The sequence below is a fragment of the Medicago sativa genome, chromosome 4 (genome assembly GCF_051527215.1).
Source record: "Medicago sativa cultivar Bolivia chromosome 4, Bolivia_mono, whole genome shotgun sequence".
Classification (NCBI taxonomy): domain Eukaryota; kingdom Viridiplantae; phylum Streptophyta; class Magnoliopsida; order Fabales; family Fabaceae; genus Medicago; species Medicago sativa.
Genome location: NC_140752.1, coordinates 9,697,021 through 9,985,378, shown reverse-complemented (window position 1 = coordinate 9,985,378; position 288,358 = coordinate 9,697,021). Strand labels below are relative to the sequence as shown.

Genomic DNA, 288,358 nt, shown 5'->3' with positions numbered 1-288,358 from the left:
GAAAGGGCGGCCTAGGCAAAAATGCGCTTCCCGGTGGATCGAAAACCCGAAAGGGTGATCCAGGCAAAAGTTAGGGACAAAAAAAAACAAATATATGAAAAAGCTCGCTGAGATTGTACGCAACTCAGGCAAGAATGAGCGCCTCGATGAGCCGAAAACCCGAAAGGGCGGTTCATGCAAAAATGAGGTTGACAATAAAAGACGAGTAACTATATCTGGCAAATCACTATCACCCCTTGGGGCATCTGCAACTGTCAAATGATCATCTTCATCAGAGGCTTCTGTACTTGTGAATTCAAAATTTCTATGAAATGTAGCGGTCATCGTGTTCAATGTATCACCAACCAATAAAATTACCATTTTCCAAGCTTTGTAAATCCGTGGAGTTATGCCTTTGGCTAATTTTCACCCTTCTACATCAATTTGAGCCTGTGCTTTTGTTTGAAACTCTACTTTTCTTTCTACTTTCAAAGCTATATACAAAATATTTCTTTTCTATATTTAATAATGTCAATGTCTGAAACAAACATCTTTGAAAATTGAAAAATCTTTTCTTGTCTATTTTGAAAACAAACCTGAGCAATAGGGTACATTTCAATGAAACATGCATGAATAAACGAATGTCAATGTCTATTTCAATACATGTTACAAGCAGGTTACTCCCCCAGGATGATCTGTGGTCAATGGCAAGAATGAAAAAACAGAATGAAAATGAAAAAAATTGAAAAAAATGCAAATGAAAAGCTCGCTAAGTTGAAAACCCGAAAGGGCGACTTAGGCAAAAATGAGCACCCCGCTGATTGACAGCCTATGAAGGCAATTCAGGCAAAAATGGGACAATGAAAAGAATTTTACTCCCCGGTGAATCGAAAACCCGAAAGGGCGGTTCAGGCCAAAATGGGATTGAAAAATGAAAGAATGAAAGAATGAAATATTGAAAAAGCATTGACCACAGATGCGAACATCCAATGTTTACCCAGCACTAACACGCCCAACAACGGCGACCTGTATCCAAGAATCTTCCAAGGGTCCCTCCTCTGCAAGTTTATATTGCCCTCGGCCATGGTTTCGATACGTCTTTCAACGACGATCTCTCCAAAGAGGTTTTCCCCTGTGAATATGTTGCAGCACGAGCCACCACGTGCCCAATCTTCCAATGTTTTGTCTGCCTTTGTGAAACTTCTCTGTCAAGTTACAAACCAATCATGCATTTCAAGCATTCATACATGCATAATCATGCATTTTATGTGCTTATACATTCAATGATCTTGTTATACCATACATACATGTTGCATTTCCAATTTCAAAATTTCAATTTAAATCAGTTTCCACTTCCAATTTCAATCCAATCTCCCCTTTCAATTCAACCCAATTTCCATTTCCAACTTAATTCAATTTCAAATTCAATTCAATTTCAACCGTCAAATTCAATTCAATTTCAACTGTCAAATTCGATGCAATCTCAACTCTCCAATCTCAATTTCAAATCATTTCAAATCTCAAATTCGATGCAATCTCAACTCTCAAACCTCAATTTCAATTCAATCCAATCTCGATTTCAGTTTCAACTCAATCTCAATTTCAATTTCAAATCAATTTCCAATTTCAATCCAATCTCAATTTCAATTCAGTTCCAATTTCCAATTCAACTCAAATCAATTTCAACTCTCAATTCAATGTCTATGTCTATGTCTCTGATTATTCTCATCTTTCAATGCCTCTTTCAATGTCAACTTTCAATTCAATTCAAATCAATGTCAATTCACTCTCAATTTGCTTTTGGGCCAACAAAAATGGTCATGTCTATTTTCAAATCAAATCAATATCAACCTACTTTCAATTTGAATCTTTCTAAATCCAACTTCCAATTTGTGTCTTGTTTTTGGTCAAGTGGCAAGTTCGATCCAAAGAACAGCTTGTACCTGCTTATATGTCTATGTTTCCGGTCAAACGGCAAGTTCGATCCAAAGAACAGTTTGTACCCTTTGCTTATGTTTTGTTATCGGTCAAACGGCAAGTTCGATCCAAAGAACAGTTTGCACCTACTTACATGTTGTGGTATTGATCAAGTGGCAGGTTCGATCCAAAGAACAGCTTGTGTCTACCCTTTGTCTATATCTCCGATCAAGTGGCAAGTTCGATCCAAAGAACAGCTTGTATCTGCCTATATGGCTATGTTTTCAATCAAGTGGCAAGTTCGATCCAAAGAACAGCTTGTATCCATCTCTTGTTCGTATTTCTTGGTCAAGTGGCAGGTTCGATCCAAAGAACAGCTTGTGCCTATCTTTTGTTTGTATTTCCTTGGTCAAGTGGCAGGTTCGATCCAAAGAACAGCTTGTACCCATCTCTTGTTTGTATTTCTCGGTCAAGTGGCAGGTTCGATCCAAAGAACAGCTTGTACCTATCTTTTGTCCCCTGGTTTGTCTACCCTGTCAATGTCTGCCTAAATCCCCAGTGATATGACATGCTCTGTTAGACTCCAGTTGCTTGTCTTGCATTCATAATCAAAATGTTGCATGATATTCATGTTTTAAAAATCTAAGAGCGTATTTTTATGTCCAAAAGCAGTGCAAATGTTAATATTTAAGTATCTTCGTCCCGTCAACCCTAAGACTTCGTCTCTTGACTCTCCGGACAAAGAAACTTAAATAGGGGCAGCTGTTATACCCTAATTTTGGACCTAAAAATACTAACTCAATTCCTCTTTTCTTGTATCTTTCATTTGATTTGTCTCTGATCAATTACATCTTTCTCTGCATTTTATTTCAATATTACTTGCAAAATTCACATAAAAGGGTATTTTAGTCATTTCCTGCATTCAACTCATTTTAGTCCTTGAAAATTGTTTGAGTCTTTTAAATTGGTTTGTATAAGTCCTTGTTTCAATCTCATGTTAAAATTCATTTCAAAAAATATCAGTTGAGTCATTTTTAGTCAGTTTAGCCCCTAGGGGCATTTTAGTCATTTCCCATGATAAAATCTCTTTCAATCTTTAAAAATTTGTTTGAGTCTTTTCAAATAGTGTGAATAAGTCTTCATTTCAATTCTATGTCAGAATCCATTTCAAAAATTGCATTTGAAGTCATTTTGAGTCAGTTGGCCCCTAGGGGCATTTTAGTCTTTTCATGTGTTAAAACCCTGTTTAAATTCTAAAAATTGTCTCTGAGTCTTTTAATTCGCTTGTATGAACTCTTGCTTTAATCCCTTGTTAAGAAATCATTTTAAAAATTGCATTTGAGTCGTTTCGAGTCATTTTAGTCCCTAGGGGCGTTTTGGTCATTTCGCATAATATTTCTGATTCATTTTAATCTGCTTTGTTATTTTTAATCGTCTCGCTTTACGTTAATTTTCAATTTACTTTTTCAATTCAATTTTAGTTTTAATTTTCATATTTTGTCCTTGTACTTTTGTTATTTGCATTTTAATCCCTTTTAGGTGTGTTAAATCCAAGTGCCACGTGTCCAAATGCTATTAGTCCACAAAAGTTTGTTAGAGTCCAGTGCCACATGTCCCACTCCAATTGGCCCAAAGCTTACCATGTCATCTATAAATAAGTCCAAGTCAAGGTCAAGGATTCAATTCAATCATTATCACATTTTTCACAAAATACACAAAAATCATAAAAAAATTAATTTCTCTTCTCCCTCTCTTTTTCTCTCACGTGAGACTCATCACCACCACCATAACCACTTTTTCTCCACCACTCCACCACCCTAACTAACTCATCTTCAACCATAACAAACTCATTCACCACCTCTAACCACCACAAAACCACCACAACAACCTTGAATCCTCCATAACCAAACCTTCATCATCACCTTCAACTAACAACAATCATCATCATCATAATCCATCACAAACTCTCAGCCACAATCACAATCATCATTATCACCAACACATCCATTTTCGTTTTCCTTTACCACACAAACATTCAAACACGAAGCAAAAGCCAGAACTGAATTTGAAGCAAGGAAAGAAGAAGGAAGAACAGAACCGCAAGAGAAGGAAAGAGATCGTGAATCAAGCAAACGCAACCGTTCTTGGAACTCAAATTCAAACCGATCAGAACTGAAACAAGTATCTAGGAGGTAATTTCACCTTGTTCTTGCGTTTAATCTTAGAGATTCACAATGTTTGTGATGTGCTTTGATGTTTAAGTTCGGATTTGAGGTTAAGAGAGGAAAAAAGGCTGAAATATGCACAAATTTCTTGAAATCGGAGTGAATATTAACTCACCGGAGTTCCACCTGCCACCTTCTTCTCCGTTTTGCTCTGTTTTGAGAAAATTGGTTTTTAGTTGAAATGATTGAAGGAAGAAAGAAAGAGCAGCAGCGCTGCTAGTGTTATACCATTTTTGCTGGACCGGTTCGGTTGAACCGACCCGTTCCTGAACCGGTCCAGCTTGTTTTGCCATGATCCACATCTTTTTAGGCCCAAACTGTTTTACTGCCTGCTGTCCTTGCTTTGCCTATGCTGATTGCACCCCCTGTTGCCTGCGTTTATTGTTGTAAAATTGCTACATACACCCCTGCCTGTCCAAATTTGTTCACAAAAATTCCTAAATCTTTTTCTATGTGTTCTTGACATTTTTCCTAACGTTTTTGTGACATTTTTTTGTGCTAAAGCCTGAGAAAAATATTTGAAGCATTTTTTTTTTATTATTCTTGTTAAAATTAGTGATTTTCTTGCACATTTTAAGCCTAAAAATTCTTTGAAAATTCCTAAAAAAAAATTCCTATGTGTTCTTGATCATTTTCTTGATATTTTTGTGATATTGTCATATGTTAAATCTTGATTAAAAAGTGTGTGGTATTTTCTTGTCAATTGTTTACTATTTTTGTTAAAAATTGTGAAGTTTTATACGTTTTTGTGTCTAAAAATTCTTTAAAAGTTCTAAAAATTTTCATACACATTTCTTGATAATCTTGTATTGTTTTGTGATAACTTTTGCATATTAAAAATTGGTAAAAAATAATGTGGTTAATTTTCTTGCTATTTTGTGATGTTTTGTGCTAAAAAATTGATGGAATTTTGCTTGATTCCAATTCCAATTTCTTGATGAATACTTGTGACCTATACCACTTGATTTTATGAAGTTTTAGCTACTGTTTGTGTTTGATATTGCTGCATGAGTGTGAATCTTGATTAGTTACTTAGCTTACAAGTTACTTGTGTAAATAAATAATGCAAATATGCTTAAGTTTGCTTTAAAAAATGTCAAGTTAATCATGTTGCCTTAATTCCCATTCTAAAGCCTGATTCTAAACCCATTAAAAATGTGTTGGGATGTGAGAATTATAGGTCATATGGCTCTTGCATTTTATGAGCAAATTTTAGTCATGTTTTGCACTCATTTTGCCTTTATTTTGGGTTGTTTTCTATGCTTTGTGCTATGGCGTTTTTCTTGCTTTATTTCTTTTGATATTACCATGTGTTACTAACCATTTCATTTCATGTCTCATATTTTTCATAAGCATTCCCATTTCATTCCATATCCATCTTATTTCTTGCACTTTAAGTTTCACCAAAAATTAAAATGTAATACTTAGGACTTTTTGTACTTTACTTTTATGCAATTTTAATTTCTTGCAAGACCATAGCATGTAATTAGGCCAATGATGTAAAGGACAATGGACTCTAATGATGTACACCGACACAAGCACCGACACATGCACACACATCACTTTAGGTATATAGCTAGAATATGCATGTTTAGGATTGTATGTTTGGATGAATGCCTAGGATTTACACTTAGAAAAATCATTTTCCAAAAAAATATGAACAATATCACTCAAACTCTTTTTTCATAATAAACCTTGGGATCAAAATCCCATTGTAATTTTCCCTTTCATCTTCTTAATCAAACTTTAATGAATTTTAACCATACTTTGAGTTTTTTTGCAAATAACTAATTCCACCTCACCTTTTTACAATCTTATGCCCTTGAGGCCTCTCTCTCATTCTTCAAATTCCAATTTTTGAACTTAAAATCAACCAACAAAAACAAAAACATTTTTGGAAGAGAACTACGGTGGATTTGATCCCTTAAACGGGTACGTAGGCAAGGAACAAAGTTCCTTCAATTCAACTAAAATAAAAAATCCAAAAACATTCTTCTCCCTCCAGTTCTTCACTTAGAATATTCTTAGGTTTAATATAACTTTCTTAAATAGCATTTAAAAATAAAGCGCGCGCGTAGAAATTAAAGACGGTTCCTATAGGATACTATAGTCGTTATGGGTGCCTAACACCTTCCCGTAGCGAAAACAACTCCCGGACCTCGATTCTCAAGGGTTTTGCTTACTTTTTCCCTTCCCAAGAAAAAATAAGATATCACCGGTTTAAAAGGTTCAAACGTAATCAATGTTTGACACCCGAAAACCAAGATAAAACAAGGGTATCTTAGGAGCGATGTCCCACTTTGCGGTAGGCGGTGCTGGAATAGTCCCGCGTTGTCCAATAGGGAGGAGAGAAATCCTTCTCCCCAAAACTGCGGACTGATTATACTCGCGTTTCCCTAGAGACCGTTTTCCAATGTATGAAGCAACTTTTAAGGAAGTGAGTTTCAGGCTTCCCTTTTCCTCCTTCCAGATCAGTGTTCTGGAGTGGTTGGAAGTGTGTCCTTCCCAGTTGAGGCCCGATTGCTTTGCCTATATGATGGCTTTTGAATCGGTATGTCGTTTCCTTCGGCTTCATGCCTCCAAAGATCTTTTCTTTGCTATTTTCACTGTCCGGCGAGATCTTGATAAAGATGACGGCTTTAACTGGGTGTCGTTCCGTCAGCGCACGGTCCTTTTTGAGGCCTTTGGTAGCGGTGTCGCCGGGTTTTCTGAGGGGTTCTTCTTGGTGAGACCCAAAACTGAGGTGGCAATTAGCAGTGTTCTGAAAGTGGCAGAATGAGCTAGACAGGAGGTCGAAGTCGCGTTGACTCGGGTTCCCCGTTTCCCTTTCTGTTGGGGTCGTGACCATCTTAAACACGATCCTGCCATGTATCGACGTGATTATGATAGGTTGATTGATCGAGACCAGACGAGTATGGCGAGGATCATTGAGTTTGTGAGGTCCTTTTCTTGGTCTAAGGTGGCCGCCGAGGATGGTAGCCCTGTGTTGGACTTGCGGGAGAATTCGGTTACCAAACCTCGTTTGATCGACACTTACTCTTTGGTGTTCTCCAAGGATCCTTTGACTATTTTGGGTATGCTGGTGTTGTGCCTTTCTTTACCTTTCTGTCAGCTTGATTTTTTCTAATTTAATGATTTATCCTTGTTTTTCACGTGCAGGAAAGATGTCTCATATCCGTTCCCTGGTGAACAAGGCCAACCAGAAGGTTACCGGGCAAGGTAGTGGTAGCAGGAAGAGAGATGAGCAGCGAGAGATGACAGCGGACGCCTGGTTCCCCGTTCGTTTGACTGATGATCAAGGGGAGGAAGAGGAAGAAGACTACTGTTATGGACAAAGGCAAGCAAGTCCAGGTGCAGGGGGTCGCTCCTTCCTGGGGTGTCCCTTTTGCTGATGAAGGCTTGTTCCAACTTCCAAAGGTGTGGTCCCAGTCGGATCGCTTTGGTCCTCAGGCTTCATTGTATCTCTGCGATTCTGAGCTGAAGGCCATTCGTGACTTGGGAACCGCTGGTCGAGCTCGTGTTGTAACCGAAGGGGTCGTCGGTGCCATGCGAGCCTTGGAGGTTGTTGTCTTTCTCAACAAATCGTCTATGGAGGAAGCTGTTCGAGTAGATGCCCTTGCCCGCGAGCGTGAGACAACAGCCAAAAGGACAACTGAGCTGGAGGCGGAGATGGCTGCTATGAAGGCGAGCGCTTTTGAGAAGGACAAGCTGATGGCCTTCATTGAGGAGAAAGCAGAAATGGGGTCCCGCTGTCGTCGTGAACTGGCTGAGGCTCGTGCCAAGCACGCCGTAGAGAAAAAAGCCTTAGAAGATGCTCTCCGTGATGCCACCCAGCCTGGTGAAGATGAGACCGAGGATACGAGCTCGAGGAGTTGGAGAGGAACCTTGTAGGTGTTGCGCGTCATGGTTTTGAGAATGCTATAGAGCAACTCAAGGTGGTGAACCCCGGCGTGCAGTTCCGTGAGGACGGGCTTAACTTCTTGAAGTACGTGCGGAACGGTGAAATTGTTGATCAAGATGACGATGGGCGTGTCTGAAAAGCCCGGGCTTTGTGTTGCTCTGTAATATATATTTTTTGGTTTTGCTTAACCGGCCTTTGTGCCTCTGACATTATACGGCCCTTTATGGCCCGTATGTTTCTTGCTTCTTTAAACATTTACTCCTAAAATGCATGATTTACTTGGTATAATGTTTTGATTTTGCATGCTCGTTGTGTGAGGCTTTTTGATACTGTTTGAAGTATTTGTTGAGAGCGAATTATCTATCTTGTGTTTTATCAGAGGGCAATAATTCGTATGCTCGTTTGTTCAACTTTGTGAAGTTGCTCGCTGATAGACTTTTAACAAGTGTACTAAAAATGCATCGAAGTAATAAAATAAGTTCGTATCCACGAGGACTGTGTTAATCTCAATTCAGCAATAAAGTAAAATATTTAGGATGTGTAAAAGTTATTTTTGGTTTGCCACTAGGCAGTAGATTTGATTGCATAAAATTAAATAACATAAAATAAAGATTTGGTTAGAAAATAATAGAGAGATGAGATCAGGTCTTTCGAATCATCTATGTTCCCCTAGTTGGTATGCTGCACCTATTCTTATGAATGATTTTCTAGTTCCACGATAGTTAACAAAATACTCCTAATCAATCCCTTGAGTTAGGACCCTCTTCTCAAACTACAACCCCTAATCCCTTAGGTGGTCTAATAATCTTTGAAGGTTTAAAGTACGTTAACCTAATATCACTAATAAACGACTATCCATTCCTAGACTAACCATGTTTATTAGAACAATTCAATTAAGTCTAAGTAGAAAGCTATGGTCAGTAGTCATTCATTCTCACTAAATCATGTTTATATTTGATCAGGATATAAAAAGCATTAAGAACAATTGAATTGAATAAAGACTAAATAATCATTCACAATAAATAGAGTTTCACAGCATCATGTATCAATTAGGGTTACAAAGAATCATCTCAGACCTAATCTCTAAGAGATTTAGCTACTCATAATTGAGTTTACAAATAGCATAATCAATGAAAGAATTAAAACATACATAAACTGGTAAAGAATAGAGGAAATCGCCTCGTTCTTCAGTCTCCAGGTCTGCAAATCGCACTTTCTCTCTCCAGAATTCTTAACCCTTGTTTTCAGAATAGTCTTCAGCTTAAATAGGCAACAACTGCTCCTAAAATCGTGGCACGATTTAAGTAAATTGTGACACGTTTCTGTCTTGTGCAACAAACCACCAAAATTAGGGTTTCCATAATCGTGTCACGTTTTAGCCATCGTGACACGTTTTCCTCAATGTCGAAACAATGCATTCTGTTTTGTGGAATCGTGGCACGTTTTTAACAAATCGTGACACGTTTTGAATCTTTGCATATTCTTCAGTTTTCCTGCTTTTTTTGCTGCTTAAGTTGCCTTGTGAACTCCAAAATGTGATGAAAATGACACTAAAAATATCGAATAATTGACTGTAATCACAGCCCCAAACTTGAACCATTCCTTGTCCTCAAGGAATCTACTTGCAATATTGACAATCGACAGTAAAATAACAATTACCTGATCAAGCGATAGTACCCAAAAGTTCAACACCTTACTAGCTAAAGATGAGCTAGTTTGACTTGTACGCATCCACCAATTCACAACTCCACGCAAAAATATGAAAGGGTTCACACACAGTCGACATGCAATCTACATATTACCATACACTTGAAAAGTTTCTAAACGTCAATCAAAATCCATGTCAATGCACACTTTGAGGTCTTTAAGGGTTATAACGGGGATTAGGTGAAGGTGGGATAATATTTGGATAAGTAGGCTACACAAAATTTGAGTTAGGCATTCCTACGGAAGTTTAAAGCACAAATTCAATCCATCATTCATTCACCTTATGGAACAACAATTATTGCAAAGGTACTAGAGAATACTTGTAACTATTGGGACAATTGAGTTTAAAGTTACTCAGATTTTCAATGTTTTGTCCCTTTTTCATTCTATTTTCTTGTTTTTTTTTATATACCATTTTTGTGTGTATTTTTTCATGATAATGTTCTTTGTTCTCTAGTACCCCCAGCCCCAAACTTAGTTGGTTGCAAATTCCAATAGCAACCCCAAACTTAATTATTTAGCAACATTCTACAATGCCTAACTCAGAAAAGTCATTAAGGGACAAGTCCTAAAAGTCTCTAAGCTTGTAATGTAGTTTGTCACCGGACAAAAAGTTCTAATCCTACCGGCTCAAAGTGGTTAAGAAAAGGATAAAATATAACAATTAACAATCAGGGTAGGCTTCAAAAGGCTCACAGGACCAAGCACTTTTGCCTCAGTGTGCTAATGACAAAGACCAATCAACAGTAGAGAAAAATCGCAAGTTCTAGAAATGTAGATGCATGGAATATTCTAATATAAGTAAATTGAAAAACAAAATTTGGCAATGAACCTTATGGCTGAGATTTTTGGGAGTTGTGACTACCTATCTTTACTGCCGTATACTTCGCCTTTGAAATCACAAGTCACTCCTCCTTTTGAACTTTTGGAATACCACTTGAACAAATATTTGTTACCAAACTGTAAAAAGTCAATAAAACAAGCAAACTCATCAATAATAAACAAGTTCAAGAACAATTACATCAACGGGGGGGCATAACAGAGTTAAACCAAAATGAAAATTAAAGACAAATTGTTTGACTCAACAAAATAAAATACTGAATATAAAGACATAATAAAAAGGATGGGTTGCCGCCCACCAAGCGCTTTCTTTTACGTCATTGAGCTTGACGCTTCAACCACTGTTAGGGTGGCAAATATGTCAGAAAGAACACATCATCCTTCTTCTTCCTTTTGTTTGGTAGGAATTCCATGAATTTGTAACAAAGTAGTAGATGCTTGATGACATGCTGTCATTACGTAATTTTTAGGACTTATTGTGACATTTTGATAGAGTTCTCATGCAATTTATACTGTTCTGGAGTGCAAAAAAGCTGAAATATTGAAGTTTGTTCGAAGCAAATCGCGCCACGCCAAATTCAAGCCGTGCTGCGATTTTTGGAAGCAAAATTCATCCTCCCTGTTGTATGGAAATCGCGGCACACCAATATATAGGCGTGGCGCGATTTTGACGGGTCAGGCCCATGACTTCTATAAATACTGCACTCTTTGGTGAGAACAAGGGTTACGATTTTGGAGAGCTAAAGTACGATTTTAACACCTGAAGACGGCTAGGAGGGCGATTTCATCATCCTTTTACCAATTCATGTATGTTTTGATTTCATTATTGATTATGCTATTTGTAAACTAAATTATGAGTAGCTAAATCTCTTAGAGATTAGATCCGAGATGAATCTTTGTAACCCTAATTGACACATGTTGCTGTGAAACTCTATTTTGTTTATGAATTCAATTCTAGTTTATTCAATTCAATTGTTCTTAATGCTTTTTATATCTTGATCACATATAACTTGATTTTGTGAGAACGAATGACCACTGACCATGGCTTTCGACTTAGACCTAATTGAATTGTTCTAATAAACAGGGTTAGTCTAGGAATAGATAATCGTTTGTTAGTGATAATAGGTTAACGTTCGGTAAAACCTTCAAGAATTATTAGATCACCTAAGGAATTAGGGGCTGTACGTAGTTTAAGAAGAGGGTCCTAACTCAAGGGATTGATTAGGGCTATTTTGTTAATCATCGTAAATTAGAAAAGAAGATTCATAACAAATAGGTGCAGTATACCAATTAGGGTAACTTAGAGGATTCGAAGGATCTGATCTCATCTCTCTCCAATTTTCTTAACAAATCTTTAATTTTCTATTACTTGATTTAATTAAAATCAAACCAAATCTTCTGCCTAGTGGCAAACCAAAAATAACTTTTATACATCCTATTTCTATAACGCAATTGAATTATTGAGATTAAAAACAGTCCTCGTGGGATCGATATTTTTACTACTTCGATAGTAATTGGTGCACTTGCCAAACCTCTATCAATGCTCCCATGCACTCACAGTTAAACCTTTGAAATTTAAGCTCTCCCACCTTAGAGAAGGACATGCATCCATTTGCACACGAGTGATTTCCTTAACCCCTGTTTGTTCAGACTTTGGGAAAATGTCAGCACTCCTCACTTTTGAATTTTCTTCCACCACAACATTGTGACACTCAATCTCCATCTGAACCAATTTCCTCTGAGACTCATGTGCTTTCTCAACAAGATCACAACACCGAACATCAAACTTCTCAAATGAAATTTGATTTGACACTAAGAAATCATCTAAAATATTCTGAAGTTGAGTATTGTAATCGATGTTGATCACCTCTTTCTTCCCTTCACAATCACTACCTGGTTGATTCGCCTCATAATGACCGCTTCTCAAATTTAATATCGAGTCCAAATATTTTATCTTCAAAGATAGCATATATTTTTCATACTGCAAGGACCAAATCTCTTTTGTGTTATAGAGGTGTAACATGTCTATCATAGCTGCAAAACTTGGATAAACTTTTTAGTAGCACAATATGAGAAGAAAATAAAGAGCATAATTTTTTTAATAATAATTTATATACAAAAATATAAATGACAGAAATCCTAAATAAAAACAAAATTGCCAAATTGAAATGAGTCAACAGTCCCCGGCAACGGCGCCAAAAACTTGATAGACTTTTAGCAAGTGTACTAAAAATGCATCGAAGTAATAAAATAAGTTCGTATCCACGAGGACTGTGTTAATCTCAATTCAGCAATAAAGTAAAATATTTAGGATGTGTAAAAGTTATAAATCATCATTTGAGCATAATTCATGAAGTATCCAAATATATATACCAAGAGCATGCAATTTCATCATCAACAATTCATTTATCAACAAATTAACATACCCAAACATATCACTACAACTGGAGCACGAATTTCATCAATTAATTTGCAATTCAAAACCCTGACTTCTTTTCAAAACTCTAATTCTCTAATCATCAAAATAAAACAACAACAAACTTGTTAAACCCTATTTCAGAATTATATTACTTAGAATTAGAGAAGTTTAATCCCACCCTTATCTTAGATTGATTGATTGCAACGTTCTACATACCTTCTCCTTCTCTGACTCTTCTCTTCTCTTTGTTTTCTCCCAAATCCTTGTTTTCAAGTAAAAACCATTCTAACCTAATTTTCCTTTTTTTATATCACTAACCACTTCTCTTAATTCTACTTAAGCTCACTAAACTTCTTTAATTTCTAATTCAGCCCCCCAAGTCTACTTATTCTATTATTTAATCATATTCTAATAAATAATAAAATAAAACCACTTAATAAAATATCAACATACCACATAATCAAATAAATCATATAATTCGACTCTATCTCAATAAAATAATTAAATAAACAAATATAGGCTACTAATATATGTATCAACACATAACAAAAATATCACTTATCAAATAAGTTAATTAAATTCTAGAAGAATAGACTCTAAACTCAAATAAATAAATAAATAAATAATAAAATAGGGCGTTACAGAGAGAAAGAAGAAAGACACAAAGCAATTATACAGGTTCATTCCACAAACCGGAAGTAGTCATGTCCCCCTTGCACTTCCAAGGAGAGTTCACTATAATGTAATATCTGATTACAAATGCTCACTGCTAAACTTAGCAAAATACTTCAAACTGCTCAAGCACAACTGCAAGAGACTTCCTATGCTCCTGAACACAATCAAGAGACTTCTAATGCTCAAGCACAACTGCAAGAGACTTCTAATCAAACAGAATTACAAAGAAAAATGTTTGAGGTTGAACACTTGATATACAATCAGTGGTGTTCACAATACAAATCAGATACAGACTCTAAAGACTCTAGAATTTCTAAGATATGAACTTTGAAACAGAAATTCTAAGTGAACTTTGAATGCAGAACAATTTCAGCAGAGTTTTGTCACTTGTAAATTGTTGTTAAGTCTGATGTTTTTGCATTACCAATCTCTGAGTCTTCACTCCTTTATATAGAGATGTGAAAGAGACGTTGTGAAATTGCCAACACATCAAAAAGAGTCGTTTGAAGCTTTGATCAATCACCAATGATCTTTTGCCTGATATGGTAGTTGTCCTATGAAGGATCAATTTCAAATCCATTCCCATTGCGAAGGGACATCGTTGCAGGCAGAGTTGTATATCTTGTCTTGTAGCAGAGACAAAAACAGAGTAGTGGAGGTAGTGGTTGTACACTTCGTACAATTTGTACTTTGTCAACGTTTTTTTTAAGATAAGCATCCAATGCCTTCAAATCCTTTCAAAATAGTCGTTGCTTCACATTTCCAGTCTTATGCAATGCTTAGACGAGTTTAAATCGATTGAACAACCTTTGAAGCTTTAAGTCTTGCATGTTCTGATGAACTTCAGCTTCTGGTGATCTTCATCTTTTGATGAACTTGCTTCTGATGACGTCATCACTTCAGGAGTGGTTTGTCTTCAGAAGCACTTTTGACTTCAGAAGCACTTCTCTTCAGATGCTTTAAGCTTCCTTTTTTCTGATTTCTTAGCTCTCTTTTGTTCATCCAGAACCTATTTAAGATGTAGAATTTTGTCTATGGTCTTGTACACTTGAACAAATATTAGCTAGTCCAATTGACAATCTTTAATACCTTGTTATCATCAAAACTTTCAATGTTCATTGTTAAACACATTTTGTTCCAACAAATTGTTCATGAAATGTACCCATTCTTTTACTAGAAATATAAATTCCAAGATCCTTAAAGTTTGGTAAGCCCTCTACTTGAACACCATCTCCACATATGAGAAACTGATTACCAATTATGAAGGATCCTGAGACCCTTATTGCAACTCCGTCTTCACCGTGTGCTCGACATTGCAGCTTCTCAAACTGACATCATGTGTAATTTAATTCGATGCACATTTAAAAATGTTTTATATCAAGACTCGAGAGGTATCATACAACATCAAGAAAATACCACATATAAACAACCAGGTAAGATAACATGTCTATTGCACACTACAGCTGCCTTAACGCCAATCATGAAAAAGTTTATGACAGAGCAATAAGCAACAACAAGAAAAAACAGACATCTATATTAACAGAATTGAGAGAGAATTGGGATTGAAGAGAGCTAAGAGACATTTCTTTTACATTCCAACAGAAAAGAGGAATACAATACAAGGGGATTATTTATAGTTCTTTCTTTTATCCCTTAGAAGCAGACATTAATCACATATCACCAATAAAACCACAAAACTAAGAGGGGATGAGAGTGTAATTCATACATCTTTGAAGAGAGAGAAGTGTAATTTACACAAAAGTTAACTATCGTTGAAGCAGGTTGATGTTTTTAGTCATTTCCATATGTTTTTAAGCAACTTCTTATACGTAAAAATTGCCGATTAGGTACAAAACATGAAAGGCCCATATAATAGATGAAGCCCAAGAAACATGATTGCAATCAAAATAAAAAGGAATAAAAATCAGAACAAAGAAAGAAAAGGGTTTTAAAAACATAACACACACAACACAAACACATAACACTCTATTATGATTTTGGGTTTATAAAGGAGATATAATGTAGAAAATATGTTGAAAGAATGAGATATCACATGAGATAGAAAAAATGAGAGAAATAGGAAGAAACTTATAGGGAATTTATGAAATTTCAATTATTATTCTTTTGAGGGATGAAATTTGAATTAGTTATTTAGAGTAAACCCAAGTTATGGGAAATTTTATCACAAATTAAATATCAAAATTAAGACAATTTTGTTTTTGGATAAATAGAGGGTCGAAGTAAAAAAAAAATACATCTTAATCAAGTGCTAAGTAGTAATCCTCTTGTGTTAGATCCTCTTTACTGAGTTATATTACTTGGTGATTTTGGTTTTCTTTAATTGTTTAGTCTTTTTTTTCGTTGGTCTTTGGATTGTAATATTGGGATCATTATTTCTAATCTTTTTTGAGATGTTTGCAATTTTTCAATGATTGCGTAGCATGGTCCGTGCTCCCAGTTCAGAACTAAAAAAAGCTGTTACAAACTTTTGAAATTCTCTTGTTTATGACTTGTAACTCGAATTTAACGTCTTGTCTATGGTTCTACCCAATTTACAGACCTAATTTCTAAGGCAAAACAAGAGACATCCCAAATCAAGCATCATCGAGAACTGGACATGGTGTTGGTCTAGGGAAACACCTAAATGGGTTGTGGTGTTATCTAACAGATGAAGAAAATTGATAGCAATAAAATAATCGAAGAATTTGCAACCTTTTTCTGATATCTTGTAATTTTTCAATAATTCTCTGTAACCTTTAATGTAATACTTGTAACATTTTTCAGAATCGTTGTCACCTTCTGAAGAATTGAAACTTTAGGGAGAGTTTCTAATCTTTTTTGAGATCTTGCAATTTTTCATTGATTGGAAGCTTAAAGTCAAGTTATATATGATGAAATGCCTCAGTAAACCAATGGTTGGACCCTCCCAAATTAAGCATCATCGAGAGCACGACATGATGTTGGTCTCAAGGAAAACCTTAAATGAGTCATAATGTTAACACATCGATGACAAGAATTTCTAGAGTTAAAATAATGCTAGATTGACAAGTTATGTTGAGGAGTTTGTAACTTTTTCTGAAATGTTGTAACTTCTTGATAAAAGTAATTAATGTTGGCCTCGCACCACTCGCGACGCGTGCTATTATTTGTGTAGCGTGGTTCGTGCTCCCAGTGCAGAACTAAAAAAAGCTGTTACAAACTTCTGAAATTCTCTTGTTTATGACTTGTAACTCGAATTTAACGTCTTGTCTATTGTTCTAGCCAATTTAAAGACCTAATTTCTAAGGCAAAACGGGAGACATCCCAAATCAAGCATCATCGAGAACTGGACATGGTGTTGGTCTAGGGAAACACCTAAATGGGTTGTGGTGTTATCTAACCGATGAAGAAAATTGATAGCAATAATTCTCTGTAACCTTTAATGTAATACTTGTAACTTTTTTCAGAATCTTTGTCAAAGAATTGAAACTTTAGGGAGAGTTTCTAATCTTTTTCTGATATCTTGTAATTTTTTAATAATTCTCTGTAACCTTTAATGTAATACTTGTAACATTTTTCTTTACCCTTGGCCATGAATTCCTTTGGCCTTTTTTTATTCACTTAACTCTATAATTTTAAGATTCGGAGAAGAAGAAAAAAGTAGTCAATAATTCAAAATCAAATTTAGGAAGATTTTGTTCCAATTAATTTTATATATTTAATGTTTGATTCTCTATAATATGCGGTACAATACACTTCACACACAAACATTCTATAATTAGACTATTATATTATAGGTAATTTTTGTTGATGTTAAGGTGTATACTCTTACCAAACAACCATGTGATTGGACTCAAGTGAAACAAATTCTTAGCAAAACTATGGAGTGCTTACTCGCTATTGAACTTCATATTATCAAGACCTTTTTTCCTGCGAACTGAAAGATTAACAAAAAAAAAATAAAAATCTTACCAAGCTCAAGCTCCTATAGTTAGTTTCATAACATAATGTCCGAAACTTAATTACAACACTAAGCAATTTTTTTATTTGTTACAATGACATTGTATTATTTAAAATGATTTTATTGCGAGTATTTTTTTTACGGTTTTTATGTCAAATAGCTTAGTTATCAAAATTCATGTTTAAAGGTGAATAAGTAGGGAAACTGATTTTATTGTGCATTTAAAATCTTTTTATATTTCTTTAGATAGTCCTTCATAATTTCAACACAAAATGCTACATTGCAATGCATGAATGATGAAAGTGATGGTAAAGAAAGACGAGAGAGGTGGAATAGAAGTAAACGAGACCATTTATTCATGTGCTCCCTGATTCTGACACGGCCGTTAATAGTTGTACACTACGTACCCAACTCGTGTTATTCTTTTTGTAGGTGTGACAGTCCGACAAACCAAAATCCTATAATTTGTTCTCCTTGACCTATGCACAGCTACTACTTCCATTTATCAAGTCTTGTCCTCATTGAGTTCACAAGGGTAGTACAACCTCTTGACTTTTGAAGAATTTTTGGAAATCGAATGAAATTTGAAATCTTGAAAATGAAATAGTTTTGTAGTTTTATTAGTAATTAATTTACACTTACCTTATTAATTTACACTTACCTTATTAATTTACATTCATTATCGTTATTTATTTCTTAAAATTCTTGTGTATTTTATTTATTTTACATAAATTAAGGAAAACATTGGATGCCATGTCGGCTTATTTTACAAATGCCAGTTAATTAGTTGTAAAATATCTTGATTCATGAAATTAAACTAAATGATATGCGAATATTGAAACAAGTAAACTAAAACTATAATAACACTAACAACAAAATTCATTCAAAAAATAAATACTAGTAATATGAAAATAACGTGAATTTTTTTTATTGGGAAATTAAACAATTAAACAATGTGTATTTTTTAGCTAACTTAATTCAGTTGGTAAGGACAATGCATTTTAATATATATGAATCAAGATTCGAACTCCAAACACCTCACTTTTTTTTTCTTCCAAAACTAGTATTCTATATAAACTGATTTGAATAGTGGCATTTTTTAGATGGATGTATTTTTATAAAAAAAAAGTTAAACTTATCCACCGAAATTAATAACGAAGAGAATCGAACGTGAAACATTAAAATATTGAGAGAAATATATTCTAAGGTACTAAACCAATGTCACTAGACTAACAAAAATAAGCTTACACGGATGTACAACACTTTATTCAGACACACATAATTAGAAGAAGAAAAAAATGGTGGTAGATAAAAAAATCACCGTGAAAAGTTCCGAGTTGTACAATGGAAAGTTTCTCCTGAATTTCGAAGCTTTCATAGAATGAAATGTAAGGGTCCCACACACTAAGGCAAAGGAGAAAATCAATTCAGTTAGAGCAAGTCCGGATATTGAGGAAGGAAGAGGCCAGCGCATCAAGAGTGCCAATATCAGAATGAAGGACTATATAACTAAGTGAGAAGGCAACTTATAGGGTGTGAATGATATGGTTTATCTCTTCCCTCTTTAGACTCTCTTTCTCTCTCTTGTTCTCAGTGAGAACGTTCTTTTCTGTTACTAGTTTTCTTTCTGTTAATAGTGAGAAATTGTAAGATCACTATTCCTCTTGAGTGCATGTACTGAGAGTGAATTATTGCTTCAATTAATTCAAATACATAATGATCCTTATTATCTTTAATTGAGTTATAACAACTGGTGCTTTCATCGCTTCCATGGCCGACGGAACCCGCTTTAAAACCATCGAAACTCAACTTTCTCAATTGACGGAGATGGTCAACAACCAGATGCGCCAACAACTCGAAACACTCACAGACACCGTCGCAGCTCACAGCTCTTCCATTGCTACCACCGCATCCACCTTGGCTCACATGGAAGCCGTGCTTCACTCTATGGCTCAGAACACCGTCACCCATGGAAATCACAACCATCGTGACCAGTCATTCCACGTTCGCAATGTCCGACTCGAATTTCCCCGATTTGACGGTACCGACGCATTGGCATGGATTTTCAAGGCAGACCAATTCTTTGATTATTATAACACACCAGATCTGGAACATCTCACTATTGCAGCAGTACACATGGATCACAAGGTGATTCCATGGTTTTAGATGATCCAATGATCTGACCCATTCCGCTCATGGCAGGAACTCACCAGTGCAGTTGAATTGGAATTTGGTCCATCGATGTTCGATCGTCCTCGTAATGCTTTGTCCAAACTTTCTCAAACTGGAACCATCAGTGAGTATTACGTTTCATTCACGGCGATGGCAAACAGGGTCACCAGAATCTCACCGGAAGCTTTATTGGACTGCTTTGTCAGTGGGCTAAAACTGAATTTGCAGCGTGAGGTAATTTCCCAAGCCCCAAAATCTTGAATTTTGCTTTACACCCAACACTTTTCGCTCGCGCCCTGCAGCCATGCCAAAAATACCCTTGCGCAAGTTAACTAGCGCAAGTGTAAAACTATGCGTTATTTAACTAACGATGCGTCACTTAAGATGCGCAAGTGTAAAACACTGCGTGAGTTAAGTCACGCAGCGTGAGTTAACTCACGCAAGTTTTAAACAATCACGCTGGGATTGTTGTTGTCATCATAGGTGCATAAAACAAAAGAACAAACTAGCCTTTTATATTATAATATGATATCCCTTTCATACTATAATGTTGTGGTGCTATGTTATGATTAAGTTTCAACTTTTACAAGTCTTGCTGTCACATTTTCTATGCAAGAAAATCGATTCTCCCATACATGTGGCTTTCAATTATAGATTTGCATGCCAACTCTTTTGATTCATGCATTTAATATTCATTGGCATGGTATTTAATATTCATTAAATGGTTTATCCACTACAAAGCCATGAATGCAAGAAACATGTGCCTAAGATGACAACAACAATTCCAACTTGATTGTTTTAAACTGGCGTGAGTTAACTCACGCGGGTAGTAAAACATGCGTGAGTCAACTCATGCTGCGTGACTTAAGTCACGCAGGGGTATTTTCGGAATAGCTGCAGGGCGCGAGTGAAAAGTGCTGGGTGTAGAGCGAAATTCCAAAATCTTTGGTACAAGCTGTTTCTATTGCTAGATTATTTGAGGACAAATTTGCACCCCTAAAGAATTTTTCCCCCAATTCCAAAGGTCCTACCCCAAGCCTATCTATCCCTAACCGGTCAAATGGTTCACAAGCCTCAAATACCCACCCGACCCGACCCAACCAACAATTACCCCCTTTGCTTCCTACTCCCACCTCATCCACCACTACGGCTTCTTCAACCAATCGTTCCATTAAACATATCTCGCCGGCAAAGATGCACCTCCGGCGAGAGAAGGGGCTATGTTATTATTGTGATGACCATTTTTCTTTTCAACATCGATGTCCCAACAAACATCTTTTCTTACTTCAATTAGATGATAGTGAAGCAATTGAACCAGAAATTGACCCACTCACTCTTTCCCTAACCTTACCACAACTCGACCCCCCTACCCTTCCTTGTACAAATCAGCTTGAACCACAAAACTTGGAACATCATTTGTCCTTAAATGCCATGAATGGGTCACGTCGTACCATGCGTTTCACTGGTTATATTGCAGGAAAACCGATTCAGGTGTTGATTGATGGTGGCAGTTCTGATAACTTCTTTCAGCCTCGCCTAGCGCATTTCCTCCGGTTACCTATCGAACCAGCACCAGGGTTTACCGTTCTTGTTGGAAACGACCAAACTCTGAATGCGGAGGGACAAATCTAGAACCTCTATGTCTCCATTCAGGGTAATGAATTACAAGTCCCTGTCTTCTTATTGTCCTTCTTAAGAGCGGATTTGATATTGGGATCATCATGTTTAGCCACTCTCGGCCCTCATATTGCTGATTATCGTACTCTTAGCTTGAAATTTTTCCATGATGGAAAATTTATTACTCTCAAAGGGCAAGACCTTCGCCTCCCCAACAGGGCACAGTTACATCACATTCGTCGTCTTCAGACCACAGATGTTATTGCAGAGGTGTTCACCATGCATCCGTTTCACAGAGCAAGCACCGAACCCTTCATGGTATTACCAACTAATACACCAGTTGACCTGCAACAATTATTATCCTCATATCAACAAGTTTTTCTGGAGCCTACCACACTGCCCCGAAATTGCTCCCAAAATCATGTTATTCCATTAATGGATGAGTCTCAGATCATTAAGGTGCGACCATATCGGCACGCACATAGTCAAAAGGCACAAATTGAGACAATGGTGGCAGATATGCTTGCTCAAGGCATTATCCAACCAAGCACAAGTCTGTTTTCATCCCCTGTTATTTTAGTTAAGAAAAAGGATTGTACATGGCAGTTTTGCACGGACTATCGAGCTTTAAATGCTATCACCGTAAAGGATAGTTTCCCGTTACCTACTTTGGATGAACTGTTAGATGAATTATATGGTGCTAAATTCTTTTCCAAATTGGATCTCCGTTCTGGATATCACCAGATTTTTATGCATCCATCAGACCGTCACAAAACAGCGTTTCGTACCCACCAAGGGCATTATGAATGGTTAGTGATGCCTTTCGGATTGTCGAATGCACCAGCCACATTTCAATGTTTGATGAATGAGATCTTTCAACATGCTCTGCGTAAGTATGTGTTGGTATTTTTTGACGATATTTTGGTATATAGCCCTACTTGGCAGACTCACTTAGATCACTTGACTAGGGTGTTAGAAACATTACTGCAACACATACTATTTGTCAAGTTGTCTAAATGCTCATTTGGGATGACAGAGGTTGATTATTTGGGTCACACAGTTTCAGGGAGCGGTGTGGCTATGGATAAGTGCAAGGTCAAAGATATATTGAATTGGCCACCTCTAACCACAATCAAACAGTTGCGAGGATTTCTTGGTCTCACCGGGTATTACCGTCGTTTCATCAAATCATACTCATCCATTGCTTTGCCGCTTACCGATCTCTTGAAGAAAGATATGTTTAAGTGGGACAAGGACACTGCTGCTGCATTTATTCTACTGCAAAAGGCAGTCTCCACAACACCTGTTCTTGCATTACCTGACTTTATACAACCATTTGTATTGGAAACGGATGCTTCTAGTTCGGGAATTGGTGTTATACTAAGTCAGCGTGGCCATCCAATTGCTTTCTTTTCCAAGAAACTAGGACTTAAGGCGCAACAACAGTCTGCCTATGTTCGGGAATTTCGTGCCATGACGGAGGCTTTGGCCAAGTTTCGACATTATCTCTTGGGACACAAGTTTATCATTCAAACTGATTAAAAAAGTCTCAAAGCCTTACTTGAGCAAACACTGCAGACACCCGAACAACAAGCTTGGTTGCATAAATTTCTTGGATTCGATTTTACTATCGAATACAAACCAGGCAAGGAAAACCTGGCAGCAGACGAGTTATCTCGCATGTTTTCATTATCATGGTCTGAACCACAAAGTCAATTCCTGACTGAACTGAAAGTTGCGTTGTTACTTAATGATCAACTTCACAGTCTTGCATCGATCCTCATTATACTATGTCTGATGGATTATTATTTTGGAAAAACATATTGGTTCTTCCCCCAAACACGGCATTTATTTCTCAGGTATTGAATGAATATCATGCTTCCCCGGTAGGAGGCCATTCTGGTGTTACTCGTACCATTGCCCGTATAGCTTCTCAGTTTTATTGGCCTAATATGCGCCGTGATATCCATCACTTCATCCAACATTGCACAGTCTGCCAACAGGTCAAGACAATTACTTCTTTACCTGCAGGGTTATTGAACCCATTACCTATTCCTGTACAAATATGGGAGGATATTGCCATGGATTTCATAACGGGTCTTCCAAACTCTAATGGTTTTACTGTAATCATGGTGTTAGTGGATCGGCTATCGAAATATGCTCATTTTTTTCCACTGAAAACTGATTATGATAGCAAAAAAGTGGCTGAAGTTTTTCTGAGTAATATTGTCAAACTTCATGGAATGCCATCTTCCATTGTCTCGGATCGTGACAAATTTTTCACTAGTTCCTTTTGGACTCATTTGTTCAAACTTCAGGGGACTACCTTGAACATGAGTTCAGCGTATCATCATCAAACAGACGGGCAATCAGAAGCTCTCAACAAATGTTTGGAAATGTATTTAAGGTGTTTAACATTTCACAAACCTTCTTTTTGGTCTAAGGCGCTACCATGGGCAGAGTACTGGTATAATACTTCTCACCACAGCAGTTCAGCAATTACAGCCTTTTGAGGCCGTGTATGGACGAGATCCACCACAGCTTATGCGCTCTAAGGGCAGCACCACAGACCCACCAGACTTACACATCCTGCTAAGTCAACGGAATGACCTCTTGCAACAACTTCAGCGAAACTTACACAAAGCTCAGCAACATATGAAGTTTTATGCGGATAAAGGTCGTCGTTCCTTGGAGTTCCAAATAGGTGATCAAGTTCTTGTTAAGCTCCAACCATATAGACAGAACTCTATTGCACTTCGTAAGAATTAGAAGCTGGGGTTAAGGTACTTTGGTCCTTTTCCTATTATTAGTTGCATTGGTGTTGTTGCTTACAAGGTTCAACTTCCCCCGGCGGCGAAAATCCACCCAATTTTTCACGTGTCTCAGCTCAAGCCATTTCATGGTTCCAACACACCTCTGTACTTTCCATTGCCTCTTCTGACTACTGAGCTTGGACCGGTGTTATAGCCAGACCGGATTTTAGAGCGTCGCACTATCATACAAGGCTCTCAGCCTGTGCTGCAGATTCGTGTCAAATGGTGCAACTTAACTGAAGAAAATGCCACTTGGGAGACTTTGTCTGAGTTCCTGGTAGACTATCCAAATTTTAATCTTGAGGACAAGATTACTGTTAATGGGGGAAGTAGTGTAAGGGTCCCACACACTAAGGCAAAGGAGAAAATCAATTCAATTAGAGCAAGTCCGGATATTGAGGAAGGAAGAGGCCATCGCATCAAGAGTGCCAATATCAGAATGAAGGACTATATAACTAAGTGAGAAGGCAACTTATAGGGTGTGAATGATATGGTTTATCTCTTCCCTCTTTAGACTCTCTTTCTCTCTCTTGTTCTCAGTGAGAACGTTCTTTTCTGTTACTAGTTTTCATTCTGTTAATAGTGAGAAATTGTAAGATCACTATTCCTCTTGAGTGCATGTACTGAGAGTGAATTATTGCTTCAGTTAATTCAAATACTTGGTGATTCTTATTATCTTTAATTGAGTTATAACATGAAAATTTAGTGAAAACTGATTTTTCTTTTGTTATGAGCGAAAACTCATTTTTTTTTTAAATAACGAGCGAAACTCATTTAAAAACATTTTAAAATATTTTTTTATAAAAGATGTGAGGAAAAAATACAATGCCGATATTTATGGTACATCTTTAAAACTTAACTAATTTGCAAACCAACCTATGTATTTGTATAAAAAAGAAAAAGCCAACTTATGTAAGAATATTAAAATGAAAGCATATGAATTGAGAGTTGAGTACCATCATCAGATGCAAAAATATTTCTCCAAAATAAAACATAAAATCAACTAAGATAGTCAAGTAAGTAAATAACGCGAATAAAATAAGAGTTTAATTATTAGTATGACGTTACTCTACATATGTATCTAATAATACGTTGTAATATCGATTAATGAAACAACTCATGTGTTTTCATATTTATTAATTAACATAATAATACATTATTGGATACATATGTAAAATAATTGTATACATACGATACATACTAATTAAACTCAGAATCAAATTAAACTCACAATATATACATTATTATTTTTGAATAAAATAATAAATTATTTAAAAAATAAATATTTGGTTGGTGTATACTTTCTTACAAAATCTATCACAAATACACAACAACAACATTTATCCAAAAAGAAAACTACCAAATATTCGGAATTCTGAATTTGATTAGGAGAAGAGGAAAAGGGGTCCCCCAACACGACACTTGTCCGAATAAACCCCAATGGCAACAACACATTCGGAGGGATTCTGAAATTGATTGATTGGGTGAAAGGACAAGGAGGGACCCACTGTCTCTCTCTCTCTCTCTCTCTCTCAATATCTATGAAAGGAATTATTTTGAGATGAATTTAATTATGAGACTTCTATGTGTAGAGATGAATTTAATTATGAGACTTCTATGTGTATAAATGGTTTTTACACTATTATGTGAAAAGTAAACTTCATAATTTCACAAATACATATGCCCTAACATAATATCCTAAATAACATAATATCCTAAATATTTTAAAATTAGTGTCCTAAATGTATTTTACTGTTTTTTTTTTTTTGTGGTGGCCGGGGTTTGAACCCCAGACCTTGCATATATAATGCATTGTCCCAACCAACTGAGCTAAGCTCACGAGGACAAATGTATTTTACTGTTTATTAAACATAATATAAAACAATTAAGCTTAATCTTCCCCTAAAAAAACAATTAAGCTCAAAGAGAAGTAAACGCACTTAATGGATCTTTAGTCATATATAAATTATGGATCTTTAGTCATATATATATTAGGTAATACAATTTATTTATTACTCCATATAAGTTTATTTGAGGGATGTATTATATTATAAGTTATATCATATTTAAGGAATGTATTATACTATAAGTCATTATATGTTCAGTCCTTTATTGTTAAAAAAAAAGTTCAATCATTAAAAAAAAGTTATATGTTCGAAATAGAGAAATCATACTAACGTTTGCTCAAAAAAAAAAAAATCATACTAACGTATTCGACTAAATTGGTTACTAAGCTCTCCTGAAATATGAATTTTTTAGAAGAATATTAAATTTGTTGTTTTTTATTATAACTTTTATAATTGGTGTCAAAACCCCTTTTGTTGTTTGAGTATTGGCTAACCTCTATTTCATACTTGTGAACTTATGCTCTATTTTTTAGCTATCTTCTCTGGTACATCTTGTGCTGGGTTGATAGTATGTGTATGATGGTAGTAAATGTATAAAATAGATTTTAGTTATTTTTAATACTCTATATCTTTTGATAGTATGTGAACAAAAAAAGATGTGTTGATAGTATCTTGTGCTGGGTTAAAAGCTATTTTTTAGTTATCAAAAGAAATTATTTCATTTTGATATTTTCAACAAAAAAAAAAATCAGAAAAATTCGAGTTCGAATCTAAATGAAATAATTTCTTGTCAGATTTTACTTATATTTCGATCGTATTTCAATTATTAAGTTCCTTAATCTAAAAATCAAAAAGTTAAAAGAAATAAACAATTTAATAGCAATATTAGTCCATGTTTGGTTACCCGGTGAGAGTCCTCCAACGCACGTTCAACATCATCAAAAGTGATTTTGACTTGTTTGGCTCTCCACCAAAACTCCACCGCCATCGTGCTTTTCATCTTTAAAATTGATTTTTCATGAAGCTGCTCTTCCTAGTTTTTGGAAAGCGAGTCTCCCTACCGTAGAAATTTAGAACATTAATTTGTCTCTTTTGCCCTTGGATCTGATCACTTTCTTTCACATACCTTTTTATATTTGAAAAACCCCTTCACCTTTATGAGAAATTCATTGCTCTATATTTCCATTGATTGAAGTCTCCGTTGTTGTTTGTTACTGTGATTTTTTTGTTGTTGCAGAAATCGGAAGGTTGAAGAAGACGACACTGTACAGGCCTGTACGATCCTCATAGACGACATTGATTTTTTTTCTTGTTTGCTTTCTCTATACAGGCCTGTACGATCCTCATAGAGCCCATTATTCTATTGTTTTGAAGAAAAAATAATAATTTTTATGAATTTTAGTTACTAAATGTTTTTTTAATAAGGTTTGCACAATTATATTGTTTTATAAAATCATTATATATTCCTTCAAAAAATAAAATAGTTATATGAATTTTTTGTTACCAATTTTTTTTTTTAATAATTTTTACACAATTGTATTAAATTTAGTATGGTACATAAAATTAAATAACTAAAAATGGAAATGAAATTTGTAGAAAAAAATAAATGAAATCTAATTTAAATACATACAAGAAAACCCATTTTGGTCATTTACACATCCAAAAGCAATTTTAACACAAAAAATCCAAACAACACTTTTCATACAAATAACTTTTATTATACAGGTAACCAAACATAAATCACTTTACCTGCAACTCACTTTTAACTAAAATCAATTCTATAAAAATCACTTTAATCAAAATCAATTCTCGTCACCGCATAACCAAACACATGTTAGTAACTTTGTTTCATTACAGTTATCTTAACTTTTTTTTTTGCTTTCGCACCGGTTTCCGACCCACCAAAGGTGGGCGACTAATTCGGCTCATGCGTAGAGGCATGCGCACTGGCCAAGCATTGTTCCCCCTGGGAATCGAACCGGGTATTCCCCGGATCGACCTTGGAAGGAGCTCCTTGCCACTGGAGCCCAAGCAACTTGGTTACAGTTATCTTAACTTTGTTTCGAAGGTTTTGTGGAAAATGAGCGAAAAGTGTTTTAAAAACTTTGATGAAACTTAAATTTATAATACTCTATATCTATTTGATAAAAGATGTGAACAAAAAATGAATACAATACCCGTATTTAGTGTTCATATTTAAAATCTAACTGATTAACAAACCAACTTATGCAAGAATATTCAAAATAAAAACATAGTCGAAGTTGAGCGTTATCAATTGAGGGTTTGAAATTTGGACCGTTGCAGTTACAATGGAATTCAGCAATAGACATAAAACTATGATCACATAAAGTTTGCTCAATTTTATAACCCACACAACATTTAACTAAAAACACCGACTCTTGGAATTCTTAATTTGAGATTGTTGTGGAAAAGTAAAGGGTCCCAATGTTCCCGCTCTTTCATTTCTGCATTCTTTCTCTCTCTAACCGTATCACTCTGATAAAACTCTCTCTCTCTCTCCACCTTCCCTCTCTGTTTGAACTTTTCAGACACGACTTCATCGTCTGCGCCAAAGCTTCGGTCTCTGTTTTTTACTTCATCTTCTTCACTTCAAGTTTTCTATTCAACAATTTATCAGGTACCATAACTCATTTCCTAAAAAAAATCGCTACTGTTTTGTTCTTGTGGTTTGCATTTACTATTTTGTTTCGAAAAAAAAAATGTTTATGTGTTTTTCTCTATTCTGTGCTTCTGGAAGTTTGCTTGTTCGGTTTTGTGCTATTTTATGTTGTTAATTTCACTTTAGTTTCTGATTTGTTTGATATTGTTTTTGTTTATGTTGAAATTATTATTGTGAATGTGTTTTTCCTCATAATCTTTGTTTTGTGCCATTTTATGTTGTTAATTTCACTTTAGTTTCTGATTTGTTTGATATTGTTTTTGTTTATGTTGAAATTATGATTGTGAATGTGTTTTTCCTCTTGATCTTAGTTTTGTGCTATTTTATGTTGTTAATTTCGCTTTAGTTTCTGATTTGTTTGATTTTGTTTATGTTTAAATTATGATTGTAAATGTTTTTTTCCTCATGATCTTAGTTTTGTGCTATTTTATGTTGTTAATTTCACTTTAGTTTCTGATTTGTTTGATATTGTTTTTGTTTATGTTGAAATTATGATTGTGAATGTGTTTTTCCTCTTGATCTTAGTTTTGTGCTATTTTATGTTGTTAATTTCGCTTTAGTTTCTGATTTGTTTGATTTTGTTTATGTTTAAATTATGATTGTAAATGTTTTTTTCCTCATGATCTTAGTTTTGTGCTATTTTATGTTGTTAATTTCACTTTAGTTTCTGATTTGTTTGATTTTGTTTTTATTTATGTTGAAATTATGATTGTGAATGTGTTTTTCCTCATGATCTTAGTTTTGTGCTATTTTATGTTGTTAATTTCGCTTTAGTTTCTGATTTGTTTGATTTTGTTTTTATTTATGTTGAAATTATGATTGTGAATGTGTTTTTCCTCATGATCTTAGTTTTGTGCTATTTTATGTTGTTAATTTCGCTTTAGTTTCTGATTTGTTTGATTTTGTTTATGTTTAAATTATGATTGTAAATGTTTTTTTCCTCATGATCTTAGTTTTGTGCTATTTTATGTTGTTAATTTCACATTAGTTTCTGATTTGTTTGATATTGTTTTTGTTTATGTTGAAATTATGATTGTGAATGTGTTTTTCCTCTTGATCTTAGTTTTGTGCTATTTTATGTTGTTAATTTCGCTTTAGTTTCTGATTTGTTTGATTTTGTTTATGTTTAAATTATGATTGTAAATGTTTTTTTCCTCATGATCTTAGTTTTGTGCTATTTTATGTTGTTAATTTCACATTAGATTCTGATTTGTTTGATATTGTTTTTGTTTATGTTGAAATTATGATTGTGAATGTGTTTTTCCTCTTGATCTTAGTTTTGTGCTAGTTTATGTTGTTAATTTCACTTTAGCTTCTGATTTGTTTAATTTTGTTTTTGTTTATGTTTAAATTATGACTGTGAACCTTTTTTTCTCTTGATTTTAGGGCTTTCTTTTCTGTTTATGATGAAACTTTTTTGAACAACGTTTATGTTGAAACTTTTTTGAACAACGTAGACAAGTATACTTTTAAAATGAAAACCAAAATATGATGTCTCAAAATTAGAGAGCTCAATCCAGAATAAGCTTTTCATTTTAAAAGTATACTTGTTAATGATTAAAGCAACAAATCCATTGTTGATGTAGAATGTTCAAGCATTTTCATGCTCAAGTCATAGTAAATTTTTCTTGCTTTGGTCTATATTGCTTGTGCTTTTCTATGTAGTAGCTTTGTTTGTTTGTTTGAACTTTACTGTTTTGAAGTACAGAATGAAAGGAAGAATTTCAGTTGGCACCTTTACTGATGAGCAACTTGAACATTACTCCAAATATGCAAATGATCAAATGAATTCCGAAGACACCGCTTCATCTGCAGGTACATGCCTTCCTTAATTTTGCGGTCATTACAAGAGAGCCTTGCGCCCTGAGTTAGGGAACAAAGGCACTCCATATCTTCTTTATTCAAATCATTTCCTTGCAAAATTTTCAGCTACAGAAGTACAAGTGTATAAAGTAGGTAACGTATTGCGGTTAATGTCTATCATTAATTGAATATGGTGCTTTGGTTGCATAGGTCATCATTGAACCAGCTCCAGATCTGGTATGCAAGCATAGAGTTGTGAAAAAATTGAAGGAACAACTCCATAAGAACTGTCCCGCATACGGGGGTGGAAAGAAGCTACTGATTGGAGTGAGTAAACCATTTGAAACACATCACACTAAGATAGATGTTGAAGATAAAGATCATAATTGCAGGACCTACGAAGTGAATATGTGTCATACTAAATATGTGAATTTTCAGGAACTGCTGAAACAAAACAGCACTCCTAGTGAAACTTACAAAGCAGCTATGATTCTTGAAATTATTTTTTCACAAAATCCAAGAGACAAGTTCGTTTTAAAACTTTCTTTATCTATTATGCACTGACCTTTTAGATCAATGTGACAATGTGTTTGGCTTCTAAGTGTGTTTTTGTTGCAGATTCCATCGGTTTGGAAGTAGCTATTTTTCACCTCTTCCGGGTGTAACGAAGAGCCTAGGTGAAGGAAAGCAAAATTGGTCAGGATTTACGCAAAGTGTTCATCATACTCAGCAGGGAATGTCAATGAATATTGGTTCGTAAATTAATTTTAATCCGACATTTTTTCATTGCCAAAGTTATCCGTAGACTAAAATTTTGTTTTTCATTGTTTTTGTTTATGTTGAAATTATGATTGTGAATGTGTTTTTCCTCATGATCTTAGTTTTGTGCAATTTTATGTTGTTAATTTCACTTTAGTTTCTGATTTGTTTGATTTTGTTTTTGTTTTTGTTGAAATTACGATTGTGAATGTGTTTTTCCTCATGATCTTAGTTTTGTGCTATTTTATGTTGTTAATTTCACTTTAGTTTCTGATTTGTTTGATATTGTTTTTGTTTATGTTGAAATTATGATTGTGAATGTGTTTTTCCTCATGATCTTAGTTTTGTGCAATTTTATGTTGTTAATTTCACTTTAGTTTCTGATTTGTTTGATTTTGTTTTTGTTTTTGTTGAAATTACGATTGTGAATGTGTTTTTCCTCATGATCTTAGTTTTGTGTTATTTTATGTTGTTAATTTCACTTTAGTTTCTGATTTATTTGATTTTGTTTTTGTTTATGTTGAAATTATGATTGTGAATGTGTTTTCCTCTTGATCTTAGTTTTGTGCTATTTTATGTTGTTAATTTCACTTTAGCTTCTAATTTGTTTGATATTGTTTTTGTTTATGTTGAAATTATGAGTGTGAATGTGTTTTTCCTCTTGATCTTAGTTTTGTGCTATTTTATGTTGTTAATTTCACTTTAGCTTCTGATTTGTTTGATTTTGTTTTTGTTTATGTTTATGTTTAAATTATGACTGTGAACCTTTTTTCTCTTGATTTTAGGGCTTTCTTTTCTGTTTATGTTGAAACTTTTTTGAACAACGTTTATGTTGAAACTTTTTTGAACAACGTTTATGTTGAGACAAGTATACTTTTAAAATGAAAACCAAAATGTGATGTCTCAAAATTAGAGAGCTCAATCCAGAATAAGCTTTTCATTTTAAAAGTATACTTGTTAATGATTCAAGCAATAAATCCATTGTTGATGTAGAGTGTTCACGCATTTTCATGCTCAAGTCATAGTAAATTTTTCCTGCTTTGCTCTATATTGCTTGTGTTTTTCTATGTAGTAGCTTTGTTTGTTAGTTTGAACTTTACTATTTTGATGTACAGAATGAAAGGAAGAATTTCACTTGGCACCTTTACTGATGAGCAACTTGAATGTTACTCCAAAGATGCAAATGATCAAATGAATTCCGACCGCTTCATCTGCAGGTGCAGGCCTTCCTTCATTTTGTGGTCCTTACAAGAGAGCCTTGCGCCCTGAGTTAGGGAACAAAGGCACTCCATATCTTCTTTCTTCAAACCATTTCCTTGCAAAATTTTCATCTACAGAAGTACAAGTGTATAAAGTAGGTAACGTATTGTGGTTAAAGCCTATCATTAATTGAATATGGTGCTTTGGTTGCATATGTCATCATTGAACCAACTCCACATCTGGTATGCAAGCATAGAGTCGTGAAAAAATTGAAGGAACAACTCCATAAGAATTGTCCCGCATACGGGGGTGGAAAGAAGCTACTGATTGGAGGGAGTAAACCATTTGAAACACATCACACTAAGATTGATGTTGAAGATAAAGATCATAATTGCAGGACCTACGTAGTGAATATGCGTCATACTAAATCTGTGAATTTTCAGGAACTACTGAAACAAAACAGCACACCTAGTGAAACTTACAAAGCAGCTAGGATTCTTGAAATTATTTTTTCACAAAATCCAAGAGACAAGTTCGTTTTAAAACTTTCTTTATCTATTATGTACTGACCTTTTAGATCAATGTGACAATGTGTTTGGCTTCTAAGTGTGTTTTTGTTGCAGATTCCATCGGTTTGGAAGTAGCTATTTTTCACCTCTTCCGGGTGTAACGAAGAGCCTAGGTGAAGGAAATTAAAAATGGCCAGGATTTACGCAAAGTGTTCATCATACTCAGCAGGAAATGTCAATGAATATTGGTTCGTAAATTAATTTTAATCCGACATTTTTTCATTGCCAAAGTTATCCGTAGACTAAAATTTTGTTTTTCATCGTGCAGACACATCAACATCTCTGTTTCATGAGCCAATATCTATGATAGATTATGTAAGAAAGCTTCTCAAGTTGGGCAACCACATGCCGAGACATCTCATCCCCGCTGAAATTTCGATGGTTAAGTTTACGACGTAAATTTCTGTGAGAATAACTATTAATGTCTAACACTTAACGTATTTGTTTATCCATTCATAATGACAGGTCAAAAAGGCATTGGAAGGATTAAAAATAAGGTCAAAGGTGGCCAACTGACGTATCGAATTTATGGTTTCACAGATGAACGAACTGAAGATTTGGAGTAAGCAGTAGCACAATCACATAATTATTGTCTAATTTGGTATAAAAAAAATTGTTGTCTGACATTACTCTAACACATTATATAGATTCAAAGTCGGAACATACAATACAGTTGCTGAGTACTTTAATGATATCTACAAGTGTAAGTTGCAGCATGTTGGATGGCCTTGTTTAAGAGTAAGCAAGACAAAAGAGGTGTACATGCCCATGGAAGTAAGTTGCAGTATTTATTTAGATTATTTTCATTTGGGTTTTCAGCTTTTTTATGTTCAATGTTTGTGTTCAGGTCTGCAACATAGTTAGTTGCCAAAGGTATTCACTTCCGGCGAACAGGATGCAAGCTGCAATCTTTGAAGCTGAAGATCCCAATTCTAAGAAGAAAACTCTCATAAAGGTCAGCAGATATCCTATTTATTATTAGTGAGACACTAACATAAGTTATTGGTGCATCATTAGGGATGGCAAAGCGGGCCGGCCCGCCCCGTTTAGGCCCGCCCCGTCTAAGCCCGCTAAAAACGAGACGAGACGAGCCGAGTCAAAATAAGTGACCGAGTCCAAAATCTCACCCCGCCCCGTTTAGTGGCGGACTTGCGAGTTGTCGGGCCGGCCCGCCAAACAAAAAACTTTTTTTGATTTTTCTTTTACAACTTAATTGTTACAAAAAAAACTATGTTGCTTTTATAATAAAAAATATATAAAAGAATAGGTGACAAATAAATTTGTGAAAAACAAGATAATTAACAAATTATCGAATTCAACATTATAATTAATAGCAAAATAAGGCAAATGCGCAACATAAAACAAATCATAAAATAAATCAAACAACCAAATTAAATCCAAAAGGGTAAAATAAGTCTCAAAATAAATAAACCCAACAACCAAGATAAATCAAGAAACATAAAATAAGTTCCAAAATAAATCCAACAACCAAAATAAATCCAAAAGCATAAAATAAGTCTCAAAATAAACTAAACAACCAAGATAAATCCAAAAGCATAAAACAATTCTCAAAATAATCGCAGCAACAACATAATTCTTTTATTAAGTCAATCAACTCCAAGTCAATCATCATCTAAGTTATGAATATATAGTGCACCTCCTCCTCCTCCTCTTGTTGTCGCTGTAACATAATTGTTTCCAACGAGTTAAGCGGGCCGCCCCGCCCCACCCCGTGCCCGTCCCGCTTTTCAACGAGACGAGCCGAGCCGAGCCAACTATAAAAAGCGAGTTCAAAACTTCGACTCAGCCCGCCAAAAATAGCGAGCCAAACGGGCTGGCCCGGCGGGTCAAGCCCGTTTTGCCACCCCTATGCATCATATAAGGGTGTTGCTGTTATTTTCAGATTGTAGAAAGGAATGACTATAACAATGATTAGTGGATAAAATCGTGTGGTATCAAAATTTGTACTAGCCTTACTGAAGTTAAAGCTCGCATCCTTCCTCCTCCTGAGGAATTTAATCTCTCACCATTATGTAATTTAACTGATATCTTTAATATCGTTTCTTTATGGAAATGATGTTATAGTTTCCATTACAGCTTAACTATTATGTTAGTGGTGCAAAGGTTTTGGTTCCTAAGTCAGGCAAATGGGACATGCAAAAAAAGGTATTTATATCATCCTTGATCCTTGTATGCAAAAGTTTTTTATTCAGATTGCTCAAATTATGTTTACCAAGGTTTACTGTCTAATCTTTTCAGAAAATGTTTGATGTCCGACAAGTAAAAAGTTGGTTATGCTTAAACTTTTCAAAGGATGTAACGGACGATGTTTGTCGAAGATTCTGCCAAGAACTTCAAAGTAGTTGTAGGGCAAATGGGATGGTATGCATATGCTTCCTTGTGCCACTTCTCACAGAACTTACCTTTATGCACATAACTTTAACTTTACCTTTTTTTATGTGCAATCAGATTTTTACGCCTAATTCAGTAATACCAATACATCGAGGAGCACCTTCCCAAGTTGACACAGTTGTCAAAGAGTGTTATTCCAAAGCAATGGATAAACTTGAAGGAAATCCGCCGGATTTGATCATAGCAATTTTACCCAATGTTGATAACCAGATATATGGTAAACATATACTATTCTTGAATATGAGAGTACTGTGAATTGAAATTTCATTCTCATTTTATCATTACTAATTAAAAAATTAAATTCTATGATGCTTTAAAATACAGGATGCCTCAAGTGTTTCTGCGAGACTAACTTAGGTGTTGTGTCTCAATGTTGCTTAGCAAAGCATGTTATAAGTACTGTGGAATACAACAAGGGGCCCCATTTATATTTGTACAATATAACACTGAAATTAAACTTGAAACTTGGGGGAACAACCACTGTTTTAGACAGTGTGATTTCGAAGAGCATTCCTCAATTGGGAGACAAGCATATGATAATATTCGGGGCGGATGTTACGCACCCCACTCATGGACAACCAATCTCGCTAGCCGTTGTATGTATGAATTTAATTTTAATTGAGTACCTCAATACTTTTAAGCTTTTAAATTACCCTCTCTGAATTTATAGGTTGTCGCTTCAAAAGATTTGAACATGAATCAATATGCATGCAAGCTTTCTGAGCAAGAGGCAAAGACGGAGATCATTCGTGATCTTCGTATTATGATCAGGTACTTAACATATCATATGTAATCTTTTACATTAAGTTTATGCTTGTTTTCTTAGTTTTTTATGTTTTTTTAGGGAACATCTCTCTGAATTCATTGAAGCAACTAACAAGAGGCCGGACGGCATAATCATGTATAGGTAAGGCAATAAATCCTGGTTGTGTTTATTTGTGTTTTTTTTAGTATAAATCTAAAATTGGTTAATCACAGAGATGGAGTAGGGAATACGGAATTTGATGAGGTTCTTTCCAAGGAACTTGGTGCCATCTACCAGGTAAACAATGTTTTCCTTTGTTTTGCTTGGTTTCTCTAAATTTCATTTACAATTTTTTTCTTCTTCTTACCCATTGTTCATCCACCAGGCTTGTTATTTAATTGATCCGAAATACAAACCTCCCGTGACATTTGTTGAGGTACAGAAGCGCCATCACACTAGGCTTTTTCCTAGCACAGGCAACATAGTTCCAGGTATAGTATTTACTATATAATTTTATATGTTTTGCAAATCTCTGTGTAGGAAAGCAGTTTTCACATCTAGTTTTTCTAACTCTAGATCAAACTGTGTAACAATAGCTAAGAGAATTCTGATTGATCAGTGCCTGGCTACAAGAGAGAAAATCTCATTGAAGCCAATTCCTACAATTATTGGCTCTTGACCTGCAATTTTATACAAATCATACTCCTTTTAAATCTTGTTTGATGATCATAATGTGCTGGAAACATCTAGTTTCTATCATAAACTAGGATTTTGTATAATTTGAACGAAAATCATTTAAAGGCTAATCACTTTGCAGGTACCGTCGTGGACTCTAAGATATGTCAACCAACAGAGTTCGACTTTTATCTGCACAGTGCGAGTGTTTATAGGGTAAAACTTTGTTTCTGTAAATAATTTATGACTTCTATCCAGTGATTGTTTATAAAAATTTATGAAGTTACACTTGCCATATCTGTAAAATTGTGTACATAGGGAATGACTCGTTTCTTAGAATTGGATTATTATCATTTAACACCATTGTGTTTGGCAGGGAACATCGCGGCTGACACATTACCATGTGCTATGGGATGAAAACCAATTTACTGCTGATACGTTGCAAAACTTCACATATGATCTATGTTATACGTAAGTAGTAAATCATGGAATTTTTTAGTTTTGCTCACTTCCTCTCGTTATTTCATTCAGTAAGTTAGCAATAAGAATTTAAGCACCTTTTTCAAATAACTTATGAAGTGTTTATTTTATTATGTGCAGATATGGCAAATGCACGTATAGTACTTCACTTGGTGAGAAAATTTTATGATTGTAAAAAATAGTTCAAATATTTTGTTCAGGATGTCTAGGAAATTGAAACATTAATTAGTTTTTTGTTTCCTACATTGATGTTTGTATTTTATGTTAACAATTCACATTATATTTTGTACAGTTCCACCGGTTCAGTATGCCCACTTGGCTGCTTATCGAGCAAAGATATATAAGCAAGTTAATATTGATGCTCCCCTACCTGCAGTTCAGGAGTGCTTGAAGAGATCAATGTTTTACTGCTGATACACATTTAGAATATCATTTTGTTGTTTTGTTTCAGATTAGCTTGAAGTAAAAAAAAAATTATTTGCATGAGATTGATTTTATTAAGAAAAAAAGAGTTCAAACTTCAAAAGCACAGCAATTCATATTTGGCCAATATCACTCTATGCAAGTCACATGCTAAACCTTGTGTAAATGTATAACTAGTTCTTTTCATTTATGGTCAAACCAAAAGGTTTGGGAGAAAAGTTAAGTTTGCTTAGAGTGTCCATACTTAAACAATTTAGTTTCTATATTTTAACAAGTTTACAATCAATTTGGTCCCCAAGTTGATCCGCTTACTATCAATTTAGGAACCTTATTGAAATATTCATTGGTAGGGACCTATTTGAGAGCGACCTACAAAGTAGGGACTAATTTGAATATTTATTCTAAATTCAATGCTTCAAATTTGGTGATTCCGTGTGAAATTTGCAAATGTTCGATTCCGTGTTCTTGTGGTGCACTAAAACTCACACAAGACTGCATAGAGCAAGATTTGGTGATTAGATTTTTGAAGGGCCTTAACGAACAATTTACCAATGTCAGGTATCAGATTATGTTGATTGATCCATCCATTACCCCATATCACCAAGACATTTTCCATGGTTATACAACAAGAGCGGCAATTTAATTATGGGGTCCACGTGGATGATAACCCACAACCCACGGCCTTTGCTGTCAACAACAGTCATGATCAAAAAGTTGCTAGTCAAGAACCAAAGAATAATAATAATTTTGGGTATCGAAGGGGGTCTTTTAACAGAGGAGGCAGGATGCACAATTTTGATCATGACTGTTGTTAACAGAGGGGGTCTTTTAACGGAATCAAACAATTTTTTTATTTAGTTTCTAAAACAAGTCTACCAAACATGTTTTTCACTTTCTTTGAGCTCTAAAACGATTCTTAAAAATAGGATCGCCAATGATAGAATTTGTCAAAGTCAGCATAAAAAATGGATCCTGTCAAAACTTGCTTATAACACAAAATAATAAAACTTATTCTACTTTAAAGCATTGCTACAACGACGTTCAACCATGTCTCTGACTCGGTCACCAATGTTCTTCCTCGGTGATCTCCTCACCGAGGTCCTTTTATTACTTCCTGTAAAATCACTTCTTCGATTCAAATGTGGAAGTGAATGTTGGAACACTCTCATTTCCAATCCTTCCTTCGTGAACTTGCACCTCAAGAAATCAAAAACATGAAATCCTCACTTGACACTGTTCTCGAATCACATCAAACATATCCCCGGAGAGTCCCCTGATGGCAGTGATGATGAACACGACGAAGATTTCAGCATCTTTCCATACCCTATATATCATTTACTCAATAACCTGTCGTTTGCCCTTTCCGTCAATCCTTATTATTGTTTAAACGACATAAGGTGTTCCTGCAATGGATTGATCTGTTTGGCCAGTGAGTCTCACACTGGTGCATATCACGAGTACTGGCTCCGTTTATGGAACCCAGTCTCTAGGACAATTTCTGAAGAATTAGGATATTTTTGTTACTTTAGCGTGAGACAAGAATTTTTTCGATTCACATTTGGTTGTGATAATTCAACTGGCATTTATAAAGTCGTTGTGTCATGTTACATTCATTGAGAAGCAAGGTGAGAGTTTTAAGTTTTGCTGATAATGTTTAGAGAAATATTGAAAGTTTCCCCATTGTTCCTTTTGCATTGAGCTTTCGTAAATTAGTGAATTATTAGTATGATGGTGTGTTTTTTAATGGCACTTTTAATTGGTTGGCTATTCATGGTAACATTGAATATAGTTGGCTTAATGTGCAGGATTTTATGGCTGAGCAGTTTGTTATTGTTTCGCTTGATCTAGGAACTGAGACATACAATACAATCAGTATTTGTTGCATCAGGGTTTTGATAAGGTAGCACCTGCAGAGCCAGAACTTGGTGTGTTGGGGGATTGCCTATGTTTTTCTTATTCTTACATGGAAACCGATTTTATTATTTGGCATATGAAAAAATTTGGGGTTGAAGAGTCTTGGACTCAATTCCTCAAAATAAGTTATCATGGTCTTCAATTAGATTATGACTTTAGTAGCTATACTCTGAAGTATCCTCTTCAATTTTTGCCGTTGCTTCTTTCTAAGGATGGTGATACACTCATATCGTGTACTAGTAACAAAAGAGAAGCAATTATCTATAGTTAGAGGGATCATAGAGTGGAGCGAGCCGGAGTTACCGTTGCTTATTTGAATTTATATAAATTCATATATGTTGTGTTTCATTGGTAATAGATTGTGTGAATAATCATTTTTATGAATGCTTAGGTTGATTGTGCTTTTAATGATTTTATTTGTTTTATATTATTATAACCAAAAGGTTTGGCAATTTTCAGACATCGACAATTATCCTGCCTCTTGCTGGCCTTAACTATATAAACTAGAAGATGATTATCCTTAAAGGGCTTTCTATATTTTAGAAAAAATGCATGAAAAAATATACACGACTTGGACATATTTGTTATATCTGCAGATCTATAGATTGACAAGAAAAGGAAAAACCAGTATTATTTTATTTCTCCAAACATACAATAATTTCATTTAGCTTAAAACTTTGTTACAAATAATGAGTGCATTTGTCTGGTTGAGTTGAGGTTACATTGTGAATTGTGTCTCTCTTGATACTTTTGGTTTTAGGTGATGAAACTTCAGAATGAGTTTACGCGATTGTTCTATTTCTATCTTTAGAACTTGGACATCTATGTATATTTGAATCTTAAAAACGAATTTGTGAATTTATATACATGTATATTAGATATAAATCCGATTTTATTTATACCCTTTCAATTACAATTATGCGGATATTGTTTAACGCATTGATTGATATTTTTATTCTTGCACTTGTACTGCAACTGCTTTAGGATCATATGATTGAACTTGCATTATAACTTTTTAACTTGTCTCTATATTTTTAATTCCTGACCAACTTTTTGGCTGTTTTATTAGCTTTGAGTTTGCTGGTAGAAGAAATCGTCCAAATAGAGTTGTGTTCGCGGTTCAGTTTGGATGACTCCTTTAAAATATCCGATCCAAAGTTGATGCTGGATGAAGGAGGAAAACAATAAAATGTTGGGGATATTACACAGGATAGAAAGTGAAAGGAAAATCCAGAAGCAAGAATAATGGTTCTGGGTTTGATTACATGTATGCATAAAGGATTAATCCTCCTTCCATCATAGGCTGAATTATGTATCTGGTTTTCTTAAGTTACAATGGAATAACGTGAATTCGTAAAACGAACCACATTTTGTAGCTTCCAGACTACAACAAATCCCTCTAACAAGGAAGACATCATAGATGACAAAATGCTTCAAACCCTTTGGATTTTGCATATTCATCTTTTTATGTACAAAAAAAGAAAGAATAGATGATGAAGAATAAATAAATAATTCTTCTTTCGCTTCTCTCCCTCTTTTGAAGCTATATAGAATTTCTTTGTTTTTTTAGCTTAATAATCAATGGCGTGATGTTGGACTTCTCAAACCTCCTATATTTTCAACGTAGGACGCTTTCTTATCAGTCACTATGGGTTGAAGTTTTGGAAGCTTTTCAGTATCAATATCTTTGTCCAAATCATCTGAAACAGCGAAAGGATCCCTTCTAATGAACGATTCAGCTTGATCATTGCTCCAACCCATGAAATCCGATAGTGTCATCGAACAAGGTGTTTCCGCGTCACTTCTGTCTACATCTCTTGGAGTTGGACACTTGTCTGGCTTTGGAACTGGATTTCTCACACTGCTTCTTCTTCCTTGAGTTGGATTTTGTGTTTGGCTATCTGCATGGAGTACATCTTCTACTCTTGATAGCACTGTAAAGGCTAAACTTTCCAATATTCTTGAATAGCTTTCAAGAACAGCTTGCCCTACATCCTGCCATAATAAATAATACTTGTTAGAACAGAAAATCCGGCTCTTAAGAAAACCTATTAATAAACACAAACAAAAAGTGCGGTTGTGCCTACATCTCCGATAATACTTGTTATATTAATAGTATGATTTTATTTTAAGAATTGCCAAAAGTTTATGCAACATTGTGATTGAAGAGATCAAGATGCATACAGGACATATTCTTACCCGGTTGAATTGGATTTTGCTTATATCCAATGAAGATTGTGGAAGTCCGGGAAACCGATGTTTCAAGAGAAGTAAGATGGTTTCTGCTCTCTCTTCAAAGAGTTCTCTTTTCTCCAAACTCACAGCAGAACCCCATGCTGATTTGGAATCTTTTTGGTTCATCTTCCTCCTCCAAATCACTATTGATGCCTCAATTCTATTCTTGAGATCAAGAATTTTATGTTCTGATGACATGTCTATTGTCCCTAGGAACTGATCGGGATCGAAAAATTCATCAGTAATATTCCGGTAGATTATGTCTCCTAGACTTGCTCTTCCATTCTGTGAATGATGAAAGAAAACAAAAATTTAAGGTGTGAAAACAAATGTCGTGTGTGAATTTGAACCAACATAGCTTCTAAGCAAATACAAGGCGCCCTGGTTGTACAAACAAATTAAGCGTTTATTATATAAGTGCTAATGCATAAGTTTCTTTATAACAAAAGATAAAATCAAATCAAATGATTTTCATATAACCTATGAGTTGCTTTAATGAGCTATCCTAGATAGTTTGTGGACATGTCATACACTATTTTCATAAGTTCTCTTAAACAGTCTCATAAGTGCTATGCCAATAGATAAACTAAAATAAGCCAATTCGAACTGTCACGGTTTCTGTTTTACATACCTTAGGTAGGGATTCAATATAGCTTTCAGGAATCTCCATTTCTGATAGAGTTTGTGCATTTATAGCCATTGCTGCTTTAAGTACTTGATTCACACAATCTTTCTGATACTGCAAAAATCTTCTTGCTGCTTCAGATAAACCTTCTGCAGGTACTTTAGGTGTAGGTAACCACCACTTGTCATCATTTTTTCCTTTTGGATCATCAGCATCTTTTGATACATAGTAGAATTCACTTTGGTCTTTGAAGTTATCTAGACAATCCTGATCATCATCATCATCATAAGTTTATCAGAAATTTCAACCAATTGAATCCTATATAACAAATCAGGATTAAATATATCTTTAGTCCTATAAAACTTACAGTTTTTGTTTATATTCCTTGTATCCACTTCTTAGTCCGTAAAAACCACAAAACGCCATGCTCGTTCGGGACTAAAAGTGTGCAATTTTGTAACTTGTGGGACTGAGAAGTGAATACAGGGACTAAAAACAAAATTCGGCATAATTATCAAGTCTAAAAACATATTTAAACCAACATATAATGATCATATTTAACTCAGGATTTGTGATCTTACAATAAGCATTGTATCAAGCTTTCTCAAGGCAGGGATGTTCATGTGGAGATCAGTTCGTTGTCGCGTTGTCATAATCTATTAATCAAAGACAATGTTGAATCAGATATAAGAAGAATGTGATGAACTAAACATATGGGGAGAACAAAGAGGAGGTTTTTTTTACCTCCATGGTTGAACCATCCTTGGATTTCTGCTGTGTTGGAACCATTTCAACAACGTAATCGGTGACCGAAAGAAGCCAATCAATTTCTTTTCTCCATCTTGCTTTCCTTTCCGGTGGCATTGGCTCTAGGCGCTTTTGTTCACCGAAAACAGCAGCTGCATTAATTCAAGAAGAAACTGACAATGAATAATTTGAAACATTTCCTGAAAATGGAAGGAAAAAGCAAAATGTTTCTCCATCAAAATTCAGAAGTATAGAGAAAATGCTTTATTATCTTAGCTCAAGGAGAAAGAAAATAAAACATACCAGCAAGATTTGTTAATGCATTTGACAATGCCAAAGCTGAAGAAACACCTTTTCCTCCACCAGACATATCTTCCCCCAATAGTAGTTTAGCAAATCTCTCCTTCATCTGTTCCATTTCTGAATTTAATCCAACCATAAATATCAAAATTTATAGACAAACAAACCCAATAAAATGCATGAAATTGATTCACATTTCCAAAACCCCTTATGCATGTTAATCTTTATTAGTATATAAAACTTTTTGCATGATCATATAAAAGTAATGTATATTGAGATTTTCCCTTAACCATTTCATTAGGGGTCTAATCCCTGACCGGTGCGTATGGCAAAACATTTGGTGGTTAAGGTCAAATCCGTAAATGAATTTCAATCGCCTCGAGAGATTAATTTTCGCAGTTGTGCGCGGGGATATCTTGGTTGACCAAAAAGAATGTATATTGAAATCTAATAGTCGAAGTTAATATTTACCTTGTAATAGCTTCTCTTTGGCTTCTTTGGCTAATATTTCCTCCTTGATTGTTCTTGATTTGTCAGCAAGAACCCTTTCAGAATCATTTAAAGGTTTTGATCCTTGACTTCTTGATGAAGCAGGATCATCCTCAGAAGTAGGATCTAATGTGCTAGCACTTTCAATGCTTAAACTTTTTGTATGTCTTCCTGTATTCTCAAACATTCCTCTGAAATTGAATAGTTTGGATTTGTTATTTTCCTGTTCTTGTTCTATAGCTCTAACCATTTCCTTTTTATTTTTTCAAAAAAATTTCCTCCCTTTTTTATTATAAATTTTCTATGGAAAATTCTAAAGGGATTATGAACAAGCAAGAACAAATTATGGGGTTTCCATTTCTAACTCCCTATAGGGTAATTATGTTACTTGCATTGCAAGGGAGAGAAGGAAAACACCAAGAGGAGATTTGATTAAGCCAAATGAAACCAAAAGGAGTTTATTTTTCTTAATTTTTTTTTGTTATTTTTTGGTTTTTTTTAGGAGAAAGAGAATTTGAGAAAAAGGTTGGATGTGATTATTTGATGGAAGGGTTTGTGTTCCTTTCTTTTTTGAGCTGGGTTCATTGAACGTGGGGTGCATGTTGTAAGAAACTAATGGGTTTAAGAGTTTGAGAAATAAACAAATAATAAATACAATTGCACTTTTTATTTATTTTTTCTTTATGTATAGAGGAGGAATCTGTTTTGACAATGATGTGTTAAATTGGGTGGTTGAGTTAAGGTTCTAATTTAAGGGTCAAATGTTGCTTAAGACCAGGGAAGACAGATATGTATGCTTACACTTTTTCGTCAAAAGAAAATAATAAACTTGACTTTGTTTTCTCCCATCACATGCCACACTTGAAAGAGATGTAACTTTATTAACTCTCATTTAATCACATGCCACACTTGAAAGAGATGTAACTTTATTAACTCTCATTTAAAAAAAAAAAATCATCTTTAAATATAAGTTCTATGTCAATTTGCTTGATACGGATAAGTTGTTCAAGAAAACCTAGTTCGATTTCTGTGTGGAATAATTCTTGACCATACTTTATTTAACTTACAGCCGAACTTCAAATTACTAAGTATCCTTCTCTTGTGAACCGGAGTATTAAAAAATAAGTGTTAATTAGTATCGAAAGATAAAGGTATAGATGAACATGTTTTTTGTGGTGACAGAGTTGAACATATTTTTGTAAAAAAAAGAGTTGAACATATTTTTACACAAAAATGTATTTTAAGAATATCCATACACAAAATATACATATTTTTTAAATACATTTTTAAATAATATATATAGTTAGGAGAGAGTAGTACTTTTTTGATAAATGGAGACAGTGGTACTTGTGAAGTCGAAAATGTCCTTAGTTTTTTAATTATACTACTAGGCTTTCTTTTTTTGGTAAGATGCCACCAGCACATACCTCGAATCTTTAATTAGATTGTATAACCATTGTATAGGGTGTCATAAATTCTCCACTCTGTCAACGTTGAATTTTGTTAGTTAGGTATTCCAAAACTCAACTTTATTAATTTTGAATTTAAATAAGAACAGAAAAATCCATGATGGAATGGGATGGGATGGATTAAATATATGTTCCATTGTTTGGATTATTTAAAATATGATGGAATGAAATGGAATAGAATGGAATGCATTTCATCCAATCCCACCACTTACTCAATTTTGTTCCCCTCTAATTTGAGAAGTATGGAATGGAATCGTGAGTTTCTTTGCTTTTAATTTATTAAAATTAAAATACAGTTTTGTCCCTATTTCTTATTCTCAACAACATTTCCAGAACTTCAAGACAATCTCTCCTCTGGCTACTATACTTTCTTGGTTGCCTGAGACATACTTGGCAATATGTTCAGGCTTCATATTTGAAAGTCCTTTTCAAAATGGAGATACGATATTAATCTCTTGATTTGGTAAATGCATGCAAACAACAGATCGTTTGTGGTTTATTTTTTATGGGAAATATGATTTTCTACCCACATACTTGGCTTCCTTAAATAAAACATATACGAAGCAGTGCATTTCCAATATCATTTTTAGAATATTGTACCTATGTTAAAAGAACTAAATGTCGCAACTTTTAACTAATAAAAGAGCGCGTAGTGAAAAATAGTAAGTTGGCGAATGTATTCTTTAACGTTTCTCATATCAGTATGTTAATTTATTGAAGTTTCATTGGTCTTTTTCCCCTTAAATTCATTTAGATGTAGATCAGAGAATGTCTATTTCTTTATAGATGGACTAACTTCAGTTAATTATTGGGTTTGAGATTGTATCAAAAAGAAATTTCGGACTTGCCATACTTAATTCAGTTAAAGTTTAGGCCTTGGATACTTAAACACTTCACTCTTCTTTTTAAACACTTCACTCTAACAACACAGTAAGAGGCATTCTTGAAAATCAAATTCCCCTATGATCGGACTGTATCAGTACACACAAGTCTTAAGAATTACAAATCCATGCATTGCAAATTTCAATCCACCAGATTTCCCTGTGATGCCAACCACCTCTACTTCAGCTTTAGAACCTTTTACATTCAATGTAAGTAGGAATTGTCACACAACCTGTAGCCAATCTTGAATTTTTGAATTTAAAAATTGCATAGACCCAAGAGCCTTGTACAAAAAGCAGATACTCCTTATCCTAATTGCACACTATTTTTTCATAATGCCTTCTTTCCTCCACTTCAAACATGTCCACCTGCTCCTAAATCTGCAGTGCATGACAGAAAAAACATGTCCATCAATTGTAACATATAAATCATGTTGACTGCCTTTCAATTATATTTATATTTAAAATAGTTATACTTATAGTTACCATGTTAGATACGCAGTCTATGTGATTAATTGTGATTGAAGAACAATACAACCTGCAAATAGAAAACTAGACACTAGTTTCAACCTAATCAAAATATCAATTGTGTTTCAGCAACATTTTTTTTAGTTGAGGAATAAAATTTGAAGGCAACATAATAACAGAAAGCTATTTCACCAGGTAATTTCTTGGCTAAAGTCATAACAAATCTCGAGTGTTAATCAGAATAAGATGTCACACGATTAAGATAAACTCACTTATTCTTTACAATGATCATTGAAGCAACAATATATTTGAAACTCTCACAATCCTCAAATCCACATCACAAGAGACGCTAATTGATGATGTAACTGAATGGAGGTCATTCCATCAAATTTTCTAGGTCAACGGCCAATCAATCTTATGTCCGTAGCTCAAAAGCGGCATGCAGATTAAACCAAGGGAGTTAACAGTGGCTTTCCAAGGAAATGAGCCTCCAAGTTTCCAAGAAGAAGGTCGGCCATGGCAGCTCGAGTTTCTACCGTGCCGCTTCCAACATGAGGCAATAAGACAACATTTTCTAGCCCAAATAGTTCTTCGGGAACATGAGGCTCGTTTTCATACACATCAAGTCCAGCACCACCCAAACGACCTTCAAGTAATGCAGAGACCAGCTCTGGCTCATCAACATGCTTACCTCGGCCAATGTTAATTAGGACACCCTTCGGACCAAGTGCATTAATGACCTCCCGGTTGATGATGTGATGAGTTTCCTCTGTAAGAGGGCAGGCAACAACCAGTATGTCGCAGTTGGATGCTAACTCAACAAGACTTGGATAGTACTTGTATTTTGGTTCCTGCTTTGGAGTTCTAGAATAGTAGGATATTGAACAATTAAAACCTTCAGCTCTCTTGGCAACTGCTGTGCCAATCCTTCCCATTCCAATAATGCCAATGGTTTTCCCAGAGAACTGCAACGAAAATACCGGATGAAAAAATAAATTATTTTCAGGTTGGAAAATGGAGGGGGGAGGGGGTACTACATGAGAATACACATAACCGGTTTTAATGAGCAGTGTGACACAATTATATGATTGGAGCTCTGCAACCCTTGCAACATGATGATAGATCACTGCGTCCAATTTTTAAATGTTTTTCACTGTTTTATGAAAGATTACAAATTTGTAAATATTAAAATATGGGTAGTTTGTCAAACTCGAGAGTCTGCGCAAACTAGTAAAGCTTTTGCAGACTCGACATGTTTACCAAATATAAAAGTACTATTAAAAGAACCTATTAATGGCAAGAGCAGCGTCACAGGTTCACTTTTATGCAGTAGTGATACTTCATGGGTGAATTGGATCACTAGCAGATGTTTCTACTGCCTACTGGGGATTGTTGGAAGATTGCAAAAAAGGAGTGAACAAAAGTGTAGGTCTTGGGTGGTAAGGCCGGAACCGAGGTTATCAAATCGAGATTCAAATTGTGAATAAGAAAACTTATTTTCCAAATTAATTGAATCTTATTATGAACCATGAACCATAAGATACATTATCAATAAAAATGACATTGTTAAATAAAAACAAATGACATAAGCAACATTTAGAAACCAAGTCCCGCAAGTTGGTTTGTGGATGCAACCATGACTGAACTCATACTGTGCAATTCAATGAGATTCACAACTCCTAACTACGTGAGATTCAGAAATGGCAAATACAGCTTCATTTTGCAGGGAAGCACTGAGAGGGAACAAAAATGTAGAAACCCTACAATGAATAACATGATATTGATTATGATGTTGCCTTTTTATCAAACTCAGTCATGTATGATATATGAACAAGTTTGTATTAGTTCAACTGAGTTTGCTGAAACACGAGTTTATATGGAACTCAATTTTCCTATCTAGAAACGTCAACTCATACAAGTCAACTTGCGAGTTCGATAACCATGATGAAGAGTGGAGATAAAGGGATCCTAATAGAGCACTACTATACTCCAAGCCTTGATATTGCAGAGAAATGCATCCAACGCAGTTAACATTATGATTGTGATGCCGTTGCAGTCTTGCAGACATCTCTAAATCTTTTATACCATGACTGCAGCTGCGAACCACAATTTAAAACTATGTTGCTACCTAAAACAATTTCCGTGCATGTTGCGAACCACAATTTAAAACCATGTTCCACCTACAACATATTATGTTCTGACCTAAAACTATGTTTCAGCTGTGATTAAGAATTGTGAAATGTGATACCACCCTAGAGTCTAGACACAATAAGACTTAGGGTCCGTTTGGATTGGCTAATTTTTTAGCTTATTCAAAATAACTTATGCAAATAAATAAGCTTTTATGTATTATTCATAAGCTTGTCAAGGTAGTTTATGAAAAAAACAGCTTAAGAAGATATAGTTTTCATTAGTGAGAACTTATGAATTGGACCGTCGATATGTAATTAAGGGCACCGCGTCCTCCAGAAAGGCCAGAACAGCCCTAGGTGCGTCCTTCTAAGGGAGTGGCCTCAGAAGGCTTCTAGAAACACCTAGGAAGCTCTAAACGTGGCTTAGGGCCCAAGTTACTTGGGGCGTAAGTCACGGATAACCAAGCCCAAGAAAGGCTATAAATAGCCCCCTTGGGAGCATTCTCATGGCATGATCTAAACAGCTCTAAACCCTAGTTTTAAAGATTGTACTCACTACAAGTACATGAATTAATATAAAAGCTTATTTATTTGTATAAGCTATTTTTCAAAAGCTCAAAAAATAAGCCAATCCAAACGGGCCCTTAATACACTTTGTTTGGTGGAAAATTGTGAATAGATGTTGATAAGCTAGCTTATAGATGATAGCGGATAGTTGATAAGTTAGCTTATAGCTAATTGAATGTGTATTTTTTGGTAGCTGTTGAACTAACTTATAAATATGAAATGACATAAAAATGATATATTTAATTAAAATTTAATTTTTTTTCAATTAAGAATACAAAAGTAAAATTAGAATAAATAATGATAAGCTATAAGCTAGTAAAAATAAACTATAAACTCATGAGAAAGTGCCGGTTACCAAAGGGATATTTTTTTTAGTCAAATGAGATTATAAGACATAAGCTATAAACTATAAGCTCAAAAATGGAACTTGCCAAACAGACACATAGAACTAGAACACAATTTTCAACAGTATCAGCGTCAATTTAGAAACTTAATCATTAGCGTTTTACCTTAGAGGTCAACTTATAATCACCACGCTTCCAATTTCCACTTCTAACAAATCGATCACATTCCGAAATCCTCCGAAGAAGCGTAAGGATCAAACAAATAGCCAAATCAGCAACATCATCAGTCAAAACATCAGGTGTATTCGTCACACGAATCCCTTTCTCCTTACACTTGTTAAGATCAATCATATCAACACCAACGCTATAGCTGGAAACAATCTCAAGCTTCGGCAATGCTTCAATGAGGTTAGAATCGGCGCCGGCGCTTGCATTTCCGACCACCGCACGGATCGACGCGCCGTGTTGAGTTAAAAGTTGAGATTTTTCTGGGAAATCCCAAATGCGGAAAAGTTGAAGAAAAATTGTAGAGAGACTAAAATGAAAATTTAACATGAACAAAAACATATTTAACTCTATTTTCAATTTGTACTATATCAATTTTAATTTAATTCATTTATTTTAATTTTATAATTTCTATACTCTAGAAAAAAATGGTTTAGAAAAAGATATACTAAAATTTGTAGATAATTTTTTAGTTTATTAGTAATTGAATTCATTTAATTGATTTATGATGAAAATTAGTTTTGATCAAGATTCAATTAATAATTTTGGTCATCAAATCAACACTTTTAAGATTTAAATATATCATATTCGTCATTTTATGCTATTGACTGACATATGTGATGTGAATAATTTGTTCATAGATTCTTTGTTTGTTGCTAGAGATTTTGAATTTGTATTTATCGATTTTAAATAAATATAGCTTGTTTAAAAATATATAATAAAAAAATAAAAAAGTGATCCATTCTGGCATTGTTTGTCATTTTGTCAGGAAAGAAAACATTTTACTGTTTCCATAAATAAAATAAAAAAAACGTAATAAAAATCAATGTTTATCTGAATCATCATCATCCTCGTAGCTGAATCGAACCCTCTGCAACTCAATTTCTCAAAGCCCTAACCCTAATTATGGGATCCATTGGCGTCCTCCTTGTATCTCATCAAGTAATCCCATACTTAGAACAAGAACTTAACAAACGCTACAACCTCTTCCGCTTATGGGATTTCCCACAAAAATCTCAACTTTTAACTCAACACGGCGCGTCGATTCGTGCGGTGGTTGGAGATGCATTCGCCGGGGCCGATTCCGAACTCATTGAAGCACTGCCGAAGCTTGAAATCGTTTCGAGCTTCAGTGTTGGTGTTGATAAGATTGATCTTGGCAAGTGTAAGGAGAAAGGGATTCGTGTGACGAATACTCCTGATGTGTTGACTGATGAAGTTGCTGATTTGGCTATTGGTTTGATGCTTACGCTTCTTAGGAGGATTTGTGAATGTGATCGATATGTTAGAGGTGGAAATTGGAAACGTGGTGATTATAAGTTGACCACTAAGGTAAACCCTAATAGCCACTCAATTGATTTGCATTTTTAGTCTTGTGGCGATTATGATCGTATTGCGGTCCTAAATATAAGTAAAAATTATTTTTCAGACTCATTGAAAAACTGATGTATCAATCTGGAAAAAGAAAAAAAATTCTTTTCTTTTATATTTAGGATCGTGAAAAATTAGCGGTGGTGAAACCAATGTAGAAACACACTTGGTGATTGTATGTTTGGATTGGCAGCGAGTTTGGCAAAGTCACAGTGGCATTGTATTTTGTTGAAACTTCATAGCTAATTTAGCTTTTGTCAAAATTGTAGTGGTGATACCAATGTTCTAACACAATTATATGTTTGGATTGGTGGTGAGTTTGGAAAAGTCATAGTGGTATGTGATTTTGTTGAAACTCGAAACTCACAAGTTACTATAGCTTTTGTCAAAATCGTGGCAGTTCATTCTGATTCCATCAATCTTAGCACCAATCCAAACTTGCAGTATAAATATTTTAGGTAGGAAAGGAATATAGTTTGATTGAAATTGCGGTTCGCAGCTATAATCGCAGTGTATAAGTTTTAGAGGTCTCTACAACGGCAATACAATCACAATTGTGGCTACATCGGTTGCATTTGTCCTCATTTTGCTGCAATATCAAGGTTCAGAGCATAGTAGTGCTCTGTTAGGATTATTTATCTCCACTAACTCACAAGTTTACAAGTATGAGTTAACGGTGGCAATGTGATTTTGTTGAAACTTTGAAGCTAATGTAGCTTTTGTCAAAATCGTAGTGGTGATACCAATCAACTAACACAATTGTATGTTTGGATTGGTGGTGAGTTTGGAAAAGTCTGAGTGGTATGTGATTTTGTTGAAACTCAAAGCTACTATAGCTTTTGTCAAAATCGTGGCAGTTTGTCCTGATTCCATCAATCTTACCACCAATCCAAACATGCACTATAAATATTTTAGGTTGGAAAGGAACATAGTTTGAAATTGTGGTTCGCAACTATAATTGTAGTGTATAAGTTTTAGAGGTCTCTGCAACGGCAATACAATCACAATTGTGGCTACATTGGTTGCACTTGTCCTCATTTTGCTGCAATATCAAGGTTCAGAGCATAGTATTACTCTATTAGGATCCTTTATCTTTACTGTTCATCATGATTAGCTAACTCATAAATTGACAAGTATGAGTTAACATTTCTAGATAGTAAAGTTGTGTTCGATTTCATAGAAGCCCTCGTTTTAGCAAACTCAATTGAAGTTGTATGGACTCGTTCATACACACTCTTGATCAGAATCGCAAATTTATACTCAAGTGTCCTCACTATCTTACGATTCATGCGATTCACATCTTGATTCAATATGATATCAAACACACTTGATACATATCAGAGTGTGAATTTCTTTTGAACTTCTCATCATGAATCCCAATTCAATTTGCTGAATCTCATGGAGTTGGGAGATGTGAATCTCAGTTGAATCATGGTGGGTACATCCCAGAAACAGGCCGAGTTGAACGACTTGGTTTCTAAATGTTTTTCCTTATGACATTTGTTTTCACTTTAAAAATGACATATTTTTATCGAATCTGCAGATATTCGACTTGTTTCTCGTTATGACACAATAATCTAATTGGACATGTTTTTATTGAGTCTTCGGAAGTTCTACTTGTTTGCATAGCCTCTCGAGTTTGACAAACCACTTATTTTTCCATATTTACAATTTGTAAGCTTGCAGAAAACGGTGAAAAACATTTAAAATTGAACACAATGATCTATCATCATGTTTTAAGGGTTGCGGAGCTTCAATCATACAATTTTGTCATACTCATTAAAATTGGTTATATGTCTGTAGCTGTACCACAAAAGAAATCGGATATATGTATTTTCATGCAATATTCCACCCATGCATTTTCAACCAAGAAATTAATTTTCTTTTTGTCTGGTATTTTCCTTGCAGTTCTCTGGAAAAACCGTCGGCATTATTGGGTTGGGAAGGATTGGCGAAGCAATTGCCAAGAGAGCCGAAGGTTTTAATTGTCCAATATCCTACTATTCCAGAACTCAAAAGCAGGAGTCAAAATACAAGTACTATCCAAGTGTTGTTGAGCTTGCATCCAACTGTGATATACTAGTTGTTGCCTGCCCTCTTACAGAGGAAACCCATCACATCATCAACCGGGAGGTCATTAACGCACTCGGTCCAAAGGGTTTCCTAATTAACATCGGCCGTGGTAAGCATGTTGATGAGCCAGAGCTGGTCTCTGCACTCGTTGAAGGTCGTTTGGGTGGAGCTGGACTTGATGTGTTTGAAAACGAGCCTCATGTTCCTGAGGAGCTATTTGGGCTAGAAAATGTTGTATTGCTGCCTCATGTTGGAAGCGCCACGGTTGAAACTCGAACTGCCATGGCTGACCTTGTTCTTGGAAACCTAGAGGCTCATTTCCTTGGAAAGCCACTGTTAACTCCCCTGGTTTAAGCTAGATGACTCTATTGAACTATGGACATATGATTGATTGGCCATTGACCCAGAAAACTTGATGTTACATCATCAATTAAGGAATCCTGGGATATGGAATTGATTGATTGTGAGAGCTTCAAATATCTTTATTGGTGCTTCAACAATTGTTGTAAAGAATAAATCATTTCATCTTAATCATGTGACATCTTAATCTGAATATCAATCATGATTTGGTTGAACTTTAGCCAAGAAATGACATGTTCAACTTCAAATAACTTTGTTATTATGTTCATTTCAAATTTATGGCTCAACTAACAAATAATATGGTGCGTATGGAACAGGTTTGTCAGATATAAATATAAAAATTCTGAAACAGTTGATATTTTATCTGCGGTGATTGCACCAGTATTCGAGTGTAGTGAATTCTGATCCCTTTTTATATACATATTAGAATTGTCATATACTCTCTGTTTTGGAATCAATATAGCTTTAGTCAACATCGATATGTGCAGATTGATTGGTTAAATTTGGGGCTGCTAATATAGTAATACTACTGCTAATATAGCCGGTTGCCTAGTTTCTTCGGTTGTCTTTTCTTTTCCTTCAGATAAAAAAGAAAAACATTACTTTGTGATAGAATAAAATAAGAATACCACCTTCATTCATTTGTTCGTTCCTTAGCAACATGATTCATTAACAAAATGTAACATTTAATTAATCAGTAAGGTGCAGGATGCCCCTCTTAGCTGATATCATATGTCCTTTAGTTTGTTGTGTTTTTATTTTGTTTGACTTTTCTCATGTAAACAAAAATACTAAAACATGACAGTTAAAATCAATTTATGGTTTCTTTTCATAGCATATTATTGTTGTTATTATAAAAATAAAAAGGCCATTTGCTTATTCCACCAGTTACTAAAAGCACCAAACCCAACCATATGCAACTCCATTTTTCAAAACACTAACCCTAATGGAATCCATAGATGTTCTCCTCCTAGCTCAAGTACTCCCTTACTTAGAACAAGAACTCAAGAAACGCTACAACCTTTTCCGCATATGTGATTACCCGCAAAAATCTCAATTCTTAACTCAACATGGCGCGTTGATCCGTGCGGTGGTGGGAAGCGGATCCTCCGGCGTTGATTCTGAGCTTATTGATGCACTACCAAAGCTGGAGATTGTTTCGAGCTTCAGCGTTGGTGTTGACAAGATTGATCTTAACAAGTGTAAGGAGAAAGGGATTCGTGTTACGTATACTCCTGATGTGTTGACTGACGATGTTGCTGATTTGGCTATTGGTTTGATGCTTACACTTCTTAGGAGGATTTGTGAATGTGATCGATTTGTTAGAAGTGGAGACTGGAAGCATGGTAAATATAAGTTGACCACTAAGGTAAAACCATAATAACCAACTTTCTAATCATGGTTTTTTGTTTTAAGCCTTGTCGTGATCACGGTCGTCGTCTTGTCATGATCATGGCCGTGTCCCGATTCTTGATAATATTATGAAAAACTAGTAGTTTGACAAAGTTATGGTGGCACCGTGATTTTGTTGAAACCCCAAAGCCATTGTAGCTTTTGTCAAAACAGTAGTGGTGAAACCAATATTAAAACACACATGCTGATTGTATGTTGGGATTGGCGGTGAGTTTAACAAGGTAACAGTTGCACCGTGATTTTGTTGAAACTCACAAATTATTGTAGCTTTTGTGAAAATCAAGGTAGTTTATGGTGATTTAACCAATCTTACCGTCACCACAAAAATGCACTAAAAATGTTATAGGTAGGAGCATAGTTCCAAATTAAAAGTTTTAGAGGTCTCTGGAATGGCATTACAAGACTTAAAAGTTTTATTTCCACTGTTCATTTCATCATGGTTATCTAACTCACAAGTTGACTAGCATGATCTAACGTTTATAGATAGGAAAATTGAGTTCACTTGCATACAAAATTATGTTTCAGCAAATTGAAGGCCAGTCATTAACCGGTATGGTTTAGCATTACTGAATAGAAGGATTAATCTTACCATCTGATTTTTGGCACTCATAGTGTCGTATGGTTAATTATTGACTGATAAAGACCAATGACAGAATTAGAGTTAAGAAAAAATGCTTGGTGGTTTGTTATAGGGATGGTGCTCCTTTTATATACACCAAAAAGCAAAAGCTAAAGTATCCTATAACCAAGCTCCTAAATTGATGTTGCTTTTCTTTTGCGGATTTGATATTGTGAAGAATTGTGGTCTAATAGTATTGATAAGAATAACCATTGCTTTTTGTTTCAAGTCTTGTTGCGTTTATGATCGTATAGTGAGTCATGACTCTTAATATTATGAAAAAGTAGTTGTGGTAAACTAAATGTGTATGTGTGGATTGATGTTGAGTTAGGCAAAATCAAGGCGGTACTGTGATTTTGCCGAGACTTCAAACTGTAGTTTTAGCAAAATTATGGCAGCTTGCAGTTATTCCACCATTCTCGCTTTCAATCCAAACTTACACTAAAAATATTTCAAGTAGGAACATTGTTTTAAATTATGGTTTGCAACTGCAGCTGTAATATAAAAGTTTTAGAGGTAATCACAGCGGCATCACAGGCACAATTGTGACTGAATTTGTCCGCTATTTGCCACAATATAAAGGTTCGGAGTATAGTAGGCACAATATTGTGACTGATTTTGCTTGTTTTGGGTTTCTACTATGGATTTGAGTCGTTGAAGGGGAAGAAAGTAGCAAAATCCTGAATTTTAGGATTTAAGTCGGGATTTTGACAACAATGACACAACTATAGTAGACTCTTGTCTTCGTCCTAAATTTTCACTTTAATGTTCACCAAATCATCAAAGATTTTGTTGAACTCTATCAATTGTTCCGTGATAGTTTTTGACTCCATCATCCTAACACTTGGTCATATACAACGACTCTAATCTTGACCAAAGCATCGCCACATCATCACCCCATCAAAGCTTTTGCACTCTTTTGTTGAAGCTATTGCATATTTACCTTCCCTAACCTAAAATCATTGTCTCTTGTAAATTTCTTGATACTCCATTTAATGGTTTGTTTTGATTATGTATGATGATTGGCGCAAAATTAATAGCAATCAAACCAAAGTCACTAATAACTCAACAACCTTGACACGTGGCCATGTCAATAATGTTGGTTGTTATTAACGTTGGTTGTCTTCTATCGCATTCAATCAACTCCATCATTGTCTTTGTCTCCAGGTCAATTCGGAATCAACAACGTTGTTTTTCGAAGCCTTTACAGTATGTAACTTGATTTCTTAAAATCCTAACCCTAACCCTAATGGAATCCATAAGCGTTCTCGTTGTAGCTCAAGTAATCCCATACTTAGAACAAGAACTCAACAAAAGCTACAATCTTTATCGCATTTGGGATTTCCCACAAAAATCACAATTCTTAATTCAACATGGCGCGTCGATTCCGAACTCATTGATGCATTGCCGTAGCTGGAAATCATTTCAAGCTCGAGTGTTGGTGTTGATAAGATCGATGTTAAGAAATGTAAGGAAAGAGGGATCCGTGTGACCATTACTCCAGATGTTTCGACAGATGAACTTGCTGATTTTACTATTGGTTTGATTCTTTCACTTCTTATGAGGATTTGTGAATGTGATGGATTTGTTAGAAATTGGAATTGGAAGCGTGGTAACTACAATTTGACCTCTAAGGTAAAACCCTATTAACCAAGTAAATCTAACTCACAAGTATGAGTTAACCTTTCTACATAGGAAAAATGAGTGGAATTGTATACAAACTCAGTTGAACTTACATGGACTAGTTCATATACATTCTTGCTCAGAATCTTGAGTTTTTATACTCAAGTGGGTGACTTTGAATAAAAAAGGCAACATCGTTTCTAGTATCGTGTATTTCTCGTTTTAGGATTTCTACAATTTTGTTCCCTCTCAATGCTTCACTGCAAAATGAAGCTGTCTTTGTCATTTTTCACACCAATGTCATCAGTATCTTACGATTCATGAGATTCGCATCTTGATTCGATACAAAATCAATTCGATACAAAATCAAACACAATTGATACATATCAGAGTGTGAATCTCTTTTTGACTACTCAGCATGTGAATCTTAATTCAATTTGCCAAATCCAATGGAGTTGGGAGTTGTGAATCTCATTGAATCATATGATACTATGATATGAATTCAATCATAGGTACATCCCAGAAACCGGCCTAGTTGTGCGACTTGGTTTCTAAATATTTTTGCCAATATGTCATTTGTTTTTACTTAAAAATGTCATGTTTTTATACATCATATATCTTGCAATTCATAATAAAGATTTACTTAACGATTCGGAAAATAGGTCTTCCGATTCACATTTCGAATCTCGATTTGATAATCTTGGTGCCCACCCTACAACCAAAAACCGGATCTATTGTTCACCCCTTTTTGGCGATCGTCCAATGACCTCCAGTATATGCTTACTGTCTAGTGATCCATTCACCCATGAAGCATCCCTGCACTCTGCACAAACTTGTCCCTGCGATGCTGCTCTTGTCACTTATAGGTTCTTTTAATATTATTTTTATATTTGGTAAACATGTTGAGGCTACAAAAGCTCTACTAGTTTGCGCAGACTCTCAAATTTAACAAACCAACTATTTAATTGCTTCTATTAGTCAATTCATAAGCTTTCAGAAAACGGCGAAAAACATTTAAAATTGGACACAATGATCTATCATCATGTCCTAAGGTTTGCAAAGCTTCATCATTTTTTTTCTTCTGAAAAGGCAAGCTTAATCATATTGTTGTGTCATACTGCTCATCAAAATTGGTTATATGTATAATCATGTAGTATGTAGTACCGACCCTTTCACTTTCTAACAAGAAATTAATTATTTTTTTCATCTGGTATTTTCCTTACAGTTCTCTTGGAAAACTGTTGGCATTGTTGGGCTGGGAAGGATTGGTACAGAAATTGCCTAGAGAGCTGAAGGTTTTAATTGTTCAATATGTTACTATTCTAGAACTCAAAAGCAGGAGTCAAAATATAAGTACTATCCAAATGTTGTTGAGTTGGCACCCAACTGCGACATACTAGTTATTGTCTGCTCTCTTACAGAGGAAACCCATCACATCATCAACCGGGAGGTCATCAATGCACTTGGTCCGAAGGGTTTCCTAATTAACATTGGTCGAGGTAAGCATGTTGATGAGCCAGAGCTGGTCTCTGCATTGCTTGAAGGTCGTTTGGGTGGAACTGGACTTGATGTGTTTGAAAACGAGCCTCGAGTTCCCGAAGAGCTGCTTTCGCTAGAAAATGTTGTCTTGTTACCTCATTGTGGAAGCGGCACGGTAAAAACTCGAACTGCCATGGCTGACCTTGTTCTTGGAAACTTGGAGGCCCATTTCCTCGGAAAGCCACTGTTAACTCCCTTTGTTTAATTTTCATGCCTCTATTGAACTATCTACATAAAATTGATTGGCCATTGACGTAGAATAAAAGGAAATTAGAGCAGTGAAGTAGTTATAAGTTGTTAGAGTAATTAGTTAGTTAGTTGGTTTGTTTGTCTGGTTGTTAGTCTGTTATGTCGCTGTTATGCCTATTAGGAAGTCTTTAAATAACGCCTTCATTTGGTAGAGAATAGTATCTCTGAATATTGTACTTGTGAGGGGCGATTCTCTTTTATTCCATATTATTTCTTAAATAAAGTGTTCTTTCTTTGGAATTCAATTCTAGAGGCTCATTTCCTTGGAAAGCCACTGTTAACTACCCTGGTTTAAGCTACATGACTCTATTGAACTATGGACATATGATTGATTGGCCATTGACCCAGAAAATTTGATGGAATAACCTTTGTTCTGTTACATCATCAATTAATGATTCTTGTGATATGGAATTGATAATTATGAGAGCTTCAGAATTCAGATATCTATATTGGTGCTTCAACAATTGTTATGTTATAATCAGAAATTTATTCAACATGATTGATATGTTATAATTGGTGAATAGCATAAATATTAAATAGTCAGCATGCATTATTATTAAGGTTTTTGTTTACATGTTTTTAGTTTTTTCTATAATGTGTCAGAACTACTATATGCCTGATGTTGTAGCCGGAAATTTTTCGACCACAATGTGATCAAAGTAGCAGACGCCAGAATAATTTGAAATGATGATGATCCCGGAGGACATTTAACTATTTGAAGATTAATCAATTGAATTGGTTGAGTTAGTTAAGATCTTAAAATGCTTGTCCATGATAGCCACTATCATAGCTCACGAAGTAGTGCTCAGTTTCTTGGAATTGTTAAGAGTTAATGTTTAAAAATAATTGTGTGTCCAATGTTAAATGCAAATGTCCCTTCAATGGAAAGGGAACGTTCAAGCCAGGGAAAACATCCAATGGACCGCAGAGAAGTTCTCAACAAAGGCATCCTCTTGACCAACAGGGTCTAGGTCGGTCAAATTATTGACGTTGACATGGAGGATCGTTTCCATAATCCGCTCCACGGTTGGAGGAGGGCAGCCCAAACAATAAGCAAACAACTCAGGCTGCTTGTAACCTTCTTTTCGGTCGTTGAAGGACAACTTCCCCAGTGCCAGCCGCCAAGTTAGACTGGCCAACTAATTCTTTTGTCCACCTTGGGCTTAGGCCTGTCAAAGATGCTTCATGACCCCTTTTCGATAAAGGAGTAGGTTGCAGAATGATGGCCGCAAGCTCAACCCTGCGAGTCACATTAAGTTGAGAGTGTGGAATTGAAATGGAGAAGCAATGTTGGAACTAGATTAACTGGTCCCTGACCTCTCTACGACCTAGTCCCCTTATTTTTAGATTCCAAAAATCGCGATTCCTTGCATATTTCCTACGATTAGAGCATCAAAATGATTGGACATAAGGACCTTCATCAAGAAGATGGGTTTGCATACAAGTACAACACTTTAATAGTTCCTTCAAGTCGACAGACCGAGGTACCTTCACTTACCTCTAAGTTGTTCCATACCTTATTCAACCCTCAGAATCTGTGCCCGTTTGTTTTGGATTTTTTTGAAAAAAATCTATTTTTTTTTAACTAAAAAATCAATTTTTTTATTTTTGCAGTGTTTGTTTTAGATTCTTAAAAAATCCATTTTGTTAAAAAAATCATAGCCTCAAAATTAAAAGCTATTTCAAGTAGCTTTTCCAAAATCTATTTTTTTTCTAAATACAAGAAACTCAAGTGTAAGAGATTCAAATCTTAAAAAAATGATTTTTATGATAGTAAACAAACAGAAATAGCTTTAGATTTTTTTAAAAATCTCTAAAAAAAAAATCTCTAGATTCTTGTAACTCAAAATCTTTTTTTTTTTTTAAGCTGAAACAAACGCACCCTCTATCTCGTTCTCTTGAAGATTTTTTTGCTCTCAACTAAATAATAACACACAAGAACTCCATAATTATGTCATTGTAGTGCCACCATTTGTCTCCTACTACTCCCACCATTGACACTCCACTTCAAGCTTAGTTTTCTCAACCTAAACTTCCAAATGTGTACATTCATCATGTCTTTCATCTTGTAATATGCAAAATTCAACAAATTGCTCCCGTTAAGAGCTTACCGAGTATTTTTATCACCGCCTCTCAGTAATGATCTTGAGTATTCTTAGAATCGCCTCTCTAGATGATGTTGAGTGCTTAATGTATCTCCAGACGAATACAATTTCTACATGTATATATGAAGGTCAACTTGTGTGCGTCATTGTTCCCAATGTGATATACTTCATTCTTCCTTCTCTCAACATGACACCACCACAGTCCCCACATCCTCATAATCCTCTTTACGAAAACTAAAAATTGCATGAAGTTGCTTTTGTCTCTCCACTTATGACAATCCTTCGTAAAGTGACCGGTTTTATCACACTTGAAGCATTTGTACTTCGACTTGTCACCACTCTTTGAGTTTGTCCAATTTCCTCAACTCCCACCTCTACCTTTTGAGATATTCAAACCTTCGCCACTATCATCTAACTTCACGTCCTTGTACTTGGTTAACTCATTGGTTCTCAACGTCGTTTGGACTTCCTCCAAGGAGACAATGTCTTCTTTACCATAAAATATAGTATCCTTGAAGTGCTCGAGTGACATAGATAATGCACAATTATAGTACATTATTTTATTGTCTTCATCCTCGATGTTCACTTCAATGTTCATCAATTCATCAAAGATTTTGTTGAACTTAATCAATTGCTCTGTGATGGTTTTTGACTCCACCATCCTAACAACTTGGTCATATACAACAATTCCAATCTTGACCACATATCATCACATTATCAAAGCTTCTGCACTCTTTTGTTGAATCAAGATCGATTGCATATTTACCTTCCACAACTTGAAATCGTTGTCTCTTATAAATTTCTTGATGAAAAATGTTAACGAGTGACCCTGATACATTTTTAAAGGTCTTAAATGTATCTTTTTATTAAAATTTGTATATTCAATACATTAGAAATTAAACTATTTAACTTTTTAAAAAATAATTTCCTAACTCAAAATGATTAAAGAGTGACTGAGGACACGAGACTTTTTTTCTTGATACTCCACTAGTCCACTTGATAGTCATGGTGCTCGAATTGGCTGATAGTGACATCTAACTAATGTAAATTCGGACAAAAGTCATGTGAATATTTTGATGTGTGGGGTCTGCTATTAAACCAAAAAGTCACCAACTCAACAAACAACCTCGTCTTTGTCTCCATGTCATTAATGTTGTTATTAATGTAGCTATCATCACCCCACGTGGAGTTAATAATGTTGTTTTCAATCGCATTCAATCATTGTCATTGTCTTCCCCGAATCAACAACTTTGTTTTTCCAAGAAAAGCTTTATATGTAACTCCAATTTCTCAAAACCCTAACCCTAATGGCATCCATAGATGTTCTCCTTGTAGCCCAAGTAATCCCATACTTAGAACAAGAACTCAACAAACGCTACAATCTCTTCCGCATTTGGGATTACCCACAAAAATCACAGTTCTTAACTCAACACGGCGCTTCGATCCGTGCAGTGGTCGGAAGATCAACCGCCGGCGCCGATTCCGAACTCATTGATGCATTGCCGAAGCTGGAAATCATTTCAAGCTCCAGTGTTGGTGTTGATCAGATCGATGTTAAGAAATGTAAGGAAAGAGGAATTCATGTGACCATTACTCCAGATGTTTTGACAGATGAAGTTGCTGATTTGGCTATTGGTTTGATTCTTTCACTTCTTAGGAGGATTTGTGAATGTGATCGATTTGTTAGAAATGGGAATTGGAAACATGGTGATTATAATTTGACCACTAAGGTAAAAACCCTGTTAACCAAGTATCTATTGCTTTTGTGAACTTGATATTGTGAAAAACATGATATGAATAATTATGATTTCAATTTCAATTTCAATTTTAAATTTGATCAGCTTAATGGTCGAATTGCGATTTTTAGTGGTGAAAGTGAAACTATTGTAGAAACTCACTTAGCAAGTGTATATTTGAATTGACGGCGAGTTTGGCAAAATCAAGGTGGCATGGTGATTTTGACGAAAAGTAGTTTTTGTCAAAATCATAACAGCTCACCTTGATTTCATCATCTCACTGTCAAACGAAATAATATACACTAAAAATGTAGTTGTAATATAAAAAATTTAGAGGCCTCTGGAACAGGATCACAATCACAGTTGTGGCTGCATTTGTATATAAAAAATTTAGAGGTCTCTGGAACAGGATCACATTCACAGTTGTCGCTGCATTTGTCTGCATTTGGCTGCAATATCAAGTTTTAGAGTGTTAGGGTCCCTTTGTCTCCACTCTTCGACATAGTTATCTAACTCACAAGTATGAGTTAACCTTTCTACATAGGAAAAATGAGTGGAATTGTATACAAACTCGGTTGACCTTATATGTACTTGTTCATACACACTTTTGCTCAAATCTTGAGTTTATACTCAAGTGGGTGACTTTGATAAAAAGGCAACATCGGAACTAGTATCATGTATTTTGTTGTAGGATTCAATTTTGTTCCCTCTCAATGCTTCACCGCAAAATGAAGCTGTCTTTGTCATTTCTCACACCAATGTCATCAGTATCTTACGATTCATACGATTCAGAGCTTGATTCTATACGAAATCAAACACAATTGATACATATCAGAGTGTGAATCTCTTTTTGACCTCTCAGCATGTGAATCTTAATTCAATTTGCTGAATCTCATGAAGTTGGGAGTTGTGAATCTCATTGAATCGTATGATACTATGATATGAATTCAATTTGCTTAAATATGTCATGTTTTTATTCATCATATATCTTACAATTCATAATAAGATTTACTTAACGATTCGGAAAATTGGTCTTCCGATTCACAATTAGAATCTCAATTCGATAATCTTGGTATTCACCCTACCACCAAAAACCTGATCTATTGTTCACCCCTTTTTGACGATCGTCCAATGACCTCCAGTATATGCTTACTGTCTAGCGATCCATTCACCCATGAAGCATCACTGCACTGCACAAACTTGTCCCTGCGATGCTGCTCTTGTCGCTTATAGGTTCTTTTAATATTATTTTTATATTTGGTAAACATGTTGATGCTACAAAAGCTCTACTAGTTTGCGCAGACTCTCGAGTTTAACAAACCAACTATTTAATTGCTTCTGTCAGTCAATTCATAAGCTTTCATTTAAAATTGGACACAATGATCTATTATCATGTCATAAGGTCTGCAGAGCTTCATCATTTTTTTCTTCTGAAAAGGAAAACTTAATCATATTGTTGTGTCATACTGCTCATCAAAATTGGTTATATGTGTAATCATGTAGTATCTAGTATCGACCCTTTCATTTTCCAACAAGAAATTAATTATTTTTTTCTTCTGGTATTCTTCTTGCAGTTCTCTGGGAAAACCGTTGGCATTGTTGGGCTGGGAAGGATTGGCACTGCAATTGCCAAGAGAGCTGAAGGTTTTAATTGTTCAATATCCTACTATTCTAGAACTCAAAAGCAGGAGTCAAAATACAAGTACTATCCAAATGTTGTTGAGTTAGCATCCAACTGCGACATACTATTTGTTGCCTGCTCTCTTACAGAGGAAACCCGTCACATCATCAACCGGGAGGTCATCAATGCACTTGGTCCAAAGGGTTTCCTAATTAACATTGGTCGAGGTAAGCATGTTGATGAGCCAGAGCTGGTCTCTGCATTGCTTGATGGTCGTTTAGGTGGAGCTGGACTCGATGTGTTTGAAAACGAGCCTCATGTTCCCGAAGAGCTGCTTTCGCTAGAAAATGTTGTCTTGTTACCTCATTGTGGAAGCGGCACGGTAGAAACTCGAACTGCCATGGCTGACCTTGTTCTTGGAAACTTGGAGGCCCATTTTCTTGGAAAGCCATTGTTAACTCCCTTGGTTTAATTTACATGCCTCTATTGAACTATCTACATAAGATTGATTGGCCATTGATGTAGAAAATTTGATGGAATGGCCTCCATTTACATCATCAACTAATGATTTATGTGATGTGGAATTGATGATTGTGAGAGTGTTAGGATTATAGAATAAAGGGAAATTAGAGTAGTTAAGTAGTTATGAGTTGTTAGAGTAATTAGTTAGTTTGTTGGTTAATTGGTCTGGTGGTTAGTCTGTTATGTCACTGTTAAGCCTATTAGCAAGTCTTTAAATAGCGCCTTGATTTGGTAGAGATTAGATTCTCTTATTTTAAGTTCTTAAGTCAAGTGTTCTTTCTTTGGAATTCAATTCCTGGCTAGAGCGCTTCAAATATTATACTGGTGCTTCAACAATTGTTGTAAAAAATAAGTCAGTTTATCTTTAATTTGATTATCACTCTGAGATTTCGCTGAACATTAGCCAATTGCTTATGTTATTATGTTGGCATCAAATTTTATTTCTCAACTAATAAAATGGTGTTTATGGAACACGGGTTTATGGTTTTGTTGTTCTTTCACAACTAGTCTCATAACCATTTTAAATGTAAATACAACCATTCACAATTTTAACATGATTTATGTTATAATTGGTGGACATGTTTTTCCTGTCATGCATTGTGCAGATTTAGGTGCAGGTGCAATTAGGCTCTCGAGTCTATACGATTTTCAATATCCAAAATTCAAGATTGGCTACAGATTGCAACAATTCTTACTTACATTTACATTGAACGGAAAAATTTCTGAACAAATATGAACATTCAAAAGCTGAAGTAGAGCTTGGGGTTGGCGATCACAAGCAAATTTGGTGGGACTGAAAGCTGTATGTGATGATTCACTGGCAATGCATGGATTGGTGATGTTTAAGACTTGTGAACTGATACAGTCTGATCACAGGAGAATTTGATTTTCAAGAATGCCACTTACTATGTTGTTAGGGTGAAGTGTCTAAAAATAATTTGGGTTTTCAATGTTAATTGAAAATCTGCACCAAGACAAATATAGACTACAGAAAACACATGAATCTGTTGTCTTTTTATCCTAACTTAAGCTGGCTAATACGTTTGCATTCATTAATTTTGTTACTAGTACTGTACTAATAAGCTGGTTGTACAGCCCATTTTTTAGCAAACTTTCCATGTTTTCCCCAAAGACAAAAACAGCAAATGGTGAGGACTAAACTCGCCGAGACAAAGCAGTGGAATATTGCTCGATTTGCAGAAGCTTTACTAATGAATAAAAGATATTGTTACTGGTATTTTTATAACATAGGGGTCAGAGATTAGAAAAGAGAGAAACTATAAAGCAACAAAATAGAGTAAAAACTCTCAGAAGACCAGCGATCAGCTACGGATCTAATTGAGCAGAAAGAATCATAAATCACCAAAGAAGCCTGAATTATGTCCCTGCAAGCCAAAGCCAATGAGTCTTCACATCTGTTTACTTTTCTGAAAATGATAAGCCACTTTTACCACCAAATTGGCTTCCATCAACTTCCTGGTATGTTTCACAATAGTCCTCCCACTTACTCTTCAGCTAACCTCAATCCTTCGAAATAACCATAAAGCACGGCTGTATTGGCAGATGATACTCCCAACAAATTTGGAAAAGCCACGAATCCAATGATCATTGTTCCCGCACAAAAGTATTCCACACCACACTAAGACTCGTAATTATGACACTATTAATTTTAAGTCACTCCGCCATAGAGCAGAGTCCACTTTATAGTTCTCCGCTCTGTCTTAACAGCAAGTTGAAACATGTCCCCAGTATTCAAGTAATGCCATAATACTTTCTACAAGCAAGAGAATGCCCAGTCATTCTCACTCCTCCAGTTTCAAGTAACACGTCTGAATCCAAACTGCAACCCGATTAAAATGCATATTCTGACCAATATCAACAAAGCAGTTCAACTCTGCTCTATAAACAACAATCCAATGACGAGTAGGATAAACAAAAGACGAAGAATGCACATACTTACTCCTCAAATTCCACATGACATATCACATCTGAATCCAAAAAAACAGCCAAACTAAAGTGCACATTCTGACCAACATCCACAACGAAGTTCAATTCTATCGAGTAGTTCATATTGCGCAACAAGTAGGCACTCGATGCAAAAAGAAAAGGAAAAAACAAGGCTAGGAAGATACCAGTAAATCACCGAAACTATTTCCGACACAATAAGTGTCTTACCCCACCATCATTAAATGGAAGAACATGGACACAAATTCAATCCAAAATGAGGCTAGGAAGATACGTAAATCTTATGCAACTTACAGCAACCATGATCATCCACCAAATCACAAACTTCTGTTTGACTAACTCCTTGAAGAACAACATAACTCACATTCAAAAGTCTAGCTACTCTTACCATCAAGTCATTTATCAACAACCAATCAACCATATTACTTAATAAACTTGGTCCAGGTTTAAGTTGACGATGAAAATATCATAATCACGGTGAACCACTGCAATCCTTGATTTTGCTAAACTCATCCAAATCCTTCATTAACGGATAACTAACTATTTCTTGATATTAAAGTTTAGTTAATATATAACATTATATCACCTCTTTTGTAATAATCTAAATCATTGTATGAATAGTATAGATAGAAACAAATACAAAACTACAAACTTTATATACATACATAGTAGTACAATGCAAAGCATAAAGATTTTACCTATTCATACACCAAATTAACCTAACTTATTAAAATAAGTTCATAATTCATTATTATAAAACAAAAAACAAGAGTACTAATATAATCTAACAACAAAATTACTTGAAATCGTTTCAAACATAGCCACCAACCAAGATAGGTTTCTTCTCTTTCTTCTTCTCCTTTTCTTCACTTTTTTCCTTTTCCTTCACATCATCTTTCTCCAAACCTTGCAACCCATCAACACAAGCTCCCGGCTCCTCGTTTTCCGGCTCAATAACACCAACGACATCTGAAGCATCCTCGCCGGCCGGCTTTGGATCGTCGATGCAATCATCTTCGCCGGAGGATGTGAATATTCTCGATTTCACGGCGGCGGCTGCTTTGAGAAACGCTTCGTGGATTGATTCCGGTGGAAGTGCAGGATCTTCGAGACCTGCGTCTTCTAGACGCGGTGGTATAATCTGCTGCAGCAAACCTGGTTGTTTCTCGGTGGACTCCATTTGAATTTTTTTGATTTGATTTTGATTCCGTTTTTGTCTCAACTGAATCCTGATATAGTGCCGTTAAAGGCGGTGATGCTGTTGGTGGGCTTTTCTATTGGGTTTCTTTTTCTGGCCCATACTAATTTTTAGAAAGTTGCTATTCCCACTTTTGAAATTGCTAAAAAACTTACTCGGCGGCGATTAATTGTCGATATGTTTTGTTCTACGTGGCAGTTAATTGTCGATGTAGAATTTTTTAAAGTGTAGATCAGGCGGCAGTTAACTGCCGATAGGGTAAAGGTGTAATTTCTTGATGTTTCATAGCAAATGTTGAAGTGAGAAAAACAACTTTCTAATTTTTATGACTCATAACAATATCAAAGTCTCCAAAAGGTTATATGTGTAGTTAGAAAGAATTTTTTATGCACAAGTCGGGAGCAAATCCGATGCTTAAATTTTTTATTTGTTTGATTATATATTAATTTTGTACTTTACCCCGATAGTGAGTAGTGATTTACACATAGTGTAATGTTTGCCTTTTTAGATATTTGAATGAATGTAATATCTTACTTGACCCCAAAAAATAAATTTGATAGGCACCCCAATGTATATTGATGGCTTAGATTCGTTATGAGACTGATTTTCTAGTTGGTAGTAGGACACATGTTTTTATTAAAATTGATTTGTGATGTATAGCGTTGCTGATATAATAAAGACAAACCTTTTTATTTATCTATGGTACCAAACTACCAAAAGGTGTTACATAATTGACAAACACAAATCACATTATATTGTCTTACTCATTTGACATATAAAGAAACTATTAGGGCATATAATAAAGCTTTGATGTATGGCGTATTTATTTTATTTTTTGAAAATTCGGTATCTGATCCAAGAACCGACTACATGTTGTAGTAACTAATAAAATATAATAATAAGTGTTTCCTTTATCTTCTAGAGTTTATAAAGGGATAAGTTTATAATGCGGTGTGAGTTTCTCTTATTTAAAAATATGACAATTTCAATTATGAATTTCAATACATTTTATTATTATTTGAGTTTAATATAATTTATTTATTATTATTATTTGTTTCCTTTATTATAATCAACTTCTAATTCATTTAAAATAAAGAAATAAAATGTTGCAATTATGGATTTATATTTCACTTAAGTGAAAAATGATTTTCTATGATAACGACGCTTTCAAATATTCAATGAACAATTTTTCTGAGATGCATAAATAGTAAATGATATATGACAATGAATAGATATGAATATATTTTCTTGAATATGATCCAAATGTTTATGACTATTGGATTAACCACCACCGTAAGTATAAGTACTTATGTCATTTAGTCATCTTCAACACACTAATTTGATCTTAATTTTATGAATTACATCGAATGGAATTATTGTAACACCCCGTTTTCCCAACGTAAAAATTTCTTAAATAAAATCAGAGTTTTTCATCATAAAACGGAATGTCACATTTCTTAAAAAAACGTAAATGGAATAATAATTTATCCTTCAAAAATATAACAACATAATCTTTAAAACTTCGCAGCGGAATAGTTTGACAACTTAAATAATCTTTGGCACAAGGGCCTCAATATAAAATTTCATAAAACTTAGTTCAACATCAATTCTTGAAAGATTCATAAAGTAATACGTAAGGAACAGAAAGTAAAGACATAATCCCATCCCGTTACGTATCAGAGCACCTAAGACACACTTGTGAGAAGTCCACTCACGACCGCAACTAATCCTGGTTACCTGCAAGTTACCCATACGAAGAGCAACATTTCCAAGCAGAGGGGTGAGATTTCTCAAACAATAATATAAAGCATATAAATCATATAAAGTACATTCAACAACTTAAACATCTTATAATTCATTAATCATATCTAACAACTTAAACTTTCTTAACTAGTGTCACTATTCTTCCTATATTAGTCATATACTTCATCTTATATTATCAATAATATCACATACATCATCACATATCATCATTAGTAAACATGTAGCATCATATCATAAATCACATAGCATCATACCATAAATCACATAGCATCTTATCATAAATCACATAGCATCTTATCATAAACAACTTCATAATCAATCATCATAAGCAACTTCGTAATCAATCATCATACACATCATAATCATTCATCATCTTAAGCATCATAATCATTCATAAAGCATTCCATTAATAGCTCATCAACTTGACATCTTAACATCTTAACATCTCGATAACTTGACATCTTAACAACTTGACCTGACAATGCATCTAGACTCGACTATGCAACTCTTAACGTCTTAAACCATCTTTGATCATCATGAAAATGCAAATGCATGTGGTACCATTTTAGGGTATAAGCCCTCATCATCGTGGTTGAGCATAAATATACTCCTAGGGCATAAGCCCTCATCGTCGTGGTTGAGCAAAAGCTCAATCGTCGTGGTTGAGCAAAAAGCTCCATCGTCGTGGTTGAGCAAAAGCTCCAGGGCATGAGCCCTCATCTTTAAATGAGTATGCATGGACTCAACATCTTACGTCTTAGAAAATTTATGAACATCTATGACATCCTAACATCTTGATATCTTGACAACATAACATCTTAACAACTTGATGACTTCATAACGACTCGACGACTTAACAACTCTTATCATCTTAACGTCTTAACATCTTGACAACATATGGATCACATAAATAATTCATGTCATATCATAATATAACAATATCAAATGATAATAAACAACATCTTAAAACATCATATTCATCAATCATAAACAACTTCATATAACATCGTATTTAAACATCGACAATAATTCACTATGTATCTTTGTAAAAACATAATAAATTATCCACAACATATTTTCATGTCAAACCAAAGCTACTGGAAAGATATCACAAATATCAACAACTTTCATGTTTAGAACAAAGATCAATTCAAAACAGAAACATATGAACAAAACGCAAAAACATGAAACAGAGAATGTTGTCACCGTACAATTTCGCTAAGACCTCCCTGTAGTATTTTAATCATAACTCAAAGACCAAACATCATTTTCACGTCAAACCAAAGCCAATAGAAAGCTAACAAAATTATCTAAAACTTTCATGTTTACGCCTAAGACCAATTCTGTACTGATCAATACCAGTTTTCATTTTAAATTCAGAAAAGTTGTGCTGAAAGTCCATAAAAATTCACTGTGACCTACGTGCAGTAATTTGACCATAACTCAATTTCTATATATCCTATTGACGTGAGACCAACGACATTAGAAATCTAACATCCATACCTACAACTTTCGTGTTTACACCTAAACCCAGTTCGGAACTTAAACTTGTCAAACTGAGACAATAAAAACGCGTTTTGCACATTGACAGCAAAATCGCAGTTCAGCTGCGATTTCGCTTTGGGGAAATCTTTTCCACTTCTTATTCGATCCAATCTCTCCAAACTTGACCCTAATCATTACCCTATGATTACCCTATCATTAGAACACTAATTATTCATCAACTTACTGTATGCAAATTCAAAGGGTTCTCAAATCTATTAACAACCTATTACAATTATTAAACCCTAATTCTTAAACTCACCAACATCTCATCCAATTCCATGGTTCTAACCTCAAAACTACATCCAATAATCGTCATATGGGTTATCTAAGGACTGTATACAATTTCTACATCAATTCAACAAGTTTTCATCATCTAATCATCAAATCTCTCTCAAAACCCTAATTCTCAAATTCTCACAAACTTTCCCCAACTTGTTAGAAGCAATCTAATGATTTAACAACTTAATATTAATGCAAGATAGTCTCACCCTCACCTTAGATTAATTCATGAATCAGCGGCAACGTTCTTCTTTCCTAAGGTCTTCTCCTCTTCTCTTCTTTCTTGTTCTCCTCTTTTCCAAAAAGCGGTTTTCGGTAAACTCTTTCTAACCTAAGCTTCTCTATTTATAATACTAAACGCTCTTCCTAAATCTATTTTGGCCCAACAACTTATTCTTCTTTCTATTCTAACCCCCTTCTTATTTCTCTTACACCTCAAAACTACTCTATTCCTCATAATCTTATTTATTTCTAAATTAAATATATCTCTCACAAATAACAAATATATTTCTACACCAAATAACAAATATATCTCTAACAAATAACACATATATTTCTACACCATATAACAAATATATCTCTAACAAATAACAAATATATTTCTACACCAAATAACAATTATATATCTAACAAATAACAAATATATATTATTCTAGTAAATACGAACATATAACATAACAAAATATCACTCATCAAAATAAATCGGCTAAATCATAAAAAGACATCTAATCTCAAAACTACGTCCAAATCTACTTACTCTAATAATTCTCATATTCTAATAAATAATAGAATAATGCCACATAATAAAATACTAACACCTCATATAAATAAATAAATCACATAAATAGACTCTAACTTAATAAAAATAATTAAATAAAAAGGAGGGCGTTACAATTATTACTACTAAATTTCATCCAATAGATAAAAGGACATGTTGCATAACATAATATTACTGCTAACACATTAAACCATTCAAAGATCTTTGACGTATCAATACAATAATTAACTTAGTAGTTAGTACCCATCCATTATGTAACACCCTCCTTTTATTTATATATTTTTATTAAGTTAGAATCTATTTATGTGATTTATTTAAATATGTGAGGTGTTAGTATTTTATTAAGTGACATTATTCTATTATTTATAAGAATATGAGAATTATTAGAGTAAGTAGATTTGGAGATAGTTTTGAGATTAGATGTCTTTTTATGATTTAGTCGATTTATTTTGATGAGTGGTATTTTGTTACGTTATATGTTTGTATTTACTAGCATAATATATTTGTTATTTGGTGTAGAAATATATTTGTTATTGTTAGAGATATATTTGTTATTTAGTGTAGAAATATATTTGTTATTTGTGAGAGATATATTTAATTTAGAAATAAATAAGATTATGAGGAAAAGAGTAGTTTTGAGGTGTAAGAGAAATAAGAAGGTGTTATAAATAGAGAAGTTAGTTTTTTTTAGAAAGAGTTTTACGTTAAAAACCGCTTTTTAGAAAAGAAGAGAGAAGAGGAGAACTCAGAGAGAGAACCCTAGGAACGAAGAACGCTGCTTTTGATTTCAGAAAAACAATCTAAGGTAAGGGTGAGACTATCTTTCACTAATACTAAGTCTGTAGATCATTAGATTGCATCTAACATGTTTTAGGATGAGTTTGTGAGATTATGAGAAATTAGGGTTTGCGTGAGAATTAATGATTAGATGATGGAAAACTGCTGAATTGATGTATGGGGGAGTCTCTATTCACATAAGAGTTGTATAAACATATGGGTAGTGATGGGTTTGTATTCTTTTTGTTTTCATGATTTTTATTATAATGAAACCTTTGTTAAATTTGTGTTCTCTTATGTTGCTATAACTATATGTTTGATTTATATCCTACGAAAAATTGTTGTTGATAGATAATTTATGCGAAATTGAAGTAGTATATGTTAGTATAATCTATGCATCATCTTCTGTCATATGTTTACATGTTTTGCTTTTTATCGATAGCATGATTTGTCACATTTGAATATGATTCAATTTAAAACCATGTTTTATTTTAAGCGATAAATTTTAGACACTTATTTTCTGGACACAGTCGAACAACAAGAGTCTTAATTCTGTTCGGTTTGAATATTTTAAAGGATTCAATGATAATGGTTATTCATTGTTTATAGTGTCTATTTGAGATGAGTTTTATATGATCTATGTGTGTACTGTATTGATACCCGTAAATAAAGATTTAGATCCTTGACATCATAAAATATTGAATCATAAATTTTGAATTAAACAATGCATTCCTTTTCGGCTTAAATTGTTGCTGCTATGTACTTCATATATCAAATTGTTGATATATTAGTAGTCAAATCTGATAGTCATGTATGCTTTATTATATTTTAATTTTATTTGATTTGAGAAATTAATTATATTAAAATAGCCCATGTTTTGTCTTGAGATATTAAATAATGAGTAAAGATGAATTATTTGATGATGTGTGTTGATGTGTAATTTATGTTTTATTTAACGAAGTGTCATTAGTGAATTATTTGACTAAGTGTAATTTGTGAACTATGTGATATTATGATGATGTGTTGATTTAACGATGTTGTATTTGACCATGGTGCTATTTAAGAATGTGTTATATTATGATGTTGATATGATGTGATTTTATAAGTGTTGCATATGTTGTTGTTGATCTTATTTAAGATGTAAATGTCGGTCTAGGTCAAAGAGTTTGTTAAGTCGTCGAGTCGTTATGAAGTCATCAAGTTGTTAAGATGTTATGTTGTCAAATGTTAAGATGTCATAGATGTTCATGAAGTTTCTAAGACGTAAGATGTTGAGTCCATGCATACTCATTTAAAGATGAGGGCTCATGCCCTGGAGCTTTTGCTCAACCACGACGATGGAGCTTTTGCTCAACCAGAGACGAGGGCTCATGCCCTAGGAGCTTTTGCTCAATAGCGACGAGGGCTTATGCCCTAGGAGTATATTTATGCTCAATAGCGACGAGGGCTTATGCCCTAGATTGGTACCACATGCATTTGCATTTTCATGATGATCAAAGATGGTTTAAGACGTTAAGAGTTGCATAGTCGAGTTTAGATGCATTGTCAAGTCAAGTTGTTAAGTTGTGATGTTTTAACGAATTACTTTATGATGTCTTTTAGTATGATGATATGTGACGATGACTGTGACTGCTATATGATGATATTTTGCTAAGATAAATGATGATGTTTATGTATTTAATTATAGTTGTTAAATTATAAGATGTTTATGTTGTTAAATGTAATTTATGATTTATGAGCTTAATATTATTGTTTGAGAAATCTCACCCCTTTGCTTGAAAAAGTTGCTCTTCGTATGGGTAACTTGCAGGTAACCAAGATTAGTTGCGGTCGTGAGTGGACTCCTCACAAGTGTGTCTTAGGTGCTCTGATACGTAACGGGATGGGGATTTTGATACTATTTTCTGTTCCTTTACGTATTGCTTTTGAAGTTTAAGAATTATTATTGAACTAAGATTTATGAGACTTTTATGATTAAGCCTGCATGCCAAGACTATTTCTATTGTTAAACTAAATCCGCTGCGAAGTTTTGAATTACTTATGTTAAATGATTTTGAAGAATAAATTGTTATTTATTCAGTTTATGAATTTTTAAGAAGTGTAGCATTCCGTTTAAAGTTGAATTACTCAGATTTTTTAATTATGAAATTTTTACGTTGGGAAAACGGGGTGTTACAATTGGTATCAGAGCAGGTCGGTCCGTCCGGCCAAGTAGATGAGTCGTGTGTCGTGTCGTCATGTTCTCTAGTTAGTAGTTATGTTTATTTACGTGATCATGTTTAACTGACTAACTTTGATGTGGTTTTGTGTTTTGTTTGAAGAAGCAATAACTAAATTTATTTTTTCTTGTGCTTTGAATTTCGAGGACGAAATTCTTTTAAGTTGGGGAGAGTTGTAACACCCTCCTTTTATTTATATATTTTTATTAAGTTAGAATCTATTTATGTGATTTATTTAAATATGTGAGGTGTTAGTATTTTATTAAGTGACATTATTCTATTATTTATAAGAATATGAGAATTATTAGAGTAAGTAGATTTGGAGATAGTTTTGAGATTAGATGTCTTTTTATGATTTAGTCGATTTATTTTGATGAGTGGTATTTTGTTACGTTATATGTTTGTATTTACTAGCATAATATATTTGTTATTTGGTGTAGAAATATATTTGTTATTGTTAGAGATATATTTGTTATTTAGTGTAGAAATATATTTGTTATTTGTGAGAGATATATTTAATTTAGAAATAAATAAGATTATGAGGAAAAGAGTAGTTTTGAGGTGTAAGAGAAATAAGAAGGTGTTATAAATAGAGAAGTTAGTTTTTTTTAGAAAGAGTTTTACGTTAAAAACCGCTTTTTAGAAAAGAAGAGAGAAGAGGAGAACTCAGAGAGAGAACCCTAGGAACGAAGAACGCTGCTTTTGATTTCAGAAAAACAATCTAAGGTAAGGGTGAGACTATCTTTCACTAATACTAAGTCTGTAGATCATTAGATTGCATCTAACATGTTTTAGGATGAGTTTGTGAGATTATGAGAAATTAGGGTTTGCGTGAGAATTAATGATTAGATGATGGAAAACTGCTGAATTGATGTATGGGGGAGTCTCTATTCACATAAGAGTTGTATAAACATATGGGTAGTGATGGGTTTGTATTCTTTTTGTTTTCATGATTTTTATTATAATGAAACCTTTGTTAAATTTGTGTTCTCTTATGTTGCTATAACTATATGTTTGATTTATATCCTACGAAAAATTGTTGTTGATAGATAATTTATGCGAAATTGAAGTAGTATATGTTAGTATAATCTATGCATCATCTTCTGTCATATGTTTACATGTTTTGCTTTTTATCGATAGCATGATTTGTCACATTTGAATATGATTCAATTTAAAACCATGTTTTATTTTAAGCGATAAATTTTAGACACTTATTTTCTGGACACAGTCGAACAACAAGAGTCTTAATTCTGTTCGGTTTGAATATTTTAAAGGATTCAATGATAATGGTTATTCATTGTTTATAGTGTCTATTTGAGATGAGTTTTATATGATCTATGTGTGTACTGTATTGATACCCGTAAATAAAGATTTAGATCCTTGACATCATAAAATATTGAATCATAAATTTTGAATTAAACAATGCATTCCTTTTCGGCTTAAATTGTTGCTGCTATGTACTTCATATATCAAATTGTTGATATATTAGTAGTCAAATCTGATAGTCATGTATGCTTTATTATATTTTAATTTTATTTGATTTGAGAAATTAATTATATTAAAATAGCCCATGTTTTGTCTTGAGATATTAAATAATGAGTAAAGATGAATTATTTGATGATGTGTGTTGATGTGTAATTTATGTTTTATTTAACGAAGTGTCATTAGTGAATTATTTGACTAAGTGTAATTTGTGAACTATGTGATATTATGATGATGTGTTGATTTAACGATGTTGTATTTGACGATGGTGCTATTTAAGAATGTGTTATATTATGATGTTGATATGATGTGATTTTATAAGTGTTGCATATGTTGTTGTTGATCTTATTTAAGATGTAAATGTCGGTCTAGGTCAAAGAGTTTGTTAAGTCGTCGAGTCGTTATGAAGTCATCAAGTTGTTAAGATGTTATGTTGTCAAATATTAAGATGTCATAGATGTTCATGAAGTTTCTAAGACGTAAGATGTTGAGTCCATGCATACTCATTTAAAGATGAGGGCTCATGCCCTGGAGCTTTTGCTCAACCACGACGATGGAGCTTTTGCTCAACCAGAGACGAGGGCTCATGCCCTAGGAGCTTTTGCTCAATAGCGACGAGGGCTTATGCCCTAGGAGTATATTTATGCTCAATAGCGACGAGGGCTTATGCCCTAGATTGGTACCACATGCATTTGCATTTTCATGATGATCAAAGATGGTTTAAGACGTTAAGAGTTGCATAGTCGAGTTTAGATGCATTGTCAAGTCAAGTTGTTAAGTTGTGATGTTTTAACGAATTACTTTATGATGTCTTTTAGTATGATGATATGTGACGATGACTGTGACTGCTATATGATGATATTTTGCTAAGATAAATGATGATGTTTATGTATTTAATTATAGTTGTTAAATTATAAGATGTTTATGTTGTTAAATGTAATTTATGATTTATGAGCTTAATATTATTGTTTGAGAAATCTCACCCCTTTGCTTGAAAAAGTTGCTCTTCGTATGGGTAACTTGCAGGTAACCAAGATTAGTTGCGGTCGTGAGTGGACTCCTCACAAGTGTGTCTTAGGTGCTCTGATACGTAACGGGATGGGGATTTTGATACTATTTTCTGTTCCTTTACGTATTGCTTTTGAAGTTTAAGAATTATTATTGAACTAAGATTTATGAGACTTTTATGATTAAGCCTGCATGCCAAGACTATTTCTATTGTTAAACTAAATCCGCTGCGAAGTTTTGAATTACTTATGTTAAATGATTTTGAAGAATAAATTGTTATTTATTCAGTTTATGAATTTTTAAGAAGTGTAGCATTCCGTTTAAAGTTGAATTACTCTGATTTTTTAATTATGAAATTTTTACGTTGGGAAAACGGGGTGTTACACATTATCATGAAACAAACCAATTGCCACATACATGTGTTTATGTACTATAGGTTGAAATTAAACACATTGTATCGTCGAATCAATAATCCAGATAATAAAATATTAAAATCAAATGTTACCTTTAGCAATAGCCACATACATTATGATTTGTCTCCAATTCAAAAATAAAATAGAAAACTTCTCAATTTATCGTTGATCTTGAACTTTTTTTCTGTGCAAAGTTGTATCACCCTTTTTCTATCTGACATTCATCAAGTTGTATTATGTTATAGAATGATATACAATCATCAATATCTCTGTTTGGCAACATATCATTAACTTTCATTGGCTTTTCTATAAAATATTAATCAGCAATGTGTTTTGTAACATTTTATATTTTTACATAATTCGTAAGTTACTATTGTTATTAGTATCATGGATAAAAAATATCTATTTAAATTTGTAGATATTTATCTCATCAGTACAAAGTTCATGAAACAAATAATATAGTAAATTTCATACCAAGTTTTGCTTTCATGTGACACGAGATTTATTAAAGGTTGTGGTCCTTATTGTATCTCACTTTCACCACATTCATTGCTATCATTTCAAAGTATTGTCGGTTGTTCAATCGAACGAAGGATCTCTTCTTTTCTATAACAACATATATTCATTTCCATTATATATATATATATATATATATATATATATATAGATGACATATACTATGAGAATGACTACTTTATATGAGAATGATGAGAATGAATCTCAGCCATCAAGATCAAAATAAATGGTCTAGATTAAAAAACTTATTTTAGATAACACATATGCTTTCCACATGCTATCCTCAATCCATTCAACTTCTCATCTTCTCTAACCTTCAATCATTTGTTCTTGCTCTCACGTTACTCTTCATCACCATTATCATAGTGAAATCCATATATTTTAATTGACAATAAATAAAAAATAATGCTTCTTTGTTTTCGTAAATTAATTGGAGTATAGGAGATGTTCAATTTACAAAAAACCAGAAACAGTGAATGAGTGTAGATCCAAAACAAACAAACAAAATTGAATTCAAAGGAAATTGTGTTTATATAGATCCAAAACAAACAAACATAATTGAATTCAAAGTGCCGCACCGTGGACAGATCTGTATAAACATGAATCAGATCTCAAGTGCCAAACCCAAATCTAGGAAACATTTAATTAGTTGAAATTAATCTGTGATCGCACAATCTCAATTTTTTTTAATTTCATGAAGAAGAGCCATGAATTGGTATAGATATAATGGTTTTTTTGCTTTACCGATCCATGAATTATATGAGGAAACAAGATATGTAAATGATAGCAGAAATGGGGAGAAGAAGATGAAAAGGGAAGTGAGTTTATGAGAATTGATATAATAAAATGAGGTACATATGTGACTTTTTAATTTCATCCATTTATTATTAATCTAATGGTTGATGATCATTCTCATATAAGACAGTCATTCTCATAGTATACATCATCTATATATATATATATATATATATATATATATATATATATATATATATATATATATATCGATCTTTACATGTAAAGTATTGAATATCAAACACTGTATATTTACAATTTACGTGTTTATCATACAACATACAACAATAAATACAATTGAACATTTTTTTTTGCACAATTAAATGATTTTCTACAAAATTCTTTGACAAATAATGTATGGATGTAACATTTGTTAGTGTTGTTATTATTTTGTTTATAGTCTATTGTGCAATGCATATAATTTATGAATGTTAACAAATGTCATAATATTACCCTAAACATTTTATTGAACAAATAATGTATGAATATAACATTTTATTTATAGTCTCTTAGCTTCTATCTCCATCTCACTCATTTGTTTTTTATTATACAACCTTTTTAAACAAGGAAAAAGTTTTTTCAACACAAAAAGGGAGTGTTTAACCTCAACATTCATAAATTAATTAGTTTTTAACTCTTTCGTAATTACATCAGATTGTAAACAAATATGTAAACGAAAGAAAAATAGAGAAATTTGTACCAAATATGTAAACAGAATTCACAAAATTATGTCACTTTACAACTTGTGCATTGCACACCCCCGCTCATCATGACATTTTATTGACATTGATTCCACGGTTGATTAAACAGCAACTGCCACGTACATACGAGTACAGTTTTGGATCAAATTCGATTTGGAATCTATTAATATATTGCTAAATTTGTTTTGCTGTTTGTATGTTAATGATTTTGTATTTGAGAGGCTGCATGCATGTGCATTGTGTTAATATTAAACCACATTTAAATGGTCTTAGCATTTCTGTCTGTTTCCAAAATTATCTCTATTTCTTAACAGAAAAATTAATTATCCTTACTAGACAATTAAATATTAGATAATCCTGTAGTTTATTAGACTTCACCGGTCCGTTTAACTTGTTTCTATAATTTATTTATCTTGTGTTTTGTCTCATTTCTCTCTCTAAAATAAAATTCTTCTTTTTAATATGCAAAAGAATCCATTTTTTACGGCTCTAATCTATTTCAACATCGGAGGATAATTAAATTTACCCGTCTTTGTTTTTTAGTTTAATTAAGATGGAGGAACGATGCAAGACACTTTGCACGATGGAACACTGCAAGACACTTTACAGACATTCTTTTGCTTTACAAAAGGTTAAAGGGCATGAGCTACTAAGGTGTCCTAAGGCCATTGCTGAAGAAATGAACTCTTTGGTATTTGAATTATGTGGTTTTTCTGTCATTTTTATGTTAGTTTGTTTAAGTTATTTTCTGTCAATTAATGGTTCCTAGATTTTAATTTAATAATTTGTGTACAGACACATAATAATCAGGCCTCATCCATGCTAATTGGTCTTCCTAATGGATTCCCTGCTAGAAACGTACGTACGCGTTTTTTTTTTCTTTCTATGTTTTAAATTTGGATGGCAGGAACGCTAGATTGTCTAATACAGAGATCTTTTTATGTTTCTTTAAAGTACAGCAAAGAAGATTGTATCTATGGTCAAAGACATGATCGATACCGGTATCCTTCGTATACCGTATGCTTATGAAGATGAACATGGGTCTACAATTGGCGGTCGGGAAATGCTCAAAAATGAAAGTAAAGAGATGCAGCGCCGTGAAGGGGACATATACTTTTTTTCAGTTAGGTTTAATGTGGAGGTAAGCTTTGCATGTTTCGATTTTTCTTTACTTATCATGTTTGATAATGCAATTCAGTAAAGAGATGCAGCTGCTACATATGTTTTGATTCTATCACTAAATTATTCAAGTGCATGATTAGTTTTGTAGTAATAAGTTAAAATTTATTTGTTAAAACTAATGTCTCTAAAATTTTTTTTTTTTTGCAGAGGTACGTCTGTCGAATGCGTCGATTGTTTCGGTAGCTTAGAGGTTCATCCAGAGGTTCCGCAGGTTAGCTAATGGGTTAAAAAAAAATACACATTCATTGTTATCATTTCAAAGTATTGTCGGTTGTTCAATCGAACGAAGGATATCTTCTTTTCTATAACAACATATATTCATTTCCATTATATATATATATATATATATATATATATATATATATATATATATCGATCTTTACATGTAAAGTGTTGAATATCAAACACTGTATATTTACAATTTACGTGTTTATCATACAACATACAACAATAAATACAATTGAACATTTTTTTTTTGCACAATTAAATGATTTTCTACAAAATTCTTTGACAAATAATGTATGGATGTAACATTTGTTAGTGTTGTTATTATTTTGTTTATAGTCTATTGTGCAATGCATATAATTTATGAATGTTAACAAATGTCATAATATTACCCTAAACATTTTATTGAACAAATAATGTATGAATATAACATTTTATTTATAGTCTCTTAGCTTCTATCTCCATCTCACTCATTTGTTTTTTATTATACAACCTTTTTAAACAAGGAAAAAGTTTTTTCAGCACAAAAAGGGAGTGTTTAACCTCAACATTCATAAATTAATTAGTTTTTAACTCTTTCGTAATTACATCAGATTGTAAACAAATATGTAAACGAAAGAAAAATAGAGAAATTTGTACCAAATATGTAAACATAATTCACAAAATTATGTCACTTTACAACTTGTGCACTGCACACCCCTGCTCATCATGACATTTTCTTGACATTGATTACACAAGAATTTTGATCTTTACACTGTAGATTGAGAAACTGCAAAATATATTTATATAAAATAAAATAAAATCAACATTTATTATGATGATGATGATGATAATAATGATGATGATGATAATAATAATAATAATAGTAACAACAACAACAACAACAACAACAACAAATACTAAGATATTTCGACACATTTTCACCACACAAAGATCGTGTAATCTAACATAGACATCATTTTTGTTGACTTTTTTGTTATTGTATAAGTTTTTATATTTATAGTTTTAACACTTGTGGTTTTTTTTCCCACAGATTATGTCTTTCTTAGAGCTATTTTCCTTTCTGCCACAACGCTCTGCATAATGAGTACTACCTCTGACATAACCTGGTTTGCTCGTGTTCAATGCGTACGTAAGTTTCTAGCAAGGAATCCATTAGGAAGACCAATTAGCATGGATGAGGCCTGATTATTATGTGCCTGTACACAAATTATTAAATTAAAATCTATGAACCATTAATTGACAGAAAATAACTTAAACACACTAACATAAAAATGAGAAAAAAGCCACATAATTCAAATACCAAAGAGTTCATTTCTTCAGCGATGGCCTTAGGACACCTTAGTAGCTCATGCCCTTTAACCTTTTGTAAAGCAAAAGGATGTTTGCAAAGTGTCTTGCAGTGTTCCTCCGTGCAAAGTGTCTTGCATCGTTCCTCCATCTTAATTAAACTAAAAACCAAAGACGGGTAAATTTAATTATCCTTCGGTGTTGAAATAGATTAAAAAATGGATTCTTTTGCATATTAAAAAAAATATTTTAGAGAGAGAAATGAGACAAAACACAAGAGAAATAAATTACGCTTTGCATAATGAGTACTACCTCTGCATAATTGGTCTTCGGCGGATATCTAGAAGCAGGAAATGAGTTTTTATTCACAATGCTCTCAATTGTTTGCTCGTGTTCAACTTGGAAAATCCACTTTCATTCTACGAAGTAATTCGGGACATCGTTCAAGGAGTTCGTGGGAGCAATCTGTAGAAACCTAAAGTTCATGTCATTAATCTGTTTAAAGTATCGTAGAATTCTCTGATAGGCATTATCTTGGGACATGATAATAAACCATAGTTTTTCGTCAGGTATTCCACTGATCCATAAAGTGTCCCAAATCTTTTCTAATCCCATAAAAGTATAGCCTTCTGGATTTCAACATCTGCAGAATTTGGTCCTAATTTTGTAGGAAAGAATTTTACAACATCCTTCAAATTTCGAACTCTTCTTGATTCCTTAATATTTCCATAAGCTAAAATTTGGGGGATTTCATCCTCCTTCCGAATCACTTTTGCTAAATTGAAGAAATATATTAGCCCTTTCACTAATCCCTCTTTTATTATTATCTCTTCATTAGCCACAAATTCTCTAATTAAACTCATCCTATTTGGGCTTTCTTGAATAACTTTTGGTATTTTAATCTGAAGTAATCTAGTGTTTTCAGTATCCCGCACAAAACACACTTGAGGTGTGAAGGTGAAAGGTTTAATCAATTTTTTCAGGAGCCATCTTATATATAAATATGTTTCGAAATGAACGGATAAATCAACACATCCTTTAGAATACAATGCTTCAACTGCTACTCTTTGTAGAGCACCATCACATCGCTCTAGATAACCGAAAATTCTTGGATTACATAACTCCCTCTCAACGACTTCTGGTTGTTCTGTCAACACAATTAATTGAATCAATACATTAAATATGACAATATATTGCTATATTTTGTTCAACTTTATACCTACCAAAACGAATGCGATGAACAATGATACCGGTTGTATCCACTCTTGCAGTGAGATTTTTCTGCACAAATTTTATCAAAAGTAAAACATTAGTCTAAATTTTATTTATGTAGAAGGGATGCGATTCGTTTTAAGAAAAATACTAACAGCAATCAGTTTTGCAATCTCGTGTTTTTTTTGTGTCTGATATTGTTCCGCATTTCAAGTGTGTAATATACTCTTCTCCCAGCAATTTACCATAAAATAAAAACACATTATACCTAGTCAGTTGATAATGACGCGAACCTTAGGCCTACTCATGTTATTTACATTTTATTATCATAGTCGAGCTAGTAGTGAACACATTAATGAAAAACAATCAATAAATTCAGATACCAGATAATCTAGAACAAATCAAGGTTATAAATTGAACTGCAACTAGAATCATCAATTAGCATATTCGTGCAACAAGTGTTGTTAAAAAAATTGCAACTTATATGTTTTAATCCTTGTAAAAATTACAAAATTATTATTGCAATATTGCTAGTAATGGACATGAGTTTTTCTTACACATTTCAATAGTTACAAAGACGACCAACAGTTGGGCTAAATACAAATAATTGTAACACTAGTCTAAAGTGTATTAATATGTGAACATGAAGGTGAAATATTGTATCGTAAACAAATTAATTTTTTAACATGAAAACCACAAAAAAAAACCAAATTTAATTCAAAATGCATTGCAACATTATTCAAATCTTCAACAATAGACGAAAATATTGAGATGAAATTACCACAAAAGTCATAGGGTATAAAAATCAAATTTATATCTTTTGTTTTTTTTTTGAAAGAAATTATATCTTCTTAGATAATAACAAATATATTATAAAGCAAAAAATAGATATATCAATCTATTTCGACCAATTGTCATTGATATTGTTACAATTTGTTCTCCGTCATTTGTTTCAACATTATCAAAACCTACCCAACCGATTTTCTATAGTTTAGAATCACTACTTTTTATGTTTACAACCGTACTCTTATTCTCATCAAATGAAACATACTTATTTAAGAAATTAGTATAATCAAAATCTATAGGTAAAATAAAACCTATTAATAAGACACATGTTAACATATAATTTTTGGTTTAACATAGACCTACAAAGTCATGACCATAAGCTATTATATCAACAATGTGAAAGAAAAAAAAATAAACGTTAAATAGCTTCAATATATCCATGTGAATATATCTAAAAATGGTAATTAAAGAATACATTTTTTTGTTAATACATATCATGTTGATTTAAAATCAAATCATTTTTACTAATTACATAAATATATATTATAGTTACTGTAGTTATACACCTGAGTTGTAAACATAATATTTTTTCACTTAAGTAAAACTTAAATAAATACACTTTGGAGTAAAAAAATGTATGATTTGAAATTGAAGAAAACATTTTAAAATCATTATTCAATATTCGAAATAAACGGTTGTAAAAGAGTTTGTTTTGAAATTAATTTGTAAAAATGATTGTAAATATGAATAATAAGCTTGTGTTAGGATTAGACATCGTCAACTATTCATTCAATGCTTTATGTTGATTGATTATATACTTTTTAAGATTTGATAATGTTTCCACCTGCCCGTCATTATACGTTTCCATGTCTGACAAACGACGCGAAATCCATTGTATCACTTGCATTCTGATGCTAAGAAAAACATAAAAATTGATTTAATGACATATGCTCGGAAATTGCATGTGGATGCAAACCTAACTCTATGTGTAGGCATTACAATCTACACAAGACTTAATTCATATCCCTTAGATAAAAGTTGATGTCTCGCACTTTCTAGATAAAAAATTTATTTTCAAATTGCACACCGGAAAAAGTATTAAGAACAAAATTAGACCAAAAACATAATGAATAATAGATTATATATATATATAATTAGTCAAACCAAGAGTATTGAATTGAATTCCCAGCTAACTAAACTTAATCCCAACACAAAGAGAGAATTAGTTACACGTAATTGAAGTAACTAGTAAAAAGATGAAAGAAAGAAGAACATGAACAAGCTTGAATCCAAACTCTAAATGACCTCTTATGATGAAGAACAATTTCTCCCTGTTTTTCTTTCACTAAAACGAGTCTAGATGTGTAAAGAGTTATACTAAAAACTATTTACAAGTCTATTTATAAGTGGCAGAAAAATGCAGTTTCGCTGGATAAAATGTTGCTCGCCCAACAACTTCAGGTTTCTTCAGATGGAGAGAAAAGACAACTCATTTTCAAAGTCACTAAATTGTCATACCTCAATGGGCAAAATGTTGCTCGTCCAATGAAGCTGCTCTTGCTTTTCTCCCTGGAACTCTTTGTCCATGCTCACTCCCAGCTCGCTGAACGAAGTATTTTGCTTAGGAAAATGCAGACTTCTCTTACTTTGCTCGCTTACAACTTGATTTGGCTCGTCCAGCGAATTGCCTTGTACCCAGGTTCATTATAACCATGTAAATCTAGTAAAAAAGTCTACAAAAAGTGATGAAAACTAGATAATAGCAATTTACTGGCGTAAAACTATTATTGTTATGTATCTACAATAATTTGAGAGTTTTTACCTAAATTACCTGCAAAACAAGTTAACAAGTGCTATGAAAATTAACATGATTTTGACACTTATCATATACCTAGTTGCACTTTGTGGAGAGTCAAAACTCGTAATTTTATGATGGGTTAGTAAATTAATGCAAATAAAAATTCATTGTTTTAAATTAAGCAGTAGAAATCAACAACATTAAAATAATTGGTGGATAGTTTTTTAGAGACTATTAATTCATTTAAGCAATTGATATTAATATAGTGAGGAAAATACTACAAAAATCATACTAACATATAATGGAAATGTTAAAGAGTGATGTTAGGTCATTGATTAAGAAAATAAAAATAAAAATATTGTATTGGAAAGTGGTGACAAGTGATGAATTTAACTTTTTAAAAGTTAAAATATTGTTAAATTCAATACAAACCTATCATTTTCCCTAAAAAAATAATACAAATCTATTACTTTTGATTTTCTTAACAAGTGTCCTTAACATATAAAAGTCAATTTTTATATCTACTCGACTAATAGCAAATACATATACCGACGCATTTTGGCCCTTTGACTTTGTTACAATTTGTTCCCATCTATTTGCTTCACGTTATCAAAAATAACAATTTTGTTAAGAATCACTATTACCTCTCCTATCACTCTCACTTATATTGATACAAGAAATCACATACTCAAGATTGAGATGCAAAATAAACATATTAGTAAGACATATTTCCTGGGTCTCCAATTCTAAGCAAAAATAGTCGGATTTTTTTTTAATGTAATTGCTTTAAAATTTAGATCAAATACATCAACTTTATTTTGTTGAAATAAGCTTTTAATTTGTGGTAAAACACAAAGTGAATTATGAAACCAAATTGAAAGAACAAGAAGAGAGAAAACTGGGATCGGGAAGGAAAAGAGAGATTATTGAAATGTAAATTTATTGAATGGAGAAAGATGTCTACAAGTGTTCTCTCTCTCTTTTTTCTACAAATGCAATAACCATATTATCTTGGATATTATGCTCACTAACTGTGATTACTTGACTACCAAGTAAACGTTATGATTAAGTTAATTTCCAACTAACTAACTCAATCTTACTCACCAACTTCTAACTAGTTACATCATAACAACTACATTAGATTAACGAACCAGCGCATCATGTGATGTTCCTCTATGCTAATCCTCTGTAGCATATGATCCTTTTGGACCTCTAGAATAAATTATTTTAATTTCAAACATGTTTGACGAATATTTACTTATAATTTGAGACATAAAGAACACGTCAATAAATAATAAAAGTAACATGACACATGTCAGAAAATAAAAGGAGGTGGCGTTACGTGGTTGTTTTTTGCATGTGGTCGTGTGGATATGCGATGTTGCCACAAAGTCTTTCACAAATGTATCATTCTTTAGGCTCAAAGACAAAATACCTCAGTCAATAATATACTAATTTCTATATAAAATTTAACACACTTATTTTATCATTTGAAAAATTGGATCTCACCAAAATTATGGAACCTTAGAAGTTTTGTATGATGCATTTGAATTTCAATTAATAAACGACTTTAACTTTACGTTAGAAAATATGTGTTAGAGATATATTACTCTCTCTTATGATAGCATTGTGAGATAAGTAGAGAGTGAAACGTTAGTGGCTTAACCAAGAATCAAACCATTCGATGCATATATAACTTTAACCACTCATATACATTAATAATTTTAACTTGACTTCATCAACTGATTCATATCACTACAAGGAATTGCAGCAACAACATAAAAAACTATAAGGAAATGAAATGTTATGAACGAATTTGGTGTTGTGGGAGGTGTCATTATTGTCGAGAAGAGCACCAATGGTATGGTGGGGCTAGAAGGATTTGCTCACAAATCACATTCTTAGTAACTTTGAGAAGAATTAAACCATTCAAGCAAGAGCGCTGCTATTTACAGCGAGACAACTTATCACGAATTACTCATGCAACGAATCAGTAATTAACCAATCAAATTTCTTTTTTTTGGAAAACACGGCAGGTATAGAGGTAAGAGTTTTATGCCTTCAACTACTAAGAACGCTCGTGATGTTGTCGTGATCAATAACTTCCCGATGTTAAGCATTATCCTTCATTCAAAAGATGATAGCTCAATTTACATAGATGATTGTTGTTTACGCCGCCATGTTGCTCAAGCTGGGAAAAAAAGTCCATCAGAACTTAGAATCTGAGAAATTTTAGTAGGAAAAAAAAAAACGATCAGAACGTGTGTTCCAATTATATTTAGTCCATCGAAAGTTATCTTCCTATATATGAGGGGAAATTTTGCAGCATTCTGAGTATAAAAGAAGGAACTTTTTCAAGCCTAAAAACCACTTTAGCAATAAACATTCGAAACAAAACATAGTTTTTTAATGTCCAAATGTGTATTTTAAGGTAAAGTTGCTTTAATGAAGGAAATGATGAAACTTGAAGGTTAAGTGGAATCCATTTGAGCACCTGGGAATATCCTGAACAAGGGGAAGGAATATCCTGCACAGGATAAACTTTTGAAAAAAGGGAAGTTGAAAAAAAAAATGACAAAAAGAGGATGGGATTATACACCATACTAATATTCAACAATAAATGCATAATCCAAAGCCATACTAAACTAGGAACATCAAATAATCCCAAAAGCGCACAATAAATTTTCAAGTATACATTTCCTGATTCAGAGAAATATTTTGACAAACATTTGAGATCAAGAGAAATAAAAAGAAAAAAATAAATAAACAAGATGGACATCTAAGCCACTACTGAGATACAAAATGGAATATGCAATTTGTCATTGGTTTTACATTGGTAATAAAATAGTTGGTGGCTCATAATCACTAAGGGGCATGTCTGGCATCAAACAAGCAGGTAAACCTGGTCCATAGAACTCTACTCAACATTCACAGCCTGTGGATCTCTGTTGTCGTCCACCATTGCCGACATCGATTGTGTCGGGCAGATACCTGGTATAATCAACAAACACCACACTTGAGCCTTTTGACCATGGTTATCAAATCGAGATTCAAACTGTGAATTGGAAGACATACTTTTGAAACAGTGAATTGAATCTTATTATGAACTGTAAGATACATTACCAAATATAGATATGACATTTTCAAGTAAAGACAAGACAAGTTATATAGAAAATTATAAGCAATATATCACCTACCAACCTAGAATAATTCAAGATTCAAGTAATAAATCAAATGACAAGAAAAATGCCTTGCTGAACAAAATTAACCAAAAAAAAAAGGTTGGTATCATAGTGAATCCAGACTCAAAATGAGATTTCATGTTCAAAAGCGATACACACTAGAAATTTGTATCGAATGGATTTAGTTGTTATTGAATTGAGATACGAATCGCATGTATTGTAAGATACCGATAAACATTCTTTAAATGAGTAAATATGAACCTTTGGAAGTAAGAAATTGAAAATTAATGAATAAGGATTTAGTTCTGCTATCCCAACCATTAATGAGAATATCAAAGATTGGTATTCGAACACATCCATGATTTGTTATGCATATGCCCTTAAAATCATTCATTGATTTTCTCATCAATTGTTTGGATTACTTAATTTACCCTATGAAGTAAATCTCTCATTTTAGAGTTGTCAAATCCAATGAATAATGACATGCATAAAGAAAACACGGTTAAAGAAAACTCACATTTCTTCTTCAGGTTCATTCTTGAGTGCATTTTTTGCTATACACTGGAAAGCAGCTTCAACATTAAATCCTTCTTTTGCGGAGGTCTCAAAGTATGGTATGTTTCCCTTTGAAGCACACCATGCCTTTGCTTTCTTCTCAGAAACCTGCAAAAGAAGATAGTAATACTAATGAATCAAACAAACCCTTATTTGCGACATATAATTTGGCTTAATTTTCATACAAGTCAATATGCAATTAGTATGCCATTGGAAGAGGAGTAACTTACAACTCTGCTATTCCCACCATCAACGTCTATTTTGTTTCCCAATACAACAAATGGGAAGTTTTCAGGGTCAGATGGACTAGCCTGAAAATCAAATCAAATACATGCAAGAGTTTCTCAATGTTCTTAAATAAAAAGAGATATGGAGATAAAACAAAGACTGTTTTTAATGATTAAACAAAATTACCTGAATGAGAAATTCTTCTCTCCAATGGTTAAGGTTCTCGAAAGATTTCATGACATTTACATCATAAACAAGGACGCAGCAATCAGCACCCCGGTAGAAAGCCACACCAAGACTCTGAAACCGCTCTTGACCAGCAGTATCCCAAATCTGGGTGTACAATTAGAATTCAACAACAGTATGTTATTTACATCGGAGAACATCTAAATCTTAGACAATTATTAATTATAACATGCACTAAATTTGAGAATATTCTGGCAAAAAATAAACACAGCCAAACATACACACTGATCTTTCATCAAGTAGAAAGTGAACTAACCACAACCATCGTCAACTATCATGCACAATGAAAAACATTTTATAGTTCATACAGCATAAAATCATTGATTTCACAACAAATAACTAGGATACTTTACTTCCTTTCCAAATTTTAATTTTATAACCTTTCACTTGAGCTAACTTTGACGATAATCTGTTAGTATTGACAACAAATCGAAATTTGAGAATTTTCCCGTCAAAGCAGCCGAGGTTAACAAAGTTCATAATTCACTTCATGAAATCTGAAGAACAAGCAATTTTGTAACAGCCAAGTACAAATAAAAACATATCAGCAAAACATATCAGCAAACAAACTAATCAGTTTGTTAGATCTTCAAAAAAGACCAAACATATTGTTTTTTCAACTTCAGAAACTCAGGAGCTTCCAGATAGAAGTAATATACAAAACTGGACCTGGATCCGCAGCAGATTGTTTTAAACGGAAGAGGATCAGAACCATTTCCATTGAGGATTGAATCCATCCTTTCGCGGCGGCGCATAGGGCAGTGAAGGAGAACATTCCTAGAGTTGTGATGGCGTGGCTGACTAAATGCGACTAGAGTAACCAGAAACTCAAAGTACGGGGTTTACGCGATTTCAGGAACAAAACCATCCTTTCACGGCGACACGTAAGGCAGTGAAGGTGAACATTCCTAGAGTTGTGATGGTATGGCTGACTAAATGCGAGTAGGAGGAGTAACCAAATACTCAAAGTACAGAGTTTATGAGATAGGGGTTTGAGATCAATTGACTTGTTTGAAGTTGGGATGCTAACTAGAGAGAATGCATTTCCGAAAAGACCGGAAAACAATGTTTCGAATTTCTTTAAAATTTTAAAAAATATTCAATCTATTTTTAGATTCATTTTAAGAAACTTTCAAAATGTCACTTTAATTTACCCGTGGAAATGAAACTCGAGTTGTAAACAGGCTCTTATGGTTTCTCTATGCTAAAATTCACCTTAGATTACATACAAAGTTATGATAAAATTGATCAAAATAACAGATTTTATATCATAAAATGGCACAAATTTTTATCCAAAAAATGAAAGTATGTTCTTGTGTCTCTCACCTGCAATGTGAACAACCTGTCTTCAAATTGAACTTCCTTGGTGAGAAAATCAGCACCAATGGTAGCCTTGTACTGATTACTAAACTTCCGATTCACATACCTAAATGCAAACGGAACAAATAACAATTATGACAATACAAATCAATAAAAAAAATGTCAAAACTCAACATTTCAACAAAATATTAAAGAAAACTAAAATCTAAGATTTGGACATACTGATTCATCAATGATGTTTTACCAACCCTGCAAAATAAATTCAAAAAAAAATGTCAATTAGCAAATATAGCTTGGTTCTTAACAACAAAATTGCATCTACAATTGATATGAAGAAATCTAAGAGTTGGAAAATTGTTAATCGATTGAATCTATAACTATTTTTCCATTTTTCATCACCTAAAAAATGTTTCTTTTAACAATAAAGTTTCATATTTTCAAGAATCTAAACATGATCATTAATAATTTCCCCTCAATAAAAAATCCATCAAATTTTGTTAAATTTGAATTAAAAAAGTAAACTTTAAGATTAAATGCAACAACCCTTTTCTTTTTTCAATCAATGAAGTGATATAACTGATTTGATGATTAAATTCAAAACTAAAAACTGCAAGAAGAAAAATCGAAAAAAAATTGAAAAAGAAGCAGCATACCCACTATCACCGAGGATAATGACTTTTAACAACATGCGGCGTCGAGAAGCCATTGAAAATCAAAATCTTGATCGAAGAAGAAGAAGAAGATTGGAACACAGAGAATTGTGATGTGGTTGAGATTTTTGCGAAACAAAAGTGAGTTTTGAAAGACAGATGGAGGAACACGAGTGAAATTGTACTTACACGAAACAAAAAATGCCAACCATGATGGTGTTCCAAATCCAATCACTCTTTTGCAATTTCCCATTTTGCCCCCACCAGTTTCTTTGATTAAAACAATCAAATTGGTCTTGTCTCTACTTAACTCCCCTATTAATATTTCAAACTAATCGTTGTCTTTATCAAAAGTTTCTCAATCATATTTTTATGTTTTTGTCACCTGACAAGCGATATAATTGAAAAACTTTTGATAAATACATAGACTAGTTTAAAATATTAATAAAGTCATAGACTAATTTAAGAATGACTTACAAAGATATAAACCAATTTGATAGTTTACTCAATTTCTTTTGGTATAAGCGACATCCACAAGTAACTGCACAAACTAATTTTCCAAATTAAAGGTGTTCGCCAATGCGGCTTGGATCAGTTTTGTGATTAAAAATCATCACATCCGAAATAAAAATCGCAAGCGCTTCGGTTTGGATGATTATTTTTATAAAAAAAAAAATTGATCTGATCAAAATATATGTGGTTTAATTTGGATAGACTTTTCGATACCAAAATGCAACATATGTGTTTTTTAATATTAAATTTGATGCAAAGTATAGTATAAAATATAAAAAAAAAAATTACAAATGAAAATGATCGGTTGTGTTCGAATCATGTGAAATAGTAATAGTATAGATTAAATTAATACAATATATAGACAACCAATCATTGAGAAACTTTTAACAAATACAAAGATTGGTTTAAAATTAATGCAATATTTTTGGATGTGTTTGGATGCTATTTTGCAAAAAAATGTTTGGTTCAGATTGAATTTCATATCACCATTTTCAAACCGAACCAAACTACAAAACTAAATTTAACACTTATTTATTCTTGTATTACTATTATATATTGTACTAATTGTGTCTGCATATGTGGTCTTCTTATTGAAAAAAAAAATGTAATAATAAAAATAAGTTTTTGTTTATATACCTAAAATGATGACTTTAGTATCATTACATTGGATTAACCCTTCTAATGGAATGACCACAATGATCTCTAATAAAAACTCCACAAATTGTGGAATGATCTGTAAAATTAGGAGACTAATCAACATTCAAATTGCAAGAAGAAGCACAAGGAGGGTACTAGACAATATCAAACTCAGTAATTTTCTCTCCAATAACACTCAAAAGTCTAGTGGGGTTCATATTCTCCATCTCTCTTCTTTTTTTATTATAAACCTATTTTCATTATTGAGAAAGAAAGAAAGAAAAATCATTTTGGGTCTTTCAAAATCAATCTTTTAAAACTCAAATTAGACTGGCTCGATCGGTTGGTTTGGTTTAACTATACACATGATTGACCTAGTCCTTCTATCCAAGTAGTTATGCATGGCTATGATGTCATTAACTTGGTCTTTTGTTGTGTGCATAAACCAGGTAGACTCTGTGTGTAATTGCGAAGACTAATCCCTTAAGTTTTGTGGGGTCAAAATAGGCGGGAAATTCTCTTAAAATAGTTTCAACACTGCTGCACACTAAAGGCTGAATTTAACCCAAAATCTTGGTTAAACTAGAAGAGACTCACTCACGTCCAATGGTGGATCTTGAATTTTTTTTGTTGGAGGTGTAAAGTATTTGTAGAATATATATTAAATATTAAACAATTTCTTTTGTTGGAGGTGTAAAGTATTTGTAGAATATATATTAAATATTAAACAATTTCAAGACATTATCAAAATTATGAACAGGTGTAGTGGTTCATTTGCTTGGATACCACATTGGGGTAGGCAGTTCAAGTTCCCACGTGAACAATTTTTTAATAAAATGTTATTAATGTAGTAGAATAATAAAATGTTATTAATGTAGTAGAAATGTGAAGAAAAAGGTACACGGGAGGATCAAACCCACGCCCACTGAGAATGGAAGGTTGTCTTTCCACCGCATTAACCATAAATTTTGTGAAATATTATGCCTAATATGGTTATGGTAGTTATAGAAAACTTGGGGGTGCAGTGGTTCTTGTGGGTTTTCAAGGAGATCCACCAATGCTCGTGTCATCTTATCTAATCGTTCTTGAGTACGTTAACTTGGTCTTGAACCGGTTTAATCGCATGTTTTGTGTCAATGAAGTAAATGCAATTATATTATGCAAGAAATTTCACCGAAAAAAGCCATTACGCGGTTCAAACCCCGCACCTTTTGTAACATTTATTAATAGGTTCTACCATTAGGCAAGTTCATGTTTCTATATTACGAACTAAAATTTATATAACATGTTGACTTTAGTATATTTAAATTCAAGTAGTTTGACCAGTGATCTGCTACTCCGATAAGGAGTCCGTTGACCTAATACCTCGATCAGATCGATGGCTAGTCCGAATTTTAAAACATTGTTCTAAGCAAAACAATTTTTTTTTTTTGCATTTGATATTTTTAAAATGGGACAAGTTAGGTCATTTTTTGAGTGGTTTAACTTATAAATAATAATCAATCCATTTGTTGAGTTGACAATTAGTGTATGGCAAGTCCAATTCACATTTTTTTCTTTTCAAAAAGAAGTGTAAATAAACTAGACAATTAAGTCAATATTTTCAAAATTGAATTGAAAAACAATATTTTGATACATTTAACTTAGTTTTTTTTTGTAATTATGATTGATCAATCATTTTTATTTTCATTTTGACGTAGAAAAATTAAGTAATGAATTATAAAGGAATGGAAGGCAAACATGCAAAAATTGCGTCGCTAACCCTTTTAACCAATCATCTTAAACATAAATTCAATTTTAAATGTACCGGTTTCATGTATTTCATTCATAATCCAAGGATGCCACCTCAAAACTCTTAATCAGTAAGTATGTGAGGAATGGATATTTGGAGAATGGAGTATTTTGAAGACTGGAGCATTTTGAAGAATTTTTTTTTTAATGTAATGGTTTATTTTGAATTTGGATTATGATGATGTAATTGGAACTTCTTAAATATTTAACACACCTTTTTGGATTCATTTTGATAGTGTATGTAATTGATACTTATTAACTATCTTATCCATTTTATGGTGATAATATTGATTTATTTGAATATTGTTGGAGTTGTATGATCTTCATATCTTTGTATTTAATTTATAAAGAAATTGTAGGTATTAGAATTTTTCCATCAGAGTAGTGCTAGCAACACTCCATTTCTACAATGTCGAACCACATTGATTTCATCAAATAAAAGAGTGAATGTTAGGGATTCATCCAATAAGAGAGTGAATGTTAGGGAAAGTGTTGAAAAGAGAGTGTTGTTAGCACTTTTCTTTCCCAACCATAGGGCTACATTGCTTGTATTTTTACTTGTCTCGGGACTAATTTTGCTTAAAAGTTGTAAATTTAAGAGACTAAAGCAATTCACAATCTTAATAGTAGTTTATTTTCAAACACATCACATAAATTTTGTTAGGTACTATGCCCCTTATCATTCAAAAAAAAAAAACTTTGTTGCAAAAAAATAATAATATTAATTTCAATCAATATAGAGTATATTGCTAGTACTATAGTAGCATAGTATGTCTTATATGTGCATTGTGAAAGCATCATACAATTAATATCAGCAAGACTGTTACATAATTTAAGTCAAAATAATGTCTTCCAAGTAAATGGTCCATAATTACAAATATGCACATTATTGTTAAAATATTCAATATTCTGACTTCATTCGCTATCAGTCTTGTCTCCTACTTCGCTACCACGATCCTTAGCTAGGGACTCTAATTTTTGCATCATTCTTGATTTCCAAACGGGTCTTGGTTCAATAATTAAATAGAAATAATGTGAAACTCATCTATAAAAAAAAGTTGAATTATTTAGTGAGGAAACTACATTCAAATTATATTTACAGGTAAGTTGACAGATAAAAGTGATGTGTATGCTTTTGAGTTGCGCTTCTTGAGCTTCTTTTAGGAAGAAAGCCTGTAAAAAACTGACACCATCTCAGTGCCAATCTATTGTCACATGGGTATGTGTTGTTTGATCAGATTAGTATATGTTTGTTTTGACGGCGTGTGTGTTCGTTCACCTAGAACCAACAATTTGTAGTTTCTCAATATTCATGGCAACACTGTTTTGAAACACAAGAAAGAGTAGATGAAGGCTGAACTAAACAAATTATTAGACATGGTTGATATGGAAATGACTATTGAATCCATTCAATACTTTATGATTCGATTCAAACCTATTTTGTATATAGTCTTACACATTTTTACTCACTGAATCAATTTGCAAATATCACTCTACAATCATCAATCCTCTCTCTCTACCTGTTCTTGAGATTAAACACTTTTTCTAAGATATTTGTAGAATTTGAGGCATAGATTACTAGGGTGCTATAAAAGTTGTATATTGGTTTCTTTCAAGGAATTTGATCGAGGATCAAGGGTCTAAATGAAAAGAAGGCTCTCTTTTTCACCACAAAGGGAAATTGTGGGGGTTGTTTCTCAACTTCTCAAAGGTTAAAGAGGATTCAAGCTTCGTACATAGCAAAGACGAATTCTTGATGAAGTAATTCAGAGGATTGTATGGAAGCTTGAGTTTCGAAAACCTAGAGGCTCTCCAATTTCAAATGGACTTGAAGAATGGTGGCAGTGTGGTTGCTTAGGATTGAAGATTAGGGAATTGAAGGAATCTTTTGTAACTATAACAATTTGTAAACATTTTTCAACATAATGAAAGTCCTTGATAGAGGTGTTTTCTATCAAGAAGAGTAGATGTACCCTTAGCGAGGACGAAGAGAACCACTATAAATCACGGTGTACTTCTTCTCCCTATCCTTTTAGATTTCCGCATTTTAATTGCGTATGAGTTCCTTGTTAAAGACATCTTAATTTGATTGAGAACTTTCCTTTTTACATCACTTAATACCAATTACTTCAATTGAGATTTTCTCAATTTAAATCTCACAAGCAAGTTTAAAGTAAGCTTCAAACAAATTAAATCTTGTGTTTTGTGTTCATTAGTTGTTAGTGTGATTTGTTGTTAATGTGTTTGGTTTGAGATCATTTAGTTTTGCAATTCAAATATATGTGTATTGATTGTTGATTTGCTCCATAAGATTCATTATTGGAACCTCTCAATTCACATTTAAATATTGTTTGATATTTATTGTCTTAATTTTGTTATCATCATCACGCACAAATTCAATAATCATACTATTGTTAATCCGCACTTTTGCAAAACCTTTTGAAAAATGAAAAACATTATTCACCTCCTCTAGCGCACCACCTAGTTCGTCAAATAGACTAACAAGTTATATCAAGAGCTTGATCTCTTCACTAACACACCTCATCAATACAAGTTGTAATTTTTTTTATTGTTTGATTATTTGTATTGTCTATTTGCTTTCTCCTTGATATGTCAAAGTAAATAAGTTGGTTAGACTTTAATTTTTTTTTTTTTTTGGTACAAAAGATGGCCAAAGCCCGGTTAGACTTTAATTTTATTATTGTAATCTATTTGTTTTTTCACTCCATCAAACATTTAAATTATATATTTAATGTTGTACGTAAATACAAAGCATGAAATAAACTTTTACTAAATAATGAGCTAATAAAATAAGAAAATCAAGAAGAAAAATAAAAAATTTATGGGTCTCGGTCTAAGGATTAACACAAGTGGTTAAGGTAGTGATTTTAGTTTTTGATTATGTATAAAATGCCAACTGTATATGTATTGCCGTCTACATACAACACTTTTAGCATATGTTCTTTGGAGTAATTACATGTTAATTTTACTAGTAAATGTGTTTTTGGGTGAAAGTGATGTCAAATAAATTTGATATACACATTTCTCCCAGATACCTCAAAGCATCTTCTGACATTCTATGTTTGCGTCGGTTTTATCAAATACATCAAAATAATAAGAAAGACTCATTTCACAGGACTTTAGCCATCATTTTAATTCTCTTTCCATTCATTTTCCTTCATCCAGCGATTAAAAATATTCAATGGAGAGCTTCTCAAAATCTGTAAAATGTATTGTTGGCATGAGACTTGTCTTTGTTGGAAGCTCAAATATGTATCCTTTGCTTGAAAATTGGTTTCTGTTGGCCATTCCATATGCGTACAAGAACTAGTGACTCCCAACTTGTTGTCTAAGTTTAGTCCCACATCGCTTGTTGAAGAAACCGTGTGAGTGGATGTGAGATATAAAAGCATAAGCTAGCCTCTCTTTCAATTCATACCTTTCTCGGCCTTTTGGCTAAGATCAAGTGTAGTATCTGTTCTTATCAGTTTAATATCTGATATGTGACCCAATGGGTCACACGATATTAAATTACTTTTTTGAGGGGGAGATGTCATCACAATAGCTTGCTATTGGACTTCTCGAGTGTCGCTTATGCGTTGCACTATTGCATAGGCTGGCGCACCCCACCAATACAAGTTGAATTTTTTATTGTTTTAATTAATTGGATGGGTCATCCAATAATGTTTTTATTAAATAATAATAAAAAATTCTTTATTAATTAATGCAATAATAATATCTACATTTAATTATTTTTGGTGGTTAATAATTTATATTTAATTATTTTTTTATATTTTTTATATCTACATTTGTTTTTTTTTTTATATTTTTGGTGGTTAATAATTTATATTTAATTATTTTTGTTGAAAATATTTACATTTTTTTTTTTTGAAAATATCTACATTTTTTTTGAAAGATTTTTATAATATTCTACATAATTATACTATACATGAATTGACAAAAAAACATGATTAACCCTTAATTTTATTATTTAATCTGTTTGTTTCCCCACCCCATCAAACATTTAAATTTACAACATCCAAATTATATCTTTAATGTCGTAAATGCGAAGCATGGAATAAACTTTTATTAATGCTTGCAACTTGCAACTATGTGACTATATCACATTTCTAGAGAATTATGATGACACGTTATGTAAGTGAGAGATATAATTTGGTGCATGGAAACAAAAAGTAAAATGGAGGTGTCAAAAGAGAAAAACTATAATCATAATCCTTAGCCCTAGAATTTGTTGAATTGAAAAAAAATAGTCTTTCCACTAAATTAAATCATTATCTTTAGTCTTTACCAACCTTTTCAGACGAGTGTCGATTTGACGACCGTACATTGTTCTTGGTGACATCCTCCTACTCTTACGAGTACAAAGTTGACTTTATAAACACCAACTCTTATCGACAATATGAAATGCCTTTTGACTATGAACAAAACAATTAAGATTCCAACTTGATATCAACTAAGCTCCAATCAATGACGAATTTATCCAAGAAGACCTGAAATTTTAAACAATACTTAATCAAATTTTACTTATTTTTTTTCGCTAAAACTTCAAATTATCAACAATTGCATAAGAACATTATATCCCACCAAGACACTCAATACTTTTGCTTCCTTAAACTCTCCAACGCCTACGACGACTATACCATGCTTCTAAAGAACTATGTTAACACATTATGTAAGTGAGAGATAAAATTTGCTACAAGGAAAGAAAAAGAAAAATGGAAACAAATCAAAAGTGAAAAACTAAAATCGAAATCCTTAGTCGTACCATTGAGTTGAAAAAAATAGACTTTTTCGCTAAATTGTTATCTTCTCCAACCTTTTCAAACAAATGCCGATTTGACGACCATGCATTGTTCTTCCCAAAGTCGCTCTCGTTTTCAGAGTACATAGTCAACTCTATAAACACCATCTTTCATCGACCATATGAAATACCCTTAACAATCAAGACTCCGATTCAAAATCAACTAATTAAGCTCCGTCAATGGCGAATTTATTCAAGAGTACACAAAATTTATACAATCCTTAATTAAATTTTACTTATCTTTCGGTCAAATTCTGAATTATCGTAATTCTCTTACTTAAACTACCTTAAAACAAAAAGGAAAATATGTCCTAAGGAAGAAAAGTATGTTAAAATGGTAGGAAGGTTAACCATACTAATGGGAATGACAGACAATTGCAATATCAATCAATCAATAGATTCATAGAAAGATTGAAATTGAAACAATAACCGCAGTAGAAAAAAATACTATAAAACTCATTCATTCATCTCCACGTCAATTTCATGAGCGTGAGAGGTGAAGAGAAAACTGACACACTCAGAAAAATCAAATTCATCACAAAAACGCAATCAAAATCAAAATCCCTAACATTCTCAATTTTCGTTTATTCAATCGAAATTTTCCATTTCAATTGATTCGAATCGTGTTTTTCTCCTTATCAATGGAGGAGTAGTTACGATTTTGGATTCGATTGATTCTTCAATCGCGATTTATCATTGCGAATTCTGAGAATTTGTTGAAGATGAGTATGCCGAAACCTAATCAAGTAGCGGTTAGAGACCTTGTTGAAGAAGCGAAGAAACGGATTGTGATTCTCATCGTTTGCGTCGTTGGACTCTCCTATCTCATGTCATGTAAGTGAAACGAGTTCATCAATTTTCGTTTTACTTCAATTGAGTGTGTTTATTATGCAATTTCTTACTTTATGGTGTTTGTTTTGTTTCATTTGATTTTAATTTTTTTTTTGGTAATTGATTGCTCTAGTTTTTTCGAAAGTATTGTTAGGATTGAAGCTATGAATCACATACATGTACAATGCATGTACACCTGATGACACTATACTTACACGTCGACACTAGTGACACCGGTAATAAATTGAGAAAATGAAATAATCAAATGTAATTATATGTGTTTGTGTCAGACACCGGATACACCTTCATTATGAAGTGATATGTCATTCATTTGAGAAAATGAAATAAATGAATATAATTATGTGTTTGTGCCAAACACCGGATACGCCTTCATTATGAAGTGTGGGTGGTACATATGATTGAAGTGATACGGCGTTTAGCATATAATGCATCTTAATTTCGGAAAATTAGTTTAATGCTGCAGTTGAAATTAAGACATAATGTTTTTGTCGGTTATAAGAAATGATGACATTGTTTGGAATTTGGATGGGTTCATAGGACTAGGAGGGTTCTCGAAAGTCGGAAGGTTTACAGTGGAAAATGTTCAGCTCGAGTACTATTATCATTTATTGTAATCTTGTTGTTTTTAGGAAACAAAATATTGATACCACAATCTCATTGTGTGGGTGTTTTGGGTCCATAGTGTAAGACAATGGGAGAATGTAAGATGTTAGCTCAGGGTCGATGAAAGGGGAAAATGTTTCTAGTGTAATTTGCAATATAAAAGTAATGCTTACAGCTTAAAGAAAAGTTTTGGTTCACAACTATAAGCCTTGAAATGTTTTACGAGACTTAATGTTGGGACCTGGATCATGAAAAGGCAATGAGAAAGTAAGTACAGTGTTGTGGAAATGAGAAGTGAGAACTACTGCTTAGATGGTGTCGATTTGCCTATTCTCATCTACAACTTCCATGAGAATCTAGTCTCTATAATAGCTTGATATTAGAAATGTCTTTTTACACGGTGACTTGAAGGAGGAGATCAATATGGAGCAACCACTAGATTTGTGGCTTAGTGGAAGTTATGCATTAATTGCAGGTTACAAAAAACCTTGCATGGTCTAAAACAATCACCTCGAGCTTGGTTTGTGAAGTTTAACAAGTTCATTTCATAGTTTGGCACCATTCTTTGCTACATGGACCATCTCGTATTCTGTAGATGTGCACCTTTGAATAAACTTGTCTATCTTGTGATGTATGTAGATGACTTTGTCATTAAAGGCGATGACCAATCAAGAAGGCATTAAGAACTTAAAGCAACACTCATTCAAGATTTTATAAACAAAAGATTTAGGTCGGTTGTATTATTTTTTTGGAATTGAAGTCACCCAATCATAGGTAGGTTTTTTGGAATTGAAGTTACCCAATCATAGAAAGATTGGTGGGGAAGTTAAATTATCTAACAATGGCCAAACCAATTATTTCACTTTCCTTCACCCTTTGATAGTCATTGAAAAATTGAAATGCACTTGTTCGGATCCTAAGGTTAGTTTATACAGACACGGGCCAGTACAATATTATTGCATACATGGGTGCAAATTGGGCAGATGATGCAAGTGATAGAAGGTCTATTTCAAGTTATTGTGCTCTTATTTGAGACTTAACCTCATTGAAGAGCAAGAAGCAAATTGTTGTGTCAGGGTCAAGTATGAAGGCAGAGAATTACACTACGGCTCATACTACTTATGATCTTTCGTGGTTAAATACTTGCTCCAAATATTGAAGTTTTGGGGGATAAGTCTTATGAGCTTCTTTGTGATAATCAATCAACATTGTGCCTTTTTTTCACTCCCTATTTTTCACTAGAGGATTAAATGCATAGAAGTTGACTATCATTTCATCATAAAAGGATTCTCTCCAGAATCATCAAGAGTTCTTTGAGCTCCAAAGATCCGTTAGCTGGCATACGTTACAAGTTAGAGGCATATGATATACGCTTCAGTTTTGGGGGGACTTGGACTTTTGATTGCGAGTAGAATTATCATATATTATTTCCTTTAGTATTTGATATAGTTTGCATAGATAATTTAGTTGTTACTAATTTTGCTCCAAATCTAGAGAGATATCAGTTATGTCTCCCCTGTATATATAGTTGAATCGTAAAATAATAATACATTATTCAGATCTTTCGTCTTACCAAACTACTTGATGTGTCAATGAAACCAAAGACGGTCTACAGTTTGGTTCATTTCACCACTTTTATCAACTTAGATTTTCTCAATGAATAACCCTACTTTTTTGCATGAGGTTGTCACTTCACTTACTAATTTATAGCTTTGTGATTTTTTTAGATCCTGGTGTTTGGTTTAATTTCTTTTGCATTTTTTTCAGTGACAAGCTCCTCAGTTTGGGTCAACTTGCCTGCTGCAGCTTCCTTGATAATTGTTTTCCGCTATTTATCACTGGATTATGAAATGAAGAGAAAAGCTGCAGCATACAACAATAAATCAGGCTCCACCAGTAATCAGTCTTCAAAGAAGCCTATCGAAAATCCTAAAGCAGTTGCAAAGTTTGAATGGCGAGCAAAAGTGAATTCTCCTGTTGTCGAGGGTGCAATTGATCACTTCACCAGACATCTGATTTCTGAGTGGGTAACAGATCTTTGGTACTCCCGTTTAACACCGGACAAAGAGGCTCCTGAGGAGTTGGTGCAAATGATTAACGGCGTTCTTGGTGAAATTTCAGGACGCATGAGAAATATAAATCTGATTGATTTTTTGATAAGGTTCTTAGTTACACTTTTTTCCCATGATTTTTGTTTATCTTGAATTCTAGTTTGTTTGATTGTGGAATTAACTTTCCTTGGTTCAGGGATCTTGTTAATCTCATTTGTGCTCACTTGGATCTGTTTCGTGCTGCTATCACAAAGATTGAAAAACAACACACAGATTCATTAACAATTGAAAGTCGGGATACAGAGCTAAAAATTGTGTTGGCTGCTGAAGACAAATTGCATCCTGCTTTATTCTCTTCTGAAGCTGAGCACAAGGTTGTTTCACGTTCTTGTTCTACATGCATGCACGGCGTATTGGGGAATTTTGTTTACAGCCATGGGGTCAAGCTTTTGTTTCTCATATTCCTAATTTTAGGTTATAAGGATGTCCGTATCTTTATTTTTCAGGTTTTACAGCATCTGATGAATGGTCTTATGTCTGTCACTTTTAAGCCTGAGGATTTGCAGTGTTCTTTCTTTCGATATACCGTCAGGGAGCTTCTTGCATGTTGTGTAATGCGACCTGTCCTAAACTTAGCCAACCCAAGGTAGCTGTCTTCTTCCATTTTGCTTCATTCTTAACATATGTTGTTCTCATTTCTCCCGTTTTTTTTCTTCTGCAGATTTATTAATGAAAGAATTGAAGCTGTGGTGATTAATAAGACCAAGGCTAACAAGGGGGTTGATGCAGCTCAAGAGGTATCCCAAACTAAAGCAGATGAGTTACAAACTTCATCTGACCATTTTTCCCAGTGTTTAGATCCTTCCGTTACTGGTGTTGAGCTTACACAGCTAAAAAATGGCCAATCAAGAAATGCAAAGCCATCTGCAGAAAGAAATGTTTCTGATAACCTTTCTAGAGACCCATTGCTTTCAATTGATACTCGATCTTCCCGTTCATGGAACACATCTGGGAACTCCCAAAGCAATGGTGACCAAGGTATTCAACGACATCACTTAGGAGGAGAGTGGGGAGATATTTTAGACGTTGTCTCTCGAAGAAAGACCCAAACTCTTGCTCCAGAACATTTTGAGAATGTGTGGGCAAAGGGAAAAAATTACCAGAAAAAGGATGGAGAGAACCAATCAAATGAGCGAGCCCCACAACATCCTCCAATGGGAAAATCACCAAAGGTAGATCACATGAAGGCAATATCTGCACCTAAAGAAAAAGATACTAGATCGAATCTTAATCCCTCTAAGGGTGGCCACATTAATTCTGGACACAGCAGCCAATTCACTGTTGAAAATGCATCCTTTTATGCAAACAAGAATGGATCGACTTGTTCTTCAGTTACCTCGTCTAAAGATGATGAGCACAACCACATTAATAAGCACATGAGTGAATCAGAGAGCAATACTTCTTATACTTCTGAAGATGATGAAACTAGTACTGTTACTGGTCTTGATTCCCCTGGAACTAAGGTTTGGGATGGAAGAAGTATCAGAAACCAGGCTGTTTCTTATGTTCATCACCCACTTGAAAATTTTGACAACCACAGTACAAAGAAAAGGAATAAGAACCGTTCCCGCTATCCAAAATTATTCAGAACACAATCTGGCAGTAAAAGGTCTAGGTCAAGCGATATCAAGACACACATGTGGCAGGAAGTTGAGAGATCAAGCTTTTTATCTGGTGATGGTCAAGACGTACTTAGCTCTTCAAAATCACATTTGAATTCTGACGAGTCCTCTGATGATGCTGATTTTGAAAGATCGGGTAGAATTTATAGTGGAGCAGCTGCCTCTTCGTCTTCTATTTCTAAATCAGAATCTGGTAGTTTGGCTGCTAATCCCCTGAGAGTTTCTTCTGCCGTAGATTCCTTTTATAAGTTGAGATGTGAGGTACTTGTGATAATGATAAAGAACTTCGTTAATCAGTAATGAATAAGTTCACATACTAATATGTTTGTATATGAAAAAGTGTAAGATGATTCACTGCTGCAGGTCTTGGGTGCAAATATTGTGAAGAGCGGTTCAAGAACGTTTGCCGTTTACTCCATATCTGTTACAGATGTAAATAATAACAGTTGGTCAATCAAAAGAAGGTACTAAGGCTTTTGCTCATATTTCTAATGAGATTTTTTTATTAGATAATATCTTCTAGTGTTTCTTGTTTCCTTTTCCTTTTTATTTGGCTCACAATTTTGCTTATTTTCAAGGTTTCGTCATTTTGAGGAGCTGCATCGGCGCCTGAAAGAGTTCCCTGAGTATAATCTTCATTTGCCACCCAAACATTTCCTGTCAAGTGGTTTAGATGTAGCAACCATTCAAGAGCGGTGTGAATTGCTTGATAAATATTTGAAGGTCAACTTAACTCATACTTTTTTAGGTTAAAAGCTCACATTTCTTTGGTTCCTACCACTACCCAATACTGTGGCAATAAAACACACTTTTGGATTTGTTGTTTCTGTGTCTACGTTATTAATTAAGAAGTCACTTTCTAGTACCTAATTGTTTACTTTGGTTAATTGGTAGGTTTCATTTTTAATGAACTGTGTTCCTTTAGTTGATTGGGCAACTTAACTTTTTTTTTTTTTTTTTTTTTGTGGAGGAATAAACTATCTGAGTTTTGCACTGTTATAGAATTGGGAATAAACTATCTGATTTTTTTTCTGTATTTGCTCGCAATTTTCTGTGGTTCTTTTTTTTTTTTGTGAGAATTTTTTTTCTGTGTTTCTTAAAATATTTTGTTGACACGTTGCTTCTTGGCCCTCAGAAACTTATGCAGCTACCTACAGTTTCAGAATCAATTGAATTATGGGACTTTCTGAGTGTTGATTCTCAGGTCTGATTTGTTGTGCAACAGTTTCCTCTCTTCTGTTGTGAAAAGTTTTTTTAAAAAGAATAAAAAATTATCTGACTTACCTCTTATTATTATATTTTATTTATTGCAGACGTACATATTCTCAAATTCTTTTTCTATCATGGAAACATTACCAGGTGACTCATTGTTGATGAAGAATATTGAACATACATAGTTCTATTTCCTCCTTCTCCCATCTTTTGAAATGTAATGGATTCTGTTTTTATTAAAAAATATTCTAGTTGGCCTGGATGCTAAGTCATCTGAGAAGACTAAAATCAGTTCCAATGTTTCTGCACCCGGAAGTGACCCTTTTTTGCGAAGAAGAAATAATGTTGTGGCTAATGGATTGGGGCCTAAAGTGAATAGCACGCCTCTTTCTCCACCAGCAAAAAAGAATACACAGGAATCAGGACAGTCATTTGGGAATTCTGGAAGCACTGCAGATAGTCTAGCATGGAAGAGTGCACCTTCTTCTCCCAGTAACTTGCAGAAGTCAGTGAAAGGAAGAGATGGTTCAGACGAGGTCTCCAATGTGCACCATAATACTGCTGATACTCTTCCAACAGAGGTTATGAAAACTCTAACTCTGTAGTTCTGGAGTATTATTCTTTTGTTATAGGGGAATGGTGATTTGTTTTCATGGTTTACAAAGCCATTCTTCTTATATAATTATTAATTATATGCATGATGGCTTCTTGGTTCTGATTAATTTAATTCTATGCAGTGGGTGCCACCAAATTTAAGTGCACCCATATTGGATCTCGTTGATGTTATCTTCCAGCTGCAAGATGGTGGATGGATTAGGTAATTTTAAAAATCTTATTTATTTTATCTTAAATTAGTTATTCTGATTTAAGTTTTACCTGTAAGATTTTATCTCAAAATGCTTGCATTGTATACATTACAGGAGGCAGGCTTTCTGGGTTGCCAAACAAGTCTTACAACTAGGAATGGGCGATGCCTTTGATGATTGGTTGTTAGAGAAAATTCTGCTTCTGCGAAAGGGATCAGTGATTGCTTCAGGGGTCACGCGAGTTGAGCAAGTAATCTTACGATCCTTTTTTATTTTATTTTTTATTTTAAAATAATCGTGATGTTGATACATAATCCTTGTGTGTTGGTCAAGTAGTTAATTAGGGTCTGAGATGAGAGGCTATAAATAATAGAAAAGGAGATTAGAAAAGATGGTTTTGGTGAGGCATTAGAGTGGGGGAGAACCAGGTCTCTCAAATACTGAACTACAATAGTGTTTTACTATCAATGAACATATTTTCTTCTATAATCTGATCCCATCCTTATCAAATCGAGCATCAGTGCTCCATCCTGTGGGAGTGTTGCTAGGTAATCCTTTAATTAGTTAACTAGTTATGGGGTGTAAGATTAAAGGCTACAATTAATAGAAATGCTAGATTAGAGAGGATATCTTTGGTTTTGGGAAGGGATTAAGTGTGGGAGAGAACCAGGTCTCTCAAATACATGGACTTTAATAGCGATATCTGTCAATGAATGCTTTCTTCTATCGTTGGGTTTAGTTCTCATCAGATTGGTACCAGAGCTCCATCCAGTAGCTGTGGGGAGAGGTTAACAAGATTGAGGTCTCAACAAGAATGGACACTAGATTAGTGTAGTCAATAGTGCTATAGCAGCGTAGCGGGGTGGCCCTTGGTCACTACTTAACAAGCTGTTTAGTGTTGCGGCTGTAGCAACTGAAATAGCGATTGTTGTGGTCCGCTCCATTATATGATTTTGGAATTGGTAACACTGGGCTATAGATTATATTCAATGAAGAGAACCTGTAAAGCCAGATACATAGGACTACACACGTGTACGAAACGACAAAGGTACTAGAATACAGAAAATTAAGGATACAATATGGCGTGGATACATTACCAAAATTTTATAGGAAAACTCATTGATGCAGAATACTCATAATAGAGGCATTGATCATTCCTCACTGATATGTAACTATGATTTTCACAATTTAATAACAGATATTTGTGATCGTAACTTAAATCATTGAGTTAATGCCTATTGAAAAACATGAAATAAAATCTTATAATATCTTGGTTTATCTCCTAGAATCAGTTTCCAGTTTTAGTGTATCTCCTAGGATTATTTTTCATATTTCTTTATTATTGTTGTTGTTGTTGTTGTTATTATTTGTTTCTTGATTTTTCCTATTTATTTAAGATTCAGTCTATGCATCCATATAAAAGGAATTAGTGTTTAGTCTTTGGTTATCAGTATCAAGTTATTATCGATAATATTTAAGGTTCTTATTCTTTTTTCCTTCTTTTTCTAAAATCCCACAACTTCAATACCCTATATCATGGTATATTCTAACTCGTGTCAGGATATTAACAAAAACATCTTTAGAAGAAAGAACTCAAAACAAAGACCCTAATAAAAAATTTAGGGTGTTTGAGGAGTATTGGAAACTGTTTGTGGAGTATCTGAAAGATTTGAAAGTATCCGAGGAGTATCCGCTTAAAATATTTTTAAGAAATAACAAAATATTAGGATAAGTATCAGGTTGTATTCGGAAAGTGCCGGTGTCTGATATGGGAATGACACCAACACTTTTCCCATTTTCAAGTATCCGTGCTTTATAGGAGAGAACCATTTCTAATTGGTGCCAAACCCAAGAAGAAATGGATGCGGCATTTGAAGAACGAGATCCCTGTCTCAGGAGGCTGGAGCAAATGGTGGAAGGATTGACGACTTCGGTGAGTGAGCACATTAAGAAAGCAAGTCACCAAGCAGAAAAGATGAGAAATAAGAGAAAAGTGGAGACACCCATCTTTGCCGAGGAGGGCATATGTGGTGGGGTTAGTAGGCTAGAATTGGGGAAGCCTACAATCGTGGAGATGAGAGAACCCAAAAGGTGGCGACAGCGGGATGGAAACCTCTCAACATTATAGATCAAGAATCAGAAAGTAAAATCAAAGATGAAGCAGGTAAGGTGGAGAACAATAAATTGTCATAAAACAGAGAAGAGGGGAAAAAACTCTTTCTTAGGGTCACATGATGGTTGTTGGAACAGAGCGGAATGAGCGTTACAGTCACGGAGATTAGGTTTTTGCAAATGCAGTAATCTGATCCACTTCTTATAATATGTTCTAGAAAATTTCGCGATCATTTAAACTTCTTTCACTTTGACTAAGTTATGTGCTTCAATTTATATCATACATCTCTGATAATCTTTTGATTCAACAATGCAGTTCTAATTAGTATGATGGGGCAGAATATACTCTGTATATTGTTTAAATATATGATGTATATAGTAGTGTACTGATGAGGTTTTGTGACTGCAACTTTAATAGATACTCTGGCCTGATGGAATTTTCTTAACCAAGCATCCAAATCGACGACCACCACCAACACCTACCAGTCTATCTCAGAATTCACCTAATGGCCACCAACCTACACCAGTATCTTCTCCAAGGATGGATGATGAGAAGCAAGAGGCAGATCGGCGTGCAAAGTTTGTATATGAGCTAATGATTGGTAATAGCTGTTATAATGTTCTCATTAATCTTTGAAATTGACTGTGCAATATCACATACTCAATTGTATTGAGATAAAGAGGAGTGTTAGGAACACACTCTTTTCCAACACCCACTCTCTTATTGGGTGAAATCAATGTGGGTCCCACACTTTGGAAATGGGTCCCACATAAATTGATGGGACCCACATTGATTTCATCCAATAAGAAAGTGAGTGCTAAAGTGGGTTTTGGAAACAGAGAGTTTCCTAGCACTCTCTTGAAATAGAATTATTATTCTTCACCCACCGCTTTTGTGCAGATCAAGCACCACCAACAATTGTAGGTCTTGTTGGAAGGAAGGAGTATGAACAATGTGCTAGAGATCTTTATTTTTTTCTTCAGGTAATTTCTGTTTTATAATGTCCTGAGAAGATAAAGATAATGTTGTCCTTTGTTGTTAGTTATAACATAACCAACATTGCATACCAATTCAAAATTTATTTGGCTTCATTTCCACTCCGCCCGTGCTTCTAATTGTTAATATCATCATTTGTCAATGTTTCAGATTTACTTTGTTTCTCTATAGCAGCAGGAAATTTATTTGTATTAATTTCATAAAAATACATTTCCTATTGAAAAGTGAAAACCTTGCTACTATGATCACGATATTGAGCCGTTCCTTAATCTACTGAAGAATGATTGATTATAATTTGAAACCTTTACAACAATTTGTTGTCGGAATGATCATTTGGCAGTCTCATGTTGTGGTGACTGGGTTAAATAAACGATATTTGAGCATTAATTTAGCATAGCTTTAAAACTTTTCTTGATTTCCTTCTTGCAGTCATCAGTTTGCTTGAAGCAGTTGGCTTTTGACCTCCTGGAGATGCTGCTTTTGTCGGCATTTCCAGAACTTGATGATGTATTCAAGCAGGTGCATGAAGAAAAACATAAATTTGGCGAGCTCATCAAGTAAATATAGTCATTTTCAGCCGAAGTGTGGAAAAACAAAGGTGCGAATGTTGCCTTCCAAGCTTCGCTGTTGTTTTGTAATTACTCCTGGTTGTACCATTTGTCCCTGCAACCAGCCTCCTTCTATTTCTGTCTGATGATGAATAGAAGGCAATTCAATTTTCAACCTATGGCATATTGAGGCTACCATTTGTAAATTTTGAGAGAAATGCAATCGATTTTAGATTATTTGCTAAAGCTTTTCAAGCAAATATCTAGTCCAGTCTAGAGACATGTGTGCGACTGACCAGGGTTGCTCAGAGTCATACACCTACTGCTGTTACTGCATACAGTTCTTGATTTTGGTCTTTAAACAGAAACTTCATCCGCAATATTGTACAAGTAATTAATCAATTTAGTTACATTACTTTACCAACGTGCATCATTATCATACATGGCTTAACAAACCAGCGAGATCAGTCAATATTTATTTTCGGTAGGAAAATCACTAAGTGCCATAAACAACTTTCACGTTTGGATTTCCTTCTTCATTTAATACTCTTGATTGTGACGTTTGGAAGAAAGTTTTAACTGATTTTAGGACAAACAATACAAACGTGAAAGTTGTTTATCCAAGTGTCCAGAAGCAATAGAAATGGATCCTCTCTGGGGTTTTTTTCTCCCTTTTTTTTAAATTCCAAAATCATCCACTCTTTCTATTTCAATGGCCTAGATCTTTCTAGTATTTCCTCATATTTTTTTCCAACATGAGAGGATTCTAATTCCCAAACAAACAACCTGAATTTGCAAATAGTCTCAAATGGTTGTCAGTTCAAATCAACAAATGATAAATGAATTGTGTAATTTTGTTTTGCTTGGAATAAAAATTGTTCATTTACTGCAATGTATAAGGCACACCACTCAAGTTGTGTGCTGCTGATAATTTTAAAACAAGGTCCCTCCTTTCTCTTCTTTGCGCACGATGTAGTAAGTACCGTGTGGGCTGTGGAAAATCTGCACTAGGACCAACGCAATGTAACACTAGAACACGAAATGTAACAAGAAAAGTTAAAACAGTGTCCTATCCTCTACAATAACCTGTCTAGGTCGCTCCCATCTACAATTCTGCTAAATCAACTGAACCACAACAGAATCATCGCTCATTTGGAGGAATGTAGCTATGGTTTTAACCAAATCAGCAGACTCATGAACCCCTAAAACAGAGATATCACGAAATATTGTAATGAAAAGGTAGAATATAATTGTTTTTTTATGCATAACCAAACACACTTGAAACAATCTCCCAAAACTCAGTCCAAGAACAATACATACTACGATTGAGCATATTTACCAACACCGTGTTTTCCTCACTCTGGTTTTGTTTGGATTTAAAACAAACAGAGTGGAGTGGAATGAAACGGAATTGAATGGAGCACAATGGAACACAGTGGAAAAAAGAGATTTCATTCCACCGTTTGGATATTTTATGATAGAATAGAAGATATTTCTCATTGTATGGAAAGTGGACAAAATTGAATGAGTTATAACACTTTAATTCTATTTTTACTCTAGATCAGTTAGTTTCGCTAAAATAACATTAAGTGCAGACAAGTAGGTAAAAACAGAAACTGAAGGATCAAAACACTATAAAATAGAAAATAAGGACAACAGTAGTTATATTATTAACGTTTTCCCTTTCACTGCATACGCACCAAATGGGAGGAGAGGATGGTAATGGATTCTATCACGCATAACCAATCCAAACATTCCATTCACATAGCCTAAATTGGTGACGACACCACTGACTAAAAAATATTGACTTTTGTATAGGCGCTATTTCTAATACTGTTCCTCTAAATTGGGTTGGTTTCAAAAGCATAGGCATATGCCCTTATTGAGTTAAAACAATAGGTGAGCATGAAGGAGATATGCAGTTATCTGGAACAAACGATACATTGCCTACAATTATTGGGTTCATATACAACATTTCACACACATGACTAGCTCACAACATGTTTCGTAATTCAAGATAAAATTAAACCAACAGCAGAATGGCATAACATGAAACAGCTATCTTTTCAGGTAACAATGGATAATGAAAAAGGAAGTGAAATAATAAAATCAACATAAAGATGTTCAAATTATACGGAGGTGCATAGCTAATGGCTAAATTTTACCAGAACATAACAAAACCTATGAACTTCAAACATAATCAACAAATAAAACCATCAAGCTCAGTTTAGTATGCAAGCATGCCCTTGACACCAACAAGGCTTATGTTGTTCTAATTGACATGCATGTACCACTATTTGTTATCAATAAATACCAATAAACAAGATAGAAGCAATAACCTAAATGTTTAGGATCATGCTAAGCGAAACCTAGGTTTACCCTTATCCAAACAATAAACCGGCCAACTCAAGTCACGTGTTATAATAACAAAAAATACTCATGGAAACAAGGAACTAATAATCAGAAATATCCAACTCAAATTCTCATTTAACAACAAAAATGTCTTGCAATCCTGACATTGTAACATAATTAAATTCATATTGAAAGAAGGGAAATGAAAACAACAGATGGAATATTGTTCAAAAGATCCATGCCCCTAAACAAAAATCTTAACTCCTATCATTAATTAGCCCAGCAAAAAGCAATGTTCCAAAGACTTAGGTAGAAGCAGCTGCTCCCTTGTTCCTGGGTGCAGCTTCAGTACCTGGTTTAAACAATAATAATCATATCAACAAAAAAATAATCCAGAAAAAATAACAACTCAGAAAGTGATTTAACTACTTCCATACAATCATGCTAACAAAAGCTAAAAAAACAGAACTAAAAGAGCTCACATTAGCAAAATACACAAACAAACAAATAATTCACTTAAAACAGAGATTTGGCGCTTATAAAATAACACACCTATAGTAAAACATGTAAAAATTAACATTTAACGTATTATAATCATAATAATATTTCAATACAAACAGAATAACACACCTAAAAGAACCAAGATCCAACTGAGCTAAATTAGAACCTGCATGGATTGCCTTAGTTGAACTTATCTACTAACATAAGTTGTGAGAACTTATGAAACAGCTTATGACCATTTTTATTAGGTTTTTTCAACTTATTTTTCACAAGTTTCTTAAATATAGCTTATAAAACAACTTATACCATATATAAAAATAATTTAACGTTACTTTTTCTTTTGCTGTTAAAAATAGCGTATGCAAGCTTATGCATGAGCAGCAGTTATTGTGCAAATAAGCTGAATATCCAATGCAGGGACTTGATCATTGTAATCATTTTAACAAAACACAAACCCAAGAAAGTTGCTACACCTAAATAAAGAGATTTGGCTCTCCTAAATCAACTCATTCAGTAACACACAGAAGTTTAAGCTTAACAGTCATTCATCTATTGATAATGATATTATCAATTAAATCATATTGTAAAGTTGCTCATTCTAGCGTACCAAAAAAATGATAATTCTAGAAAAATCACCCTGATTGATCAATCAATTAAATCAAATACAAAACATTTTACTTTATGAACTTAACAGTTATTCATCTATCGATTCATAAATTATTGCTTAATCATTATACATTTAAAGCATTGCACGTGCTAGAAAAACTAAACACAGGAAATTGATTAAAGAAAAAATTACCTTCTCTGAATCCACTCTTGAATCTGCGAGGCACGTTCCTCAAGTACCTCATCCTACCAGTTCCAGTGGTCTTTCTCCTAATAGCCTTCTCACTCCAGTTATCTGAAATCACACAATACAAAACGCCCAAATTCAAAAATCAAATTTTGACAAAAACCCATTTTCGAAAATCAAAAAACACTTCCATTTCCTGAACTTAAACCCTAAATCTAAAAACACAAAAATCGAATTTTGACAAAAAAAAACTTACATTTCCTGACACGTGCAGCTGGATAAGCACATGCTGAGCAGCGACTCTTCTGGAGATGGAAACTGCGACGGCCACACCTAACACAAAGTGTGTGGGTCTTGTTCCTTCTCTTACCAAAACTGCCTGTTCCCTTACCCTGCAAAAATCATTCAATAATCGATTCAGACACTGTAATGAAACTGGGGTTTTGGATCGAAGGAGAGAGAGAGAGAGAAGAGAGAATGCAAAATACCATTGTTGTATGTAGACGAAGAAGAAGCAGGTGGCAAACCCTAATCAGAGAGTCTGCGTTAAGAAGAGAGAGAATTTATATATGAACTCAAATGGGTTTTCGGGTCTGTTTTTAACATATGGGCCTTAATGTGGCCCAGTTTTTTTCTATAAATTTGTTCTTTCAGCACCCATTTAATTATGTAAGGATGTTTGGTTAATAATCAGTAAAGGGATAAATGGTATATATTGTACTGGATGACGTTTGTTTTGTAGTTATTTTCAATGATAAATTATCTTTGGTTTAGGATACAATCAGAAATATTCATGCAATTTTTCATAATATTTTTTTAAGCATTTAGACGTAATGACAATAGTCAATGAAAACTCACAAAAAAGTAAAATAATAGGGATTCGAATTTCGATTAGGAAATCCGATTTAGTAATTTCAATAATTTTTATCGATTGAACTCCGTCGATCAAAGTTATTCTTTTGTTCTTTGAAAAACTTCTTGTTTAGGAGTTTTAAGTGAACGTCGAGGCATTGTCCTCTTTATTTTTGGTTTAAGCTGTTGTGGTATTGGTTAAGTTGAGTTATAACCAATATTTTATGGCATCTCTATTTGTTCTCGTTTAGAATTTAAGTTTGTCCATTGAGAAAAGCTTGTTGAATGTTGTTTATAGTTCTATCAAAGGACAACAAAAAACCATTATGCCAGTCTTTTTTTTTTTTTTTTTTTTTTTTTTGTGTTTTCAAACTTGCAAAACACTTTCTTAGCCACCCAAACTTGATTCTTCATTGAAATTTTGATTCCCGACAAATGCATACGACATTCTTCAAATTAGTTGTCATATTTATTCAACAATACAACAAGTTTCCACATTTACAAAAAGTTAGCCCACGACGTGAGCATAAAACTCGCAGGGTGGTTTTGTGACAAGGATAATCGTGATGCCTTTCCTTCAGATTCTTGCAACGCGACCCTTGTAGCATGCAACACAAATCTCTATGAACTCGGAGCACGCAATTTATAGTACACATCATTGGTAATGACGAGTCTGGTCGTACCTAGTTCTTCACTTTACTTTTTGCTCCATTTCTTCGCACAAAAACGTTCGTAACAACTATTCCCAAAGAATCAACATTGATAAACTTATAAAAAGAATAACATTAATTTTTCTCTATGCTTAAACTATTCCTATCCCCAGTCTCAAAATTTAATCTTAATTTATAGTGAACACTGAACAATCAATTTGGTCATCACAATTTTCTTTCAAATTAATTTAATTTGAACATAAAATAAATTTAAATTAATCCCTAACATTTTTACACATAAATTGTCTTCAAAGACTAAAGACTGATAAAATTTATATTTTCTGTTGATTATCGCGGAACCTCCATTTATGTGAGTGAGGGATCAAAATGAGTTTTCACCTTTTAATTGACAAATAAAAAAAAAAAAAAAGGAAAAAAGAAAAAATGATGAAAATAGTTGGCGCCATTTCCATGGCGCGAAGACTCCACTTAACTTCAATGAAAAAACGAAAGAAAGATTAACATATCACTACTAATAATAATACTTCTTCTATTACACTGAATCCTTATTCGTAACTAACCATAATCGAAAATCGAAAATGGAAAACATTACCAAGAAAGAAGAACAAAACCCTAATTTCTCAGCTTTCCCTTTCAAACCCTATTCCATCCAAATCGATTTCATGAACGCTCTTTATCAATCTCTCAATCATGGCGGCATCTCCATGCTAGAAAGCCCAACCGGTACGATCATTCTGCTGTTTCAGTTCAATTTCCATTTTTTTTTTTCATTTTTTTTTTAAATTTTGTTTTAATTCAAAAAATTGAAATTGAGATTTTGATTATGTTATTGTGACTATGAAGGTACTGGTAAAACCATGAGTGTAATTTGTAGTGCTTTACAATGGGTACTCAATCAGCGTCGACAAGAAGAAGAAGAAACTGCTTTAGGGTCTGTGAGTGGGAAGAATCAGGGTTCAGATGATGAACCTGATTGGATGAGAGATTTTGCTGTCAACAAAAATGATCAGAAAGAGAAAAAAAGTAAGATTAAGAAGGAAAAATTTACGTCTGTGTTAGGAAAATCTGATAATGATTATAGAAAAAAGAATAGTGGTGATTTGAAGAAGAAAATTGATGAAGTGGGTAATAATGAAGAGGAGTTTTTACTTGATGAGTATGAGAGTGAAGATGAGGGTAGTAGTGGAGCGTCAAAGAGGAAAGCGAGTAAAAGTGGTTTTAGTTCTTCGAGTGAAGACGAGTCTGGTGATGATGAGGAGGAGGAAGATGAGAAGAAGTTGAAGGTTTATTTTTGTAGTAGGACGCATTCGCAGCTTTCACAGTTTGTAAAGGAGTTGAAGAAGACAGTGTTTGCTGATGAGATGGGTGTTGTGAGTTTAGGTTCAAGGAAGAATCTCTGTATTAATCAAGGTTTGGAAATTTGCTTAATCTGGAAAGTTATTTTTTGTTTTCCTTTTAATTACTTGATCATGCTGATGTTGTTACAAATGTTTGTATGTTGTGTGTTTTACAGAAGTGCTTGCACTTGGAAATTCGACTCGCATAAACGAGAGATGCTTGGAACTCCAAAAGAAAAAGAAAAATGATGCTACAAAAGTTAAGGTGTGTGGAGTTTGGATTTTAGGTTATAGACTATGAAGTGGTTTGGATCAATTTCTTAGACACTCATGAAAGCAGAAATATTAAAAGAATATTGCAATAAATATGAGCTTTTAAAATAACGGCTTCTTGTATCATGCATTGCTTTTTTCAAAAGCACTTTTGTTTAACTTCTGTTAAAACATATGCAAGCTTACTCAAATTTTTGTCAGGGAAGAAAGAACTATTAACTTCTTTTGACTGAGAAGCTTTCATACACTAGAAGGTGGTTTAAACTAGGCTAAGGATCTATTATTGTTTTTTGGAACAAGCATGTGGTACCTTAATATTGAAAATGACTTAATGCCTTCTCTTCATTTTAACCGAGGATATTTGTGATGCAACTATGCATGCTTGACTTTGTCAATAATCATAAATAGTTGAATTTGCACGTGTCCTCATTTAGAACAAGAAGATTGTGCTCAAGATCTTATAGATGCTTGATATTTCCGTTTGATCATGGTTTCTACATTTACTCTTTTTGCCAGGATGATATATATTGATGAACCTTCAGTATTGGTGCTTTTACTAGTTCAACATTGAAATAATAATATTGGTCTGTGTGCATAGCTGAATAACCAAAACAAAAAAAAGTTATATTAAGAAATATAAATTGAAGATCAAACCATATGTATTTCTAACCTCTATGCAAAAAAATTATTCTAATTGAGCTTCTAAGTATCCTACTCACTACCTAGTGTTACAAAAAGTTTTTTACATTTGAAAAATCAAGTTAATAATATAGATTTTTGTACTAATGTCTCTGGAACATTGCTTGTTCTTTCTTGCAGAACTTAAAAGAAGGTACAGGAGCACGCAGAACGAAGGCCTCCACTGGTTGCCCAATGCTTAGAAAACGTAGACTACAACAAGAATTCAGGAATGAGGTATCTCAACAAGGGCCTTTGGATATTGAAGATCTTGCTAACCTTGGAAGAACTATGGGAACTTGTCCATATTATGGCTCTAGAAGCATGGTTCGGAGAGTTGATCTCGTGGTCCTACCATATCAATCTCTTCTTTCAAAATCATCTCGTGAAGCACTTGGTCTAAATTTGAAATCAAACATTGTTATAATAGACGAGGCTCATAATTTGGCTGATTCACTCATCAACATGTACGACTCCAAACTTACTTTATCGCAGGTATGTTTGTCATTTCCATCTCCACCTTGGTTGAAGTTTTACTAGTTTCTTTTATACGCTTGTATAAACTTGCCATTTGCATCAGCAATCAGTATACTCTGTATTTTTTGTGGGATGAGGAAGCAACTACCAAAACTTTAACTTAAGGACTCTACCCAAATTCTCAGCCTTCCAAATCATATGAACTAAGGGAAGGTTTCATTTGGGGTGATTGATTTGAAAGCCTACAAAATGAAGGGATTTTAAGGATTTTGAATTCTGATACATTTTTTGGTCAATTAACGTGTCTTTAGTGTTAGACATCTCAAGAGTTATTTCGTTTAGACACCAATGTTTTGGATGTTTAGTTTTGATTTTACCGTGCATTGATAGATGATAGTTCTCTGTTTATACAGCTAGAGAACGTGCATCGCCACGTAGAGCGGTACTTTGTGAGATTCCGGAACCTTTTGGGACCTGCTAATAGGAGATATATTCAAACTCTGATGGTCCTTATACAAGCATTTCTCCGAGTACTACTAAACGAGAAAGATGGAAATCTCATAGATTCATGCCGTGATACGGAACAGGCTTCTGAAGAAAGGAGAGCCTCCGATTTTACTATGTCCATCAATGATTTTATATTTGAACTAAATATTGACAATATCAACCTGGTCAAATTGCTAACGTACATAAAGGAAAGCAATATCATGCACAAGGTGAATCTCGCTACTAAATATTTACATTTTCTTCTGACACAACAGAATTCCACGCGATGTTTCTGAATCTTCTGCTGTCATTTTTTGATGTAAAAGTTTACTTGATTTTCCAGGTTAGTGGTTATGGAGAAAAGATGGCTACATTGGAGAAGGTATCAGCACTTAATATAACAGGGGAACACGGTGAAGATGGAAGCTGTCAGTCCGCTTTCCAGGCATTAGCTGCCATGTTGCTATCACTTGTTAACAAGGACAGTGATGGAAGGATGATAATTTCCAGGTCTAGTTCAACAAGCTCAAGGAAGCAAGGTCAAGGCTATATTAAATATGTTATGCTCAGTGCAGAGAAGATTTTCTCCGAGGTTTGTGTTAATTAGAAAGGACTTTATAGAGCAATTTTATTTTCCTTACAAATAATGGACAAAATAAATGATAACTTTGAAACTTTCAATAGATTGTAGATGAAGCACATGCCGTCGTGTTAGTTGGGGGAACACTTCAGCCAATAGAAGAGACAAGGGAGAGACTCTTTCCATGGTTACCACCCAATAAGTTGCATTTCTTTTCTTGTGGTCATATTGTCCCTCCAGAGAGCATTTTGCCAATCGCAGTTTCCCGTGGACCTACTGGCCGCTCTTTTGATTTTAGCTACAGCTCCAGGAGCTCAGCAGACATGGTGAGCATATCATTGCTCTCATCCATCATTCTTATAGCTAAAAGGTTTTTCACTTGAAAAAGAAAGAGCAGAACTTGTTTTTTGATATTTTTGAAATAACCATAGAAACCAAAATTATTTTAATAGTTAACACAGAATTTGGATCAATTGTTTTGCATTGCGGAAAAGAAATGCGACAGAATTCTTGAAACTTTTTATGCGTAAAGAAAATTAGAACTGTCTTTTGAGAACCATATGGACCTATTAAAATGTGGAAAATAACTAATTATGGTGCATCTTGTGCATTACAGATGCGAGAACTAGGTCTTTTGTTATGCAACTTGGTGACTGTGGTTCCTCAAGGAATTGTGGTCTTCTTCCCTTCTTTTGATTATGAAAGTAGAGTGTATGAAAACTGGGAATCTTCTGGCATCCTTAAAAGGATTACAAAGAGGAAGCGTGTCTTTAGAGAGCCTAGAAACAATACGGACGTTGAATCTGTTCTCAAGGAATATAAAGATACCATTTATACTCCATCAAGTGTGAATTCAGAAGTGAACCAAGCATCTCATACTGGTGCAGTACTCCTAGCTGTTGTTGGTGCAAAGTTATCTGAAGGGATCAACTTGAGTGATGGAATGGGTCGATGCGTAATCATGGTTGGTCTGCCATATGCTAGCCCATCTGACATTGAGTTATTGGAGAGGATAAAACATATTGATGGTTTTAGAAATTCCAAGTCCCTTGAAAATCCTGGTTTTTCTGCTAGTTATGATGTATATGGTGGAGATATACAAGGTGGCTTTGGCATATTAAGAAGTTGCAGTCACAGGGGGAAAGAGTATTATGAGAATCTCTGCATGAAAGCTGTAAATCAATCAATAGGTACGTGCTCACAATAACCCCAAAAATGTAATTTTGCAGAATGTAAATATCTCAAAAGGTTAAGCACTGATTGGTGGAATTGTCGCTACTTTAAATTGTTTGTTGAAAAATAAGATGAATGAATCACAAATTTGGTCATTGAAATTATAGGAATCTGACAATTTGATCTTTGTAATTAACATATTATAAAGTGATCTTAAAATTTGAAATTATTGCTATCACATGGAGACAATCATGATAGTGATTTTTTTTTTTTCTTCATTTTATTTCAAGATCATTTTGAAGTTTCGCTACAATGACCAAATCGTGTTATGTGTACAATTTCAAAGACTAAATTGACGGTACTTTCAAATAACCCTATAGTCTCGATTAAGATGTTTGATGCTGCATACAGTGAGAGTTAAACCTCTCGGAGGATCCACTACTTCATTGAATTGCACATCTCTAAAACACAATGGTTTTCCAGTACTTATTAAGAAATAATGACTGTTTAGCATCTTTATGGATTTCCTGTGTGTTGTGCATTGTGTACCTAAATCTTAACAGGTTTTTCCACCAACCTTTTCATTGATAAATGCTTGTTTATGTTTTAGGTAGAGCAATTCGTCACATCAATGACTATGCAGCTATTTTATTAGTTGACACAAGGTATGCATCTGATTCCTCAAAAAGGAGCTTTACCCACCCAACCACCAAGCTCCCCAACTGGATAAAAGACCGCCTCGTTTCTTCTTCCAGAAACTATGGGGAAGTGCATAAGTTGCTGAATCAGTTTTTCAAACTCAAAAAGACATGTTGCCAATAGTCACTGCATTAGATCTTGCAAAGCCGTGATTTCCAGTATATTATTCATTCATTCATTTATAACTCTATCCTGATTTGGTAATACTTTTTACTAAGTACTTAACATAAAGTACTTTTCACGAAAAGATAGAACAAGGAGAAATTGTACAGCAGGTTCAATTGACTCTTATGATCATGTTCATAGCCTCCCTAGATATTTACTAGTGGATGAATCTCCAATTCAATGATAAGATAATGGCTGCAAATAGTACAACATTTGACGCAAGGCCTCATTTACTAAGGAATTATACCATGTGATATTTCAATGTTCAATATTTAAAAATACAATATATAAATTTTAGATGAGATTAATTTGTTAGAAAAAGTTAACTATTGATATAAATAAGCTAAGGCTTACATGTCATTTTACACTTAGTCTAAGGAATTACTTTTAGTTTGAATATCCGAAGTATAGAATTAGTTTTCTTCCTTCTTAATATAATATTAGTCTCTACAATTTATGTTAGAATTAATGCTATAATATTTGTTTCACATGACTTTTTTTACTGATTAAATTAAAAAAAGGTGTATATACTTGGATAGAAATTTATTTTTTAATTTTTATCAAATTGATGTGGTCCAACCGAGAAACAATTTAGATTTTAAGTGCATGTTTGGTATCACAGTGGGTATGTCAGAATTGCAACGAGTCATCGTGACTCTGATATGTTAACTATGATACCAAATACCAAACATGCACTAAATGTGTGGTTATGGCTTCGAGCCGATTCGTGTGCGAAAATTAGTCTTGGTCATTACACACTGAGATACCCTAAGAAGCCTTTTATTTTTAATTTTTTTTTTTTTTCTGTTTAAAGATAACTTTTTAAAACTAAAAACTTAGGAAGAAGAGTGTTTTAGGCCAACTCTTTGTAAGCGATTTTTTTGTTTTTTATTAAATATTAAATAAACAATACAACTATACTATGGTTACCTTCTTTTTTAGATAAGCCTATACAAAGTGTTAGGGTAACCCACTCTCCCTCCTATGTATACATGGGTTATCCGAAGTTGAAATAATTCATCAATATAATTGCAGTGCACATAATTCATAATCAGTTTGTCAAATCATGGTCATCCTCTATATAAGATAGACTGTTCCGTTATGTCCTTATAATCCATGTTTGTGCTTTCAAAGTTATGTCAGTAGCCAAAGTTGAGTAGCTTTCCACTGGACACAATTTTTCAAGAAAGCAACAGATAATGCCAATATGTTGAAAGACTAGTCGCTATAACTTCATAATTTTGGAAAGAGGTGGGTGGGAGAGTCATTGAAAATATGGCAAGTGTCCAATAGTGACATTCATTGCAGTAAATGGAATGCTCTCATCTCATTGCCAACCTTACTATAGAATGTGGACCATACATCTCTTGTTTTTGCAAAATAAATAAGTGCTTCTGACTATAGAATGTGTGCCATTAATTATTTTCAGTGATGCATACTGAATTTTCTGTTAAAAAGAATTAAGTTGAATCTGCTTTGTTGGTGCATTAATTTTGGATCAAAGTCTACATGTGTTCTCATATTAGAAGGATTTGAATTTGATACAGTAATTGTGTCACACAAATTAACGGTTGAGATCGTTTAAAATTGATTTTGTAGTACCAAAAAGTTACACTACAAATTAACAGTTGAGGACTATGTTACTTAAATACGAAGTGAACTGACGCTCGAATGTAGGTAGCGCAGCTGAGCGAGTGGATCCGAAAGCGTAACGAGTGAAGCAGATCAAAAGCAAATTGCTGTCATCTATAAATTAGTCTGATAATCAATGCTTTTTGACAGCACATTGTCAAAATCTAGAACTCTAAATATCAAAATCATCAAACTTGTAAGCTTTTCTTTAAATATCTTCATCAGAGTAACCACCATCATGACAGTGACCAGAATCTTGATCCCTTGTTTAATCTGTGTTTTCATTCTCTGTATTTATTTCTTATTTTTAATTATAAAACTTTGAAAATAAAAAACAAAAATCACATTTGTATGATTATAAATAAAAACAAAAATCAAACATACCCTTTAATATTTATATTATCATATAGCCATGAGCTGAGAGAGGGAGTTTGATAGGGACAGAATGAAACACTTTGCTCGTGTTTTTTATGATAGTAACAAACAAGTTATCATCATGTCCACATCTCTTAATTTGAGAATCTGAATTAGGACAAAATTGAAGATTATACAAGAGCTAAACCAGATTAAAACTATGACAGCTTTAGAAGACAAAGCCATTTAGAGAGAGCCACATTCTTTCACAATGGTGCACCTAAGAAAAACCATTCACAAGACCAAAAGTTTCTTTAACAAAAGGCTAAAAAATTTCAGGTCTTTTTTCTCTGGAGGGTACCAAAAACTTCCAAGATCTCTTTCCTTCAATTTCCTTTGTAATATGGACAATGCAAAAGCTTACTCAAGTGACCAATTCTACAATGAGTTCTATGATATCTTGCAATCTGATCTCAGCACAATGAAGATGTTTGGTAAAGGAAAAGAGCCTGCAATGGAAGATACTGCAAGAAGTGGAAACTTCATGTGTTTTTCCAAACAAAGTCCACAAAGAAGCACTTATGAAGGTAGCGTACGATCACAACTGAGGAAAAAGGAGGATCTGAATTCACAAAACATGAATAAGGGAGCACATGTGTTAGCACAGAAGATGAAGAAATTGGATATGATGGAATCAGGTGATCTTGAACATGTGCTAGACATAGAAGAAGCACTTCACTACTATTCTCGCCTTAAAAGTCCGGTTTATCTAGATATTGTTGACAGGTTTTTCATCGACATAAACTCAGACTTAACTCTTCCACAGCCCTCTGCCAGCTTCAAAAGCTCAAAGGGAAGACTTGGTCCAGTTCAGTTACATAAAAGATAAATAATTTAATCTCAATGCAAAGCATGTTCTAGTGTATAGGAAAAACCAATTCTACATCACTATTTTGTGCCTCTTATTTTCATTTCCTCTAGTTTTCTGTACTATTTACTTTATTTGGTTTAGTTCCTATTGTTTAAAATTTAAAGCTTTCTTCTTTATTATTTTCCATTGTTTAGAGCTTTATGTTTTCTTACAACATATGAATCTCTAACTTTCTTCTTTATTTCTTCTCCATCTCTAGAAAATCCAGCTTATACCCATGTCTCAGAAGTGTTTATGATTGTAGATAAGTTTAAATAAGTTGATTCAAAAAGGCCCTAATCTTTATTTATTTCTTAAAGATACTTGGATCATAACATAATGTATTTTCTTAGATTTTGTTTAGTTATTTGATAAGAATGTTAGTAAACATGACACAATTTTAAAGTTTCTAGCTGATACAAATTGACAGTTATTAAGCCGAATGTAATTGTGAAGTCATGCAACTTTTGAACAACTGCGCCGGATCTGTCCCATAGGCATTGTCAAAACTCGGAGATCGGAGAGTTTCATCATTGCAAGGGAAAAATCTTGATCGAATAAAGTACGATTAGATGCATATCTGGTTTTCCCCCCTTCCATTAGCTGCTGATCTGCACAGAGGATTCCTTTGCCTTGTAATAGCCCGCGGTAGTATAACATCCCGAAATTAGATAGAGATTTCGTGGAGTCATGTGATGTATATCCTAATGCTGAAGTGGACAATGCATCCGATTGAACTCCGATTAACAAGATTCCTTGGGAACGGAAAGGTTAAGACCAAAATAACGTATAAACTCGTGACTGGAACACATCATTCCATCCAAATCAATTAAGGATATTACAGTTAGGACATATCTCTACACTTTTATATGAGAATTGTGAACTTGATTCCTTTCTGATTGACATTGAAAATACCAAAATTTAACATACCAAACCAAAACCCTGTGGCAAACAATATTGCCAGAATTACTGTAACCTAACCATTTCACATTTTAACAGAATCTACTAAATTGTCTAACTACAGAACATTTCTACAACATCACTTATAAAATAAACCAAAATAGATTATTTCACAATACACCAGACCAGAATAAGAACAAAGATGAGTACCTAATGTAAAATTTGTTATTGAAAGAAATAGATACCATCAAACTCAAATTTCACAAAACATCAATTGGTCATTTTAATAAAATATTTCTATCAAAGTGCTATAAGGGCAGGGGGAGTTTAATAAAAAAATCATTTTAGATTTTTAGCCTCTTAAAATTTAATCAAAATTTGAGTGAAAAACAAAAATAATCAAAACCAAACATTGGAACATAAAAAGTTACTATGATGATAATGATGGTCAATGAATGTTTTCTCAAAAGTCAAAACAAATAAAGATGATGGAATTGGATATGATGGATTCAGGTGTTCTTGAACATGTGCTAGATATAGAAGAAGCACTTCACTACTATTTTCGCCTTAAAAGTCCGGTTTATCTCGATGGATATGATGGATTCAGGTGATCTTGAACATGTGCTAGATATAGAAGAAGCACTTCACTACTATTCTCGCCTTAAAAGTCCGGTTTATCTCGATATTGTGGACAGGTTTTTCATCGACATAAACTCAGACTTTACTCTTCCACAGCCCTCTGTCAGCTTCAAATGCTCAAAGGAAAGACTTGATCAAATTCAGTTACATAAAGGAAATATCATTTAATCACAATTCTAGTGTATAGGAAAAACCAATTCAGTTACTATTTACTTTATTCGGTTTAGTTCCTACTGTTTAAAGCTTTTTTTTTTTTTTTTACAACTGTTTAGAGCTTTATGTTTTCATACAATATGTTGATCTCTAAGTTTCTTCTTTGCTTATTTTCCCATTTTATAAGCTCTTGTAGTATAAGCGCTTATTATTTAAGTGCTTATATGTAAACTATTTCTATAACAAAAGATAAAATAAAATAAACTGTTTTCATATAAGCTGTTTACAATAAGATACCCTGGAGAGCTTACGGAGTTAAGCTGAAAACAACTTATGAACATGTCATAAGTTGTTACTCTAAGGTCTCACAAGTACTTATGCTTGTTGATGAGTCCAAATAAGTCAATCCTGACACACCCTAATCTTTTTTTTCTTTCTTTCTCAAAGATACTATCTTTATATACTTTCTCAGATTTGATAAGAGTCTTAGAAAATATGACACTACTCTAAAGTTCCCAGCTGATACAAATTTACAGTTATTAAGCAGAATGTAATGCATACAAAAATGTGAGACAATTCTTAAAACATCACTCTCATTCAACTTTTGAACAACTGCGCCGAATCTGTCCCATAGGCTTTGTCAAAACTCGGAGATCGGAGAGTTTCATCATTGCAAGGGCAAAATCTTGATGGAACAAAGTACGATTAGATGCGTATTCTTGAACCCAATATCTGGTTTTTTCCCCTTCCATTAGCTGCTGATCTTCATAGAGGATTCCTTTACCTTGTAATAGTCTGCGGTAGTATAATGTCCCGAAATTCGATAGAGATTCCCCGGAGTCCATAGTGATTTCTTGTTGCTCTTCAACTAAGGAAGAAGGTGAGGCATGTGATGAATATGCTGATGCTGAAGTGGATAATGCATCAGTTTCATTGCATCTTGATCTTAGTACATTTAGAGATTCAGTATCCAAATAAGGGTCAGGTTCATTAGTTCCACTGAAGTTATAGAGACGGTTTTCAAAGAATTTACAGGGGATTACACCAATGCTGTGGGCACCTGGAAGGTAAAAATGGACAGATCAAGTCATCAGGAACCATGTAGCAGCCTAAGAAGATAGCTAAGTCATGTGCAAACAATGACACTAAAATGATCAAAGAAACAAAGAGTAAAGGCCATGAGTGCATTGATATCCAAATTGTGGCTATGTCACAATTCTTGAATACTGCAGAGAGAATTGCGGATAATTGCAGCTTCAATTGTAATCGCAGAACCATAAAAAACTTGATATCGTGATCCAGATCACAATAATTTGTTTTAAAACTTTGGCTAGAAGGAAATATGAAAAGAATAAGACATAAAGCGTTGTTTTAGTACTATAATACCAAAACAAAAGGAAAGAATAATTAGAAATTAACCTAAGAGAGTGACCATTTCTCTTTCATCAAATCCCCTTGATTTGAAGGATGCAAGAGTTTGAGATAAATCTGAATAGGGTGAAGGAAGCTCATCTGTTGCTATGTCAGCAAAAGAGTTTGAACCATCTCTCCTTCCTGTATTCAAAGGATAGAACGGACCACCGGCCTATAAAATACCCGATATTCAATTATGTTGCAAAGTCTACTAAAATTTAAACATAAGATTTAATTTGTATGTATCTAATCACATTTCACCATTTAGATATTTGTGAAAATATTTGAGAAACAAATATAATAAAATGACATTATGCTGTAATTTGATCGGGTCATGTTAGAACAACATCAGTTCAAAAGTAAAAAGATATGAAAAAGGCAAAAAGAGAACGCTCGATAACACGGAGTTTGGTCAATTGTGTCTATGTCTTCGACTACAAAACCACCGCAATGCCTTACAATTATTCAAGCTTAGAGTTTACATAGTTCAATTTGTTTTTTAAATACTACACTTCAATATACAAGATTACCTTGAACCGGTTCCACGTATTAGTAAACTACGAGTCATATCCAACAAATGCACACGTAAAAAGGTTTTAATCACTTAAACATATACGCATACAATGATGGCGAGAAAAGGAAATATATAGTGAAATAAGTAATATTACCAGAACAACAGAATCTCTTGCAGCAAGTACAAGAATATCAGCACAAGAAACAACTCCAGGACATGCTTCTTCAAGCTTGGATTTAATGATCTCTATTACATCAAATCCTTTGAGGCTATCATTAGGAGGTGAATCTTTCTCTGAATCAATGTATTCATCATTATCCAACAAAATAGAAGCATCACATCCCTGATGCAAACCCAATTAAAATCCATAGTTTAGTTTCAAAACATAAATAAGGTCTAATTATGCAATCCAACTTTCATAGAAAAAGGTAAACATCAGAAATACACATCAAACACTAAGGGTTTGTTTGGATTGAGTTATTTGAGTTTATTTACTTGCATAACCACCTTTGAGACTATATGGAAAAATCTATGGAAACAACGACATATCCACAAGTTGTTTTCTGCTTATTTCCATAAACTCTTCAATATAGCTTATGAAAGCAGCTTATACCATATAAGAAAACAATTTAACTTTTTTTATCTTTCATTATATAAATAACTTATACATTAGTACTTATATGACAACTTCTTATATAATACACGCTTAGTTAAGCTATTTATCCAAACATAGCCTAACTCTTTAAAAGGTAAACATCATAAATACGCACCAAACACAAGGGTCTGTTTTGATTGATTTATTTGAGTTTATCTTCTTGTATCAGCATAAGCACTTATAAGATTATATGAGAGAACTTACAGAAACAGCTTATGACATCTCTATAAGTTATTTTCAGCTTATTTTTCATAAGCTTTCCAATATAGCAAAGTAGATAATATCTTATATAGAAACTATTTGACTTTATTTGATCTTTTGTCATAAAAATAACTTATCCTTATAATGACAAAAACTTATACTATACACAGTTAATTAAGCGGTTTATCTAAACATGACATAATCCTTAAAAAATCAACTTAACACAATAAGTCAGTTTCTAATTTCTATGACTTGAAAGTAAAACGAATTATCAATGAAAAAGTTCAAAAATCAAAACTTTTCATACAATCACATTTAGTTAAGTGTTTATAAAAATATTTGAATCATCTTACTTTCATATAATAATTGATTTCAATTAAAATTTCATTAAAAATAAAGAGATGAAATTTCATTTTCAAAACAACCAACCACACAAATTTCTTAGAAATTTAATAACAAGAACCTGGGAAACTTTTCTTCTTCTAGTTTTGAAACAATAAACAAGAAAATGCATGGTTGTAAATAAAAAGAAAGAAGAAAGAAAAAGGGACCTGAATGAAGCAATCATGAAAAGCAAGACGAATAAGAGCAGGAACCAAAGCAGGATTAGTTTTGTAAAGCCGGTGAAGCGTAGAACGAACAATGTGTTCTGCATGTGGACATGAATTACGGTAGAAATCATATTCAAGAAGAGAGTTAGAATCAGAAGAAGATGATTCTGATACATGGTTGTTGTTGTTGTTGTTGATGGAAGATATAGAATTTGGGAAACTTGAAAAAGAATGTACTGGAACAATGTTGATGGAGTTGAATGTGTTGGTGTTCTTGTTGTGATTTTTGTGTTGAAATAAAAGACATAACACAAGAATCAGAAGAATTAATTTTGGTAGTATCAATGGTGGTGCCATTTTTTTTTTGGTCTAAAATTGCAGTTGCAAGTGAAGATGACAGTAAAAAGGTTTCTTGGAGTGGAAGAAAACTAACAGAACTGTCACATTGATTGTTCTAGGGTGAAATTTAATTCTTTGTTGTGAATGAAAAAAAAAGACTAATTGATCATATTATGTTGTAATATATGGTGAAATCTATTTAAATCATAATAATTGCTAGAGTTTAACTGAGACACACTGACTAGTGACTATCGTATCAACGTGGTGTAACACATGTGGTAGATAGTTCGGTATCTTGAGTCTTGACAGTGTACAGCGGCGAAGCTAGCAAAAAATTTATGCAGGGGCCAAATATAAAGGAACAATAAAATGTTTTTAAAAAGAATATATTAAATTTAAGGATAAAAATGTTTTTAGTCCCATAGATTATAATTATTTAGGTTTAGTCCTTACAAAATAATTTATTTAATTTTTGTCTCAATTTTTTAAAATTTTACAAAAATAAGTGTTTTTAGTCTTGTATTTAATCTCTAACGAAAAATTAAGGACTAAAATCAAACAAAATCTTAGAAACATAACTCAAAAATCGCAAGTGTTGTAAAGACTAAAAAAAATTAATCCGAAAATTAATCAATAGATGAAAAAAATGACAATAATTTTTACTTATATGAAATGTAAATTAAACCAACAACAAAGGATAAAAATTGACAATAGCTATTTAAAAAAGTTGGGTAAAATGCATTTCAAGAAGCCAATTTTATCCATAAATGACCGTTTACTAAATTGATTAATAATGTGTTTTCCAATGTAAACAAATAGGTTATTTGCAAGAAACTCAATGTCCATTTAATTTGTTTATGCTAGTTTTCGATAACTGAATTTGCTTGGGGTAGCTCAATGTTTATTATTTGGGGTAGCCGAATATAAATTTATACCAATCAATTAAAGATTAATATATTTTTTGGGGTAGCCAAGGCTACGCCCCTGACAGTGTATTTGTACCTTCGCTTCCATAACCCAAAACCTTAATGCATTAGACATATGTGTCACTTCTTTTATATATTCAACATTTTACTCATTCATAGACGATGTGAAACTTCACTACTTGCTTACACTTGAAACCAACACTAATTAATGGACACAATCCATTAGTTGGATCCTTATTTTGACACAACTACTAATTATCAAAGAAATGTGAGGAAAATATAAACCAATAAAATAGAGAGTGCAAATTGTTGGGGCTATAACAGTAAGCCCAAGACTTTATAAATCAGTACCTCCACCTCAAAATTCTATATGTCTTCCCTTCATGTTGTTCATACACAAAATCAAGCTGGGGGATGATCCTATAAAGCATTCCATCTACATGTTTAGAATACCATAACCTCCATTTTTTCCAGCAAATAGTAGGGATGATGAAAATTCCAAAACCAAAAATAAATCCCAACTCTAAGCTTAGAAAACTCCAATCAACTGAACTCTCATCATGAGAATAAGGTGTTTCAAATGCTGGTGGTGGCAACCATCGCGTTCCATCATCGCCACATTTTTTTAGCAATGGAGATCCACATAGCCCTTCATTTCCTTCAAAGGAATCTGCATCAAATGTTTGAATCTGAGTACCTAAAGGAATTTGTCCCACCAGGTGATTGAATGAGAGATTCATATATTCAAGGAAATATAAACTTGAAAGCTCTTGAGGAATCTCTCCATTCAATGAGTTGTTTGACAAATCCATTGACTCAAGATTCTTCAAATTTCCCACATATGATGGTATATGACCTACAAATGCATTATGTGACAAATTCAAAGCATTCAATGCCTTGAACTGCATTAACTCATCAGGTATTGGCCCCTCCAAATAGTTGTTTGACATATCCACAGAAGTGAACGCCATTTGAATTTTGATCAGCTTCATCTGTTGACCTTTGTTGACAATCATAACTGAGTCTTGAAAACGAGCAATACCTACTGAATTTGCATCGGCAAACCCTTGGTCAAGGATAGCAAGAGACATGTTTGCAACAAGTTTAAGCAATTTCACTGCAAGATATTTGTTCATATGTGGCACCAAATTCTTCAAACTCATATACTGGAAGTTATCACTAACTTCGAAAAACAAATGGCCAAATTCTGGCCCAAGCACATCTTCGTTGCGCATCATTGCCTTCCAACTAGTCAATAGTGCTCTTGGTATTGTACCATTTAAGCTATTGTTGGCTATATCAACTATATGAAGCATCTCCCAATTACCAGTGTTATTCGGGCACTCAATAGATCCGTGTAGCTTATTAGACCTTAAAATCATGATTCTTAGGGTGGATATATTGCTCAAGAAACATGGAAATTTGTCAGATAAAGCATTATTTCCAAGGTTTAGGACTCGTAGTTTCTTGCAATTGACCAAAGATTTTGGTATGGTACCTCCCAAGATATTGTCATTAAGATCCAAATATCTTAGTGCACATGAATTTGGGGATATAGTATCAGGGATATGACCCCGAAGCTTGTTCCCACCAAAATTCAACATCCTGAGACTGTTATTCAGGGCTAAAAAACACTTCGGGATTGTCCCGTCAAAGTTGTTGTGGGATAGATCTAGCAAGCGAAGACTTGAAGCATTGCAAAAGGATTCATGGATTTCTCCCTGAAAACTGTTGTTTGAAAGAAACAATTGACATATGAAAGGGAGATAGTTTCCAATATCTGGTGGTATGATAGAGCTAAACTTGTTGCTTGAGTAGTCCAAATAACTTGCATACTTTGGGATAAATGAAATAGGCCCTTGCAGTTGGTTAGAACTAAGATCAACCGTAAAAAGGTTAGAACTCAAGTTCCAAAAAATTTCTTCAAAATTAGTTAATGAATTCTTGGAAAGATTCAAGCTAATGAGAGATTCAAGTTGCCAAATCCAGCTAGGAATTGATCCTTCAATCTCATTGTTAGATAGGTCAAGAGATACTAATTTGGATTGGTTTCTCAAGAAATTAGGTATTCCCTTCAACTTGCAAGAAGCCAACAAAACAGCTCTCATCTCTGGAAAGGGTAACAAGTCATGATCATCTCTAAAGTTGACATCAATTGATAGACTGTTATGCGAGAGACCTAGTATAGTTAAATTACTTAGCCTTCGAATGACGTCGAACTGTATTGTGCCATTAAACTTGTTGGAAGAAAGTTGAATGACACGGAGTGTTCTAAGATTAAAGAGAGACAACGGAATACATCCTTGTAAATTATTGCTTCCTAAATCGAGCATCTCTAATACCGGGGAAGATGCATTGTCAAATTCACCCAAGAGACCACTTAGTTGATTACTGGGAATCTTCAGTTCCCGCAAGTATGGGAGCTTAAGTAGAGACGAGGGCATGTTCCCATCAAATGAATTGAACCCTAAATCAATGCTGACAAGATTGACGAGGCCCTCAAAATGGTTGGATGATAAATCCCCGCTTAAATGATTAAGAAAGAGAGATAGAAATTTTAGGTTCTTTGACATATTGAAACAAGGGAGGGGACCTGTGAAGTAATTGGATGACAGGTCTAGATAAACAAGTTGGGTGAGTTCTGACATTGATCTAGGAAGTGTTCCATTGAATCGACAGTAAGATAGATCAATGGTAGACAACAGTTTTAGATTGGAAATTGTATCTGGAAGTTGTCCTGAGAAATTTGTATGGTGGAGATCCAAGTAGTGAATACACATAAGTGGTGGAAAATCTGGCAAAGAACCGTGAAGATATTTATTGTTTGATATGTCAAGGACCTTTAATGTGTGTATTTGGAAGATATCTTGTGGAAAAGAACCATTCAAGCCACAACTACTAAGTTGTAATGTGGTTAAATCGGAGAAATTCGCAAAGAAATTTGGCAGTGTGGTAGACAATTTGTTGTGGCTCAATTTTAGAATAGAGAGTGACCTAAGCTTAGCTAGTGAAGAATCAATAGGTCCAGAGAGATTGCATGATGACATGCTCAAAACACGAAGGCCCTCCAATAACGATAAAGGACGACCCCATTCTTCTCCACTCGCTGATATTGCTACACCGTCTAGATACAATTCTGTGATATCTGTGAGGTTTTGCAGAAACATTGCTATATTTGGCTTCCCAAGTTTTAGGCTGTGATGTGAAGTAAATGAAGAAGACAAATCAAGAGTAACCAACCTTTTGAGGTAAGAAATTTCTTTTGGAACTTGACCCTCAAAGCCGGCGTTAGACAAGTTCAGATACCTCAAATTCTTCAGCTTATGTAGCTCTTGAGGAATCAGAGAATGAAAGTTATTGAAAGCCAAATTCAAATTTTGTAGATATTGAAGGCTGAAAAGAGCACTTGAATAATTAAGTCCTTCTGAGATAGACTCCTGACTAAGATCAAGGGCTCTAACATATCCCTCATTGCATGTCACCCCGCGCCATTGGCAACAATCGTCGTCATTTTGGTTCCAATGAACTAGCTTTGAGGATTTTGTAAGGTTGAATATCAGGTTGTTTTTCAAATGTAGCAACAAGGAACGTTGATGGCTAATACAGTAGCCATTCACCACAAAACTATTAGAACTGGAATTTATTATGCTGAATGGTATAAAGAAAAGCCAAAAGATTATGTGTGTTCTCATAATGAATTATGAGAGCCTGTATCTAATGGCTTGAGAATGATGAAGAAGTGCTTTATCAATAGCCTATCTTTTTCTCCTTTTATATACTCACACATGCTCAACTATTGATTAGATCATTTAAGACGCAATTAAGTCCCCTTAGGACCGTAAACTGAAGCCAAACATTTCAAGGTCTTGGTCTCAGATAAGAGATCTTTTACGTTGAAAATAGAAATTGAACTTGCACTCTTATAAGGTGTGAATCAACTTTTTACTAATCAAACCGGCATGTGCAGGTTAAAATGACCTTTTTTTTTGTTACAAAAGAGTTGGGTCTCAATTAAGTTTCAAAGACTCATGAAAGTTAGGACAGACTTCAAAGCTCCATTAGTTAACTTTTAAAATGATCAAACATAAAACATTACCCCGAAATGTTATGCTATTTTCTTCATTTGGGGATAAAGCGATATTTTTACAACCAAGTCTAGATTTTCTGGATGTGATAAAAATATTTGAATTATTTTCTTGATTGTAAAATGGTTCAGATAAAAACACACTATGTCATGTGTTGCTAGCTACAAAAGTTTGTCAATGAGTCAACATTGGAACCTTCTTCTTAATAATGTATATATTGTCGTACACGTCCTTATTATTACATACCCTAGACGAGTTAGTGGTGATTGACTACCCTATAATTCTTCATGGTGGGTTGGCAGTTTGTTGAAAACGTGAAATTAACTTGAGGAAGAAATGATGTAAAACTTAGTCAATGAGCATACTTTTCTCTAATGAATGGAAACACTGATTTTTATCGTATTTAGAGATTTCTAATGGTCATACAATTTTTAGAGATGCGGAAAAATTTACATTATAATAAACAACAACAAGTATCTTAAGGTATATTCCTTCAAAAAAAAAAAAAAGTATCTTAAGGTATTTGTTTAGCGCCAACAAGAAATTACTTTTGCATAGATAATTTTTCTGATCAACAATGGAAATATAATGGGCATCGATTGGATCACTAAAATGAATATCAACAAATACAAAGTAAAAAATCAACACTATCTTCGTAGAGAATTAAGATAGTGACCGTTAACAGAGACGTAACGTGAACATCTCTAAGTTTCATAAAAGTATTTTGTACAAACGTTTGTGCTACAACATTATAAGGCGCTTCATACTAGTTTATTCTTAGTTTTGTTAGCTTAATCCTTAGTTGATGCTTTTGGTGTTTTTATTTTTCTTTTCCTCTTATGTAATCAAGAGTGTTTTTTTTTTTTTTTTTTTAAGACATTCTTGTGTTTTCTTCCCTTTATTAATTGATGTTTTAGATTACTAATAAACAACGCACTTAAAATTTCAAAACACCTCACAAATTTAGGAAACAAAATTGCTACTATGTACTAGTAGAGTATGGTAGCTAACAACAAAAGATAAAGCTAGTGTAATGTAATAATTTTCTGAAAAACCAGAATTACTGTCTTCAAAATTTTCATCACTCTTGGTCAGAATATTCCATGAGAAAAACAGAATCAAACCTTTACACATCATAAACCTTACCAACTCATTCAATCCTTCTTTTTGTTCAGATTCGAATTTTCCAGAACCCACTCTCAAACATTCTAGATTCTTCTCTTCTCAATATACTTATTTCCCATCACCAAGCAACTCCATTCCATCATTTTCACCTACACATTTCAACAAACACCTTCACTACTCTTCACCTACGCATTTTCACAAACACCTTGATCACAATGGCACAAGGCACCACCGTCACAGTCTACAACACCACCGCAATCACCACCGATCCAATCCAAACCCCATACTCATTCAAACTTTCCCTCACACAAACCCTCCGCGGCGGCGCAATTCTCCACGTCACCAACCTCCACCAAGCCAAAATCGCCGAACAAGCCGGCGCCTGCGCCGTCACTGTCTCCGATCAATCACGCATGACCGATCCTTCCCTAATCAAATCCATCAAACGCTCCGTTTCAATCCCCGTCATCTCCCCCGTCAGAATCGGCCATTTCGTTGAAGCTCAAATCCTCGAAGCCACCGGCGTTGATTACATCGACGAAAACGAATCTCTCACCATCGCCGATGATCAGAATCACATCAACAAACATAATTTCCGAACACCGTTCATAAGCTCTGCAAGTAATCTCGGTGAAGCGCTTTGTAGAATCAGAGAAGGTGCAGCTATGATAAGGATTCAAGGAGAGGTGAAAAATTCAGGTAACATTGCGAAAACTGTAATGCACGTAAGGTGTTTGATGAAAGAACTGAGAGTGCTTAGTAATATCGATGATGATGAAGTTTTCGCGTTTGCAAAGAGAATTCAAGCGCCTTATGATATTGTAGCACAAACGAAACAGATGGGTAGATTACCTGTTGTTCATTTTGCTGCTGGCGGGATTGTGACTCCTGCCGACGCGGCGTTGATGATGCAATTGGGTTGTCATGGTGTGTTTGTGGGGGCTGAGGTTTTTGGTTATGAGGATTGTTTTAAACGTGTTAAGGGTATTGTTCAAGCTGTTAGGAATTATAATGATCCTCATGTTTTGGTTGATGTTATGATGGGTCTTAATCTTGGTGGTGGTGATGATGATGATAGGGTTGAAAATGAATGAGAGTCATTTGGGGTTGAAAATGTGAAGTTTTTTGTTACATTGTTGTATTGTATTCTATTGTTACTTTTGTTATTATAGAAAAATAATAATAATAGCATTACATGGTTTTGTATCAATGAGGGTTTTGTATGTAATTAAGGAAATAATTATGATATGTAATATGATATATATATATATATATATATATATATATATATATATATATATATATATATATATATATATATATATGTGTATATATATATATATGTTTTGATTTTTTTCCCTTCTAAATATATTGACATTGTCTTGCATTTATGTTGATCTTAATTGCCTAGTTCAATTGCCCATCTTCTATAACCAAGTTTGGTAATGAACTTAAACTAAGAATGAATCATCATTTATGTCTAATCCTAGCAAACATGCAAACCCTAATTCCATAACCCTAAACCTAAAAAAATGGCTCCAAAAATTTGAAATTTGAATCCCACTTTTCCATTATGAGCTAATGCATTGGAAAACTATGTCAACCACTATGCACATTCAACGAGTCTCTTTCTCTCTCCCTTTTCTCTCTCACACCCATTCTCTGAATACCTCCCTTTTTCTCAATTATGCCAATTTGTGTTTTCAAAATACTGATTCTCACTTTCCTGTTAATTTTCCTTCTCTCCAACATTGAACTCCTCCGTTCTTCTTCTCCTTCTTCTTTTCTAAAGGATTTTTTCAAGTTTAGGGAAGTAGCATCAAAGAGAAAGAGAAGGCGAGTGAACATTTCCTTTCTCAAACTCTCGAAAAAATCTCACCATCGGGATGTCACCGACACCATCTGTCGGAGTTCACGTCCCTCTCTTGATCGGATCAAATCCAGCGGCAGTTCCTGGTTCAATCCCCATTCAATATCTCCACCAGCATAATCGGCTCCCGAATCATGTCAATTTCGGCAATTCTCAAAGTTCCTGGAATCATTCTCCCAATTCCACCATCCACCACTGCCACCAGATTCTTGTGGACCTCCATAGTATCACCACCATCACCGGAGCAGCACTAACTCTGGTGATTTCATCTCCTCCGCACCAGTCTCTGATTTCGACCTCATTTTCGCTCTTCTCTCTCAATCGTTGCTCTTCTCCTCTCTCAATCGCTGATTTCGCAACTTTTCTTCATCCTCATCGCCTTCAATTTCGGCCCCCTCGCCGGAAACCACCGTTGTGGCTTTGAAGTCGGTGACTGATCCATAGACACATCCAACTAATCATAAAGCCTGTAAAAGAAGTTGTAGGTTATATGTTAGTAATGATGTGATGGAATATGAGGGATGGTCATTATTGCAGCAGCTACAAAGCAAAATGTAAATGTTGTCAGAACTATCCACATTCCGAAAGAAAGTATCCAGATGATCATTCTGTGCTCCACTCTTATACCACTGAGCAGAATAAGATTTACCATCGAAGAAGCAAAAAAACATAGTGCGGTCGAAACAGTGTAAGGAAAAAACAGATTGGGGTTTACCGCTCCCATAATGGCCTGGCCGGAACATATCTCATATTCACCTGCAAATCTGCAAATGCTGCTATGTAGGGGTGTTCAAATCCAAACCGATCCAAAAAAACCGAAAACTGCAAAAAACCGAATATTTTTGGATGTGTTTGGATGTTGTTTTTGAAAAACCGCTATGATCGGTTCGGATTTCGGATCACCTTTTCAAAATCGAACCGAACCGAAAAAGTAGATTTTAATTCTTATTTATTATTTTATTGGTATTATATATTGCATTAATTTAATCTATATTATTACTACTTCATCTATTTCAAATATAATCAATCATTTTCATTGTGTAATGTTGATTTTTTAATACATTTCTTGTCAAAAAAAACTTTTTTAATACATTTGTGTTATATTTTGCATCAAACCTATTATTTTTCTATGCATGTGTAATATTAATATTAATAAAAAAAATTAAATGTTGCACTTTGGATGTCCAAAAACCGATCCAAAATAAACCGCATATATTTGGATCGGATCGGATCGGATATTTTTTAGAATAATCATCTAAATCGAACCGAACCGCACATGATTTTTATTTTGGATCGGTTCACTTTTCTCCTCAAAACCGATCCAAACCGGACCGCGAACACCCCTACTGCTATGGTTCTCAAACGGTAACAACCTGCTGTCATACCCCAATTTTTGACCCAAGATCCCACTGACACGTGTCACCTGACCTTGATCAGTCTATGACTTTTCAGTAAAAAAATCGGCAGAGAGATATTTTAAAATACCTCATTTTTTATTCCGAGTCGGGCCCTCTTCTCGCTTTATTCTTATTTTTTTTTATTTAGTTTAAATTTCCATCTTTTATTCTTTTTTTTATTTTAAAAATCATTTAATTTTAATTTTATTTTTATTTTAATCTTTAATTTTGTTTAGTCGGTATTTATTTAATTATTTCTTCTTAAAGATAAGTCCAAAAAGTCCAAGTTTGCATAGTTATCTTTTTTTATTTGCATTTTTTATTATTTATATTATTATTGTTTTTTATTATTTGATAAAGTCCAAGAAACAACAGTCTGTCAACTCAAGCTCAATCCTCATACGCGTTTTTTCTCCTCCATCCCATCCCCAAGTTCAGGAACGGATTCATCATCCAAAAAGCCAGGAAATTCAGTTCTTTAAAAAACCCTAAACCTGTCACTATAAAAGGAAGAGCAAAAAATTCATCAGAAAAAACCAGTACGCCCAATTCACCATAATCATCATCGATTCTCAACACAACCTGCAAAAACCAGTATCAATTTAACTTTAACACAAACAACCTGCAATTTTCGACCCAAAAACATCACAACCAAGCACAATTTCAATAGACCATTACACACCAATTCCTAACAGCCAGAAAACAACGTAAAACGCTTCAAATCGTCACAACAACGACGAACCAGTACCGCAGGACCGTCTCCGCAGCACAAGTCACACATCATCATCATCACAAACAGAATCCAACATCAACACACATAAGCCACAACGACGGATCCACAGACAACCAGCATCAAAGGAACGACGTCAAACCTCACACCATAACACAAATTCGGTTCCATTTTAACAAAAGGTAGTATTTTCTTAACATTTAGATCTAGGGTTTTGTGATTGTTGTTTAGAAATTTTGAGGTCGGAACTAGAAAGAGGAAGAAAGAATCGGAAAGAGCAAAAAAAAAACGGGTTCGGCGTGGTGCGCCGCCATACCGGTCGGCCAACCACCGCCGGAACCCTCGCCGGCAACTGGGTCCTACGGCGGCCTTCATGTAGGTTCACCGGAAAGTTGTTAGAAAATAAGAACATAGAACAGAGAGAGGCGTGAGGGAGTGAGAAGAGAAGAGAGAGAAACCAAATGAAAAATGACCTCTTCTGAAAGCTATAACATATATATATATATATATATATATATATATATATATATGCACTCTTTAATCTGGTACGCGTGGGTGCACGGTCTAATCATGTACCCTCACCTCCATGTCCACTTGATTCGATCCAGCGACCTACAGCTAGCCCCCATTTGATCCAATCAGGGCCATCCGATCAATTAGATGGCCCAGGTCGTCTCCCTTTGGGCTCAAACGCTGCCTGCCTGTTCCTTAAACCCAATTCTCTTCTCTTTATTTCTACACCACATGCTTACTGCTTGCACCCCCCCTTTACATCATTTCCTTATTATTTCTATTTTCTTCACGTATTTATAATTCTCTTGCATTGTTTTATTTTGTCTTTCATATTTAGTATTTCATATTTATTAGATTAGGTAGCATATTCATCATTCATTTATCCATTGCATATTTATTTATTTACTATGTCATTTATCTTTACCGTGTGGAATTTAGTTTGTATAATAGGCTTAAATGTAATCATCCATGCATATTTATTTTTCGGTCATTTACTTTTTTTCGCAGACCATAGAATGTATCCTAGGTCAATGTAAATAATAAATAAAAAGTGTGTGTGTGCGCGCGCGTGTGCGTGCGTGCGTGCGTGAGTGTGCGTATGCTTTATTTTTATGCTCTATAGTTTAGGTTAATGGTCTTTGTGGTGATCCAACGTCAGCACAAAGTGCCTACGTTTTTATTTGCTCCGTTAGTTGTAAATTTAATTTAATGCAAACAACCACAAAGGGTGCTAATACTTTCCCTTTATGTAACTAACCCCCGAACCCTAAATCTTTCAAATATGGGGTAGTTTGAACTTTTTTCCCCTTTTTCTTAAAAGAATTAAATGTTCCGGCGTGAAATAATTAGTTAGTCAAAAGCTAATCAAATAGCCTTGATTTCCAAAAAATGACGCGAGGGTATGTTTGGATCAAATAGCCTTGATCTCCGAGCTTCAACTTCAAGGGAGAAGTCTCTCTCCTCACTCAAAGTCTCTAGGGTATGTTTTACTTCTTTTGTAATTTATCTTTAGTTACCATTGTCATACCCCAATTTTTGACCTAAGAATCCTACATTCATACACCGACACGTGTCTTTTGACCCTGATCAGTCTCTAACTTTTCAGTGAAAAATTCGGCAGAGAGGTATTTTAAAATACCTCATAATTTAGTTTCGAGTCGGGCCCTCTTCTCTCAATTGTCATTTTTTTATTTATTTAATTTTTAGTTTCCATCTTTTATTTAAAAATTAACTTAAATTTCGTTTTTTAAATCTTTGTCTTTTATCTCATTTTTTTTATTATTTTGAATCTTTTATTATTATTATTATTATTATTATTATTATTTATTTTTAATGTCCAAAGAAAGCTTGTTCCCTTTTCATCAACCACACGTCAACACAGCTGTTGGCAGCTTGCACCTTCTATGCACAAACACCCTCCCCAGATAAATTTTTCTCCTTCTTGCACCCTTTTACTCAAAAAAAAAATAGATCATGACATTGTCCAATGGTAATAGGATTGCATCCTTGAAGCCTATAAATAGGAGAAGAAGGGGAGCCAATTAGGGACAGAAAAATTTTCCAGCAAGAGAATAACAGAGCCAATTTCGATCTTAAACCAGCAGCTTCCACGCAAAAGGCAAAAAATTCACACAACACACAGCCAAGCAATTCAAACAGCAATTTTCATTGCAAACCTATACACAAAAAAAACCCAAAGAAGCATAAATATTCAAAAACACACACAGAGCTAAAAATTACGAACAAAATTTACACACAAACAGCCAAAGAATCACACGCAAATTCACCAACAAATCTGCAAGCAATTATTCGAATCCCACACAGAAAACACACATCGGTACCAATCCTCCAAAACAACACAACCGAGCAGTAAGCCACACAAAATAACCACATCTCCAATCGGCCACCAAACCCTCAATCAAACCAAATTGAAACAACCTAAACCACACACAAAACAAAACCGAGTCCCTCACAAAGGTAGTAAACTTATTTTATGCTTTCGTAGATCTAGGTTTGTATAGTTGTCATTTGAGATTTTTGATTTAAGAATTGAAAAGAGGGGAGTGAAACAGTTTCAAAAAGTAAAAAAAACTCAAAAAAGGAAAAGGTTTAAGCCTCCGGTGCGGAGGCGCCGCCACTCCGGCCGGCCAACCACCGCACCAGATAATTGTTGAAGAAGAGGAGAGAAGAAGATTATAGAGAGAAGACGAGAGCATAGAGGGAGAAGTGAGAGAAACACAAGTGCAAATGAGGTTTTAACAGCAGAAAATTGTTTTTATACCTCTTAAGCCTGGGCCCAACGAATTTACTCTTGGCCCAACTCTCTTTCTTTTCCTGTTTTTTTTTCCCTTCTCTACAGTTTTTCTTTTCAAACCTCTCCATTATACTACTGCACCCCCTTTTTCCTTTATTTTCTGTTCCATTCTATTTTTTTATGTCTTTCATGCATTTTTATTTTATTTTTTACATTACATTCTATTGTCTACTATTATCATACGTATATTTAAATTTTGTCATTAAATACATACCTCAATCCAGAGTGCTCTGGTCCATTTTAGTTCTCATGCATTTTTATTTTATTCTCGCATTACATTCTATTATCTACTATTATCATATGCATATTTAAAATTCTGTCATTCAATACACACCTCAATCCAGAGTGCTCTGGTCCTAAATTAACTGTTAATATTATATTATTCTCCAGAACAATCTGGTCCTTGTCAATTAAATTAGTCCAGAGTGCTCTGGTCCTAAATCAACTGTTAATATTATATTTCTGCTCATATAATCGTTCTCCAGAGTATTCTGGTCCGTGTTAAAATAACCTTATATTTCAGCTTAACATTATTTTTCTCATTCTGCTTATATAACTTTCATATCATTATTCAAAAATAACAAAAACATGAAAATAATCAAAATCACAAAATTATTTTCATAACAAACCTTGATCTTAAATCAAGTGATCGTTCATTTTATTTTCTTTCTTAATCAAATTTCAAATCAATCTTAATTCTACTTTGAGTCATTTTTCTTTAATATAAAAAAACACAAACAAATATTCATTTGCCATTTTGGCTTTTCATTTTAAAACCTTTTTCAAAAACTATTAAAAAACACTCAACCAATCAAACGTCAATTTCTACCCCGAACTACGAGGTTTTGATCCCTCACGGGTACGTAGGCAAAGGACATGCGTCCTTCCAAATCAATAAAAATGTAGATAAATTAAGTCTCTATTTTCTTTTATCATTTCAAATTCCATTTTTTTTAAGCAAGCAAGTTTATAGCACAAAAGTTAAATAAAATCAAGAGGTTCTCGTAGAGTACTACGAATATTTAGGGTGCTTAACACCTTCCCTAACTATAACCAACCCCCGAACCCTTAATCCCTAAAAATGTGGTATTTGAACCTTTTTCCACTTTCTTTTGAAAAGAATTAAATGTTCAGTCGTGAAAATCAAAAGAGGGTCGAAAGCCGATTAAAATGGCATTCGACCGTCCGAAAAATGACGCGACAACCATGAGTAACTAAATCTTGTTAGGTTAGGGTTCTAAGATGAACCACTATTTTATTTGTTGGATATTTTAAATAAAAGTTTTTATTCATTTATTTTGGGAATCCTATATAATTTTTACTATCCGTAAAACTTTATTTCTCTTGGGGAATCACCCTGAAATAACGGTACTTAGGGAGGTGACATACCTGATATTGGTGCAAACCTGGCCAAATCAAGAAGTAACTAAGATAACATAAATGGTAATTAGCGAAAACGTTACAACCCGAGATTTAAATTAGTTTAGAAACTTATTCTTCTTAAATTCATGATAAGGTATACGAGATAAGAATTTGTAGAAATATCGTGAGGGAGAGTAGTTAACAAGAAACAAAAAATATAAAATCCCTAAAAAAAAGAGAAATATAGAAAACTGAGTCAAAGGCAAGAATCATATTCATCAAAATGAATTTACAAAATATTAGAAACTTGGAGACAAATAATTAAAGAGATGTATGATGTTTTTTTAGCCCCGAGACATGATGCATCTCTAAAGCCAGTAGAACAAGCAAATTGAGATACATCAAGCTCAGAACAAATAAACAACACACATGATAATCTTTGGAGAAGGGTAAAATGAAATGTGATATATAGTAGTGGGAATAGAAGAAATGAAAACAGAGGTGGGGGGTGTAGTTTTTATTATGGCTGGACAAAATGGGCCGACCCGTCCAAAATCGGCCGGCCCGCAAGGTAAAAAAGGCCAACGGGTGGGTCAAACCGGGTTCGGTGGTTCGGCGGGTTTTTTGATTCGGTTAAGGGTGGGTTAAACCGGTCGGGGGCGGTTTCAAGTTTTAAACCAAGCGGTACCCGCACCCCGCGCCGAGAATGTTGTATGTTTGAAATTTTCAATAATAAATTATTGAATTAATATTAGGCCTGACCACCACTGATTGCTTTTGCAGTTTCAACTTTCAATGGTATACTGAATGCGCATAAATTCTTTTATTATGTTGACTATTAGGCTAATGGGCTACAACTATTTTGTTCTTTACATTGGTTTATTATTTATTAAAAACTTAAATAACATATCTCAATAAGACAAATCAAATTATTTCCATTTATTACTTTCTTTGAAGTCCCAAACAGCAACAACGTTCTTCTTCTTCATGATTTTAAGGTTTTTTCCTTTTCTTTTTCTTTGTTGGAGATCTTTGTTTGAAATATATCTGAGCTATCTTGTTTTTCTTCTCCTCCTCCTCCTTCTTTTTTCTCTTATTTTGTTTACACATGATTCTTCTTTTTTTTGTCATTTCACTTCTCTGGTTCACGCCCTGGTTGTTTGGTTTCAAGATTTTTGCTGGTGTTTGTTCACTTCTGTTTTTTGTTGTTCCCTTCTCTCTTTCTTTTTTAAGTTTTTTTTATCCACAACCGACGATGGCCGACCAACCACCCGCTAAAACCATTGAACCGCCAACTGCAAAAACCGTAGACTCCGACGGACGGGAACAGACAGCAATATTGACACCGACGGTTTGAACGGTTTAGAAGTTTGAGCCCGAAAACCGCCCGAAATCGTCTGCTGTCCAGCCCTAGTTTTTATGATGATGATGATGATGATGAGTAGTAGTAGTGATAGATATTTGACAAGTGTACCAAAAACTATCGAAGTAGTAATAAAGATCGAATCCATGAGGACCGTTGTTAATTTCTACTTAGCAAGTTCGTTAAAATAAAGGATGTTGTAAATTTATAGGGTTGCCCTAGGCGGTTGGATTTGGTTGTATAAAAGTAATACAAAATAAATAAAATGGTTTGATAATTGGATTAAAACAAATGATCTAGTCTTTCGAATCCTCTACTGCTCATTGTGAGTAATTTGGCTCTCTTCTCTCTCAAAGAAATTAACCTAGCTTCACGACAGATTAACTAAGTGGTTTTGATCAATCTCTTGACTCAAAACCCTTTCCTAAGTTGTAAAGAATAAATAAAAAGTGTGTGTGTGCGTGCGCGTGTGTGCGTGCGTGTGTGCGTGTGCGTATGCTTTATTTTTATGCTTTATAGTTTACGTTAATGGTCTTTGTGGTGATCCAACGTCACCACAAAGTGCCTACGTTTTTATTTGCTCCGTTAGTTGTAAATTTAATTTAATGCAAACAACCACAAAGGGTGCTAATACCTTCCCTTTATGTAACTAACCCCTGAACCCTAAATCTTTCAAATATGGGGTAGTTTGAACTTTTTTCCCCTTTTTCTTAAATAAATTAAATGTTCAGTCGTGAAATAATTAGTGAGTCAAAAGCTAATCAAATAGCTTTGATCTCCGAAAAATGACGCGACACCTGCCAATGGGGTTTGTCAAACTCTGAAATGAAACGGTAGCAACGACCGTTGCTACGACACTAAGCTGGCCTCTCATGTTTTCTATTCACTTTTCTTTGTCCGTATAGGCAAACACAGCAAAAACACCCAATATCTTCCTCAAGAATAAACCAAGAATTCCTATTATTTTTTTTTCCAATGTCCACCACCATCCTCCGGCTGACGGATGACATCTCTTATTGTTGGAAAACCGGAACCGCCACCTTCAGGTTGAATTTTTGGGTTTGGCATTTTGGAGAATCAGAGAGAGGTTTGGGAGTGGGAGAGAGAGAGAGGTTTGGGAGCGTGAGTGAGAACGAAAGAGAGGTTAAATCCGAAAGTTTAACTCCAAAATCTTAAAAATGTTGTCAATAATCAATATGAGGAAATGCTTGCTAAAAAATTGAAAGATTAAGAGTTATTATGCGCTTGGATTATTATTAGTACCACGTATTTTCAAGTGCAATATGGTATAGGTCATCACATGGGATAACTAACGAACAAATCTTTTATTTCTTTTATTTAAGAGGATAAAAATGATAATTGAAGACAAAAGCAGCATCACTTTCAACCATAAAATAAATTCAAGTTTAATTTTCATTCGAAAAAGTTCAAATTTTTCTTTCGAAATTAAAAAGTTTGATTTTCATTTTCATACAAAAAATAAAAATTTTGGAAAATATTTTTCGTGGTATAAAAAAACTCCTGAATTTTTTTCCTGAACTTTTTATTTGTTTCAAATTTGTTTTTCAAATTTGTTTTTCTAAATTGTTTTTTTAATTTAAAAATTAAATTACAGAATTTTTAATTTTTTTTTAGAAAATTCGGTTTTTTTGTTGAAAATATAATGTTTTTTACGATTTTTTTATTTTCAAAAATTAATTTTCAAATTTTTTAAATTAATATAACTTCATTGATATTATTTTTTTCATTTTTTATTTAAAAAAAATTGGCAAGATGCCACACGTGTCCTTAGAAAAAAAATAAAAAACAAAATTAATTATACAGCCAGCATGCCACATAATCAGATATGCACAATCAGCGCATCACTCAGCATGCCATGTCAACATTTTGTCCAGTCAGATGGCCTCAGGGTCTAAAACGAAAGAATCTTAAAATACAGAGTTGAAATCTAAACTTTTTTTTTTTACAGGAGGTAAACCGGAACTCGCCTAAATTACAGGGGGTAAAGACATATTAACCCTTTCTGTAATTAATAAAGCATGCATTCACTGAATGTCTGATAGATATCTGGAATGCTTCTCTTGATAATTGATTCAAACAAGTCTTTTTTTTAAGGAATTGATTTAAACAAGTTGTGAATCAATTCACAATATTAAATTAAATAGAGAAATGATAAACAAACACACAATTTTTGACACAAATTAGACACCAATGACAAATTTTTTGCAAATTTGTAAGTTCCAAAACCTCATGGAACCTGTCACGTTCCTTCTTATCTCTCAAACTCACTGTCCCCTCTCTCTCTCTCTCTCTCTCTCTCTCTCTCAAGCTGGTTCTTTCAAAGTCAAATTTCGACGACGGAGAAAGCAACTGAAACGGCGGTGGGGCAACAAGGCAAGGCGGCGATACAAGTGTGTGGTGGTGTATGAGATCTGAGTGAATCTGAGAAGGAGAAGGATGGTGATGGCGGTGGTGCTATGATCGGAGAAGAAGGCTGAGGTGGTGGTGGTGTGTGAGATCCGGTGATGGTGATGTGATTCGAGAAGAAAGTTAAGGTGGTGGTATGTGATCCGAGTGGATCGGAGAAGGAGAGGGATGGTGGTGTTGTTGTGAACATAAAAAAAGCTGTGAGGCTGAACGACAGCGGTCTCCGGTGGTCGGAGAAAGTGAAAGTTGCTGATGGGAGAGTGAGAGAGAAAGAAGTCGTGTGCGAGGGAGGAGAGAGAAAGAGGGGAAAAAATAAAGAGAAAAAAAAGTATCATATACCGTATTTTATACTATACGGTGTCTGTATTGTGTTTGATATTTTGTGTTCAGTTATCAAAACTCAAATAGATATCGCAATGATTAGTTTTTTTTTTTTTGGCAATGTCCCTGCAAATAATATGCGATATTCCTATCGACTGAGTTAAAGCTCACGGGGACGCAATGTTTAGTTTCTTAGCGGGGTTTAAGTTACTTTTTTTTTTAAATCATTCTATATCAACAAAAATAAAAGTTTACTTGTTTATTAAGACTACGATTTTGTCAGTTTTGATAAAAATATTTTGTGGTGTTATCTTGTGGCGTTTGTTGTGATTTTTCTTAGATTTATTTTATGCTATGCACTGATTTATTTTTTTATTTTGACCAATTGTACATGTAGGCGTAGCATATCAAAGATTTTATTTTTTTATAAATTTGCAACTTAAATATTTTTATCTTATTTTTTAAACCCCAAGTTATTTATTCAAGCTCCCACTATAGACGGATGAAACATTCAAATAATATGATTAAAAGGATGAACTATTATTTTAATTGGCTCAAAATACCAAAAATTACATGTTTGGCCCTGCATTCAATCTCAAACTCTCTTGCACATAGAAACAAGTGGTGCCGAACTTAACAGTATCAACCTTTTTGTTTTAAATTATAAAGAGTAAACATGAGTTTTGATTAAAATGATAAGGATAAAAATGGAAGAAAAAGTGATAAGTTATAAGGTCAAATGCTATTTGAATTATCGTCTGAAAAATAAGCTATAAGTTCATAAAATAAGTTATAAGCTTGTTCAAGAGAATCCAAATTCAAACTCTGACCGAAACAATCATTGTTTAGACTTTGGAAAGGATTGGGAAACAATTTGGTGATGAAAATATGAATAGGATTGGGAGACCATGTGGTGATGAAAATGTCTGGCTTTCTTAGCTACCTTTGGTTTATGTCACTCTTGTATGTTATTCTACAACAATAACAAAATATGACGTAACAAAAGTGATTTTAGAGGGTCTCTAAACCGCAAAACATGGATTCATCCAAAGGCAACGCACAGTCCACTTCAGTTGAAATCAGTTTTGAGGAGTCTAAAAAATGTATAATCCTCAAAATTGATTTCATCCGAAGCAGGTAATTATTTGATTGATGCTTTGATGTAACAACTGAATTTTGATTGTTTTGAGTGCACCTTTTGTCCTAATTAAATTGTTCCTGCATTTGAATGTTTTCATTGTTAAATTGGCCTTTGTCTTGGATTTGGTTGCTTTAAATTGCTGAGTTGGTTTCTTTGTGTGTGAAATAAAGAACAAAAAGGTTCCTTTATGTGAGTTTTGTTAAATTGAAGTTGATGATTGACAATACAATTGTTGTTCTATTGACCCTTTCCAATATATACATAAGTTTCACAGTAAACTAATAGAAGATGGAGATCAAATGTTTGGCAATTGTATTTGTATGAATATAAAATGTTTTATAATGAATATAACAGCTGAATTTTGATTGTTTTGAGTGAACCTGCCATTCTAAATTGTTTCCTGCATTTGAACGTTTTCATTGTTAAACAGGAACCTCAGTGTAATCTCATAAGCAGCAAATACAGCACCATTCACAACAAATGCTCTGGCAACCGCAGTTCCTAAACCGCGCCACAACACAGGGTATCCTTCTTCTCTAACGCTTTTCGTGATGCAATCATAGACGCCTTTGTATTTTATAGCAGAAGGCGTTTGAGCTTGTAGTCTCGTCTTCACAACATCAAAAGGGTAGCAACAAACCCAGCTCGCTACCCCCGCTAATCCTCCAGACACCAACATAGTATTCAAACTTTCTTGACCACTTTTTCTACAACCTGGATGCAATTTTTCCCTCATGTATTCATATGTCCAGAAGTAAAAACCATGAGAAGGTATATCCCTCATTATAGTGATGCCAAGTCCTCGATATATGCCGCGCAAACCCTCTTTTCTCCATATGTTTTTAGCTACTTTTACAGGAGTTGTTCCAGATTCTTTTGACTGGTTTGTGTTTTGCAGCTGAAGTCGAATTTTGATCAACTCCACTGGTGAAAGCAATAAACTTTGAAGACCTCCTGTGCCCATTCCACCTAATGCAACACTCTTGTAGGATGGAGGATCTTTAGCAGAATCAGATGGGTCAAATGCCCTTGAGAGAACTGCATATGTTTGAAAAACCACAGCATTCTGCCACCGAAAAACCAAAAAACGATTCATAATGATAGCCAATGAACTTTAGTTTCACTTTAACATCTCATATGAAGGAATAATATGGAGTAAGTAAGAACAAAATAAAACAATGATAGATTCAAAAAATGAAATAGAATTGAGCTATGTGGTTGCAATATCCAAATATTTAGACAATTTTCGTGGTTATATCTTTACACAACAGAACATTGACATCAAATGATTGATTCAAAGACCATTTCTTTGATTGTTGCAATAGCCTTTGAATGCCTTATGGCTATACATAACCCAGTGGCACCCACAAACTTCATATGTAGATAAGTTGATATGTCAATTTTGAACTTTATTATGTAGTTATGTTTGTTCTCAACCATACCCAGAATATACAAAAGCACTGTTCATGTCATTGTATTGGTAGGTGGGTGAACAAAATATATTTTGATGCATCATCTAATTGAATGTACATCCTAGGTAATTATAAATATTCTTTGCTGGCTAGACACAATTTTAATGTCATAATCACAAGTGATCAACATTTTATGAATTTTATGAATGATCTCATCAACATTGAATCACATTCACATCACACAGGCCCATGTAACAGTCGTACAGTTTTTTCTCTCTCTAATCTTACTGTATCCATACCATAGTAGGGGATTCAGATCCACCTCACCTGGCTCATGTGAAAATATTTAATATTGCTTGAGTTGGAAAAAGGTGTCAGCAAGTCACTGATCCTAATCTTAATCTGATCCTAATCCTTTATCTAAACAAATCAAAAGACAAAGCCAATATGAGTTTACACAAATATAAAATTAATAAAAGGAATTAAGCATTCTTATCAATGAGTATATTCCAATTAAAAAAAGCAATAATTAAGAATAATTTATTCCCCAAAATCACAACCGATTCCTATCATATCAGCCACTTTTTTCTTTTCTTCTCATCTTTCTCTCATCAGAGATTCAAAGAACATCAAGAATCCAAAGATGGCAAAGGATGTTTTGTGACATAATCCACACATGCAACATCATGTTGATAAGATACACATAACAAAAACCATATCTAAAAAATTAATATTATCCTATTCACATGAATCCTATACTGCAATTTGTGATGATGATGCATCTAAACTCAAAAGACAACAAGAAAGAGTAAAATGACATAAACCCAATTGATGATTTATGCCGGATCGAAGGATCTTATCAACGTCCATAAATGATAAATCATACCATCGATTAAGTGCTATGAGCGCTATCATATAGTTTTATATCATCTAACATACAAAAAAGAGAAAAAAATTACCTGAAAAGTAACTGATGCTAATGGTGCACCCATGCCACGGTACAAAGAACAAAAACCTTCTTTAGACAACATTTGTCTAAGGATGTTAAAAGCAGAACCATTTTGGCCACCACTTTGTTGTCTGATTCTAAGAGTATCCAAAGGATAACCAGAAATTATACCAGCAGTGCCTCCAAATCCACCAGCCACAAATTCTCTACCTGAACTACTTGCAAGAAACTCTGGCCAGAAATCCATTCTATCCTTACTCTCATTCCTCAAAAAAAATCACCCTTTTGATTTTGTGATTTCCAAACAATGTTATCACTAATAATAATATCTACAAAAGTTGTACCTTTATGGAGATTTCAATAATGGGCACTTTACAAATCTTCCAAATAGAATATATAAAAAATGATTTTCCTTTAATTTTTTTTTTTCTATCTAAAGATTGAAACTATTTCCTTAATTTGACAAACCCAAAACAGAAGACAATTCCTTTACGTTTCTATATACATGAATTCTTCATGTCAAAATAAGGATTTTTTTTTTCTATCTAATGCTTTGGAGTGAAAAAGGAAAGGAAAAAAAATAGTTTGAATCACAATCTCAGCTTTTGGTTATATAAAGGCAACAACAAAAGGCACCGGTGGCTATTTTGTTTGCTATATTTGATGTGTTAAGGAGAAGGGACGGAATTACATGTTGTGAGAGAAAAAACGTATTTACATGCAATGGACAATCTTGGTCGTTAATAACCATCATTGATTTATGGAAAATGTTATCGAGTGCCCCCGAGGCACTGGTTAAGGAAGCTAAAAGAAGAAAGTGAAAGTCAAAAAAGATACTTTTTAATCTTTTAATGCATTGATTACACAGCTTTCAAGGCAAATATTACTATATTTGCTTCCTTAACCAGTGCCCCGGGGCACTGGTTAACAAGACCCTTGATTTATATAATCAATGTTCACCAATGTTTTGCATATAAATGTAGTCAATGATACATAAATGATGGAAATATATCTAGTCATTTGTAGTGAATCTTATATTTAAGGATTTGTGAGTAGTCTTATAACTAGGGATGGAAGGGAAGGAGTATTTATATTGACCTTTCAACAATGACACTAACAAAATTCAAAGTCCAAGTCTTCGGACTCAATTTGTCTTTTTACTAATAGATCAAACTCTTTTAATCTAAAGTGAAAAATTTTCAAATAAAAACAAATAACTCAAAACTTAAAAAAATTAATCAAATTTTGTTGAGTGCAAAGTTTAAACATAAATCAAGGAGGAAATGAGGTCTTTATGTCAAAGTATTACTAATTTGTCATATTATATTTTTAAAATTTAATTTTACGAATATTCAAACAATATAGACCACATACATAACTATTGTAAGCAAAAAACAACTCCCTCCAGTTACTATTATAAACAAAAATCAACTTTTTAGGTTCATTCATTAAATGATGTATTTGATCAATAATATAGACCAAATACACCATTTAATGAATGAACCTAAAAGTTGATTTTTGCTTATAATAGTGACCGGAGACAGTATAATTTTACGAAAGGTTTTTTTAGAGAAATTATATTTGTACAATAATTTTGAAAGAGCTTTTCCACAACTCTCTTATACTCTCATTTTGTTTTGGAAAATGCTAATGAGTATCCAATGAAACTCTTTAAGAACCATAAATGGTAAGTTTTTATGAAAATGTCTGTATTTAATACTCCCTCCGGTCACTATATAAACAAAATATCACTTTTATGATTCATTGAATAGTTGATGTATGTGGTATATATTATAGACCAAATACATCATTTATTCAATGAATCTAAAAAATACATAGTTTTTTTGCTTACAATAGTGATGTATGTGGTCTATATTATAGATCAAATACATCATTCATTCAATGAATCTAAAAAGTACTCCCTCCGGTCCTTTTTATAGGAGAATATTTGGTCAACAAAAGTTAATGTATTTGGTTAAAAATCCAGTCCAGATACATCAATTTTTGTTGATCTAATTTTCTTTTATAAATAGGATCGGAGAGAATAGTTATTTGCTTACAACAATGAGCGGAGGAAGTATATATATTGAAAATTGAAATATTTGATTTTCTACAAATAATTTTTAATTTGAAATACTTAAAGAGTGTGTTGGGATACTTGTAAGCAAGATTATTGGTTTGATTTTCCCCTCTCTGATCTCTCTCCCTATTTCTCTCTATTGATTTTAGCCAAGAAAAAAAGAAAGATTATACTAAAAATGATCACAATAATTATATAAATTTCATTACGCAATATTTTTTAATCTTGAACACTCTTTGAGATTGGACGGTCAATATTAAAAATTGCCTAAAGATTGAGGTATATACAGATAATATGTTCCCAAAGAAAAGGACAATGAATAACCAATCAATTAAATCACGTTACCAATACATGGTGAACATGTGGAATGGGCTCTCAATCATGGTTGTCCCAATGGAGTTTGGTTCCAGCCTAGTGTTCACCAATATTTTGAAATTGCTGTGTTGCATCCAATGAAAATTGGTTTAACCGTTTCATTTTCCCACGTAAACAAGAGACGTGTAACAGTGAGTGTGGGAACTCAGTGCGGTTTGTGATGTAATAATTATTCAAAGAAAATGAAAAAAGAAAGTTTGAGGATTGGAGGAGCATCAGTGTTTTGCAGAAATTTTTGTTTGTTTGTGCATGTTGGTAGATTTTTAACTTGTTTAAGGAAAAAGGTTGAAAGTTACATGTTTGTTGGACAGAGTGACATCATCTCCATCCATGCCAACTAGCAACTACAATTGCAAACTTGTGCCATTAGGACTTGGATCTGGATACAAGATTCAATGAATTTACAATAGGTGCACCAAAATGGTGAGGATATTTTTTTTATTCTTATTAATTTTAGTTCCAAGAAAATTGAAAATAAAATGATATGTTTGAATACATTAATTCGAAAATTTAATTTTTTTTTTTTAAAGAAAGTTGTTTTGTATAGCATAATAATGCCGTTAATACAAACAGGGATATTAAAATAAATGGCGTGACTAGCTAATAATGCGACTTCTTCGATTAGAACAAAAGTTACCTCATTTGTTGTCGTTGATTGAACTCCACTTGAGAGTTTGTAAACCGAGAATGAAAGAGTCGTTTGCACTTTGAAATGATATGACCAAATTCTAAGACATCAGACATGTGAGAATGAAAAGCATCATTAGTTGTTTTGAAATCCACCACAAAGCTGACATTATCCATCTACATGTCACATAACCATTCTAGAGCATAAAACAAACTCAAATCTTCACCTACTGAGACAGACAAGACATAGAGGAGAAAGACTCATAGTTTTGGTCAAAACAAAAAACTCCATCATCATCGACATCTCGCACACATATATCAATACTTGTACGATTCCAAGATTGTGAAAAAGAAGCATCAATGTTGCTTTTAAGTCTACCTTGTAGAGGACGTTGCTATCACACATTATAAGCTGCATATGAAGCGGAGCTCAATGACAAAGAAATCTTTATGTGCGACGAAGTCGGAAGAACTTGTTGATGGTTGTTCGCACTTTGATCGGTATTAGCAGACTGCCAATCTTCTATTAGTTGACGGCTCTATCGACAACGTTGGCACATAGTTCATTATCATTCTTCCAAAGTTTAAGGTTCTGATTCTTCCATATTCTCCAACATGTGGCTCACATACGTTGAACATGTTCCTGATATAAATTTTGCAACAAGGAAACAAGGAAAAGATTGGATCTATAGCCGAGTTTTTGACAAGGAAAACATTATTTACCTCATTTCAAAGGTCAACCATTTGTTACACTTGTACCGCAAAAGAACATTCAAAAATAACATGTGCAACGTCGTCATGATTAGAGTTACAACTGACGCACTTCGATGGACACTGAACCCCTTTGTGCTGAAGACGAACTCGACTCGGCAAACAACTCATACACATCCGCTAAACAAGATTCTTTACCTTTGGGGAAATTTTCAAACGCCGAATACCTTACCAGAAGCTCGGACGCTGTAAGTGAGACATGTCAACTAAATTGTCAACACATGACTTGTACGCACTTCTTCCAGAGTACAAGCCGTTTTTCTTTGCTTTCCAAATCAACTGCTCACTAATAACTTCCTAATTAATTAACGGTGTAGTAAGAATAGTAGACGCTATGTCCGCACTAAACACCTGCCTGACAATATCAATATTCCAACTTTTGGAATTATTATCCATAAAATTATCTACTGTAAAATCATGAACAAAATGTGCACATGTGATATTGTCATCAATGCATTCACCATTCAACAACCAAGGCTCATCAACAATAGGAATAGAGGTACCTAGACCGATACACCACCGTGAATCTGTGATCCACCACGACAATAAACCATGCACGAAGAATACTACGCCAGACATAGCTACGGTTATAGCTCAAGCTGGTCATAAGAGAGCTTTTATAAGGAAAGTATATGGCTTTAAAAATGCAGAAAATAAGAGACTACGACTTTGTTTGAAATGTTCACCCTTGCTTGCCAAGCATTGTCAAATTGAAAGTCGAAAGGTCCTCGAAACCCATATGACCATATATTTTATGCATTGACAACTTTTCCCATGACATCCTTTTTTTTTTTGGCTTTTGACCAATCATTCAAGTTTTCGCAACATTCTTAATAATTATACTATATATTTGCGTCAAAAAAATGGAAAATTCTATGGTGAAGTCATTAGAATGACTTCTCTGGTGAAGTTAACCCTATGACCAATCATTTAATCCATGCCACGTCAGATTATATGGTGTATTGTACATTTGTCCGTAAGGTGTGTTATTATATCTTTACTTATTGCAACTGTGTCCATGATTAAATCAAAATTAAACATTTTTATTATTATTATTTTATTTTGTAGTCGTAAAACTTTTGTATCAAAATTGTTCATCTTCGTCAGTTCATTTCATTCATCTCTGAGCTTTTCATCTCCTTCATGTTTTCATCATCAAAATCGTAACTTTCAAATCACTTTCATCTTCATTAGTTTGAATATGTTCATCTTCATCAATTCCTTTCAATCCAAAATCTTATCATTCTTTCACTCCCTTTCACTCCAAAGGGATTAATATTTTGTATAAGGACTGATTTGTAATAAGGTAAAATTCAGTTTTAGAGTGATCCACCAGCATCACACTAGCTGACTTGACATGACATGACATCAACAGTTATACTATTGGCTAAACAAAATAATTTTTCCAAAAAAATTAGTTTCCTTACTACCCTAGAAGTGCCCCAAAAAAAGACCCTCTTCATATACTTCATTTCTCCAACTAAAACTTTATTCAGATGTGGTTTATCCTCAGGGGCGGACCTGAGCAGGGCAGGGTGTGGCAATAGCCACACCAGCTCAGGCCCAATATTTTTTTTTTATATCACTGCACCCACCAACAGCCCAGCTCATCAGTTTTCTTTTTTTTATTCCTATCAGCTAGCCCACGTTTTCTTCTTCTTTCACATCCTCACAAGCACTTGCACACTTCCTTTAAAGTCTGAATGATTTTTCTTTGAGATGAAGATATCAAATTGATGTCATCACTTGGGATAAATGTATATATATTTTTAATTTCATGGACTAGGATTCTACCTAGTAAGTATTCCATGATTCACATAACAAGTTGCTAGAATCTTATATTTCAAATTATATTCTTAATTAATCTGCTACTTAGAGGTGAGTAACAACATCCACTTGGTTCTTACGGGAATTTTTTTTGCCACACTGATATTGTGAGTCCAGGTCCGCCCCTGTTTATCCTCATCACTCACTGAGAAGTTTGATAGAATAGTACATAGCTTCTACTCCACGTCTAGAAGTATCTTAACAACCAACTCAAAATGGTTTCCCCATTTGTCTATCAAATTTTCTATTCCATGTGCATCCTCGATCATTCTCAATTATTGAAAACTTAAGGTAGCTAAATCCAAAGTCTTCAAACTTCAGCAACCATTCGTTCCTTGAGTTTCAACATATACAGTTTGCACTTGTCTAGCCTGTTATTAGCATTTAATCTCTCGGCATTGACCAGTAACTTCCTTGTCAAAGAACTTGGAACTCTTCAACCAACTAGTTGCTAACTTGCAACTATCAGTGAGAAGCTTCAATGTTTATTCATGCTTCTTTGTGTTTGAGATATATGTGAATAAATCAGAACTCGCGTATATCGAAATAGAATGTTTCAAGTGACTGACACATTGAAAAACCTTAAGGACTGCTGAAACAGAACATAGATCACTGTCTGTATATACCGTGTTCGACATTAGAAAGTGGAAGACTTTGTATTGATATGAGTTTAAGTGAAGCTTGCATGGATAAACATATTCGGTTAATAAGCTCTATTCTTGAACTAGATTTATCTAATGCAGAAATAATAGCTTTTGATTTTTCTAACCTAGTGGTTAACTATCAAGTATCAACACTCAAACTGATCACAGATGAATCATCTCAAATAAATCATACAAAAGATACATTTCCAATAATTTCATCATTTTAAGAAAAGTAAGAACAAAAAAAAACTGGACAAAGGAATTGAATAGTTGGGACATTAAAACCAGTAGGGAGCAGGGACTGCTTATTCGGTTATTCCTACATACATGAAACACAGCTAGAGATTTTAACTATAGCAGCTCTTTTTTTAACCAGTAACAAATACCTTTTAAAAATATAAGATAAGATGTGAAGAAAATGTAACTATCACACAAACATATGTTTCCACAAACAAAATTATGCCGTTGGATATGTGAAGAATTTTGAAGGGTTTTGGTGAAGGAAAATGGTCTTGAAAACAATACTTGAGTTTCCAAAACATATGAGAACAATGCATTGTTGGATTCTACATACTTATGTGACAAGTCCTTTGGAGGTATAAGAACTACATCTCAATTCAAATCTTTCAGACCCTGTATTGACAACTCATTTGTGGTTTCCTCTTAACGATTAACCAATCGCCATATGAGTTATCATCGTTTTTTGCCCCCTGAATCGCGTCATTAATGATGGGAGATTCTCTTCGGTCCTGGTGTGAAAGCTCTCTAGAAACCCTAGGCAACGATGGAACACTTTCAAGGTTATTGGTTGAATTCTTATTAACGTCATACATCGTAACTTTTTTGACTGGAGGCTGATGTTGTAAATCTCTTGATAGATGACCATAACAACCACATGTTGTACAAATCCTACGGATCCCTTCAAATTCAACCTTGTACCAATGACTCCTCGTCCACACCTTGCCCACAGCCGGCTTAGTTAGGTCCACTTCCACACAAACACAAGCATAACTTCATCTATTAACATCCTAAGTATTGGCATCAACCTTGATAGGTCGCCCTACAGCAGAAGCAAAAGCCATCAAGAGACTATCATCATAGTAAAATATATTGAGAGTCATAAAGCGGATCCAAACTTTTCTCTATTTTGGCAGTAAGTGATGTAAATTCTTGTTAGCACTCATTAGCAAAAAGATAATGATCGAACATCATCCAATGGCCTTCTTCATGACTTTCTCGCTATGGGTTGCATGATCAAACTTGACCATATATTAACCAGTACCATTGTCCATGATTTGGAAACTTGCAGAAAGTTTCCATAATTTGTGTAACTTGTCCCTTATAGTATTATATTCCAACTGATTTATCTAAACACTTCACAAATAAGGCATTCTTCCAAGTCTCACGCAAACCGTGCCAAATTGAGTTATCAAACGCAAGGGTTATTATCCACAAACTCAATACAACCAATTTCTCTTTGAAGTGATTTTTCCATTGTCTCGGTGATGGTATCACTGTTTTGTCACTTGTAACTGTGTCTTAAATGAGACCTTTGTTTTGCTCTCATTCTTCTTTTTTGTACTATAGACCCAAAATATTTAAATTGTGTAACTTATGGTATGATATGACCTTCAATTTCACCTATACGCTAGAAAAGCTTCGCTCCTATCTAAAATTGCATTTCATATACTTTGTCTTGATTCTAGTCAAACGAAAACCATGTTTCTAAAGTTTGTCTCGAAGTCTCCAACCTCCCATCCAATTCTTCTTTTAACTTCCTAAGTAGGATTATATATATCTGCAAAAAGCATGCATCTTGGTGCTCGCTCTTGGATGTGTTCTTTGAGCACATCCAAACCCAAGGTGAAAAGATAAGAGCAGCCTTGGTGCTTGCTCTTTGTGTTTGTAACAAAAAGAAAGCAAGGCAAAAATGATAACAGAAAAGAGAATCAAGGAGATATGAGTCGGTAGCGAGGGGAAATAGATAAATTATGTTTGCAATTTTTTTTTAAGAAAATTATTTTTGAAAGTAAAAATATTGATTAAATTAAACTAATAATTATTGTTATAAAAAATTAAAGACCAACAATTAATACATTAACACAATTTTTTTTTTGGTTGTGAATCAAGTACTTTTGTGCGCAATTGTAAAAACTAATTCCAAAAGTCAGTCAAATAGGATAGTAATGAGTGACAAATCTCTCCCTCAAAATATTTAACAATACTGCATTGAAGCTAAATTTAAACTTAAACCTTTGGTTAAATGGCAAAAGAGTCTTTATTATCTTATCCATGTCCTCTTCCATGATTAATGCAATATATTATACCAATACAAAAATAAGGGTCATGTTAACCAGTGCCCCTGGGGCACTGGTTAAGGAAGCCAAAAGAGGAAATTTTAAATAAAAAACATATTTTTTCAGCTTTTAATGCACTGATTACACATCTCTCAATGCAAATCCTACTATATTTGACCCTTAACCAGTGCCCCGGGGGCACCGGTTAACATTTCTCTAAAAATAAATAATTATTAAAATTTACTTATGTTGTTTGATTTGATTTACTATTTTAGTTTCGAAAAACTAATTCGAAATGATGTGACTTATTTCACAAAATGACATTCAAATGCATTCAATAAGATCTAGTTTTTTATTTTTTAGATCAATTTACAAATTTATTTTGGATCAATTCATGTTTGAACATGTACTAGTTTCTCGTGTAAATGTCTTCAGAATAATGATATTTGAACAACCATTTAGGACAACTTTTGTGACAACTTCTTTTTTCTCACTTTTCATTGGTCAAAAACAATGGAGAGAGAAAAATGAAGATAGAGAATTAAAACATAATGTGGGCCTGTTTGGTTTGGCTTCTGAGAAGCAATTCTAGCCCAAAATCAATTCTCTACAGTGCCAAAAGCAATTCTAGCCAAAAACAACGTGTTTGGTTCAGCTTTTCAGAATTGCTTTTGTCCTCCAAAAGCAATTCTCCATGAAGCTACAAATCCTAGCTTCTAGCTTTTCTAGAATCAATTCTCCTTGAACAACGTGTATAGGTTTGTATATTTTATTATTACAACACGTTATTTTACTTTATTGCCCTTTATCAATTCTCATTCTTTATCAATTCTCCTTTAGCTATGTCTATTTTAGTAATTATACATTCAAAAGCAATTCTACATAATTGCATCCAAACATAAATCATTTTGTTTAATCAATTCTACATAATTGTATCCAAACATAAATCAATTCTCTCAGAATCAATTCTGTCAGAATCAATTCTATCAGAATCAATTCTCTCAGAATCAATTATATTCAAAGCTGAACCAAACGGGCACTGAGTATGAAAGATAAAGTTGTTAAAAAGTTATTATAAAGTGGTTGTACAAATATCATGTCTTTATGTTAAAGCCAAGAGAAATAATACTTGTACAATCATCACAACTTTTGTTATAATTATCTTTCTCATATTCAAATTATCTTTTTATTTTATCTCTATTTATTTGGTTTTTATGTAAATGTAAAAAAAAAAAAAAAAAGAGGATAAATTATGAAAAATATTTTAACAATTTAAGTTAATTTAATTTAATATTAAAATGGGGCAGGGGAAGTACAGCATAAGAAAAGGGGAACGAAAGGTAGGGATTAAGATTAGGTGTGGCTACGCCGCTGGGAGAAGAGAATTGTGAGCAAAACCGCCATGGCTTTCTTCACCCTAAACCCCACTCTCACTCCTCTTTCTTCTTCTTCTTGCTCTTCTCTTAAGCCTAATAATCTTCCCTCTTCTTCTTCCAATTCCTTTTCTTGTAACTGTCGATTACCCTTTATACTCTCTTTTCCTCCACTTCGTCGTTCTTCGAAGCACGTCGTTCGTATGGCTCCTGATGAAGAGAAGTTGACTCGTCGTTCTCCTCTCGATTTCCCAATCGTAAGCTTTTCAATTTCAATTCAATTCTATTGTTTGGTGATTTTTATGTGAATAGGGATGTGATGGGGTTGGTGAAGTTTTGAATTGTTAATTTGTAATTATTGTTTAATTGATTTGATGTGTGCATCTTTTAATTGATATTTAGAATCAAACTTAAGCCGCCTTAGATGCAATTCTTGTTTTCATGATGATGAACTTTGTTATGTTTTAGAATAAATTTTGTGATGAGTTTTTGTGTTTGCAGTTAAGAATTAAGATATGTGAAAGTTATAATTTAAAAAATAAATAAATAAATTAGTTTTTGTGTTTTGTTGAGTTGAAGAAATCTCTTCTTTGATGAGTGCTTTTGTTTCCTTTATGCATGATTGAAGCATATGATGAATATGTTTTCATAGCAAGAAAGTATGTTGAGTGATTCTGGTTTGATGTGTATAGAAGAGAATTTTGTGTTTGATAGGATAGTTAGCAACCCTGCTACTTTAGGTTTTGAGCGGGAGTTAGGGAAGGGTTTTTTTTGGGGGGAAAAAGGAGGCGGAACCGAGGAAGGGAGTATAGACTTACACAATGTTCAAATGTAAACAATTTCTCAATTTGGGGTTACTTAAAAGATAGAGTAAATCAGAGTTTTGTAGGGTTTTTCACATTTCTCCAAATCGTTTCGTTAACAAGGGAGGATATACCAACCCTTTTCTTTTTCTCTGTTGCCCTCTTAAAACGCTTTCCTGAGTTTGGAGGAAAAGAATGGAAAGGGTTTAGAAAGGATGGGAAAGGGAAATAGAATATAGATTATACAACCCACCTTGTTTGCAAGTTAAACATCCTTCATTTGGGAGAAATTCAAAAAACCAGTAAAAGAGGATTGTGGGTTTTTGTTAAAAAACTCCCATAAACTCTTCATTTTAAAAACCACTCCAACAACAAGAAAAGCTAGCCATAGCCCATAAGCCTGTCTATTCCGTCCCAAACATACCCTTCGTTTCATTATGAATGCAATCCGGCGGCTCTGATAGTAATAACCGGATTTGGGTTAGGATAATTTGAGATTTTTTGTTTGTTTGTATATTTTAGAGATTTGTTTTGGTGAGTTAATCTATTTTGATAGTAGTTTATAAGATTTCCTTGTGCATAATCAATGCAAAAGATGAATTCACTCTTCTCATTCTGGCCCGATGGTCTGTACAATTAACCACGCTACTCTTTCTGAGATTTTGTCCACAATCTTGTTGCTGACTGTAATATTCAAATTGGGTTTGGGTGATGTTAGGTTTTATGAGACTTTGAATTCTTTTTCTTGTTTTAATTCAAATACTCCAGCTGATAGATTTTTTAATATATATACTGACAGGAGTGGGAAAGGCCTAAGCCAGGACGAAGACCAGATATATTCCCTCAATTTAGTCCGATGAAGACACCTTTGCCACCTCCAATGCCTGAAGATCCTCCAGAAGAGGATGAAGAAGAGGAAGAAAAAAGAGAGGGAGAGGAAGAAGAAGATCCTGATAAGGAGGATCCAGATAAACCAGAGCAATAGTTTAGTAAATGACTTGTCTTGAATTTTGCAGTTATCTTGATATGTCACTAGGGTAGTCTCTTTCCTGAACTTATTGTAATGTAATGTAAGAGCTTTATATGAATCAGAAGTGAAGTTTGAGCTTTCTTCAATTTTTCTACGCGAACTTGCATTGTATACCATGAGGTTAATTTACCCCAGAAAATTGACAATTTGTTGATGTATTACTGACATTTTGGTTGGGGTAGGATACCAAAGTATATTTTCCTCACTAGGTCGATTTTTCACAAGAATTCTATCAGTTTGCTGGACCTATATTTATGGTTTTAATACTGAATTTTCCGAGAGATGGACCTTCAGCTTTGAAGGGGGGTTTAATCCTTTGCCACAAAGGGCAGTGTAGTGGTAAATTATATCAATCTCCGTTTGTTAATTGATTAAATTAGTTCGTGGTTAATTACTTGACCCTGTATTCAAGACGTAAGAAGAGATGAAAGAAATAGCTTGGAGATGAAAAAACTTTGAAATGAAACATGATAAAACTAGGTTTTCTAATTGGGCTAAAGATTTGTGTTGATCGTTGAACTTCATCATTGTGCTTTAGCTCCTTTGGTTGGCTGGGGTAAATTGCAGTGGCTAGAGGACTTAAAAAGGCACTTGATATAATTAAGACAGTGTATAGGTATGAGAAGTGTAGGTTAACAGAACAATAGTTACACCTGATTTATTACACTGTCTTTGTATCCGTATCTTATCGTAGAATAAAGGACCAAAAACCTCATTATCTACCCAAGGTCCCTCTTAGGGACAAGCTTTGATGCTTAATTCAGTGTATAGGTATAAGAAAAGCATGCAGAACAATGTTCACACCTGCTTCATTATACTGTCTTTCTTTTATATCGCAGAATGAGGACCAAATCCAAGTTGTTGTGATCTACACAAGGTCCTCTTAGAGACAAGCTTGTCACAACATAAACCTAGGACATAAGGATCCTCGGACAATCTCCTCGACAGGGCACTACCACAAATCACCGGGAACATTTTTGATTTATCGTACGATTCACCAACATGTTTGCCTTCTGAGGATCTTCATGATGGAGATTCCTCTCTTGTCTATGGGCTGATTTTGAGAGAGCCAATATAGTTGACTCGTTGTCATGTACATCCACATACTATTGTCTTGAAATCCATGTAATTAGTTGAAAATTTAAAATCTTCGTCTTGGTGTCAAATGGCATAAGTCTGAATGAATAAGAATCTTACTTTCTATGTTATAGCCTCACTTTTCAATAATTTTTTTTATTAACTTTCACGTAAGAGTACCACATATGTTTGGCCGACCCTGACAGGGTGGGCATTGGGTTGCACAAAAATGACTGCCGTGGTTGGATCTCTCCGTTCATTCTCCCCATTTGTTCTCGCTATTATTATAGTTTTTAAACATTCTAGGGTGTATAAAAAAGATTTGGATTCATTGAATGTCACATTTTTGCATTTATATTTCTAAAGTTATAGTAGTTGAGTTGAGCTAATGGACATAACCAAAAATAGAGAGGATCTTAAGCCGACCATCAAAGGAGAAAAGATCTCTATTTCTTATTTCTCAAAAGAAATGGAAAGGTCTATTTAAAGAGAGATAAGTACACACAAAGAAGTTTGATTTTTCTTATTTCCATTTTTTTTTTAATAAAAAAAACTAAAGATGGTGAACCCATTTTTAATGTTGTTTCTATATATCTCCAAATGGATCCTTCCATTTCTTTCGAGAAATGAGAGGGTCTCAACTCGGCCATCACGACGACTTTCCCTTGAAGCGACGGTTGTTGTTGTGGATCCATCTCTAATCCATCTTTGCCAATTTGTTGCGCCATCTTTCCATACCCTATGTTTCAGATCTTCCCTCAATACCAACAGACAATAAACTTTGACACTAATGATGTATAGTGAGAGATCACCAGTTTCACAGTTTGTTAATAATATGACAACAGTTTGCTGTGATGGTAGTTTCAAAATCGGTTATACTTTAAATGGTTAACCAAACAAAAACATAAAGTTCAATTAACTTCTTTAGAGGTTTAGTTTTAAAAATTGTGCTAGTTAGAAAATCAATCATGATGCGATTTCAAACAGAAGTTATAAATGATGCGATTTCAAACAAAAGTTATAAATGAAACACATGACACAACTGTATTTTACTACTCTACTTGATCATTTTTATTTTAAAAAACCAGAAAACCAATATCAACCTTTTTATGACGGGTATACATAAGATCATCCATTTTTAAGCAACATAGAGAACGTGTAGATTTTAGTTGATTATAGTGTATCCATATGATTAATGAAACTGCAGTAACTCTTGAAAATTGGCAAATATTTGTCATGATTAGATGAAGAACATGAGAATAATATTAGTAAGTAATTAAAAACCAGCTACAGTGTAGGCCAACGAAGCACATTCAATACTTGTTTGTATTCGCCGTGAGTTTGACATAATCACAACAAGCCCCTGAAATTTTGTAAAAACTACACGCAAGAGCTAATGCCAAAAATGGCATTGACCCGAATCAAGAATCTCATCTCTCGCAAGGTAAGCTGTTACCATAAGGTGAGAACATCAAGAATCTCATCCCTCACAAGGTAAGCTGTTACCATAAGGTGAGAACATAATAGAATTTGATAACTGAAAATTTGCATTGCAACGCATTATTACCAAGAGAAGTCTATGCCAAAACCACAACACTAAACAGATGTATTTATCATCAAAAGCCCAAAGGGAGAGACACAATGAAGCTACAAACAAGTACTTATTGCTTTTACATCATTACGATAAGCTTTGGTTCAGTACTAATATCAGCAATTAAAAGGCCACACAATAAGAGATGTTATCATGGTCATAATCGTAATTACAGAGCTCAATAATGAAAGTATGAAATCATGACAGAGAGCCCTTCTATTTCTTTCCACTTTTCTTGAGTCCAGATCCTCCAAAAGATCCCTTCTGTGAGGCCTTAGCCTTCAGCTCCTTTAGCGCCTGTTCAACCAATGCAACAGAATCAGGTAAAAATAAGATCATTGTAACAGGTTCAACCAATGCAACAGAATCAGGTAAAAATAAGATCATTGTAACAGAAAAATTGAACGTAATAGATAAAAAGCTATAAACTCACCTTCTCCTCATCCTTTTTCTTCTGGATGTTAGCCATGTCAACCTACAAAATACAGATACAATTATATCACAAGGCCATTTACAAGATCCTCAAGTAAAAGGCAACAAAAATGAAATCAAATACCAATTATGGTTGAAACAAAAATTTCACAACAATTAACAGCTGAAATCTAAATAAAACACTAACAAAGAAAACATAAATGATGGAATAGGTTTTACAATGGTCCCTGCCATCTTCATATCCAATAAGGGTCCCAAACCTTACCAAATAAATGACCGTCTACCTCTCCCCACACCAAAGGGCCAATATGACTTGTGGCCACATATTTACCTTGCAAAACCACTCTTAACACAATTTTCGACATCCCTCAAGTCCTCGTTATCCTGCTGCCCCTCCCATTCTAGGTATGGTAAATGAAATTTCATTGATATTCACACTGAATTTAGCAATCAAAAGGATTGAATGGTTCACAAAACAGAAACTAAATGCATTCCCTCATGAGTCATGACTTTAATAAATTACACCTCCCTACATGACATGATTAACTCCATATAAGCTCTAAACATTCATCGCCTATGTATAATTGTAAAACTGAATATGCTATTGTCTGTCAACAATATCTGCAAATACTCCGCTTATCCTTTCTAATCAGACGGACCTATTAATTTTGGGGTCACTAATATAAAAAGTATCCTAATCCTACAAAGTAGTTGTCGAATTCTGTTTGTTTCAACAAAATACAACAGAGAAATCATTGAATTCAATCTATGACAACATGGAAATTAAATTTAATAAAACCCAAAATTAAAAATGTATTAATTTTAAAGGAATTAGAGTTCTATAACAAAAAACACCCAATAAAACAACCAAGCTCAATCAAAACCGCACCATACTTGAAAACTTCAATTGTTTCACCAACACAATTCAAATATACAATAAAAAACCAATATAATATCCACACAAAAAAAATTAAAATACCTCATCGTAATCCTTCTTATCAGACTTTGGCTTCTTCAAAGGCTTAGCTTTTCCACCTAAAATCACAAAAAGCAAACCAAAAAAAAATCAAAAAAATTAAATCTTTAACAATCATGAACAGATCTATATTTTAGGGTTCTTCATGTTATAAATCGATAAATTAATTAAAATTAAAGAGATTGATGATCAATAGAATCACGTGAATCAACAGAGTTATAGAAGATTGAAGGCTACCTTGCTTGGTCGACATGGTTTTGGGTGAAGAGTTAGGGTTTGGGTCTGAATACGAAAACGACGAAAAAGCAGCTCGAAAACAAAAAGACCTTACCCTCACTAAATTATTTTCAAGGGTATTCGATTCTATTTATATAGCTAGACGACGAATTACAACCACCGTTTTCTATAAGCAACCTATATTTTAAGTCTTTTTTTTTTTTTATTTATTTATTTTAGAAAAAGAGAGATAGGGAAATAGACTATTTTGTCCTTCAATTTGTGATTATCTATCAATTTCATCCTTTAATTTTTCAAAATAGTTAGTTGATCCTCACTCAAATTGGTTCACTTTTATCAAATGATTCATATACCATCCGGTTTAAACATTAGATACATATACATCGTTAAATATTGATATGTTCGTCCACGTCATTTGTCACATATAAAAGAACAAATTTGTCTATAAAATTTATAACGATTTGATAGTGAAATTTGACATTAGGAAATTTATAAAAAAAAAATTGTAACTTTATGAAAAACCTAAAATTTCATGAAAAATCATCTTTATTTTCTCTCTCGTTAATCAATCTAACCATAAACTCTAACAACATGAAACCCCTACATAATAAGATCAAATCTTCATCGTTCGAGCAAGGGAGGAAATTAGATTTGAAAATGTTGTATTCATTTGGAAAGTTTTCTTGATTTTGTTATCTTTTTTAGATTTGTGGTTAGGTTGTATTCATTTTGGAGTTCATTTTCTTGTCACTTAGTTGTATTGCATTCAATCGCTCATTTTGTTAACAATAACAACTATTGAACTTCAAATTTCTAAGTGTCACATTTCTAAATGACTCACAAGTGTTCATAGATGTTGTTTGTGCTAGCAATGAAGGTGCATAAGAGTTCAATGTCATTGTTAACAATATTAGACGTATTTTAGTTTCGAATTGTAACTTTGAGGTTAAGTTTGTTTCGAGGCAGAGAGAGACTTGAGTTAGGCTTGGTGTGGCAAGTGTCACACCAGCCTAGACCCAATTTTTAATTTTTTTTTTGTTTTGATACATAACAACCCACTACACGCTTTCCTTTCCTTTCCTTCTATTTTTCTTCCCTCTCCTATCTCAGTACACACACACACACAACACAAACTGAAATCCCAAAGCCACAATTCCACAAACTATGCACCACCGGTCACCAGCCCACCACCAACGACAACGACACCCACCAACTGCAGAACAGAACCAGCACGTCACCACAACACCAACATCTCTATTGTAGGTCATCTCTTTTTTTCCTTCTTTTCTATAAACTGACAATTTTGGCTCAATTTTGATTACTATATTGAAATTGAAATTGATTTTAGCTTTTAAGTTTTGGCTACAATATCATTAGATTTTGGAATTTTGTTTTGTTACAACTAATTTGTGTTACCACTATTTTCATGTCTCTACTCCAAAATATGTTATTATTGCTCTGTGTTTTGTATTTGTGTAGGATGGTTTCCGATGGAGTGATCATCCATGTCCTCACCTTGCATTTTTTTGTTTATGTTTATAAGTTGCACGGTTTGTAATAAATTTTGAGTGCATTTCAGTTTTCTTCCAAACAACATTTAGTCTTCCAAATATTGAATAATCAAATTCTTTCCAAAATACTATCACACAAATTAAGGACATCAGTGATAAATTTTCTTCCAAACAATTCAATATAATGCACGATATGATTTTTTTGAGAGGAAAATACAAAGATATGATTAAAATAAAGAAGTATAAAAATATTTAATACATTGAATCACAATAAACTAAGATTGAACAGAAAGATAACAATGACAAGGAAAATTACAGATCGTCGTTGAGATCGATATTATTGGTTGTGAACTCAGCCAGCAGTGGTTTGAGTTGTAGAGATCTCAGTAGTCAGTCATTGTACCATCATTTATCTAGTGACGGTTACATCATTGGTGTTTCTCCTTTGCAACGATTAACGAACCTTTAAGGCTTTAACTATCCTAGCAATTCTGTGTTTAAGCATTGAGTACCTTGCAAAACTGAAGTCAATCACCATGGCTACTAGAAATGTGCCAAAAACGATGAATAAAATCATGGAAATGACATGTGTAGGGGATATCCTCCACATAGAAAATAAATAACTAGCGATAAACCCACTAGAAAGGCTATTGTTCTACTTGGTAATGGTATCATTAAAAATATCGCTAAAACTGATACAGAAAAGGAATACATATTTACAAATAAAAACAAAATGAATTCATATCCTGACAAGACTGATTTCCCAGCATTTCCTGGAGTAAAAATGGTAGAATTGGAGGACGTGGCGTTCAAACCATTGTCATCTGTAGCACTAACCTGATAAATTCCACCAGGGGGACTCAATCCTGATTGATAGATCGCGGTTGCAACAAGAGTCACAACTATCATCCAAGTGTTACGTTCCTCTTCTGCTATGTTTCTGCTAATGCGAGTTTTAAAAATCCTCATATTATGTACTATTGTGGTCTTTGACCTGAGAATATGTGCAATTTTGGGAGCATCACTGACTTCTAAGCTAGGTTTTGCTCCAAAACTTAATAATGTACTCTTGATCTCTGGAGTGCTTGCTAGGTCTAATGCGGTTTCGTTCTCCAGATTCTTTAACTCCAAATTTATACGGCCAGTACTTAACAACAATAGAAGTGCCTGTTCTACCAAGAAATTAAAGAACGATACAATTGTTAGAGATCATTCATGTTATCAACTAAACAACCTACCTTATTTATAATTAGTCTTTCGTGTTTTTCAATGAAAAAGATGACGCATCAGTAGAACATGAAAATGTAATAACAAATATGGTCATCATTTACAACAATACAAAAAGTAACATGTGTTAACCTGTGTTTCCAAGTGTTTGTTTTCGACAGGAAAAGGTATTCATCAAAAAGGAGTTTTCTTCGGGTGTAGGTTGAATACAAATGCATTCGACAAGATTTGATGTAAATTAACATTTTCAAGTCTTTGAGTTCACCTAGAAGGAATTCAAATCCTCTCTGAAGGGACAAGATCATAGGTCCAAGACACGTGGAAAGCAAGTCAAGTATGTGGAAGACATATAGTTTAGGACTGTTGGTTTTTTCAGTTAATTTTTTTTTACGTATATATAGTAGTTTTTCATAGGAAAACAGAGTCACAAATCACATGCAAAAGTTCTTCACACTTGAATTATCCAAGCGAAGAGAGAAAAGAGTTAAGAACAGTGGCGGAGCCACGTGAGGACTGGGGATGGCCATGGCCTCCCCATTATTTTTGGGAAATTACTATTATACCCTCGATGTTATTTAAAAATTACAAACATGTCATTCCTAGTTTTGTCTTCTAAAACGCGATTACATGTTCTCCCTCTCTGGTGATTGCAGCGCTACCTCCACCATCTCCCACCGTCAGCCACGCTGCGACCGTTGCCTTCTTTAACTCTCCATCGAACTCAAACCCACACTCATGTCACTCATCTACTTATCTTCTCTCTATATTGATCTCTGATTTTCTTCACTTGTCTCCATCTCTCCCACAAACCCTAACTGAGTAAGTGTAAATTATTTTTGTTCTTTTGTTTGGTAATGATACTGCTATTTCCTATTGTTTGTTGATGTATTTGGTTTTTGATTTGTTTTTCAATTTCAATTTTTCTATAACTCTAATCAAAACAAAAGGGGAAAATGAATAAGCAAATCAAAAATTGTAATGTTGATTCAAATCTATTTGGCTTCTCAATTGTAATATTGATTTATAATAGTTTTGAACTGCTTATTACCATTTAGTGAGTTTTGAACTGAGAGTAATTTTTCAATGACTTTTCCTATATAATATTAACTTGTGTATGCTATCTTTTTTTCTGAAGTGTTTTCCTTTTGGTGTGAGTTTTGTTGCATGGCAATGACTTTTGAGAGGAGGATGTAATCAATAATCCTAAATAGTAGAGGTAAAAAGGATGGAAAATGTAAGCTTATTTGATTCAAAAAAATGTAAGCATATCTTCAACTTGTAGCATGCCTAGATGTGCTAATCTTGCTGCTTCCTCTATTTTTGACTGTGTCTGGTTTTTCTATAATTATAATCATGTTCTAGCAACTTGTCATGAAAAGTAGCAACATTCATGGCATTTTCCATCAAAAAAGATCTATTGAACCTGGCTCAGCTTTTGAATTCATGCATTGTAATTTGATTTTTTACCTTTTCTTTTATTTGATTTTGAAATTATGGTGATTTTGAAAGTGTTTCAACAGGAAAGGTTAAGATGAAAAGTCGAAAAATCGATTCATTCTTTAAAGGCGGCCGATGACATTGAAAGAGTTGACAAAGATATAATTTCTTCATTTGTTAGCGGCCACCCCAAAAAATTTGGTCTGGCTCCGCCACTGGTTAAGAATATATGTAACTGATTTGATGTACACTTTAATCAATGCAATGCAAATTACTTTCTTTTAAGTTCCTTTGTTTTTATATTTAAAGCTTTTAACTTTTCTCAAGTCATACACATCCTTGTTGATTTATGTCGAATTAGACAATTATCTTTATCTTATTACATTAAAACTCAAGAACGTGATGAACATTCAAACAATTTCTGAAAAAACATTGTACAATATGTTCTAAGATTTCTAGTTTAATCATGCAAGTAACATTTTAAAACTAACACTTATGTCACCAAAAACACCGATAAACTACATGAGAGTCATTTTCTTTTGGATTCTAAATGTGTTCTTTTTTACGAATGGCATAAGATTACCTGCGGGTCACTCCTTAGTGCTGAGATATGCAAAATGGTGTTGTGTTCCTCATCCCTCCTATTTAAAGATCTTTAGCCCCTCTATTTGTATTTCTTTTGAGCCACCCAACAAGTACTTTAAGGGCCTCATACTGTCCATTCTTAACAGCAATATACAGTGCAGTCTCGCGCCTCACAGTCAAGTATTCAATGGATTCCGAACACAATATGAGAAATTGAGCTAAAATTTCAATCTCACCAATTTGACTTGCAAAATGAAGAGGAGTTAAGCCTTCTCTTCCTTTAACTGTAACAAGGTCTTCATTGATAAACACAAAGCGATACACCATATGTTCTTGGTTGTTTTGCATGGCAAGATGGATGGGGCTGAATCCTTGCTGATTTAGCTTCAAAGCAAATGAAGGTTTCAAATTCATAATTTCGGTGGCAAATTGAAGATGACCCATAGATGCAGCAGTATGTAAAGGAGTTTCAACAAATGGTATCAAATCTATACGCTCCAAAATGTATGGATCATCTTGAATTACAGTATAGAGGAGATCTATATTACCTGCTTGAGCAGCAGCTTTCAATCGGTCACTATTATTTGTGGTGTTCATGTTTGAAACTCTGATTTTTCAGTAATGTGTGCAAGATCAAACAAAAGATTAGGTATTTGATTGACATGGTTTCAATTTTCTTCACTCCTTTATTAAACAATGACGAGGGTGTTCATAAAGATATATTTATTGTATTTGATTGACTTGGGTCAACCTACTCACATGCCATATCTCTAATTTCGAAACTTTTTGTCTTTGTTTTTACGGCCCCAAGTCAGTCAAATAGATTTATAAAATGGGAATTTGTCTAACATATACTCCCCCCTCTCTCGTACTTATTATAAGAAATAATTGACTTTTTAGATTCATTGAATAATTAATGTATCTCTGTTATAAATATAGATTGGATATATCACTTTGACAATGAATCTAAAAAGTCAATTGTTTATAATAAGGACCGGATGAAGTATTATATATCAATCAAATACAATATTGAAAAAAAATCAATTAATCAAATACAAAAAATATATATTGACTTGGAGTCGATCAAATACATACATCCCAGTCTAATTTATTTTTTCTTTAAAAAAAACATTATAATATATACATTAGGTAATGTGTTCTTTTTGGAATATAGTTTAACACTAATAATGTTCTCTTTTTGAGATATACACCATAGAATCAAATACAAGCAAAAGTGGTATTTGAAAAGGCAACATATGTGGTTAAAAAATTACCACATACATCAAATTTTTCCCTACCTTTTTTGATTATATTTCATTCTCGAGGGAGTATGTAATTGATTAAGCAATGATGTTCTCTTTTTCGGATATAAGTAATTAACTAATTGTCATATTTTAAATATCAATATTGGTTATATTTACATATTGTGCATTTTGATATTTAATTTTAAATTTTCTAGTATCGTTGTCATATTGTATCAAGTATCTGAGCTTCATAAGTGGTAACTAAGCCTTTATTTGGTTTAAATGAGAAATAGTAGGACATTGGAGGAGATTCTGTAAGTCTTGTTCTGTCATGTTTTCTTAATTTAAAAGATCTCTAACTTTAAATTAATCTATCCTCTTTTATAATCTCAAATTCTTTCATTTTTTCTCGACTATCAAATCAATGGTTTGGATTGTACATAACTCTCATGTGACATGAGAGAAGTGGTGGGTCTCATACTCAAGGCCGACCATAAGGGGGGTGCAAACAACTCTACTGAGCTGGAACTCCAAAATTTGATGGCCCCTTTTTTTTTTTTTGTATATACAAGTAATGTGTTAGTAATTTCAATTCCGCATGTATTATCTAGTGGTTCAGGTCCGCTTTTGATATGTATGTGGTCCTTAGTTCGATACTTAGGATTTTCTTATTGCTTTTTTAATTAATTAATTTATAATAAGAGAGAGCCCTGATTTAGGCCTAATTTACCATATATTTGAGGTTCATTTGTCCTCGATACTCTCCCTTCTCCCTCCAATTCAGCTCAATTCATCAACATATTGGATTATATATTTACAAATAAAAACACTATAAATTTCTTTCTTCTTATTTTTGTTAGATCACTTCTTCTAGTTTTCTGCTCATACTTATCATAAAATAACAAAGTTCTAATAACAAACATTATAATCATTCTCTGGAAAAAAACATTATAAACTTTATTTTTTTGCCTCATTTGAAATTGTATGTTAATTTTATTGATTACAATATTGATCATTTTTTTGTTAGTTACAGTTGTAACGCCCCATTTTTATTCTAATATTTTAGTAGAGGTGTGAATATTTTTATATGACTTTAATTGCTATATATATATGATTTTATGTGAAATATATGTTTTATATGATTTTTATATGAAATATGTTATGATGCTATTTATTATATGAATATTGGGGTTGTGTATTATTTAAATGAATGTTGTTATTATTGGATAGAAATAATATGAGAAATAGAAATATTATAGAAATAGTATTTATTTTTGGTTAAGGGGAATTAAGTGGAAATTAATAGAAATTAAGGGAGTTGGGTGAGAAAATAAAAGGGAGATATTTTTGAAGTAAAAGAAAGAAAAAGGGAGAGAAACATTTTCACGTAAAAACATTAGAAGAAAACTGGTTTTGGAGAGAAAACCTAGAAGAGGCCAAGAGAGAGCTAGGAAGGAATCGATTGCGGTAGCTTGACGTTTGGTGTTGCTGAATTAAGGTAAGGGTGGGATTCCTTTCAATAATCATGGTATATAATTCTGAAATTTGATGAATTGTTGTTCTTGGTTTTAGGGTTAGAAGTTTTATGTTAATTGAAGAAAATATGATGAATGGTGTTGTTTGAGGCATGTTTCTATGTTGTTTTAGTTACTATGTTGTATATAGAACCTGTAAACATTGTTCTAATTCATTTTGGGTGATTAGGGGATCAGAAAATGGGTTTTTGGGGTGAAAATGGTGTTAAAATCGTAACAGTAGATGAAAAACTCGCCAGAAATTCGCTATTAGCGTAACCCTCTGGAACAGGTACGCTATTAGCTCAATTTTCGCTATTAGCGAAATTGTCCAGTGACAGCATTTTCTGTTTCGCTTTCTTGTGTCTTTTTCACCCGTTTCTATTTTGAATTAGCTTTAGGTGTAAACATAAAAGTTGTAGATAATTGAGTTAGCTTTCTAATGGCTTTGGAGTGACTAGAAAATTATTTGTAGATTTAGAGTTATGATGAAAATAGTCCAAGTGGGTCTTCAGAAAATTTTAAGAAAACTTAGCATAATTAATCTCTAGTTAGTCCAAAAACTTATGATTGGTTTCCCAACTTCAAACTTAAGTGTTAGGGATTTAGTTGAGGTGTTTATGGATATTTGACTTATGTTCTATTGATCAAAACTTAATTGCTTTTGGGGGATGTTTTAGACTTTGAGATGAATGTAATTGATTTATATATATGTTATGTTGTTGATTTCCGTTGTTGATGTCGTTGTATCATCTGATGTCGAAGTTGGGGAGTGTGTCATAATTGTTTTAGGCACATATGTTGTTGTTGCAGTCGCTGTTGAAGTTGTATGTTGATATACACAAGTTGAGTCCATTTGCATACTCACAATTGTTGGGGGCTTATGCCCTGGAATGTTCATCATTCAACCCGTTGGGGGCTTATGCCCTGGAATGTTTATCATTCACCTGTTGGGGGCTTATGCCCTGGGATGCTTTAACCATCCAAATTGTTGGGGGCTTATGCCCTGGAATGCTTAGCATTCAACGCGCGTAGATTGGTACCACCTGCATGATGCATTAGTTGTTGTTGTCATTGTAGCATTGTCGAGTTGTTGTCGTTGTCGAATTGTCGAGTTGTTGTCGTTGTCGAATTGTCGAGTTGTTGTCGTTGTCGAATTGTCGAGTTATCGGTGTCGTTGTGGATAATGTTGTTGTTGTTGTTGTTGTTGTACCCTGTTGCCGAAAAATGATTATGTTGTTGTTATATGTATTCTTTATATACATTATTAATGATGCATGTTGTGATATATTGTTATTTTCATTAATTTGATGAATTATATATTATCATTATTGGATAAGTTTCTCACCCCTTCTGCGTATATGTTGCCTCGACCGTGGGTAATGTGCAGGTAATGATGGCTTGTAGGTTGATTGGCTCAAGTGTCTAGGGCTCTGATACATATTAGGATGGGGATCGTCGCGAGTGTCTTCTCATTTCTTTTATGTATCACATATTTTGGAAAAGACTTGCTATTAGAATAAAGTTGAATTATGTTGTGGCCTTATGCCAAGACTTTTATTGATGTTGAATTTGGTTGAATTTATATTTTAAAGAATTATTCCGCTGCAGTTTGTAAGATAATTTAAATGTCGGTTTTTAAATAAATAGACAATTTTCTATTATGAAATTTTGAAAAGGAGTGTGACACTCCGTTGTGTGATTACTCTGATTTTATTTATTAATATTAATTTGTTGGGAGAACGGGGTGTTACAATTGGTATCAGAGCAGGTCGGTCCGTCCGGCCAATTAGTAGAGTCGTGTCGAGCCATGTAGAGTTGTTTGACAATTTATATTGTCTTAGTTGTGCTGATTTTTGTTGTTATGTAGAGTGGAGACCTGGAGGCTGCGAATATTATCTGTTATAAGAGAAATAGAATGACTGGAAGAAACGATGCTGCGGTGGCTGCTGCATTGGAAGCTGTGGCCCAAGCTATAGGACAACAACAGAATGCTGGTGCTGGTGTTAATGCTGATGTAAGAATGTTGGAAGCCTTTCTGAGGAATCATCCTCCTACTTTCAAAGGAAGGTACGACCTGATGGAGCACAGACATGGCTCAAAGAAGTTGAAAGAGTTTTCAGGGTTATGCAATGTACTGATGACCAGAAGGTACGTTTTGGTACGCACATGCTAGCTGAGGAAGCTGATGACTGGTGGGTGAGTCTCTTACCTGAATTAGAGCAAGGTGATGCAGTTGTGACTTGGGCTGTCTTTAGGAGAGAGTTCCTAAACAGATATTTCCCTGAGGATGTTCGCGGAAGAAAAGAGATTGAGTTCCTTGAGCTGAAGCAAGGAAACATGTCGGTGACAGAGTATGCAGCCAAGTTTGTGGAGTTGGCTCAGTTCTATCCACATTATACTGGAGACAATGCTGAATTTTCTAAGTGCATAAAGTTTGAGAATGGTTTGCGTGCTGATATTAAGCGAGCCATTGGTTACCAACAGATCCGTGACTTTTCTGCTTTGGTGAGCAGATGCAGAATCTATGAAGATGATACGAAAGCTCACTACAAGGTGATGAGTGACCGTAGGGGTAAAGGACAGCAGAGTCGTCCGAAGCCTTACAGTGCCCCTGCTGACAAGGGCAAACAGAGGATGCCTGAGGAAAGGAGACCCAAAGGAAGAAATGTTCAGGCTGAGATAGTTTGTTACAAGTGTGGTGAGAAAGGCCACAAGAGTAATGCATGTACTCAACAGGATGAGAAGAAGTGTTACCGTTGTGGCAAGAAAGGGCATACGATGGCTGAGTGCAAGCGTGGTGACATGGTTTGCTTCAATTGTGATGAGGAGGGTCATCTTAGTTCTCAGTGTAAGAATCCTAAGAAGACTCAGACTAGTGGGAAGGTGTTTGCATTGGCCGGTACACAAACGGCTAATGAAGATCGACTTATCAGAGGTACTTGTTTCTTTAATGGTACTCCTTTAATTGCTATTATTGATACTGGTGCTACACATTGTTTCATTGCAGTTGATTGTGCAAATAAGTTGGGTTTAGTTATGTCAAGTATGCCTGTGGAAATGGTTGTTGAAACTCCAGCTAAGGGTTCAGTAACCACTTCGTTTGTTTGTCAGAGTTGCCCTATATCCATGTATGGTAGGGATTTTGAAGTTGATCTTGTATGTTTGCCGTTGACGAGTATGGATGTGATTCTTGGTATGAACTGGTTGGAATACAACCATGTGCATATTAATTGTTTTAGGAAGACGGTGTACTTTTCTTCTGCTGAAGAAGAGAGTGGAGCAGAATTTTTATCTACCAAGCAGCTGAAGCAGTTAGAACATGATGGAAACTTGATGTTTTCTTTGATGGCGTATTTGTCTGTAGAGAATCAGTCGATAATTGATAGATTGCCCGTTGTGAATGAATTTCCTGAAGTTTTTCCTGATGAGATTCCAGATGTGCCACCAGAGAGGGAGGTTGAATTTTCGATTGATCTTGTGCCGGGTACGAAGCCTGTGTCGATGGCTCCTTACCGTATGTCAGCCTCCGAGTTGGTAGAATTGAAGAAGCAGTTGGAAGAATTGCTTGATAAGAAGTTTGTAAGACCGAGTGTCTCACCTTGGGGAGCGCCGGTATTGTTGGTGAAGAAGAAGGATGGTAGCATGAGATTGTGCATAGATTACCGTCAGCTGAATAAAGTGACGATAAAGAACAGGTATCCACTTCCGAGAATTGACGACTTGATGGATCAATTAGTGGGTGCTCGTGTGTTTAGTAAAATTGATTTGAGGTCAGGTTACCATCAGATTAAGGTGAAGGATGAAGATATGCAAAAGACGACATTTAGGACACGGTATGGACACTATGAATATAAAGTGATGCCTTTCGGTGTTACTAATGCGCCTGGAGTGTTCATGGAGTATATGAACAGAATTTTTCATGCTTTTCTAGATAAATTTGTTGTTGTGTTTATTGACGATATTTTGATTTATTCTAAGACTGAAGAAGAGCATGCAGAACATTTGAAGATTGTTTTACAGGTGCTGAAAGAAAAGAAATTGTATGCAAAACTGTCAAAGTGCGAGTTCTGGTTAAGTGAAGTAAGTTTCCTTGGCCATATTATTTCTGGTAGTGGTATTGCAGTTGACCCGTCGAAAGTTGAAGCGGTATCGCAATGGGAGACTCCTAAGTCAGTTACGGAGATCAGAAGTTTTCTTGGTTTGGCTGGTTATTACAGAAGATTTATCGAAGGATTTTCGAAGTTGGCACTTCCATTGACTCAGTTGACCTGTAAAGGTAAAGCTTTTGTGTGGGATGCTCAGTGTGAGAATAATTTCAATGAGTTGAAGCGAAGATTGACGACGGCTCCAATTTTGATTTTACCAGAGCCAGATAAACCTTTTGTGGTATATTGTGATGCGTCTAAGTTGGGTTTAGGTGGTGTGCTTATGCAAGATGGCAAAGTAGTGGCTTATGCGTCGAGACAATTGAGAATACATGAGAAGAATTATCCTACACACGATTTAGAGTTGGCTGCTGTGGTTTTTGTGTTGAAAATTTGGAGACACTATTTGTACGGTTCCAGATTTGAAGTGTTTAGTGATCATAAGAGTCTGAAATATTTATTTGATCAAAAAGAGTTGAATATGAGGCAGAGAAGGTGGCTAGAGTTGTTGAAGGATTATGATTTTGTTTTGAATTATCATCCGGGTAAAGCCAATGTAGTTGCAGATGCCTTGAGTAGGAAAACGTTGCACATGTCGGCAATGATGGTGAAAGAATTTGAATTACTGGAACAGTTTAGAGACTTGAGTCTTGTTTGTGAATTGGCACCTCAGAGTGTGCAGTTGGGTATGTTGAAAATTAATAATGATTTCTTGAAGAGTATCAAAGAAGCCCAGGAAGTTGATTTGAAATTTGTAGACTTGATGGCTGCTAGTAATCAGAATGCAGATGGTGATTTTCAGGTTGATGATCAAGGAGTGTTGAGATTCCGAGGCTGGATTTGTATCCCTGATAATGATGAATTGAAAAAGTTGATTTTAGAAGAGAGTCACAGAAGTAGCTTGAGTATCCATCTGGGAGCTACAAAGATGTATCATGACTTGAAGAAACTGTTTTGGTGGTCTGGATTGAAGCGTGATGTCGCACAATTTGTTTATGCATGTTTGACTTGTCAGAAATCGAAAGTTGAACATCAGAAGCCTGCTGGTTTGTTGACACCATTAGATGTGCCGGAATGGAAATGGGATAGCATCTCCATGGACTTTGTGACGAGTTTACCAAACACTCAAAGAGGGCATGATGCCATTTGGGTTATTGTCGATAGATTGACGAAGTCGGCACACTTCATTCCGATTAATACCACCTATTCAGTAGCTCAGTTGGCGGAGATCTATATTCATAATATTGTGAAGTTGCATGGTGTTCCATCGAGTATTGTGTCGGATAGGGATCCGAGGTTCACTTCGAGATTTTGGAAGAGCTTGCAAGAAGCTTTGGGCTCTCAGTTGAAGTTGAGTTCAGCGTATCATCCGCAAACAGATGGTCAGTCAGAAAGAACGATCCAATCATTAGAAGACTTGTTGAGGGTGTGTGTACTTGAGCAAGGTGGAGCTTGGGACAGTCACCTACCATTGATAGAGTTCACGTACAACAATAGTTACCATTCGAGTATTGGTATGGCACCTTTCGAAGCTTTATATGGTCGAAGGTGTAGAACTCCTTTATGTTGGTTTGAGTCGGGTGAAAGTGTTGTGTTAGGGCCTGAAATAGTTCAGCAGACTACGGAGAAGGTCAAGATGATAAGAGAGCATATGAAAGCGTCGCAGAGTCGACAGAAGAGTTATCATGACAAGCGTAGGAAGGACCTTGAGTTTCAAGAGGGTGACCATGTGTTCTTGAGAGTCACTCCTATGACTGGTGTGGGTCGTGCATTGAAGTCCAAGAAGCTGACTCCAAAGTTTATTGGTCCTTATCAGATATCTGAGAAAATTGGCACGGTGGCTTATAGAGTTGGCTTGCCACCACATCTTTCGAACTTGCATGATGTGTTTCATGTGTCACAACTTCGGAAGTATGTAGCGGATCCTTCACATGTCATTCCTAGAGATGATGTGCAAGTTAGAGACAACCTTACGGTAGAAACTTTACCTTTGAGGATCGATGATCGTAAGGTGAAGACGTTGAGAGGCAAGGAGATACCTCTAGTGAGAGTTGTTTGGGGAGGAGCAGCTGGTGAAAGTCTTACTTGGGAGTTGGAGAGTAAGATGCAGGAGTCTTATCCTGACTTGTTTACTTGAGGTAATATTTCGAGGACGAAATTCTATAAGTTGGGGAGAGTTGTAACGCCCCATTTTTATTCTAATATTTTAGTAGAGGTGTGAATATTTTTATATGACTTTAATTGCTATATATATATGATTTTATGTGAAATATATGTTTTATATGATTTTTATATGAAATATGTTATGATGCTATTTATTATATGAATATTGGGGTTGTGTATTATTTAAATGAATGTTGTTATTATTGGATAGAAATAATATGAGAAATAGAAATATTATAGAAATAGTATTTATTTTTGGTTAAGGGGAATTAAGTGGAAATTAATAGAAATTAAGGGAGTTGGGTGAGAAAATAAAAGGGAGATATTTTTGAAGTAAAAGAAAGAAAAAGGGAGAGAAACATTTTCACGTAAAAACATTAGAAGAAAACTGGTTTTGGAGAGAAAACCTAGAAGAGGCCAAGAGAGAGCTAGGAAGGAATCGATTGCGGTAGCTTGACGTTTGGTGTTGCTGAATTAAGGTAAGGGTGGGATTCCTTTCAATAATCATGGTATATAATTCTGAAATTTGATGAATTGTTGTTCTTGGTTTTAGGGTTAGAAGTTTTATGTTAATTGAAGAAAATATGATGAATGGTGTTGTTTGAGGCATGTTTCTATGTTGTTTTAGTTACTATGTTGTATATAGAACCTGTAAACATTGTTCTAATTCATTTTGGGTGATTAGGGGATCAGAAAATGGGTTTTTGGGGTGAAAATGGTGTTAAAATCGTAACAGTAGATGAAAAACTCGCCAGAAATTCGCTATTAGCGTAACCCTCTGGAACAGGTACGCTATTAGCTCAATTTTCGCTATTAGCGAAATTGTCCAGTGACAGCATTTTCTGTTTCGCTTTCTTGTGTCTTTTTCACCCGTTTCTATTTTGAATTAGCTTTAGGTGTAAACATAAAAGTTGTAGATAATTGAGTTAGCTTTCTAATGGCTTTGGAGTGACTAGAAAATTATTTGTAGATTTAGAGTTATGATGAAAATAGTCCAAGTGGGTCTTCAGAAAATTTTAAGAAAACTTAGCATAATTAATCTCTAGTTAGTCCAAAAACTTATGGTTGGTTTCCCAACTTCAAACTTAAGTGTTAGGGATTTAGTTGAGGTGTTTATGGATATTTGACTTATGTTCTATTGATCAAAACTTAATTGCTTTTGGGGGATGTTTTAGACTTTGAGATGAATGTAATTGATTTATATATATGTTATGTTGTTGATTTCCGTTGTTGATGTCGTTGTATCATCTGATGTCGAAGTTGGGGAGTGTGTCATAATTGTTTTAGGCACATATGTTGTTGTTGCAGTCGCTGTTGAAGTTGTATGTTGATATACACAAGTTGAGTCCATTTGCATACTCACAATTGTTGGGGGCTTATGCCCTGGAATGTTCATCATTCAACCCGTTGGGGGCTTATGCCCTGGAATGTTTATCATTCACCTGTTGGGGGCTTATGCCCTGGGATGCTTTAACCATCCAAATTGTTGGGGGCTTATGCCCTGGAATGCTTAGCATTCAACGCGCGTAGATTGGTACCACCTGCATGATGCATTAGTTGTTGTTGTTGTCATTGTAGCATTGTCGAGTTGTTGTCGTTGTTGAATTGTCGAGTTGTTGTCGTTGTCGAATTGTCGAGTTGTTGTCGTTGTCGAATTGTCGAGTTATCGGTGTCGTTGTGGATAATGTTGTTGTTGTTGTTGTTGTTGTACCCTGTTGCCGAAAAATGATTATGTTGTTGTTATATGTATTCTTTATATACATTATTAATGATGCATGTTGTGATATATTGTTATTTTCATTAATTTGATGAATTATATATTATCATTATTGGATAAGTTTCTCACCCCTTCTGCGTATATGTTGCCTCGACCGTGGGTAATGTGCAGGTAATGATGGCTTGTAGGTTGATTGGCTCAAGTGTCTAGGGCTCTGATACATATTAGGATGGGGATCGTCGCGAGTGTCTTCTCATTTCTTTTATGTATCACATATTTTGGAAAAGACTTGCTATTAGAATAAAGTTGAATTATGTTGTGGCCTTATGCCAAGACTTTTATTGATGTTGAATTTGGTTGAATTTATATTTTAAAGAATTATTCCGCTGCAGTTTGTAAGATAATTTAAATGTCGGTTTTTAAATAAATAGACAATTTTCTATTATGAAATTTTGAAAAGTAGTGTGACACTCCGTTGTGTGATTACTCTGATTTTATTTATTAATATTAATTTGTTGGGAGAACGGGGTGTTACAACAATGATGACAATTTCTTATATTTGCGGATCTTATTTCAGTTTGAATAGAAGATTATCCTTTTAAAAAATTGTTTTTTTATTTTATTAGGGGTCTTTTTTAATTTTAGAGCCGGACCTCCAATTTCGTAGGAACGGCCCTGCTCATACTTTTATGGGAGAGAGATAGATAAGAGAAGTTAGAGACTTCTCGTGTTTGAGAAGAGAGATGAATAAGTGGTGGGTCTCATACTTATATGATTTCTCTCCTTAAGAGGGAAGAGGGAAGAAGTAGCAAAAAGTCTCATATATGTCATTGGTGTTTTAAAACATGAGTTGCTTATTTTTGTCTTTAACTCGGATATTGTTCTAGACAGTTCAGAAGCCCTGCTTGCAGCGGTTTGAGACAATAGATTCCTTCAGAATCGTAATGCCTCCAATAACCTTCATTATGTAACGCTCAAGGGTTATAAACCAAACTATTTGCAACCGTCGATCAACGACTATACAAGCATCATTTCAAGGAGTCTCACTCCTCCATTATATAAAAGGATTTCTCTACTCCTTCATTATATAAGTCACACTCCTTCGTCCACTTTCCTTCTCTCCTCAAACATCCACCCTCCTCATCAAGATGAAGTAAAATGCATTGGACTCAGTAGAAATCGAGTAAAAATCAAAATACACACATCAAAGACAATAGTCATGGATAATGACAAGATCAATTTACTAAATCAAGAGCAAAATGACAACAGAGAGAAAAGAATACGTTCAAACTAAGTTGACACCCCACTTAAATTTTTTGTCAATTGCTCGTATATATTATATCTATATCAATTTGGCTTTACCTTAGTTTTTTTTATGCATTTTGTAGTCTAATAGACAAAAAACCCAATTAGTCGTACTTAACGTTCTACTTCAACAGTTAAAGAATCCACAACCGAGGAACATAGTTCCTTCATCAACGTCAATCACTTGAAAAGAAAAATGAATCATATAGTTGAGGACATCGACCGATATTTCGACTAAATTTTTGCTCAATCAACCTTTGAAAAGGTCTTTAATTACAATTTATTAGTATAATCCTTCCAAAAACTCACTAAATTTCTTAGTTATTTGTAAATAAATCTCCATTGCTTTTCTTTGAAAAAAAGTCTTAAATATGTAAAAGGTCCTTGTAGGTTCGCGCGTTTTTGGTTTTCGTCCCTGTATCTTTTTTTGTTCTAAAACAAAACCTGTAAGTTGTTAACTTTTTGGTTTTAGTCTCTAACGTTAACTTCTGTTAAAAAAATGCACTGCTGGCAAACGGAAACACGCGTGGCGAAGGCTGAGTTGACGTTAGTGGCTTACGTGGCCTGGCAGATGATAAGTGACTAGTTTTGAGGGACCAAAACCAAAAACGCAAATTTGCAGAGGGACGAAATTGAAAAAACGTAAACATCAAAATTTGAAATTTAAAAACTAGATCTTCTTCATCTATTTGTTTTATCTTGTTCTTCTCCCTGCCAATTTCTTCATCTCCCTGGAATCTCTTGTTCATCCCTTTGATTTGAACTCTACCTTTATTGTGTTGATCTTATTCTCCCATTTTTTTTGTTCATCATCAGACTCCTTAAATACCGTTTAGAGACCTCTCAAAAGACTTCACTATAGTCATCTTTCAGTTCAGAATTATACATGAATACAAATGCACTTGCTATATAGCTTGAACAATTTAGGGACATCAAACTTGGTGTTAATAGGGTTCCATGAATGGCTGCCCATGTGACAAAAAGGAAAGGCAAAAGGCAAATCTTTATCTCATGAATATCATTAACTAAATAAAAATGTGTATCATTTGTAATCATTGACCAACATTAAATAATGGTAAAATTCTTTTTCCATCAAAATTCACCTATATATGCACTTACCTGCACAACAAAAAAATGTGAGAGAAGGAACTTGTAGCTATATTAGAAGAGACAAAGCATCAGTCGAGATAGATATCTCAAAGGAGCAATGGGGCACAACAAAGAAAGACAAGTCTTTTACTATGAGAAGATGGATTTGAGAATGAAAGCATAACCAAGTAACGAGAGAAAAAGAAGTAAAACATGTTTGCTTTGGATTATTTAGGGCTTTGATTTCTTGTATTGGTGAGAATTAAAGAAAATAAGACATGTTTGTTTAAATGAAAGTAGTGCAATGATGTTTCAAAAGCAAGATACGAAAGAGTTATTTATGATAGATTACATGTTTGTCTTCGTATTTCCTGTATTAGGTCACTTTCTCTTCACATGAAGAATATCCATGTGTTCAATGTCGAGTGTTGAATAGGTTGTTCTTTTCAGTGGTAATTTTTCATTTTTCCCATGTAAAACAGAAGAGTTTTATTCCCTAGTTTGAATATAAAAGTTGTTGCTGGACGACAGTAGGGAGGTTAGGCAGGCTACTCATGATACCATGACCACTCTTATTACTTCTGTTAGGTTAAAACTTATACCTATTCTAATGGACATTTATCCATGCTTATTTTGTTAATGAATTTATGCATTCTTACCCCACCATGGAAGTTGTTGTTGCTTTATTTTGGGAATAAATTTATGTCGTGAATGATTGAACTTAATCCACATAGTCAGAGACTTGTAGTTGACTTCACTTCCCAGGCCACACCCTTCTTAGGAGAGATTTAGCTCCGCATTTAAGGACTTTGACGGGACCATGGTGGTTTGCACAATTTGATCCCCTCCCTTCTGAAGTTCACTTGTAACATGAGTTAATAGTAATGAAATGAGAAGACGTTCCAGGGAGATGAAGAAATTGGCAGGGAGAAGAACAAGAGAAAACAAATGGACGAAAAAGATATAGTTTTTAAATTTCTAATTTTGATGTTTACGTTTTTTCAATTTCGTCCCTCTGTAAATTTACGTTTTTGGTTTCGGTCCCCTCAAAACTAGTCACTTATCATCTGTCAGGCCATGTAAGCCACTAACGCCAACCCAACCATCGCCACGCTTGTTTCCGTTTGCCGGCAACACGTTTTTTTAACAGAAGTTAACGTTAGAGACTAAAATAAAAAAGTTAACAACTTACAGGGTTTGTTTTAGAACAAAAAAAGATACAGGGACGAAAAACAAAAGCACGTGAACTTACAAGGACCTTTTACATATTTAAGCCAAAAAAATGTATGACGCTTTTAATTATTAGATAAGTTTTGTAAATAAAAACGTGAACTTAATCTGTGTAAAATTTATCTGCCTATAAAAAAGTGTTTTTATAAGTTAAATGTATCATAGATTTTATGTATCATAGATTTTTTTTAGAGGAAATGTATTATAGAGTTGAATAGGATTTTGGTCTCTATAAATATACTCTTCTAATTTTAATCCATCTAAAAAATTTCTTCAAACAATAGTCTTCCAAATATTTTTCGTCAGTAAATTTGATAATCGTTGTTAACAGGGACAGAGCCAGGAATTTAAAGTCATGGGGACTAAGTACAAGGAACATAATTTGATTAAAAAAATAATTGAGTTGGAAATGAAAAGAATATTTTCATGAACACGCAGAAACGACAATTGACTAACCCAAACAAATAAACTCAAGTGGTTAAGGAGCACCAACGAAAGGACGGAATGTTCACGAGAACTTGAGTTGAGTTCATCAATTCTTTGTTGGACTTTACTTACTTCCTGGCCGAACTCCAGATCCCCATGACCCCTCTACCATATGATAACCAAAGGGTTGACACAAAAAATAAATGAGATATATACATTCCATTTAAAATGTGTTGCGAAGAGGACCATATATTTTACAAAATAGGAAAAACTTATTTATAATAATTTCATTTTTTTTCCGTTTTTACTCCCTCTATACATTGTCACATTAACTTATCTTAACAATGATGATCAAGTTTGTTGACAAAAACATTTTGAGGACTTTGAAATTTTTTTTTTTCAAGAAACAAAAAACGAAAAATGTTATATTTACACGAAACAAAAACATATTTAACCCTTTATTATATAAAATACAATATTCTAACTCGGTCGTTATATAATGTAACAAGAAGAAACTAAAATATTACACTGCCTATCTGAAAATTTCAACCTTCAATTTCTATCAATCTTTATGAATAAACACCCTCGAGACTATCTTAATCCAAGTACCTTTTCAATTACAATCAGCTATACCAAGTACCATTAAAAATATGTTAAAATTAAGTAGAAGGTGTATACTAATAATTTAATTTTTTTTATTGCAAGGACTAGCAAACGGTTTTGTCATTTCCTTGAGCAGAACACTCAAATATATATGGTTTTTTCAGCCTTTTGCCTCTTGACTTAGCATGAATGCATCCATGGTTTTCTCAGGTAGTGGTTCTATTCTTCTCTACCTTGGAGTTTAAAACCACTTAAAAAAAGTTACTCTAAATTAAGACCCTTGATTATGGGGACTATTTTCTTCTCATTTTATAGCCTAAAAGTACTGCCAAAGAACGCAGGTTAGCCAACAAAACAAGCAGATAGAAGAAAAACAAGTGGCGGAATGCTTTGGCACTCCCTTTAACTCTACACTGCTCGGAGTTTTCAATGTGTCATCTATTCTAACGCTTACACTATCCAACCATTGTTATAAATTATATAAAAAACAGTTTTTTAAATTTATTAAATAACTAATGTGTCTTTACATGATCAATTTTTAAAGTTTAAGTATGAGTGATTAATCACTTCCACATTGATTTTGAATCAGTTAAATTAATAAGGGTTTGTCTATCATGTGCAATATTGCACATGTTAGATACTAAAAGAAGTAACTTTTTATTGAAAATCATAATCATTTATTGAAAAATAATATATTTAATATAAAATACACAACTTCTAATATAAACTTATTACTTTAAACTTTTTAACATGTGTAAATTTACACATGTTAGAAAAACGCAATTAATAATATATAAAAGAGATTTGTACAAAAAATAAAAAAATAGTTCGCCGCATATTGACGTGTCAAGTGTGTTAGAAGTTTTCTATCGAATGAAAAGATATATGTTAAACAACATATTCATACTCATATATAAAATGTTTAAGATTTTGAATGAAGATGTGCTCTTTAAAACACTCTAGTCCACTATGATAATCCTCGGCCTCTCACTGTTGGGAAATACATGCATAATTTTCCTCCTCCGTGAACTCAAAATAGGCACTAGCGGAAACGTGAAATATAAGCGTAATGATACAAAGATAATTTTAGCGTGGAAAACCTTCTCAATGTGAGAAAGGGAAAAAACAACGGGACCCTTGAGCCTCTTTAAACTTCCACTATAATGATAATGGGAATACAACAACTTCACCCTTAGGTGGATCTCACTACAATATATCTCTCAATTTGTAAGGAACACTCTCACAAATTGACTCACTATTTCTCTCACAAGAAAACTCTCTTATGAGGATCAATTTTCTCTTGAGCAATACTCTCTTTCTGTCTTGCTTTTTGTTGTTCTTCGCTTGTTGTGTGTTGTGAATGCTTGCTCATGGTCCTATTCATAGGAGAAACAAGCCAAATTTGTCTTACATGCATGAAGACACTTGTCATTTGGCTTTCATGCAAAACACCAAGTGTCCCTTGCAATGCATGCACCACACCAAGTGTCCCTTGCATGCACCACATGTGTCACTTATACACTACATCATGTGTTACTCATACACTACACCATGTGTACACCATGCACCTTACTACTTGTCATCACATGCAACCTTCCATTTTGTCAAATGTATGTTAACCATGTGACAATGGCTGGACCCCACACTCACCACATCCCAACTCACTTAGTTTATTACTCTCCTTTTTAGGGGAACTTAGTTTACTTTTATTAAGGACTTTTCTCTTGTAACATTCTTTTAATGCAAAACCTTTTATATTAATCAACAATGATATTTGTAAATTATTTCTTAACACCCATTTAACATACACTTCTCTCTCTCTTCTAATCACATTTTCAATCTACCGCATCATTCTATTTATCAATTTTTCTCTCAAATTGTATACACTTTTGTGAGCCTCCACCAAACATTTTTCTTATATTAATATTGTCCTTTTTATCATACATTGATCATTATTTTTTCTCTCTCACTTTTTTCTATCACTTAATTACACCGCAAGAAATTAATTATGTGAAATATCTTTCAATTTCTTTTGACGGAAGGAAAATCTTTCAAACTTTTTTTTTTGACAAATCTTTCAATTAAAAGGTAACAAGCTGACAAAAAAAATTACTAACAAGATATTCTCTAAGACAATTTCAAAAAAAAAAAAGAAGAAGAAGAAAAAAATACTCTTTAAGACATACTTTTAACAACTTAATTTTTTTTTTCAACTGATAAATGTTTTTATAAAAGATTCAAATAAGTTTAGTAATTTTACGTATATAAAAGATGCAATTAGATTTTGTTTTTTTATCGTCAAAGAAATCTAATCTAATTAAATACAGTCTTAAAATATATATTTGAACATAGTAAACCATTTATGTTTTGTAGATTTCATTCTTGTTTTGGCAAAAATTTCTTTGTTTAAGTGAGATGTCGATAAGTTCAATGTTGGCTGCAACTATAACAAGGTCCAATGGTTGGTAGCACTTATTTCATGGTGAAAAGCCATTTCATTTGTTTGTTTGTGTATATATATGTTTGGGGTGTTACTTTCATCTGAGTCACTTTTAAAGCATTTTGTAGTGTCCACTCCTACAAACAACTAGCACACAGACTCATTGGTAGTTCACTTCATTTACATCCTTTTCAATCCCCCTCTTACCTTTTTCCTATCTTTCTCTTCTTCTACTTAATTTTGGTGAAAACCAAAATATTTGCTTGTTCATCATCAACTATTAATACTTTCCTATAAGCCACTTATAACCATGGTATGTATGCTAACTCACTCTCTCTTTTATGGATTGCAATTAAGAGAAGTATAGCTAATATTAATTGATTTGGTGCATATTATCAATTAATGTTCAACTAGTTATATTTAATTTCATATTAACATAACGTTGTTGATATTGTCATGCATTTTTCCTTGAGCTTTATTTTCATATGAACATTTAAGAATACCTAACATTGATTTAGTACTATGAGAATGTTGGTCATGATGGTTTTAATCATAGTTGAACGTAATTTTCATGTTAATTTCAAAGTCTAAGCACATTCTTTGTGAATGCAATACTCTTTCTGGTCTTTATTATAAGAAATAATTCATTTTTTAGATTCATTGAATAATTGATGTATCTGGCCCTTATTACAGACCATATACATTAATTATTCAATGAACTTAAAAAATAAACCGTTTCTTATAATGAGGACTGAATGAAGTAATTGATTGACTTTTAGACATACATTTGATGTTGCCGAAGACCACGGAACTTAAAAAATGAACTGTTGCTTATAATTTAATGCGATTGGCTTTTGCATTTGCAGATTCTAATGCCCTTAATGTTGGGTTCACTTATGAAGCTGGCAAAGGCACTAGTGTGTGAACCTACTACAACACTCACAACCATTCTTTATTATGGAAATTTGCTTCCCAGAAATCTTAACTTGGAGAGATTAGTACGAAGAGAATTTCTTCACCAAGAAAATTATTTCTTCCATTTTCTCATTACAATGCTGAGGTGTGTCTGGTAATTACTAGGACATGCATGATTTATCAAATTATGTGAAAACTCAAGAGATCCAGTTAATGTATGTACTTTTGGAGGCACACCATGTGGTGGCTTAGTAGAGTTGTTGAAAAAGGGAATGTATATAGATGTTTCATGTTTCCTAAGACACATTTTTTACTTTTTATGAGTGATGCTATGCTACTAAATTATTAATCCAGATATATATATTGTGGTTTTCATCAACGATGGATGAACTTTTTGTGTGGACATTTTATAATGTTTGGGATTGGATGCTTATAAAAAAAAAATGGTTGGAATTGGAAGAGAAATGATATTTTGACAACTTTTGGACAACTTTCTCTCTCATACTCACATGATGTTGTTATCCTCTCTCTTCCTTTTTCTCTCTCCATTGTTTTTGACCAATGAGAAGTGAGAAAAACAAGATTGTCAACAAAGTTATCATCAAATGGATGTCAAAATATCATTACTCAATTGGAATTACATGTTTCTAACGTACTTGGGGTTGATGTTTTCTATGAATCTACAACTACTACTGCTGGCTTAACTTTGCTATGATCGATGCAACCGATTTTAGCTTCTGAATTTGATACACTGAAGACATAATTGAAGTCATACATAATACACTTGCTTTACGCAACATTGCTTGTACTATTAGATAGTTTAGTTTGGGTTCGATAAAGTTCTATGAATGCAACGATGTTAAAATTTTTGAAGAAAAACTTTACTTTTTATTGAAATTTTACAACACATTACAAATTAGTCTTTGTAGTTACACATAAGTAATACTCTATTTACAAACACGAGCCGTGCTTACTAAATCACATCAAAATGATGTTTTAGAGTTGAATTGCAGCCTTTAAGGCAGGGAGAATTGATTGTGTTTCAGCAAAAACGGTGTTCCAACCCTCCTTTTACTACATCTCTAAGTATATGTTTGGTTGAGCGGCAGCGAGAATTAATTTTGATAAAATTGAGTTTATGAGAATTGATTTTAGTTAAAAGTGAATTGGATGTAACGTGGTTTACGTTTGGCTACATGCAAGTAAAAGTGATTATGATTTATATATGTTGTTTGGGTAGTTTTTATTAAAATTGATTTTAAATGTGTAATTTCCAAAATGACCTCTACACAATATGTGTATTTATCAATTTATTTTGTTTGGATAATCTTCATTCAGGTTCTTTTGAATGTATAATAATCAAAATAAGTTTTAATATTAAATGAAATTTTTATATTCTCTTTATTTTATTTTAATTTATTAAATAAATTTTTTATTTTAACGTATTGATAAAATAAATATTTATATTTATCATTCAATGACATAAGTTTAATTTAATCTTCGTTGATCTGTTTTTTCATGCCAATTTCGGTTGATTTATTAAAGAAAGTAAAGGACAATAATGGAAAAATACACCGTGAAAAACATACAATTGGGAGAATCAATTCACACTCAACGCAGAAGCTAGCATTTCCAGCTTCAGCTAAACGCAATTCTGGACAGTGGAATTGATTTTACATATGAAAAGCCAAACAACATTAGAGCATAGTTAACTCATGTTTGAGTGCTTCCAACGTACGTTCACAATTGCAAACGCTCAACCAAACACATACTAATTATCCTATGTTATATATAAAAGGAAGAAAGTTCTGCCCATAATAGCAAAACCCTAGGCCCAAATATAAACTTCTTAAAACGACAAAATGACCATCCTACCCTACTTTGTCCTTCAGCAAAAAGACCCTGTCATTTGTACTATTGGGGGGCCTAAAATGTATCCTTAGTGTAAAGGATAATGCATGCAACAAGCTAGGTGTTACCCATACAATAAAACAAGTGTCTTGACCCATGAGGAATACATGCAACAAGTCATATGTCAAGAGGAATACATGCAGAAGGCCAAGTGTTACCCATGCAATAAACCAAGCGTCAAAAGGAATACATGCTGAAGGGCAAGTGACATCCACGCAATAAACCAATACATTCAGCAAGCTAAGTGTCATCTATGCAATAAACCAAGTGTCATGACTCGTGAGGAAAACATGCAACAAGCCAAGTGTCAAGAGAAATACATGCATCAAGCCAAGTGTCATCCATACAATAAACCAAGTGTCAAGAGGAATACATGCAACAAGCAATGTGTCATCCATGCAATAAACCAAGTGTCACGACTCATGAGAAATAGTCGCAACAAGCCAAATGTTAAGAGCAATACATGCAACAAGTCAAGCGTCATCCATGCAATAAACTAAGTGTCACGATTCGTGAGAAATACATGCAACATACCAAGTGTCAAGAGGAACACATGCAGCAAGCCAAGTGACATCCATGCAATAAACCAATACATGCATCAAGCTAAGTGTCATCTATGCAATAAACCAAGTGTCATGACTCGTGAGGAAAACATGCAACAAGCCAAGTGACAAGATAAATACATGTAGCAAGTCAAGTGTCATCCATACAATAAACCAAGTGTCATGACTCATGAGGAATACATGCAACAAGCCAAGTGTCAAGAGGAATACATGCAACAAGCCAAGTGTCATCCATGCAATAAATTAAGTGTCATGACTTGTGAGAAATACATGTAACATGCCAATTGTCAAGTAGAATACATGCAGCAAGCCAAGTGTCATCCATGCAATAAACCAATACATGAAGCAAGCTAAGTGTCATCCATGCAATAAACCAAGTGTCATTACTCGTGAGAAAAACATGTAACAAGCCAAGTGTCAAGAGAAATACATGCAGTAAGTTAAGTGTCATTCATGCAATAAACCACATGTCATGACTCATGAGGAATACATGTAACAAGCCAAGTGTCAAGAGGAATACATGCCGTAAGCCAAGCGTCATCTATGCAATAAACCAAGTGTCACGACTCATGAGGAATACTTGCAACAAACCAAATATCAAGAGGAATACATGCAGCAAGCCAAATTTCATCCATGCAATAAACCAAGTGTCACGACTCGTGAAAAATGCATGCAACATGCCAAGTGTCAAGAGGAATACATGCAGCAAGTCAAGTGTCATCCATGTAATAAACCAATACGTGCAGCAAGCTAAGTGTCATCGCTGCAATAAACCAAGTGTCATGACTCGTGAGGAATATATGCAACAAGCCAAGTCTCAAGAGAAATACATGCAACAAGCCAAGTGTCATTCATGCAATAAACCAAGTGTTATGACTCATGATGAATAAATACAACAAGCCAAATGTTAAGAGGAATATATGCATCAAGTCAAGTGTTACCCATACAATAAAATCAAGTGTCATGAGATCATGAGCAATACATACAACAACCCAAGTGTGAAAAGAAATCAATGCAGCGAACCAAGTGTTAGCCATGTAATAAACCAAATGTCATGATTCACGAGGAATACATACAACAAGCCAAGTGTCAAGGGGAATGCTTACAACAAGCTAACTGTTACCCATGCAACAAAACAATTGTCAAGAAAAATATATGCGACAACCCAATTGTTATCCATGCAGTAAACCATGTGTCAAGAGAATTACATGCAAAAAGTCAAATAATATTCATGCAATAAAAGATATCTCTTTCTTTTACCCTCATGAATCCCAATTTTTTTTCTTCAGATTTGTAGAATTCTAAATAGTGAACAACCTTATAAATGTATGACCTAATATGTATGTAGATCAAATAAAGACTTATATGTAATTTCATTCATATATGTTGTCGAGGTATTTCAAATTATTTATGAGATTGTTATTATTTTTAATAATGAATTTTTACGCGAATAGTTTACTGTACATTTTTTTAGGGAGATATGTGAGAAAATTCCTCTTTAAACATATTTAATTACCCATAAGCACCTCAAACTTTCGAATATACCTCCACTGAAAGTTATGTGCCGTTCCCTTGTGAACGAGTTACAAATCGTTCCTAGAATATGGAGTTAAGAACCGATCCCAGGATTGGGAGTTAAGACGCAATAAGGAGGTAGTGGACACCAATCCAAATTGTTGGTGTGGATTAACAAATCTTAACCGTGTTCTTCAAAACTTCATATTTGACATGAGCTTCCACTTGATCCACTTGAGACATGATTCACTTAAGAGTGTACATACATGAGAAAATATCAGATAACAATGAAATGAAAGAAAGGATAAAATGAAATGTAGATTCACTGGAGACATATATTTATATAAAATACGGTGCAATATTATCCACGTAAATTGTTGATGCATCATACATCACATAAAACATAAAATGCATATATTTATATATTGTTAGTGATGTATTGACCATAAAAAAAAAATGTCAGTACATAATTTGTCTCTCCACAAAAGTATCTTCTCATGACTCATCTTCATCTTTCATCTATAGTTTCCACTCCGCACATTAGGGAGGTCGTAGACACCCATCCTTCAAAAATACATGAACAAAATGATCGGGAATTAATCCAAGGTGCATAATGTGGGAATTTGGGTTATGCGGTGGATGATATCTAATTGGGAAAAAGGTTTCACGAATTCCGTTTTTAATTTTTGTTAACTCAATTTTATTGTGGTGAGTTATAATAATGTCACTTATATTCGATAACGTCAACCACTTTTCTTTTGGTGCAATTTCACTCTTTGAATTTGGAGGTTACAAACCATCTGATATATTTAAAACGTGCTTCAAAGCCAAATATCGGTATATAATCATTCTTATGATTATTTAACTCTTTAAGCAATGCATATCAAATCATGGAATGACATTCTTCACACCTACCAAGATGCTCAACTACAACTCAAAATTTACAATTACCATTACCCCTAAAATCCACAATTTTTTTTCAATGTATGGTCACGTGACTGAAGGCATACCATTAATATGATAAATGTTTGACCGTGAAACCGAATTAGTCAATGGATTACCAATACAGACACATTTTATTTTAGGGAATGGCAAATTTTTTTGTGAGTCAACATGCTCCCACAAAGATGGAGATTGAATAGTCGAGCTGTCATTTTGTGTAGACCCCACTCTCTTTTTGGCGACCTTTGTTTCTACCTTTTATTTGGCAAAGTCAACATCGTCGTTTTCTGAAAATGCTATATGACACATCTGCTCATTAGTATGTAGTTTCATTTTGTAATTCCCTTTCTCGGGACATTTTTGAATACGATTCCACTCTGTTAGGACAAAAAAATCTTCTTTATTTTCTTTCACACCATCATCCAACCTCAAAACATAACCTCTTCCGGTGAGTGTTTACTTCATCCAAACAAATGTGGTTCATACAAACACAAGGCAACCTATATATACGATGTCCTGATCACACAACCATACTTCTAATGATTGATACCACATTCCTTTAAATGAGATACTTCATGATAAATAATGTTTAATCCAACTCTTGAAACCCTATACTCTAAATTAGGGTAGAATAAATTGCCTTGGCATCTGACGCAGTACGGAAGCATGGGCTAGCAAACACTGAACCTAGATTGAAAAGAACAAGTTTGCAAGCGACAAACTTGTGAAAATAGGGTTCCGGAATCCACCAGATATTGAGAAAACTCTCTAAAATATTGTTGAATGAAAAAATGTTATGTCATAGGCTACAACTGTTAAGCTTAAATAGGGAAATAATAAACTCTAATGGGCCAAAAATAACAAACTGAAAACAAAATAGAAAGTTCTAGAAAATTAGGCTTAAATAATAAAATACTATTAAATTACTAAGAAAACCCTCCTGCATTGGTATCTATGTTCCAAAGCAGTACAACTCCGAAAGATGTTTGTATCTCATTGAACTGCAACTGTAACATATATTGAATTGCCTCCGAACCTCTAGCCAAATCTTCCTTACTATCCATCAAATATTTCTCCAGCTTTTCATGTGCAGGTTCAACTCTATAGTGGTTGTGTTGCCAAGATGAAGACACAGTTTGTCCATGCCCTCACAATTTTTCCTTGAACATATTTAATATGGTACTTTCAATATAGTTGAGTAGATTTGCAAAGTTCCTACCCACCTATTAAAATTGCATAACAACTTCAACATATGATTCAACATATGATTCTTTCGAAGGGGATTCAACCATATTTTCTCACGATTTCACAATGTTGTTAACTAACTCCTTAGACTTCACCTCTTTGGCATCCTTATCGTTGCCATCCACCACATATGAATCTTTTTCTTTGCCATCAACCTCTTGGTAATATTTCTCTTTGAAATTCTTAGATTTGACTTTGCAATTCGTATTGCATTTAGCTTTCACATTTTTAGAAATATGAAACTGACACACTAAAGTAGTAGTTTATGGAAAACATTGATGACAATATTCATCAGTGCGGTATCCATGTCAGTCACAACCACCTTTGCGATATCGTCTTCATATTTCGAAAGATCATGACAATTTTGTAGAACTCAAGTGAGGTTTATTTTTCTTTAGACGTCAAAAATTGAAAAACCTAGTGGCTCAGAATTAATTATGTTCAAGGAATTTTTTTTTTCTTCTTGTGTGTGTGAGGAAAAAAATTATGTTCAAAGGCCACTAGTTTAAGATCAAAAGGACTTGCAGGGTAATGATTATAAGTAGGTATTTGATTGTCTTGCCCAACAATTAATTATTAGGTGAATGTTGGCTCAGAATTTCACCGTAGGAATTTTACTCATCATTAGAATTTTTTTATTTTTTTTATTTTATCTTTTACATTATATTAGATAGTATCTCTATTAATCACCACAAATAAAAGATAGTATCTCACCATCTCTATTAAATAAAAATAGTATCTTTTTTTGAGGAATAAAAACAGTATCTTAGAATATCACTTGAGAGTAATTTTTTTTTTTTTTTTAAATTTGAGAAGTTGGGAGTAGATTTTATATTGTTTATTTTTATTATGATTTGTTCTTGATTTATGATTGAATTTATGTATCTCTATAAATAGAGATTAATATATTTCTTTTGCAACAAGTCACGGATTAAAATTTAATGCTTTGTGTCAAGTCTTTTGCTTCAAGTCAGATATCAGTAGTTAATCCTAACCCGCTTTGCATCCTCTTGAAACCCTAACCCGCTTTTGTTGTTTCTCTTCTTCTCTATTGACAACACCTATAACCATGGTAAGTATGCTAACTCCCTCTTTTTCTACATTCGTGGTTTGTAATCAAAAGAAGAATAGTTGGACGATGACTAATATAAGTTTTTTTTTTTTTTGGGTGATAACTAATATAAGTTTTCTATATGCATATGCATGTTGATTTCTATGTGTTTAGCAATTAACTTCAGCAAGTTATATTTACCCTATATTAACTTAGTTTTTTTTTATGAACATTCTCGTATCTTACGGTCTTTTTCTTTTATGAACATAAATCTTGCTTTTATATTTAATTATTTTTAAGAAAATTTAAAATTGAAGTTAATTGTCTTGTGAATAGTAGTACCCACATTCTTTTTATAGGTAACAAAGAATTGACTTTATATTTTTTTAAGTAATCTATTGGTTAGAAATTCAACCTTTATGTCACAAGTAAGGAAATTCGGGTTTGAGCACCGACCCTGCATATTATAATACATTATCCCTAACAATTGAGTCAAACTCACCTGCACAAAAAAAATTGACCTTTAATAAATCTTAAAGTGATTGATTAATTAGAATTTGATGTGATTTGCTTTGCATTTTGCAGGTCCTAATGCCCCTAATGTTTGGTTCACTGGTGAAACTGGCAAAGGCACTAGTGTGTGAACCTACTTCCACTCTCACAACAATTCTCTATTACGCGAATTTGCTTCCTAGAAATCTTAATTTGGAGAGATTAGTGCGAAGTGAATACCTTCACCAAGAAAACTATTTTTTCCATGTTCTCATTACAATGTTGAAGTGTGTCTGGTAATTAGCAGGACATGCGGTACCAAATTATGTCAAAATTTAAGGGAACATCATTTAGGCATGTACTTTTTGAGACACATTTTATTTTTGTTCCCACCCCATCATGATTTTTGATTTTATTTTCTCCTTGATGTTGTTACTAATTATTATTCCACATGCATTGTGGATTTCATCAACGATGAATGTACTTTTTTTTGGTGAAGATTTTATAATGTTTTGAATTGGAATAACATGCTTCGAACGTATCCGGGGGTGATGTTTTCAATGAATTTACAACTAGTAGTGTATCTTAGATATATCGATCGATGCAACTGATTTTAACTTCTGAAATTATTTTATAGTTTGAAATTTAAATACCACATAAGAATATAATTGAAGTAGCCCATACTACACGTACTTTTGGTGAACGGGGATGAATTTTTTTTTTTTTTTGGGGCAAATTTTTTGTTATCTCCAATAAACATGAGTCGTGCTTATTACAAAAATATACTTCCCAATTTCTTAACATAATCATTGATCATGCCTCTATTACATTAAAAAACAGTGTGTTTTTTTGTTAAAAAAAATGTGTTTAAAGGCTTGTTACTAACATATTGAAGGAAAGAACTAGAAAGTGAGTGAGGAAAATAGAAAGAGTTTAAATGATTAATTCATATTAAAGAGATCAAGAGACTCTAGGATTTAACTTTAGTTTGAATACTTATTTTCTTGTATTTAATTTTTTGTTTATTCTTTTTCATTCTATGATGATAGTATTTTAAATTGTTAAATTTAGATAGAAAATTAAAGTTCAGTCATATTCCTTCCCTCAAAAAAAAAAAAAAAAAAAGGTTCAGTCATATTCCTCCAATTCCTATGGAGAAAAGACCCGATAATCTAAAATTCAGTTAGGAGGCAATTAAATTCTATCAAATATCGTTAAAATTAGATATACAACTTGGATACTCCTATTGATAAATTTAGAGCCCGTTTGAGTTTTTTAAGAAAAAAAATCACTTTTAAGAGTTTTGCATCCATTTGTTATAACTTTTTAAAAAAATTAGAATTTAAAAAAAAAATCTAAAAACAACTTCAAATGAGAAGTTGTTGAGAGCGGCTTCTCAAAAAATAGTGTTTTTTTTAAAGGAGAGAGAAAATATGGTTTAAAAGATTGAACTAATTTTGTAACAAAAAATCTCTTTTACATAGTTGTATCCCAACAAACTAAATTATTTGTTTTAAAAAAAGTGATTTTTATTACCGTAAACAAACGCAAAATAGATTCTGATTTTTCATAATATCTCTAAAATATAATCTCTAAATTTTGTTACGGATTAAAATAAAAGTGATTTTGACATAAAATAATTTAGAGATTATATTTTAGAGATTTTGTGAAAAATCAGAATCTATTTTACGTTTGTTTACCGTAACAAAAATCACTTTTTTTAAACAAATAATCTAGTTTGTTTGGATACAACTATATGTTATGTCAAAATCACTTTTATTTTAATCTGTAACAAACGAGCCCGTAATCATGTACTATATTAATCAAAAGTTTAGAATTTTACTTTAAGAATTTTACTTTAATTTTAGAAATTTAAGTGCTGCGAATATTAACAAAATATATAAAACATAATTAATATATCATTTTTAAATAAAAAATGAATATTATATAAATCATATATTATTGATTCTTCTTTCTTATCTTGTATTAAATATGACTCTTTGAGTCATTCATGTTAATTGCTCATAGCATCACCAACTGCACCATGCCACCAACACATCCCTTTCATTCTTCATGTAGTAGGCATGACTCTGAGAGCCTTGAATGTTATGTGATAATGAAGGTTATATACGTTACAAATACAAAGTGAATTTAAATTCTAACATCTATTAGATTTAAGTATTATGCATCTATTATCTATCAAATAACTATTTTTAAATAATTGCACACAATTTTATATCACTTTATTTTATCTTCTTTTGATTTCTTTCTTCTTTTTGTCACATGCATAAAAATAAAAACACTTGTGTGAGTGTACATGCACCTTGCTAGTGGGAATGTTGATATCTAAATCGAACCAAATTCAAAACACAAATTGATCTATAAAAACAAAACACTGCACACAAAATTGAAAATCATTGGATGTGTTTCAATGACCTTTTATGAAAACTATTTGAATCGGGTTACATATTCTTTTTTATAACCAAACCACATACATAATTTTTTATATTTCAAATGTAAATGAATCACTCTCATTCAGTAATATTAAATTTTAGTATATTATATGTTATATCTACATCAAACTAATTACCTTATGATTTCATTACAATATTAATAATAGTTTTACAATTCTAATTTGGATATCCTAAAATCAATCCAAATTAAACCAAATTAATACAGTATATTTAATTGAATCACATTATTTTAAATGAGAATTGCAAATCAAACCAAATATTATGTGATTTTTCTATTTGGATTAGATGATTTTTTGCTTTAAAATCGACCCAAATCACATCACGAACAACTCTCATTACTAATACTAATGCAAAAATCAGTATTCATATAACTATTAACACATATTATTCATAAAAAAAAGTCGAAATTTATAGATATTTTAAACATTATTAAGAAAAGGGAAAACTACACCTACCTCCCTCGAGTTTTCTTTAAATGTCACAAACACCCCCTCTAATTTTAAAATAAACACTAACCTCCCTTAAGTTTTCAATAAATAGATAAGTACATCCCTTCTCTTTTTACATCTCTTTAACAGTGTTATACTTCCGTTAAAATATAAACATGAATCTAAAGCTCTCACCATCTTTGGCCATTCACATCTATTAAAGATAACCCCTCCCACAAAACCATTGAATTGCTTGCTCACTCACTCAGCTCTCACCATCTATTGATTCTGAAACAAAGATTCACCCTACATCTGAAGCATACAAGCCAATTTAAAGACAAAAACAAAACAAAAAAACAAAAACATATCAAAAGGGAACTAGCAGATGAACATGATTAACCACAAGCCAATTCAATTTTAATCTTATGTTTTGACAAATTACTATCTTGGTAACCAAGACTTGGTTGGAAGCCACGGATGGGTTTGGAAAATGAACCTTCAATTTGATTTTCTTTTGGTGTGAAACTTGATGTTGACAGAGTTTAAAGATAAAATTGGGAATGGAAAAAAAAAATCACAGAAATATATCTACATGAACACCCTGCCACCGCAAAACTGCTTGTATCCATTCCCTAAAGAATTTAGATTAATGTTGTTAAAATTAATTGGTTGTACATGCTTAACTGGTAATTCATATTATTGCTATTTTGATAGGTTGTTTTTTCTCAACTTAACAGATTGTTAACAGAGTTAAGTTGAGGGGAGTTTATTGTATTTTATGAAACAAGAGGGGAGGTATGTGACATTTAACAAAACCTTAGGGGAGGTTAATGTAATTTTCCCTTAAGAAAAATATGTGCCCTCTCAAATATAGGGCCCTGGGCGGTCGACCATACGACCAAGCTTCGGGCCACCATTGATGGTAAGATTGACTTTTTTGTCCAGTTTGATGTTATACATCTATTCAAATTGACGCCTTTAATATTACTTTTAGATTTATTAAGTAGTATTCGTTACATAAAAAGTAACAATATTTTGAAAAACAATTTTGAGGGTTGAAAATTTATGTTTTTTTTTTTACCAATTTCTTACATATAGAATATTAAAGTTATTATAAAAAAAAAACATTAAAGTTTAAAAGAAATCAAACTATTTAAGTTCAAATATCTTGCAAAGAAGATCTTTTAATTAAATTTTTTAAGTATCTTTCAAAGATCCTAATAACAATAATATTTCAAAACAAACAAACATTATCATTCAACAATAAAAATAATGTCTCAAAATATTTAACAAAAAAAAATCTCAGCAATAAAACATTGTTACCTCATTCACTACAATCAAGGTTTCACGTTGATGTGATCCTAAAATGCTCTACCTTGACAAGAATAATAAAGTCATTATTGAATAAAAGAACCAAATTATTTTTGGTTCAAACTTTTTATTTTCGTAGGTAAATATATATGTCTTGTTTTTGTCATATCTAGAGTTCTGGATGTCCGATTGAGGTGTTCGTTGAAGCGTTGGAAAGGCTACAAAATTATCTACATTTCATATGTTTAACTCAGGAGCAAAATCAGCTTGTATCATGGTCTAAATGAGCTTAAAACTTTGGGATGTGATTAAATTAAAGAGCTGACCAACATCCAAGCAATCAAGAGCAAGATGTCGAGGCGCACACTTAAGGAAAGAAATTGTTTGCCAACATCTACGCAATCAAGAGAAATTATGAAACCTTTCAATGATGAAATCAATAAGCAACCTTTTTGTAACAATTCAGCATCGTAGGCATTTATGTTAGCATATTTGCTTAATTAATTATTTTCGTTCAAATTTTCCTTTGTAAAAATAGTGTGGACCTTTGTGTATAAAAGACACATGAAAATTGAATAAAAGGCGGATGAATTTTGATAAAAAAAAGTCACTTTATGTGAATTTGGAAGCTTTGCTTTCTTTTTGGTTCTGGATTGAACCATGACTTGATCTTATCAAGAAACCATGTTTCTTGTGGCGATCCTCTACCAAGCTGAACATCTTCCTTGGATTGGGAATTTGAATTGGCTACCATTTCTGTCTATTACCACCGTTCTTCACTTTTTAATATCATACTTTATCAAACATTCACAAAAATACAAAATTCAAAATTACATCCCCTTGGTCCTTCATCAAGTGGTATTCAGAGCACGGTTTTGTTTGGGACAATTTTTTGTTTCAATTTTGAAATCTTGTGTTGTTTTTCATGTTATCTTTGCAATTCCTTCAATTTATTTTCTTTTTGAAGTATTAGAAAAAAAATTGAAAAAAAAGAAGAAGAATGTCTCGAGAAATACGAAGTGGAGAGCTTCTCATGGTAAGGAAAATGTTGGAAAATCAAGTCATGAAGGAAGATACAAGTAAAAAAGAAAACATTTTCCAAACAAGATGTCTAGTACAAGGAAAGGTATGTGCTTTAATTATTGATGGAGAGAGTTGCAATAATTTTGCTAGCACGCGTTTAGTTTCTAAACTTCACTTGGAGACTAAACCACATCCTAAACCTTACAAACTTGAATGGCTTAGTGAAAGTATAGAAATATTTGTTGACAAACAAGTAGAGGTTTGTTTTTCAATTGGAAAATATGAGGATGTTGTTTTGTGTGATGTAGTACCTATGATGGTTAGTCACTTGTTGTTAGGGAGACCTTGGCAATTTGATAAAAGGGCTAACCGTGAAGGGTATTCCAATAAATATTCTTTTGTTCATCATGATCAAAAGATTATTCTTGCATCATTGAGTCCTAGTGAGGTAATAGAAGATCAAAATAAAATGAGAGAAAAATATGAGCAAGAAAGAAAAGAAATAGAAAGAAAAGAAAGTGAGGAGAGAAAAGAAGCGGAAGAAGCAAAGAAAAATGAAAAACAAGACAAAAATAGTTTGAAGTCATGGCATACTACAACACTAGTACCTTCTTCTACGTTGGTTTGTGTTTTTAAATGTTGGGATTCTTCTAATATTGTTCAATTCTCTAACATTCCTTTATGTCATAAAGAGAACAAAGTGAATGAAGAAATTTTTTCTCAACAAGTGGATGGAAATTATGAGCTTTGGAATGATGATTATGTCCATGAATCACAAAGAGAAGAAATTCCAAATAATTCCTCCAATAAAAATGAAGGGCTGTTTAAACTTGAAATCTCTAAATTGGAAGTTACTTGGTATGGATTCTATAGATTTATTTTTGACCCGGGAGGCATTCAAACCATAAATTCGAGGTCGAACTCTCTTGAAGAGGGGGGGGGGGGGGGGGGGGGGGGGTATGATGTGATCCTAAAATGCTCTACCTTGACAAGAATAATAAAGTCATCATTGAATAAAAGAACCAAATTATTTTTGGTTCAAACTTTTTATTTTCGTAGGTAAATATATATGTCTTGTTTTTGTCATATCTAGAGTTCTGGATGTCCGATTGAGGTGTTCATTGAAGCGTTGGAAATGCTACAAAATTATCTACATTTCATATGTTTAACTCAGGAGCAAAATCGACTTGTGTCATGGTCTAAATGCTTAAAATTTTGGGATGTGATTAAATTAAAGAGTTGACCAACATCCAAGCAATCAAGAGCAAGATGTGGAGGTGCACACTTAAGGAAAGAAATTGGTTGCCAACATCTACGCAATCAAGAGAAATTAAGCAACCTTTCAATGATGAAATCAATATGCAACCTTTTTGTAACAATTCAGCATCGTAGGCATTTATGTTAGGATTATTTGCTGAATTAATGATTTTCGTTTAAGTTTTCCTTTGTCAAAATAGTGTGGACCTTTGTGTATAAAAGGCACATGACAATTGAATAAAAGGCAGATGAATTTTGATAAAAAAAAAGTCACTTTATGTGAATTTGGAAGCTTTGCTTCTTTGTGGTTCTGGATTGAATCATGACTTGATCTTATCAAGAAACCATGTTTCTTGTGGCGATCCTCTACCAAGCTGAACATCTTCCTTGGATTGGGAATTTAAATTGGCTACCATTTCTGTCTATTACCACCGTTCTTCACTTTTTAATATCATACTTTATCAAACATTCACAAAAATACAAAATTCAAAATTACATCCCCTTGGTCCTTCATCACACGTCAACATTAACATCAAGTGCATCAATAGTATGACGGCCATCTTTATTCCATGATCTAAATTTTAGGTTTCAAGCAAAACTAGCCCGCGATGCAGTGAGCATATTGTACAGATGACTAAACACAAAATACGAATTGTGTTGCAGTTGCCATATCTATAAAAAAAAACCTCATAAATTAATAAATTAGTAAACGTCGTCTAAAAACTCATTTCTCTTCTTGGAAATGTTGCAGGTCCGGTTGTGGATACTAAGATCTGTTATCTTATTGAATTTGTTGACTTTCATATTTACAATAATATAGTAAAAATTTGTGTATTTTAAATTTGGATTATTGTAACACTCATACTAAATTTATCAAGAATATTTATCATACACGTTAAACTTAGTAATGAATACAATAAAATTACAACAGAATTTCATTCGAATGATTACAAACATCATCACAGGTCCGTACATCTGATAAAAATAACATCTGTCAAATACATATATCTGATACATATACGAAAACATTGAAGATTATCTAAACTGGTACGAAGCATGTATATATACATATAGGTAAATTGTCCGACTTCCTTCTATTGATCCTTGCCACGAGCCAACTGCTTATCTGAAATAAAGTAAAGGGATTGGGATGAGACAAGACGTCTCAGTGAGTTCCACATATCCTAGGTTTTAGGCAATCTCGGGTAACCTATGATCGTCATCTATCTGTACATAACTTAATTTAGAATCTAATGTGTTGTTCTGCATAACTAGCGATCGGGGGAGATCTAAGATCGCTAATTGTATACTGTTATAAGCCTTGTTAAAATCATATTCATACCATGTTTTCAAATTAATGTTAGAAGGTCAGCATTGAACAAACAACATTATCTGAGTTCATTTTAGGAAATGGATCCGAGTGGAGTAACCCCATATACATTCCTCTGTTGATCGAATAAATTTCCTATATGAGGGCTAGAACTCGACTCCTCTTGTAGTCGTGTGGGCCATCCTGTCGGAACATACTCCCACTTCAACTAGCGGAAGTGGGCCATCCGTTCGGAACATACTCCCATCCAGACATAGTCTGGAGCTTGCCTGAGCCACAACTTATCTGATTATATATATATATATATATATATATATATATATATATATATATATAGGACATATCAAGTGAGAGGAGTATTTATTGTGAGAGGTGAGAGGATCAAATCTTGACCTTTGGATCAATCTTTACCATGGTGTTTAATTTTTCAGAAATGATAACTAAACACAAATTATTAGACACAAATACAACACCATGGGCAATTTTGACATTTCACCCATAAAGCAGTGGCAATTTTGTAAAAACGTTACACTCTTCCTTCTCCCTTCTCTGTATCTTCTCTTTCTCTTCTCAGCCACCGTGTTATCACTCTCTCTTCTCTTCTCTCTCTCACCACCACCTCCACCGTCCTCATCGTTTACCACCAGCATCGTGCCTGCCATCTTCATCATCGCACCTTGAATCGCCCACAGTCATCGATCTCATGCTCCAGATCCATTCAAAACTAAACTCAGATCGGTTCAGAACTCCGACGAGAAAGAACTGAGCCCAGATCCATCCTCACCACCACCATAACACCGTCCTTAACACCACGATCATCATCGACATTATCTACAATACCATTTTCCCTTCATCTTCTCTACAAACCTACAAAATTAGAAAACGAAATATAGGCGGTGGTCGGTGGCAAGAGAACGGTGAGAGAAAGAGAGCACGCATGACTAGGTCGGCGAGTTCCCTGTTCTTTGCGCCGCCACCTTAATCCGAGTTGTCACTACAACGTCCCATTTCAATCGAACCTCTCTTATCTCCATTTCTCAGATCGTGCTCCTCAAATTTTTCACCATTGACTGAAGCAAATTGATATAGGTAAATCTCACATCTCCAACTCATTTTCATCAATGTGTTTTTCAGTTTTTCTTTTGATGGTATGGGTATTAAAAAGAAAAAGGTAAAACATTTAATTTCCCTTTGAAACTATATTTCTTTTATCAGTGAACAATGTATTGATTTGTTTCATGACTGTGTTTGCCTTTTGCAGTGAAAAAAATGTCTACAAACTCATTCATCAGGTTCTTGTACTGCTGGGACTGATATGCATGTGCGTCTGCTGGGAGTTTTTTTGCCGTCTGGTTTTGCTACTGCAGTCATGCTGCAAGTTTTTTTGTCCTGTTGTGACTGATATACGCATGCTGGTTTAGGTTGTCAGGGTGTTTTTGCGGCTAGATTTTTTATTGGGATGTCTTCGAACTTGAGGCGGTGGTATGCTTCGTTATAAATGTATATCTCAGCCTCAATGTCCGATACCTTGTTCGGGTTTTTGGTGGTTTTTTGTTTCTCTTTAGTGGAGGTGTTACGCATATAGGCGGCACCATTGTTATATCTTATCTTTTCCATTTCCGCGCGTTCTTTTGTGCACCTTGCATAGACTAGTCGAAATGGAAATGTATTGGTGAACATCATAGTATTTGTATCAAAATGGAAATGTATTGTATTATGATAATGGCAATGATTGCTTTCGAAATTTATTGTGTCTACTGGATCAATTTCAGTCTGCGAATAGGATCTTAGGTTAACTACAACCTCAGACAAGTTGGATTGTTAAAAGACATCATTGGTACAAACAAAACTAGAACACACAATAGAAAATTACACTTCCTTTAACAAATTTATGCAAAACGCATCTCATACTAGATTAGTTAAACATAACTGTCAAGATCTTAACCATTCTAATTCAAATTATGATTATGTAATTCTCCTTGTAAACAGGGGCTCAGATTAAAAACAAATAAACTAAATTTGAATATACCATAATCATAAGCCAATCTAAAACATAAGATTAACATGTATAATGTATGGCTCAGATAATCATTACAACTCTATCAATCACGATTTTTCAGAAAAGAGAACAAGCTAAATAATTCATACAAATTATTTCACAATGGAAATGAGTGAAACCAACAAGACCAGGATATGTAAGCTCTGTTTTGGGATGAACCAAGAAAACTAACAGCTGCTCCCTAAAGCCCAAAAACGCATACAGTTGCCTCACAATCAGCACTAAAGTGACAGATAAAACACTTCCAAATAGGTCTGTCGCGCTCTCAAACCGGTCTAGGACACCAACTAGCCGTCTCGACCAATGCACCAACCAAATAACAGGACTGCCACAATAAAATAGAAACAATAGTCCGTTGCTGGTACTGTTAACAAGGCGGTTGCGAAAATTTGCAAATTAATCAAATCTTTGAAGAGAATATATGATATTTAACAAAAGATAACCACGTCTTTTTTCTATGCTTAAATTTTAAGTTCTAACTATTTTTTACCTTATAATGATACAAGACACATAAGAAGCACACACCAGTGATATTTCATTGACATGAACTTGCAAATTAACATTGCTACCTTATATTGTTCACTAATTTTGTCCATTACTACCATACCATTTTCATGGTTGATTAATTACATCACAAAATAAAAGTTAAATTACATAAGTTAACTAGCATTGTACCTAATGTTAACTTTACAAACATGTTTTAAACATGTTTTCCCAAAAAAAAAAAAAAACCAAAATTCATGATCATGAATTAACCTTTGTCCCCATGATTTGGCCACCAAAAAACACAATATCATTGTTATAAAAGTCTTGTTATATACACACAAAAGGGCCACTTCATCTTCTTAGCAATGAGTGCTTTAGCTTTTGTCCAAAAAATATCAGAGCTGTTCATACTAGTTAACTACCATTGTACTTGCATCTAGCAAATCTCCATCACTTACAACATCAACAGATGGTTCAATGTAGATGTTGTTGTCAAACTGATTTGTCACTCTTTCAGAATTGGTGTCCTACAAATTTGGACAAACAGAAAATTAAGATGCAATATCCATATATACATGGTAATTACAAAACTTATAAATAAAATAAAACATACATTAGTTCCTCTGCCATCACTCTGTTTGGATCGTTTACTTGCCTTCTTAACAACTTTTTCGATTGCAGACATTTTTCTTTTTGATGGAGGGCGGCCTTTACGTTTAACCCACAATGGACTATGAATTTCAATACCATTGTTTGGATTTGAGTCACCATTGAAACTTCCTATAACATTTTCAGTTGTAGCATTCCTGGTGGGTAAATCAGAAGTAAACCGATGTAAAATTTCATGGAGATCCTTAGATGTGTCTTCAAACTCTGCCGTTACTTCAGCAACCTCGTAGAAATGCTTGCATAACTTGTCAAACCTCTCCATTTGTGGCTTCAATTGTGTCACACAATAACTGGTCTTAATATATGTATGCTTCCTTTTAATATTTTTCTTCCATCTAGTAAAAACATACTTCTCTGGTACGTTTTTAACCCTCTCTTGAGCATACACACATAACACATGCCGACGCAAAATACCTCTAAATTCAAACAATGAGCATTCACAACTAAGATCATGGTTTTCTCGATTAAACACAACTTTAAATACATGTTCTTTCGTTCTATCCCCAACTAACACATCCTCCAACACATGATATGTGGCAAAGCAGCCCTCCACAATGTCTAATGAAGAAGCACAATTCATTTTAGATCTAAATTCAACTTGAACCTCCTTAAATTTAGCACGAGTATACTCACCTTGGAATTGCTTTTCAATTGACGAGTTTGACCCGCAAGAAATTGTGGTATTCATCTAATTAAAATCAGCTTCAAATTCTTTTTCTGCTCGACTACGGAGAGCATTATCATATTGTTTCGTAAATTGATTTAGACTGGTCGTTGAATTGATATAACCATCAAAAAAAGCATGTATACTCTCACTTCGCTGAGTTGTTGACATACCTGCCCAAAAATAATTTCTTAACAAGGTTGGTACCCATCTATGACGTTCATTATACAACCCAGTCAACCAATGATTTTGTTGAAGCTCAAATTTTTCGATGAAGAAACACCATTTCTCTTCAAAATCATCTACTGTGAACGTATCATAAACAACTTCTTTCATTGCAAACTTAATCCTTTTATAATCACCATATCCGCTGAGTTTTTCGGCAATTTTTTTCATTATATGCCATAAACACAACCTGTGGCGAGTTTTAGGGAAAACTGCCTCGATTGCATTTTGCATTGCCTTACATTGGTCAGTCACAATACCAACAGGGAGCTTTCCCAGCATACAACGAAGCCATGAATTAAAAAGCCATACAAACGACTCTGTGTCTTCTCCTGATAGCAACCCACATCCAAGTAATGTTGATTGACCATGGTGATTCACACCAACAAAAACAGCAAAAGGCATATCATATTTGTTGGTCAAATATGTTGTGTCGAAAGTTACAACATCTCCAAAATACTCATAAGCAGCCCTACTTCTTGCATCAGCCCAAAAGACATTCCTTACATGAAAATCGTCATCCAAATCTATTTCATAAAAGAAATTTGGATTTCGTTCCCTCATTTGACAAAAATAGTTTATCAAGGCCTTGCCATCACCTTCTTTTCCAATTGCACGCCGTTCCTTGTTAACATAATTCCTCACATCTCTTTCATTAAATGGTACATTTTCATGCCCACCTGATGAAAGTATATTTAGCATCAAACAAGATAAGTATTTTTGTATCGTCTCCACAGGGAATAGTGCGTTATCAATGACAGTTTAACATCAAATATCATTCAAAGTATTAAGAGTACTTGTTTGTTTGGAATGAAATGTGATTATCTAAACTAATTTGCAAAAAGTAAAAGATGAGATAAATAAGGATTGAAACTTGTTAGGAGTAGCGTTCCTTAACCAAGCGTCACACGTAACCTAATGATCCATACGAATTCTAGCTTTATAAACAACATTATCACAATCAATTCTAAACTATCCTTCGTGTCCAAAGTGATATAATTATTTCTAAGTTATCGTTTAAACATTCGTGTCCAAATTCCTTAAACGATAACAAAGTCGATCGGATAACCTAATCGACCGTGTCCAGCCTGGTTAAGTTATACGAAAGCATTTAGCTCTTGATTATGGTGATTATCACAAGATTAACAAAGATGTCAAGTAAGTTAACCTAAGATATATTGCTATTCTAGCTCAAGATTCAAGAGTTTGTGTCCAAATCATCTTGAATCTTATTGAAAGCATTAACACAAGAATAACAACAATATTGAATATAAATTGCTAGAATCATATATTGCAAGATCAAAAGGATTACATGTTTAGCAAGATCAAGTACCTCTCATCCTAACAAAGAGTGTTTAGCTACACATCATCATGGAAGCCTTGCAAGGATGGATTGAAAAGGAAGGATTCATTACACTTGTGATGTCTCAACAAAGAAATAAAGATCCAACTTCCAAAACCAAAATCACTCTATGAAGAACTACCCTATTTTCTCTCTAAAAATATCTAAAGGTGAAAAACTAAGAAGAAAATAGAAACCCTAGATATTTCCTAGATATTTACAAAGAATAGCAAGTGGGCTATTTATAGAATTCCCACTATGCTTGAGCTCGCCTCGCGAGCAGCATTACTCGCCATGGCGAGTTCTGATTCCTTCACCATTAAGATTCTGCCACGTCACCCTGGGAGGGTCAAACCGCCCTTACTCGCAACGGCGAGTAGCTCTGCTCGCCTCGCGAGCAAGGGGGTGCTCACGGCTTTGTGGCTTGATTTGAAGCTCGCCACTGCGAGCTGCTGTGCTCGCCTCGCGAGCAGTGTAGTGCTTGCGGCCTTTTGCTCTTTTCTTGGCTTTTTCATGCTTGCTTAGTGTCTTGAGGTTAAATCCTGCACAATTGGGTAAAGTAAGGCAATTAAAGCGTAATAAGGCAATTATCACTTTTATCTCGGCTTTTCCTTAAATTTCTTGCAAAACAAGTAACAAAAGTGCTTAAAATATAACATGAAAATATCACTTCCTAGCACTTATCAAACTCTCCCCAACTTAACTCTTTGTTTGTCCTCAAACAAAAGATTGAAAATCAAACAAGTTAATAGAACAAGACACAAGTACAAAAGGTTTTGAAAACTTTCTCAGATAATGATTCAAAATGAATGTGCGTGCAAGGCTAAGTTTCCAACTAATTTAGAATTCTACTACTAACATGAGATGAGTCCTATGTACAAAGCTCATGCCAAATAGTTCAAAACAATAATACATATATTCACGAACCACACCTAACACACTTCTTTGAAAGTAGATAAACAATTGAAAACAAACAAATGAGGGTTATGAACACACATCCGGAAATCAAGTTAACATTCCAATCAAGTTATGTGTCCATCCAAATATCATTTCAAAAGGCATAAAGAACATGGATCAAAAGGTCTTTGAGGGTTATAACTTGGCTTGGCTACAAAAGAAATGTCATATGTGGGGCAATTGAAATCAAAAAGCCTAACAATCAGGAACATTCCTTGTATCAACCATTAAATTTCACAACCTTTCCTACCAATCATTACAAACCCTTGGTGCTTAAACATGAAGCACTTTGATCTTGACAACTTATTTTCTTTTTGGATTTTTCTTTCTTTTTCTCTTTTTCTTTTTCTTTTCATGTACACATTGTTTTTCTTTTCTTTTTGTATTTACAACAACATGTTGTCTTGATCAAAGATAAAATTACACCATTGTACTTGACAAAAGATTTACATCTACCTTCTCTCCCCAACTTGAATCAACAAATACCCTAATTGAATGTTCCTCTACTCTAAGGCAAAAGGGACAAATAACATTGAAATTTTAGGGTTCAACAATTAAAAACATATCAGAGTCCTAAAGTGCGTCAAAGATGAACTGAATTTTGAAAAATTTAAAGGCAACTTCATCAAGCATTGTGCTTATGAATTGACAGTTCATAATTGATGACTCCTGATTCATTTGGCTCAAATGGGTTAGCAAGTACTCGCTCTTCTCACAAGGTAGGCTATTTGTGGTCAAGTAAGTTTCACTTATAAACAAAAAAATGTGCCTTGATCACTTCCATGCCTTCACACAATTTAAAACAATTATTTGATTTAACATAAAACAACTGAGTTAAACAATGAATACCGGTCTCCTTGCATATGTACAAACATTTGAGGTTTCCTCACTTTAGGCTAGTACTACGTGGTTCACAAACAAATAAATTATTGTAAAGAACTAAATGAAATGAAATTTGCACAAAGTACTCGTTCCATATTAGAGTAAAAACCTAGAAAAACTGGAAACTTGTACCTTGGCTTTGCGCTTTTAATCATAACTATGAATCAATATCAATCATCTGAGAATTGAAATTTAAGCTTTGGCTATTAAAACCAAAAGGGTACTTGATCATACAAAAAATATATGCTAAACATGAATTTAACTAATCATAATACAAAATAAACAATACTAAGATAAATAAGAACATCACAATACTAATTAAATTAATTGTGCCAACGAAACACAATACAACATAACACAATACGATTGTACTAATACAAAAATAAACTGAGTCATTAGTGCCAAATCAAAACACAAAAGAAGTAACATTGTTCAAAAAGTATCAAAAGAGAAAGCAAATGAAATATAAGGAAGACAGCAAGAAATGAATGAAAGCTTGATAAAATCACTCTATGAAGAACTGGCTTTCAAGACTTTTCCTCCTCCTTAAGATTGCATATCATCATCCGAGCCATCGTGAGAAGATGTAGCACTCGGTACATTTGCTGGATCATCTCTATCATCATCCTCATCACCACCTACATCTTCTCCCATGGTTGCATTCTCATGCCCTGCAAAGTCTCCAACCCCTCCATATGGACCTGGCATGCCCTCAGGCCAATTAACATAGTTCTGAAAAGCCTGTGGTGTCATGAACTGATCCATCACCTCCTGTGGGTAGCCTACTTGCTGCTGCATGACATACTGAGATTGTTGGAAGTAGGTGTTTGCACGGTTTTGAGCTGTCAGCATATTCCAAGTGTGCATATTGCTTTGATGTTGCCACTGAACGTAGCTAGCAAAATCAAAGGCAGCAGTGGGTTGGAATGGCATGGGTTCTTCTTGTGGGGGAGGTGCCCGAGAAGATGAAGCTTGCTTCCCCTTACCTTTATCTTTCTTAGATTCACCCATGATGAAACGGGTGATGAAAATATCATTGATGGGGTTGCGAATTTTCTCATGAACGGCGGAAGGAAGCTTCATACCGGTATCCTTAATGAGTCCCATGATGAGACCAGGGAAGAATAGGCGGGCTGCTGGCTCACCCTTCCCTTGTAAAGCGACTTTCCTCAATTCCCAAGCAATGGTTCGAGCTATGTCCACTGGTTTGCCATTAAGGATATAGTAAATGAGGGGGCACACTTCCACAACACAATCGGACATGTGGCTACTTGGCATGACATTGTAGAGGATAAACTTTTGGATTATTTTGGCCGGGTTAGTCATGAATTTGTATTGGCAGCGGTGTTCTCTCCCGGCTTCACTCTTGTCATAGTTGAAACCCTCAAGCAAAAGAAATCGTTTGATTTCTTCATGAGTTTCATCAACCTTAAAGTGCCCCAAGTTTTGTTTGGTGTGAAATTCATCATACTCATGGTCATGGGGTAGTTCGAAGGGATTGCCAAGGTATTTGTTGATGGCTGCCCTATCAAATTTAATGGTGCGACCCCGGACAACAGTCTCATACGGAAAGATATCAGTGAGGGGGTTTTCAGGAAGAGCATTGGCGTAAAACTCACGCACAAGCTCAGCATTTAGGTTGGTGATGGGGTTACAAAGTCTATCCCACCCTTGGTCTTTCAAAAGTTTAGCAATTTCCCCATAAGGTCCGTTAGGGCTAATGTTAAACACTCTCTCAGCCCACATGTTTTGGTCGAGCAACTCGACATACCTCTCCTGATGAAAGCGGGATTTAAATCTACCCATATCAAAACTTCGGTTTCGGGAGGGTTGGGGTGCAGAGGCTTCACCCTTCTTTCTCTTTTGAGGATTCTTAGGAGCCATACCTGCAAAACAGCCAGGAAATCCATACACAATACAATATAACAGTCAAAAATCTGTATGGAAACAAATCAGCACAATTGGCATCACTAGAACTTCAAACCAGAACAAAAATTTCAGGTTCTGAAGCTACTCGCCTCGCGAGCAGCTCTACTCGCAGTGGCGAGCAACCAGACAAATTTCTGGGTTCAAGAAGAACACTCGCCTCGCGAGTGATGAAGCTCGCCACGGCGAGTTACCCAGAATTTGGCCAAAATCGAATTTTTACAACAGTGGTTCAGTTTAAAAAGTATCCTAACCCTAAATAAAGCAATTGCGCCCCTTATAGTGCCAAAGAGATGAGTTAAATCATGTGCTATGCTTGAAATTCGAATTTGATCCACAAACCCTAATTTTATGAAAATTTTTTTAAACAAAAGGGTAATCCCAAAATTGTGGATGCAAATGGAAAAGAAAATGAATCTCTGCATGATTTGGTCTCATCTCAATCATTTGGGCTTTAGTTTAGAAAAATAATCAGAAATTACCAAATCCACTATCCTAGGGTTTCATACATAATCATCTTTGATTAAAAGAAGTAAAGTACAAACCTGTTTGCTAGAATAAGATGCAAAATGCAGAGATGATGTTCTGAATTATGGCTTGACTTGAATGCCACTTGATTTGTGTTGAGGGTTTGTTTTAGGGTTAGAGTTGTGTTGTTGTTTTTGAGAGAAGAAGGTTTAGTGATTTTTTTCTTTTAGAGAGAGAAGTAAAACGAAAATGATTAAGGAAAAGGTGGTAATGGGTGGTTAAGGAAAATAAAGGGGAGTTAATGTGAGTTAGTGGCCTAGGAATGCGTAACTGCCCCAAAACTGCACTTACTCGCCTCGCGAGCAATTGTACTCGCAGCAGCGAGTGAATTGGTCGTTGACTGTGTTGACTAACAGTTTGCTCGCAGTGGCGAGCAGTTTTACTCGCCTCGCGAGTGGTGACAATTTTTGAATTTGTGCTTTCTTTTTGGCTCCTGGTTTGGATGTTTTGATGCATGCACATGACTCTAATACCTAATATGCCTTAAAACAATAAATAGACTTACAAAGTTGGGTTGCCTCCCAACAAGCGCTTGTTTAACGTCGTTAGCTCGACGCCTTTTTCGTTAGGGCGGCCAAAATGAAACGGACAATACATCATCCTTTGTACTCCTTTGCTTTGGGAGGAATTCCATGAACTTTAAGAACAGATGATGTGGAGTCCATGACCTCCTTAACATTGGTTTGAACAAGGTGCAAATTTCATCAATGATTCGATCGATTTCAACCTTGTTCATCTTCTTCCCTCTTGTTACCATTAAATCTTCCTTGATTAGTAACCGTTCCTTTTTCTCAACCACCATTGCTTCTTCAATATCAACAGTTGTAACTACCTCATTGTGAACAACAATTTCTTCAACAATCTCTCCGACTCTCTCTAACATGTTTGGATTATTTTCTTGTTCTCTAAGAGTGGATTGATTGTTGGCTTGGTTATCCATGATTTGTGCTTGAATCAACCCAATTTGAAGTGATAAAGTCTTCAATCTTTGGTTGGTATCTTGCATGTTTATCATGGATTGTTGCATGAAGGTATTCAAAGTATTTTCTATCACCTTGTATCTCTCATCTTCATAAGAATGTTGCTGATACTGCGGATAGGATTCATACTCGGGTGGAGTATAGAAGTTGAAGTAACCATGATCAGCCATGATTTTGGCTAGGTGGTGATCCTAAAACGGAAACAACTTACAAGAAACTTTTCTTTGTTTATCAACAAGAGGTTAGTACAAAAAACTATCAAGAAATGAAAACTATTTACGGATATGTACGAATGCTTAAAATGATAAATCAATCGTTCTATCTATAATAACTAAACACCATTCCCCGGCAGCGGCGCCATTTTGATGAAAGTATATTTAGCATCAAACAAGATAAGTATTTTTGTATCGTCTCCACAGGGAATAGTGCGTTATCAATGACAGTTTAACATCAAATATCATTCAAAGTATTAAGAGTACTTGTTTGTTTGGAATGAAATGTGATTATCTAAACTAATTTGCAAAAAGTAAAAGATGAGATAAATAAGGATTGAAACTTGTTAGGAGTAGCGTTCCTTAACCAAGCGTCACACGTAACCTAATGATCCATACGAATTCTAGCTTTATAAACAACATTATCACAATCAATTCTAAACTATCCTTCGTGTCCAAAGTGATATAATTATTTCTAAGTTATCGTTTAAACATTCGTGTCCAAATTCCTTAAACGATAACAAAGTCGATCGGATAACCTAATCGACCGTGTCCAGCCTGGTTAAGTTATACGAAAGCATTTAGCTCTTGATTATGGTGATTATCACAAGATTAACAAAGATGTCAAGTAAGTTAACCTAAGATATATTGCTATTCTAGCTCAAGATTCAAGAGTTTGTGTCCAAATCATCTTGAATCTTATTGAAAGCATTAACACAAGAATAACAACAATATTGAATATAAATTGCTAGAATCATATATTGCAAGATCAAAAGGATTACATGTTTAGCAAGATCAAGTACCTCTCATCCTAACAAAGAGTGTTTAGCTACACATCATCATGGAAGCCTTGCAAGGATGGATTGAAAAGGAAGGATTCATTACACTTGTGATGTCTCAACAAAGAAATAAAGATCCAACTTCCAAAACCAAAATCACTCTATGAAGAACTACCCTATTTTCTCTCTAAAAATATCTAAAGGTGAAAAACTAAGAAGAAAATAGAAACCCTAGATATTTCCTAGATATTTACAAAGAATAGCAAGTGGGCTATTTATAGAATTCCCACTATGCTTGAGCTCGCCTCGCGAGCAGCATTACTCGCCATGGCGAGTTCTGATTCCTTCACCATTAAGATTCTGCCACGTCACCCTGGGAGGGTCAAACCGCCCTTACTCGCAACGGCGAGTAGCTCTGCTCGCCTCGCGAGCAAGGGGGTGCTCACGGCTTTGTGGCTTGATTTGAAGCTCGCCACTGCGAGCTGCTGTGCTCGCCTCGCGAGCAGTGTAGTGCTTGCGGCCTTTTGCTCTTTTCTTGGCTTTTTCATGCTTGCTTAGTGTCTTGAGGTTAAATCCTGCACAATTGGGTAAAGTAAGGCAATTAAAGCGTAATAAGGCAATTATCACTTTTATCTCGGCTTTTCCTTAAATTTCTTGCAAAACAAGTAACAAAAGTGCTTAAAATATAACATGAAAATATCACTTCCTAGCACTTATCACCACCTGCATCTCTAACAAGAGATTGAAAAGTCTTGTTGATCCTCACACCTGCATCATCATTGATTTGAATTGTCCTCTTTACATGCAAGTCCATATTCTTGTTAGCCTTGAACAACCTTGCCTTTGTAGGGCTGGTATGATGAGAATGATTAGGCTCAAATTTTTTAATGTAGCACAATCCATCTGCTTTCAACTTGATACAAATCTTAGCAGGACAACTTTTTCCCATTGTCGGACGTGTCTTCAATGTACATACACTTTTCGTCACTTCAGCCCGATCTCTTGTGCATGCAAGAATTAAGTAGCATACCTCCCCATCATTTCCTTTTCTCGATGTTCTAATCTTCCAATCAAAACCCTTTCTCAAAGCATATTCTCTATAAAATGATTTAACATAGGCTCCCACAATGCATCTTCATCTTCAACATTAAAGTTGTCAACTTCTATGCCTTCATCACGAATACTACCACAATCCACAAAATCATTTGTATCATCCATGAATGTTCAATTGTGGGGGCAATTGACACCCCAAATCTGCACAAAATAACTCAAAATGTAAGCGTGGACTTCGTCGAGATAAGCACACATAATGTACCTCACATAGTTTGTCATTAGAAAGAAACATCACAACACAGCAGAAAAACATAACAGAGAAATATAAGAGAAAAATTGTAATAAAAGGAGGGTATTAAATTATGGGGTATCAGATTTAAGTATTAGCAATGTCTAAGTCTGTAATCATGAAATTAAGTTTAGAAAATTAATATTGAGCATATTCATTATATAAAACCTGAATCAATTTCATTATTTAGTCAATTCAAAAATTTAGGGTTTGTGATTTGAAATTGGGGGAAAACGAAAATGATGAAGGGACCATCTCACCCCATGATAAAAATGGAAGAAGGAAGTAATGAAATGAGATAATAAGTGGGAATAAAACAAAAATTATTTGGGTTTAGAATTTTTTTTTCCTATCTATTTATGAATCAAACAAACGTTTTCCTCAACCAAGGTAAAACAATAACTACAAGCTACTAAAATTCTAAAAACAAGAGTAGAGAAAGGTAAGAACCTGAGCATGAAAACAAGGAGGAACAGTGGAGGAATACGGCGTTACGGCGGGAGCTGGAGTGACCGAAAATAGCATGAGAGGGTGGCACTGCACAAAGATGAAGGAGTGATGAGCAACTACTAGTGAATGAAAGATGATCAGTTCTTTCTCATAGGAAATGAGTGAATCAGAAAGAGGGAACAGAAAAGAAACAAGAGGGAAAAGAAACGAGGGAAAGATGCCCATAAATAAGAAAGAAGGAAAGGAGGAGAAAATAAACAAAAATATATATGTATTAGGTAACAGTGAATGGTGTCGTATATTTGTCTCTAATTTTGTGTATAATTATCATTTCTGTTAATTTTTATAACTGCAGGTGATCTTTTCAGCTCCTCCATCCTTTTCCATGTTGAACATGCGATCTCTTCCTCTCTCTCTCTCTCTCTCTCTCTCTCTCTCTCTCTCTCTCGCCTACTCATTTTGCAGTTTTTTTTTTCGATTCCACTTTTTCATATCATCGCTATTCCTTCTTCTTTTTTCTTTTATTATAGAAAAATTCTTTTTATGCGGCACATACTAAAAAGTATGAATTTCAACCATTCATCATAAAAAAAAATAATAAACAGAAAAGATTCAGAATAAAGGGACACATGAGGATTTGAAAATGGATTGGATCTTGTATTCATGCATCAAAATCATTAGAAATAGGAAAGACAGCAACAAGGGTGAACTTAACCCCTTTGAGGTTTTTAAAGAATTAGAATTGGACTTCTTCAAAACAAAAAAATTAGAATTCGAGGTCGAGGAAGAATATCAAAGGATGAAGGAAATTCAGAGGCCTGCATCATTTTCATTCCATCGATTGAGTTGGAAAGAGTTGATGGTATTGGAAAAGGGACTTGGATCCTCTCCAGTGAGAATTTCACTGGATGCTCTGCAGTGAAAATCTGAACCTTTAATTACCCTTTTAATAATTATAAATGTTTGCAATTAAAAAAATTGAATGGAGAGAATCTCACTGGACTCTCCAGTCACAGGAGAGAATCCCCTCCCTTGGAAAAGGGGAAGAACTGGATCAGATTTCAGAAAGATACACTGTGTGCGGATGTGTTTTAAATGAATTTCATGTTGATGTTAATCCAAGGGTTGTAATTTAACCCTCTCACCTCTCAAAATAAGACTCCTCTCACTTGAAATGCCCTCATATATATATATATATATATATATATATATATATATATATATATATATATATATATATATATATATATAATTTTTGAAGCACATATTTGAACATGCCTTTCTAATCGTGTGTATATCTGATACATCCTTGCTTAGTGGATTCTCGTATACTGTATAGCCTAGTTGTTCAAGTTCTAAGCTGCTCAATTAGAGTCTGTGATCATTCTCATATCATAAGGGTTTGTAATCTACCCTTATGTTATTTTTTTTTTGAAGGAACCATTATGTTATTTATTATGTATGTTGTAAACAATTTGTATTTTGTGTTTGTTATAAAATTATAGTGTCACCTGTTCAATATGCTAATTTGTCTCCATCCAAACGTCAAACCAAAGAAATGCTAAAAATCGTTAATTTCAACCCAAATTACCCTTAAACCAAATTAATGCCAACCCAAATTACCACAAGACTTTTTTTTTTATTTTAAATTGTAAAAAGTCTTGATTGAATATATTATTATTTCTATGCTTAGTTTAAAACGTTTAGAAAATCTTAATTGAATACCACCAATCTTTTTTTAAATTAAACAAAAGTCTTAATCGAATATCACAAGACATTTTCATCATAATAAAATCTTTTAAAAATTTGAATTGTATAACAAGCAACAAATGAATATTTAAATCCATAGTCATGGATTTGAAATTTAACTAGAGAGGCATGCAACCTAGTTTTGATGGCATATAATTCACATGTCTTGCAAATATTTTAGCGTTTTATTTTTATTTTTTAGAGATATGTTGATCCACTTAGGGTTGAAATTTCTCTATATATTGTAATTCATTTTATGAAATAAAGGTAGAATTTGATTGAGTAAAAATTGAGAGTCAATTTTCTTTGGTTTTTGGAATTGTATTTCTAGTTTACCGGCTTGCCGCAGTGCTAATATGTTGTGGTTTTTCATGACTTAACAATCGGCCAGGGATGGAATCAGAAATTACACTTAGGGGGACATGTTCAAAGTATAATCTATTAATGAAAAAAAAATCAAATTCACATACAAGCAGTTTAATTAGAAATTATAAGATATATTCAAAGTAAAAGTATACTCAAAATTATAAGAAATTCAAGGATATAATAATATGAGTATCTTGAGGCTTGTTAGAGAATGAATAGATTAAAGTGATTTTTGAATAGCCTAAAAAAAATAAAACAAATAAAATGCAAAATTAGGAGGATGGATTCCCCGCGAAATCGCGAGCACTGATTCGTTGGTGGTGGCTGAGAATTCACAAACAAAATGATAGACAATGAGTCAATTTTTAAGCAAAATTGCAATGAGGAATTCTAAATCGAGATTCTCATTAAGGATTACAGTTCTTTTGTAAATTGCACACAATATCTCAAATTCTTTTTTGCTTTTAAAGATTAGAGTTAAGGATTAGTGCAATAAAATCTAAAAATTTAAGTGTTTAATGACCAATATATTGATTCGAAGAGAAAGCTCATTTTATAACATCATACAAAGTTTAAAAAAAAGACAAAATAAAATACCCACCCCGATTACGAAGTTTTCCACAAATCCATCTTTCACAACTTATTCGATTCCAAAAGTTTCCAAGTTCTCATTATTTATTGTTCCTTTTTTCAAGTTTCACCATTTTTTAATGGATACTTGGCATTTCATCTTTATATGACGTTGATTTATTTCTTTCTTAGAAATTGTTGATGGAGTTAGAGATTAGTCAAGTTATTGGACGATGTCCTCAATGATGATTCCCTTTCTTAAAGCAATTAACGTTAATTAAGAAACTATATTCCTTAATTGTGGGTTCGTTAACCGCTCCAATAAAGCGTTAAGCACATTTTTTTTTGTTGCTACTAGAGTAAGAAATTGATGTGAAATAAAGATAAAGTCAAAATGGTAAATGAATAAAATAGAGAAAGTAGCTTGCGAGTTTGATTTATCGCGTGTCTGACACATTGTGCAAAGTAGGTATTTATATGAATTTTTTTCCCTACAGACCGAAAAATATGACCTAGAATGTATAACATCGCTCAACTATTTCCACGAGTAATGCTTTGGTTTTACCTTGTTAATAAAGTGTTTGTGGTGCCCACATCAGCTATCAACTTTCCACTTCACGGCATGATCCTTTGACAAGGTTCATATGCACAACCTTCCCTCAAAATTTGTATCTTAACTCATCGCTTCTTGCAGTTAATGGCGCTATAAACATGGAACATCGATTTTATACCTCGCTGTCCAGTTCTACTAATCTTTGACTCAATTTGAGGTATTCAAAACCCACATACTAGTCAATAGACTTGAGTTAGCATCATCTATCCCTAGTTTGGTTGTTATAACCTTCTCCTAACGTTCCATCAACTTGGAGACAATTTGCTCAGCGCCTTTAAATGGATATATGCCGATTTCAGCTAACATGATAATTATTTGTGTGTAAAAAATTCCCCTCTGCATTGCATTATTTATTGGTCTTCGACTTGTGAGACACAAGGTAATTGAACTGGCTACATGTGAACAATATCATCATTGTGTCGTAAGAGTAGGAAACTAGCCATTTTGACCCAACTGTAAATAAATTCATGATATATTTGTAAAAGTCTCAAAATCACTAATTACTATTACCATGCATGAAATGCTAATATGTGCCCTAAGAGCACATATTAAGGTATCAAAGATGGAAATAATGTATTGGAAATGGTGCCAATTTATTTCTCAAATTTTTTTTTCTTCAATATAAATACTTACTACTTGTGAAAACTTTAACATATGCTCTTAGGACACATGTTAGCATGACCTACTCGCTATATTCTAAAGTAATAGCCGTAGATCATGTTGAAGTAAATTCGTAAAAGATAATAAAAAATTCTGTTGTTTTAATGGATATTGATTCTAGCCAAATTACCATTCCATGATGAACTAGCAAAAAGGGGGCTATATACAAGTTACACACATGGAGAAGAATGTGTGTTGTGCTTTAGAGAGAATGGATCAAGTACTCATTTGTTTACAACCTGTACCTTTTCTCAACAGGTTTGGAAGGAGGTATTTAGATGGTTGGGAGTAGAGAAATTAAGTGCAAATGTTAGTGTGATACATCTGTTATAATGCATTTGACTCATCAACAAAACATGGACGTTAGTCTTCGTGAGCTTATCTCAGTTGGTAGAGATAATGCATAATATGCAAGGTTTGGGGTTCAAACCCCTCCACCGCAAAAAAAAAAAAATGGACGTTAAGATTTCTATACACATATTAAGAAAAACATGTTTAAATGAAGTTTTTAATCTTCTTATTTAAAATGAAAGTTAAGTTCCGATCCTTTTTAAGAATCGGGTTTTTAGTCCCTCAATTTTTTTTTTTAAATATTCCACCCCATCCCATTTTTGATTAATTTTTGCTTATGTGACCTACTTATTAATGACCTGAGAAAGACTATATGGTCACACGGAATATCCATGTCAGAAAAAAAATATAATTCTAATAAACACGGCTACATCATTAATGAATAGACCACATCAACAAAAATGCCTAAAAAAATGATTATGTAAATTCAGAAAAAGTAAATTTTAAAGGATCGAAAAGAGGATTTTCAAAACGGGGGACCAAAACTTCATTTTTTTTTAAATAGGAGGACCACAGATGTAAATTTAAGAAAAATAATAAATTGGCTAATGAATATAGTAGTTTTACTAAATTAACCCCGTCATTAAGAAATGCATATGCTTCATAATGTTTTTGGTTAATCATTTTTGTTTCTTATCTTACATTTGATTGTTAATTTTTCCATAGAATAACACGCAGTTACAGCTGAAGTATTCTGGCAAGAATAATCGTTTTGTTGGCACAAAATTGCTTTCGTTTAGTGGCACAAGATTGCTTTCGTTTAGTGGCACAAGATTGTTCTGTTATTCATGTACTTGTGAGTTGTGTCACGCATTTTATAAGACAATATTTAGTATGTCCACCTAAATAGAACCTTTACATTAGGACAAGGTACCTTAATCATGCCCAAAAGTTCACACGCTTTAAATTTTGCATTGATTATTAGCCCCATGGTTATATATGCAGCAGCCAGAGTTTACTTGGCAACTAAGCAAAGTGATCAACTGAACATTAAAAAAGGAATATATATATATATATATATATATATATATATATATATATATATATATATATGGGGTTTGCTAGAACACACCCACTAGTTTTTATGTGGGAGTATATATATATATATATATACATATATATATATATATATACACACATATATATATATATACACATATATATATATATATATATATATTTTTTTTTAGGGAATATATCACTACTACAAAAATGGGCTTATATAGCGCTTTTTTTTTGCTTTAGATAGCGCTTTTGAGGCGCTACTGTAAATGGCGCTGGTAAAAGTAATATAGCGCTTTTTTTCTGTACAAAGCGCTAGCTAAAGCATGGTTTATATAGCGCTTTATGTCAAAAAGCGCTAGCTAAGAATCTCCTTAGATAGCGCTTTCTATAAAAAAACGCCATCTAATACAGGTTTAAAAACAGCATTTTTGTTTTAAAAGCGCTATGTAACAATATGTTTAGATAACGCTTTATAAAGGAAAAAAAGTGCTAGGAGAAGCATTTATTTTATTTTATTTTGTTGTCAATTTTTTTTTCCTTTGCAGATAGCGTTTTTTATTAATTTAAAGTAAAATATATATAAAGTCAGAAATTTAAAGGGAAATATATATAATTTTGGCACGTTATAATTGAGACTATTATTTATCAAATAAAACTTAACCATATCATAATGTATGTATATATATATCATAAAAGTCAGAAATGTATAGCCTCTAATATGGTAACATAGATATCTCTAGGAGTTACAACTAATTAGTTAACATAAAGATCAAAATCTTCTATGGTATCATGCAGTCTTCATCTATCTTCTTGATCTTCTCAACATTTTTATCCAAAACAAGCAGGCAAATCATCATTCATTTCCAAATTTCGTTCACTCTCCTCTACCTGAATATATACCAAAAAACACCATTAAGCAATAACACTATATTATATTAAAGATAAATTCAAAGTACTACCGATCATGTGTACAAATTAAAGCAAGATTATAAATTAAAACAACTACCACTTCTATTGCAAATATATTTGGAACATGAAACCCACCTTATCATAAAAATATCATATCACTTTTAGGCTGAGCATGAACTGACACCATTCTTCTTGGATTTCTCTTAGTTTATCTTTTGAGTATGTCACACACTTGAAATCATCAATGTACTGCATATATTATAACAGAAAATAACCATATTACTTAATAAACTTAATTATATACAAATATTATACTTTAATATAAAAATAACATACCAGCTTTGGAATCTCGTTTTGTTTTGAAATGAGAATCTCTTTCATAAACCTCATCACAAAGTACCCGCAATCTATACCATTTTCTTGGCGAGGACACTACAAAAAAATAAAATAAGTTTGTATCAATCAAATTATTTATATTATTCATACACTAATTTTTTAAGGTTGTTATGCTATATTATCAAACCTGTACTCGGATCCATGATATGTTGTTAAATTTATTAAAACACCATTAAGCAATAACACTATATTATATTAAAGATAAATTCAAAGTACTACCGATCATGTGTACAAATTAAAGCAAGATTATAAATTAAAACAACTACCACTTCTATAGCAAATATATTTAGAAACATGAAACCCACCTTATCATAAAAATATCATATCACTTTTAGGCTGAGCATGAACTGACACCATTCTTCTTGGATTTCTTAGTTTATCTTTTGAGTATATCACACACTTGAAATCATCAATGTACTGCATATATTATAACAGAAAATATATGGAGCACATAGCTCATCTGGGTAAGTAATTGTGGAGTACAAGACTCATCCATATGGAGCACATAGCTCATCTAAAGCACATTTGATAATAATGAGAATAATTTTCATTTTAACTTCCATCTTAAAATCACATTGAATATTAAATTCCTCAAGAATATATACCTGTATATACAGTACATAAATTCATGCTGCATATAATAATTTGTTTATAATCCTACATCAATAATCATGCATCGTGTGTATAGTATATAAGCTTATAATGATGAATTAGTAATAACTAGCAAATGATGAATATGCCTCCTATATACGGTACTTTCAACGAGAAAAAGAAGTATACATATACACAGTGCATGGACCTTAATACTAGGCTAGATAGCAGCGAGGGCATAGGCAGGTATATCATATCGTATAAACAACAAAACCGAAGAACATATTCATAAGGACAGCAACCTAAATCGAATAGCATGTATATAACCAATTCATGGTTCATCATCTAAAATAATATATCAACACCTCATCAAACTAATTGTATTTCATAAAATCCTCCAACTAATAGGGTTAGGTTTTCATCAAATAAATTATACCAATAAATTGTAACTCTTTCAAAAATCGATATATACCATGGAAGAGTTAAAGGGTGTGATTACTCACCTGTTAAAATCTAGAATGAATTGAAACTAGCGGCTGATTTTCTCGACACCGACCAAAGCATATTTTCCTCTTGTTTCTCTTCTTTTTCTTCTACGTGTTTTAATAGCCAAGTAACATGTCTTTGGTTTTATTTATAAGAGTTCTTTTTATTTTTTTTATTTTTTATAAGAGTGCTTTATATAAATCCCAATAGATCCAATTTACATAATACTAGGTAACTAACTTCCTTTGATATTAATTTTAATTTTTATAGTATAACAACTATAGTTATCCATCCCTATTAGATAGTTGATTCAGTTTCCCAATTAAACGATATGCTTCAAATTGGATTTCAAATGATCATTTCCTATAGTCTAGCTTCTACTATTTATTTTATTTATAAAACCGATTCTAAAATATAGCTATAAAATAATAAAATGTAAACTTAAATTATCTTCTTTTTTTTTAAAGAAAAAACTTAAATTATCATACATTGTCTCATGTTAATTAAAATCATCAATCTAATTAAATTTGAACTGTTAAATTACTATCTTAATTTTTTCAAAGTTTAATAATTTCTACTCCTTGGTTTTGGGATGTTACACAATTCGTACGTTTTCCGGCCGGCGAGGTAGAGAGAGCTGTGAGGGAGAGAGTGATGGAAGGGGATTAAGGCCAGCGATTTTTGGAAAAAGGGAGTTGATTTATGGAACGTGAAAACGTGAGGAACGTGAAAAAGCTGTGTGAGAACTTGAAGCCAATTTTTTTTTTTTTGACGATATGATTTATGGAAAAGTAGGATTTAGTGGGACCAGGATACATTTGATTTGTTTTTTTAGTTTGGATTTGTTTTTTGGAAAAAGTTTGGATTTGTTTTTTTTTTGTAAAGTTTGGATTTTGTTTGTTATATATAGTTTGGATTTGTTTTTTGGAAAAAGTTTGGATTTAGTTTGTTATATATATATATATATATATATTTGGTACATTTGATTTAGTTTGTTATATATATATGATAAAAGAATTAAATAAAGGTTTGTACCAAAAAAAAAATTAAAAAAAGGTGTGTTTTGTTACTGCAATTCATTTTTCATAAAAATTCAAAAAATATTTGAAATATGCTATGCAGGGGATCGAACAGGGGACCTGTTAGTTAATGTACATTAAATCACTTTATAAAATGACGCTTTTTTTAACCTATAAGCGCTATCTTTCTCAAGCATACAATGGCGCTTTTTTTAAACTATAAGCGCTATTTAAGGTTGATTTATATATAGCGCTTTTCATAAAAAGCGCCATATACGATTAATCATGTTTTTTATTTAGATAACTATTATTTTTATTTAACCTATACTGACGCTTTCAATACAAAGCGCTATATATACTTAAAATGATAGATAGCACTTTTTCAAAAAAGCGCTAGCTAAGACCTCCATGTTTTAATTTATAGCGCTTTAGTGTTAAAAGCGCTATTTATGAGGCGCTATATTTTCCCAATTTTGTAGTAGTGTATATATATATATATATATATATATATATATATATATATATATATATAGGGTTATGATAGAAGACACCTTTTATGAAGGTGTCTTTTATCAAGTTACTCTATGGGCATTTCCAAAAAGACACCAACTTACTTTTAAGAAGGTGTCTTTTATCAAAGTTATAACTAAAAAGTGAAAATCACACCTTAAGGTGTGACTTGATAAAAGACACCACCAAAGGGTGGCTTGTAACATAACCCATATATATATATATATATATATATATATATATATATATATATAGGGGTTTGCTAGAACACACCCACTAATTTTTATGTGGGAGTGTTTTAGCAAAGCTACACCTTAGGGTGTAATTAACCACTTTTTAGTTATTTACTTGCTAAAACACTCCCACATAAAAACTAGTGGGTGTGTTCTAGCAAATGCCTATAGGATTTGCTAGAACACACCTACTTGTTTTTGTTAGAAGGTGTGTTATAGCAACATACACCTTAGGGTGTATTTAACCACTTTTTAGTTATTTACTTGCTAATACACTCCCACATAAAAACTAGTGGGTGTGTTCTAGCAAACCCCATATATATATATATATATATATATATATATATATATATATATATATATATATATATATCAATATCATATAGTATAGTTTAAGAATAAAGCAAGTGCAACTCAAGGGCCATGAACCAAACATTTTTCTCATCAAGTCACCATGCATTTTTGCTCTTTTTTTGATCGTCTCTACCACGCAATTTCTCATTTTACTTTCTAAAAATTGTATTATATTGTATTGTATTGAATAAGAAATGAAGAATTAATATTTGACTCAATGAATGGATATGCACTACCTGCATGCATTTGCCAACATTTTCCGCCTCAAGTTCACGCAAAATTTGACATACTTTTGTCATTGCTTGTGACACTTTTTTTTTTCTTAGTTTATTATAAGTACATTCCTTTCTGATTCCCTCATTTTGGAGACAACCATAAATCAAGTTCAATGAGCCAAACAACTTGAAATAACTAAAACGTTTTGAGAAAAGATATTTGGACACAAACAAAGTATTATATTATACAATTTTTATTTTACATCTTTTTTCTTCTCTATGGAGTTTTGAGTTTTTCTCTTCATGAGAGCTTCATTTCTTTTCTTTGAGGTCTCCTAAATGCTTATTCTTATCTTTAACTTTATGTTCAATCATTCTAATTAAATACAATACATCTATATTTAATTTACCACAACATTGCCTCTAAAATATCCAACAACATCAAGAAAAGACATTTCACTTTTAGTCAATAGGGTCTCCTCATATATTCTATGATACAAATGTTTCGGTGGTTATTGAAGCCTAAGTTCTATTCAAAATGGTACATTACAGCACTAACCAGTAACTAAAATTGTGATTTTTAATTCTTTGATTCTTTGTCTTTCTATTGAAAAAAAAAATTATTTGGTGTTTGTTTATTCTAATTTATGTTTTGGCTTTGGCTTTGACAAAAAAAAAAAAAAAACAGTATATCATACATAAAATGTATCAAGACGCGGTTAGAGACGATGGAGAAGAAGAGAAGAGCTATTCAGAAGTTTACGAAGAATGACATTGTTGAGCTTCTTAGGAGTGGACATGATTATGATGCATATAAAAGGGTATAATATTCTCTTTTCACCATTAAATTTTGCTTACAAGTATTGTTGTATTGATTCATATTATGCACATGACAATAAATTAAACATTGGCACAAACGTCAAACACGACACTAATACTGACACGTAGACATGTGATACGTGTTGTGTCGGTGTTGGAACATTTGTCAGACATGTGATACGCTTTTAATATGAAGTGTCGATGCTATATTTGTATTTGAAGACATAATTGCTCTTTGCATTTGAAGCAGACTGAAGGGCTTCTGTTTGAGGAAAAAATATTATCCTGCTATGAATTCATTGAAAAGTTTATTGGATGCATATCAGATCATCTTGAAGAGTTAGTTAAGCAGAGGTGTGCTTTTCCTTATATGTATATGCACTAAATTATGTATCAATTCTTAAACATGAAAAAAATAGCATGATAATATTTTATCTTATTTATATAACATGAACTAATTTCTTATATAGTGAATGCCCTGAGGAATGCAAAGAAGCTATACCATCATTGATGTATGCTGCAGCAAGAATTTCTGATCTACCAGAATTGCGTGACCTTAGAACTTTGTTTACAGAAAAATATGGAAATTCTCTTGAACCATATATAAATAAAGAGGTAAAACCAATGATCCACTCTTGTAGAGTATACTCAAAAAAAATCTTTTTAATTGTTAATACTTATCTTGAGCATATTTATTATTGTTTTTAAGGATTTCTTACATAATTGTTGTTCCTTAGTTTGTTGAGAAGTTGAGACATTCTCCTACAAGAGAAATGAAGATAAGGTTATTATATGATATTGCACAAGAGTTCTCTATAGAATGGGATGGGAAGGCTTTGAAGAAAATGCTTTATACACACCCATCATTATATGAAGTAAGTAAATTTTCACATTGTGAGCTTTTCCTTCAAAAAAACATTGTGACTAGTTTTATATATATCCAAGCGAACGAGGCATTTGTTTTAGACTGTTTTTTTTTCTTCATATGAGCTTCTCACGAGTCCTATGGAGTTCGGATTTAATCCGAACCGCATAAAAACCACGTAAAACATCCAAAAATATGTTGAAATATTTTGGATTTTAGAATCCAAATAGGGCGTGCAAGAAGCTCATATGGTGGAAAAAGTAATGGCTTTGTTTTATCACAAATATGAATTATAATTTGATAATTGAGTGATTCACCTACTTTGGTCCTTGATTGAAGAGTCAAAAAAATTGATTCTTGAGATTAACAAAATTATAAAATGGTTCATGAAATTGGAATAACCAATTATATTAGTCCTATAAAGATTCTTTTACATACTAATGTGATTATGGGTTTTGATTTTTGAGATCATTTTGATATTTGATTAATTTCAATGGGTTTACATATAGTTTTAGTTACCTTATTCACAATTTTGGTATCCCAACTTTTAAAATATCCAACATTTTCTCCACCTATGCATTTGAGGTTGATTTTTTAAGACGTGACAAGTGAGATAATTATGTAACAATTGAGTTGATTACATAGAAATGAGTTGTTAATCGAGAATTCACCCAAACATAGAAATGAGTTGTTAATATAGTGTTTATAATTTCAGAGATTAAATTGATAATTTATTAATTAATCAGTATCAAGTGTCAAGCTATAACACAACTAATATAGTGTGTATAATACATAAACTGACCAATAATAGGGGACACAATCTGGTGGAACTGGAGGAGGAGAACACAAAAATGAAAGTGACTTGAATACATCCAAACAAAATGAGACAAAGCACCAATATAGTAGTAGTGATGATGAAACAACAAGCACAGACACATCACCATCTCATCATCATGGAAGAAAAGCTAGTTCAAGTTCATTTGGAAGCATATCTGAAAATGAAGAAGTTGAAGAAATCAAGAAACCAAATTCCTTTTTGCTAATTCCACCCCCTTACCTCAAACCACAAAAAACTAATAACAAAGGTGAAATAACTTCCAAAAAAACATCAGATTCTGAACCAATAGAGAAAAATATTGATTCAAGTGGAATGAAACCAACAACATCAGTGGAAACATCATCATCAAAAGGGTATGCACAAATGTGGGGTGGTGCATGGCGTGTGCCTTCTACTCTACCTGATTATGATGATTTTATTGCTCGTCTTAAAGCTTTCACCGGAAGATCATAGAAACTTAGGATTTAAAGACACATTGTTGTAAATTTGTAAATGTAATGATGTTAGATTAATTACTATACACCCTACCCTAGTGGTGCATGGACTTAATTATTTTATATGTTAGACTAATATATATGAATTTCAAGCCTTATTAGATTAATTATTAGGCCATTATTTTTCCCATTCTATAAGTTTTTCGTGCACTCTATTTAATATGTTTTGAAGGTTTTTATGAGATGCTTATGTCGTTCAGATTATATAATCCGTCGTTCAGATTATATAATCCGAACTGTATATGGTGCGCGGGAAATTAATAAGGTAAAAAAAGAAAGAGTCTAATTATTATACGTTCACTCTCGTTTGACTTGAATATAAAGTATAAAGGCTTTAAACAAATCAGCTATTAATAATTTTCAAAATCATGTTCAACATTATGAGACAAATATAACAATAACATAGATAATATATTTATACTCTTTTATTGGAAAAACACATCAACATACATGTAAAACATAAAAGTAAAGTTAAAATTCAAATTTAAATAAACATTGCATGTAGCTTCTAAACACAATTTATTTATTTTCAAAATATCTCCTTAGATCCTCAAATACTTCTTTTTTTCACCATAACCTTCAAGCCATGTTTCATGTGTAGGATTAAAGAAATACGTACTTGGCTTTATTGGATGACCTTCAACCACATGAATGTGATAATTCAAAAGTATTGCTACAATAATCATTTTCATCTCAATGAAGCTCATCTCCTTACCTAAACAACTCCTTGGTCCAGCATTGAAAGCAATAAACTTGTAAGAAGGTACATGAATTATTTCTCCTTTCTTAGAAATCCATCTCTCTGGCTTAAATTCCAAGCAATCTTCTCCCGAAATTTCCTCAATTCTTCCAATTGAATATAGAGAATACACTATCATTGTATTTGACTTAATCTTATGTCCACTAGGAAGTACATCTGGTTTCAATGAAGATTTATGCTCAAAAGGGACAGGTGGATAAAGTCTTAAGGATTCACACAAAGCTGCATGCAGATAAACAAACTTACTAATCCCTTCTCTTCCTAAACATTTCCAATTACCTTCTCTTGATGGTAAATTTTCTCGCATGTAACTTTAGGAAGTTCAAACGTTAACCTTTTAAACGTTAATAACCTTTTAAAACATCTTGCAAATCTATTTGCAACCCTTTTTTACAAGCACGTTCAAGAAACAATAGGAGACAACCATCAATTCTTTTTCTTAGTGGTTTTGTAAAAAAATACCTTAAAATTTTCCTGCTTGAAGACCGAATGAAGTAGAGTTATGTTTTCTAACTTTTCTCTTATTCCTTTTGTGGATGTCATGTTTAACAATCAGCTTTGATCAAGGGCAAGTTCAACCAATGACTTTTGCGTCATAACATTGCAGATCCAGAAATATAAGTATTTCAATGGCTTGAATATTGTCTGTAAACATATGTACTGTGTCCATTTATGATTAACATAGATACTGTGAGTTTGTTCCAGATTCATTCATTTTGTTTTTAGCGATTTTAAATTTATATTGTATCGATGTACCTCTGTTAATTTGGATGAACAAATATCGTTTATTTTTGTCAATTTTTTTTAGGCTTAATAGCAGTTTTAGCCCCCTAAATTTCTCAAAGTTACGATTTTGGCCCCCTAAGAAAAAAACTACAAAACCGCCCCCTAAGTTTTGCACCTGTAGCAGTTTTGGCCCCTAAGGCAAATTTTGGCTCGGTCTACGCTGATGTGGCACCCTAAGTGAGATGCCACGTGTTATTTTTTTTAATTTTTGTTTGGCCTTGGGGGGCCAAAACTGCTACAGTTGCAAAACTTAGAGGGCAGTTTTGTAGTTTTTTTTTCTTAGGGGACGAAAATCGCAACTTCGTGAAAGTTAGAGAGCGAAAACTGCTATTAAGTCTTTTTTTTTTGGCTTAAATATGTTATTCGTCCCTGCAAATAGGGGTCGCTTAAAATTTCATCCCTGCAATCGTTAATCCTTTTTTTTTGCCCCTGCAAAGTTTAATCAGTTAAAAATTCGTCCCTTGACCAAGTTAATGACTGCCACGTCATCAAATTAACAAAATGGCATGGGAATTGACGAAAATACCCCTGGCTTATTTTTTTTTGTTTTTTTTCCTTAAAAAAAAATTCAGTTTTTTCCCGAATTTTTTTTACGATTTTTTCCCGAAAATTTTTCAGTTTTAATTTTAACAGTTTTTTCCGAATTTTTTTTTTACTTTTAATTATTTTTTCAGATTTTTTTAATTTAAAAAAGAATTTTCAAAATTTTGAAAAAAAAAATTTTTTTGAAGGAAAAAAAAATTAGCCAGGGGTATTTTCGTCAATTCCCATGCCATTATGGTAATTTTGATGACGTGGCAGTCATTAACTGGGTCAAGGGACGAATTTTTAACTTATTAAACATTGCAGGGGCAAAAAAAAAGGATTAGCGATTGCATGGACGAAATTTTAAGCGACCCCTATTTGCAGGGACGAATAACATATTTAAGCTTTTTTTTTAATCTAAGCTACACAAGAAAGACACAAATACTCAGAAAAATTATCTAAATCTAAATAATTACCATATATAAGTGACCCAAACAACTAAATTTTCAGCTAAAACGGAAAACGTTTGACAATTATATTTTCAGGCTCCACTCTCTATTATCTCACGGTGCTTTCTTATTTTATTCCCTTTTTATATTGCACCACACTCACTATCCACTTTCCTTTTATTGTCTTTCATTTTGTGTGTTTCTCTTCAAGAGGGATCCATCTAACGTAATTCACAAAAGTACTACGAACCTACGAATGGTTTCAAATCATTTCGCGTTTTGGTGGAAGCTCAAGAATTATGTTTAACATCATTAACGTGCTAATACATATATAGGAAATATATCAAATGAGATAATTATTAATCTTCAGAGATAAATGGTAGATACCATATACACCCTCCGTTCCAAATTAATTGAGCCCTTGGCTCATTTCACACTTATTAAGAAAAATGTATAAATAAAGGGGAAAGTGAAATATATTGAATTGAGAATGATGAAAGTAGTATTAATTAGAGTTATAAAAGGGAAAAAGTGGAATATATTGAATTGAGAATGATGAAAGTAGTATTGAAAATTGAAATGACTCAGTTATTTTGGGACACCTTTTTTTAGTAAATGACTTAGTTAATCCGGGACGGAGGGAGTACTAAAGTTATTTAATTTGTGACTTATGATTTGATCTTCATAGAGTATATAAAAAAACATATGCTAGTTTGAGTATGGATACTCAAACTAATTTTTTAATTTTTTTTATATACTCTAGTTAACTAAAGAAATAATAAATCTAATATTCCAAAACGGCATCGTTTTGTTACCTTAACGTCGACGTAGTTGGAATCCATGCTTTACAACTTTGCTTTTCTACTTTGATACACCTAGAAAGTTCATATTCTCTCTCCCTTTTCCAAGCAATAACAACATTCTCCACTAAAACGGCATCGTTTCATTGCCTTGTCACTGAAGCTTTCAACCTTTCCACACTATCACACACCTTAAGCACTAGCCTTCAATATTCAACAATATAAAAAACAAATCCAAAAAAAAAAAAAGAAGAAAAAATATGGGTTGTTTCCAATCAAAAATGGAAGATGAAGAAGCCATAACAAGTTGTAAAGACCGTCATTACTTCATGAAACAGGCGGTTTCCGCCCGTAACAACTTTGCGGCCGCGCATTCATCCTACGCCGCCTCACTCAAGAACTCCGGCGCGGCTATCATAGATTTTGCACAAGGTGAACAACAACAAAATCTTCTATTCTCTCCTTCTTATGATGTTCCCTTGCCTCCTCCTCCTCTTCCTGATTTACCTGCTGCTCTTCGGCGTGCTATTACTATGCCGGAGTTTGAATCAGACATGGTGGTGGAAGAGGTAGAGGATGGTGATGATGATGAAGAAGAAGTTGTTGAAGGATGCGGTTTGAGTGATGAGAGGAAGGATCGTGGAAGAGTGAAAGAGAGTGTGAGTATGGATATGATTCAAGTGTTGAGGGAAGTTGATAATCATTTTATAATGGCTTCTGAAGCTGCTCGTGGTGTTTCTGTAATTCTTCAGGCTACTCGTCTCCACTTTCATTCAAATTTTTCAGATACTGCTAGAGGTAACCACAAAAATCCATGCTCATTTATTCCTGTTTAGGACAATTTTAAGTGGAATAAGCTGTTTGTTAGGTACTTAGGTTATATAGATAACAAGCTCATCTATTCTATATATAAAAGTTGTCCCAAGCCAATTTTGAAGCCCTAATTTTTCCAAAACCCTAATGGCTACAATTACTGTTTTACCCTAACTAAATCGTTAATCTATTTATCTATAAAAAATAAAGAAATAACAAATCACTCCTAATTTTCGTAAACAGATAAACAAATATAAAAATTGTTTCCTGCCTATTCTTATGCATAGCAAAATCGCTCCTTTGCTTAACAAAATCTCCTATTTTCCTACCTTCTCTCATACCAATCGCTCCTGATTTTCCTAAACAGATAAACAGATATCAAAATCGTTTCCTACCTATTCTCATGCAAAGCTAAATCGCTCCTTTGCCACATCTGTGTCTTTTCCATTTTCATTGTTGTCTTTCTCCTCTCATCACTTCCCTTCGCCAATGCTCTCGGTTCCGGCACCACCCTTGCCGTCAACTCCATCGCCACCGTCTATGGCTTCAGATCATCACAGCAAACTCATACTAATCCAATTGGTATGATTTTTCCATCGCCACCGTCTATACCAAATTATGTAGTGATTTTTTTAGATTCTTGGCAACAGATATGTATTTGGGAGATGGGAACATTGTGGCAGTGCTACAACAACCGGTAGGTGAGTACTGTAGGGAACCAGGTACTGAAGTTCTTTCCATTGAAATTACTCTTATTTAATTGTACATATGTTTAGTGCTCCAAGCTCCTAAAACACTATGATGATTCAACGGATTTGATATTTGGTATGATTGCTATCAACTATTACTAAATTCAATTGGATTAGTTTTTGTGTTAATACCTGCGGTGGATCTTATCATAAGATTTCGTGCATAGTTATAAAAAAGGAAGTTATTCTACATAATGCAGTTGTATATAAGTTTTATTGTTTATGTAATTATGTTAATTATTTATTTATTTTTTCTATCTCATTGGAATGAAGCTTTAGTTGATCTTATGTTGTTATGTTTCTATCCATTGAATAAACTCCTACACAATTTCCATTTCACCCGGTTTGTTGGGATAAACCTTTGATTAAGCAGGCTTCATTGTGACATGAAAGATTGTAAACTTCACTACTGTCTTCTAGAGGTAACCTAAGAATATAAAACTCTACTCTTGATATTAAGTGGGACAAGAAACTGGTTTTGTGGCCTTAGTGATTTTTCTGCTTGGAGTTTTGTGGTTGCCCATTAGCAGGTTCGCAGAATTGTTAAGGTCGGTTTTGTTTTCTTCAATTTGGTTTCAGATGTTATGGCACAATTATGTATTTTTTTTAGCTTTGCTACTCCAGTTTTGCATCTCTTTATGTTGAAGTCATTGTCGTAATATGAGAATGATGCTTGATTATATTTTGCTTTCTTTAGTCTTTAGATATACATTGATGAATAATTTGGAGGCTTATTATCATGTTTTTTGGTTCCTGTAGGAATTTTGGAAGTTGTTTTGATGTATTTACTTTTTCACATGCCCTGAGTTTTTCATGTCTCGATAGAGAAAAAATATATGATAATAGAGTATGTTGTTTTTACCCTGACATATCACAACCAAAACCTGGCATAATGTGGTCAACTAAAGCTATATTTGATGAGATGCTCTACATGTTTTCTTTAATCTTATTGTTTTTGACATGTTTTCTTATACAAAAAAGGGGAAGTCAAGTCATGATAGTTTGGTCATTTTACCTTTGATTTAGCCTGTCTTCGAGTTGGAGTTGCTCTGTCTGAGTAGTGTGTTGTAGTTTTTGCAGTGTTGATATATGCATACTGTTTCAGGATTTTGGTTGCTGTATTGTATCTTCAGTGGGGAGTTGATGTATCAATCAAGAGAGACGTAGCTAGCAGACTATCCATATCACTGTTTTTCAGCTTGCCGAATTCATTTAGACTGTTGTATTTTGTGAGAGGTGCCTTATAACTGTGCAACTCATGCTTCTCTGTGGCAGAAGTTGCCTCTGTATAGTTTGCTGAGTATAAGTGATTAAGTTTCTTTCAATTGAGGCAAATAATGTGTCTTGATGAATTTTTTAGTGGCTTTGGTGTTATAACACTCTTTTTCCCACATTGTAATGGTGTAAGTCCGTGACCAACTTATTGGTGTTGAATACTTATGTAAACTATAGTTATAGTTATGCTGAAATATTCTAATACATTAATTTTACTAACTATATAAAGAACAACCATCAATTCTCCTAAAAAAGTCATATTGTTTTAAGCCAAGAGCACTCCCACGTGATTTTTTATAGTGAAGTGATGTCATCTTGGATCAGTGGCTTTCACACTCTTATAAGGGTTCTATTGTTGTCTGATGTATCAAATTATTTATTTTTTAACAGCAAGTGAAGTATCAATTTATTTCCAAGTTTTCAAAAACTACAGGTTTTGCATATTAGGTATGTTCCTAATCAATTGGCACACTTTTAGTAAAATTGAAAGAGAATAAAGAGTAAAATACAATTGTATTCCACTGAAGTGTGTTTATGTCACATTACTAATTCAATCTTAAAAATCATAAATCACTGATATTGAACAATGCATTAATAAGCTTCCTAGACACACTTTTGCTACAAGCTATTGGTTTTTTTTTTTTTTGAAACAACAAAATAAGCTATTGGATGTATAGAGAGTGAACTGAATTGGATCACAGAGGAAACAATCAAACATGTGGAGGACATTAATATGATTAAGTTGTGATCAAGTTGTCTAAAAAATATCAAGTAGTGATCACGTTCCTATTACCCCATCCAGCAAAAACTTATAACTTAGACTACTTTTGTAAGATAAAATCTTATATTAGTGTAAGGTTGTGATAAATTTATTTTGTTTCATGTCATTATATTCGATTGTCTTATTGCGAATATAATATAAATGTCATACATGTTAGTCGCAACTAGCAATTTAAAAAAATCATTTGTTCAAAAATAATCTTCATCTATATCAGACCCGTGCGATAGCACGGGTGAAAAGTCTAGTAACATATAAACTTGTACGATGAAGTGGAGATTTTTTTAGGGCGAATGATAAAAAAAAGTGGAGTTTGCATCCGTCGTTAACTTTGGTGCAAACTTATACTCCCTCTGGTCCTTTTTACAAAAAAACAATGAACTTTTTAGATATATTGAATAATTTATGTATCTGGTTTAGATCCTAGATCAAATACATAAACTGTTCAAGGTAAATAGGACGGGAGGGAGTAGTATTTTTCACGGGCTTATAACATTTTTTCAAATACCACGTACCTTAAGTACATGTTTAGCTTATTAACTTGTATCATCATTATGGTAATTGAGAAAATTTAAGAGCATTGCTATTTATCTAGAGAGTTTTTATCAAGAAAAATTGATCAAGAAAAGGTTTAAGCCAATTAAATTTCATGTTGTCCGGATTTCAAGGGAGGTAATGGGGTGTAATTAATGAAAGGTGTGGAGTAATTGCACTCTCTAGATGTTTTCGTGAAAAATACCTTCGCTGTATTTATCATTTTCCAAAATTTAAATATTAATTAAATTTAATCAGAAACTTTCTCACTCGATGTCAACCAGTTTATCTGTCATTCACTACTTTTTATATGAGTTTGAGTATAATTTCAAAAATCGAGTTTATTAAAAAATATGTTATTTTTGGTGGAGTTTTTGTGTTTTTTTTTTAAAAGCAAACTATTTTTGGAACTGTGGTAAAATAAGTGCAAAAATGTTGTAAAGATGTTAACAGTGATAATTTCACACTTCTTTAAGTGCATTCTATATACTACGCAGCTAATTTCAATGCTGAAATGAGATACATTGGTAAACTGGTGATAGTAATTCAGAGGTAAGCTCAATAATGCTTTCATTATTTGAAGTTAGAGAAATACAAAGGTTTGTATTCCTTCAAAAAAAATAACTTACAATACTACTAACAGAAAACAGAAATAACTGAATCTGTTTTAACTATGAGTGTAAGAGTGGTTTAAAGAAGAAAGAGATAGAAGAAATATATATAATAAGAGGCAACATAGTTGACAGGTAGATGAGCCCTTTAAACATGTTGTGCTTGGTTAGTCTCTAGTTGAATTCATTTTACTATATGTTGAGATTGGGAAAAGTTACTTATCGCGATGTTTAGGCTCACGAAGGAATCACGATAGGATATTGAGGCTTGTACTTGACTTTCTGTATAATCTGCCAACCACTACTGTATTGTATTAAAGGGGGATCTGACGGTTAAAATGCATTTGCTAGGCATTCGTGAGACAAAGGTTCGCTATATATAGCAACCCTCGTTGAGATTTATGTTTATAGACTAATTATGGTTAAGTGTTGTCAAGGAAGGGCAGCCATATTTTGTATAACTATCTTTTCTTTTGAATTATAAATTATAATTTTGTATTTTTCTTTTGCAGGACACCTTGATTACTCTGCAAGGGTGATGCGAGTTGTAACATGGGACAGGTCCTTCAGAGAAACACCAAATACTGATGAAGTGAAAGATGATTTTGATTCGGAGGAGCGTGAAACTCTTGCTACTGTATTAGACAAGTTGCTAGCTTGGGAAAAGAAACTTTATAGTGAAGTTAAGGTAAGTTGAGTAGAAACTTATGTGATATAGGACTACCTAAGAGTTTAATAAATTTACCATACTTTCTTTAATTTCATAATTATTTCATGAACTCGCTTAATTTTGTATCTGCAATTAAGTAGATCCACACACTTTTTGTTCTGTTCTGAATTTTGCAGCTGAATATTGTTTCATAGGCTGCTGAGTTAACAAAATCTGAGTACCAAAAAACGGTTGCTACTATCGACAAGCTTGAAAAAAGAGGTTCAAACATTGAAACATTGGAGAAAGAAAAAGCAGCTCTTAGTCATTTGGATTCAGTGTACATTGTAGATATGCAATTATTAGACTCGACAATTTCAGAGATAAATGATTTACGCGATCAACAATTATATCCGAAACTTGTGCAGCTTGTTGATGGGTGAGTTATAACTTTACAATATTATTTATAAATTATAATTGTATATGATCAATCTTGTAAGTTTATTGCCATGCATAATTGTTAGGATGGTTAAAAACGAAAACAGAACAGAACCGATAAACCGAACTGCACTGAAAAGAACCAAACTATGATGTGCAGTTCACGAACTGAATTGAACCAGTTCAGTTCGCGAACTATCCATCACAGTTTGGTTCTTTTAGGTGTTGCTTCGTTTGATTTGATGTTTTGGCACACTTTATATTTTTTTACAGTGCTAATATACAGTTCAATTTGGCTTTTGGTTTTGTGTAACAGTCTTAATATCAATTACTTACTAACAAACAATTTGATATAGTTCGATTTGAAAATGTACAATTCAGTTTTCTGTAAAGGTAGTCTTGGTTCGGTTCACAAACATGGATTCGGTCACTGAACCTTTACAAAAGTTCGTCGATTTTTTTCCTGAACCGAACCATGAATAGTCCGGATAATTGTTATGCTAGTCATCATCAGAAGAATATAAGATTAACGATGTTTTTTCATGCAATACAGGATGGCCACAATGTGGAGAACCATGCATTCCCACCATAAGAAGCAGTTAACTATCATGAAGTTATTGAAATCACTCGATTCTCAGTTTCCTACGGAAACAAGTGAACACCATCATGATAGAACATATCAATTGTTGAATGTTATGCAAGAGTTGGAATCACAGTTTGAAAAGTTGATAAAAAATCAAAAGGGTTTCATCAAAGCCTTATATAGTTGGTTAAAACTGAATCTTACCCTTATTGAGAGTGATACAACGAAAAAGATTTCTTCAACACCCTTACAAATCCTTCTTCATGCTTGGAATGATCATCTAGAGAAACTTCCTGATGAACAAGCTAGAATAGCCTTATCACATTTCGCTGCCGTGGTAGATTCTCTTTATCAACATCAAGAACAAGAGCTGATTTTAAAGAGAAAATGCGAGGAGATACGAAAGGAGTATACACGCAAAAGCAAGCGATTTGATCAATGGGAGTGCAAATATAAGAAAAAGAAAAGATTAGATGAATTTGATCGAAATAGAGGCGAAGATGATATTAATGATCCTCCTGAGGTTGCAAGGGAGAAGAGAGTTTTGGTTGAACTAGAGAAGAGGTTGGATGAGGAAAAAGATGCATTTGAAAAACAGTGCTTACATGTGAGGCAAAAATCATTAAGTTGTCTCAAAAATAGCTTGCTAGAGCTTTTAAAGGCTATGACTGATTTTTCATTTGAATGTTCAAAAATGTACAGTGAATTAAGGTTTGTAGCACATAGATTAGGATCAGCAGAAAATTGATGATGAGAATTGAGTTGTGTATTAAATTTTTGGATAGAGAGGGAAGGAATGTTGTCAGTTAGGCATATACATTTCCCGTGTTATCCATAGAAGATTAAATGATGTATTTTTTTGGTATGTAAATGTAAAATTGATTTACACAAATAATCAATTACAATATGCCAACAAAACATAGAAATTCATAACTGCCTATTTCAATTATGTTTCAACATGATGTGGGAAATTGGAGCTGTCAATAGATGTCATTGTAAAATAATTTTACTCAAACAGAACATATCCTTTATCAATATGCTACTATGAGACTAATCATATTTGTCAATATGTTGATATTTTATTGGGACTATAATATCATTAATGTTAGAGATTTATTTGTGAAGTTAAATGTGATTTTGGACTATTAGATCATAGGAAAAGCTTCATTTGTCTATGGGTGGCTTTTGTTACCTCCAAAAATATGTTTATATTTGAATAAGTTAGCATATTTTGCAACTACTTCTATAATATATACTCTCTCCGTCTTAAATTATAAGTCGTTTTGACCATTTCATATGATAAAGAGATATTATGAGTTGCGTTACGAAATTGTCCTTAACAAATGATATGAAAAAGATAAATAAAAAAAATGATAGGAGGAATAGTAACAAATAGTTAAATGTATTGTAGGATTTGAAAAAAAAAATTGTAGTGTAGGATTTTATTTGAAAAAGGAATTTTTTTTTGAAGGAAATTGAAAAAGAATTTTAATCCCTATTTTAAAACTTTTGATGAGGGTTTATAATAATGATTCATTCCTCACCTTACAATTCGGTTTTGTAAGGATAAGTTAGGCTCCAAATTTCAACTTAGTTTCACATATTATTGCAATATCCGACGTAACTTAAAAAATTGTGATTTTTGGTCCAATAATGATGAATTTGAAGAGAAAGTAAAAAAAAAAAAATATCACTTTTAATGAAAAAAATCACCACTTTTAAACTAAAAAATGCAATTTCATGGTCAAAAATCCAAATTATAACAAAAAAAATTCCAAAAGAAATTTTAAATACCTCAAGGACTAAATCGAATTCCATTAGTAAAAAAAAAAAAAAAACCACTACATCCAATTCGAGAGTTGGTGACTGAGATTGACAAGAAAGGAACTAAGAAATGGACATAGCTCTCTTCTCTACTTCATCCCTCTTCTCCGAAGAAGATGATGACGATGACATTCATACCAAAGGTACTACTTTCTCTCTATGCTTCTTCTTTCATCCCTATGTTGACAAATTATGTTTCTGAATGCAGATGAGGAAAACGCTGAGACTCATGAAACCTATGTTGAAAGGAAGCATCAGTTCCCTGGAATGGTAATGTAAAGTTTTCATTTTTAATATCTTCAATCGCCATTATTTGGGGCTATTCAATTCAATATTTTAGGATTACAATTTTAAGGATTTAGCTTAATTGCTGTGATGTTCACTTTCTTTTGAGCACAAGTTGAGTTTACAATTGAAAATGGGTATTATTATTGATAGACCAAAATTGAGATTGTAATCAATGTTTTTAATCGTGATTGTGGTGTGGTATGTGTCACGGTGACGTTGTGATCTTTACTATTTCAGAGAATTGCAATTAAATGCGGGTTGATTCTGCTTTAATTGCAGCCGTGTTATTGCAAAGAAAACCTTGATTGTAATGTTGCCTCAACGGAAATGCAATTTCATGTGTTAAGAAGAATGTGTTCTACCATGCACCCCACTTGGTAGGAAATTTGTATGATGCGGAGTTGAATATTTTAAAAGCTAACTAGCAGTTTTCTTTTAAAGATCTTAGCACAGCACACATTCTTAGTCAAAAAGATTAGGTGAACTTGGTTGGGACTTCAGATGAAAATAAGGGAAGTAAAGATTGGTAGTATTCACTTGCTTGATGAGTTTCAAAATAAAGGAATACAAACAAAAACGACTTCAGTTCATTCCAATTAGAAAGATCTTAGCTTATGTTTGTATTGGCGATGGATTTGTTGTAAACGCGCGTTTGGAGAGATCCTACATTTTGTACCATCTCTATTATCAATTCACAAGGCTCTCAAACGCATGGTAGCAGTGGTGAAACGCCAAAACAAACACATACTTAGTGTTACAAAATACAAACGTTTTTAGGCAACCCACCCATTTTTCTAAAATATTAGGTAAACTTGGTTGGGCTGAAAACAAGGGAAGTAAAGATTGGTAGTATTCACTTGCTTTCTAAGTATCAGAATAAAGGAATAGAAACAAAGATGCCATCATTACAATTACAAGCTTTTCTAATATCTCAAATTAGGTTATAATCAAAGTAAAATTGTAATGTCTAGTGGTCAGATATATTAAATAATCACGTGCCATAGTATGCTTCTATTCTCTGCTTCTGGAAGAATAATGTAAGATTGTTGTGTTCGCCTATGGTCAACTACATCAATCCACCAAGTGGATCTTATTATTGGATCAAATAATTTGACATGGTATATTAGATTGCAGTTTTTTTCAACTGTGTTTTATGTGTATGGCTGTCTGTTTTTGTTGCCATTTGCTTTTGTTGTTTTTGTTGATAATTTGGGACATTCATTTGTCTGTCATGTTGTTCATGTTAGACACGCTAGTTCCATGAATTCCCTTTGACAGGACATGACACATTTCTAAACTTCAATGCTTCTTGTGCTTGAGGTTTTGTTAACTAGTGTTGTTAAGTAGAGGCTATATCAGCACTATAGCGCTATAGTGTAGTGGAATTCGAACAAATGGCTATTGTTCTGCGATATGTTATTTATGCAAAATGTTGTCAAATAGCAGTTATTGCGGCGCTATAGCACTATTGTGTTGCAAAATTTGAAATTTCGAACAAACCACTATTTTGTTTTGATCCACGATTGACAACACTGTCATCAACATTTCATCATTCTGAAGTTCTTTATGCCATTATCTTCTATGCAGGAACTGATTATCCGAGAATTTTCCTTTCATCAACTGAATGCTAATTTGCTCTGGCCAGGAACTTTTGCATTTGCAGAATGGTTAGTTCAACACAGATCATGCATTGAAGGACGGCGTACCATTGAGTTGGGGAGGTATTTTAATTACTCACACATCCTTTAATTTATATAAGCTATAATTCGCAACCCTTTTTTATATCTTAACTCGATCCTATGTCACTTGTGTGTGCATCTATCAATAACCGCTCTTGGTTGTACGTTTTTCTTCTTGAATAGAACACTTAGCTGCAATCTCTTGTAGAAATATATAAACAGGTTCATAGTTAGAGATGGAGCATTGGCCCCATTGGTCATCAAATAAATGCAAGTATTTCTATTACCATGAGATGTATTCATCTGAAAATTAATGAGCTTAGTTGCTACTATATTTTTTCTGTATAATTTATTAGCCAATACGTCAAAATATCCAGCATAAAAAAATGATCTATTTCATGTTATATGATTTCATATCCTTTGCAGATTTTAATTTCGGAAATTTGATTTCATGTTTTTTCTTGCTTGTGTTGCATCCATATCAGTGGCACAGGTGCTTTGGCCATATTTCTTCGAAAATCATATAATCTTGATATTACAACTTCAGACTATGATGATCAAGAAATAATGGAGAACATAGCTCACAACTGTGGTGCAAATGATTTACCTGTCATTCCTCATATAAAACGTGAGTATTCTTTCAAATCATCTAGTCATCTTTTGCTGCTCATACACATAGATGCTGATTGTCACTTCTCCAACCAAACATGAAACAACTATTTTTGTTCCGTCCATAACAATATTTTTACAAATCAAACGGACCCTACGGTACATAATGTAAATATTTGCTTGTTCAGACTCACATTTCTCTCTAATTTTATATCATTTAATTTAAACTTTGTTTTACTATTTATTCTCATATTACTTTCTGTTCTAGAAGTACTAAATGTGTTTCTGTTTTCAGACACTTGGGGAGACAAGTTTCCAAATTCTGACCCTGATTGGGACCTGATAATTGCGAGTGACATCTTATTGTGTAAGATTATTATCTTCTAATTTACTGTCTCTGTTACCCATTTTCCCTCTTAATAAAATGTTAGTTCATTACAACTAATAGAATTTATCAATTTCGGTGGGCTAGTTTAGCTTCTTCAAAAGAAAACAAAAAACAGAGAATTTATCCATTAGGGAATAGTTCAGTCATTATTGGTCTTAAATCAGTTCAACTACCTCGAATTTTTCTTGCACATTGAAACATATGAAATACTAAATCATAAGAAATAAAAGCAAATTCCATTTGAAATATCTGAGTTCTCTGCTGAGTTGGTTATTAGTACTTAACAAATGGCTTCCCAGAATAACATCAGTGAAATTAATCATTACTAATATTCCAAGTGAAAATTGCCCTCATCCCATGAGATGTGTCTAAATGACACACACACACCCCTTCTCTATTTTGTAAAAGACACTTGCCTCTCCTGAATTATACTCACCCGCGCGGAAGAGAGAGTATATGTGTCATTTAGACATATCTCAGGGGAGGTGTGTGCCATTTAAACAAACCTAAGGGAAGGTGAGTGTAATTTCTCCAACAAATAAGGGTGGTGGGTGTTTGATTGAAAAATCGAAGAGGGGGGTGCATATGGTATTTGAGCATACCTCAGTGAGGGGAGTGCAATTCCCATATATTTCAATGATTAAGATATTTTCTTAACATCATATTAATACATACTAGAAGTAGGCTTAAACTATGGAATAATAGAATATGATATAAATAATATTGCAAAGTTCTGAAGCTTGTAAAATATAATCTTAAAATCAATAACAAAATTTCAACAGTAGTTGCCAATGATATTGAAAGTTCCACAAAAGTAAATTTTTGTTGGAATGTTGTCATACATTAAAGATCAAAAGGCCCGTTTATGTTGAAATAGATTAAACTGTAATACATGTTTATATTTCAAACAAGGAGAGTATAAATATTAAAAATAAGAGAGAGACCTTTGTAATTTAAACATTTATTTATATTTTCTGACAAATTTCTCTCTCAAATCAAATGTTTGTAGATGTGAAACAGTATCCGAATCTGATACAGACGATTTCATTTCTTCTCAAAAGTTACAAGCACAGTGATAGGGCTCCCGTTTCTCCGACTGGGAATGATGAGACTCATGGTAACTTGCTCGAGACCCTTCTAACATTGTCTATTTTAAGCGTAGTCGAATTTGAAAAATTTGTTGTTATGTTGTGATACTCTATTTAGTGATGCTATAGCACTGTAGTGCAGTGGAATTTGAACAAAGTGCTATTTTCTGCAATTCACGATTGAAAACACTGCTCAAGATTGCACTTTTACTTGTTCTTGTGCTTGCAGGAGGTGTAGCGTTGCCTTGGCCAGCTTTTCTGATGAGCTGGAGACGTAGAATTGGAAAGGAAGACGAATCGATTTTCTTCAATGGTTGTGAGAAAGCTGGTCTACAAGTGAAACATATTGGATCCCGTGTATATTGCATCAGTCCCATTGAAAATGAGAAGTCAAACAAAATGCTTGATGAAAAAAGGTAGCGTTCAAGCTTCCGCTGGAGGAGAATGAAGTGAAAATTGGAAATTGACATAGTTTAATTTGCTGCAACTAGTAACTGATAGTCACACCTTTTATTGGCTCACTTAATTGATGTAAGTTTAAAATAATTCATACAGTGAAGGTATAATTGACACAAAATAGTTAATGTAACATTGAATGTTCCTTTTGAGAACAAAAAACACATCAGTGAATGTTCCAAAAGTGCTTCATACTCTGCTCCTTTGGGAGATGGTCTTACTATCCAAGTTGGTTTCATTCTTTCTTCTTTTCTAGTGATGATGTTGTTATTTTCCACCGTCTGATTCTCAAACTGATGCGTGTATTGTCATGTAGTTTGAACTGATATTCTAACTAGGGAGAGTTCAGAAATATTCAATTATTGATTTTTGTGAAATGTGTATGATTATTCACTTGGATTCATGAATCATCTGCACTGTTATTGCATAATCATTGGAGTGATGCTTAGGCTTGTAAGTTGTGCTTTCATGAATCATCTGCACTGTAGATTTGTTGTTAGCTCATTATTTGTCGATTTCATAATTGACACGTTCATTTGGTTCCGCAATGACATCACACCGTAATTGCAGTGTGATTTTCAGTCAGTCGTAATGTAACTGCATCAAATGTTAGATGATCGCTCAAATATTTAAAATTTCAAAACCATAAATCTCAATCTACTATAGATCTAATAAAAAAATCTTACCTTTAATAGTCTCTCAACCGTGTATTTCAAGTACCATCCAATAATCCCTCAAAAAAAAAAAAGTACCATCCAATAAGTATTTACGTAGCAAAATACCAAAAACAAAAGAGAACGAACATTACTAGATTCGATCACCATAAAAAATAAAAGTTTGATACTGTCAAGTATGTTTGGATTGAAGGTCACATTACTTGATATATGTTGTACATATTGTAGCAAGCTTATCAATAATATCTTACCCCACAAAAAGACACACGACACATACACAAGTAATGTACAAAATAGGAAACCACCCCCAAAATTTCCCACGCAAAAGCCAAACCATGCAAAACCCTTCATCTACGTAATGTTATTCACTACTCATTTCCAACTCAATACTTACAATGTTGCTCATCAAATCAAAACCACTCACCTTTTAGTAATCTTCTCATACTCAAATCTCATCTAACTAATAAAAAAAAATCCAATGACATACTCAAAACAAGACACCCAAAACTACCTCGTTATACCACGATGCTGTGTCTTCCTATTATGGATAGTGTTTCTAACATTGTGTATAACGGCGTTGTTTTTCCTATGGCCATTAAACCCAGAAATTGAAATGGAAAATTTAATAGTCAAACGAGCAAAAGTTCACCCGTTACCACCGTTAAGTGCTGATGTGTCATTATCAGCAACCGTTAAAATTCACAACAAGGTTTTGTACTGGATGCAACTAGATGAGGTTGATGTTGGCATCAAGTATCGTGGGCATAAGCTTGGTCACGTGGAAACTAGGGGTTGGCACGTGAAGGGTTGGGGTTCAGAACATGTGTTTGGGGAGCTTGAGTTTGGGGGACTTCCTTCTGCAGATGTGGCACATTTGATGCAGGATCTTGCTAAGGCTAGGGTTCATTTTCATACTGCTGTTGAAGTTGTGGGAAATCTTGGACTTTTTACCTTTCACTTCCCTAATATTTTCAAGGTATTATAATATTATTTTCATCATCCTTCAATTAATTACATATTCCAAAATAAAGCCATATCGACCGATTTAGTGACCGATTTAGTGACCGATTTAGAGACCGACTAAACAAGTGAAAAGGCCAAATTGGTCGCTAAATTGGCCGTTAACATTATTAGCAACCGGTGGTTTGAAGGCATTTTGCAAACCGGACACCAAATAGATCGCTAGGTCATTTAGTAACCGATTTTAAAATTCGGTTGATGAATCAACCGCATGACTAAAATAATTCGGTCACTAAATTTTTAGTAGTGTATACCACCGTTTGATGGTACAAGTGAAAAGGAAAATTATGTAAGTAATATCATATTTGAATTTACTTTGTCAATAAAAAATAAATAGAATTCTGTAATTTGAAATTAGATTGATTGCTTATATAAATAAAAAAATAGATTGATTCAATTAAAATTATTCTAGACTCTAGAGCATTTAGAGTGTTAGATCTAACCATGAAATGCTCTTGATTATCTAAGCTTCTCTAGTGTTAAAATCAATTCTCATTTCAATGGATTTGGATCTCCACCTTGAATAGTTTTGCTGAGCCATAAGAAATGGGAGATGATTAAAAAGAAAGAGACATTGAGTGGGAATGCTCAATTCTGTAGTAATCACAAGCTCACAACTGTCCCGTGAGCTTAACTCAGTTGGTTGGGACAATGCATAATATATGCAAGGTTTGAGGTTCGAACTCCCAGACACCACAAAAAAAAATCACAAGCTCACAACTTCTATCGGTGTTGATCCTTTATAGTCGCTATATTGTGCAACGATCGTAGTGATATGTGTCCTTTATAGACCAATTTCATTCTTTTATTATTAACATGGAAAAATTTCAACTCCTCCATTTTTTTCCTTTATCACTTTCCAAATAACTTGGATTTTGTTTTTCATGTTTTAATAGGTAAAACTATCATGTGAGGTTTTGGTGAATACAAAAAACCATACCATTGTGCATAGCCATTGTGTTGAAAAGGTAAAGCTTAAGAGTTATAGACCTGGCCTTGGTGAGGTCGTATAACAATCTCTTTGGATAACTTGATATTGCACTATTCGTCAATTAATCATTTAATCTGCTTATCTTGTACTAAGACTGTTTATGCTTTGAATGATAAAAGGCGAAGGACTGATTCTGCAAATGTTCTGCAATGCAACCATGGTGCAAAGCGCAAAAGATGGTAGTCCCCATCGATCAATATGTATACATCTCGATACATACAATATATCGCAAGTTTGAAATATATTAAGAGTTTAATTTATATACATTGTCGGTGTATAATTTTTTTCAGTATACAAAAGATGGTAGTCCTAACTATTGTACTTATTTCATTATGCATAATTTCACTGCATCAAAGTTTACATTAACAATTATTTCAAAAAAAAAAATGTTTACATTAACAATGCTGAAAAAGGACAAAAACAACCTGAAACAAGATGAATTATGAACTTGAGAATGGAGAATTTTTTTTTTCTTCTATCTTAATTATTTGAATATATGAATTTTCTAAAAAGAAAAATGTAAACGGGGAAAAAGATAATTTAAAAAAAATGTCATCTTTAATCTCTTAAAATGACTTCCACTTATTATTTCAAAAAGGACATCCACTTGTTACTTTTATTATTTTTGACTCATCCAGTTGTTGTTACTTTTAGCTGTGTTACTTGCACAACATTTCACATAAAAGGTGACAAGATTATATCATCACTGCATCCTTTTTTCTTTTCTTTTTTCTTTTTCCTTTTTATTTCCTTTAACGTCGACACAATCTAATGGCCCACAAACCTTTGAGGGATTAGTAGACAACTATTTTTTATATGAAAGGATCATTTCACTTTTACTATAATCTTCATTTTATTTTACCATAGTTCGAAACAAAACTAGAAACGTGGGGGAAAAATGGATGATGATGGAAAAGAATGTTGGGTGAGACAAAGCAAATACTTTAATGCATGACTTCACAAGCATGTCTAGTAGGAGCAAACGGTTAAAAACAGATAAGAAAAAAAAATATTAAACTTATGTCATAAAATTGCACTCTTAAGCACCAATCAATGTTTGTTTATGCATGCATGCACGGTGACGTTACAAAGTTACAATGAACCAAAATAACTGTGCACCTAAATACAATAAAAATTCCTCAAATTGTTGCATAGTTCTTGGGCCCCAAAAATTCAAAAACTATTACCGGCAGACCATATAAATCTTGCGTGATCACATAGAGGGTTGATGTATCCTTAAATGAGTGGATGGTCACTTGTTCTATATGAATATATGATAAACGAGTTTATCATTCTTATAGCTCTAAGTGGTGTAGGTTTGTTAGGATGTCCATGGACATGCAAGAAATGCCAAATTACATTAATTTTTTATGTTCTATGATTCCTAATGCAACTTATTTGTGTTTATTATACCTACTATCCTTGGACACATGGTAAGTAGCCTTATATGAGGTAGGGGTTATATGAGGTAGTCTTGGCTATCCTAATTCTTTTCTTTCCATAAGCTGAAATAATTTTATACTTAGTTACCCTGATACTATAATGTATATTAGCTACTCAAATAAATCTATTATTTTCTTTTGTAAAAAAAAGAAGGATCACTTGATTGGTAAATGTATTATTCATGTTTTAACACTTCGAGAGTCTTTATCATGATTTCAGAGAGTTTTTTCTACAATAAAAAATTTCAAGGCGAGATTTAATAGTTTATTTTGAAAATGATATTGTTGACAAATTTAGTTAAAACGTCAAATATTGATAAATTTGACTTCTTGAAGCGCCGTAGAACTCAACTCTCCTAAAAATTATTATCAGTTTTTATTTCCTTTGTGTTTACTTTACTTTATATTTTATATAAATACAAATTATTCTAAGAAATTTATTTTATGCTAGTAGTATAGTATGGCCACTGTTTAGACACGGTGTGTGTTTCTCCAAAGTAACTTGACAACTATGCCATGACCCATGACTAAGTGGTATTACAGTCACTAAGAATCTTTAATAAAAAAGCATATATAATACAAATTTGAATTGCTGACTTCAAAAGGGATTTTTAGTTTTGCTTTAAAAAACATGTAATACCAATTTGAATTGCTGACATCAAATGGAATTTTAATCCTTAAAAAAATAAATCAAAAGGAATTTTAAATGTTGCTGGATTATCCAATCTTTTTTCCTTTTCATTTTCTTGGTAATATCTAGCTCAAAGTATGTGCTTTGCTGAGGTGGTGATGAGGAAAATTGAAAAAAGGGAAAGGCAAGTGGTTCATGCCATCACTATATAAATAGCCTTTGGTCTTAGTTTTAGAGCATATGCTCTCCAAACAACTTGATTCCTTAAACCATTTTATGCCTCCTATGTCCTCTACTTCATACACCATGGACCTTGAAAATTGCGACTGTTTAGGCTCAAGAAACAACTGCATTTGGTCAAGTTATGAGAGAATTGGAAATGATCCTATTGAATGTGTCAATGAACTTATGGCAAGAATGAAGATATCAAGCTTAAAAAATTTGTGGAAGAAAATCAAGAAAGAAAAGAAAAGGAGAATATTTACATCATCTTCACCCGTGTTTCGATATGATTCTAGCTCATACTTACAAAATTTTGATGATGGTTGTTATTTCACTGATCTTGATGATTTTTCAAGGTCATTCACAGCCCGATTTGCCGCACCATCCTCCAAGACTTTACAGAAGAATTTTGAAGTCATAAATGGTGAGGAAATATTGGGCTAAACAATGAGAGAGCTAGTAGAAACGTATGTAATTAATTAATTGAGTTCCTTAAATTGGTCTCCTATTTTTTTTTTCCTTGTGAGTTATGATACATAGTTGTTCAAAGATTTAGTATAATTAACTTGTAAATCTATTTCAACTATTAGATTTTGTAAATGATATTCTATATGATGATTTCATTTCTAACTTTTGTTGTCATATATGATTTTCTTATTTTTTGACATAGATGTTTTCACGATCAAATTTCAAAGAAGGACATAAAAATAATCTAACATTATATTGTACTACTGTATAAAAAAGTAAGTTATTTTGGAGTGTAGGGAGTACTTTTCTCACTGCCTCTATTGTACACAACGAAAATGAATAAATTTAACACTTGCTCATTCACACCGACGTGGATGCAAAAATGAATGAACTTGACCCTTACTCATTTACACTAACTTAATCTTGCATCTGAGTCAAGGGATCCTTACAACGACGAGGAAAAAGTCTTGCTATGGGATCTTTTGGATGGGGTTCATACTCCCCGTCCCACAAAAACTATGTCCCCGAGCAATTTACTAAAATACACTATTATGTGTATACACAAATGTTTTAAATGTTATATTTATCTGTCTTTTCGCAAAATATGTTTATAAACATTTGTGGGTTAAATTTTAATATTCTTTACTCCATATTTGATTAAAAATGATAGAAATTTGGTTCGTTATTTAATGCTTATAAGGTCCCCGGAGTGATTGCAGGGTTTGTGGAGATGGGGAAAAGAATGAAAAATTCCCTAGGACGAGAGATATGGACATGGTAAGGGCATTTTGGGTGATAGGGATGAGGAGTGGGGGAATACTCCTCGCCCCCGCCTCGTTAACATCCATACTTATTTAGCGGCAGCTTCGGGGTGAGATGGTGGGTGGGTAGCGAGGGACTATTATTTACGTCTGCTCCGTTTACATCCCTACTTATTTAGCTTATGAGAAAAATCTTCATGTGGATAAGTATTGTCTTGTTTACATAGTTCTAAAAGCTAGAAACTTTCCATTTCCTTTTTGTAATGCTAAATAGGGTAATAATCCAAGTTTCACCTAGAAGAGCATTCAGCATGAATTGAGAATTATAAAGAAATGTAGCTCAAAAACGCCTAGGAATGGAAGCACAATAACTTGTCCTACCATAGTGGATTTAAAGTACGAAGTCCTAAACCTCCCATTAACATAGTTTAAGATCTCATTAAGTCTAATCAAAGTGCTTGGATCACGACTATCATTAAACATAACTTTTAGGCTATCTCTGAATCAAACTTTTTATATTGGTTAACTAACTTTTTGTTATAAAAAGCCCTAACTATATTGAAATCATAGTTATAATATCTTATACAAAACATGGATTGCTTGGATTAACACAATTTTAAAGTTAAAAAACATACCTTTGGAGACTTATATTTTGAAACCAGTAGCTGTCCTCACGTCGGAACTATATATCGACCACAACTCTTATCTGCTAATTTTTCCTAGTTGTGTGTTACTCATGTTGAAACTTAGTGGGATCCAAATATGGTATATGATAAAACACTATGGCGTCATTTGATCCATGTAGTCGACCCCACTTAGTGGGATAAGGCTTGGCTGTTGTTGTTGTTGTTCTTGTTGTTACTCATGTTGAAACTTCAAACATTGTGTTGAATTGGTTTATTATCATCCTTGTTATTTTTAGTGTCTAAGACGAACATTAACGTTAACGCTTAACACTTAACTGTATATTTATTTTTCTCTAAATTTTTTATTTTATATATTTACTTTATCATATTTGGTTATATTTTTTTTGAAATACGCTCAAGCATGGAAATACCTTGTATTAGCATCCCCCTCTTTTAGTCATCTCGCTCTTGACGATTTTAATAAGAATAATGATATTTATACAACTATTTGATAACAACTTTTGTGTTAATATTATTTTTCTCTATTCTTAGTGGTCAAATACAATATAGAGAGAAAAAGGAAGAGAGGATAAAAGCATCATGTGAATATGAGAGAGAGTTGTCCAAAAAGTGTCACAAAATAATCGTACAAATATCCTTGCTTTAAAATAGGAACCATAACTTGTCAACCTTCTCTTTATACTCTACACCTTCATCCCACGACAACATATAATAGTAGTGTAGTTTTCTTTCTCCAGGAATTTGAAATTGAGAATGCAAAAAACAATTTTCTTTTATTTTAATTATTTGGATATTTGAATTTTTCAAAAAGAAAAATTTAAACGGGGAAAAAGATATAAAGCAAAATGTTATCTTTAATCTTTTAAAATGACCTCCATTTATTATTTCAAAAAAGACAACCAAAAAACACTTGTTACTTTTAATTCAGCTTTGTTACTTTACACAACTTTTCTCATTATAGGTGACAAAATTATCGTCACCATATTTTCCTTCTTTTTGTTTCCTTTGATCGTCGACTCAATTTAATGGCCCTTCAAATCTTTAAGGGCTTAGGTTTAGGAGACAACTTTTGTTTTTTGTTTTGTTTCTCTTTACTATAATTTTCTTTCTTATTTTCCTCATAGTTCCAAATAAAACTAGAAACTTGGGGAAATGGGGAAACAAAGGATGCTTAGGGGAAATAGGGTTGGCTAACACAAATTAAAGTTACTTTAATACGTGACTTCACAAGCTTGCTTTTTTTTTCTTCTTTCGTATGAGGAAGTTGTTTTCTTCTTTTGTATGAGGAAGTTGTTGGAGAGCTTGAGGAGTGCTTGGAGTGGCAATGAGCTAAACGTTTAGGATCCTCTAAGAGAGATATATCACACTCTTACTCAAAACTTTAAGACAATGAGCAATGGCGGATCTTTCTTGGGACCCATGGGAGCCATGGTACCCCCTAAGGTTTCTATATATATGATATAAGCCATGATATATCATTAACTTTCGTCTGACCTAGTGGTAAGCGCTTGGCAAATGTACTTGAGGTCGCGGGTTCAGCACCCCCTCATAGGGGTGGCAAATGGATGGTTTGGATGGAAATTGATGGATAAAATCAATGGGGTGGCAAATGGATGGTTTGGATGGAAATTATCAATGGGGTGGCAAATGGATGGTTTGGATGGAAATTGATGGATAAAAAAAAAATCCATTAACCATTTACAATCCACTAAATTTATTTAAACCATTTACAATCCACTAAATAACCATTTACAATCCACTAAATTTATTTAAAACAATCCAATCCAATCCATTAAAAATAAAATCCATCCAATCCATCCATTTTCAGTTTTTCATGGATGGATGTCCAATCCATCCATATATATATTTTTTTTAATTTCATAAAATAAAATACCAAAGCGAATAATTTTTTATGAAAAATAATTTATCTTTATCAATTGTTTGTTAAAAAAACAGCTTATTCAAAAACAACTTATTTTATACAAAACAGCTTATTACAATTTCTTTTTTAAAAAACAACTTATACAAAACAGCTTATTACTGTAACGCCCGTCGTAAATTATTTGATTATTTAGAAATATATTTATATGATTTATGAATTTAAGTGATTTATGAGGTTTACGTGATTTTACGAGAGATATATGATTTATATGAAAATTATGTGATTTATGTGATGTTGTGATTTTTAGAGATGTTATGAGGTGTTGAGACTTATTTTATTATTTAATAAAATAAGATATGAGAAATAAAATAAATATTGAGATATGGGGCTATTTTGTGAATATTACTTTCCATAATGTAACAATATTAAGTGTTATTAAAATAGCTCTAGGCAATTATATTATTAAACCTTTTTAGGGGAATTATATTATTATATATATTTATGATATTGAGAAGAAAGAAAGAAAAAACGAAAGTCAATTTTGTGTGACTTGTTGCCCACTCTCACCAATTGACTTCCCAAGATATATATATATGTATATGTCCCTTACCCGTACTTCTCATAGCCGCAAAAACAAATCCCAAAATTATATAGGAGAGAAACAACACTAGTGGCGGCGGCAACACAGTTATGGGAAATCAAGAGTGATAGAAGATTAAAATAAGGGGAACCGATGCACTTCTTCTTGAGTTTCTATGAAAAGAAGACATGACCTTTTTAAGTTGCTTGGATGCGTTATTGCCGTAGAGTTCTTTATGTTGTGCGAAAGCTTCATATCAGGTAAGGGTGAGACTAATTTTCAATATTATTAAGGGTGTAATTCTGTAGAATGAATTTAACATGATTAGGTTAAGTTTTGGTGAGAATTGGGAATTAGGGTTAAGATCGATTTTGATGATTGAACCATGAAAAGATGTTAGAATGATGCAAAATTAGTGTACAGACCTTAGATATTGCCTAAGATGATAATTAGATGCTAATTGGATGAAAGAAACATGAGAATAGGTGAAAAGTTGAGATTTTTAGGTTTCTGGCCGTACTGACATTCATCGCTCGCAACTGCGAACAAAAACACTCGCAATTGCGAGCTAGGAGCCATCGCTCGCCATTGCGAGCAAGATAGTTCGCCATTGCGAGCAGGACCTTAGGAATCCCAGAATGTGCGCTTTGCTCGCCATTGCGAGCAAAGTTACTCGCCACTGCGAGTTAGGCTGTTAGTTGCCCAAAATTGTCCCGATGCGATCCTTTCGCACGTGTAGTCTTGAGATGACCTTAGAAGTAAGTTAGAGAGCTGTTTAGGATGCTTTCATAAGCTCCAGAAGTCTGTTATGGTAACTGAAATTAGAAGTGTTGCAGCATGAATGCTATAATGATGTTTTATGATATTTATATTGATGTAATTAATTCTTTATGTGAATGTTAACACATTCAAGCGTTGTTAATTGTTGTATGTTGCTGCTGTTTTCTGTTGTCGACTGTTAGTGTCTTGAGGTTGCATGAGTCGGTCTATGTTGTTGGAATTTAAGAAGTTGTCCATGATTATGAGTCGTATGAGTTGTACACGTCGTTGTCTAAGTTGTTGGAAGTCGAGTTCATTGCATGCTCATTAAAGTTGGGGGCTTTAGGCCCGGCAGCCTTTGTGCTCATTAAAGTTGGGGGCTTTAGGCCCGGCAGCCTTTGTGCTCACACGTTGAAGAGCCTATTATGCTCATTTTGTTGTTGAATGGTACCACATGCATTTGCATATCAAGAGGTTCATGATGTTTAAGTTGTCAAGATGTTGTCGAGTTGATAGAGTTGCATGGTCAAAGATGAGTCGTGTTGTTAAGTTGTTGTTGAGTTGATAGAGTTGCATGGTCAAGGATGAGTTGTGTCGTCAAGTTGAGTGTTAAGTTGATTATGATTTGTGATGAAAATTAGTAATGGTATTGATGATTGTATTTGTTATGTAATGAAAAATTATGCTAATTGTTAATTGTTGATATGTTATTAATGTTTAAGTTGTTAAATGCATTTTATTGGATTATATGCTTAATGTATTGATTATGAAATCTCACCCCTTCTGCGTATATGTTGCCTCGACCGTGGGTAATGTGCAGGTAATAAAGATTAGAGGCGTTCATGAGTGGACTCTCAGTTGGTGTCTAGGTGCTCTGATACGTAACGAGATGGGGGCTTGCTTTTACTTCTATTCCTTACGTGTCTCTTTTATGAACTAATTTATGAGATTTTTCAATAAGGCCTGCGTGCCAAGACTTTTAAATGTTGAACTATTTTCCGCTGCAATAGTTTAAGATTTTTCATGATGTTGAATTTGAAGGATAATTATTATTATCCATTTTATGATTTTAAATGAAGTATGTGACATTCCGTTGTGATCAAAATACTCTGATTTTAAATGAAATTTTTATGTTGGGAAAACGGTGTGTTACAATTACAATCTCTTTTTTAAAAAACAACTTATAAAAAACAACTTATTTTATGCAAAACAACTTATTACGATCTCTTTTGTAAAAGTGATATTCTATATGATGATTTTATAATTTTTTCGTCTTATATGATTTTTTTATTTTGGTTTTTCATCTTATTGACCGTATATGTGTTACTGGAAAACTTTTTTATTGTTCAAACTTAAATAAAATTTATGTTTGTTTCCATTGATAAAGATATGGGTCCTTTTCTTTTATCAATAATTATTGTTATTGATATATATACCTATGTTTAATTTTTATCATAATATTTTACTTAATTTTAAACCTTAGGTGGTCGTGTAGAGAGTTTATGTATCTCTAGTTGAGTGGATGGTCACTTGTATATTAAGAACGTTCGTTCTTATAACTCTTGAGTGGGGTATGTTTGTGAGGATGTTTACACATATAATAATGATATTTGTACAGTTAATTTTAAACAATTTTTGTTATAGTTTTTCTCTTTTTATTGGACAAAAACAGTAAAGAGAGAAGGAGAAGATAGAAAAGAAACACGATAAGAATATGAGATAGAGTTATCCCAAAAAATTATTCAAAAATTATTGTATAAATATTATTTATCTTTCATGTATCCAAGAAATGCCAAACTAAATTAATTTTGTATGTTCTGTTAATCTTTTGATATAAAAGTATGTTATGTAATGTTATCTTTGTGCGCCGTGTATGTTTTACATAAGTTGATATATATTTTTTTAACTACTCTCATAATATAAATATTTATCTACTTGAAATAAGTTTCTATTTGTTGTAGAAATTAGGAATAAATTATTTCTACAAATAATAATCTATCATATAAATAAAAGCATCAATTAAATATTAAAGAGAATAAACAAGAGGGATAACAAGTAAACTTATCTTTCTTGAAATTGCGGTGATTGCGGTGACTTGACGTCGGTAACGGTGAAGTGAACAAACACGAAACCATGAAAGTGATAATCTGCCAAACACTAAACCGTTATATAACATGAGGCGTGACAAAGTCACTGTCCTTAAGGATTTATCCGCCTCATAAGCGCATATCCTCTCAGGATACAACATGTTCTTCCCTGATATGAATCACATCAGAGGTGACAGAACAGCTTGAATCTGATAAAAACAGGAGATGCAACCCAAGGATTAAAATATTTGGGAGGAGAGTAAACTATATTTGAGAGAAGAGTTGTTCTCGTTTTTTACTGATCAAGGGATAGCAAAAAGAAAAGAGCTTTTCTCATCATCTCTATTTTATTTGTTCACGTCAAAAAACATTTTATATGGCAACAAATAATGGCTGAATCATGCAAGAATAAAGCCACAATAATAGCTAATAAATTTTAAACGTTGTGAAGGAAAAAGTAACTCCCTTGACTCAGTAAACAAATTAAATGAGTTTAAATAAGTTATAATTGTATTAACTTTTGAAATATATTATATAAAAATACAACACTATTAATTAATAAAAAATGAGTATAAGACTATCAACAATGGTGGGTGCTTAACCTATTTAGCACCACGTTAGATAGGCACCTCCATTATGGAGTAAAATATATTGGTGCCTATGAAGAATGGTGGCTATGGAAGCACCCTCTCTCTCTTCATTTTTTGTTGGTCCTATTTAATAAATCTTAATAAATTAAATTAATTTTGTTGAAATATAATGATATGGAATTATTTGTGGGACCTATTTAATAATTTCTTTTGAGGTGCTGAGTTGGAGAAAATTGGTGCTTATTAAGTATTACAGTAAAATTAATGATGTAGATACGGAGGACCCATTTAAGCATCCAATTTTGGGTGCTCTGTTGTGGATGGTCTAAGTTCCGGTGAGTGTAGTTTAGTTGGCAAAAACATTGCAATATAAGGTCAAGATTTTGAATCATTAATTCACTATTTATTCATCTTAAAAGATGAATTTCTAATTATTAGATAGACTACTTGACAAAAACAAATCGAAAGTAAAAAAAGAGTATGACTTGACAAATAGATTTATTCATCTTGCATTGTTTTGAGACGTCAAATCACTACAAATCAAAGAGTTTTATCATCAATAAAAATTGTCAATACAAGTCTGAAACTAAATGGACCACGGATTTCTTAAAAATAATTTAATCATGTTACATTGAAAAAACATTGCTATTTATTTACTACAAACATCAATTATTGATGAATTTGACTACTTGAAACTTGTTAGTTTGTTAGTATTTTTTGGAGGTGACAATCGTACTCGAGACCACTCTTACTACTCTACTCCTTAACTCCCACCATAACTATCAAGTCAATCTTATAACTCTATTACTTTAATTTATATTTTATACAGTGTCTTTTTTATATTAATTAAGTAATAGTATATACTATTTAAAATTATATTTCATTTCTTTATATTTAGCCATCTCTTAAATTTACACTAGTTTTGCCACTGTTTAGACTTATGAAAAAAATATGCATATTGCATATGTAGGTCTTAGATGTTTGAAACATTCATTGTTTATCTTTCTGATAAGTAGTAACTTGACAACCAAGCAATGACCCATGTGACAACGTGGTATTACAGTCACTAAGAATCTTATAAAAGAAAAACATATCACACAAATTTGAACTGCTGAGATCAAAAGGGTGTATTAATATTGCTTTAAGAAAATACTAAATAATACCAATTTAAATTGCTGACATCAAAAGGAATTTTTAATGTCGTTGGATTAAGTAGTTCGAAGTATGTTTTTGCTGAGGTGGTTCTGAGGAAATTAAAAAATGGGAAAGGGAAAAATGGTTCATGCAATCACTATATAAATAGCCTTTGATCTTAGTTTTAGTGCATGCACTCCAAACACCTTGATTCCTTAAACCATTTTATGCCCCCTGTGTCCTCTACTCCATATACACCATGGACTTTGAAAATTGCGACTGTCTAGGCTCAAGAAAACAACTGCATTTGGTCAAGTAGTTATGAGAGAATTGCCAACGACCCTCTTGTATTTGTCAATGAATTTATGGCCAGAATGAAGATGGCAAGCTTAAAAAAATTGTGGAAGATCAAGAAAGAAAAAAAGAGTAGAATTTTTAGATTGCCTCCCATGTTTATATATGATCCTAAATCTTATAAAATTTTGACGATGGTTGTTATTCTACTGATTCAGATAATTTTTCAAGATCATTCTCAGATCGATTTGCATCACCACCCTCCAATATTTTTTAGAAGAATGTTGAAGTGATTGATGATGAAGAAATATTAGAGATAATGTAAATCCATTTTAACTATTAGGTTTCGTAATTTATCTTGTAAATCTATTTTAACTATTAGGTTTTGTAAAAGTGATATTCAATATGACGATGTTATCATTTTTTTTCGTCTAATAGGTTTTTTTAGTTTTTTTTGTCTAATTGACCATATATTGGACAACTTTTTTATTGTTCAAACTTCAAATAAAATTTATGTTTGTTTCCATTGAGAAAGATGTGGTGTTCTTTGACTATTTAACAACTAGACCATCGACCCGTGCTCCGCACGGGTCCTACCAGCTTACACATGCGCGTTTAAAGTTACGATTATTAGTCCCTTCCTATATTAATAAGTTAATTGGTTATAACTGAATCAATGTAAGTAATTTTTTTTTTGAAGACATCAAAATTGTAAGTAATATTTTATAAAATTCCAATTACGATAAATATTAGTCGCATAATGGTGACTTCAGTAATATAATTTGTTGCTTCCATTGGAATGCAATAAAATCAAAATATCGTACAAAAATCATTGATTTTTTGCACAACTTATCTTACATTACGAAATACTTTTGGATATACTACATTTGAAGTCACATTGGCATCTTGAACATTTTCATCAGTTGTAAGCATCTTCAATCCATCTCTGGAGGTAACTCTTGATATTGCAACATATAATTGACCATGTGAAAGCACATGACTTGGCAACTATATCTCAACTTTCTTCTGAGACTGTCCTTGACTTTTGTTAATAGTCATTGCGAAAGAAACAACTATCGGAAATTGTCTCAATTGAAATTTGAAAGGTATCATGACATCAGAAGGAGTAAGAGATAATCTTGGTATAAAAAAATAAATATGCCCTTTCCTTCAGGCACAAATTTATCCATTCTAGTTATGATTAATCTTGTGCCATTGCATAATCCTGATCTTTGATCTATATTCCTTAACAACATCACTGGAACACCAACCTTTAACCTGAGTTTGTAATTTGGAAGACCAAGTGTATTAATTGTGTTGAGAAATTCAGTAGTGTGGACAACATCAATTGCATCGCCATTTAGGTTTGTTGATAACGGCGAATCATAACTCAGATACATTTTTGCTTCGCTTGGAATCAAATCCAACATATAATCGTTTATTTGTTTGACAATTGAATTCTTTGGGGTTAATATAGCCTTGTCTTGAAAATAAGTTATATCAGTCATGCAATGTCAATTAAACTTCTCTAAATAGCGGAAAAAAGAGCATTGTAAACGAAGTGCATCAATAAACAATAAAAACACATAAACTAACAAACAACAATATCATATGACCTTAGTATGTGAATCGATCTAAAGAAATTTATTACTTAAAAAAAACACGTCAATTAAACTTTTCTAAACAGCGGCAAAAAAGAGCAATGTAAAGGAAGTGCGTCAATAAACAAAAACTCCACAGAAACTAATGGAGAGCATTAGCATATGACCTTCATATGTGAATCAATCTAAAGAATTTTCCTACTTTAAAAAATAATAAAAACATGCAAGGTCAATTAAACTTGTCTAAATAGCGGCAAAAAGAGCGTTGTAAACAAAGTGCAGTATAAGAAAATACATCACAGAAACAAACAGTCATCAATATTATATGATCTGAATATGTGAATAATATAAAGAAATTTCCTACTTCAAAAAATATTGTCAACATATAGGCTCACACTTTTCATATGCCATAACTAATGTAGACAAAAACCAACACATACACCAGAACATAAAACCTCGTTGTAGCTATGACGAAAATGGTATGCTTCAATAACAACATGCTTAAATGAAATGGATGTCATCTTTCAAACAATGAAGTGTAAATAAAGTTTCAAACTCACTATAAGACATGGTAGTATGCTGCTGATTTTGGCAAGACAAAAGGATTGAAGGAGGGTGGCAAGATTTCTATGTGTGTGGCCTCTATATATAGAGAGCCAGCTGAAGCTTTGAGAAGTTTAAACATTAATATGAAGTATTAAGTTGAGTAGTTGGCAGCACAAAGGAGACTTCAATGATGACATGTCCACACTTGGGAGGGAAATTCAAATTTGAAAACTTGAAATCAACATTAAATGATGGTACCAAAGCTTGCATAACACACCAAGGAGACTTTAATGATGACATGTCCACACTTGGGAGGGAAATTCAAATTTGAAAACTTGAAAATCAGCATTAAAAGCAGCATTAAATGATGGTATCAAAGCTTGCATAACACACCTAGGAGATGTGTTTGGGAGGGAAAACACAAAAGCAATTAGGGTTAAGCATTTGCTTGACCTAATTGGCTTTTATAATAAGTATGATATTTTATAGTCATGATTATGTCAAAAACTATTAATTTGAAAATATTCAAGCACTATGTCTCTTTTGTCAATGGAAGTCCAACCTCGAATTTCAAGGTTGGTAAGGAACTTCCTTATCCGAGGGAATATTACCTATTCTTTTCTTGATAGCGGAAGATTGATAGATCTTGTGCGAACGACGATCTATCAATATTTATAATCATGGGTGTGTGTACAATGTATGTGTGTTTATATATATATATATATATATATATATATATATATATATATATATATATAGAGAGAGAGAGAGAGAGAGAGAGAGAGAGAGAGAGAGAGAGAGAGAGAGAAGATTCATTGACTCCAAGAGTGAGTCTAAAGAGTTACTCCAAATCATGAACTTTAATTTTGTTTTGATCTAATGGCCGAAATTAATTGTTAGTTATCTCACGGTGAACTCTAAATTATGCTCCCCTACACTATTTCTCTACCATGCTTCTGTTTTGCTTTCTTCCGTTGACGCAAAAAATCCAAACTCATGTACGTTTCACTCTTTTCTCAATTTTTTGGAAACTATCACTAGTTTCCATTAATTAATTATCCAAATTTTCCCCTGCTAAATTAAACTGTGTATGTTTGGAAATCTGTTGTGTGCTTTCTACATTATCCCAACAATAATAATTTCATTGGATCCGACTGAGGAGTATGATGTTAATTGAATCATATTTTTATTATTCTTTGAAATATTATCAGATTTCCCTTCTAATATATATATATATATATATATATATATATATATATATATATATATATATATATATATATATATAGAGAGAGAGAGAGAGAGAGAGAGATGAGGTATTTATAATGTATCCATATGTCACATCTCCCTCTTATTTTATTTTAGGGTTAAATAAGTTTTGATCTCTATAATTAAAAGAGTGGCATGTTTTGCTCCATATAAAAATTTTCAGCACATACTTATATCCCTTGAAAAATTAAAATTTATTTAATTACAATTAAACTTTTAAATTTTTGAATGATTTTTTACAAACTTATTAAAATTATATAAAGTTCCTCCGCAAAAAAATTAGCTTAAAATTTGATTTTTAGGCCTAAATTTTCATTAGTTTAATCTTGAAATTTTTACGTTTAGAAATATTCATATTTAATTCATTACATATAATTTATTATAATGTTTTTAACATGTCTGTAAAAAATCATTCAAAAATTTATTAGTTTAAGCATAATTAAACAAATTTTAATTTAACTGGGTCTAAAACTGCGTGCTAAAAATTTCTACATGGACCAAAACATGTCACCTTTTGTATGAGGACTAAAATAATTCACTATATTTATAGTGACCAAAAACTTATTTAACCAGTTATTTTATTTTATTTTATTTTTTGAAATGCAAAATAATTTCATTTGATAGTATGAGAAAAGCATAATTAGGATTTAATCCACCACGTTGAAAAATGCACAAATGGTACTTGACCAAACAAAAAGAACACTAAAAAACTAGGTAAGAAGACAAAGAGTTGGGTTTGAGAACCATTCGTAATACAAACAAGGATCTCATTTTATCCTAAGATGACCTTACTATCATCCGCTAAGTCACACATCGATGTAGTCTTTTTGGAGAAAAAAAACACCCATTTTTAGCTTCCCAAAGTTTCCAAACAGTATTATATCATATTAAATTATTAACATTAGACCATTCTAATGATTTAAGTTCAAAGAAGAAAAGTAGAAATAGTAAAAGAGAGAGGAAATGTTTCCAAGCAAGGTCACCCAAATTCCATTCCATTTGAAAATATGATACCATATCGCAGGGCCGTTCCTAGAGTTTTACAAGCCTTAGGCATAATATGAGAAAAGGGCCCCCTTAGATAATACATCATATTTTTTTTAGCTCATTGTTGTGATTTTATCAGGTCTTCTTTTCATTTTTCCCCGCTTTTTACTACCAAAAAAGAACAAAAAAACAAAAAAAAAAAGATAAGTGGGTCACATGATCCTAAATTCGTCTCACATGATTTAGCATAATGATATAATTTAATTTTTTGGAACATTTGAAAGACAACATTAAGATTAATTTCTCTAGTATACTTATTTTCAACTAAAATATAATTTGTTTTGTTATAAAATTCTCAATTTCTTGAATAATAAATATGACAAATATATTTAAGATTAGTGAGGCACAATATTAGATACAAAGGGCCAAAAAAATATAAAAATTTATTCGATAATAATATTTTTGGCACGCTATTAAGAAATTTATAGGAGGGTGTATATAGAAATCTTTGTATGTAAGGGGATATATATAGCGAATTGAGAACATTAACAGGCTTCAGCACAACCTTTCAACATGTTTGGGCCTTTCAGTAAACTTTGCTATACACACCCCCAAAAAACCAAATATTTCTATATACACCCCCTATTGTAAAATTTTTTTAGGGCCCCTTACTGGCAAGGGCCCTAGGCCTTCGCACCCCTGGCCTATGCCTAGGGCCAGCCCTGCCATATCGAGCTCGAGAAACTACATTGACAAAAAAGTGATCCTCCACATATAACACTCATGTACACCATACACAACCCACCGAAACTCCATCAATAAGACATCCCCCTCATTGATAGATTCCCATGGGTTGGAAGCCTTCCAAGGTAGTTATCAACACAAAAAATTGGATTCCCTACCTTTTTTTAAGCTAAATTCCCTACCTTTATTATTTGTTGACTTCGTCGTATTTTGAAGATAAATTATTTAGATGAGTGAGAAAATTTGTTAAAGAAGAGACAGAGACAATATTATGAAAATATAAAATTAAACGACAATCATGAATCCTAATCCTCACTAACAGTGTTCACTACTCCATCCGTTTCAAAATGAGTGTCGTTTTAGCCAATTGCACACAGATTAAGGAATGAAATAGAGTAGTCAAATGTCATTGTAATTTTACTAAATTATCCTAATTAACTATTGGTTTGTTTTTCATTAAAGAAAAAATAATACTTTGGAAGTAGTGTAACATAGTATTAATTGAAGGGTACAATTGAAAAGAAAAGGTTATTATTGCATTGGAAACTGAAAGTGACATTCATTTTGAAACAATTTTTTTTGCTAAAATGACACTCATTTTAAAACGGAGGGAATACTAGTAACAAATCCCGCTCCCCCTAACAAATTAACAAATACTAGCATTTGTCTATAAAAAAGACAAACAATGTGCTACAATTGCAAAAACTTGGTTACGGTTATTAGTAGTTTCTAAAACAAAAATCATATCATTATGATTTGAATTGCCGACATCTAAAGCAATTTTCTTTTTCTTGGTCGACCTATCTATTCAAAGTATGTGCTTTGTTGAGGTGGTACTGAGGAGTGTGAGAAGGAAAGTGGGCTCATGCCATCACTATATAAAGAGCATTTAGTCTTAGTCTAACTGCATCTACTCCAAACACATTGGCATCCTTAAACCATGATTCCTATGTGCTCTACTCCATATACCATGAACCTTGAAAATTGCAACTGTCTAGGCACCAGGAACGACAACATCTGGTCAAGGTATGAGAAAATTGGTCATGAGCCTATTGTATGTGTCAATGAATTTGTCACTAGAACTAAGATGACGAGGTTGAAAACATTGTGGAAAAAGATCAATAGACAAAAGAAGAGGAGAATTTTTAGATCATCTTCACCTGTGTTTCTATATGATCATTGCTCTTATTTACAAAACTTTGATGATGGTTCTATAGAACCTGATAATTTTTCAAGGTCATTCTCAGCTCGATTTGCAGCACCACCCTCCAAAATTTTTAAGAAAAATATTGAAGTGATGGATGATGAAGATATAGTAGAGATAGACGATGAGAGCTAGCTAGCAATTAACATGATGTAATTTGAGTTCCTTAGTTTGGACTCAAATTAAACTTTCTTTTCCTTTTATTTTGCTTTGTGAATTATGTTTTATAGTTGCACAAAGGTTTTAGTTGTCTTGTAACTCTGTGAGTCATCTATAAAATTTTGTAAAAGTCAGCTATAAAATTTTGTAAAAGTTGTATTCTATATGATGATTTCATTTTTCACTTTTTTAGTCATACATGTTTTTTTATTTTTTCATCTTTTTAACGTAGATGTTTTGACAATGGGATTTCATTTTACATTTTACATTAACAAAAAATAAAATCTAACATGACCTTATCCAAAATTTATGGTATTGGATAACTTTTTTATTGATCAATCTTGAAATAAAATTTATGCTTGCTTCCAATGGTAAAGATGTGGGCCCTTGTCACAAATAAGCAAAACTTTTGAGCCAGGAGTACTTGAGCTCCTTTAAGTGTTCAAACTTGAGGAGCAACCTTAGGTCGAATTTTCAATGTTCTCAGAGAGTCTATTGATAATTTTGATCTTGTAAGTTGTTGATATTCGACACAACATTTTAGATGGTTCTTTTTTTCTTCTCTATAGGGGAAAGGAAATAACTCAGCAATAGTGTGTCACTTTGAGGTGGCGGAAGTAATTTGGATGGCGAGACCCAATGCCAATCGATCAATATGAAAAGAAATTTAACAACTGATCCCTCTCCTCTCCATAAACCTTTTTTTTTAGAAAAAAAAAATCTTGGTTCAGTGGTTTTTGGTTTTATATTTTGAAAATTTTAAAAGCAAAATCTGATTTCAGTTTTGAGTGTTGAATTTTAGGTTTGAGATTTAGTTTTATATTTGAGTTAGGTCATTCTATTTAACTCGCCTTACTATTAATTTTGTTGGAACAAAAGAGTTTTTATGATTTCGAGAGAGAATAAAGAAGAGAACAGAGAAGAGATTAGAGAAAGTTTGGGAGAAATAAACTTGTATTGTATATTGCAAAATTCTCTAATACAAACACATATATAAGCTAGACTATTTATAGTCTATGGTACTTGAGATACAAGTTAACTCTTATAACAACTTTACAACCAACTTCTTTAGCTAATTACTAATTTCACAATATGAATTACCTAACTTCCAACAAATTCAACAAATATGAAAATTCTTGATATAATCAAAATTAGTGGTACAAAAAATAAATGAAAAGTACATATTATAGACCAAAAAAAAAAAAGTATATCTACAAAATAAAAATAAAAAGTATAGTTTAAGTTTACTATAACAATTTTTTTTTTTTTTTAGGGAAAGTTTACTATAGCAATTATATGGTGTAACAACTAAGTGATAAATGACTTGTCAAAAAAACTAAGTGATAAATGACTAACAACAATGTCACTCTCAAATAGTATCACTCCAAAGATTCAAAAAATGAGATTAAGCTATTGTTCAAACGAGATGATTGCTCATTTGTGAAAGTTTAATAATTATGAAGTTTTAGTGATATGTGAAATTGATAAGTTATGTGGTTTAAAAGTCTGAAAAGTTTGTAATTTAAAGAAAGGGTGCAAAGCATGCATGACATGGCATATAGTTGTGTCCTAGGTGCCAATTCTCCGACGTAAAATGAAGGTGTAATGTCCAAAATACAATAGGAAAAGGGAGTTGCTTTCAAACTCTCAGGACTTCTTAAAAATTGCCCCCCTATCGAAAGTTGAACAATATCCCCTTTGACAAGAAAAAGGAGCAAATTGTTTTTGAAAACTACTTAACCTGTACTCACAAAACAGAATTAAAACCAATAAGAGAAAAGGTTGAGGCATCAACCCTCAAAATCATGTCAAACTAAAGCTATATCTCACTTGAGCTATGAGGAATATTAATTTATACAAAACATTGGGCTCACGATCTTTTAAAGAGTTCCTATGATATCAACTCTAGGCATTGGAGTAGTGTTTTGAAGCAAGTGTTCCGCTACTTCGATTATATCCTCCTTAGGTACGTTTACTAGACGTAAAGACTTCACCACTATCAACGGCTCCAGTCTGAGAAAGCGTGGAGGTTCATCTTTCTTTGAAATGGGATTCGAGCGCAAGAACTGCACAAATTAGAGTGAATTGGAAAGATGTTACGAACATTAATGAAAGACATATTAGATGACCAAATTAACTAAAAGATGTTATTGTAATACATTTACGGACTAAATTGATGACGTCTGACTTAATTAAATGACTGTTCACTAAAAATAAATAGGTGAAAGTATGCGAAAGTAACTTACATATAGTATTATTTGAATGACAGAATTATTAATTTTCAAAATCTTCACATTTGGAAAGCACTTGCAGCCATCTTAAAAAGATCGAAGTTTTGCCATCATATGACAAGCCGTGCATGCTTACTTGTTGAAGAAAACAAAAATTGCATGTGGAGAACAGGAGTTGATTAAAAATAGAACTACCTGAGACGGTAAAATAACTAAGATTTGGAGTAGAAAGCGAAAGTTGGCGACCTGATACGCAAGTTAAAGTTAAATTGGAAAGTGTATGATTAGATATGCAGAGGACTTGTGTGTCCTTAATCAAACAACAATAACCGAGCACCAAGGTATTCAACACAAGACAGTTTGAAAAGGGGTCAGCACAGTTACTGTGAGTTTCAGCAAAGTAGACGTATTCAAGATGCAAGGTTCTTAATGCAGGCAAGTTAAAAGATTTTGGAAGTGTAGGATATTTTGGATCTTCGTTATCCTTACTATGACGATAAGAAAGGTGAAGAAATGTCAAAGAGTGAGAGGTCGAGATTAAAGGGAGTAACTCAGATTTGAGTGTATTGAAGATTGTGAAAAAGAGCGTATTGTACGAGTGTATATAGGTCTTCTTCCCCTTCTTGAATACAAAATTGAATAGTAAGATTAAGTAAGGAATGGGAGTGATCTCTACTAGACAAAACCCAAGAATTAAAAGTTCTTGAAACTTTTGGCAGAAGACGGGATATAGTAGAGAGTACCGAGACGTTTGCAAAGATCCTTCCATCGTTTAGACAAAACGCATGTTCGCACAACGTCTCGTGCTCTTAGAAAGCTCATTATGTGAAGCAATATGCAGTCAGGCAAGTCGTTAATCCGATTTCTTCTATTTTCCCGCCTCTTTCTCTTCAGTTCTCTACACAGTTCCTTAGGGTTACGGTTTGTGAGTGATTGTTTTGTCATTGGGGGAAACCAATTGTGATTGATCCACTGGCGATGGACTCTGAGCATGTCCTTTGAAAACAACATCTCCTTAGAGTCAGTAAAACAAACACTAAACAACCTTTCATTTCCTAATACTCTTATGTGGCCGCCAATCTTCAACTCCCAATCGCTATCCCGCGGGGCACTGGTCGGAGGTGGTGAAGACTGACAACTGTTGGGTTCACATTCAAGTTTTTGTAACGTATCAATAGTTTATCGAAGGAGAACCACTCGACGACGGTGCCGGTAAACCATGAGCCATATAAGCCGCCGCCGCGGTCAATGCTAACTTCCACCTTAGAGCCTGATCTGAAGTTGGATTTTTGAACCATAATCACTTTAACCTTTTAGGATTTCACGATTGACAACGTTGTCATTGTTATCCGACGCATTATATCCTTTATTATAAAAGCTAGAGTTGATTGGCTAGCATGTTTGCCCTAATCACTAGCTTTTTTACCTCCAAAGCATGTATCTAATCTCAGCCGTTGGTTTAAATTCTATGCTAATCTAATCTCAGCCGTTGGTTCCAAGGCTATGTTTAAACTACTCATTTCATCTCTCATACAGATATGTCCTAATGGCCATTGAAAACGTAGTTAATGCTAATCAAATCACCATAACTCCTAACGATTACACTTTATTATAAAAGCTATAGTTGATTAGCTAGCATGTAATCTCAGCCGTTGATTCAAAGGCTATGTTTAAACTCCTCATTTCCTCTCTCATACATATATGTCATAACGGCCATTGAAAACGTAGCTAATGCTAATCAAATCACTATAACTCCTAACGATTACCATCTCCTACCACTACCATCTCCCACCATTATCGTCTCTTACCATCATTTTTATCTACAGAAACTCTTAACGATTGCTAAAGGTGAAGTTTCCCCCAAATTTTACCACTAAATTTATAGGAAGATATGCGTTTTACCACTAAATTTTACCACTATAGAATACTATAGTCATTCATGTTAAAAACACGCGAGTGAATATACCTAGCTAAAATTTCTTTACAAAAAACATTCTTAGAAAAATACATTTAATTTGCACTAATTGCTTTTATGGCTGCAATAAATAGGTAGTAATTTCTTTTAATAAGAATTACTTTTAATAGAAAAACTTTCTTCGAATAAGAATTGCTTTTAATTGCTTTTATGCAGTATGCACTAATTGTTCTGCCAATTACTACCTATTGAAAGCATTCATGACTGCAATGATGATATTAACAAAAAACTTTCTTAGACAAATACATTTAATTTGCACTAATTGCTTTTATGTCTGCAATAAATAGGAATTACTACCAATAGCATGTTTTCATCACAGTTACCTCATAGAGACATACCTGTGTCAATCATTATGCATTATTCTAGCATTATACTAATCGAAATTCATTTCTCATTATTGCTACTCGAAATTTCAGGTATGAGAGCATTACAAATCAATTCGCAGTAATTGCATTTTATCGCTACAATGAATAATAACTGTTTTGTAAGCGAAAATAACTTGCCAATACCTGTTTAAATACCACTTAGTTGTGAGAATACATCTATTCTGTTTTGTAAGCGAAAGTAATTGTTTTTCTCTTTAAGATGGCCAACATTTTCACCCCTATTTTAGCCGTCAAAGGTGGGAAGAAGGATTTGAAGTTGCTTGTGCGTGTGGCCCATATCTGGCTCATCCGTGATAAGGAGAATTTAGATGACATCATCTTCATGAACATGATATTGGTTGATAAGAAGGTATTTTATATGAACCTAATGTCTTACCACATACAATAATTTAGGTTGACACTGCGATTAGGTTTATTCTGATTTATGTTAATGACATGTTATTTTTGTTTAGCGAGGACGGATCCATGCTACTGTTCGTAAATTCTTGGTGCCAACGATGCAAAATATGGTTGAAGAAGGAGGAACATATAAGCTTGAGAATGTCCTGGTCGGATTCAACGAGGGGAATTACAAACTCTTGCCACACAAGCACAAGCTTACCATGATGGGAAATTCGAGATTTACTAAGGTGAATGCTAGCAACCTGCCTCGGAACGTGTTTGAAGTCATGGACTTCAAAGACATCTTGATCTCTCAGGAAGAGGATGTGGTTGCTGGTATGAAATCCTACCTTTTAGTATTATGCAAATTTGTTTTTAGCTGTTTTGGTAAATAATAATGCAAATTTTTGTGTTGTAGATGTCATTGGTCATCTAGTCGAGAAAGATAGTGTAAGAGAAACCGAGAAGAATGGAAGAAAAAGTAAAGTCATTGATTCGATTAACTTCTACGTGGTAGGACCCGTGCGGTAGCACAGGTCATTGGTCTAGTTTTATATAATAATATTTGATTTGATTTGATTTTTTTTGTTTTGTTTTGTTTAACCGGTTTGGAATGAATGGGTCCAAAATTTTAAGGATAAATCCTTATCCAAACCAAACTAATTTGCATGATCTTTGGAGAAACAAAAACGACCAAACATCTTTTTTTTTCTTTTCTTTCTATAGAACAAAATTAACTCATTTCATTTATAACAGTAGTTTTAATATAAGATGACATATAATCATGAAATTGAGAACTAGCATAAGATAATGACACCCTACCTAACAAGTGGGCAACATTATTTATGGCATCCAAAAAAATGGTCAACGAAACTAATTAATATTTCATTTATAACATTATTTATATCATTAAGTGCGTTTTAATTTTAGTAACTTTTTCAATTTGTATGGTCAACGAAAATATACTTGCCCTTGTGCTATAAATAGTTTTCATGCTCAATAATGCTTTGCCATTCATTGCCACTCAATCATCCTTATCAAATTTCTTTCTTTTTAAACAAGTTCGAATTTTCTTTGAAAGAAGATGCTATTTTTATCATGTATAATTTTCGAGTCAGTATCAATGAAATACAAGAAGTCATGACAACATCACATAGATTTTGTCTCAACTACTTTACAGATAAGATTAAGATCAGATTTGTTGATCATGGAATTGTGCCTTATTATTCCTATTTTTTTTTTACCCATCCTTCAGTTTTTCTTTCAAAGAGTTACAAATCTGAAGTTATGGTCGGTGAGTTTCGATTAAGTTTATTAAATTTTATAAAACATAATAATATGATATAAAATATTTTTAAGGTCAATATTTAACTACATAAGTTTGTGTAAATTTTCAAGATATAATTGGAATTTAAATTTTATAAAACATAATAATATGATATAAAATATTTTTAAGGTCAATATTTAACTACATAAGTTTGTGTAAATTTTCAAGATATAATTGGAATGCTGGCTAAAGTTGAGGTTGAAGATGAATATATTTTTTATAGTGTTATGACGAAGATTATTTCTATGGATCTAGAAAATAATGAGTTTGTTTACTTCATTAATCTTTGTCGATTTATAAAATCTATATTTCACGGAATAGTAACACGGAAATGTTTGTGGTAATATTAAGTTATCGATTCAAGTGTATTTTCCATGGCCATTATGTGGATGACTTGACCGATTTTATACTGTCTGGATCTTCTAACAATGCATGTGTGTGGTGGTTTCCTTGGAAAAATCAAGTTATCAAAATGTAATTAACAAATTTCACAAATTCAAAAGAAAAAAAAATTAACACTCAAAGCTAATATATTTAGTTAAATCCAGGTATACCTACTATTCAGAATCACGGTAATTATGTCAAGATGTTATTCAATCCAAAATTCAATGTTGTTGAAGAGTTGAAATTATTTTTTAAACCTAAATATAAAATAATTTATGTTTTATATCTAGGATGTTGGACAAAACATTTTAGCCTTACAAGGAAACCACCAATCCAATCCAATCAAATAATTTTTTTTAAAGGAAACCGTTCAAATGTTTTTTTTTTATTATTCTTTCTTTCAAAAAAATGATTTTTTTATACAAATTTAAATGAAATTATAGTGACATTAAAAACAGAATTGTTTTCACTTTTGCTTAAATTGGAATTCAATTTTTTTTTAAAGGACACCATTCAAATGCCTTTTTTTTTTACAAATTCAAAAGAAATTATAATGACATTAAATATTGAATTGTTTTGACTCATTCTTAAATTGGAATTGAACTTTTTTTTGTCAACTTACGATATAATATCATTATAAATGTTTGCAACGGCCAAATCAGGAATGAAAATCATGTAAATTTAAATTAGTTAGCAATCAAATTTGCAGTCGATTAGGAAGAAAAATACATGCTATAAACAGCCAAGATGTTATCATTTTAAGACATTAATTCATTGCTATTCGATTGACTTATTTGTATCCCCAATCCACAATTTGATACAAGTGAGGCACAGTAGTGTAAAAATAGGGGAACGAGTGGCAGACCCCGAGTTCCCCCCATCACCCTCAACAGATAGTGCATCGTCTTGTGCTTCGTTCGTAGCCAAAGTCAAAATAGGTTCAGTTTCGTGAGGCAGTGTTCTTTGAGGAACCCGGCCCACAACATTTTGCAATGCGAAACTAAATGAGTTGTCTGCAATGTCCTTCACTGGCTCCGTTCCTTTAGTATTTGTTACCTCCAGTGCCGCAAAAGCAATTGAAGAACTGATTCCTGAAGGATTTGTTCGCGTACGTACCCATTCATTCTTCCACTACTTAAACAAAATTCAAATTGAAAATGAGTGAGGATGAGGATAAGTTGAATTGATTTTTTTTTTTTTTTAAGAAAAAAAGTTGAATTGAATCTATGAGTTACTCCATTTAATCATTTCTTTTGAAGGAAAAAAAAATATGAGGCTAATACATGATAAATAAATAAAATATGAGACTAATATACATGTTAAAAAAATGAGACTCATATTTATCATTGATAATTATGAAGAAAAAAAAATATCATGTGATAAATATTTGTCGGTGATGCATAAAAAATATGAGATAAAGATTGGTCATTGATAAATATAAAAAACACGGGACAAATGTTTGTCATCAATACATAAAAAAATCCAACACTAATATTTGTTCCTGATACAACAAAAAATGAAAAAGTCTTTTCTATTTAAATATATTCAAAAAAAGGACATGACAAAAATTTGTTAGGGAAAAATATTGAAAAAAGCACAACACATATATTCATCATTTGTACAAAAATCACGCGACAAATAATTTTCATTGATGAATAGAAAAAATATGAGACAAATATTTGTCATTGATACATAAAAAAACACAAGACTGATATTTGATCTTGATACATTTTTTTTTTTTGAGGAAATTGATCTTGATACATAAAATCATATGAAACAAACACTTTTCTTTGAAAAAATATTTTTTTAAAAAAGCACATGATAGAAGTTTATTACTACCTCCGGTCCTATTTATAAGAGAAAATTAGGTCAACAAAAGTTGATGTATTTGGTTCAAAATTCAGTCCAAATACATTAACTTTTATTGACCCAACTTTCTCTTATAAATAGGACCGGAGGGAGTACTAAAAATATTGAAAAACGCAAAACACAAAAATTCATCATAGTTACCAAAATCACGAGACAAATAGTTGTGTGATTGATGAATAGAAAAGACACGGGATAAATATTTATCACTAATACATAAAAAAAACGAGACAAGTATTTGTCACTGATAAATATAAAAATATAAATAGAGGGGAAGTATTTTTCAATGATACATAAAAATTGAGACACATATTCATCACTGATAAATATGAAGAAAAAAAATGATGGAATAAATCTTTGTCACTGAAGCATAAAAAAACATGAGATATACATGTGTCATTGATAAATAGAAAGAAAAAAAAATCGGGGCAAATAATTTTCATTGATACATAAAAAAACACAAGACTAATATTTGGTTCTGATACATATAAAAATATGAACTAAATACTTTTCTTTTAAAAAATATTTTTTTTAAAAAAACCAAAACACAAGACAAAAATTTCTTAATGAAAAATATTGAAAAAAATCACAACACAAATATTCATCATTTGGTTCAAAAATCACGAGACAAAGAGTTAATAAATAGAAAAGATAAGATACTATTTGTCATTGATATATAAAAAGACACTAGACACATATTTATCACTTATAAATATATAAAAATAAATATAGGACAAATTGATTACACTAATACATATAAAAGAATGAGACACATATATATCATTGATAAATATATAAATAAATAAATTTGCAAAGATTAAAAAATGATGACGACAAACATAATTTTGCAAAGATTAAAACAACAATGACGACAAACATATTTTTGTTACTAATAAATATATTTGCAAAAATTCAGACATATTTGTGATTGATAAATAAAAAATGACAAATATTTTTTGTTGACAAATATAAAAAATAATGGAAGTATGTTTTTCACTAACTCAAAAAAATGGCGTATGTTTATCACTATTAAACATAAAAGTATGGAATACATATCTGTCATTGCGACATAACAAAAAACAATATATTTACGAAGATTGAAAAATAGTAGTTGTCGCCCGCGCATTGCATGGATTAACACACTAGAGTTAACTTAATCTTTTGTAGTTATGTTCATGTAATTTGATTGTTTTCTTTTTGTTTGTATTCCCTCTATTGTTTTAGTTAAAACAAATGTGACATACATACTTTTCATTGGCAACTTTGATTGTCTTCGTTAAATTTTACACATGTAAAACTATATATAAGGACAAACTATAAAAAAATGGTATACTTATAGCATCTAAAAATTTAGTTTAAATAATATTTTGCATTTAATCTCTTAGTATACTATCTTATTTAACTTATATTAACTATGAGATCAAAATTTTATCTAAATAAATATTTGAAACATCGTTTTTTTAAGGACACCATTGTTTTTTTTGGTTTAAATATGTCTTTAGTCCCTACACTTTCATCAGATTTTGGCATTGGTCCCTGCACTTTTTTTTGTTTGGAATTGGTCCTTGCACTTTGTAAAAATATTGGTATTGGTCCCTCTGTTAACTTTCTGTTAAAAAAAAAAAACAAAACTATTGGTATTGGTCCCTGCACTTTGTAAAAATATTGGTATTGGTCCCTGCTCTTTGTAAAAATATTGGTATTGGTGCCACGTGGCGTGAAATGATTGGGCCACGTGGCACTCCGTTAGTTTTGTGTTTTTTTAACAGAAAGTTAACAGAGGGACCAATGCCAAACAAAAAAAAGTGCAGGGACCAATGCCAAAATCTGATGAAAGTGCAGCGACCAATGACACATTTAAACCTTTTTTTTTACTTTGCAAAACATATAATATATTTTAGAGACTAAAAAAATAGCCTAGCACCCGTGCATTGCACGGGTTAACACACTAGTTTCATTTATAACAGTAGTTTTAATATAAGATGACATATAATCATGAAATTGAGAACTAGCATATAAGATAATGACACCCTACCTAACAAGTGGGCAACATTATTTACTTGTCTCCGAATGAAACTTATCTTAAAGTTTTGATGATTCATAAGTGAAACTTTGTTAGTATTTAGAATCACACCGAACATGGAATTGATGAGATTGCTTGAGATGCAGTCAACCACTTGCTTGTAATCAAGTTCTATAGATACCAAAGGAAACCTCAAAGCATCAAGCCATTTTATAGCTTCTTTTAGACCTCTTGCTTCTGCTTCTTTGAGTTGTGGGAAACATTTGTACCATCATGTCTTCGGTTTAATTAACTCTCCTCGATCCTCTCTTAGACTCATACCGACCCCGTAACAACCTTGTTCCTTAAAAATTGCCGCATCAACATTGCACTAAAAACGACCTAACACCTAAAATTGCAAACTAATCAAAAGTTTGCAGCATACTAAATTAAATTAATAGAACATAAAAAGAAATGTCGTTTATTTTCTTCTCTTTTAAAAAACCATCTTCATATTGGCATCCCCTAAAGATTAGGTGCTAAATCCATCATGCCTCGAACTTTTATTTCCCTCCAACAAAGCAACCACGTGACTTATTTATGTCATAGTAAGCTCCCTTGGAAGGTTCCTACTTGGCTCTTCTGATACCTTGGAAGCTCCACCTACAGTTGGTCTAGACCACCCACAGATGGGGTGGTCTAGACCAAAAATACTTCACCACCTCTTCTCTCACGTTACTAGACTTATCCACCCACCTTTCCCCACTTCTTAGTGCCACCACCACATTCGAGCTCATCCTACTCTTAGCACAAGCATGAAAGTATCTTGTATTAGCATCCCCTCTTTTAGCCATCTTGGACCTTTTAAATAACATGGATTCCTTACTTTAAAATAGGAACCATTACTCGTCAACCTTCTCTTTATACTAACTCTACACCTTCATCCTACGACAACATACTATTGTAGTGTAGTTTTCTTTCTCTAGGTTTAGATCCCCTTTGTAATAAAGAAAAAAAAATCAATGAATTTGAAATTGAGAATGCAAGAAACAATTTTCTTTTATCTTAATTATTTGGATATTTGAATTTTTCAAAAAGAAAAATTAAAAGGGAAAAAATATATAAAGCAAAATGTTGTCTTTAATCTTTTAAAATGACCTCCATTTATTATTTCAAAAAATACATAAAAAAAAAAAAAAAAAAAAACACTTGTTACTTTTAATTTAGCTTTGTTACTTTACACAACATTTCTCATCAAAGGTGACAAAATTATCGTCACCATATTTTCCCCCTTTTTATTTCCTTTGATCGTCGACTCAATTTCATGGCCAATCAAATCTTTGTGAGCTTAGGATTAGGAGACAACCTTCTTTTTTTCTTTTTTTTATTTATCTGAAAGGATCATCTCTTTTACTATATTTTCATTCTTATTTTCCTCAAAGTTCCAAACAAAACTAGAAACTTGGGGAAACAAAGGATGATTAGGGAAAATAGTGTTGGGTAACACAAATTAAAGTTACTTTAATGCGTGACATCACAAGCTTGTTTTTTTCTTCTTCTTTTGTATGAGGAAGTGACTTTACAAGCATGTCTACATGGTATTACAGTCACCAAAAATCTAAAAGAAAAAAACTTATCATACCAACTTGAATTGCTGACATCAAAAGGAATTTTTAATATTACCTTTGAAAACATTTGTACCAATTAGACTGGCTTACCTGACATAAAAAGGAAATTATAATATTGCTGGATTATCCAATCTTGTTCCTTTTCTTTTTCTTGGTCCAATCTAGCTCAAAGTATGTGCTTTGCTGAGGTGGTGATGAGGAAATTGAAAAGAGGGGAAAGAAAAGTGGTTCATGCCATCACTATATAAGTAGCCATTAGTATTAGTTTTACCTTGATTCCTTAAACCATTTTAGAGTGCTTACTATGTCCTCTACTCTATACACCATGGAACTTGAAAATTGCAACTGTCTAAGCTCAAGAAACAATTGCATTTGGTCAAGTTATGAGAGAATTGGCAATGATCCTTTTGAATGTGCCAATGAGTTTATGGCAAGAATGAAGATATCAAGCTTAAAAAAATTGTGGAAGAAGATAAAGAAAGCAAAGAAGAGGAGAATTTTTAGAAGATCTTCGCCGGTGTTTCTATATGATCCTAGCTCTTACTTACAAAATTTTGATGATGGTTGTTATTCCACTGACCCTGATAATTTTTCAAGGTCATTCGCAGTTCGATTTGCAGCTCCACCCTCCAAGAGTTTTGAGAAGAATGTTGAAGTGATCGACGACGAAGAGATATTGAAGATAAACGACGAGAGTTAGCTAGCAACATGTAACTTTGAGTTCTTAATTTGGATTCAAAATTTCTTTTTCTTTTTCCTTATAAATTGTTATTTATATTTGTACAAAGGTTTTATTTAACTTGTAAATCTATTTTAACTATTTAGGTTTTGTAAAAGTGATATTCTATATGATGATTTTATCATTTTTTTCGTCTTATCTGTTTTTTAGTTTTTCATCTTATTGACCATATATATGTGGTACTGGACAACTTTTTTTATTGTTCAAACTTCAAATAAAATTTATATTTGTGTCAATTGATAAAGATATGGGTCCTTTGACTAATCAACAATATTTTTTAGTTAGGATTATGCCAAATAACTACCATTATTCTTGAATATTCATGCACTATGTCTCTTTTGTTAATGGATGTCCAACATCGACTTCCATGGTTTGATAAAGATATGGGTCCTTTTCTTTTCTCGATTGCAAAAGGTGGTTATGTTTAATTTTTATTATAACATTTTACTTAATTTTAAACCTTAGGTGTGTAGAGAGTTGATGGACACTTGTATATACAATAGAGAGAGAATGTGAACACAATAAAAATATGAGAAAGAGTTGCACCAAAAATTATTCAAAAATAATTGTACAAATATCATTTCTCTTACATACATTTAAGAAATTCCAAACTAATTAATTTTGTATGTCTGTTAATTTTTGTTATATAAAAGTTTTTTTTTTGAGAGGCTATATAAAAGTATGTTATGTTATTCTTTGTGCGCCGTGTATGTTTTACATATATAAGTTGAAATATATATTTTTATTAACAACTCTCATAATGTAAATGTTTATCTACTCTAAAGAAGTTTCTATTAATTAGTAAAAAATAAGTATAAGTCCACGTAAACATGATTTAGTTGGCAGAGACATTGCAATATGTAAGCTAAGAGATTTGAATCGTGAAATTTTCACTTATTCACTTTTAAAGATGAATTTCTAATATTAGACTACTTGACAAAAAAATAAGTAGAAATTCGAAAGTAAAAAAAATAGTATCACTTGACAGATAGATTTATTCATCTTGTTTTGACACGTCAAATCTCTACGATAACTACAAATTAAAGAGTTTTATCATCAATAAAAATTATCAAGACAAGACTGAAACAAAATAGACAACGGAATTCTTAAAAATAATTTAATCATATTGCATTGTAAAGATTGCTATTTATTTACTAAAAACATCAATTAGTGATGAATTTGACTCCGATTCAAAAAAAGTGACGAATTTGACTATTTGAAACTTCTTAGTTTGTTAGTATTTGTTGGAGGTGCCAATCATACTCGAGACCACTCTTACTACTCTACTCCTTAACTTCCACCACAACTATCAAGTCAGTCTTATAACTCTTGCTTTAATTTATATTTTATATAGTGTATTTTTATATTAATTATGTAATAGTATATAATATTTAAAATTATATTCCCTTAAAAAAAATATTTACATTTTTTTTCCTTCATATTTAGCCAACTCATAAAATTTACACTAGTTTTGCATTGTCACTGTTCAGACTTGCAATTCTTCCCGAACATTGTGTGTTTCTCCTAATCAAATGATTCTATAAGTAAAAACATATGCATATTGCATATATGTTGGCCTTAGATGTTTGAAACATTGTTTATCTTTATGATCAGTAGTAACTTGACAACCAAGCCATGACCCATGTGAGAACGTGGTATTACAGTCACTAGGAATCTTTTAAAAGAAAAACATATCATACAAATTTGAACCTGAGATTAAAAGGGTGTTTTAATATTGCTTTAAAAAAATACTAAATGATACCAATTTAAATTGCTGACATCAAAAGGAATTTTTAATGTCGTTGGATTATCCAATCTTGTTGCCTTTTCTTTTCTTGGTCCTATGTAGTTCAAAGTATGTGCTTTGCTGAGGTGGTGCTGAGGAAATTAAAAAATGGAAAAGGAAAAAATGGTTCATGCAATCACTATATAAATAGCCTTTGATCTTAGTTTTAGTGCATGCACTCCAAACACCTATCTTGATTCCTTAAACCATTTTATGCCCCCTATGTCCTCTACTCCATACACCATGGATTTTGAAAATTGTGACTGTCTAGGCTCAAGAAACAATAGCATTTGGTCAAGTTATGAGAGAATTGGCAACGACCCAGTCGTATTTGTCAATGAATTTATGGCTAGAATGAAGATGGCAAGCTTAAAAAAATTGTGGAAGAAGATCAAGAAAGAAAAAAAGAGTAGAATTTTTAGATCGTCTTCACCTGTGTTTCTATATCTCAGCTCTTGCTCACATAATTTCGATGATGGTTCTTATTCCACTGATCCAGATAATTTTTCAAGGTCATTCTCAGCTCGATTTGCATCACCACCCTCCAATATTTTTGAGACGAATATGGAAATGATGGATGATGAAGAAATATTAGAGATAAACGGCGAGAGCTAGCTAGCAACATGTTTAATTTTGAGTTCCTAATTTCACTCAAAATTTCTATTTCTTTTATTGTCTTTTTCCATGTAAATTATTATTTATAGTTGTACAAAGGTATATCTTGTAAATCTATTTTAACTATTAGGTTTTGTAATTTATCTTGTAAATCTATTTTAACTATTAGGCTTTGTAAAAGTGGTATTCAATATGACGATTTTATCATTTTTCTTTCGTCTTATAGGTTTTTTTAGTTTTTCATCTAATTGACCATATATATGGAAGTCCAACCTGTAACACCCCGTTTTCCCAACGTAAAAATTTTCATAACAATTATCAGAGTTTTTCATCACAAAACAGAATGTCATATTTCTTAAAAATCATAAATGGAATAAATTAATATTTATCCTACGAAATTCAATCAACAATTAATTAATACTTTGCAGCGGAATTATTCATCAACTAAAATAGTCTTTGGCACAAGGGCCTCAACATAAAATCTCAAAGCAACTTAGTTCGATAACAATTCATGAAAACTTCTTAAATAATACGTAAGGAACAGAAAGCAATAACAAATTCCCATCTTGTTACGTATCAGAGCACCTAAGACACACTTGTGAGGAGTCCACTCACGACCGCAACTAATCTTGGTTACCTGCAAGTTACCCATACGAAGAGCAACATTTTCAAGCAGAAGGGGTGAGATTTCACAAGCAACAATATTAAGCATATAACTCATCAATTACATTTAACAACATAAACTTCATATAATTTGTTTTATCTTGGTTTTCGGGTGTCAAACATTGATTACGTTTGAACCTTTTTAACCGGTGATATCTTATTTTTTCTTGGGAAGGGAAAAAGTAAGCAAAACCCTTGAGAATCGAGGTCCGGGAGTTGTTTTCGCTACGGGAAGGTGTTAGGCACCCATAACGACTATAGTATCCTATAGGAACCGTCTTTATTTTCTACGCACGCGCTTTATTTTTAAATGCTATTTGGAAAATGATATTTACACCTAAGAGTTTACTAAGTCAAGAATTGGAGGGAGAAGAATGTGTTTGAATTTTGTTTTATTTGAATTGAAGGAATTTTGTCCTTGCCT

At 33.3% G+C, this 288,358-nt stretch overlaps 21 protein-coding genes, 8 long non-coding RNA genes, 1 other non-coding gene and 6 pseudogenes across 35 annotated transcripts; 23 read left to right on the top strand and 13 right to left on the bottom strand.

Annotated features, from left to right (window-relative positions):
* Positions 1-35,834: 35,834 nt before the first annotated feature.
* LOC146926163 (uncharacterized) lies at positions 35,835-36,382 on the top strand. The gene is made up of 3 exons (XR_015008109.1): positions 35,835-36,071; positions 36,146-36,246; positions 36,320-36,382. It is a non-coding gene; the product is annotated as an uncharacterized LOC146926163 (long non-coding RNA).
* A 2,463-nt stretch (positions 36,383-38,845) lies between these two features.
* LOC146926162 (F-box/kelch-repeat protein At3g23880-like) lies at positions 38,846-40,175 on the top strand (annotated as a pseudogene).
* A 750-nt stretch (positions 40,176-40,925) lies between these two features.
* LOC146926161 (rop guanine nucleotide exchange factor 12-like) lies at positions 40,926-44,683 on the bottom strand. Of its 2 annotated transcripts, none has more exons than XM_085758531.1 (7): positions 44,091-44,683; positions 43,623-43,739; positions 43,317-43,471; positions 43,154-43,228; positions 42,579-42,839; positions 41,912-42,232; positions 40,926-41,707 (listed from the first exon to the last, which is right to left on the bottom strand). In XM_085758531.1, the coding sequence occupies exons 1-7, from the start codon at positions 44,356-44,358 to the stop codon at positions 41,291-41,293; spliced, it is 1,614 nt and encodes a 537-aa protein (XP_085614657.1). In that variant the 5' UTR covers positions 44,359-44,683; the 3' UTR covers positions 40,926-41,290. The 2 variants fall into 2 exon arrangements, with proteins under 2 accessions (XP_085614657.1, XP_085614658.1); XM_085758532.1 differs by having other exon boundaries at positions 41,134-41,707; positions 43,623-43,728; positions 44,091-44,275.
* A 2,416-nt stretch (positions 44,684-47,099) lies between these two features.
* LOC146926160 (glyoxylate/hydroxypyruvate/pyruvate reductase 2KGR pseudogene) lies at positions 47,100-50,536 on the bottom strand (annotated as a pseudogene). The gene is made up of 2 exons (XR_015007922.1): positions 50,135-50,536; positions 47,100-47,891 (listed from the first exon to the last, which is right to left on the bottom strand). The product of XR_015007922.1 is annotated as a glyoxylate/hydroxypyruvate/pyruvate reductase 2KGR pseudogene (transcript).
* Positions 50,537-51,041: 505 nt separating this feature from the next.
* On the top strand, positions 51,042-54,227 carry LOC146926159 (glyoxylate/hydroxypyruvate/pyruvate reductase 2KGR-like). The gene is made up of 2 exons (XM_085758527.1): positions 51,042-51,526; positions 53,474-54,227. Exons 1-2 carry the CDS (start codon positions 51,101-51,103, stop codon positions 53,990-53,992), a joined length of 945 nt encoding a protein of 314 aa, XP_085614653.1. The 5' UTR covers positions 51,042-51,100; the 3' UTR covers positions 53,993-54,227.
* A 620-nt stretch (positions 54,228-54,847) lies between these two features.
* On the top strand, positions 54,848-59,786 carry LOC146926158 (glyoxylate/hydroxypyruvate/pyruvate reductase 2KGR-like; annotated as a pseudogene).
* Positions 59,787-62,098: 2,312 nt separating this feature from the next.
* On the top strand, positions 62,099-65,822 carry LOC146926157 (glyoxylate/hydroxypyruvate/pyruvate reductase 2KGR-like). The gene is made up of 2 exons (XM_085758528.1): positions 62,099-63,276; positions 64,857-65,822. Exons 1-2 carry the CDS (start codon positions 62,854-62,856, stop codon positions 65,373-65,375), a joined length of 942 nt encoding a protein of 313 aa, XP_085614654.1. The 5' UTR covers positions 62,099-62,853; the 3' UTR covers positions 65,376-65,822.
* Positions 65,823-68,027: 2,205 nt separating this feature from the next.
* LOC146926156 (uncharacterized) lies at positions 68,028-68,975 on the bottom strand. Its single transcript, XM_085758529.1, has one exon. It carries the CDS (start codon positions 68,568-68,570, stop codon positions 68,202-68,204), a length of 369 nt encoding a protein of 122 aa, XP_085614655.1. The 5' UTR covers positions 68,571-68,975; the 3' UTR covers positions 68,028-68,201.
* Positions 68,976-90,017: 21,042 nt separating this feature from the next.
* LOC146926155 (ras-related protein Rab7) lies at positions 90,018-93,726 on the bottom strand. The gene is made up of 7 exons (XM_085758544.1): positions 93,543-93,726; positions 93,112-93,138; positions 92,896-92,995; positions 91,510-91,656; positions 91,326-91,406; positions 91,058-91,203; positions 90,018-90,349 (listed from the first exon to the last, which is right to left on the bottom strand). Exons 1-7 carry the CDS (start codon positions 93,593-93,595, stop codon positions 90,280-90,282), a joined length of 624 nt encoding a protein of 207 aa, XP_085614670.1. The 5' UTR covers positions 93,596-93,726; the 3' UTR covers positions 90,018-90,279.
* A 6,188-nt stretch (positions 93,727-99,914) lies between these two features.
* On the top strand, positions 99,915-100,109 carry LOC146926154 (U2 spliceosomal RNA). The gene has a single exon (XR_015009015.1). It is a non-coding gene; the product is annotated as a U2 spliceosomal RNA (small nuclear RNA).
* A 1,675-nt stretch (positions 100,110-101,784) lies between these two features.
* LOC146926153 (phox (PX) domain-containing protein) lies at positions 101,785-112,584 on the top strand. Of its 2 annotated transcripts, XM_085758541.1 has the most exons (15): positions 101,785-102,135; positions 104,524-104,917; positions 105,004-105,181; positions 105,314-105,453; positions 105,529-106,750; positions 106,853-106,953; positions 107,068-107,212; positions 107,625-107,693; positions 107,803-107,848; positions 107,954-108,282; positions 108,439-108,518; positions 108,622-108,757; positions 111,038-111,221; positions 111,521-111,603; positions 112,046-112,584. In XM_085758541.1, the coding sequence occupies exons 1-15, from the start codon at positions 102,024-102,026 to the stop codon at positions 112,175-112,177; spliced, it is 3,351 nt and encodes a 1,116-aa protein (XP_085614667.1). In that variant the 5' UTR covers positions 101,785-102,023; the 3' UTR covers positions 112,178-112,584. The 2 variants fall into 2 exon arrangements, with proteins under 2 accessions (XP_085614667.1, XP_085614666.1); XM_085758540.1 differs by having other exon boundaries at positions 105,004-105,453.
* Positions 112,585-114,618: 2,034 nt separating this feature from the next.
* LOC146926152 (large ribosomal subunit protein eL37x) lies at positions 114,619-116,344 on the bottom strand. Its single transcript, XM_085758543.1, has 4 exons — positions 116,299-116,344; positions 116,067-116,202; positions 115,817-115,918; positions 114,619-114,868 (listed from the first exon to the last, which is right to left on the bottom strand). The coding sequence occupies exons 1-4, from the start codon at positions 116,299-116,301 to the stop codon at positions 114,822-114,824; spliced, it is 288 nt and encodes a 95-aa protein (XP_085614669.1). The 5' UTR covers positions 116,302-116,344; the 3' UTR covers positions 114,619-114,821.
* A 1,358-nt stretch (positions 116,345-117,702) lies between these two features.
* Positions 117,703-123,442, top strand: LOC146926151 (RAD3-like DNA-binding helicase protein). The gene is made up of 9 exons (XM_085758538.1): positions 117,703-118,056; positions 118,177-118,743; positions 118,847-118,935; positions 119,763-120,116; positions 120,512-120,814; positions 120,928-121,176; positions 121,269-121,490; positions 121,781-122,354; positions 122,948-123,442. The coding sequence occupies exons 1-9, from the start codon at positions 117,912-117,914 to the stop codon at positions 123,157-123,159; spliced, it is 2,715 nt and encodes a 904-aa protein (XP_085614664.1). The 5' UTR covers positions 117,703-117,911; the 3' UTR covers positions 123,160-123,442.
* Positions 123,443-125,327: 1,885 nt separating this feature from the next.
* Positions 125,328-126,237, top strand: LOC146926150 (LOW protein: ATP-dependent RNA helicase-like protein). Its single transcript, XM_085758539.1, has one exon. The coding sequence runs from the start codon at positions 125,459-125,461 to the stop codon at positions 126,074-126,076; it is 618 nt and encodes a 205-aa protein (XP_085614665.1). The 5' UTR covers positions 125,328-125,458; the 3' UTR covers positions 126,077-126,237.
* A 1,807-nt stretch (positions 126,238-128,044) lies between these two features.
* LOC146926149 (putative Peroxidase 48) lies at positions 128,045-131,763 on the bottom strand. The gene is made up of 4 exons (XM_085758536.1): positions 131,124-131,763; positions 129,871-130,059; positions 129,209-129,374; positions 128,045-128,849 (listed from the first exon to the last, which is right to left on the bottom strand). Exons 1-4 carry the CDS (start codon positions 131,478-131,480, stop codon positions 128,383-128,385), a joined length of 1,179 nt encoding a protein of 392 aa, XP_085614662.1. The 5' UTR covers positions 131,481-131,763; the 3' UTR covers positions 128,045-128,382.
* A 931-nt stretch (positions 131,764-132,694) lies between these two features.
* Positions 132,695-137,453, bottom strand: LOC146926148 (receptor-like protein 7). The gene has a single exon (XM_085758535.1). It carries the CDS (start codon positions 136,078-136,080, stop codon positions 132,733-132,735), a length of 3,348 nt encoding a protein of 1,115 aa, XP_085614661.1. The 5' UTR covers positions 136,081-137,453; the 3' UTR covers positions 132,695-132,732.
* On the top strand, positions 137,453-138,808 carry LOC146926147 (pyridoxal 5'-phosphate synthase-like subunit PDX1.2). The gene has a single exon (XM_085758537.1). The coding sequence runs from the start codon at positions 137,814-137,816 to the stop codon at positions 138,690-138,692; it is 879 nt and encodes a 292-aa protein (XP_085614663.1). The 5' UTR covers positions 137,453-137,813; the 3' UTR covers positions 138,693-138,808.
* A 12,445-nt stretch (positions 138,809-151,253) lies between these two features.
* Positions 151,254-154,132, bottom strand: LOC146926146 (mitochondrial arginine transporter BAC2-like). The gene is made up of 2 exons (XM_085758533.1): positions 153,408-154,132; positions 151,254-152,102 (listed from the first exon to the last, which is right to left on the bottom strand). Exons 1-2 carry the CDS (start codon positions 153,642-153,644, stop codon positions 151,425-151,427), a joined length of 915 nt encoding a protein of 304 aa, XP_085614659.1. The 5' UTR covers positions 153,645-154,132; the 3' UTR covers positions 151,254-151,424.
* A 9,207-nt stretch (positions 154,133-163,339) lies between these two features.
* Positions 163,340-165,310, top strand: LOC146926145 (uncharacterized). The gene is made up of 2 exons (XM_085758526.1): positions 163,340-163,648; positions 164,994-165,310. The coding sequence occupies exons 1-2, from the start codon at positions 163,421-163,423 to the stop codon at positions 165,177-165,179; spliced, it is 414 nt and encodes a 137-aa protein (XP_085614652.1). The 5' UTR covers positions 163,340-163,420; the 3' UTR covers positions 165,180-165,310.
* A 3,991-nt stretch (positions 165,311-169,301) lies between these two features.
* On the bottom strand, positions 169,302-169,638 carry LOC146926144 (uncharacterized). Its single transcript, XR_015034037.1, has 2 exons — positions 169,538-169,638; positions 169,302-169,359 (listed from the first exon to the last, which is right to left on the bottom strand). It is a non-coding gene; the product is annotated as an uncharacterized LOC146926144 (long non-coding RNA).
* A 1,010-nt stretch (positions 169,639-170,648) lies between these two features.
* LOC146926143 (uncharacterized) lies at positions 170,649-171,174 on the top strand. Its single transcript, XR_015034036.1, has 2 exons — positions 170,649-170,796; positions 171,017-171,174. It is a non-coding gene; the product is annotated as an uncharacterized LOC146926143 (long non-coding RNA).
* A 115-nt stretch (positions 171,175-171,289) lies between these two features.
* On the bottom strand, positions 171,290-175,049 carry LOC146926142 (ankyrin repeat-containing protein BDA1-like; annotated as a pseudogene). Its single transcript, XR_015034035.1, has 2 exons — positions 174,296-175,049; positions 171,290-172,215 (listed from the first exon to the last, which is right to left on the bottom strand). The product of XR_015034035.1 is annotated as an ankyrin repeat-containing protein BDA1-like (transcript).
* A 1,836-nt stretch (positions 175,050-176,885) lies between these two features.
* On the top strand, positions 176,886-178,724 carry LOC146926141 (uncharacterized). The gene is made up of 2 exons (XR_015008108.1): positions 176,886-177,039; positions 178,446-178,724. It is a non-coding gene; the product is annotated as an uncharacterized LOC146926141 (long non-coding RNA).
* Positions 178,725-183,691: 4,967 nt separating this feature from the next.
* On the top strand, positions 183,692-185,533 carry LOC146926140 (uncharacterized). Its single transcript, XR_015008107.1, has 2 exons — positions 183,692-183,845; positions 185,255-185,533. It is a non-coding gene; the product is annotated as an uncharacterized LOC146926140 (long non-coding RNA).
* Positions 185,534-191,582: 6,049 nt separating this feature from the next.
* On the top strand, positions 191,583-193,470 carry LOC146926139 (uncharacterized). The gene is made up of 2 exons (XR_015008106.1): positions 191,583-192,489; positions 193,043-193,470. It is a non-coding gene; the product is annotated as an uncharacterized LOC146926139 (long non-coding RNA).
* A 15,682-nt stretch (positions 193,471-209,152) lies between these two features.
* On the top strand, positions 209,153-210,377 carry LOC146926138 (uncharacterized). Its single transcript, XR_015008105.1, has 2 exons — positions 209,153-209,722; positions 209,895-210,377. It is a non-coding gene; the product is annotated as an uncharacterized LOC146926138 (long non-coding RNA).
* Positions 210,378-211,463: 1,086 nt separating this feature from the next.
* On the bottom strand, positions 211,464-221,560 carry LOC146926137 (protein FAR1-RELATED SEQUENCE 5-like; annotated as a pseudogene). The gene is made up of 3 exons (XR_015034034.1): positions 221,066-221,560; positions 211,792-213,416; positions 211,464-211,705 (listed from the first exon to the last, which is right to left on the bottom strand). The product of XR_015034034.1 is annotated as a protein FAR1-RELATED SEQUENCE 5-like (transcript).
* A 6,526-nt stretch (positions 221,561-228,086) lies between these two features.
* On the bottom strand, positions 228,087-229,232 carry LOC146926136 (uncharacterized). The gene is made up of 4 exons (XR_015008104.1): positions 229,059-229,232; positions 228,694-228,789; positions 228,493-228,606; positions 228,087-228,336 (listed from the first exon to the last, which is right to left on the bottom strand). It is a non-coding gene; the product is annotated as an uncharacterized LOC146926136 (long non-coding RNA).
* Positions 229,233-231,992: 2,760 nt separating this feature from the next.
* LOC146926135 (uncharacterized) lies at positions 231,993-235,284 on the top strand. Its single transcript, XM_085758525.1, has 6 exons — positions 231,993-232,702; positions 232,850-232,982; positions 233,231-233,334; positions 233,451-233,595; positions 233,718-233,855; positions 234,657-235,284. The coding sequence occupies exons 1-6, from the start codon at positions 232,653-232,655 to the stop codon at positions 235,134-235,136; spliced, it is 1,050 nt and encodes a 349-aa protein (XP_085614651.1). The 5' UTR covers positions 231,993-232,652; the 3' UTR covers positions 235,137-235,284.
* Positions 235,285-238,583: 3,299 nt separating this feature from the next.
* Positions 238,584-245,911, top strand: LOC146926134 (protein ROLLING AND ERECT LEAF 2-like). Its single transcript, XM_085758522.1, has 4 exons — positions 238,584-239,295; positions 243,770-243,945; positions 244,122-244,345; positions 244,898-245,911. The coding sequence occupies exons 1-4, from the start codon at positions 238,758-238,760 to the stop codon at positions 245,673-245,675; spliced, it is 1,716 nt and encodes a 571-aa protein (XP_085614648.1). The 5' UTR covers positions 238,584-238,757; the 3' UTR covers positions 245,676-245,911.
* Positions 245,912-246,781: 870 nt separating this feature from the next.
* On the top strand, positions 246,782-251,392 carry LOC146926133 (S-adenosyl-L-methionine-dependent methyltransferases superfamily protein). The gene is given in 8 exon segments (XM_085758523.1): positions 246,782-246,894; positions 246,960-247,021; positions 248,627-248,760; positions 249,204-249,346; positions 249,623-249,694; positions 250,725-250,832; positions 251,033-251,199; positions 251,201-251,392. Coding segments are annotated over 8 exon segments (810 nt in total). The 5' UTR covers positions 246,782-246,821; the 3' UTR covers positions 251,252-251,392.
* A 918-nt stretch (positions 251,393-252,310) lies between these two features.
* LOC146926132 (uncharacterized) lies at positions 252,311-254,267 on the top strand. The gene is made up of 3 exons (XM_085758521.1): positions 252,311-252,909; positions 253,850-253,921; positions 254,064-254,267. Exons 1-3 carry the CDS (start codon positions 252,412-252,414, stop codon positions 254,073-254,075), a joined length of 582 nt encoding a protein of 193 aa, XP_085614647.1. The 5' UTR covers positions 252,311-252,411; the 3' UTR covers positions 254,076-254,267.
* A 17,261-nt stretch (positions 254,268-271,528) lies between these two features.
* LOC146926131 (uncharacterized) lies at positions 271,529-271,927 on the top strand. Its single transcript, XM_085706866.1, has one exon. The coding sequence runs from the start codon at positions 271,529-271,531 to the stop codon at positions 271,925-271,927; it is 399 nt and encodes a 132-aa protein (XP_085562992.1).
* A 1,904-nt stretch (positions 271,928-273,831) lies between these two features.
* On the bottom strand, positions 273,832-275,480 carry LOC146926130 (F-box/FBD/LRR-repeat protein At1g78750-like; annotated as a pseudogene).
* Positions 275,481-276,670: 1,190 nt separating this feature from the next.
* On the top strand, positions 276,671-277,592 carry LOC146926129 (uncharacterized). Its single transcript, XM_085708073.1, has 3 exons — positions 276,671-276,892; positions 276,996-277,260; positions 277,343-277,592. The coding sequence occupies exons 1-3, from the start codon at positions 276,743-276,745 to the stop codon at positions 277,453-277,455; spliced, it is 528 nt and encodes a 175-aa protein (XP_085564199.1). The 5' UTR covers positions 276,671-276,742; the 3' UTR covers positions 277,456-277,592.
* A 6,864-nt stretch (positions 277,593-284,456) lies between these two features.
* On the top strand, positions 284,457-284,831 carry LOC146926128 (uncharacterized). Its single transcript, XM_085706865.1, has one exon. It carries the CDS (start codon positions 284,457-284,459, stop codon positions 284,829-284,831), a length of 375 nt encoding a protein of 124 aa, XP_085562991.1.
* Positions 284,832-288,358: the final 3,527 nt, after the last annotated feature.

Excerpts from the sequence above, each read along its gene's own strand:
- LOC146926161 (XM_085758531.1), bottom strand. The coding sequence starts at position 44,358 with ATGGTTAGAGCTATAGAACAAGAACAGGAAAATAACAAATCCAAACTA. Across the intron at positions 43,472-43,622 it reads TGCATTAACAAATCTTGCTG|CTGCTGTTTTCGGTGAACAA; the intron begins GTATGTTTTATT and ends GAATTAATGCAG. Across the intron at positions 42,233-42,578 it reads ATATTGAATCCCTACCTAAG|AATGGAAGAGCAAGTCTAGG; the intron begins GTATGTAAAACA and ends CATCATTCACAG.
- LOC146926159 (XM_085758527.1), top strand. The coding sequence starts at position 51,101 with ATGGGATCCATTGGCGTCCTCCTTGTATCTCATCAAGTAATCCCATAC. Across the intron at positions 51,527-53,473 it reads ATTATAAGTTGACCACTAAG|TTCTCTGGAAAAACCGTCGG; the intron begins GTAAACCCTAAT and ends TTTTCCTTGCAG.
- LOC146926157 (XM_085758528.1), top strand. The coding sequence starts at position 62,854 with ATGGCATCCATAGATGTTCTCCTTGTAGCCCAAGTAATCCCATACTTA. Across the intron at positions 63,277-64,856 it reads ATTATAATTTGACCACTAAG|TTCTCTGGGAAAACCGTTGG; the intron begins GTAAAAACCCTG and ends TTCTTCTTGCAG.
- LOC146926156 (XM_085758529.1), bottom strand. The coding sequence starts at position 68,570 with ATGGAGTCCACCGAGAAACAACCAGGTTTGCTGCAGCAGATTATACCA.
- LOC146926155 (XM_085758544.1), bottom strand. The coding sequence starts at position 93,595 with ATGGCTTCTCGACGCCGCATGTTGTTAAAAGTCATTATCCTCGGTGAT. Across the intron at positions 92,996-93,111 it reads AAAACATCATTGATGAATCA|GTATGTGAATCGGAAGTTTA; the intron begins GTATGTCCAAAT and ends GTTTGCATTTAG. Across the intron at positions 91,657-92,895 it reads ACAGGTTGTTCACATTGCAG|ATTTGGGATACTGCTGGTCA; the intron begins GTGAGAGACACA and ends TTGTACACCCAG.
- LOC146926153 (XM_085758540.1), top strand. The coding sequence starts at position 102,024 with ATGAGTATGCCGAAACCTAATCAAGTAGCGGTTAGAGACCTTGTTGAA. Across the intron at positions 108,283-108,438 it reads CTGATACTCTTCCAACAGAG|TGGGTGCCACCAAATTTAAG; the intron begins GTTATGAAAACT and ends AATTCTATGCAG. Across the intron at positions 108,519-108,621 it reads CAAGATGGTGGATGGATTAG|GAGGCAGGCTTTCTGGGTTG; the intron begins GTAATTTTAAAA and ends TATACATTACAG.
- LOC146926152 (XM_085758543.1), bottom strand. Across the intron at positions 115,919-116,066 it reads AGCTGCACGTGTCAGGAAAT|ATAACTGGAGTGAGAAGGCT; the intron begins GTAAGTTTTTTT and ends GTGTGATTTCAG. Across the intron at positions 114,869-115,816 it reads CAAGAGTGGATTCAGAGAAG|GTACTGAAGCTGCACCCAGG; the intron begins GTAATTTTTTCT and ends TGTTTAAACCAG.
- LOC146926151 (XM_085758538.1), top strand. The coding sequence starts at position 117,912 with ATGGAAAACATTACCAAGAAAGAAGAACAAAACCCTAATTTCTCAGCT. Across the intron at positions 118,936-119,762 it reads ATGATGCTACAAAAGTTAAG|AACTTAAAAGAAGGTACAGG; the intron begins GTGTGTGGAGTT and ends TCTTTCTTGCAG. Across the intron at positions 120,815-120,927 it reads AAAGCAATATCATGCACAAG|GTTAGTGGTTATGGAGAAAA; the intron begins GTGAATCTCGCT and ends TTGATTTTCCAG.
- LOC146926150 (XM_085758539.1), top strand. The coding sequence starts at position 125,459 with ATGGTGCACCTAAGAAAAACCATTCACAAGACCAAAAGTTTCTTTAAC.
- LOC146926149 (XM_085758536.1), bottom strand. The coding sequence starts at position 131,480 with ATGGCACCACCATTGATACTACCAAAATTAATTCTTCTGATTCTTGTG. Across the intron at positions 130,060-131,123 it reads TTCATGATTGCTTCATTCAG|GGATGTGATGCTTCTATTTT; the intron begins GTCCCTTTTTCT and ends GGTTTGCATCAG. Across the intron at positions 129,375-129,870 it reads CAAGAGATTCTGTTGTTCTG|GCCGGTGGTCCGTTCTATCC; the intron begins GTAATATTACTT and ends GGTATTTTATAG.
- LOC146926148 (XM_085758535.1), bottom strand. The coding sequence starts at position 136,080 with ATGAGAACACACATAATCTTTTGGCTTTTCTTTATACCATTCAGCATA.
- LOC146926147 (XM_085758537.1), top strand. The coding sequence starts at position 137,814 with ATGGCACAAGGCACCACCGTCACAGTCTACAACACCACCGCAATCACC.
- LOC146926146 (XM_085758533.1), bottom strand. The coding sequence starts at position 153,644 with ATGGATTTCTGGCCAGAGTTTCTTGCAAGTAGTTCAGGTAGAGAATTT. Across the intron at positions 152,103-153,407 it reads TAGCATCAGTTACTTTTCAG|AATGCTGTGGTTTTTCAAAC; the intron begins GTAATTTTTTTC and ends TTTCGGTGGCAG.
- LOC146926145 (XM_085758526.1), top strand. The coding sequence starts at position 163,421 with ATGGCTTTCTTCACCCTAAACCCCACTCTCACTCCTCTTTCTTCTTCT. Across the intron at positions 163,649-164,993 it reads CTCCTCTCGATTTCCCAATC|GAGTGGGAAAGGCCTAAGCC; the intron begins GTAAGCTTTTCA and ends ATATACTGACAG.
- LOC146926135 (XM_085758525.1), top strand. The coding sequence starts at position 232,653 with ATGATACAAATGTTTCGGTGGTTATTGAAGCCTAAGTTCTATTCAAAA. Across the intron at positions 233,335-233,450 it reads GAAGAGTTAGTTAAGCAGAG|TGAATGCCCTGAGGAATGCA; the intron begins GTGTGCTTTTCC and ends TTTCTTATATAG. Across the intron at positions 233,856-234,656 it reads CACACCCATCATTATATGAA|GGGACACAATCTGGTGGAAC; the intron begins GTAAGTAAATTT and ends GACCAATAATAG.
- LOC146926134 (XM_085758522.1), top strand. The coding sequence starts at position 238,758 with ATGGGTTGTTTCCAATCAAAAATGGAAGATGAAGAAGCCATAACAAGT. Across the intron at positions 243,946-244,121 it reads AACTTTATAGTGAAGTTAAG|GCTGCTGAGTTAACAAAATC; the intron begins GTAAGTTGAGTA and ends ATTGTTTCATAG. Across the intron at positions 244,346-244,897 it reads CTTGTGCAGCTTGTTGATGG|GATGGCCACAATGTGGAGAA; the intron begins GTGAGTTATAAC and ends CATGCAATACAG.
- LOC146926132 (XM_085758521.1), top strand. The coding sequence starts at position 252,412 with ATGACATACTCAAAACAAGACACCCAAAACTACCTCGTTATACCACGA. Across the intron at positions 252,910-253,849 it reads ACTTCCCTAATATTTTCAAG|GTAAAACTATCATGTGAGGT; the intron begins GTATTATAATAT and ends ATGTTTTAATAG.
- LOC146926131 (XM_085706866.1), top strand. The coding sequence starts at position 271,529 with ATGATTCCTATGTGCTCTACTCCATATACCATGAACCTTGAAAATTGC.
- LOC146926129 (XM_085708073.1), top strand. The coding sequence starts at position 276,743 with ATGGCCAACATTTTCACCCCTATTTTAGCCGTCAAAGGTGGGAAGAAG. Across the intron at positions 276,893-276,995 it reads TGATATTGGTTGATAAGAAG|CGAGGACGGATCCATGCTAC; the intron begins GTATTTTATATG and ends ATTTTTGTTTAG. Across the intron at positions 277,261-277,342 it reads GGAAGAGGATGTGGTTGCTG|ATGTCATTGGTCATCTAGTC; the intron begins GTATGAAATCCT and ends TTTGTGTTGTAG.
- LOC146926128 (XM_085706865.1), top strand. The coding sequence starts at position 284,457 with ATGGAACTTGAAAATTGCAACTGTCTAAGCTCAAGAAACAATTGCATT.